A 264183-nucleotide genomic window follows, 5' to 3' on the forward strand; every position below is an offset into this window, starting at 1 on the left:
AACATCATATCAGTTAGCGAGGAGATATTTCATGTCATGCGCATGCGGCCCCTCGTCTCCGGCTGACAGCAGGAATTAACGTTGCTCGTGTGGAAGATGCATAACGAGCAATATGCTCTCGAAGCAGTGACAGAATGACACTTGCACTATAATCCCGCTCTGCAGCAGATTGATATGTAGATTGGAGCTAAATGAATCTCATCCCAGAAAGCTGACCTCACGAGGCCAGTCGATGCCAGACCGTCAGTCATCAGCCTCCTCAGCGTCAGCACAGGAGCGATAGCAGCAAAGCATACCGTAATGGACCTATCAATCCCATCATGCCCCACGTGTGCATCTCTGTGGATTAAGCCTGAAACCTGCATCTATCATTATTGTGCTCTGATACTGCCATTAGAGTATCTTTTCCCCTTTGCGGCTTCCTCCTCTATCCTCTCGCCTGGGGAAAGAATGTAAAATCACTTTCCGCTCAGAAGAGAATGGAAAACACGATTTTTCTCACAGGGTGTGTAGCTGAAAGACACCGTCTCAGCTATCCGGCGGTGAGTACCGCGTTCTGACTGTGGTCGTGGCTCCCATGAAAAGCAATCTGGTGTGGCGAATCAGTGGAAATGTACACTTCCTTCTGTCATTGATTTTGAGGAAATGTTTGGTTGTTCTTTTTTCTTCTTCTTCGTCTTCTTTTTGAATGAGTGCTGTGACCATGTGGCACAAGATCTGTGAATGTTGTTTCTGCTTCATGGAGAACTGGACCTGGATTCTTATATGAATGGTTCTTACTCTGAATACTTGTCCAAAGTTTTATTGTCATCATCACATTATGACTTGATTGTGGTAAGAAGTGGGAAAACAAACTGAGGTTTGGAAAACCTCAATCATCAACACAGATTTGATTAAATAGAACTTTATGAACCCCTTGGGAAGACTCCCTCAGGGAAAATGAGGTTCCAGTAGCATTGTATAGCAGCACACAGGGTAAGAAGCACACAGAGCATCAAGTGTGAAAGTAAAAAAAAAAACAATTGGCAAATATAAATACCAGAAGTACTGCTCGCTACTGGTTTACTGGCTACTACTGTTCCTCTTATTTCTGTCCTCTGTCTTCCTATTACTCCTCCCTCCCCCCAAGTGAGGAGTTGTACAGACTGATGGCCTGAGGGACAAAGGAGTTTTTCAGTCTGTTGGTCCTGTACTTGTGAAGGAGCAGTCTATGACTGAAGAGGCTCCTCTGGTTGCTGATGATGGTGTGCAGAGGGTGACTGGCATCGTCCATAATGTCCAGCAGTTTTTCCAGTGTTCTCTTCTCTGCCACAGCCACCAGAGTGTCCATCTTTATGCCAAGCAAATGCTGGGTTTTTTGGTTTGTCTGAAAATACCTGAGGGCCACCAGACAAACTCTGTCATCCCGAGGCAGCACTCAAACAGTCACCATAAAGTAAATAACTAGATGATCTGAAATATCAGCGCTGGGGATGATGTGGGTGTTTTCATACAAATCAAAGTCCACACCAAGATTTAGTTTTTGATTTGGTTTCATGTGATGCACCCTCATAATGGAGTTTAATAGTGAAGGTTTTTCTTGAAATGAAGATCTGAAATTTCAGCTACTGATTTTCTTTTTTTCTGTTTTCTTGTATGAATAACATTCCCAGTGGCACCCCACCATAAGCCATGACAGACAAAAGATGTACAGTTTTTCCACATAGCAAGAGAAGCCTGTAACTCTTTCAGAGTTCTCCAGGTGCCTTGGTGGCTTCCCTCACTAGTGCCCTTCATGCACAGGCACTCGGGTTTTGAGAACTGCCTATTCCAGATAGATTTATCATGCTGTTTGTATTTATTACAAGTTGATGTAAAAATTAAGTCCAAGACATATTCAATGACTTGGAAATTTACATGTATCCATCCCCTGGCTGTAAAGGTGATTATTTGTATTTAAAATAATTTTATTTCTTTTTAACAAAACTTCAAACATTCAGAAAATACAAGGCAGCTATCTTGCAACATCTATTGTACATGTTTATGATTCAGACAGCTGTCATCATACCATAAATTAAGCAACCCTGACTCTTCCCATTGCCACCAGGTTTGGGAAGTGAATAAATGCAAAAGGTCATTCGAGTCAAAGGTCAAAGTTTGGATTTTCTCTCCAATCTCCAGCAACACATATGTAGGCGAGTTCCAGATTTGCCCAGACAAAGTCAGATTTACCAAAGGTCAATCATTGGGGTTAACATCATATCACTGAGGTCCTTTGGCTAATTTCTACAAAACTTGGTATATGCATGAACTGCCATAAGCTGGTTAATTTTTGGCTGTGATCAAGGTAACTGGGGTCAAGATCAAGAAATGTGATTTTCAAACCAGTCTGAACCAAACCTGGCACAAACATTAGATGGATTCTGGATTTGCCCTGTCAAGGTCAACCAAATGTCAATCATTTGAGTGAAGGTCAATGTCACTGAGGTGAAGGTCAACTTCATTTGGGTCAAAGGTCCATGAGGCAATGAAATGTTGTTTCCAGCCATGCCACTCTGTGCATACCGTCAGATCTCAGAAGTTAAGCAGTAAACGCCAGGAGCTGCACACGTCTCTCTGTGTAGAATGAGACCTGTGTCAGGACGTACATCCAGCATAAAACTTGTGCCAAATCCCAATACTGATTTCTACTGGATCCACTGAGAGGGAACAAAAACAGTCTGTCCTTAAGAAGGTCAACACATCCTTATTGATGCTATATTTAAGTGACCTATCAGTGGCAGCCATTAACTTCTTCATGCACTGTTGGTACTAGTTCCTATTCTTGCTAACAATTTGAACTAAGAGTGCTATTACATGTTGGTCTGATGTAGGGGTGCAATCATACAATCATACACAAGTTCCACAATACAATGCATATCACGATACATAATTCCATCACTGTTCCCAGTAATTCTGTAGAATGTAATCTGTGGTGGATGCTTTAACTTTAAAAAATACATTATTCTGAAGTATGCATTGTAATCCTTGATGTTATGTTTCCTATTTGGACAGTTTGTAAAACACATGATTGACTTTTCATGGTATCACAATGCACAATACAAAAAAATATGATTTGATACAGCCTTCACAATGCAATTACCATGATTGACGATGCATCATTATTACACCACTAACGTTAACTTAATCTAATGAAAAATGTGTAGTGTTTTGCATTTCCATCTGAAATGTGTCTTTGTGCCCCCTTTGTGAGGGGACTCTGACCCATTCTGATAAAGTATGCCTTGCACTGTTGACCCATAAGTTGGCTCCTGCTTCTGGGATCTCTGCATAGAGATACTTTTGGTGAACCATAGACTTGGAATCAGGCCATGGGGAGCATGAAATAGGCTTTTATCATAATCACAGTCTCTGGTCTTTTGTGGTGGCTACTGCAGAAAATCCCCACCTCTGCATCTTGGGCGGTATTGCTGGCAGATCCCGCGCACAAGTACCTTTGAAGGTCGGGTAACAGAGCGGGCAAAGTGCAGCAATCATGTAGCACTGAATGATGAAAAATGGCATTCACTTGCAGCATCACATCAAGCTTCCAGGCTTCAGTCAGCACGCTGTAGAGCGGATCACGGCTCTTCAGAGTTCACACTGACGTGTGAAGCCAACTGAAACAGACTGTACGAGGAACCTTAAGAGCAAGTTTCTGTTTCATTCAGATTCATCTCAGCTGGCAGATTACTGGCAGGTGTTTACGCAAGGCTGTAACCCTACACATCCTTCCTGTGTGTGTGTGTGTGTGTGTGTGTGTGTGTGTGTGTGTGTGTGTGTGTGTGTGTGTGTGTGTGTGTGTGTGTGTGTGTGTGTGTGTGTGTGTGTGTGTGTGTGTGTGTGTGTGTGTGTATGTATGCATGTGGGGTTGTATGTATTTCAGTAGTTGTGAATGTGAAATCAGATAAAACAAGGAAATTTTTTTTTTTTCCTTCCACGGAGGGCTGCAAGTCCTCAGCTATGCTCGCTTAACTCTGAGTTATGTGTTCAACAGAGAATATATGGTAGTGTGTGTGCGCCTGGTGTGGTGGGGGTTGGTATTGTGATTTTTTGGGGGGTGGGGGGGTGCACAGGTATTTTACCTGCAGCTGTTTGTGCACATTCATATGTGTGTATTCGTGTGTGTTTAAGTAAAAAACCCACCTGCTGATGGTCCTGATAAGAAACCTTCAGGCTGTGTCTCCTATTACATCCACAACATCCACAGACTGGACAGGACACGACCACAACACCATCACAACACAGAACAAATGTAGTTTCATGTTTGTACGAGCTGGTAGGTGATTTACATGCACTATTTTGCTTTATTCTGACAGAGTCTGTGGGTTTTGGCTCCTTAAACAGAATGATCTTATATAATGGAAGTATCTGTGAAACATTTCTATCGTCCCACGGGTGGTTTAACAAAACGAACACGGTCTCTGAGAACCAGTTTGAAATACACTAGTAGTGACAGCAAAGATAACAATGCTGAATTTGGTCATTTGCCCAGTTTTCCCAGAAGGATCAGGCCTCCAGCTGAGGGAGTTATACATATATATATATATATACATATATATATATATATATATATATATATATATATATATATATATATATATATATATATTGCAGGACTGTAAAAATAAAAACACATGCTGATGTGATTATTTAGGGGGATTTTGTCTTGTTTCATCAGTCACTAAATAATGAAAATACAATGTAGACATCACATTATGAAGTTTTTAAAAATATATGTATGTAATTAATTAATTAATGACTTTGGTCTGATGGCTTTGGTGGCTTTGGAAATGAAAGAAACATGCAAACAAGCAAATGCTTCATGTAACTTCAAAACCATAAATACAGTATGTTGAGAGTGGCAGACAAAGAGGGAAGACGTGACAACTTCTGTTGTGTGTGGGCCGCTGAAGAGGAGGTACTGCTGGCCCATCACCACCAGAGGGCGCCCTGCCTGGAGTGCGGGCTCCAGGCACCAGAGGGCGCCGCCGCCTGATGAGAGCAGCCAGGATGACAGCTGTCACCCATTACTGGACACAGCTGACTTCACTCAGTACGGAGGTATATCAGCAGGACAGCGTCTCCACCTCAGTGCCGAGATATCACCTTGAGTTTAAGGTAATCACCTCTGCAACAGATACTGTATCTTTGTGACGATACTGTATAAACTTTTCAGGACAGCGGAAGGCCAAGTGTTCGGATAAGTACTCACCTTTCCTGCTTCAGTGTGACAAGAGGTGGAGGCGGCTTTGCCCCTCTCATCTACTGGGTGCGGTCGCATCCCAACCTGTGTGTTTGTGTTCTTTCCCGCCAGCAGTACCGGATCCGACGAGCGGAGGCAGTGGCCACCTGGGAATTCGGGACTTGGCGGTTCCAGTACTTCTGGGTTTCGGTGGCAGAGGAGATCTGGGTGGTTCCGGTTCAACTAGGACGGACGTCTCCTACCTTCGGGCCTGCCCACAAGACACCAGCAGATTTCGGCTTACAAATTGCTAATTGTTGTATCAGTTGTGCTATTTTCACAACAGTAAAACTTGTTCTTACTTTTCTCCATTGTCCGTTCATTGCGCCCCCTGTTGTGGGTCCGTGTACCTACACTTTCACAACAGGATATCTCGGCCAGCGTCATGGATCCCGAGGGGCGTCAACCGGCTGTTGAACGGCCACTGGAAGACCAAGACGTGGCGGAGGCTTCGGGAGGGGTAATCGGTGAGTTGCAGCGGATCCTCACCGCTTTCACCTCTCGGATCGATTTAATGACCGAGCAACACGTTCTCCTAAACCGCAGGGTGGAGGCTCTCGCCGCACAAGTGGAGGCACGCCCTTCGGGCGCCGCTGCGGCTCTCCCTCCCGAGGACCCTGCGCGCGAAAGTAACGTTCCACTGGTCGTTCAACGGTCCCTCCCTCCGTCCCCAGAAGCATACATAAGCCCTCCAGAACCGTACGGAGGCTGTGTGGAGACGTGCGCGGACTTTCTTATGCAGTGTTCGCTCGTCTTTGCTCAGCGTCCCGTGATGTACGCGACTGATGCTAGCAAAGTAGCCTATGTGATAAACCTGCTTCGCGGGGAGGCACGCGCTTGGGCTACAGCGCTCTGGGAGCAGAACTCTCGGCTCCTTCATACATACGATGGGTTTGTACGGGAGCTCAGAACGGTGTTCGATCATCCCAACAGAGGAGAGTCCGCTTCAACCGCACTACTGTCTATGCGACAGGGACGTCGGAGCGCAGCTGCCTATGCAGTCGCCTTCCGCATCGCGGCGGCGAGATCCGGCTGGAATAGCACTGCCCTCCGCGCTGCCTTTGTAAACGGACTGTCTCTGGTCCTAAAAGAGCACCTGGTGGCTAAGGACGAACCGCGAGATTTAGATGGGCTCATTGATCTAGTCATACGACTCGACAACCGGTTAGAAGAACGCCGTCGGGAACGAGGCGAAGGGCGTGGCCAGGCACGCGTCGTCCCTCTCCCTTCCGGGTCCGATCGAGCTCCGCCCTCCCCACGCTCCTCTGTTCCTGCGCTCCGTGCGCTTACGGCTCCCCCTGCTGACGAAGCTATGGACACGAGCAGGGCAACATTTAGGGCACCTGGAGCACAAAGGAGGCGGGCCCACGGAGCTTGTTATGTTTGTGGCTCGAGTGAGCATATGGCAAACGACTGCCCCGAGCGGTTAAACTCCAACGCCCGCCCTTAGAGACTGGGCCAGGGGTGGGCCAAAACATTCACGTGGGACACACCCACATTGCTACACGACTCCCAGTCACAATCCTGTATGAGGATTCGACCCTGAAGGCCCCAGCACTGGTGGACACGGGCTCTGAGGGGAATCTGCTTGACAGCAGATGGGCCAGGGAGATAGGGCTCCCTCTGGTGGCTCTTACCTCGCCTGTGCAGGTTCGAGCACTAGATGGCTCCCTACTCCCACCGATTACGCATAAGACACCTCCAGTAACTCTGGTGGTGTCAGGTAACCACCGGGAGGTGATCGAGTTCTTCGTGACTCAGGCCGCCTCCCGTGTGGTTTTAGGGTTTCCATGGATGCTTAAGCACAATCCCCGGATTGATTGGCCGTCCGGGATAGTGGTGCAGTGGAGCGAAACCTGCCATCGGGAGTGTCTCGGTTCCTCGGTTCCTCCCGGCTCCCAAGCTAAGGAGGAGGTCCGAGTCCCGCCCAATCTGAAGGCGGTGCCAGCGGAGTACCATGACCTCGCTGACGTGTTCAGCAAGGATCTGGCTCTCACGCTTCCTCCCCACCGCCCGTACGATTGTGCCATTGATTTGGTTCCAGGCAGTGAGTTCCCGTCCAGTAGGCTGTACAACCTCTCACGGCCGGAACGCGAATCAATGGAGACCTACATCCGGGACTCATTAGCCGCCGGGTTGATCCGGAATTCCACCTCACCGATGGGCGCAGGTTTCTTTTTTGTGGGTAAAAAAGATGGCGGACTTCGTCCATGCATTGATTACAGGGGGTTGAACGAGATCACGGTCCGCAACCGATACCCGTTGCCCTTGTTGGATTCAGTGTTCACCCCCTTGCATGGAGCCAAGATTTTCACCAAGCTGGATCTTAGGAATGCGTATCATTTGGTTCGGATTCGGAAGGGAGACGAATGGAAGACGGCATTTAACACCCCCTTAGGTCATTCTGAGTACCTGGTCATGCCGTTCGGTCTCACTAATGCTCCCGCGACCTTCCAAGCGTTGGTAAATGATGTCTTGCGGGACTTCCTGCACCGGTTCGTCTTCGTATATCTAGACGATATACTCATCTTTTCCCCGGATCCTGAGACTCATGTCCGGCATGTCCGTCAGGTCCTGCAGCGGTTGTTGGAGAACCGTCTGTTTGTGAAGGGCGAGAAGTGTGAGTTCCACCGCACTTCTTTGTCCTTCCTGGGGTTTATCATCTCCTCTAACTCCGTCGCCCCGGATCCGGCCAAGGTTGCGGCGGTGAGAGATTGGCCCCAACCCACAAGCCGTAGGAAGCTGCAACAGTTCCTCGGCTTTGCTAATTTCTATAGGAGGTTCATTAAGGGCTACAGTCAGGTAGTTAGCCCCCTGACAGCCCTGACCTCTCCAAAAGTTCCCTTCACCTGGTCGGACCGGTGCGAGGCCGCGTTCAAGGAGTTGAAACGGCGCTTCTCGTCTGCACCAGTTCTGGTGCAGCCCGATCCTAGCCGCCAGTTAGTGGTTGAAGTGGATGCCTCGGACTCAGGGATAGGAGCGGTGCTCTCCCAGAGCGGGAAGACCGATAAGGTCCTTCACCCGTGTGCCTATTTCTCTCGCAGGTTGACCCCCGCTGAACGGAATTATGACGTCGGCAATCGGGAACTCCTTGCTGTGAAAGAGGCCCTCGAAGAGTGGAGACATCTGTTGGAGGGAACAGCCGTGCCATTCACGGTTTTCACTGACCATCGGAACCTGGAGTACATCAGGACCGCTAAGCGTCTGAACCCCAGGCAAGCCCGCTGGTCACTGTTCTTTGGCCGTTTTGACTTCCGGATTACCTACCGCCCCGGGACCAAGAATCAAAGATCGGACGCATTGTCCCGGGTGCACGAGGATGAAGTCAAAACGGAACCGTCGGATCCCCCGGATCCCATCATCCCGGAGTCTGCTATCGTGGCCGCCCTCACCTGGGACGTGGAGAAGACCGTCCGGGAGGCCCTGACCCGTGTCCCGGACCCCGGAAACGGACCAAAGGACAAACTATACGTCCCACCAGAGGCTAGGGCTGCAGTCCTGGACTTCTGTCACGGATCTAAGCTCTCCTGTCACCCAGGGGTGCGAAGGACCGTGACAGTCGTCCGGCAACGCTTCTGGTGGGCATCCCTGGAGGCCGACGTCCGGGACTACATCCAGGCCTGTACCACCTGCGCCAGGGGCAAGGCTGACCACAAGAAGACCTCAGGGCAGCTACAGCCACTGCCCGTGCCTCATCGCCCCTGGTCCCATATCGGCCTGGACTTCGTCACGGGTCTCCCGCCGTCCCAGGGAAACACCGTCGTCTTCACGATAGTGGACCGTTTCTCCAAGGCGGCCCACTTCGTGGCCCTCCCGAAGCTTCCAACGGCCCAGGAGACAGCGGACCTCCTGGTCCACCACGTCGTCCGTCTGCATGGCATCCCATCAGACATCGTCTCCGATCGCGGTCCCCAGTTCACCTCACACGTCTGGAGGAGTTTTTGCCGGGAACTGGGGGCCACGGTCAGCCTCTCGTCTGGGTATCACCCCCAGACCAACGGGCAAGCAGAGCGGGCGAATCAGGAATTGGAGCAGACACTACGCTGTGTGACAGCCGCGCACCCGACGGCCTGGAGTACCCACCTGGCCTGGATCGAGTACGCTCACAACAGCCAAGTGTCATCTGCCACCGGCCTCTCCCCGTTTGAGGTGTGCTTGGGGTATCAGCCCCCCTTGTTTCCGGTGGTCGAGGGAGAGGTCGGTGTGCCCTCGGTCCAGGCCCACCTATGGAGGTGCCGTCGGGTGTGGCGTGCCGCCCGCTCTGCCTTGTTGAAGGCCCGGACGAGGGCGAAGACACATGCAGACCGGCGGCGGGCCCCGGCTCCCACGTATCATCCTGGGCAGGCAGTGTGGTTGTCCACCAAGGACATTCCCCTTCAAGTGGACTCCCCCAAGCTCCAAGAACGATACATTGGTCCCTTCAAAGTCCTCAAAGTCATCAATCCCGCCGCAGTGAGGCTTCAGCTTCCGGCCTCACTGCGGATTCACCCAGTGTTTCACGTCTCCCGGATAAAACCCCATCACACCTCACCCCTCTGCACCCCGGGTCCGGCACCACCTCCTGCCCGGATCATCGACGGGGAACCGGCTTGGACCGTGCGTCGGCTCCTCGATGTCCGTCGAATGGGCCGGGGTCTTCAGTACCTGGTGGACTGGGAGGGGTACGGCCCCGAAGAACGCTCCTGGGTGAAGAGGAGCTTCATCCTGGACCCGGCCCTCCTGGCCGACTTTTACCGTCGCCATCCGGAGAAGCCCGGTCGTGCGCCAGGAGGCGCCCGTTGAGGGGGGGGTCCTGTTGTGTGTGGGCCGCTGAAGAGGAGGTACTGCTGGCCCATCACCACCAGAGGGCGCCCTGCCTGGAGTGCGGGCTCCAGGCACCAGAGGGCGCCGCCGCCTGATGAGAGCAGCCAGGATGACAGCTGTCACCCATTACTGGACACAGCTGACTTCACTCAGTACGGAGGTATATCAGCAGGACAGCGTCTCCACCTCAGTGCCGAGATATCACCTTGAGTTTAAGGTAATCACCTCTGCAACAGATACTGTATCTTTGTGACGATACTGTATAAACTTTTCAGGACAGCGGAAGGCCAAGTGTTCGGATAAGTACTCACCTTTCCTGCTTCAGTGTGACAAGAGGTGGAGGCGGCTTTGCCCCTCTCATCTACTGGGTGCGGTCGCATCCCAACCTGTGTGTTTGTGTTCTTTCCCGCCAGCAGTACCGGATCCGACGAGCGGAGGCAGTGGCCACCTGGGAATTCGGGACTTGGCGGTTCCAGTACTTCTGGGTTTCGGTGGCAGAGGAGATCTGGGTGGTTCCGGTTCAACTAGGACGGACGTCTCCTACCTTCGGGCCTGCCCACAAGACACCAGCAGATTTCGGCTTACAAATTGCTAATTGTTGTATCAGTTGTGCTATTTTCACAACAGTAAAACTTGTTCTTACTTTTCTCCATTGTCCGTTCATTGCGCCCCCTGTTGTGGGTCCGTGTACCTACACTTTCACAACAACTTCACCTGCATTCATGCAAAAATCCATTCCACAGAGTTGCGTGGACTTAGACTTTAACATTAAATATAATGCAAAGAAGAGTAATATTATGATTGCTTGAAGTAATAAGGAGGACCATAAATTGGCATTTTTTGTTTTCTCTATGTCTGGTACTGCCCTTAAAACATTTGACGAGGTTAAAATATTGAGAACATTATGTACAACTGATGGCCTGTCCGATGATAAAAACATTTACAAACAATGCTGTATGATGTAAGCACAAGCTAATATCTAAACCGCAAATTTAGTATGTGTTTATCATCTGCAAATGCCCACACTTTTTAAAGCTTTTTGCACCCCATTTTATACTGCTCACTTATGGCGGTGCTACAGAAAAAGCAGTATGCACAAACTTAGACCCCTGTCACACATAGCACGAATTGGACTGATTGGCGTCCGAATGACCGAAGAGTGTCGAGGTGCGGTCTGAAAACGAATGTTGATAATGTGGCAAGCATCCATCATGTGAAGTGAGCGTGGACACTGTGCAATCAAACCTTAAGCACCGTTTGTCACTGCAAGTCAATGCATCATTGTGCGTGTCAGAGGCTTGGCACAGCGCCCAACGCAGCTGAACAGGATGTCACCCCATAATACACATATTATAACATGTTCACTATGGAACTCTGTCAGAGGAATGATGATGGAACTGTTTTGCCAGCCCATGACACCATAAATAAATATGTAAACTCACCTGTGGTACAGCCCCAGGTGCATGTCACAGCGCAGGGCGGACCCCGGCCAGGTACTGCAGCCTATAGATATGTCCGCTCGCCCAGGCTGTGCCATGTACTGACAACATTGGCTCACAAATGCCTCATCTACAACTGCATAAACATATCCTATGTCAGGCGCTGTCCCGTGGCGCACAGTCCTTCCATGCATTCCGTATGCTCAACACATCAACCTCGCCGTGCTGTGTCCGTGAGCACAGTGCTGATAGTCCATCATATGTGGGACACACATCCATCCTGATGATGCAATGTCCTGCTCAGAGGTCAATGCGTGTGAGGGAGTGAGTTGATGAGCAAATCAGTGAGTGAGTGACAGCACCCGGGCGCATCCGTCCAGCAGTCTGAGTGCTTTATTTAGTTGTATGATCTTGGTGCAGTCTGACAGCAGTCCGTGTCTACATACTGTTGTCCAACAACATCTGAGCTGTCGTCATGCTGGTGGGTCTCCCCACATTCTACGTGGTCATCCGGCAGTCGTATATGGCTGTCAGACTGTCTGTCCCTCCCAGCTGTGCATCGAAGTTTGTGTATTTTTCCCCATTCCAGTTAATTATGCTTGATTCCTGCTCATTCTTGCTATGTGTGATGGGGGTCTTAACATGGCATATAATGATGGCACAAGACTTCTGCTTAAAGTGCCACGATGGAGCAGTGCAAGCCAGAAGTTTGTCAGTGTTTGTGTACCCACCTGTTGTGCTGTACTCAGGAATCTCATGTATAGCCGTATATGTAGATATCCAACAGTGTAACTGCAACACGACTGAACCCTGCAGTAAGTGTGGTCAGGTTCACCATGACACTATGGAACCATTGGCATTACTGTGTTGCATGTATAGTGTCTGAGTGAACCCAAAAATGCAGGCAGTAACCATGCGGGGAGTAAGGTGAGTACAAAGGTGACTTATTTTTCAAACACACGTAACGTCCAACAAGCTGTGAGAGTTCAAAAAAGGTTCCACAGGAGTCAGAGGCAGAGGGAGGCAACGAACAAACTGGATTAAACACAGGGCAAAGACTACAGGGATGTGATGCAATGACAAAAACTCATGGAGGTGTTAAGGAAATAATCTCAACTAACAAACAGTAACACAGCTACACACAGAGGGATCAAGGATAAATAACACTCACAACTCTACACACAGCAACATACGGGACATGACAAAGAAATTACAATACTCAGAACTTAGTGGAGTTTGCAGGAATAGGGGAGGCCAGAAAACAAGCCACACTTACAACACACACAGAAACTGACAAACACAAACTGACATGAACCTCAAAAGAATCCCAGAGGGTGAGTAGAAAAAAAGCATCTCGCAATAATAATCAAACTAAAAAAAAAAAATCACCACAAAATAACCAAATAAGAAAACTAACATGGAACGCAACAATGAAAACTGAAAAAAAAACAGGAAAACCACACAAATGACAGACATGAGGACACAGAACTGAAATATAGTGACAACCAACACAGGGACACTGACAGGGGACAGATCACAAAGATGACTAATAGAAACACAGACTGAACACAGTGAGCACTAACAGAAGGGCACAGACAGCAGACAACCCCACCCCACCCCAAGACCTTTAATAGGAGTAAGCGAGTATAAAAGATGGATGGATGGATGAGTTGTTATTTCAGAAGAATGTAATTGTGTCTTTCATTTCATAAATTTCTGTGTGGAATCAGCCTGTGTCTCACAGACTGCATTCACTTCCTCACTTGTCCACTTGTCAGTTTCTTTGGCAGCTAAATTCATAAAATATTCCTTACCACAGTGTTGTGTGGAAGTGTGACAGTGTTATTTCCGTTTCAGAATGTAACCACTGTGAAATAATCACTTAATTTCTCTGATTTAGTACATTGCGCTGTGGAAACTGTCTCCTTCACTGACATCCAGCAGGTGGTAGTGTACAGCAGGTAGAAGGCACGTGTGTGGGATATTTCATTTCTTTTTGGATTAAGATGGCATATCAAAGTTCACAATGTTTTAAGAAGTTTGTCTTCATTCTATGCCTTTTTATTCTGGAGACATACAAAATAATTTATTTTTCACTTCTATTTCTTTTTATTCATTCACTCTGTATTTTAAAAGGTACATCCATGGGTAGCCCACAGCCACTAACCTTGGCGTCATTATGGACTCTGATTTTAAACTGGATAGGCAGGTCAATGCGGTTGTTAAATCCAGCTTTTATCAGCTTTGTCTTTTAACAAAAATTAAATCAATTTTATCCTTTTCAGACTTGGAGCGCGTCATGCATGCTTTTATTTCTTCACGCCTGGACTACTGCAATTCACTCTTTTTTAATTAATTTTTTAATCAAAATACACTTCACAGATTGCAGTTAGTCCAGAACGCTGCTGCACGCCTCTTAACTGGGAGCAAAAAACATGAACATATTACACCCATTCTTGCGTCTTTGCACTGGCTCCCTGTTAATTTTAGAATTGATTTTAAAATTTTATTTGTTTTTAAAGCCTTAAATGGACTGGCCCCACAATACATTGTAGTCCTCCTCCAAATTTACTCCCCAGCGCGCGCTCTGAGGTCTGAGGGCCAGCTCCAGCTCGTGGTGCCTAGGACGAGACTCAAGACCAGGGGGAACAGGGTCTTCTCTGTGGCTGGGCCCAGACTCTGGAACGCTCTGCCTCTCCACGTTCAAACAGCCCCCACAATGGAGTGTTTTAAGTCTCGTCTGAAGACCCACTTTTATTCTCTGGCTTTTAGCTCCGCATGAGTTGTATGGTCCTCTGTTGTCTTTTGGCCCAGTGTTTTATTTATTTATTGTTTTATTGTTTTTATGTCTATTTATTAGTATCTGAGTTGGTTTATTGTCTTGTATAGTTTGTGTAATTATTTTTCTGTGCAGGACTTTGGAAACTGTTTTGTTGTTTAAATGTGCTATATAAATAAAGTGGATTGGATTGGATTGGATTGGTATGTCCATATTTAAGAAAATCTTTCCCATAACTCTGATGAGTCTCAGGGGAAAAAATGTGTCTGTGACTTATTAATTAGTCTTCATGTATAACTAATTCAAATCCAATTACATTTTTTTTTTTTTTTTTGCAAATTTGATTGGTTAATTGTGTGAGATTTCAGACCATATAATTTTGGGGGAATGGTGGCCAAATATTTGACCATTTCACATTTGGACTCCGTGACCTGAACGGCACTAGAGAGGGAACGGTGTTCTGACGGGATGTCATTCCTGTCGAGAGGCCATCCCTCCACAATTGTTGTTGGGACGCAGAACTGTCGATTTATGCGACGAGATGCACATCTCGGCAGAACATCCACCACGCGTGCTGCTACACAGAGCGAGAGAAAGTCACATACCAACGCCGCCACAGAAATGGGTGAATTTAAGCTACCATACGAAAGTGCTGATGTGGATTCTGATACAGAATTAATTAGATGGATTTTCACATTTGATGGATTACTCCGCGCCCTGACCGCTGTTGGACGCTGCCTCGACGGTAAGCTTCGCTGACTGAATTACCTACAGAAAAATAAACCCAGCAAAAAATGGAATTGGATTAGAACGGGAATAACCCCCTTGTGTCTGATGATTTGCGGACGTTCATGCTGTTATACGGTCACAAATATCCATTTTAAAAAGCTTAATTTGCGACCGTATAACCAGCATGAACGTCCGCAAATCATCAGACACAACAGGGTTATTCTGAAATTAATATGTGCACACGTTACTTTGACTTTTTAATTCAGCAATGTCGAATTATCACCTGCATTCCATGAGTTTTCCTTATCCAGTGAATACTCTCCAAGAGACAGAGACAGAGAGAGAGGCCGAGAGAGAGAGAATTTGAAGCAAATAAGAAATAATGAAAAACTGCACATTTATTAAGTTGTTTTTAATAATTAGGCAATTATTTGATTTTTGCATTACATTTTCAAAAATTTCACAATTCAAAAACAATCAAAAAGGTGTACGTGAGTGCATGCATGCTTGCATGTGTGTTGCACATAATTAATAGGAGAGTTTAAATTATGAAACAAGAACAAATTACTAAATTGTGTGAACACATTTTGAAAAAAAAGTACTCAATTTACTAGTTTGTGCACATGGCTCTGTTATTTTAATTGTAATGCCAGAGCTACATCCATTCAGTTAACACAGGCAACAGTACATCTCCATGGTGACAGGATGATTTCCAGACTTGTAAATGATAAATGACACGTGTGGATCCCATCACTGCTTTACTTTGACAGGCGGTAATTTAACAACGGCCTTCGCTATGTGTGTGTCAGTTTACTAATAACCTTTTAAAATGTTGCATCATGAACAGTGAAACCGTGTGACCCAACATTTTCTACAGCAAACTCATTGCATGAATCAATCTCGCATCCTGTGATATCAAAGCTTTCCTTGACTTCTATATTGGTGTGTGTGTGTGTGTGTGTGTGTGTGTGTGTGTGTGTGTGTGTGTGTGTGTGTGTGTGTGTGTGTGTGTGTGTGTGTGTGTGTGTGTGTGTGTGTGTGTGTGTGTGTGTGTGTGTGAGATCCAATCTCCCCAGGTGCACGCATGTTAACTGGTTCTTTTGTCATGCCTTTAACAGGATGCATCACTCAATAAAGAGGAAATTACCGCTTGGAGAATGAGAGGAGTCTGTGTTCTCTGTCAAAAAGAGAGCGAGGGCAACGCAGACGGACAGACGAAGGTAGACATGACCTTTCATTTAGATGCTCTTGTTCTTGGAAAGAAATGTCTTGCAACAAATGTGTATCTGAGAATCATGTTACATGATTTTTTCCATCTTTTCCTGCCACACTAAATGTAAGTGAGGTTATGACACACAGCATATTATAATAATTTCAACACAGTGAAGGATTTCCACTTTTCCAACAACCTTTTTTTGTGTTCGGCAGTTGAATGAAAGGACAAATTATGATGATTTAAACAGGCCCAATCAGTGATTGGCAACCAAGCCCTTCCCAATCAGTTCCTCCTTCTGGGAAGTCACAATGACTATTATTATGACATCAATAAAAACACATATTTCTGTCCAATGAATTCTATTGAATCATTCTACCCACCCTTCTCCCTGCAGTGATCTCCAATAAGGGAGCTGCTGAGTTATTCATAAATTGAATGAACAAAATGTTTGAATGTCGCATTCCACCTACAACCCCAATTCTAATGAAGTTGGGACGTTGTGTGAAATGTAAATAAAAACAGAATACAATGATTTACAAATCCTCTTCAACCTATATTCAATTGAATACACCACAAATACAAGATATTTAATGTTCAAACTGATAAACTTTATTGCTTTTGTGCAAATATTTGCTCATTTTGAAATGCCTGATGCCTGCAACACGTTACAAAAAAGTTGGGATAGTGGTATGTTTACCACTGTGTTACATCACCTTTCCTTCTAACAACACTCAATAAGTGTTGAACTGAGGACACTAATTGTGAGTGTCATGATTGGGTATAAAAGGAGCATCCCTAAAAGTCTCAGCATTCCGTGTGCTCAAAGTGTGCTCACAAAGTGGTGATTCTCGCACCATCTTTGCTTGTGAACACAAGCAAAGATGGTGCGAGAATCACCACTTTGTGAACAACTGCATGAAAAAATAGTCCAACAGTTTAAGAGCAATGTTCCTCAACATTCAATTGCAAGGAATTTAGGCATTCCATCATCTACAGTCCATAATATAATCAGAAGATTCAGAGAATCTGGAGAACTTTCTACACGTAAGCAGCAAGGCCAAAAGCCAACACTGAATGCCCGTGACCTTCGATCCCTCAGGCGGCTCTGCATTAAAAACTGACATCATTGTATGAAGGATCTTACCGCATGGGCTCAGGAACACTTCAGAAAACCATTGTCGGTTAAGACAGTTCGTTGCTACATCTACAAGTGCAAGTTAAAACTCTACCATGCAAAGTGAAAGCCATACATCAACAACATCCAGAAATACTGCCACCTTCTCTGGGCCAGAACTCATTTGAAATGGACAGACGCAAAGTGGAAAAGTGTGCTGTGGTGTGATGAGTCCACATTTCAAATTGTTTTTGGAAATCATGGATGTCGTGTCCTCCGGACAAAAGAGAAAAGAGACCATCCAGACTGTTACCAGTGCAAAGTTCAAAAGCCAGCATCTGTGATGGCATGGGGGTGTGTTAGTGCCCATGACATGGGCAACTTACACATCTGTGATGGCACCATCAATGCTGAAAGGTACATCCAGATTTTGGAGCAACACATGCTGCCATCCAAGCAACGTCTTTTTCAGGGACGTCCCTGCTTAGTTCAGCAGGACAATGCCAAGCCACATTCTGCACATGTTACAACAGCGTGGCTTCATAGTAAAAGAGTGCGGGTACTAGACTGGCCTGCCTGCAGTCCAGACCTGTCGCCCATGGAAAATGTGTGGTGCATTATGAAGCGCAAAACACGACAACAGAGACCCCGGACTGTTGAACAACTGAAGTCGTATTTCAAGCAAGAATGGGAAAGAATTCCACCTACAAAGTTTCAACAATTACTGTCCTCAGTTCCCAAACGCTTATTGAGTGTTGTTAGAAGGAAAGGTGATGTAACACAGTGATAAACATACCACTGTCCCAGCTTTTTTGAAATGTGTTGCAGGCATCCATTTCAAAATGAGCAAATATTTGCACAAAAACAATAAAGTTTATCAGTTTGAACATTAAATATCTTGTCTTTGTGGTGTATTCAATTGAGTATAGGTTGAAGAGGATTTGCTAATACTTACCTCCGCCAAGGAGGTTATGTTTTCGGTCGCGTCCGTTTGTTTGTTGGTTGGTTGGTTGGTTGGTTGGTTGGTTGGTTGGTTGGTTGGTTGGTTGGTTGGTTGGTTGGTTGGTTGGTTGGTTGGTTGGTTGGTTTGTTTGTTTGTTAGCAGGATTACTCAAAAAACCCTCAACGGATTTCAATGAAATTTTTCCCAGGGGTGTATCTAGCCCTAACTTAGAAGTCATTAAATTTTGGTAGTGATCTGGAACATGATCCGGATCCAGTAATTTTTTTAAGGATTCTTTATCATTGCAGGATAGGGCCAATTTCAACATTTTTGCATCTAACTTCATGAAGATGGGTCACAAAGGCTGAACAAAAATTAAGTTATGACACAACAATAATTTAGCATTTGTTTCTCCTCATTGAATAAACTTGTTATTAGAAAATAAAAAAACTTGTGTAGTTCATGCAGTTTCTCTTTATAAATACATTTGCTGTCGCTAGATCTAAGGGTTTAACCACTGAATCTGAAACATGACGGTAGATGTGTGAAACGACGTGGAATACGTTTCTTTGCCAAAGGGTATTCCATGTGACGTCAGTGACCCTATGGCCTATGGTTTGCACTCTCAGAGTACTTCTAGTTGTATTCTGTTTTTATTTGCATTTTACACAACGTCCCAACTTCACTGGAATTGGGGTTGTATTTTGATGTTGAACACAGATAGGTATGTGTGGTTACTGACGTAATCTTAACAGCTGCTGAAGGTAACTGTTTACATAACTGTTTATAACTGTTTAAATACATTTATTATTTTAGATTAATTATTACAGGAAATCGCCCTGGTCTGAAGAAAGAAGGACCAACATGTGCAACCCACTCGGGACAGCTGAACGAATGGGACCAAATATGTAGACTGCTCAGATACTGCCATCTGTAGGTCTTCAGTCCGCACCTCAGTACTCATTTTGACACCATTCGGCCTCAATCTGCATATGCATAAGTATCATGGCCAAGGCCGGTCTCCATTGGCAATGGCATGTGACTCATGGCCTGTCTACATGGAGACAAGTTTAGGCGTATCCGCAAAAGTGTTCTGTTGTATTGGTGCTTTGTCCTTATGGAATCAGCATTTTTGGAACCGGAAAATACTGCTTTTTGAAAACGGGTCCCAGAGTGGATAAATCTCGAAATGCTGCCTTTGCTTTTTTTATGCGCACTTTTGTGAAGTGATGATGTTATAGCCCCACTTCTCTAACCCTGGCTTCAAGATGTCACATCTTTCTCTGTCACATGTCTCGTATACCACACCTAAAACACATCCGTTATATAGTTTTATGCAAAGGTTTGGGCGCCCCTGATAATTTTCATGATTTTCCTTAATAAATCATTGGTTGTCTGAATTAGAACTTTCAGTTAAATATATCATATAGCAGACAAACACACTGATATTTGAGAAGTGAAATGAAGTTTCTAGTATTTGCAGAAAGTGTGCTCCTCTTTGCATCTCGTCTAATGAGTGGCAACATGGGGGCCTCTAAACAACTCTCAAATGACCTGAAAACAAAGATTGTTCAACATCATGGTTTAGGGAAAGGATACAAAAAGCTATCTCAGAGATTTCAGCAGTCAGTTTCCACTGTGAAGAACAGAGTGAGGAAATGGAATACCACAGGCACAGTACTAGTTAAGACCTGAAGTGGCAGGCCAAGAAAAATCTCAGATAAGCTGAAGCAAAGGATGATGAGAACAGTCATAGTCAACCCACAGACCTGCTCCACAGACCTACAACACGATCTTGCTGCAGATAGTGTCTCTGTGCATCGTTCAACTATACAGCGCACTTTGCACAAGGAGAAGCTGTATGATGCTGTAATGTAGACGAAGCCTTTTCTGCATACACGCCACAAACAGAGTCACTTGAGGTATGCTAAAGCACATTTGGACAAGTCAGCTTCATTTTGGAATAAGGTGCTGTGGACTGATGAAACTAAAATTGAGTTATTTGGACATAACAAGGGGCAGTATGCATAGCTGAAAAAGAAAGCAGCAGTCCAAGAAAAACACTTGCTACCTACAGTAAAATTTGGAGGTGGTTCCATCATGCTGTGTGGCTGTGTGGCCAGTGCAGGTACTGGGAATCTTGTTAGGAGGTGGTTCCATCATGCTGTGTGGCTGTGTGGCCAGTGCAGGTACTGGGAATCTTGTTAAAGTTGAGGGTCACATGGATTCCAGTTATTATCAGCAGATTCTTGAGAACAATGTTCATGAATCAGTAACAAAGTTGAAGTTGCACCGGGGCTGGATCTTTCAACAAGACAATGACCCTAAACACTGCACAAAATCTACTAAGGCATTCATTCAGAGGAACAAGTACATTGTTCTGGAATGGCCATCTCAGTCCCCAGACCTGAATATTATTAAAAATCTGTGGTGTGATTTTAAGTGGGCTGTCCATGCTCAGAAACCAACAAACCTGATATGTTTTGTAAAGATGAATGGTCCAAAATACCTTCAACCAGAATCCAGACTCTCATTGGAAGCTATAGGAAGAATTTAGAGGCTGTTATTTCTGCAAAAGGAGGATCTACTAAATATTGATGTATTTTTTTCTGTTGGGGTGCCCAAATTTATGCACCTGCCTAATTTTGTTTAAAGAGTTATTGCACACTTTCTGTAAATCCTATAAACTTCATTTCACTTCTCAAATATCACTGTGTTTGTCTGCTATATTATATATTTAACTGAAATTGCTGATCCAAACAACCAATGATTTATAAAGGAAAATTATGGAAATCATCAGGGGTGCCCAAACTTTTACATACAACTGTATCTGCAGATCTGGATTGGCACTATTCCCAGTCAACATTCTCTTGTAGTTAATTCAATTTATAATCCAGTGCGACTCGAAGCAGAAGTTGGACTTTGTCTTTTAATCCTACACATCTTCTTCTCCTTTTTTTGTGGGAGCATTACAGAGCCACATACAGGCCTGGCATATATACTAAAGCGTTTTGAGTCATTTCCAGTGGTTTCATGTGTGAGCAGATATTTGTTGAAATGGTGTCATGTTTACGGAACACGTTTTAAAAATGACAAAGAAAAAGATTGTATACTTTTCCATGTGGAGAAGGCCTTAGCCCTTACTAGTTGTGGGTTTGTGACCTGGTGCAGGTTTAGCACCACCACACTGAATGGACCATCGTCTGCTAGCTGCATTGTGGATGGAATCCAGAAAAAGAGTGAGCAGAAAGCTGGACAGCCTTATATGGACCCCATCATAGGTCTAGTCAGGCTTTCAGTTTACACGTCGGCTTTCCGGTGTTCTCAACCACATGGCCTGAGAGTTCAACAATGTTGTATTTTAAATGTGATTTAAAATTACATTATTAATTAGAAAACTATATCACATTGAAGGAATTGCACCCAGATGTGCATGACAACATCCATGTGGAAACAACATCTGAATGCCACTTGATTTTCCACACTTGTGTGGATTTAGACCGGATAAATGTTCTGCCAGTCCTGCTGCTGATGCCAGGTTTGAGACTGAATCTATAATGCATCTTTAGGTGGTTGGGGGAAACACACAGAGACAGGAAGATCATGCAAATACGAAACAGAACCAAACCCACAACTTTCTTGCTGCGGGGCCAGAATGCTAAACCCTGCCAGCTTCACACGTCTGAAAGTGCTCTGTTTAACTGATTGATTGAACAGCGCTGGCAGTAATCGGCTCTGGCTGTGTGTTGTCCAGCTGAACCTAGTTATCACTGCAATTTGATCATGTTGGCTAGATTCTCCTGAATATATTTATGTTTTTTTCTATTGAATTCTCAAGCTGAACATATAGTGTACTGCATACAGACACACAAACTGCAGTGCCAGTCTTCCAAATACTGATGTCTAATCCAGCCGGGTCTGTAGTCCACCCATTCTTTATAGGGGTGATTCTTAGACTACGGGCACTTATTATGTCCTTTGATCATATTGTATGAAAAACAGAGAAAAGGGGAAATTTCACACTTTTATAGTTATCTTTACAATGAAAGTGTGTTAAGAAATTTGTTCTAGTAGTCTATGATGACTTTTTCACCTTTTGTCAGCATCATTATATGCAAATATTGCCGTTTTGTGCTTGTTCCACACCCAGACTTTTGATCTTCAGTGATTAAAAATGAATGGTAAAAAAACGTTTTTTCTAATGTTTTAAAATATCTCTGAATAAAATAGCAGTAAAATAATCAAAACATAATTGGGGTATTCAATGTCATACAACTGTTGTGATTTTTTTAAACAAAATGTAGTTGTCCCACACTATTGCTGTAATTTCCACCACAACACTGTAATGTCCCTTTAAACAGTTTGTATGAAAGATTGTTTGGGTAGTTTCTATGGAGATAAATAGTGACATCAGAGCACATGTATATAGCGCCAAATCACAACAAACAGTTGCCCCAAGGCGCTTTATATTGTAAGGCAATGGTGTGGTGGAAATTACATTTACAAGGCCAATAGTGCCCGTAGTTAAAGAATCACCCACAGATCTCATAAAGAACAGTGTGTGTGTGTGTGTGTGTGTGTGTGTGTGTGTGTGTGTGTGTGTGTGTGTGTGTGTGTGTGTGTGTGTGTGTGTGTGTGTGTGTGTGTGTGTGTGTGTGTTTTTAAAGTGTGAGGAATGTCTTCCCTTTGGCTGGTCAACCCACTTTGGTCAAAGTGAACTTGCAGGACAAACTGGAGTGGCGTTCTGGACACCGCCTGGAAAATCCCACTCAGTGGAACACATTCACCTTGGGAACCATCAACCGTTTGTGTGTGTGTGTGTCCACACAACATGTAAGTTGGGTGTCCTTAGGCTCAGTGAGACCTTTATGTGGGTCGCACTTGAAAAAGTCTCTCTCTCTCTCTCTCTCTCACACACACACACATCCTGTTTGTCACCCATGGTTAACCAGACAATCCCTGTGGATGACAAGTCCACTGTGCTGATGTGGTGATGTTTGAACCCGGCCAGTGGTCACTGTTGAATAAAACATGTTTCACCACTCTGTGGTTGTGACACAGCTAAAATGTCCCTGGTACAAAGACAAACAGACAAAGACAAGACAAAAATTTTCCTTTGACTCATTAGTTTGTGTATGTAGATTCAGTTAGTCTTGTGTTTATTTATTTGCCTTTGTATTCCATTCATTTTAAATTTGGTTTGCATTATATTTTCTCAACTTTATAGTCAGTTTTATGTGCATTCATATTGCATTCTGTTGGCTTAAATGCACATCCACAAAGAAAATATCTTTATGCAATTCGATTGCCCTCAATCCCTCAGTAAAGACAAGCGTGGGAATTCCTGAGTCAAAATCGAAAGTTGGCTAATTTGTAATCACTGATGGTGCACAGTGATTGGACACAAAGTGTGGATTTTCCCCTAAGGTGTTCCTGGATGAATGAAATTCCTCCAGGGAGGCGCATTGGGCCCCCAGACTGATGCACCCGGCCGGGGCTGAGCCCCTCTTTGGCCCTGATTATGACAAAGAGGCACTAGCCCTCATAATTACGAGATAAGGTGTCTATTTTTTTTATCCAGTGAATGCAATGTGCCTCCTTATGGTAGCCTGTGATACTTTCTATTTATTTGTGGTTGGTGGGTGACTGACAGGCTTGTCCATCCAGGGTGGTCCCAATCATAGAGCCATACATGAGGACTAGGGTCCGCAGTTGCAGTGCTGCCTGCCTAATTTTCCTTCATGGAGGGTGAGCCTGCAGTTTCTAACCAGACAAAATATTGACGAAATGCCCAGATATGAAATGTTTCTGTGTGCATTTTCAATGCAGACATAAATATGCGAGTGAACACACACGGAAGAAAGCTTGCAATATACGTGTTAAAATACCATTCTTACCTGAATATCGAGCCAGTAAAATTAATCAACATTAAATTATGTAAGGAAAGTATTATCTTACCCTGACACCCACACATTCTGAAATATTAGTGTTGAAAATTTACATGGATCCAAACTGTTCCAGCTTCAATCAGTTCCTTTGCAGATGATTAATCATGAGTCACATTTTATTCCAGGCACTGCAAGGCAATATCAAGGTGCACATGGTGAAGTTTAACATGTCATAATCCAAACAAGTTAAACGACCTTGACACTTGCACAAATTTGATCCCCGGACTGCACCGCGCAATTTGTCGTGCCGATGCGACCCGCTTTTGTCCTTCTTGACGCCATGCTATATAAAAATAAAATAATCATTTCATAGCCAATGACACATTTGCTCTCAGAACATGGCTGATGAAACCATCTCTCATCGCTCCTAGAGTCAGAGAAATTATCTATAGCTGCATTGTCTCATGCACGTCATGCGGCAGAGAATGCATTTGGAATCATCTCAAAGGTAATTATTTATAATATATTGTAATGGATTGGTAAAACAGTTGCATTTTTTTTCAATATTTATTTCATTCATTTAAAAGAAAAACAGAAAAGCAGAAATGAATATATTACAAGACATTGATTGAAAAGGAGCAGAGGGAAGAACAAGTCTTATATTTTCTGCCCCTTTTTACAATACAATCTTTCAATTTTAAGCATCATTATTCAAGATTATTTAACAGATTATATTTTTTTTTTACTTTGTCACATACCACTGACTTATTTCATAATTTTAGCCATTATTTAAAAGATTACATTTTTACCATGTTCCATTTTAGACTTAAAACATTTTAGACATTATTAACAGATTACAGTTTAGACTTTGTCACAACCCACTGACTTATTTCATAGTTTCATACTTACTTAATACATCTAGTTTAATACGTTTTTTAAATAATTTAAGCGAACTTGATTCTTTGATTTCTTTGTTGAGGTTGTTCCATAATTTTACACCATTCACTGCAATACTAAGTTCTTTTACTTTGGTTCTGAATCTTGGTTTTTTTTTAAAGACTTCTATTCCTTTCAAATTATAACTACTTACTCTTTTTTCAAACATATTTTGAATGTTTATTGGTAAGGTATTTTTATTAGCTTGGTGCATTGTTTGTAATATTTTCAAATCAACTAAATCATAAAATGTAAGTACCCTATACTTAATGAATAATGGATTAGATGGATCTCTAAAACGACTATTGCTAATCATTTTTAAAGCTCTTTTCTGCAGAATAAATAATGGTTGTGTATAGGTTTTACATGTTGATCCCCAGATTTCTACACAATAAGTTAAATATGGGACAATCAATGAATTGTACATTGTTAATAAACCATAACTATTTAACGAAAATTTTACTTTATGCAAAACAGCAATGGCCTTCGCTATTTTTGTGTAATTTATGTGTGACTTCCATGTAAGATCTTCATCAATCATGACTCCTAGAAATTTTGTTTCTTTTACCCTTTGTGTGTCCATTCCATCTATTTTTAATGAAACATCATTTTTTTCCACTCTGTCATTAAACAATATGAAATCTGTCTTATTAAGATTTAGTGACAATTGGTTTATATCAAACCAATGTTTAACTTTTTCCAACTCTGTATTTATCATTTGTACTACTTCCTGTATATCTGATCCAGAGTAAAATAATGTTGTATCATCAGCAAATAATATGCTGCCCAGTACTTTAGATACATTCACAAAGTCATTGAAATACAAAATAAACAGTTTGGGTCCAAGTACCGACCCTTGTGGTACTCCATAAATAATGTTACACAATTCTGATTTAGTATTATTTATCTGAACAAACTGTTTTCTACAACCCCTGGCAAAAATTATGGAATCACCGGCCTCGGAAGATGTTCATTCAGTTGTTTAATTTTGTAGAAAAAAAGCAGATCACAGACATGACACAAAACTAAAGTCATTTCAAATGGCAACTTTCTGGCTTTAAGAAACACTATAAGAAATCAAGAAAAAAAAATTGTGGCAGTCAGTAATGGTTACTTTTTTAGACCAAGCAGAGGGAAAAAAAAAAATATGGACTCACTCAATTCTGAGGAATAAATTATGGAATCACCCTGTACATTTTCATCCCCAAAACTAACACCTTCATCAAATCAGATCTGCTCGTTAGTCTGCATCTAAAAAGGAGTGATCACACCTTGGAGAGCTGTTGCACCAAGTGGACTGACATGAATCATGGCTCCAACACGAGAGGTGTCAATTGAAACAAAGGAGAGGATTATCAAACTCTTAAAAGAGGGTAAATCATCACACAATGTTGCAAAAGATGTTGGTTGTTCACAGTCAGCTGTGTCTAAACTCTGGACCAAATACAAACAACATGGGAAGGTTGTTAAAGGCAAACATACTGGTAGACCAAGGAAGACATCAAAGCGTCAAGACAGAAAACTTAAAGCAATATGTCTCAAAAATTGAAAATGCACAACAAAACAAATGAGGAACGAATGGGAGGAAACTGGAGTCAACGTCTGTGACCGAACTGTAAGAAACCGCCTAAAGGAAATGGGATTTACATACAGAAAAGCTAAACGAAAGCCATCATTAACACCTAAACAGAAAAAAACAAGGTTACAATGGGCTAAGGAAAAGCAGTCGTGGACTGTGGATGACTGGATGAAAGTCATATTCAGTGATGATCCTCGAATCTGCATTGGGCAAGGTGATGATGCTGGAACTTTTGTTTGGTGCCGTTCCAATGAGATTTATAAAGATGACTGCCTGAAGAGAACATGTAAATTTCCACAGTCATTGATGATATGGGGCTGCATGTCAGGTAAAGGCACTGGGGAGATGGCTGTCATTACATCATCAATAAATGCACAAGTTTACGTTGATATTTTAGACACTTTTCTTATCCCATCAACTGAAAGGATGTTTGGGGATGATGAAATCATTTTTCAAGATGATAATGCATCTTGCCATAGAGCAAAAACTGTGAAAACATTCCTTGCAAAAAGACACATAGGGTCAATGTCATGGCCTGCAAATAGTCCGGATCTTAATCCAATTGAAGTTCTTTGGTGGAAGTTGAAGAAAATGGTCACTCATTAAGTCCATGCCTCAGAGACTGCAAGCTGTTGTAAAAGCCAGAAGTGGTGCAACAAAATACTAGTGATATGTTGGAGCGTTCTTTTGTTTTTCATGATTCCATAATTTTTTCCTCAGAATTGAGTGAGTCCATATTTTTTTCCCTCTGCTTGGTCTAAAAAAGTGACCGTTACTGACAGCCACAATTTTTTTTTTTCCTGATTTCTTATAGTGTTTCTTAAAGCCAGAAAGTTGCCATTTGAAATGACTTTAGTTTTGTGTCATGTCTGTGATCTGCTTTTTTTCTACAAAATTAAACAACTGAATGAACATCCTCCGAGGCCGGTGATTCCATAATTTTTGCCAGGGGTTGTATAAGTGAATGGTTCAATAACAGTTTCTATTATACTTTTTACAGTCATCATGTCTAAATCTTCATAGTCAGTTGATCTTTTGCTTACACAGTTTTTTTACAATATTTCTTATTTCATCTTTTTCCACATTGTCAAGGAAAATACTACTGACCGTATTTACAAGTGTATTTAATTTATCTTCTACTATTAGTTTATTTCCCACCAGACTTGATCCCACATTTGAAAAATAATCATTAAACTCATTTGCAACTTCTTTTATGTCATATATGTCTTTATTTTCCTTGACAAAGTAATTTGGAAAAGTTGATTTCGCTCCATCACTTTCAATCACACTATTTATACACTCAACAAAAATATAAACGCAACACTTTTGGTTTTGCTCCCATTTTGTATGAGATGAACTCAAAGATCTAAAACTTTTTTCCACATACACAATATCACCATTTCCCTCAAATATTGTTCACAAACCAGTCTAAATCTGTGATAGTGAGCACTTCTCCTTTGCTGAGATAATCCATCCCACCTCACAGGTGTGCCATACCAAGATGCTGATTAGACACCATGATTAGTGCACAGGTGTGCCTTAGACTGCCCACAATAAAAGGCCACTCTGAAAGGTGCAGTTTTATCACACAGCTCAATGCCACAGATGTCGCAAGATTTGAGGGAGCATGCAATTGGCATGCTGACAGCAGGAATGTCAACCAGAGCTGTTGCTCGTGTATTGAATGTTCATTTCTCTACCATAAGCCGTCTCCTAAGGCGTTTCAGAGAATTTGGCAGTACATCCAACCAGCTTCACAACCGCAGACCACGTGTAACCACACCAGCCCAGGACCTCCACATCCAGCATGTTCACCTCCAAGATCGTCTGAGACCAGCCACTCGGACAGCTGCTGAAACAATCGGTTTGCATAACCAAAGAATTTCTGCACAAACTGTCAGAAACCGTCTCAGGGAAGCTCATCTGCATGCTCATCATCCTCATCGGGGTCTCAACCTGACTCCAGTTCGTCGTCGTAACCGACTTGAGTGGGCAAATGCTCACATTCGCTGGCGTTTGGCACGTTGGAGAGGTGTTCTCTTCATGGATGAATCCCGGTTCACACTGTTCAGGGAAGATGGCAGACAGCGTGTGTGGCGTCGTGTGGGTGAGCGGTTTTCTGATGTCAATGTTGTGGATCGAGTGGCCCATGGTGGCGGTGGGGTTATGGTATGGGCAAGCGTCTGTTATGGACGAAGAACACAGGTGCATTTTATTGATTGCATTTTGAATGCACAGAGATACCGTGACAAGATCCTGAGGCCCGTTGTTGTGCCATACATCCAAGAACATCACCTCATGTTGCAGCAGGATAATGCACGGCCCCATGTTGCAAGGATCTGTACACAATTCTTGGAAGCTGAAAATGTCCCAGTTCTTGCATGGCCGGCATACTCACCGGACATGTCACCCATTGAGCATGTTTGGGATGATCTGGACCGGCGTATACGACAGCGTGTACCAGTTCCTGCCAATATCCAGCAACTTCGCACAGCCATTGAAGAGGAGTGGACCAACATTCCACAGGCCACAATTGACAACCTGATCAACTCTATGCGAAGGAGATGTGTTGCACTGCATGAGGCAAATGGTGGTCACACCAGATACTGACTGGTATCCCCCCCAATAAAACAAAACTGCACCTTTCAGAGTGGCCTTTTATTAGAAGTGTTTATTGGAAGTGCTCACTATCACAGATTTAGACTGGTTTGTGAACAATATTTGAGGGAAATGGTGATATTGTGTATGTGGAAAAAGTTTTAGATCTTTGAGTTCATCTCATACAAAATGGGAGCAAAACCAAAAGTGTTGCGTTTATATTTTTGTTGAGTGTAATTCCCCATGTTGCCTTTATATTATCTTTACTCTTATTTAATTGTTCACTATAATAATCTCTTTTTTTGTTTCCTAATTATTGTCAGTAGTTTATTTTTATATTTTTGTATCTGTGTTCTGTTTCCTTTGTTTGCATTTTTAAAAAGCACCTATATAAATAGTTTTTCTTTACACAAGCATTTTTTATTCCCTTAGTCAGCCATGGTTTATTTACTCTTTTCTTACTAATTTTTATTAATTTACATTTTTTATTATATGATTTCATCAGTATTTTCATAAATGAATTATATGCTACATTAACGTCGCCGACATAAACTTCTTCCCAGTTTTGATTTTTAAGGTCATAATTTAATGCCTCTAAGGCTTTTACTGACTTATCTCTTTTAAAATTTATAACAGTTTTTTTCTTGTACCAATTTTTGTATTTAAATATTGAAAAAACTGGTAAATGATCACTAAGATCTGTCATCAAGATCCCATTCTTAATAATTTCATCTGTTCTCTTTGTGAATATATTGTCAATTACAGTTGCACTTTGCGATGTAATTCTGGTTGGTTTTGTTATCAAGAGGAATAAACCCAAACTATACATTGAATTCACAAAATCACTTGTTCTTTGGCAACTGGAGCTTTCTATATTAATGTTAAAGTCTCCACACATAAAAAGCATTTTGTTTTTGATTTGATAGAATAATTCTATTATTTTATCTGTAAATTTCACAACGCAAGAGTATGGTGCTCTGTATACACAACTGATTAGAATATTCTTAGATGTTTCATGTACAATTTCCACTGTTACAGTTTCTATGACATCATCTATAATTGTCATTTCTTCTACAATTGTACATGTCAGATGTGTTTTTGTGTACAAAACAATACCTCCGCGTTTTTTATCTCTTCTGTTTACAAAATACAGCTCATATCCCTCCATTTGAACATCAGTCATGAGGTCATCTTTAAGCCAAGATTCTGTGATTGCAACAATGCTGAATCTATTTTTAAACTGATTTAAATCATCTTTTATTTTTGACATTTTACAATACAAGCTTCGGCTGTTTATATGTATGAGTGACAGGGTATCTTCTATAATTTTTTCACTATTTAGCTGTTCTTCCATATAATACTCACAACCAATTGTTTTAAGTCAAATATACTTTATTTATATTTTATCATCTGTTTCCATGTTTGATCTGATTTTTGTTGGTTAAATTATCAACTGGCGTCATACTTAATTGTCTATTCAGGTCTGTATTTTGTAAGGTCATCCATGTTTTTGATTTGTATACCATTTGTTCCTTCTTTCACTCTAATCCACACCCTACAATTCCAGACCCATGTAGCAACAATGTGTTTGTTTTTTTAGTAGTCTTGCTTCCCTAGCAATATGTGCATTTTTTTTCATTAGATGTTAATTTATATAGACACTTGTTCCTTTCAGATTCTTTGCCTGTCTTAATAATTCATTTTTGTATTTTCTGCTTGTAAATCGTATAATAATGTTAGATAGTTTATTTTTACTATCATTGGATGGAATAGTATGACAGTCTGATTTAGTGTCTTGATGGATGACAACATCTTTTTGATATAAAAAATTTGTAACTTGTTGTTCCAATGTTTGAAGTTCTTCAGGTGGTGCATCCTCCCCATTGGCTCCACTAGAATCCACTACCCTTGCATAAGGCTGATGCTTTGTTTCTAAACCAGATATTATAACATCGTCTTTTCTACAGTATTGTTCAAGTTCATCCACACGTTCAAGCTTCTTAATAATCTTGTCCTTCTCTTTAACAAGATTTTTGAGCTCTTTAATCTCCTATGTCAACTTGTCTAGATTAGACATGTCTTTTGATATACGGTTTAATGAGGTCTTTATCTCCTCTATGTCTTCCTCAAGTTTATCCGTTTTCTTAGGTGGTGCCATGTTGACTATTGTGGTTTTCATTCCTTCTTATGAGTTAGATAATGTATCTGTAAAATTATGTTTATTATAGATGTAACATCTTATCATAGTTGTTCAGATTCACAGTGGTATGTATACATAGTTGTTTACAGCACCCTCATCAGCTCTAGATGAGACATTGTACATACATCAAAACCTCAACTGGAATCTGTGCGCCCTATGCCCGAAAGAGACTAATAAAAAGTTGAACCCATTGAAGAATACCACAACGTCAAGGTCTGGATATGGAAGTGTGGAAGCTTACCACTGTGGCCTGTGTGCTTGCTCTAGGGGTTGGTAAAGTTAGACCTTACTTGCGTGAAGCACCTTGAGGCAACTTTGTTGTGATTTGGTGCTATATAAATGAAATAAATTGAACTGAAATTACAGCGTGCTTGTGCATTGTATACTTGTGCGTTGTATACTTGTGCAATGTCTGTGGGGAACCTTGGGTTCTAGATTGGGTAGTATTTATAAACTAGGTAGCTAACATTTTTCAAGGGTGGTAATAACTTATGCAAAGTTTTTATAATGATTTAAGGTGAGAGTGCAGGAAAATAAACTGAGAATTTTGTAAATAATTGTATTCATTATTTGGCCCATTTAGTTGATGTCATCATATTTTAAAACTGGCAACTTTGAGATTTCCTTTGATTTACTGTTTATAGCAGTTGAGTATAGCCAATATTCTGTGTTACTAATGTAATATAGTCCTTGTTATTTAAAACTGGCAACTTTGAGATTTTCCTTTATTTACTGTTTCCTTTGATTTACTGTTTGTAGCAATATTCTGTGTTACTAGAGGTATTAGATCATCGGGTACCTTCTGACTACTACTAATACATTGTGAAGTGTCACTTTTGCCTACAACATAGTCTAAACTAAGATGAGTATTCAAATGTATCCTCAGTTTATAACACACTCTACTTATTCCTTTTATTCCTCCTCCTTATTCTTCCTCTGACCATTACTGCTCACCCCAGCAGGTCAACTGTTTCATCTCATCCTTTCTCTGCATCTTCTGTTGTTACACCAAACACCTCTATGTGCTCCCTCACCACATCCATAAACCTCCTCTTTGCCCTCCATCATCTCCTCTTGCCTGGCAGCTCTGTCCTCAGCATCCTTCTCACTATATACCTTAGATCCTCCTCTGTAGTATAGAGTAGTATAGATCCCTCCACTGTACATGTCCAAACTATGTTAAACTAATGTTGCCTTTCTGACTTTGTCTCCAAACCGTCCTACCTGCACTGACCCTTCTCAAAAATGATTATTCCTCATCCAGTCAGAGCATTCATCAAATTAATTTTTCACAGTTATAGAAGTTTTAACACATATGTTTTCCATTTGAGCCTCTTCTACATTGTGAGTTACATTTCCTACTCTACATTTATTGGCTGTGCATTTGCATAATCGACAGATTTGAGTTTTCAATGCATGATGTGTAATTTTTGGCTCCACAACCTACACAATAATGGAGAAGATGCACACAAAATCTGTTTTGCTACGATAACATGAACATAATACGAAGGCAAGCATAGCCAACAACAATGCTGAAGGTGATTTTGAGAGTAAGGCATCTTTACACAATACTGTTGTTCCCTAATGACATAAACACATAAAACTGCTTTAATTAGTAGAAGTTACAGCTCATCTGGTATAATAAACTAAAAAGAGAGTGGGGAAATGGAATGCTTTTTTTAATGAATCATTGAATAGTGATGCATTTTAATCACTGGAATATCAGTTTGACAAGCATCATTATTTCCGTCCAGAATGTTGCTAACTTTAAATCTTTTAATAATATCTATTACATGCTCAACAACAACATTCCAGGTGTTTTTCAGTAAACCATTAATGAAGCACTAGTTTATGGTTCAATTGAGAAAAAGTGGAAGTTCTACTTTTGGTAAATCTGTATGGAATTTAGTCAGAAAAGAAGAAGAATTGGTAGAGCAGAATTTAGTATGCTGCATTGTACATTTCCGTCCCAAAGGTGAAACTGCAGACTTGCTTCAGCAGCTACTTCCATAGCAGATGATGGAGTTTGATAGTTGTGTGTGAGCAAAACTAATGAATAAGAGGACAGAGGGTGTGTGGAGTGCATGCAGATCTGCAGGGAGCGCTGTCAGCCGAGGGGAACGGATGAGACGGTTAGCCCACCTTGAATTTCAAAACACACACTCACCCCTGCAAATCAATAATACTGCAGCCAAGCACTTAAATATGCGCACGCATGTGCTGATGTAACCGCGGATACACAGACGCGTCCTCACAGATGGTGGAAGGTTTCAACAGGGAATCTTTGATGAAAACATTTGAGGTTGAGACCTTACTTCTGGACAATATATTGATGCAGAATGTCAACACAACTGTTTTTTAGCTGTTTTTTTCTTCTCACCATCCATGCTCAGCTGTCTTCTCCTCTCGAGTTCAAGTCCAAAGCATGTAGATGAGTTCCAGATGGATATTAGCAGAACCATGTCTTCACTGTCAGCATTGGTTGGGAGACAAGCACAGACAGGGATGTTGTATTGACACTGATTCAGGTGGTTGCACAAGTCCTATAAGTACTAAAAAGGCCCTGAGGCCCATTAGCAACGTGCTTATCCCCAGATTTTGTAGCATGATGTAGATGAGGTCTACCACTCCCCTCTATATGGGACACCAGTCCGATGCAGCTTACTTTCCAAGGCAAGGCCAGTATCCATTTACACCTGGATGTACTGGGACGATGTAGACAAAGTGACAGGTAGCCTGACCAGAGATTGAACTCAGCCCTAACTCCTTATCCCACTGAGATCACGATGCTGGCTCATGCTGCCTGTCTGTGTCTTTGAACAAGACACTTTATCTGCATTGTATTAGAACACCCAGCTGTAAATGGGCACTTGTCTTAGCCAGGGAAGTATACAAAGTCAGATTGGCATCCCGTCCAGGGGAAGTCAGGTTTCATGTCAGCTATGGATGTCGGAGATAAGAATCAAAACCAATGGGCCTCAGGGCCTACATGGGAATTACTTCAAGATTGATCTCGGAGCTTATTTATAATTTTGGGATCAAATGTTATGTGGAGCTTGTTAGCAAGCTGCATAATATGACATTCTCGCTTACTCATCTTCAACTGCTTACTCCAATTAAGGGTTGCAGGGGGGCTGGAGCCTATCCCAGCAGCCATAGGGCATGAGACAGGGTACACCCTGGAAAGGACGCCAGTATGTCGCAGGACCACATATACTGCAGAAAAACAAACGCATGCACACCTACAGACAATTTAAAGTTTCCAGTGCACCTAACCTGTATGTCTTTGGATGTGGGAGGAAGCCGGAGCACCCTGAGGGAACCCACGCAAACACGGGAAGAACGTTCAAACTCTACACAGAAAGGTCACGGGTGGGAATCGAACCTATGACATTCTTGCTGTGAGGCAATAGTGTTAAACAATAATCCACCTTGCTGCCCAAGACAATACGACAGCTTTTGATCATTTGTTAAATGTTATTTTTGCTTTATAAATTAAATTTGTTCATTAAAATTCTAAATCAAAATCAAAATAACTTGAGTAAAAGAGTCACCCTCAATAAACATTACAAGTCTCCGTATGAGCAAATACAGCACAGCTAACTCTTGCAGATGGAAATAATCAAATCATGATTCTGATCTTCTGTAATGTTTTCAGTAGGTGACAGTCAGGAGATTAGCTGCCAATCACATGAGGGTCAGTCTGTTCTGGACCAAAGTGCGAAGATGATTCTGTGCCTCTCTATCATCTTCGCACTGCGTCTTCATCATCATTACGATACCAAATGCAACCTGCATGCAGACAGATGAGAAGATGACATTGAATGTGCAGCACTGATATTCTTCATGAACAAGTGAGTGGTCACATGCAGAATTTCAGTGATTCATGTTTTTGTGTGATTAGTATCAGACCTGTGTATCTACTTACTACCTGTAATATGTACTTCAGTGCTCTGTTATTAGATAATAATAAAGTCTTTATGAAGGCTCAGACCCATGCCAAGTGAAAGCAAAAAAAAAAAAATAATAAATCATGCTTTTTGTACAATATTTCTTCAAGAAAAAAAAAAATTAAAATAAAAAAGAAATTGTTCATTTGCATAAAAACTACTTTAATAACCCATCAAAGCTTGACACTCTGAGCCTAAGCAGCCACTATTAAACCATGAATGTAGGTAAGACAGCCTGTCTATTGTTATCATGTCACATTTACATTTAGAATCCTATAATCCAGGAGTGTCCCATTTATTTAAGTGCCTCAACAGTATGAAGCAAATGTGTTCATTAATATTCTTCTTCTTTGTCTTTCAGCTGTTCCCGTTAGGGGTCGCCACAGCAGATCAATCGTTTCCATCTCACCCTGTCCTCTGTATCTTCCTCTGTCACACCAACCACCTGCATGTCCTCCCTCAGCACATCCATAAACCTCCTCTTTGGCCTCCTTCTTCTCCTCCTGCCTGTTGGCTCCATCCTCAGCATCCTTCTCCCTATATACCCTGGGTCCCTCCTCTGCACATGTCCAAACCATCTCAATCTCGCCTCTCTGACTTTGTCTCCAAACCGTCCCACCTGAGCTGTCCCTCTGATATGTTCATTCCTAATCTTGTCCATTCTTGTCACTCCCAAAGAGAATCTCAATATCTTCAGCTCCGCCACCTCCAGCTCTGCCTCCTGTCTTTTTGTTAGTGCCACCGTCTCTAAACCGTACAACATAACTGGTCTCAACACTGTCTTGTAAACTTACCCCCTCACTCTTGCTGATATTCTTCGGTCACAAATCACTCCTGCCACCTTTCTCCACCCACTCCACCCTGCCTGTACTCTCTTCTTCACCTCTGTACCACACTCTCCATTATTTTGACTCAGCCACATGGGGTATGCAGCCAGTACATTCTGAGGGCCGGTCCCAAGCCCGGATAATGAGGAGGGTTGCATCAGGAAGGGCATCCGGCATAAAACAAGCCAACCCAACTATGCAGACTAAGAATCGTGTTCATTAATATTCTAAATTAGTTATTTAATGGTTGAGCAAATCTCTATTATAATAGCCAAGGGGCCTAGTGTGTGTGTGTGTGTGTGTGTGTGTGTGTGTGTGTGTGTGTGTGTGTGTGTGTGTGTGTGTGTGTGTGTGTGTGTGTGTGTGTGTGTGTGTGGCTTCGATCACGCAGAAGCCAGGACGAGCTGATATTTGCCGTTTGGTATGCTTATGTATTTTGGGTCAAGGGTGAATGCTGCAAAACGGAAAGTTGACAGTACTAATATTTTTGGAGAAATTAACAATTTTGGCTAACCAGTAAACAATGGACATTGTGCTGCAATGCACCAAGGGAGTTCAAGGTTTTGAGGTTTTAAATGTTGTTATTGTGGTTCATGTTAGTTTAACAGTGTTGTTAGTTTTACTGATTTATTGTGTTTTTGTAGTTCAGTTGGTTTAGTCAATTTAGTTAAGTGTCATGTGGCATTACCATGAGTGAAAAGAGTATTGCTTTTGATGTCTTCTGCCACTGTCTCTGTTTGTGCATGTGTAAAAATTAAAAGCACCTGCTTGTAGCAGAATGCAGAAAAAAAGCTCTGTGTGCGGCTGCAGTCGATTTTCCGTTTTACAGACAATAAAGTTTTATCTTAACTCTTATCTTATCTCTTATGGACAGCTGACATTTGCTGTTTGGTATGCTTATTGTATTTTGGATCAAGGATCAATGGTGCCAAAACGGAATGTTGACAGAACTAATATTTTTGGAGAAACTACGGAGCTAACATTGCTATTCTGGATTAACACTCCATTCCAGCAGTGGGTGGTAAATCATCTTCATATTAAAAGTAGTAGTAGAGAAGCTTGAATGTTCGACTGGACTGGGTTGCTTGACACAAGGACGTTTCGCTTCAAATCGCAGAAGCTTCCTCAGCTAAAATTCTTGCTCTGGTGGTCTGACTTCTGTCTTGACTCTTGTAGAGAAGAACAATAAAGAATAATAATAAAGATTCATATTAAAAGCATTAGTGCATGCGTGCGTGCATGATTTTATTTAGTAAGTTCAATGTAAGTATATAATATAATTGTAAATACATGGACGACAATAGAAAGTGAAAACACGTATTTCCATTGTGGTCCATTTATAAAATCTAATTACGAAATAGAAGTAATAATAATAATAATAATAATAATATTAACAATGATAATAATGATAATAATAATAGTGTGTACAGGATAATAAGACCCTAAAGAATTTATAAATACATTAAGATACTAAATTAAGTAATTAACTGATTAACTGTAATTAACTGTGTTGTTGTTTTATGTTGTGTGAAGCGCCTTGAGACGAGTTCATCGTGAATTGGCGCTATATAAATTAATAAATTTGAATTTTATTTGAACCGAAAAAAGTGTTGAGTTCTTCTAAAAACTGTTGAGATCTAAGAGCTAAGGTTCTAAAAAACATTCTGGACTCACACACCATTCCATCTCATTATAGAAACTTTGCATAATTTATTGCCACCCTTGAAAAATGTCATCTATGTTGTGTGTTGGGGGGTTTGGCTGGATGTTTTTGTGTTGTTTTCTTTTCTTTGCTCTCCAGGTGGTATGCAAACTGGTTTTTGTCTGTGGAGATGGTGCTGGCAGAAGAATCCTTCACCCTCATCAACATTATTGGCTGCACTTGCGGAGGATGTTCATGTGCAGGCCTAATGACTCGCAGCACCTGTGGATGATGCTCGCGTGCAGACTTTCAGCTGAAGCATATAATGAGATGGCGTTCTGCATTTAAGCCATGAGTGATTCAAGCAGAATTGCCGTGAACTCGACCTTGTGACGTTCGTTTGTGAGACGCTGAGGACCGCGCCTGGGTTTGACACATCGTGCCTGTGAAGGAGGACGGGTGAGGGACACATGCTGTCAGCACACATCAGAGGTGATTGATTGTCTGAATAAGTGTTAATAGTAATTTGATATTTTGTTATGCAGTATATTTGAACATTGATGAGAATTGTGCAGCTCGCTTCTCACGGCCGTGGCGTGCGGACTGATGATCCTCCACCTGTTGTGAGAAGCTGCTCATTTACATAAAGCTTAAATTCAGACCTGAATGTGTTGCTGATAGTGTGTGCCTTTGAAGGATATTAGTTGTAGCTGTTGACTTACCCCACCTCTTCTATCCTTCACAGAGTCAGTTTGTCGTGTCCACCTGGGGGGTGTTTGGCGGTGAACTTGAGTCCAGAAGCGCCGGGCTTCGATCCCTTTGGGCGCTGGAGAGCGCGCCGTCCTTCACTCCACCAGACAAACGCACTTTTATGTTGTACACAATTATTGCACGAAAGGGAAATAAATGTTTTGTTTTTGGAACCACTTTCTGGTTATTTAGCGCTGGGTTCAGTCAGACACAGGTCCGCTCCTCAACCCGCGTCGGCACATAACAATCTACTTATTTTATAGACACTAGAGCCCATGGATCCCCACAGGCAACATGCCAGTATGGTTTTAAAACCGCATACTTTCCACCATCATGCTTATTTATCACATTACAAGGTAATATTTCATAGGATCCAGTGGATATTGACCTTGTTTAATGATTATTTGGAGACCAAGCATTCCATTTTAACTTACCATACTGTGGAAATTTGATGTAGTGTATAACTATAACATTCTGTCATACACAGTCCAAGCCATACTAAGCTGGAATATTTATGATCAGACAAATAATGTGGTATACTTTTCAGTATGATTGGAGCATGGCCACTGTGGAATGATGATCATAGATTTTTATGTAGGCCATGGTATACTGAGGCTGGAATGTAAGTGTTGTTAAGTCACCTTAAGAGGTAACAATTTGGTTAAAATTGGCTTCAGGCTCCACTATGTGTGTAACTGTGATATTTGTAGCTATTATGGAGCATGTTTGCTTGTTTATCATTTATTGTCCCAGCTGGACCAGGAGGTATGATGTGATTACAAACTGATATTGACAGACAAAAAGTAAAATCTCTTCAGCACTAAAACAAAAAAGAACACATCCTGCTGTACTGTGTTGCCAGTCTCTGCAGGATATCACAGCAATTCCCATATGAACGCATGCAGCACTTCGCTCTCTCTCACTTTCACACACAAGTGCCAAAATAATCTGCAGCGATCCCCTCCCTTTTCCTCAATTCCTCCTGGATCTCACTGTGGTGAGTTGGAAATAGTGAACGTGTGAGGATGACATGTCCAAAACTAGTCACGTTCTCATGCACTCTGTCTGTCACCACACTCACAGGCAGACCTTTTCCAGCATGTGTACTGTAGTACTGTAGGCCCCAGCACACTTACTGTGAGGGATCAAGCAGCTAAACATGAAGCGTGTGTGTGTGTGTGTGTGTGTGTGTGTGTTTTAATTCAACCAAACTAAACTCATTTAATACTTTAAATAGAGTTATGTACAATTAAATAATGACTGTATTGAAATTAGTCACAGAGAAACCACATGTAATCTGATTACAATCAACAAAACAGCATTGTTTTCTAAAATAAACACTTTTCTATGCACACACACACACACACACACACACATTAGATCTGTCACCACGCTGTTGTCATGTGAACCAAGAGTGAAAGTCACTGCTGCCAAGGTTGACTACCTCTAAAACATTCCAACACATGAGTAGCGTGTCCTGGAAACCACACCCCTCCCTTCTCTGAACCCGCCTCATCTGTTTCATTACTGGGTGTGTTAATAAATTTATCTTTAATAAGTGTGGTTTGTGTCATTCTGAAAGAAGACCAATCTGCTGTTATACAGCAGAAAAAGCATCAAACCATTATTCGATCATTGATGAGTGTGGCGTCTGAATCATGTGCTGTTCAACAAGGGGAGGAGGACTCACTGTGGCTGTGTGCAGGAAAACCGGCAGCAGTTTCAAGACGTCATGAGGCTCTCGTGCTGCCACGTGATACTAAACATCATTGATCAGTAAGACTGGCTGCATGCTGAGTGACATTACAGGGCCAGGCACCTCCAAGAATGTGGGGAGTCAAACTCTCTAGGTTGCGCTGGCCAAAACAAGCAGCAGCTTTATAACAGTCATGGCATTATGACGCCATCTCTCTGTCACTGAATATTCAGGATCATTGACCAATAAGAGCATCTGGTAGCTTAATAATACAACCCCTGGCAAAAATTATGGAATCACCGGCCTCAGAGGATGTTCATTCAGTTGTTTAATTTTGTAGAAAAAAAGCAGATCACAGACATGACACAAAACTAAAGTCATTTCAAATGGCAACTTTCTGGCTTTAAGAAACACTATAAGAAATCAAGAAAAAAAGATTGTGACAGTCAGTAACGGTTACTTTTTTAGACCAAGCAGAGGAAAAACAATATGGAATCACTCAATTCTGAGGAAAAAATTATGGAATCACCCTGTAAATTTTCATCCCCCAAATTAACACCTGCATCAAATCAGATCTGCTCATTGACATTGACCCTATGCCATGACATTGACCCTATGTGTCTTTTTGCAAGGAATGTTTTTGCAGTTTTTGCTCTATGGCAAGATGCATTATCATCTTGAAAAATGATTTCATCATCCCCAAACATCCTTTCAATTGTCCAAAATATCAACATAAACTTGTGCATTTATTGATGATGTAATGACAGCCATCTCCCCAGTGCCTGACATGCAGCCCCATATCATCAATGACTGTGGAAATGTACATGTTCTCTTCAGGCAGTCATCTTTATAAATCTCATTGGAAAGGCACCAAACAAAAGTTCCAGCATCATCACCTTGCCCAATGCAGATTCGAGATTCATCACTGAATATGACTTTCATCCAGTCATCCACAGTCCACAATTGCTTTTCCTTAGCCCATTGTAACCTTGTTTTTTTTCTGTTTAGGTGTTAATGATGCCTTTCGTTTAGCTTTTCTGTATGTAAATCCCATTTCCTTTAGGCGGTTTCTTACAGTTCGGTCACAGACGTTGACTCCAGTTTCCTCCCATTCGTTCCTCATTTGTTTGTTGTACATTTTTCGATTTTTGAGACATATTGCTTTAAGTTTTCTGTCTTGACGCTTTGATGTCTTCCTTGGTCTACCAGTATGTTTGCCTTTAACAACCTTCCCATGTTGTTTGTATTTGATACAGAGATTAGACACAGCTGACTGTGAACAACCAACATCTTTTGCAACATTGCGTGATGATTTACTCTCTTTTAAGAGTTTGATAATCCTCTCCTTTGTTTCAATTGACATCTCTCGTGTTGGAGCCATGATTCATGTCAGTCCACTTGGTGCAACAGCTCTCCAAGGTGTGTTCACTCCTTTTTAGATGCAGACTAACGAGCAGATCTGATATGATGCAGGTGTTAGTTTTGGTGATGAAAATTTACAGGGTGATTCCATAATTTTTTCCTCAGAATTGAGTGATTCCATATTTTTTTCCTCTGCTTGGTCTAAAAAAGTAACCGTTACTGACTGCCACAATCTTTTTTTCTTGATTTCTTATAGTGTTTCTTAAAGCCAGAAAGTTGCCATTTGAAATGACTTTAGTTTTGTGTCATGTCTGTGATCTGCTTTTTTTCTACAAAATTAAACAACTGAATGAACATCCTCCGAGGCCGGTGATTCCATAATTTTTGCCAGGGGTTGTATTAGTGGCACAAGCGGTTAGGTTCTTGGCCTAGTTCAAGACCACCCATGGCCTGTTCTCCGTGTACATCTGGATTTGCATCAGTAAACATGCAGATTCGCTGTGGCAACCCTGGGAAAAAAAAAAAAAAAAACAGCCAAAAGAAAAAGTTTAAAAAATATATCACAAATCTACAGCCAGGCAAAGAAGACGACTTTGGGATCACATGGACAGCAGCACAAGGAAAAACACTTTAGCTGTATGAAAGTTTCACCACAATTGTCTTTAAAGCAGAAAAGGTGAAAAACAGGTGTGCTTCATCTTTTCATTTTCTTTCCCAAACTTATCCTACATTGATCATTTATTTGTTTGTTTATTTATTTTGCTTTATCTTATTGACTTTTAATTTATCTTGTCTCTATGTGTGTTTGTCGTTATTACAATCGAAAGTAACAGAAGGTAATCCGATTACATTACTTAAATTAGTAATAAACCATATCATGAGCCTACAAATCCATTGTTTGTCTGTTTAAACATTTTAAAATTTTGGGACCTGATTGACTATAGCTTAATACAAATTATGTTTAAAGTAAAAAAATAACCTTTTACCACAAAATGTCCAGGATCTGTTCAAAATGAGGGACTCCAGTCATAATTTGCGAGGAACATTATTATTTCCAAAACCGAAGATTCGAACTACAGTAAAAAGTCATTGTGTTTCTGTTAAAGGTGTTGATATTTGGAATTTGTGCGATAACATAAAGTCACTCGGTAACTTGGTTGGCTTCAAAAGGCTCTACAAAAATCATTTAATTACTTGTTATAGCATGATGAATTAGGTTTATCGATTTTGTTTAATTCATTCATTCATTCATTCAAATTAATAAATTGTAGCGTAACACAATAAAGGAATGCAATTTTAAGGTAACTTTCCCAAGATTTATGAAGAGTTAGACATTTGCTGCATCTTAAAGCAGAAATTTGTTTTTCTGCTCATACACAAATGAAACAAACAACAAAAAATGGATTCGTGAGCAGGAATCCTGTGTGTTGCTGTAGTTGCTTTAGCCTGGAGGTGTGATTAATTTGCGCCTCGTGTGGTGTGGGTGGAGAATGAGGGAATCACGGCTGTGTGGTCTATTAACGTCAGCCAGGAACATACCGCGCACTCAGAACCAATCACCACCAGCGGGCCTACACACACTGGCAAACAATTAGCAGAAACATCTGTGTGCAGACGAGCATGTGTGTGTGGGCGTCGCTGTATAAATCAAAACTGATTTAAAGTGAGAAATTCTACTTTTCCATTTGCTCTCCTCGTGGTGTTGCATTGTGGGCTCATGCGTTCTTTTGCTGCATTTTCTTTTGTGAAGTCACTGAAGCGTGTGCACGAGCGAGTGAGCGTCGTCAGAGCTACGGAGTGAACGGGTACAGAGAGACCAGCATGTGGCTACGATTAGCCGGGCCTGCCCAGCCTTATAAACCTCATTCTACTACTCAGACAGACAGAAAGGAAAAGAGGTGGCAAATCAGATCATCCTTTCTTACGTATTCAGAAGAAGGGAGCAGAACCGAGAGACAAGACTATGGGTGGAAAGGGGTGAAGCCAATGAGGTCAACATCTGGAGAAATTTGATTGAAACCGACCTCTGTTTGAAAAGTAATGCAAAGATAAATGCATACACACACTGTGCTATAGTGTGTGTGTGTGTGTGTATTATCACAGGGTGGACTGTGTATGAAGACACCTGTTAAAGTGGGTTTCTTTCCACACTCGTATCTCCGTCCTCCTCTCCTCTGAAGCTCGGCTGTAATTCACCTGTGACGTCCCTTCACCTGACATTTACAAACAGTGTGACTGACATTAATTTAAGTACAGGAATGTGTGCGCGCCCACATGTGGACGTGTAGTCTGCATGTGTAGGGGCAGTACCAGGATAGTCTACCAGGATGGTTTCATTAAGTACCTTTATGAGCTTTTTATTATATATTGTAGTAAGATTTGTATTTGTTCCCATATCAGATCAACAATGCCTTTGGCTCATTTTGTCTGACTGTGGACGATGTAACTGAAAACATTTTGGATGGATTGTAATGACATTTGGTAGAGAAGTACGTAGGTCTTCGGTCTTCTTGCCAGTGAAAACTGGCATTCATCAGGGATGTGTTCTGGCTCCTGCACTGTTCAGTGCTTGACTATGATTGACTATGCTGTGATCTTTCAGCGGATACCCTCCCTAACTGCAACATTTGAGAAGCTGAGTGAGGAGTCTGAGCGTCTGGGTTTGCATTTGTCATGGATCCAAGTTAAAATCCAAACTTTCAATGACTTCTTGGACAGAATATTTGTATGTGAGGAAAGTGTCAAACTTGTACAGACATTCACTTATCTTGGCAGTGACATTGATGTCTCTGGATCTTCAGGCTTTGAGAGTAAGAGACACCTGGGAAGTGCTTAAAAGAGTCATGACATTCAGGACAGAGGTGTCTGGCAATGCCGTTATGTTTACAGAAAAATGAAGGTCCCAGTCTTAAGGGTCCTGTGCTTCCTGTCTTAAGGTAAGGTTGTGAAACATGCATGCTAACCTGTGGTAATGATTGGATGTCTTTGCTACGAGCTGTCTTTAGAGGATCCTTAGATACAGCTGGATTAACTTTGTGTTAGATGAGCACTTACATACACTCAAAAAATGAAAAAAAAAAGGATATGTAGCCCCAACTCAAAAAAGCACATCCATGCAAGATCATTTAATTTAATTTAGTTGGGACTACATATACAGTAGTGTTCAGAATAATAGTATTGCTGTGTGACTAAAAAGATTAATCCAGGTTTTGAGTATATTTCTTATTGTTACATGGGAAACAAGGTACCAGTAGATTCAGTAGATTCTCACAAATCCAACAAGACCAAGCATTCATGATATGCACACTCTTAAGGCTATGAAATTGGGCTATTAGTAAAAAAAAAGTAGAAAAGAGGATGTTCACAATAATAGTAGCGTGGCATTCAGTCAGTGAGTTTGTCAATTTTGTGGAACAAACAGGTGTGAATCAGGTGTCCCCTATTTAAGGATGAAGCCAGCACCTGTTGAACATGCTTTTCTCTTTGAAAGCCTGAGGAAAATGGGGCATTCAAGACATTGTTCAGAAGAACAGCGTAGTTTGATTAAAACTACGCTGTTCCTGCTATTGGAGAGGGTAAAACTTATACGCAGGTGCAAAAAATTGTAGGCTGTTCATCTACAACCCCTGACAAAAATTATGGAATCACGGGCCTCAGAGGATGTTCATTCAGTTGTTTAATTTTGTAGAAAAAAAGCAGATCACAGACGTGACACAAAACTAAAGTCATTTCAAATGGAAACTTTCTGGCTTTAAGAAACACTATAAGAAATCAGGAAAAAAAAACTGTGGCAGTCAGTAACGGTTACTTTTTTAGACCAAGCAGAGGGAAAAAAATATGGAATCACTTAATTCTGAGGAAAAAATTATGGAATCATGCAAAACAAAAGAACGCTCCAACACATCACTAGTATTTTGTTGCACCACCTCTGGCTTTTATAACAGCTTGCAGTCTCTGAGGCATGGACTTAATGAGTGACAAATAGTACTCTTCATCAATCTGGCTCGAACTTTCTCTGATTGCTGTTGCCAGATCAGCTTTGCAGGTTGGAACCTTGTCATGGACCATTTTCTTCAACTTCCACCAAAGATTTTCAATTGGATTAAGATCTATTTGCAGGCCATGACATTGACCCTATGTGTCTTTTTGCAAGGAATGTTTTCACAGTTTTTGCTCTATGGCAAGATGCATTATCATCTTGAAAAACGATTTCATCATCCCCAAACATCCTTTCAATTGATGGGATAAGAAAAGTGTCCAAAATATCAACGTAAACTTGTGCATTTATTGATGATGTAATGACAGCCATCTCCCCAGTGCCTTTACCTGACATGCAGCCCCATATCATCAATGACTGTGGAAATTTACATGTTCTCTTCAGGCAGTCATCTCTATAAATCTCATTGGAACGGCACCAAACAAAAGTTCCAGCATCATCACCTTGCCCAATGCAGATTTGAGATTCATCACTGAATATGACTTTTATCCAGTCATCCACAGTCCACGATTGCTTTTCCTTAGCCCATTGTAACCTTGTTTTTTTTCCGTTTAGGTGTTAATGATGGCTTTCGTTTAGCTTTTCTGTATGTAAATCCCATTTGCTTAGGCGGTTTCTTACAGTTCGGTCACAGACGTTGACTCCAGTTTCCTCCCATTTGTTCCTCATTTGTTTTGTTGTGCATTTTCAATTTTTGAGACATATTGCTTTAAGTTTTCTGTCTTGACGCTTTGATGTCTTCCTTGGTCTACCAGTATGTTTGCCTTTAACAACCTTCCCATGTTGTTTGCATTTGGTCCAGAGTTTAGAAACAGCTGACTGTGAACAACCAACATCTTTTGCAACATTGCGTGATGATTTACCCTCTTTTAAGAGTTTGATAATCCTCTCCTTTGTTTCAATTGACATCTCTCGTGTTGGAGCCATGATTCATGTCAGTCCACTTGGTGCAACAGCACTCCAAGGTGTGATCACTCCTTTTTAGATGCAGACTAATGAGCAGATCTAATTTGATGCAGGTGTTAGTTTTGGGGATGAAAATTTACAGGGTGATTCCATAATTTATTCCTCAGAAATGAGTGATTCCATATTTTTTTCCCTCTGCTTGGTCTAAAAAAGTAACCGTTACTGCCACAATTTCTTTTCCTGATTTCTTATAGTGTTTCTTAAAGCCAGAAAGTTGCCATTTGAAATGACTTTAGTTTTGTGTCATGTCTGTGATCTGCTTTTTTTCTACAAAATTAAACAACTGAATGAACATCCTCCAAGGCCAGTGATTCCATAATTTTTGCCAGGGGTTGTACAATGATCTCCATTGCTTTAAAATGGACAAAAAAAAAACAGACGTATGGAAGAAAATGGAAAAAACCATGAAAATGGATAGAAGAATAACCAGAATGGCAAAGGCTCAACCATTGATCAGCTCCAGGATGATCAAAGACAGTCTGGAGTTACCTGTAAGTGCTGTGACAGTTAGAAGATGCCTATGTGAAGCTAATTTATTTGCAAGAATCCCCCACAAAGTCCCTCTGTTAAATAAAACACATGTGCAGAAGAGGTTACAATTTGCCAAAGAACATATCAACTGGCCTAAAGAGAAATGGAGGAATATTTTGTGGACTGATGAGAGTAAAATTGTTCTTTTTGGGTCCAAGGGCCGCAGACAGTTTGTGAGACGACCCCCAAACTCTGAATTGAAGCCACAGTTCACAGTGAAGACAGTGAAGCATGGTGGTGCAAGCATCATGATATGGGCATGTTTCTCCTGCTATGGTATTGGTTTGGATATGTCAAAATACTTGAAGAGGTCATGTTGCCTTATGCTGAAGAGGACATGCCCTTGAAATGGGTGTTTCAACAAGACAATGACCCCAAGCACACTAGTAAACCAGCAAAATCTTGGTTCCAAACCAACAAAATTAATGCCTCGCAGATGTGAAGAAATCATGAAAAACTGTGGTTATACAACTAAATACTAGTTTAGTGATTCACAGGATTGCTAAAAAAGCAGTTTGAACATAATAGTTTTGAGTTTGTAGTGTCAACAGCAGATGCTACTATTATTGTGAACACCCCCTTTTCTACTTTTTTTTACTAATAGCCCAATTTTATAGCCTTAAGAGTGTGCATATCATGAATGCTTGGTCTTGTTGGATTTGTGAGAATCTACTGAATCTACTGGTACCTTGTTTCTCATGTAACAATAAGAAATATACTCAAAACCTGGATTAATCTTTTTAGTCACATAGCACTACTATTATTCTGAACACTGCTGTGTTTATTAGATGGAAATCCAAACCAATGAGTCAATTTTTTGAGTGAAGACTTAGATGAGGTGTACCACCTGCATTTTGTGAGAATATGAGCTTGAACAGTTTGCTGTGCTTCTCTGGGTATCAGAATCAATCAAACAGAATACGTCAATAATCCCAGGGAAAACTGTGAAATCCCAGGGGAAATTGCATATGTGGTATGATGAGGGATGTAGGTCACTCAGTGTTGAGCATTTTGTTTTTTGTACTTAACCCTTCGTGTCCTGGCTGTCCTGCAACTTGGGGTCCAGTCCTGACTCAGTGTAGCTAAAACCACAACATTGCCCTCAGATTATGCGCCCTGTACAAATGCATTCGACCTGCCCCAAATGCATGATCATACAAAAAAGATCATACAAAACAGACCTGGTGTTTTTTAACTACTCACTTCCCCAGCAGGTGATAAATGATGTTTCTGCAAAAGTAATGTTCTCTCCCCCACTTTTAGTAAAAAATCTATAATTAATAAAGGTGCAAATTTAAGTTAATAGGTTCCAAGGTTCCGTTTAATCTTGTTACAGTCAGATATGTGCACGTGGACAAAGGGAGAGACTAATCCTCTGCAGACACATCTTATCAGCAAGTCACAGGTTTTATCAGAAACATGAGTCTCAGAAGATTCATAACTGTATTACACAGAGCAGAGACAGGAAGACAGCTGTCTGGATTTATGAGCGTCCCACAAGCACTGACAGCTTCAGATTTCTAACTGCTATTTCATTTCGCTATCATTAGATAAACATCACATTTGACTAAAATAATGAGACTGGAAGGGAGGCGGTGTTTCAATCTTTCTGACGTTCTTCACAATGAAACACAGTCTTAGTTATTGTCAGAGATAAGCATAGGACCATCTGAGGCCTCACAAAGTGCAGGGGAAAAACTGTGCATCTGGTCCGAACCGCAGAGTTTTTATAGTCTGGCTGTAAATAACATCATCAGCTGACATGCGGTCAAAGCACATCAAAGCATTAGTAAGTCAGATACACACTTGAAGGGCCAGAGGTCACATTATGTTTTAATTAAAGGTGCCCACTGGGTGCAGAGATCATACATTGATTCGGATTTCAGCCACAATCCCCAAAGTATTACGTCATTTGCTATGATTTACTTTGAAGCCTAGACATATACAGTAAAACAGCACTGTAGTAATTTAAAAATGTAAAAGGTGCACGGCTCTGCAGTGATTACAAGAATTTCTGAAATAATTTGTCAAAAAAACAAAAATAAATTAAAATGGCTGTTTAGCAGGTATGGGCAGCATGGTGGCTTTGTGGTTAGCACAGTTGTTACACAGCAAGAAGGTCATGACATTGACTCCCACCTTTGGCCTTTCTGTGTGGAGTTTGCATGTTCTCACCGTGTTTGCGTGGGTTCTCTCCGTGTGCTCCGGCTTCCTCCAACTTCCAATAACATGCAGGTTGCAATGGATTGGAAACTTTAAAATTGAGTGTGAATGTATTTGTCGGTCTGTATGTGGCCCTGTGACAGATGGGTGTCCTGTTCAGAGTCTACCCTGCTTCACTCCCTATGACTGTCCTTAATCTCCCCCCAAGACCCTTAACTGGAGAAGTCAGGTATAGAAAATAAATGTATGTTAAACAGGTATGAGCCTGAACCATCCAGCAGGTGACAGTATTCTGTCACCAGGTGGCAAAACAAGCATGCCACATCTTCCTTTTATCATGCAGACTCCAGAACAATGCCTCAATTTCATTTTAATTTCAATTTGTTTTCATTTATATAGCGCCAAATCACAACAAAGTTGCCTCAATGCATTTCACACAAGTAAGGTCTAACCTTACCAACCCCCAGAGCAAGCACACAGCTGACAATGATAAGGAAAAACTCCTTCTGAGGAAGAAACCTCAAGCAGACCAGACTCAAAGGGGTGACCCTCTGCTTGGGCCATGCTGCAGACACAAATTACAAAACAATTCACTAAACAAATATACAGGAAATGTTGCCGGTGCACAGGACAGGAGGGTTTCCGGAACAGATACCACACCCATCTCTGGATGGAGCTGCACCTCAAACAGAGAGAAAAGAATAAAACAGAATCAGGCATCAGAAAGACAACAAATACAGTGTAATTTGTCAGCATTAAGCAACAAGAAAAATAGAAGAAATACTAAGGTGATCACCGGCAACTAGCCGTAAGCTTCACTAAAAGACCCAGACTTTAGATAAAGTTGAGGCCGCGGCCCGCTCCGTTTCCTAATAAAATTAATTAAAAGAATAAAAAGCATAATAACATACTATGCCAGTATGCTAGCCATACCTAAGGGAAATAAGTGCGTCTTAAGTCTGGACTTGACAGTTGCTACAGAATCTGACTGTTTTATTGATGCAGGGAGATCATTCCACAGAACAGGGGCACAATAAGAGAAAGCTCTATGACCTGCAGGGTTTTTATTCACCCTAGGGACACAAAGTAGTCCTGCACCCTGAGAATGCAAAGCTGGGGCCGGTATGTAGGGTTTAATTAGGTCAGCTTGTTAGGGAGGTGCCAGTGCGTGAACAATTTTATAGACTAGTAGCAGAACCTTAAAATCTGATCTCACTGGGACAGGAAGCCAGTGAAGGGATGCCAAAATGGGTGTAATGTGGTCAAACTTTCTGCTTCGTGTCAACAGTCTGACTGCAGCATTTTGAACCAATTGGAGACCCGTAATGCTAGACTGTGGTAAACCAGAAAATAGAACATTGCAGCAGTCCAATATAGAAGAGATAAACACATGAATCAGGGTCTCAGCATCAGCCATAGACAGGATGGGATGAATCTTCGCTATATTTCGCAGGTGGAAGAAAGCAGCCCTTGTAATATTTCTAATGTGGAGGTCAAAGGACAATGTATGATCAAAAATTACCCCACGGTTCCTCACTTTGTCAGTGTGATGTATGACACACGAGCCTAGGCTAAGTGTTAACTGGTCAAATTGATGCTGATGACTCACTGGATGTCAAAGACAGGTATCAAAGTAGTGTTTTAGGTTAGGCATCAGTCATTTGAAGTATGGACAAAAACTTTTGGCACCATCCCACATGTTGTCTTCATTCTTTAATTCCACTCTCACTTTCCTGTTCTGTTGTCTGATTTCAGCCTGTATTGTTATATAAATGCAACAACACTGACTTGTTGTTTTTTGTTGTTTAGCATTATAACTTTCACAAAAATTTTCAGGAACTTTTGTGGAAAGGTTTCCCTCAGGAGTAGACTTTGGGAGAGTTGACTTGAATGTACCATTAATCCTAGACAGGCCCTGAGGCTTATGGTGCTGTTGCTCATCTCTGGGTTCCGTAGTTCAAAGTTCTATGAAGTGGCAACAGTCCAACAAAAGTTACTTCCCCAGCCAAGACCAGCACCCATTTAAAGCTTGGTGGACTCAGACAATGCAGTTCATGTCTTGCCCAACAATACAGACAGGATGCCTTGGCAGGATTTGAACGCTGTTCTGCATATTGGTAGACATGCTCCTTATCCACTGAGCTACCAGCTCTCAAAAATGTAAATTTTGGCTTTATACAAATAAAAAATAGACATTTAAAAATCTAAAATCCCTTTACCTGTGCAACTGGAATCCAAAATTTTGTACACACAGATGTCCAAAATAATGGGTGAGTGAAACAAATGCAGCATATGTCTACATACATAAATACATTCAACTATTCATTTGTAACGGCTTGTCAAAGGAATGGTGCATATGAACACACAAACACACACATACACATTGAATTGAATCATGTATTATTTGATACAGTGAACTGAATAGATACCAACAATCATAGTGACAAACAACTGTTGATTCTGTTGATCCAAGACTTAACAAAGGAAACACTTTATAAACAGTGTCTTATATCATCGCTATCTGAGTACAAATAACAGGGAGGTGACAGTCCACTGGTGAAAGTGGTGGGTTTGAGACCAGAGGAGCTTGGCTTCAATTCCCTGTCAGATTAGGAAATCACACCTTGTATGGCACCATGCTGGTGTGTGGGTGGATGTGAGGCAACATTGTAAAGAGCTTTAAGCTCCCGATTCAGATGGAAAAGTGCTGTATAAATGCAGTCTCTTTAATAATCATTTCATTATAAGCCATAATTAGAGTAATTTATAGCATAGGTGGTAAGTGGTTGCCATGATAATTAGGCTAACTGATAACTACAGCTAAAAGTTGTACAGAGAAATAGACTTTTAGATGATTGCCATGGTGGCCAAGAGAAATGGTGAAGAAACAGAATGAGTGTTTGAAAAAAAATATACTTGGTGTCAGCTCAGTAAAAACACAAAAGATAGCCATCATAAAAGGAAGAGTTATTCTGATTTGAAGGGTTATTTTGATTTGAGGGACAGCGCCTCTCTGCATGACGTCATCAGAGTACAGCCAGTCAGAGATTGTAGTTGAGGGATAACACCAGTGTTGTATAGTAACAAAGTAAAAAATATTAAAAACACTACTGTACTTAAGTACGTTTTGGGAGACTTTGTTCTTTACTTGAGTTTTTTTAATTCAGTTTACTTTCACTTTTACTTCACTACATTTCTGACCTTAATTGCATACGAGGTCTGTGAGAAAACTATCGGACCTTTTTATTTTTTTCAAAAACTTTATGGATTTGAATCACGTGTGATTGCATCAGCCAACCTTGAACCTTAGTGCGCATGCGTGAGTTTAGTCCCGCCTGTCGGTTGCGTCATTCGCCTGTGAGCAGGCTTTGAGTGAGGAGTGGTCCACCCCTCTCCTCAGATTTCTTTTGTCTGGGAACTTCCTGAGAGACTGGCGCTTTGCTTGATCAAACTTTTTTCAGAAACTGTGAGGCACATTGAAGTGGACACCATTCAAGAAATTCAGCTTGTTTTCGGTGAAAATTTTAACGGCCTTTGTGTGAGGAGTGGTGCTGTGCGCTCGGCGGATTTTTGTTCCAAGGAAAATGGCGGAACGATTGGAGCAACGCCATTGCATCAAATTTTGCCAGAAACTTGGCGACAGCCAAGTGGAAACCATTCGAAAAATAAAGACGGCTTTCAGGGATGAAGCTATGGGCGCCACACAAATTAAGGAGTGGTACAACCGGTTTAAAGACGCACACGTAACGGTGGAGAGCAAGCCGCGCTCCGGCCGACCATCGACATGCCGAAATGAGGAGATCATTTCCGAAGTGAATGCTGTGGTGATGCGGAACCGTCGAGTGACCATCCGAGAAATTGCGGAGGAAGTGGACATTGGTACTTTTTCGGCACATTCCATTGTGACAGAAGATTTGGGCATGAAGCGAGTGGCTGCGAAATTCGTGCCGAGGTTGCTGACGACAGACCAAAAGCACCTCCATGTTGAAGTCTCACAGGACATGCTGGACTCCATTCACACTGATCCCAGCTTTATGGACAATATTATCACCGGTGATGAGTCCTGGGTGTACGGGTATGACCCGGAAACCAAATTCCAGTCGTCACAGTGGAAGCATTCCACGTCGCCACAACCGAAGAAGGCACGCCAAGTGCGCAGCAATGTGAAGGTAATGCTGACTGTTTTTTTTTACTCCTGCGGTGTGGTACACCACGAGTATGCACCACAGGGTCAAACAATAATGAAGGAGTATTACAGGGATGTCCTCCGTCGCCTCCGTAATGCTGTACGGCGCAAGACACCGGAGTTGTGGGCCACACGAAATTGGCGCCTCCACCATGACAATGCTCCTCGAACTTAATTCAGACTTTTTTGTCTCAAAACCAAACTCCTGTGGTTCCACAGGCTCCATACTCTCCTGACATGGCCCCTTGCGACTTCTGGCTGTTCCCAAAAATTAAAACACCATTAAAAGGAACGCGTTTTGAGATGAGGGAGGACATCATGGCTGCAATGACGGTGGAGCTGCGCTCCATCCCAAAAGAGGCTTTTTTGGAATGCTTCCAACAGTGGCGAAACCGCTGGGAGAAGTGTGTGGAGTCCCAAGGAGACTACTTCGAGGGTGATTAGGTTTCCAACCCTCCAGGTAAGCCAGTTTTTTTTCCCCGGCCAACGGTCGGATACTTTTCTAACAGACCTCGTACATCTACTCCAATACATTTTCTATGCGCCACGCTGTTACTCGTTACAAAAAAACACACGCGAAAAAAGTCGTGTTTTCACCCAGAGACACCACTGATTACTAGTGACTGCAACAAAGTCAGGCCGATTTGTCATGAGGCATGTCCGGTAGGGTTTTTTGCAGTTGCGCACTTGTGGGGTGTTTGTCAGGAAAATGATCATTTCTCTACATTGATTACAGAACTGCAGCGGGTCTGTAATCAACTTTTCTGCAGCACGGCTTTGCTTTGAACCTTGAACCAATCGAAGCAGTGATTCGCAGGTCGAAGCAGTGCTTCCATCTACGATTAGTGGATTCTATTTCGCTTTATCCAAATTTTTTCCCGCTAAAACCCTGAAGAGCATATGTCTGTGAGTAATATTTAATATTTTTATGTTAAACCGACCTGTTATGGTCTTCTGAAACAGTTGATAGATGTATTTTATAACTTAAAAACGGGACCGATGCTAACGTGTTAGCATGTCTATGGCGTTTTCAATGTTGAAGTTAGCTTTAAGCTGTTCGCATCAGCGCATTTGTGTTGTTTTCTGTATAATTAATGGCTCAGCGTTCGATGTCGTAAAAGAGTCAAATTGTAATTTTTTTAATTTATTTTTATTCATATATTATTGCAACAACAATAATAGTCTACATAATATACAATAATAGTCAATAATAATAGACTAATAATTAGAGGTGCACCGATCGATCAGGCACTGATCATTATCGGCTGATCACGCCTTGATCGGTTTGATCGGTGATGGGCAAAATGCGCTGATCAAAAGGACTGATCACAACAGTGCAGGCAGTAGTGCAGGGAGCGCAGGGAGCGCTTGGTCCTATCATGACACGCTTTCCTCTGTGACGTAAACTCATTTTGACTTCTGATATGAGCTGGACAGACAAGGAGAGCAGTCGCCATCATCTAATGTAGTCCATGTCCGTCCAGCTCATATCAGAAGTCAAAATGAGTCAAATGGCTCTGACAGATCTAAATAGACTGCTGTGTAATGAATGGAACCACACTGCCATCTAGTGGATATGCAGTGTGCGTGAGTGTGTATTTGTGAATCAGTAGGCATTTGTTTGTGGATCTGTGTGGATTTCGCGAAAAGAATGTCTCAAAATTACGTCACAGAGGAAAGTGATGAATGCATGTAATTGGTGATCCACAAATGCTGAAACTCAATTCACAAATACAATTTCCAGTTTTACAAATGTAAATTTTTTTTTACAAATTAATTTTTATATTTGCAAATACAACATTATTTGCAAAGACCAATTTACAAGTTACAAATATGAAATTTGCATTTGTGGATGTCTGAACACATCTGCAAATCAATGATTATTTGTAGATCACCCTGTGTGCATTTACAAATATTAATGAGACAATTTTAACCCCATAGAATGAGGGCTGTATTTTACATTCTCAACGTATTCTCTGTAGGCTGTAACCTGAGCAACATGAAACATGGAAAAAAAAAGCTTGCTGGTAGAACAAAGTCAGTGTAATAAAACAAAAGTTGGCAGTTTATTCTAGTGTCTTTATTTGAATGCATGTTTTTTGTTTTCATCATTAAGTTTTAATGCAAAAATAGTCCTATACATTAGACCTATATTCTTATTTTGGGCATGATCCAAATATGTACTTGATCGGCAGATCAAAATTTCAGTGATCGGCCTAAAAAATCCTGATCGGTGCACCTCTACTAATAATGTTACAATACAGTTTTAGAGAAAGAATCAAAAAGAACCTAATGAAACAAAACCCAACAGAAAAGATAAAACCATGTAACAATGAAAATAAATAAATGCATATAGAAATAAATAACTGTTTCCTGTGAACACCCAGTGTGTAGCCTACTCTTTTTTAGGTTTTGAAACCTTGTTTCTGAAGTGTTTTTGTGTGATGTGCACAATTTTCAGTATTTTGACTAATACTACCAGTCATTTACAAGCCTAGATAAACTTTGTAATATAAAAAAAAAAAATCAGTCCGTTTTTGATTATTAACATTTACTTGTACTTTTACTTTCAATACTTGAGTACATTTAGTTGTACATTACTTGTCATACTTAAGTACAATAAATACTAGATACTTTAAGACTTTTACTTGAGTAGCATTTCAAACAGTGACTTGAAGTTCTACCAAAGTCTTTTTTTAATGGGTATCTGTACTTTTACTTATGTGTGATTTTCCGGTACTTTATACAACACTGGATAACACTAACTGACCTCGAAGAGGCTCATTTGCAACAGTTTCAAGTAGAATTGTATGTCCCCCGATAGATGGCCATAAACATTATGAAACCAAGGAAGTGAGTCTGGACCGATGACCCCAAGAGCAGCTCTCTGTATACCTGGCACAGTCCACAACCAACTAGTGATTTATGATATAACTGAAAATTGGATGACGTAGGCTCCATAACTAGAACACGTGTGACATGACTGACCTGGAATTGGTTCCAGCTCCCCCGTGACCCTAATTGGAATAAGTGGGTGTAGAAAAAGAATGAATGACCTGTTTATGGATGTCAACCTGGAGCACCCTCACCCCCACCCCTATCCTTTTTATTTTTCGGGGCAAGGGCAGGGGCAAGGGCAGGGGACCTGTGTGTGTGTGTGGGGGGGGGGGTTAGTTATCAAGTTGCAAGGATGGTTTTTTTTGAGGAGTATAAAATGTGATGCAATTGAAAGTGTTTGGTATTTGCATTATAACCATGTGTGCAAGTACATTCTTCACAATGTCTATCGTTATTCTTATTTTGCTTTTCCTCAGAGTCATTACATTACTGTGCACATAGCTGTAATGCAAAATTCATCATGTTCAGCCTTGTTGAAGGTGGTGGACAAGTGGTTAGAGCACTTGGTTTCAGTGCGGAAGGATCCCGGTTCAAACCCCACAGATGACACATTTCTCCATGTAATGTGGATTTGTGTCAGGAAGGGCATCTGGCATAAAACTTGTGCCAATTCAGCATGCGGATCCACCTCGGAATCGCTGTGGCGACCCCGAGTGCAAACAAGTGAGCAACCAAAGGGACTTAACTTGCATTTATTGGAACATTTTTGAAATGATATTGCAACACATGAAAAGGCATTTTTCATCTTAACATGCTGTATTGGCTACACAAGGGGCCGGACTGATCTTGAGAAACAAGTCCTGATGCAGGTGCTGCATGCTGCAGTCTGCGTTCGGGGGTGGCCCTGTGACGGGGACAGGCCCACTGACGGTGTGAGGAATGCTGGATGACCCCTGCCTGTAGTGCTGACTCCTGCGTGGACTTCTTATCGTCTTTATATTAGTATTATGTTTGATTTCCTGTTTTCTGTTTCTTCAGATTTGTAAAACTTTGCAAAACCTTGTAACTGTTAGAATGGCCTAAGCAGTAAGTCACCCCTTTGAGTCTGGTCTGCTTGAGGTTTCTTCCTCAATATCATCAGAGGGGCTTTTCCTTACCACGGTCGCCTGTGTGCTTGCTCTAGGGGTTGGTAAGGTTAGCCCTTACTTGTGTGAAGTGCCTTGAGGCAGCTTTTGTTGTGATTTGGCGCTCTATAAATGAAAATTGGAAATTTGACATAATTAAATTTGGTCTCATTCCTAGTGTGAAGTATGATTATTTAGCTGACATAAACAAATGGATTACAGCAATGATCCAGACAAATTGGAATTGACTTTGTTGTGCAAATTAATTAATAATTAGCGTGTGCTCATTTTAGTTTGGCAGATTGGTTATATTCCACTGGTAGAAAAAAACAGAAAAAAATGAAGCGCTTGACATGCTGGACACAGTAAACCTTAACTAAAGGAAACACCATTTTTCTGCAGTTATAATTACAATAACATGATGGCAACAGACCCCCGGCATCCTGTGTTGATGACCTGTGGTAAACACTCTAAAGCATATAGCACAAGTGCATTTGGTGGGTGTCCAAGAATAATTTTCTATTTACAAGCCACATAATCTGAGAAAAGTCCTGTTCAAATCACAGAGTGGTTGTACTTCTTCACTTAATTACTCACAGATGTGTTTTGAACATAGCATGAAATAAACCAACCGGATTGCCATCCCTTTTCAGACACTGGTGTTGCCTTGCTATTTATACTCGTATGGCAAACTCAGGACTGAGAGGTTTTCTGGCAAGGAAATGATTCTCTGTGCACTGTCAAGGTGTGCTGACAGTCATCCACCACAACTCCCTGGGCCTCGTCTTTGCAATACCTCTGACCGCCAATTCCATATTGCAACAATGTGCAGGCATTCATGCAATCCCCCTGCATCTGGACACACTGTTGACAGCACCATCTTGGTGCTGCCTGTCTGGCAAAAAAAACAAATGATTGAGTGACAGCTTGTGTCTGTTGATTTTTATTATTATTATATTATTATTATTATTGCTCACCTGTTGAAGCTGCAGTCTTTTTTGACCATTTTATTACAGATATCTGTAATAATGTGGCTTATTGTGCGGCTAAGTATCTGAACAGATCACCTAAGATATGTGTCTGCCATTGTTAGTGTCAAGTGAAGTTATCATGTGACATAATTACGTCCGCCAAGGACGTAATAAAATCATCGCCGTTTATTTGTCTGTCTGTCTGTCTGTTCGCACGATTACGTCAAAACTACTGAACGCATTTTGATGAAATTTTCATCACAGATACATACTTGTATTAGGCCATAGAAGAATCCACTAAATTTTGCAGGCGATCTGGATCCTGATTCAGATTCTGGATCAAGATTCACTTTATATCATTTAAACCAGAAAGCACATGGGATCCACAAAAAAAAATGGTGTACTTCAGATTGACAAACTGGCAGTGAGATGCACTGAATAAACAAAACAAACAAACAAACCAAAAAAAACAGGCAAGCAGACAGGAAAAACTGGTAGAATTCACAGGGGTGTGGCTCTGTCTTATTCTTTGGCTTTTCTGTCTATAAATACGGGGTGCACTTGATCTTGCATGTGGTTTTAATTGAGTAATTTCTTCTCATTCCAGCATCTCCCTCCCTCTTTCCCATCATGCCTGGGGTGAGATTTAGCACCATGCACTTCTACTTGAAATTACCCTCCACCTTTAAATATGTGTGTGTTTGTGTAGGGAGCAGCTTTTATCTTCAAAGTCAAGTGTGTTGTGCAAATATAAGAAGAATCCTCCAAAGTGTTGCTGTGCTGCATAAGTGCTGTGCACCATTTTACCTGGAGAACAATACACATCGACCCGAGACCAATTTTTTCCAAAGAACTGCCCAGAAGTTTAAAAAACAGACAGCATTCACAGACTGGAATAAAGAGCAGTGTCAGAACTGCTGGACAGAGCAGAAGTTATGAAAGACTTCTTCTTTTTGATGTGTCCCTGCACAGCGGCACACTTCACGTCTCCGCATGGATGTGCACGTACAATCCTGCCTTGAATAAAGTCTCTTCACTTTCTTGCCCTTCTTTCCTCCTTCATATTTTGCAGATCAGAGCATGCCTTCTGTTAAGCAAGCCAAAGTGATTTAAAGACATTAGAATAAGACAATGTAACAAACAAACTTGATGAGTAATGGACTATAAGTAATTATTACATAATTATGATGCCACCAAAAAAACTCTAACTCATTACAGTTACAAAGAAAAATCTAATTGCTGATTGCAGTTAATTAAAAATTTAGCAAGCCTTCTAAGATTACATCTGTAAGATATCATTGAAACTAGAATTCTATTGACAATCATGCACTTGCACCCACATTCCAAGACTTTTCAAATCTCCAGTCTGCCTCGTAGTCGCATCAATCACTTGAGATCACATGTCACAGTTGGAATTGAGAATTAAAGCAAAAACATTTTATTTTCAAAGAAAGCAAAGGGAACAATACTGGCATGCAGGGGCACTGGGTGCCAATAGGCAGGGCAGGCAATTGCTTGGGGCCTCCAGCCCCCCAGGGGGCCCCAGAGGGCAGATGAACTTTGAACCAATTCAGAACCACAACAGCAGTGAGACAGGGAAAAGTTTGCCTCTCCGGCACGGTTGGCTGTCTCACAGTCTCTGATGGGACCCTAACCCCCCTCCCCCTGCCCGTCACAGAAAGTGCCATGTTCTTAAGTAAACAAACATAAGCATGCTGCTGCACCGCATATCAGCATCAACTCCGTCAAAATGAAAAGAAGTTATCTTTCTGGAAATTAAAAAAGAAAGACAAAAACGAGGAAGAAGAGAATAGAAAACAAGACAGCAGTGAGTGTGATAGCATATGTGACTTATTTAGCTCAAATCAATGGATCTGCAGTTTTAACTTAGCCAGCCCAGATCCAAGTACCTGCAAAGGCTATAACTTGTTTGCTTAGCACGCATGCTGAGCATAATAACTGTTCACTTAAACAATAGCTTATGTTGCATTTACACATAACAGCGACAAGTTACGAATGCCACGAAGTATACATTCCTGGCCACTGATCACGAATGTGATGATTTGAGGCAGAGGCGTCAGGTGTCCTCAGGAACTGCTGCAATCTGTTACCACGCGTTATGATTAATGGCACGTGTTGCTGGCGAATTATCAGGAACCATTATGCATAGTCAAGAATTAATGTTCCACACTGTTCTGCGCTATTGCGCGTAACAGTGCATTGTTACATTCTGTCACGGTGTGAATGAGGCGAATTGTCTCCACACACACACACCCATATTCATCCATCAGCTGCTGAACAATTCAGATCGCTCCAGTGTGCTCCTCAAAACCCACAGCAGAAGAACTTTGTGATTGCAGGCGTAGTTGGGCTCTGTGCCATGGAGTGACACAGACGGAGACAGCCAGATGTGTGGCTCCACGCGACTCTCGTCTCACGCATTTTCCCAAACATCAGGCACATGCAACAGGTGGAACACCTGTAGGAGTGCGCTGCTGAGCATTGAAACGAAACTTTTAGCCAACTTGGCGTCACTGTCCTCCTTCAGCATACTGCAGCAATGAAAGTGAATGTAGTGCAGCAGGGTTTAATTGTGCGCACGTCAGAGAAGAATGCTGTCACGCTTTATTAAGGATCACCACTAATCAAGATGGATCAGCACGCTCAGTTGTGATCTCCACAACATGAGGCAAAATGAGGGTGGTGCGTAACATTTGTGGAACATTTTTTGACAGCCAAAAACATGCTCGATGAAAATCACGAATATCACGCACCAACACACACTATTAAGAAACTTATTGAGATGCGTTAAGTCAGGTTAAGAATGTCAGGAATGTGCCAAGAATGATGCAAATATGACATTTATAACACGACCTGCCTATGTGTAAATGCAGCATTACTCTTTTTTCTATCAAATGAAAGTTGTGTTCAAACAACCAAGCTAAAAATGCTAAATTATTGACTTTATGTGCAAGAATGTTGTGTGCTGCTAATGCAACTAAATTACTGTGTTTAGCTGTAGCAGGTAGGTATTATATGTTGTATTTGTCAAGTTATTTTGTTGTACTTAAGCCTCTTGAGGCAACTCTGTTGTGATTTGGCGTTATATAAATGAAAATAAATTGAAATTTAAATTGTAGTTTTATAGTAATAAAAAACTTTTATTTTGCATTATACAATATGCCAATGTAATCCTAAAAAACAGTTTGTCATCATATAATATTCTACTGTAGCAAATGTAATTCTAAAAAACAGTTTGTCATTATATAATATTCTACTGTTTTGAATCTATGTTAAAACTTATTTAAGACAGCATCATTAATGTGTTGTTGTTCATATACACCAACAATGAAATATGCTACTGCACCCTCCCCAAATCCTGATCATGAAAACTGTAAGTAAATATTTGTCACACTACCTGTGTTTTAACTTTTAAAAAGTTAAAAGATACGCCATCTTACATTCTTACTATGTTTGCTTCTAGGTCAACGTCCAGATCCAGCACTACTACCTTCATCCCTCGTATTTCAAGCAGCACTACCTCCATATCTGGTACTTCAAGCAATAGTACCGTACGTGCATCCACAATCAGTGAGCAGTCAGCATCAACCAGTAGTACCATAATAGTAAAAACAAAATGCTGATGTACACTTTGGAATAAAAAAAGTTTATATTTTACATTTTGTCAGTATTGTTTTAATTCTATTTATATTAAAAGCTGGTCAGAGGGTCCCCTTGGAATTTTTTGCTTGGGGTCCCAGGAGACTCTTGCAGCACCACTGCTGGCATGCACTGTAAATAACAGTTTCCATCCTGTTGACATCAACAGATTCCACATCTAATTTAAGAAAACCTATGCAAGCTTGACTAGCTGTTAACAAGGTATACTCTCCAAAAATCTACTGTTAAAGCCAGTGTTAGTGAGCACTGCCAAGCTAGTGTGGTCCCTCACCCAAACTCAGTTATTCATTAATTTGATATTGGCTCAGGGCAGTCTCCCATTACTGATTTTGGATGTCTGTTTGTCTATGTTTTTGGAGCAAAAAGTAAGAAATTAAAATTAAAAAAAATCACACACCCAACCTGGGCCTGAAATTAGGTGTAAACTGTAGTAAAAAAATATATATATATAGCACTCAGAACGTTGTGAGCAATCCGGAAAGTTTAAACATGTTGCCCGTAGCCAGTGGAGAGTTTGGAAGAACCACCCACTTTGCTCACTTTTGCCACGATTTTTATACTGGTGCCTGTTAAGGGTCTCTACCAGATCACGGTATTATTGAAGTACCAGTACACTTTTGGTAAGTGCACCTGTAATCACTACTGTTTACATCACTGTTTGATCCTGCGAGCTATTATTCTTCTGTTTTGCGCAGCAGGTCCAAGTTGAAAAAAGTTCCCTTCTGTGTCTCAGAGCACAGAGCAGAGTGCAGACAACATATTTTTAAACTTTTCTTTCAAACTCTGTGCTGCTCTGTGCATGTCCTTGCTGTGGTTAAACTAAAAACACAGCTGCAGACGTGTGACACGTTACAACAAATGCTGACGCTTTTTTCTTTTTTCAAATACGCCTAAGTTTCTTTCTGAGGATGGCGTGAAGTAAAAAGCACTGATAAAACCTTCTTACCTCTCAATCAGGTCATGCTTTTTACATCAATACACAACTTCTCCTCCATTCCACCTGTTCAGAAACTACAAACCAGGGGTGAATCCAGACAGAAAGAGGGTGTTGTCGGGGTGGGGGGGCATGCTCCTCAACACCCTCCAATTAAACGTCCACTTTTGAAGACAGTTTTTCATACTAATATAATACTACTACTTGTACTACTACTACTATTACTGCTACTATCATTGACTCGTGATTTCAGAAATAAAAGCTGTGAAATGTGGCACACATGCTGTGGACTTTATTTGGAGGGTTACTGCTTTTATTCTGTAATTGTTTGACTTTCTTGGCTTGTACACTGTTCAGTATTTGCAGAGACAAGGTGTGGGGTAGGATTGTTGGGGACCTGTGGCTTGGGTGCTGTTGTCAGTGAGGATTTTATTTTATTTTTTATTTTTTTTACCTTGACTTTACATATATGATGGTGTGATCTTTGCAGAATCAAAGTATCCACTGATTACAAAACTTGAGAAGCAAGGCTCAGATGAGGCGAATCACTTGCCTTGTGAGGGAGCATCAGTTTAGACATTTTTCGCAGGTGTTGCACTTCTCCATGTATGATTCAGCACATAAGTGTCTCAGTGTTGAGCAACTGGAAAAGGCCAAGGGGATACCCACATTTCACCTGACTGCAGCAAATACATGACTACTATTGAGTGGTGCAGGTGGAGCAGTTATCTGCCTGGGTGGTTGCCATCTATGACCCCATGTGGTTCCACAACACATTGCATGTTTCCACACCTGACATAATAGTAAAAGTACGTCTCTTCAGCTTCTCCCTTGTTTCACTCGGGGTCATCACAGCAGAGCCAACCTACGTCTGGATGGTGATTTGGCACAAGTTTTGAAGGATGCTCTTCCTGATACAATTCCACATTACATGGAGAATGGGCAGGGGTAGTCTTGAACCTGGAACCTTCTGCTCTAGAAACAAGTGCACTAATCACTTGGTCACCACCTGTACCATCTTATATGATAGTATTTGGCAAAAGATCTCTTTCTCTCTCTCTCATATTTATGTCATTGAGATGCCCAAAGTCATTCCAATCTAAGCACACCTGGACACGTCAGATCTCCAAAGTGAAGCAGAGTAGACTCCGTTCAGTACTTGGCTGGGAGACTGCTTGGGAACATTGGGAACACCAGAAGCTAGGAGCATGTTTCTCCATGTAGAATTGGAATTATCCAGCAAATAAAACACTTGCGCTAAATCCCCATTGTGGATTTGTACCAGATCTGTTGTGGTGATTTTGAGGAACTGGGCTCAGCTGAAAGCCAGAAAAAGCCATTGAGGTAACCCAAAAATAATGGAAAACCAGATTACATTATTTTATCATGGTGATAAGTACTGCAGGTCATCTTGTTTTAACAGAGAATCAGTCATTATATTACAACCCCTGGCAAAAATTATGGAATCACCGGCCTCAGAGGATGTTCATTCAGTTGTTTAATTTTGTAGAAAAAAAAGCAGATCACAGACATGACACAAAACTAAAGTCATTTCAAATGGCAACTTTCTGGCTTTAAGAAACACTATAAGAAATCAAGAAAAAAAGATTGTGGCAGTCAGTAACGGTTACTTTTTTAGACCAAGCAGAGGAAAAAAATATGGAATCACTCAATTCTGAGGAAAAAATTATGGAATCACCCTGTAAATTTTCATCCCCCAAATTAACACCTGCATCAAATCAGATCTGCTCATTGACATTGACCCTATGCCATGACATTGACCCTATGTGTCTTTTTGCAAGGAATGTTTTTGCAGTTTTTGCTCTATGGCAAGATGCATTATCATCTTGAAAAATGATTTCATCATCCCCAAACATCCTTTCAATTGTCCAAAATATCAACATAAACTTGTGCATTTATTGATGATGTAATGACAGCCATCTCCCCAGTGCCTTTACCTGACATGCAGCCCCATATCATCAATGACTGTGGAAATTTACATGTTCTCTTCAGGCAGTCATCTTTATAAATCTCATTGGAAAGGCACCAAACAAAAGTTCCAGCATCATCACCTTGCCCAATGCAGATTCGAGATTCATCACTGAATATGACTTTCATCCAGTCATCCACAGTCCACAATTGCTTTTCCTTAGCCCATTGTAACCTTGTTTTTTTCTGTTCAGGTGTTAATGATGCCTTTCGTTTAGCTTTTCTGTATGTAAATCTCATTTCCTTTATGCGGTTTCTTACAGTTCGGTCACAGACGTTGACTCCAGTTTCCTCCCATTCGTTCCTCATTTGTTTTGTTGTACATTTTTCGATTTTTGAGACATATTGCTTTAAGTTTTCTGTCTTGACGCTTTGTCTTCCTTGGTCTACCAGTATGTTTGCCTTTAACAACCTTCCCATGTTGTTTGTATTTGGTCCAGAGTTTAGACACAGCTGACTGTGAACAACCAACATCTTTTGCAACATTGCATGATGATTTACTCTCTTTTAAGAGTTTGATAATCCTCTCCTTTGTTTCAATTGACATCTCTCGTGTTGGAGCCATGATTCATGTCAGTCCACTTGGTGCAACAGCTCTCCAAGGTGTGTTCACTCCTTTTTAGATGCAGACTAACGAGCAGATCTGATAAGATGCAGGTGTTAGTTTTGGGGATGAAAATTTACAGGGTGATTCCATATTTTTTTCCTCAGAATTGAGTGATTCCATATTTTTTTCCTCTGCTTGGTCTAAAAAAGTAACCGTTACTGACTGCCACAATTTCTTTTCCTGATTTCTTATAGTGTTTCTTAAAGCCAGAAAGTTGCCATTTGAAATGACTTTAGTTTTGTGTCATGTCTGTGATCTGCTTTTTTTCTACAAAATTAAACAACTGAATGAACATCCTCAGAGGCCAGTGATTCCATAATTTTTGCCAGGGGTTGTAGAATACATTTTCCTCTCCCAATCATGATCACAAATAAAAGACTGTCACACAGCAACCATCATCTTGATTTTTAAGTCAACTCTCACTTCAGCGAAGTCAGAGTTTACCCTGAGACAAGAATACTACATCTCACTAGTAATCGAAATAGGTTCCAACCATAATACTCTACATCATCTATGTGAACACAAAACATAGGGTAATCGTTTCCATATTTATTTTCTTTGTATTTTCCACTTTTTTATATGTTTTCATAAAATCAATGCCAAGCCTGTCAGGCTAAATAAATGATATTTGGAAAACCCATTTGAAGGGCCTTGCTCAAAGTATGGCAGGCGCCTGTGTCATGTCAAAGATTACCTGGAGGGTGCGGTTGCCAAAAACACAATGAGTGACTGCGGTTTCACCCCAGTAAAAGACCCAATTTGATTCCGTCCAGTATACAAATGATTCGATGTATTGGATTCAAGGATTAGCACAAATAGCAAAGTCAATCCATCAGTCGTCACAAATCAGCACTTTTTAAAACAGCCTGGGCTTTGAGACAATAAACCTGGATGGCGTGAGTTTCTAATTTATCCAGTCACATCTGCTGGTTAGTGAGCACCACATGGCAATAAAATAAAACCTTTCAAAGGATTCAGGGGCCCCAAATGTCAACTACCACTTCACTCAGATTATAGCAAATTCACCATGATGACTTGAACTGAGCCAATACAAAGCCAGAAAGAAATAAAGTAAAATATGGAAACGTGCGTCACAATCAGTTCAAGGACGCAGAGGTCGAGGAGAGTGAAGCGAGAAATCACACCAAGCAACTTTAATCGTTAATGTGAGCAGCAACACCTTCCCAGTGCCAGCTGAACACTTTGTATGAAATGTCTGAGGTGTTTCTTTTATTGCACTTGGAGACTTTGTTCTGAGCATATGAAAAGTAAGTGGTTTATGTAATGCACATGTAAATTTTATTGACTTGAAAACTCCTGACAACCACTGTCTGCACTGCCCTCTAGAGGAAACACATAAAGAGAAGTAAAACCTGAAAAAAAGTGTCATAAAGGATACAATACAAAAATACATTTAATTGCTCCTCAAATTGCCTGATTATATTGAGAATATTCTCTGTTGAATTTATATTACCTTTGCCAAATACCTTTTCGAACTGTTTGTTTGTTTGGGTAAATTGTTTTAAAATGAATGAATCTTGTTTGGTCTAATTTGTGCTAGAAACCATTGCAGCCTGGGGTGGATCAGCAGAAACAGGCCTACAAAACATCAAAATAATAATAATAATAATAAGAGCCACGTGTACACACCCTCCACTGACCGCCATACCTCTCACTGTTGGCCCCTCATTTTGGATATGTAATCGCTGTCTTCTTTTCACCATGAATGTATTTCTTCAAACATTTTACACACTCTGATTTTGTACTCTTCCATTGTCTTTTTCCCATCATACATTCTGCATCTGTAGCCCATCATGACACAACTATACGTGAGTATCACCTTCTGCAAAGATGCAGCACTAATGTCATGACCAGCCGTGGCACCACAAAGCCACGCTGATCTCCTGTGAGCAAGTTCTTGGATTTATCCAAGGAGGAAGTTTTCTTAAGGCCCCTTCACACATAGCACGAATAAGTAGGAATCAGGGCGAATCATGGCGAAACAGCCTGAATGAACGAACCACAAAAACACTGAGCCAATGTCGGGAGGGACACACATTCGGGCACGAGGGAACACAGTGCAAGCAGCTGGAGCATGTCGAACCACATCACGCAGCTGCTGTGGAAAAAATAAAAATAAAAAATGCATGCCACCCGCAGGATTCGAACCTGCAATTTGCAAAAGCTTTGATTAACAGACAGAAACTTTACCACTGTGCTACCATCACTGTCTTATAACAGGAGCATAAAATGTCTTAAATCAACAAAGAGATAAACGTATTTTTTTAAAAGAAATTAGATGATGTAGACGGTGAAAAAAGTGCTGTAATTGCCCCTGTTGTGAAGGAAACAACAGCTGGAACATGTTGCACCACATCGAGCCTCTGCTGTGGAGAAAAAATAAAACCACACACCATAAAAACACTGCATTTTATTGAATCCCTCTAATCGAGCAGACAATACAAGTATGAACCATCTGTTCCTCTATAGATGACCCATGGTCACAGACGTACAGTCTTGAAATGACATGAATGAAGCAGTTCATGCGCTCTTATCATGTCCACATCTGCTGGCCCGGCGTGTCCAGCTTGCGTGTGTGTCTGGCCCAACATGCATGTTCTGTGGACAGCGCACTGCAGGACAGACACCGCGTCATGTGGAACAGAACTCATATGGGTGACGTGACATTCAGATCATCCACTGTGTGTTATGATCTGATGGTCCGTTTCAGCTGGGGCAGCCTGTCAATGTGTGTGTTGTGTGCTCGCTCGCTGCAGCCGGTTGCAACAGCGATATATGGTTTTATGTATGTCCATGTGAGGACTACTTCTTCAGAATGCTGAAACAATAAACAAGCGATGTTAAAGGACGTTTGTGAGTACTGGCATTTTTTTGGGGGGGGGCATACAATTGACTCTGAACTTTGATATCTGATGTGTCCTGCTGTACGTTTGCAAAGTCAAGTGCTGCTTTTAATGTACTGTTTTGAGAACAGAACACATTTCCAAAAATAAATACGAGGTCTATTAGAAAAGAAACCAACCTTTTTATTTTTTTCAAAAACTATATGGATTTGAATCACGTGCGATTACATCAGACAAGCTTGAACCCTCATGGGCATGCGAGAGTTTTTTCACGCCTGTCGGTTGCGTCATTCGCCTGTGGGCAGTCTTTGAGTGAGGAGTGGTCCACCCCTCTCGTCTATTTTTTCATTGTTTAGGAATGGCTCAGAGACTGCCGCTTTGCTTGATCAAAATTTTTTCAGAAACTGTAAGGCACATCCAAGTGGACACCATTCGAGAAATTCAGCTGGTTTTCGGTGAAAATTTTAAGGGCTGATGAGAGATTATGGAGTGTTACTGTCGCTTTAAGGACAACCCATGGAGCCGGAGGGCGCTGCCGCGCTCCGAGCCGCCGTCGTCAGCCTGTATCGAGCTGAAAACTTCCAAATTTAAGCCTCTGTTGACCCAGGACATCGTGAGAGAACAGAGAAGTTTCAGAAGAGGTCGGGATCAGCAGTTTATCCGGACATTCCACTGTTAAAGGAGATTTTGTAATGAAAGACGTGCGGACAGATTCGCGCGTCGGCAGGCAGCCGCTCATGGCCCGGCTTTCGATGGTTTTCATTCGAGTGAGTATCCGAGAAACTGGGCAGCTGGGCATGTTCCAACTTGTCCGGTAACGCTTCCAACGGAGGTGTTTCTCTGTGGCGCCGGGCCATGAGCGGCTGCCTGCCGACGCGCGAATCCGTCCGCACGTCTTTCATTACAAAATCTCCTTTAACAGTGGAATGTCCGGATAAACTGCTGATCCCGACCTCTTCTGAAACTTCTCTGTTCTCTCACGACATCCTGGGTCAACACTCTTGCATGCCCACGAGGGTTCAAGCTTGTCTGATGTAATCGCACGTGATTCAAATCCATATAGTTTTTGAAAAAAATAATAAGGTTGGATACTTTTCTAATAGACCTCGTAAAAGTACTTTATTTAGTCATATTTGGGTTAGTTTGGGTCAGTCTAGGTCACTTTGGGTCCACTGTTGGAGTGAGTTTGGGTCAATTTGGGTAAATCGTTGCACCCCTACAAGAGCTGCCACTTCCATTTACTGAGCTGCTTATTTAGCCTTTTATTATTGTCCATGTATTGTTTTATCATGGCTTTATGAGTGACGATGTAATAATGCCATTTTGAGACCGTTGTTTCACTGTTGTAATATAGCTACTGTTTAAGGAAAAAAGCCAGTTCAAAGAGCGAAAACTAGACAGTTGCTCTGATGCATTCAAGAACAAAATCGAGTGCAAAACAAGGGAGCAGCCGAAGGGACTTGCTATTTATATATATATATGTGTGTGTGTGTGTGTGTGTGTGTGTGTGTGTGTGTGTGTGTGTGTGTGTGTGTGTGTGTGTGTGTGTGTGTGTGTGTGTGTGTGTGTGTCTTGTTTTTCTTTTTTTGTTTTTTGTGTGTTGTACAGTAGCTCTGCAGGAGCATCCCCAATTTCCTTGTACCCCCCCTCCCCGTACAATGCCAATAAAGATTATTCTATCTGTCTGTTCTCATTGCTAAAAATAAGACATTTGATTTGTCATTGTCATTATGTCATGCTTATTATTTATTTATTTTTACTTTAACAGCAAGTGCTGTCACACTCACAGCCAGCAGTGGTGAAATTTTCAGTCATCCTCTCATTGAAAACAAGGGTTTACTGTCTGCCACTTACAGCCAACATGTGAATGCGACATTACCGTTGAATGTAGGAGTGGTTTTCTGTGTCAAAGCCCCACTGTTACATCTGTGTATGTAGAAAAATCCCTGCTATAGGCAAAATTTAGACCTGAGAATGTTGGTTTTAGACTTCTACCACATGCCACGCCCATTAGACACACCTTCTGATCCACACGCTGCAATATGAGAAATGTAAAGGCCGCAACTGACCTTTGAAAGTGGGAGGGATGCAACTCAGTTGCATCTCCAGAAAAAGGGGTAAGACAGTGTTTTTCTTTTTCTTTTTTAAAGGCTGAGGTGTTCAGAGCCTTGGATCAGATGTTCACTGTAATAACAACCTTTTTGGTTCCACCCTTATGCTAATCTCAATGTATTCTCAAAGTCCTTTTCAGCCTGTTTATTTTGGACTTGTTGAAAAGAGGCTGCCTTTGTGCCCCTTGTCTAAGCTCCTTAACAAGATCCAGGTGTGGTTACACACAGTTATGCTTACAAAGACGGTGTGTCCCCTACTGCACTGTGCACTGTGCGGTGCTGCAGTAATGAGATTTTTGTTGTGGCTGAGGTATTAAAAGTTCCTCTGGGCTTCTGCAGAGGCAGCAGAAGGACCACCACGTCTGCGCTAAGGTGATGCTCATTTCCCTAATCACACAACACTTCATCATGATGGACATACACTGAGTTGTTAAGCTCCAAACTCATCAATGTAAAGTCATCATTCACACTCAGCACTGTGGAGACCCTGAAGAAAATAATCACTATCCCCCCAGGACACAAAGGGCTGTATGCTGTCGGTCACGCTCAAGCCCATAAATGCCATTCATCAGGCTTTCATCACCATCTCCAAGGCAACCATACTCTAAGTCACCGTGACAACAAATTCCACCTGGGTCTGTGACATTTACTGCTGCCTGCTTCAGGTGTAAGATTCAGTCGCATCTGCCTTTCTGCTTTATAGACCTTTTAGTGAGGATGGTCAGAGTAACCAGCATGAGGGAGCACGTGGTGATGCATTCTCCTCTTCCACTCTCTGGGCATAAAGTCCCCAGAACAACACAGGTGACATGCCAACCAATCAACATCAGATCAAGGAGTGCATCTTGCAGCACCACACCAGTCTACAGCCAGATTAGATTTTTTTCAAGATTGCTCCTGTAATTCTAATTTGCATGATGAAAAGTGTTGAAGTGACTTGGAAGTGACAAAGCCTGTGTTGTTGGACATGTAGGGAGGCAGTTGCTTTTGAAAAAATTGAGAAATAAATACAGCAGCTCAGGCAATTTTTGTTTTTTGCAATACCTTTATCTTCCTTCAATAACAATCTCAGATAAGGGACAGAAGATGCCAGCATGCATAGAGATTTAACTGCTGAAGTGGTGATACAAGCAGAAACATTTCCATATGACCTGCACCTTTTTACTGTAAGTAAACCAAATATATTGGCACATTTTGAGACACGATGTCTTCACACTTTTCTTGAACAATAGCCCCAATGACAGTGATGACATTTGAAGTGCAATGATACACATGACCCTTCTTTTCAAAATCCTTGTGGTTTCTCACAGATGGCTTGCCTTGGCACGTTACGTCTTGCCTGACGGGTGAGCACAAAGTGGGGTGAGCTACAGCTTTCTCATCCCAGTTAACAAATCTGAAGTTGTTCTTCTTAAGATCCTGCATGACAATGTTTTTGAAACAGCACTTTGGCTGACCGACTGGTCTTGTCCCTGCAGACAGCTCTCTGCAAAGCATGTCCCTTGGAATTCTTCCATTCTGTGGATTTGTCCAACCCAGGTTGGACATCTCTGGCTGCGTAAAGTTACCAGGCTTAGAGGGTTTGCATGTTCGAGTACTTCTGATTTGGTGATTTCAACTTTCCAGCAGATGTTGGTAACACACAACAAACAATGTAGGTGCAAGTTGTTTACCCTTTTTTCATGCTTTGCATATGTTGTTTGTGTTTAGCTAACATGGAGAAGTGTGCTGAGTACACATGCCTGATAGACCAGTACCTTTGTATTGATGGACAGGTAGCTGTTTGTCCATACAAGGTCACAAAATTTGGCCGTTGCCCCTGTAGTTTTCGCTGAGGGTCTGAGTCTTCAGGGCACTTTTTCAGCTTTCAAGTTTTCCAGTGTAACTAGAAGAAAAATCAGAGAAAGAGTGGAATCACATTAACAAAACTGAAGAAATGTATCACAGAGTGAATTACGTTATATGTGTTGGTTCTTTTATCATCTTATATGCAGTGTATTATGAAAGGTGCTTTGCCGCTTCTATGTGGTTGTTGAGGAGCTCTTCAGATATTTTGCCCGGTTGCTGAGGATAGAGGGAGGAAAAATGAGTTCTCCAGCCAAACTGTCGACCTTAGAGAGGTCCATTTAATTAATATTATTACCTCAGTTTACATGAGGTTGCATTAATAATTGATTTAAACAAAGTCAAAAGACATGTTCAGGGTCTTTAAATGTTCATGTTGGTCTTTGAAAATAGAGGGACTGTGTTTAAAAATGGCTGTAATTCTTAAATGGTTAATGTGATATGTAATTAAAATACTTGAACTAAGGCTTGAACATCTGCACTTGATGCACATTTTAATTGTTTTATTTCAAATTGATGGGATTATGATCAAAAGCAAAACTGATCTGTTGATTTGATCAGTACTGTTCAGTTTGAACTTTCAACTTCACCCAGTAGAAAAGGTCATGTGACAAACAGCAAAGGTCATGTGACCAGTGGTAGGTCTTTTGTAATGCGTGCCTTTATGACTTATGGGCAAGGCCAATCACTATATCCATGCCAAATTTGGAGGCAAAATTTCATCAATTCTCACCAGGAAAGTTGTTTTGTTGAATTTAGTGTTTGACCTTCCTGTGACCTTGACCTTTGACCTTGAGCTTGGTCGTTTTGCGTGCTGAAATGTATCTCCATAGGACTGCTATATGTGAACTTACAAGAGTCTGCAGTGATGATTTATATGCTTTGTGACACCATTTTAAAAAAATCTAAATTTTGCATGTTTTTTCATGATATTATCAAATGACGTCATAACTTTAAATCTTTGTTATATTCCGGATCTTCTCGTCAAGCCCTTTAAGTTGGTGTATTACACGACATGTTTTACTATAATCTGAAATTTGACCTAATTTAGGTCACCTTTGACCTCAAGCTCTCTAGCATCTGAGGTCAAGTCTCTTTGGCAGCAGATTGATGTTCTGAGAATAAGGCCTCATCAAAAAAAGAAAATGATCAAACATCAGTTTATCATCCCTGCTCGCATGATGAAATCAGCCTGCATCAATTTTATTTTGTTTTATTTTTTATTTTGCTGAATTGTATTAATGGCAGGACAGCTGGTGCAAGAACCGACACGTCCACTAGGTCGCAAGTGTGCTTTGGCCAAAGACAGCCGAAGTTTACCGGTCCAGTGTCGCGGAACTAGAGTGCCTTTATTGGAGAGAGTGGAGACATGACGAGTCAAAAAAAAATTGGTCATGCGACTCATGTTGCCATTTTGGGGCAAAAATAGCATTGGCTGTTACAACCCAGTCTCACGGCAAGTCCTGATTCAGCAGCATGAAATATACGTTAATCTATTGGTTTGTGATTTTGTGATGAAAAGCGCCTCATTTTCGTCACGGCAGCACAAATTCATTCTAATTCATTCCATGATGGCTGCACAAAATTAAAAGTGAGGGGGGGCTCGGGGTGGTTAAGGTTAGGGTTGGGGGTAGGAGCAGGGTTAGTAATAGTGAGTTAAAATAAAACCCCGTCAGGAAAATTTGACTCAATTTGTGACGGGACGGGAGGATGAAAAAAATGTGAGACTGGGCTGTTCATGTGTCTGCATGTAAATTCAGCTATTTTATTTATTTATTCACTGAAAATGAGGGGCTGCTGTACAGTTGGATGCACAAACAGTCACAGCAAGGGGTTCAAGATGTACAAATTCCCTTCAGTTCTGAACAGAAGAAAAATTTGGGTAAATAAAGTCAGCCGTGTGGGATGGAAGCCGACATCATCATCAAGGCTTTGCCAGATAAATTTATTGTTCAGTCCCATGTACAGTAAAACAACGAAACCATCGTATAAATCAGATTTTCATAGTCAACGGACAAAAAAATTCCCAAAGTTTTTCTATTGTTTTCCATGTAATAAACACCATATATAACAGATTGTGTACGGCAGATTTTTTGGTCACATCAGATAAAATGTCCCGTTCGATCACAATGTATTTCCATTAAAAACTCCGAGCAGTCTGGACGTGCACAGTAACAGAGGTACAAATTAAATTTCAGCTCTGACACTTGCTGCTTTTTGGAAAGTGAGAGAGAAATCATTTCTGTAATTAAAAGTCCGACCGTTTTTTTCAGACAGTGTTCAGACTCACAGCCTGACGTGAACCTGTTAAAGCAAACACAAAAGGCTGTGATCTGCCATGATATTATATAGCGAGCGCGCTGATAAATGGATCAGAAAAGTCCGCATCACATTTACAGCATGAAGTTGGTAAAAGAGGATAGATGGATGGATAGCTTTATTATCATTGTCATTACAACAACGAGATTGCCACACTCACATTCCACAGACAAACAGCAATTAATCCACAATTATTACTTGTTTACCGTAATAATGGCACACATCAGAACTAAGACAACACATATACATTTGACATTGTTTATGTGCAATAAACTTGAAACAATTCGTTTTCCAAATTGAGGCGATGTGAGTGTGTGGTAGCCGCTGCACCTGGAGTTGCGCTGCCTGCCAGCTTGGGAAGAACGGGGGCCTGCTGCAGAGGGGGCAGGAAGGGAGGTGAAAGGGAAAAGCTGGAGCATGCTTCAGTCCATGTGTAAGTATGTCAGTTTATTGTCTTTGTGGGTTGAGATAAGAATGGAGCCGAATAATCTCACCAAGGCCTGAATAAATTCCTCTGGAGGTAAACATTGGGCAATTTGTCCTTGAGGCTAGATAAGCCTGGAGTGTTGTAGCTGAGTAGTGAAAAACACTTTTAACAGTTCCACTTGAACAGCCAAATCCCAATTATGAATTTAGAATATTCCCAATTATGAATTAAGAATATTCACCAGCCTCCAAAACCTTCAGCCTCAACTGCAAGGCACGCATCAGCTCCAAGGTGTCATCCAATTTGCTTCTGAGTTCAAGAGTCAACGCAGTCTGAGAATGCACTGCCTTGCCAACCTCGTTAATCATGACGGACAAGCAAGGGCCCATGGTTCTTGATGCCGCCGTCTTGCCAATTTTCTGGTAGATCAGGGCAGCACATAAGCCAAAACGTACCAGCCCTGCTACCATGAGACCAAAAATGAATAAATCCTCGATATCCTCTACGGAGAAAGGCGCCAAGCATGCAACACGCCAAGACCCCCAGGAGTCGAGGACATAGCCCGCAGGATACGTTCCATCTGGGTAGGTAGGATCCCCCGGTCCTGACCTTCTTGTAGAAAAAATGGTGTCAATAGCGTTCAGAGACCAGCTGATCAATTCCATGGTTAATCCAATAGTAGTCCAGTAGATCCAGAATCCAAAATAGTTTTGAGGAATTCACAGTCTGGTGAAGTAGGGACTTGAAGTAAAGGCAGAGAGATAAGGGAGAGTGGAGGAGATGCGACCGCTCTTGTCGGAGTCCCAAGCTGAAAAGGAAAATTTACAGCTTACCTTTGACTTGGAGGTGATGATTGTAGAAAGAAAAGGTTGTTGAGAGTCAAATTAGTCCAGAATAAAACATAATCCAGAAACGGAGAACTTTAAAACTGTCACGCACATCATTGTATGACATGGAGTTCAAGAGCAGCAGCTGCATAAATCAGACTTTAAATGAATTAAATAAATCATCATAAATTGTAAATTTATGTAAATTTTATAGCTTAAATATTTTCATATTTATTTTGATAGCACCTGTACCTGGATGTGTTGCTGTATGTGGTTACATGTTTTAAAAAAAATGTTGAAAACATAAAAGGTCCATTGAGTAGTTCAGTGCAGTTGGAACCAAAATGGCTCCATGTTCTGAGCTGACACCACTCTCCAATCAAGACACACTCAAGGTACCACGAGGTGGTACAGATCATAGACATTATATAATGTCTATGGTACAGACTGCTGACAAGGCCAAGAAGCTGGAGCCATGGTACAGAGTGAGCCTTCCCCCCGAGGTGACCATGAGCGATATTTACAGCCACTATACAGGTAGTATGCCGGACAATGGCGGTATCTTGGATGCTAAGTACAACTGTTGCAAGGTGTTTATCCTCATTCGCTGCTTCTTCTATGGCAGTTCATTAGTGCCTAAAGTGCTGATAGTAAGGGAAGTTTCATTTCCCAGCCTCAAATTTTTACTGTGTTTGTTCTCTTTTACTAAGCAAAAAAAAAAACGCCCACCCTCATCACTTTTTTTGTTTGATGTCAAGGGTGATAAACTAATTGGGTTTTTATGGGACCTAAAATAACAAAATACAGTTTCAGTAAATCTATGACTACAACCCATAGAATGGTTGAGTTCCATGGATGTTGAAATACAAATACAATATCTCCACCTGGTGGACATTTACCATTAGAGCAGGTACACCAGAATTTCAGCAAGAGCAATCATTCACTCATCATCAAATTCTTACTCCAATTAAGGGTCACTGAATTAGAGTTTGTATATTTCTGGCACATCATAGGGCGTGAGGTGGGGTACACCCTGGACATGACGCCAGTCTGTCACAGGGCCACATATGGACACAATAACACATTCACACCAAATTTCTGCAAGAGCTCTCGATAAATATACAGATTCACTGTGATATTCACTGTGTTACTGTGATATTTTATTCACATAATTTAATTAAAGCTTGAACATCTGCACTTGATGCACATTTTAATTGTTTCATTTCAAATTGATATGTTTGTTCACAGAAGCAAAATTATTTGATTTGATCAATACTGTCCAGGTTGAACTTTCAAGTTCACTCACAGCAAAGGTCATGTGACCCACAGCAAAGGTCATGTGACGCACAGCAAAGGCCATGTGATGCACAGCAAAGGTCATGTGACCAGTGGTTGCTCCTTTATGATGCGTGAGCCAGTCCTTTGCTTTATTCTTTATGATGCTTTATACTTTGTCCGTGTTTCACACAAAGCCAGAAATATTCAACCTCTCATTCAGTGGACATTAAGGTGACATAAGGAGCAAGTCAACATTTTAAACTGAGCCACAGAATGTCTTATTTTGAGGATTATGAGGTGTTGTGTTCTGTTGGTTCTGGCTCATTTGGAACATGTCAGAAAATTAAGAGAAAGTCTGATGGCAAAGTAAGTAACACTTTAACTGTTTTTGTACAAAAAAGTAACTTAACTTGTGGTAGTAGATGAAGTTGTTTGCTGTCTCTTAACAGTGTAACATTTTACATTTGTCCGTCCAAAGGTTCATTTTTCTGTCTCACATCTGAGGTCAAGTCTCTCAGGCAGCAGATTGACCTTCTGTGAATAAAATAACAAAATAATTTTTCATGTATCTACTATTATGAACAACAGAATGGTCGAGTCTCATGTTTCTTGAAACAGAATATATCCACCTCATGAACATTTACCAATAATGCAGGTACACTAGAATTCCACCTAAAATACAGATTAAAAAAATAGAAGGATCATTGTGGGAATTTATTTTTAATTTGAGCTTCAAGTATCATCTGGTCTTTTTTCTGAGTTCTATCTGATTAAACTAAGTCAAAAGACATGTTCAGGGACTTGAAACTTTCATGTATCCATCCCCTGTCATATTTATAAGAATTGAACTGTAAAAGTGAAACATTTGTTCAGAAATCATCCTCATACATAGTTTGTCCAAATACTTATGGGCTCTGAAAATGGAGGGACAGTGGATAGAAATGGCTGTAATTCCTAAATGGTTAATATGATATTTTATTACACTCTCTCTCTCTCTCTCTCTCTCTCTCTCTCTCTCTCTCTCTCTCTCTCTCTCTCTCTCTCTCTCTCTCTCTCTCTATATATATATATATATATATATATATATATGCAAAGTAAGTAACACGTTAACTGTTTATCTATGAAAAATAAAGTAAAATTTGTATGTATTAAGTGTTGACTAAAAGAACCTGTGATCATGTTAAATAATAAAATATTGTATTTTATTGTGTAAACAGACACACATGGTTGTGTTGAACTGTGTTAGTTTCAGACGTGTCTTTAATGAAAACCATTCATACACTCAACAAAAATATAAGCACAACACTTTTGGTTTTGCTCCCATTTTGTATGAGATGAACTCAAAGATCTAAAACTTTTTCCACATACACAATATCAGCATTTCCCTCAAATATTGTTCACAAACCAGTCTAAATCTGTGATAGTGAGCACTTCTCCTTTGCTGAGATAATCCATCCCACCTCACAGGTGTGCCATATCAAAATGCTGATTAGACACCATGATTAGTGCACAGGTGTGCCTTAGACTGTCCACAATAAAAGGCCACTCTGAAAGGTGCAATTTTATCACACAGCACAATGCCACAGATGTCGCAAGATTTGAGGGAGCGTGCAATTGGCATGCTGACAGCAGGAATGTCAACCAGAGCTGTTGCTCGTGTATTGAATGTTCATTTCTCTACCATATGCCATCTCCAAAGGCGTTTCAGAGAATTTGGCAGTACATCCAACCAGCCTCACAACCGCAGACCACGTGTAACCACACCAGCCCAGGACCTCCACATCCAGCATGTTCACCTCCAGGATCGTCTGAGACCAGCCACTCGGACAGCTGCTGAAACAATCGGTTTGCATAACCAAAGAATTTCTGCACAAACTGTCAGAAACCGTCTCAGGGAAGCTCATCTGCATGCTCGTCGTCCTCATCGGGGTCTCGACCTGACTCCATTTCGTCGTCGTAACTGACCTGAGTGGGCAAATGCTCACATTCGCTGGCGTTTGGCACGTTGGAGAGGTGTTCTCTTCACGGATGAATCCCAGTTCACACTGTTCAGGGCAGATGGCAGACAGCGTGTGTGGTGTCGTGTGGGTGAGCGGTTTTCTGATGTCAATGTTGTGGATCGAGTGGCCCATGGTGGCGGTGGGGTTATGGTATGGGCAGGCGTCTGTTATGGACGAAGAACACAGGTGCATTTTATTGATGGCATTTTGAATGCACAGAGATACCATGACGAGATCCTGAGGCCCATTGTTGTGCCATACATCCAAAAACATCACCTCATGTTGCAGCAGGATAATGCACGGCCCCATGTTGCAAGGATCTGTACACAATTCTTGGAAGCTGAAAATGTCCCAGTTCTTGCATGGCCGGCATACTCACCGGACATGTCACCCATTGAGCATGTTTGGGATGCTCTGGACCGGCGTATACGACAGCGTGTACCAGTTCCTGCCAATATCCAGCAACTTCGCACAGCCATTGAAGAGGAGTGGACCAACATTCCACAGGCCACAATTGACAACCTGATCAACTCTATGCGAAGGAGATGTGTTGCACTGCATGAGGCAAATGGTGGTTACACCAGATACTGACTGGTATCCCCCCCAATAAAACAAAACTGCACCTTTCAGAGTGGCCTTTTATTGTGGGCAGTCTAAGGCACACCTGTGCACTAATCATGGTGTCTAATCAGTATCTTGATATGGCACACCTGTGAGGTGGGATGGATTATCTCAGCAAAGGAGAAGTGCTCACTATCACAGATTTAGACTGGTTTGTGAACAGTATTTGAGGGAAATGGTGATATAGTGTATGTGGAAAAAGTTTTAGATCTTTGAGTTCATCTCATACAAAATGGGAGCAAAACCAAAAGTGTTGTGTTTATATTTTTGTTGAGTGTATATATATATATATATATATATATATATATATAGAGAGAGAGAGAGAGAGAGAGAGAGAGAGAGAGAGAGAGAGAGAGAGAGAGAGAGAGATGTAAATCCAACACTGTGCAAATGTTTTAGGCGCATTTAATGCATTATAAACGCATTAAATATGGACAACCTGATAAACATTCATAAATAAATTATTGTGTGATGATTTTCAACTTTAATGATAATTGATATGAAAACTGTGTTCTATTTACATGTGACTTTTAGTATATACGTCAAACCAGAGTGTAAGATGCAGGACCTCAAAAACTATTTTAAGAAAAATGACAGTACTTGTGTTATACAATAAATGGTAAATGGACTATATAGTGCATTTCCATCTGCATCAGATGCTCAAAGCACTTTACAATAATGCCTCACATTCACCCAGATGTGAGGGTGGTGCCATACAAGGCGCTCGCTACACACTGGGAGCAATAGGGGATTAAAGACCTTGTCCAAGGGCCCTTAGTGATTTGCCAGTCAACCTGGGATTTGAACCAAGGATCTTCTTATCTTGAGCCCAATGCCTTAAACACTAGACCCCACAAGGGGGTGGGGACAGGGCATCAAACACTACTTTTGTTGTAACTCTGGGGTGCCTAAAACTTTTGCACAGTTTCATATATATGCAGTAAAATGGTAAATGGACTGCATTTATATTCCATCAGAAGCTCAAAGTGCTTTACAGTAATGCCTCACATTCTCCCCATTGTCATATATATATATATATATATATATATATATATATATATATATATATATATATATATATATATATATATATATATATATATATATATATCGAGAGAGATGTAAGTACAACACTGCAAATGTTTTAGGCACATGTAATGCATTATAAAAAGCATTAAATATCATGGACAACCTGACAAATATTCATGAATAAATTATTGTGTGATGATTTTCAACTTTAATGATAATTGATATGAAAACTGTGTTCTATTTACATGTGACTTTCAATATATAAGTCAAACCAGAGTGTAAGATGCAGGACCTCAAAAACTATTTTTAAGAAAAATGACAACGTGTGAGTACTTGTGTTATACAATCATTTTAATATTGCATGATCATTTGTTACTGTGTTTGTGTGGTATTCTACTGGCCATTGCACTTACAAAGAAACTATTATTATTATTATTATTATTATTATAAAAAATATTTATAGTTCACATATTCACTTTTTTAACTTATTTTGTATTCACATACAATACCAAAGGGGGAGGGGCATCAAACACTACTTTTGTTGTAACTCTAGGGTGCCTAAAACTTTTGCACAGTTTCATATTATCATATTATAGATCGCGCACGCTGAAAAATGGATCAGAAAAGTCCCATCACATTTAAGCACGAAGTCGGTAAAAAAGGAAAATGCACAGCTTACCTTTGATTTGGAGGTGATGATTGTAAAAAGAAAAGCTTGTTGAGGGTCAAATTAGTCCATAATAAAACACAATCCAGAGACGGAGAACTTTAAAACTGTCACACACGTCATTGTATGACAAAGAGTTAAAGAGTAGCAGCTGCATAAATCAGGCTTTGAATTAATTAAATAAATCATCATAAATTGTAAATTTTATAGCTTAACTATTTTCATATTTATTTTGACAGCACCTGTACCTGGATGTGTTGCTGTATGTGGTTAAATATTTTTTTTTTAAATGCTGAAAACATAAAAGGTCAATTCAGTAGTTCAGCACAGTTGGAACCAAAATGGCACAAGACACAATCAAGGAACCACGAGGTAGAACAGATCATAGACATTATATAATGACTATATAATATATAATGCCCATCTTCATCACTTTTGGGGGGGGTATGTCAAGGATGATAAACTAATGGGTTTCTATATGTTGCTTAAAATGACAAAATACATGTTCAGTAATCTAGGACCACAACCCATAGACCCATGGATGTTGAAAAACAAATACAATATCTCCACCTGGTGGACATTTACCATTAGAGCAGGTACACCAGAATTTAAGCAAGAGCAATCACTCACTCATCATCAATTTCTTACTCCAATTAAGGGTCACTGAATTAGAGTTTGTATATTTATGGCACATCATAGGGCGTGAGTTGGGGTACACCCTGGACATGACGCCAGTCTGTAACAGTTATTTACAGTTATTTATTTATTTATTATTTTTTATTGAATTTCCCATATTGTTACAACTTTGTATGATGTGGGGTTACATTTCTTAATGATTGATTTAAATTAAGTCAAAAGGCATGTTTAGGGACTTGAAATGTTCATGTATCCATCCTCTGTCTTATTTAAAAGAATCCAGCTGTAAAAGTGAAGATTTGTTTGAAAAGTCATCCTTATACATAATTTGTCCAATTACGTATGGTCTCTGAAAATAGAAGGGACTGTATAAAAATGGCTATAATTTTTAAATGGTTACTGTGATATTTTATTAAAATAATTTAATTAAAGCTTGAACATCTGCACTTGATGCACATTTTAATTGTTTCATTTCAAATTGATATGATTGTTCACAGAAGCAAAATTGATTATTTAATTTGATCAACATTGTCCATTTTGAACTTTCAAGTTCACTCACAGCAAAGGTCATGTGACCCACAGCAAAGGTCATGTGACCAGTGGTTGCTCCTTCATGATGCGTGAGCCAGTCCTTTGCTTTATTCTTTATGATGCTTTATACTTTGTCCGTGTTTCACACAAAGCCAGAAATATTCAACCTCTCATTCAGTGGACATTAAGGTGACAGAAGGAGGAAGTGAACATTTTAAACTGAGTCACAGAATGTCTTATTTTGAGGATTATGAGGTGTTGTGTTCTGTTGGTTCTGGCTCATTTGGAACATGTCAGAAAATTAAGAGAAAGTCTGATGGCAAAGTAAGTAACACTTTAAATATTTTGTACAAAAAAGTAACTTAACTTGTGGTAGTAGATGAAGTTGTTTACTGTCTCTTAACAGTGTAACATTTTACATTTGTCCGTCCAAAGGTTCATTTTTCTGTCTCACATCTGAGGTCAAGTCTCTCAGGCAGCAGATTGACATTCTGTCAGTAAAAAGACAAAGTACTTTTTCATGTATCTACTATTATGACAACAGAATGGTTGAGTCCCATGTTTCTTTAATGGACATTTACCGTTAATGTAGGTACACCAGAATTTCACCAAGAGCTTTTGTTAAAAATACAGATTAAACATTCTCCATAAAAAAATAGAAGGATTATTGTGGGGATTTGTATTTAGTTTGAGTTTTAAGTATCATCTTGACTTTTTCTCATTTCTATCTGATTAAATAAAGTAAAAAGACATGTTCAGGGACTACAAAATTTCATGTTTCCATCCCCTGTCATATTTAAAGGAATGAAACTGTAAAATGGAAACATTTGTTCAAAAATCATCCTTATAGGTAGTTTGTCCAATTACTTATGGGCTATGAAAATGGAGGGACAGTGGATAGAAATGGCTGTAATTCCTAAATGGTTATTATGATATTTTACTATACTATATTATATTATATATATTATTTTATGATACTGTTCAGTTTGAACTTTCAAGTTCACCCAACAACAGCAAAGGTCATGTGACCAATTGTTGTTCCTTTATGATGCGTGAGCCAGTCCTTTGCTTTATTCTTTATGATGCTTTATACTTTGTCCGTGTTTCACACAAAGCCAAAAATATTCAACCTCTCATTCAGTGGTCATTAAGGTGACAGAAGGAGCAAGTGAACATTTTAAACAGAGCCACAGAATGTCTCATTTTGAGGATTATGAGGTGTTGTGTTCTGTTGGTTCTGGCTCATTTGGAACATGTCAGAAAATTAAGAGAAAGTCTGATGGCAAAGTAAGTAACACTTTAAATATTTTGTACAAAAAAGTAACTTAACTTGTGGTAGTAGATGAAGTTGTTTACTGTCTCTTAACAGTGTAACATTTTACATTTGTCCGTCCAAAGGTTCATTTTTCTGTCTCACATCTGAGGTCAAGTCTCTCAGGCAGCAGATTGACATTCTGTCAGTAAAAAGACAAAGTAATTTTTCATGTATCTACTATTATGACAACAGAATGGTTGAGTCCCATGTTTCTTTAATGGACATTTACCGTTAATGTAGGTACACCAGAATTTCACCAAGAGCTTTTGTTAAAAATACAGATTAAACATTCTCCATAAAAAAATAGAAGGATTATTGTGGGGATTTGTATTTAGTTTGAGTTTTAAGTATCATCTTGACTTTTTCTCATTTCTATCTGATTAAATAAAGTAAAAAGACATGTTCAGGGACTACAAAATTTCATGTTTCCATCCCCTGTCATATTTAAAGGAATGAAACTGTAAAATGGAAACATTTGTTCAAAAATCATCCTTATAGGTAGTTTGTCCAATTACTTATGGGCTATGAAAATGGAGGGACAGTGGATAGAAATGGCTGTAATTCCTAAATGGTTATTATGATATTTTACTATACTATATTATATTATATATATTATTTTATGATACTGTTCAGTTTGAACTTTCAAGTTCACCCAACAACAGCAAAGGTCATGTGACCAATTGTTGTTCCTTTATGATGCGTGAGCCAGTCCTTTGCTTTATTCTTTATGATGCTTTATACTTTGTCCGTGTTTCACACAAAGCCAAAAATATTCAACCTCTCATTCAGTGGTCATTAAGGTGACAGAAGGAGCAAGTGAACATTTTAAACAGAGCCACAGAATGTCTCATTTTGAGGATTATGAGGTGTTGTGTTCTGTTGGTTCTGGCTCATTTGGAACATGTCAGAAAATTAAGAGAAAGTCTGATGGCAAAGTAAGTAACACTTTAAATGTTTTTGTACAAAAAAGTAACTAAACTTGTGGTAGTAGATGAAGTTGTTTACTGTCTCTTAACAGTGTAACATTTTGCATTTGTCCGTCCAAAGGTTGATTTTTCTGTCGCACATCTGAGGTCAAGTCTCTCAGGCAGCAGATTGACCTGTGAATAAAATAACAAAATAATTTTTCATGTATCTACTATTATGAACAACAGAATGGTCGAATCTCATGTTTCTTGAAACAGAATATCTCCACCTCATGAACATTTACCATTAATGCAGGTACACTAGAATTCCACCTAAAATACAGATAAAAAAAAAAATAGAAGGATCATCTGGACTTTTTTCTGAGTTCTATCTGATTAAACTAAGTCAAAAGACATGTTCAGGGACTTGAAACTTTCATGCATCCATTCCCTGTCATATTTATAAGAATTGAACTGTAAAAGTGAAACATTTGTTCAGAAATCATCCTTATACATCGTTTGTCAAAATACTTATGGGCTCTGAAAATGCAGGGACAGTGGATAGAAATGGCTGTAATTCCGAAATGGTTACTATGATATTTTATTACACTATATATATATATATATATATATATATATATATATATATATATATATATATATATATATATATATATATATATATATATATATATATATATATTTGTGTGTGTATAGGCAAAGTAAGTAACACTTTTACTGTTTATCTATGAAGAATTAAGTAAACTTTTTATGTATTAAGTGTTGACTAAAAGAACCTGTGATCATGTTAAATAATAAAATATTGCATTTTATTGTGCAAACTGACACACATGGTTGTGTTGAATTGTGTTAGTTTCAGACGTGTCTTTAATGAAAACCATTCTTATTTGTAGATTCTGGTGTGGAAGGTGGTGAGGTACAGGGAGATGAAGAAGGATCAACTGAAGCGTCTGCTGTCAGAGGTGAAGATCCTGATGGACCTCAGCCACCGAAATATCGTTCAGTACTTCCATCACTTTGTAGACTGGGAGCAGAAAAAGCTCTACATTGTGATGGAGCACTGTGAGGGTGGAGATCTGGACACCCTCATTGAACACTGCCAAATCAGAGGGTAAATCCATCATCCTTCATTTGTCTTAGGATGTTTCAGTCCAGCATCATTTCAGGACGGCTTTCCGTCTCTTCTTTTTAGCTCTATTAACTTGCTGTCTGTTCGTTCCTGCAGGATGTTTCTCTCTGAGAACTTCATCCTTCGTATTCTGCTGCAGTTGGCTTCAGCACTGATGCATTGTCACAGACGGCCGGACAGAACTGTTGTGCTGCACCAGGATTTGAAACCAGCAAATGTTTTCCTGGACAAGACCCTAAATGTGAAGCTGGGTGACTTTGGTCTGGCTGAGGTCCTCCCCAGTAAGGAGCATGTCTGCACGTGTAGAGCAGGGACTCCTCTTTACATGAGTCCGGTGAGTCACTTTTCGTCTCTCTTTCTTTTAAAACAACCTTCTTGTCCCGAGAAATACCAGAGATTTACAAGTACAGTTCTATGTGGAGCACAAAGGGATCTTCCTCAGGAACAGTGGTGGTTTCTACACCAGTGGATGATCTACACCTTTAAACATGGTTGTTGGTGGGGAAGTTTAGGTTCATTCAGCAGATCAAAAGGTAAACCGAAGAAGGTCCAATTGTGTTCTGCGTGAAACCCGTTACTGGAGTTAGTGAGTCCAGACCAAGAGATCAGCCTGACTTCTCCAAAAGTCTGGAATTTCTCTTTAGGAAAAGACAAAGCAAAAAGTCAGAATTGCAACACAAACTGTTGTCACAAATGGTGAATTTTCCACCAGAAACTGTGCAGATCACGCAAACTTTATTGTTTTGTCTGTTTTCCAGGAGAAGATCAATGAGTCGCAGTATGATGAGCGATCAGACATCTGGTCTCTGGGGTGTCTGATGTACGAGCTGTGTGCCTTCGTGTAAGTTCTGCTACTCAGATTTCAGATGATTTTCCTACTTTGTTGACAACACGGCTGAAAAGTTTTTGCTGAATTTCTCCTCTTTAGACCTCCATTTACTGATGGACGAGGGAAAACGCTGGAAGAACGCATCAATCGTGGAACGTTCAGCAGAATCCCTGTCTATTACTCCAACTTCCTGGACTCAATCATTCGGGACATGCTGCAAGTCAATGTGAGATTCATGATATTTAATATAAATTTGACTTTGATTTCCACCTGCTCACTCACTTTGGGAATCTCAAAAAAAAAAAAAAAAAAAAGTTATTTCTGTGCTGCATTAGTGATGGATCCTGATCTTCTGTCTTTCCAGCCCTTCAGTAGGCCGTCAGCAGCAGACATCCTCCACCAGCTGACTGAGAGATTCATCAAGGAAGAGGTGAGATCACCACGTCAGCCTGATCATCGTCTTCCTCAGTCCGTGTCTGTGCAAAACGTCAGGCCCAGAAAAAAAGAAGCACAGGCACCACAGAAGAAGACGGGCGCAGCCGTGAATGTGAGTGTTATCACCACCAACCAGAGAGGTTCTGTTTACAGACTGTTTGATTGTCTGTTAGACAGATTCCTCAAAACATTTTGAGCCGATTTTAGTGCAGCAGATAACAAGATATTTACAGAGGAATCCATCAAATGGTAACACAAGCACAAAGTTTGGCACAAATACTCCTTAAACATTACTATTTTGAAAAAAAACAAGTATCCACTTGAATTTTCAATTGGCGGGCAGGTTGGAGTCAACTGAAGAATTCCACGGGTCAAAATTTAAAAATGTTCCAATCATATTGAAAGCTATACCACATTATTTGTCTGAACATAAATATTCCAAAAAGACTGAATGTTATGGGGTAAAAACAGCAAGAATGGTATCAAGGGTCAGCTTTACACCCCCGTCACACATAACCGGAATCACACAGAGTGCCATCAGAGTTATGAATTGGCGCACATACAAAAAGTGTCGGATTTCAGTTTCAAAACCTTCTGACAGTCATCTGCAGAAGTCCACACAGTTGGTCAAAATCGGCCGGTGGCCCCAAGTGTGACACACATGTTCAGAATTCTCCGGGCGCCGTCGAGATGGGACGCCTATCCGACAACGATCCATATGTAATCTGACGGCCATCTGACTGCAATTTACATATTCTGATGGCGTTATAAACGGGATCTGAAATGATGTGATCGCGGTTGATTGAGCTCTGAGATCGATCGATCACAGCAAAGCCTGCCGACATGCTGTGCCACGTTTGTCCACCTCCACTGGACCCCAGCCAGCAAGGGTGAAAGAAATATTGTTATGTAATGACATGTATGTGGCAATGTGCGCGAATCAGAGGCACGGAGCAACGCCCAGCAACGCAGCTGAACAGGATATCATCGCTGTAATGCACGGCTGTGTTATTATGCGTACACCTCCTAAGTCTGCAGCAGGTATGATGTGGAAATGTTTGCCCAGCAAATGACGACATAAATAAACATGTAACTCACCTCCGGTACCTCACGTTCAACAGCGCGGTGCAGACAGCTGGTCAAGTCCCTTTTGCCCGCTGCCTGCTGGCAACATCGATCAGATGACAAAAGCATAATCCACCTCACAGCTGAGCGAACATTTCGGCCACACACTGCTTTGATTACCTGTTCTACACACGTACACACGCGCACTCGGTCATGTGAGACACACACTGATGAGAGGTCAGTTTAGCGCTGGGAATGTGTGGATGAGCGCGGATTTGATTGGGTGGTGAGTGACAGCTCCAGTGTCTGTGCCATTTGACAGCAGTCTGTGTCATCTGACTGTTGTCTGAAATATGTTTGGGCTGCATCCTGCAGGTGTGCACGAGGCAGTCCAGATGTGTTCGGACCACGGCTGGCCACGCCTCTTTTTCTGCCAACTCCATTGGATAATGGCAACATTTGCCGTGTTGGAATGGTTCCTCCACATTCTTGTTATGTGTGACAGGGGCCTTGGTTTGTACAGGGGTCAGAAGTTAAAGTTGCTCCAAATATTGTAAAATGTGATGCACATTATTGGTTGAGTTAATGGGGTTTTAAAAAGGAATAGTTTGCACCATGTTTCATGCTAAGTTATCACATTATGGAGTAACATGTCACATGTCACAGAATCCAATGGACGTCAACATTGTTTGACCTTTACCTTACAGACCAAACCAAGCATTTAACACAATCAAAACTATTACATTTATTAATCCTATTAGTTCAACCATCTATATGTTTGTTTCTGCACGTTTTCTTGATCAACCCCAAAATATAATGTCACTAACACACACCCCGCTTCTTTTTTTAAAATCTTTTTATAATTCAGGAAAAACAGGTGAAAGCAAAACCAGGAGTTGGTGCTCAACACCAACAACGCCGTCCGTGGAGGTGACCTCCATCGAGCCTCGCTGCTCCCGCCTTCTTTAAAGTGTTCCACTGACACGCCTCAGTCAGCAGAAGAACCAACAGCACCATGAGCCTCTGTGCAGCACCATGAACCTCTGTGCAGCTCCATGAGCTTCTGCGCACCAACTCAATACTTCTACATAAGAATAAATATATTTTTTTGAAAAAGCAAAGTGTACATGTTTGATATTTTGTGTATTTTTGTATTTTTTAGACTATCAGTTTGTTTGAGCTGTATTTTTCAAATGTGGCAAAATCACTAAAACATCTTTCACAAAAGTACATTTAATGAAAATTTTGAATTTTATTTGGTGTTTGTGAAATCAACACAGTGTCAGAAATTATACACACAGCAAACCTAATATTTAGTTGATCACACCTGGATACACACCACTTCCAACACACACACTCCAAGCACACAAACACACAGATAAATTTTCAGTGAGGATTTTGATGTTGGTGGACACATTGGCCTTGGGTCAATGAAGAGTTCACGTTATACTTTAGTTCTGCTCAGCAAAGTTTTTTTTTAATTAAACAATCCACATAATTTGCATAGTGTTAATAAATTATTTCGATCGGTGTTTGTGTCATAATATTAATAACAACTTTAGATGTTAACAACTCCAAGACATTCTGTCTTTCACACCTCCATGTGGTTGCAACCTGCAGCTGGGGGCCATCCATTAATAATAATAATAGTAACAGCTGAATAGAATTGAAATTTGTCAATAAAATGTATATAAGCATCCAAAATTGCATAGAGTAATGCAAAACACATAAAGCATTGTTTTCCACTGTGGTCCTCTGGATGCACAATAAAAATATTGATGGCAAAGAAATACAGGTGTGTCTGTGATGAACTCAAAATAATACCACAAATTATATACACCATAACACAGTGTATGTATGTAAATATATATATACCTCGTATATATATATATATATATATATATAGAGAGAGAGAGAGAGAGAGAGAGAGAGAGAGAGAGAGAGAGAGATGTAAATCCAACACTGTGCAAATGTTTTAGGCACATTTAATGCATTAAAAGCATTAAATATGGACAACCTGATAAACATTCATAAATAAATTATTGTGTGATGATTTTCAACTTTAATGATAATTGATATGAAAACTGTGTTCTATTTACATGTGACTTTTAGTATATAAGTCAAACCAGAGTGTAAGATGCAGGACCTCAAAAACTATTTTAAGAAAAATGACAGAGTATGAGTACTTGTGTTATACAATAAATGGTAAATGGACTGCATTTATATAGTGCGTTTCCATCTGCATCAGATGCTCAAAGCGCTTTACAATAATGCCTCACATTCACCCCGATGTGAGGGTGGTGCCATACAAGGCACTAGCTACACACTGGGAACAATAGGGGATTAAAGACCTTGTCCAAGGGCCCTTAGTGATTTGCCAGTCAACCTGGGATTTGAACCAAGGATCTTCTGATCTCGAGCCCAATGCCTTAAACACTAGACCCCACTAGGGGGTGGGGACAGGGCATCAAACACTACTTTTGTTGTAACTCAACTGTGCCTAAAACATTTGCACAGTTTCATATATATGTGGTAAAATGGTAAATGGAAGCATTCCCGGAAGGCCTCTTTTGGAACATTGTCCAGCTGATCCATAATGTTCCACATGATGTTTTCTCGTGACTCAAACTGAGTCCCATTTTGTGTCATTTTGATCTTGGAGAATTGGTCAAAAATCAGAGGAAGCTGCCAGGAGATTGAATCACAGGAGAGTTTTGTTTGGCCAGGAAAGCCTGATTTTGCTGAGCAGAATGGGAAGGTGCATTGTCATGATGGAGCTGCCAACTTTTTTCCACCCACAGATCCAGTCTTTTGTGGCACACAGCATCACGAAGGTGACATATGCCGTCCTGATAATGCTTGTATTAATATTTGGGCCTTCCGGTGGTATAGTCTCATGATGCACCACCCCATGGGAGTCAAAGGAAATGATCAACATGATCAAATTGGCATTGCTGCACACCTTACCATGGTTTCACCTCCAACCCCAATTCCAATGAAGTTGGGACGTTGTGTAAAATGTAAATTAAAAACAGAATACAATGATCTGCAAATCCTCTTTAACCTATATTCAACTGAATACACCACAAACACAAGATATTTAATGTGCAAACTGATAAACTTTATTGTTTTATATGCTCATTTTGAAATGGATGCCTGCAACACATTTCAAAAAAATTGGGACGGGGCAACAAAAGACTGATAAAGTTGATGACTGCTCAAAGAACACCTGTTTGGAAACAGGTGAGTGTCATGATTGGGTATAAAAGGAGCATCCCCAAAAGGCTCAGCTGTTCATAAGCAAAGATGGGGTGAGGATCACCACTTTGTGAACAACTGGATGAAAAAATAGTCCAACAGTTTAAGCATCTTACCACGTGGGCTCAGGAACACTTCAGAAAACCATTGTCAGTTAACACAGTTTGTCGCTACATCTACAAGTGCAAGTTAAAACTCGATCATGCAAAGCAAAAGCCATACATCAACAACATCCAGAAATGCCGCCGCCTTCTCTGGGCCTAAGCTCATTTGAAATGGACAGACACAAAGTGGAAAAGTGTGCTGTGATCTGATGAGTCCACATTTCAAATTGTTTTTGGAATTCATGGACGTTGTGTCCTCCAAACAAAAGAGGAAAAAGACCATCCAGATTGTCACCAGCACAAAGTTCAAAAGCCAGCATCTGTGATAGTATGGGGGTGTGTTGGTGCCCATGCCATGGGCAACTTACACATCTGTGATGGCACCATCAATGCTGAAAGGTTACATCCAGGTTTTGAAGCAACACATGCTGCCATCAAAGCAATGTGTTTTTCCAGGGATGTCCCTGCTTATTTCAGCAAGACAATGCCAAGCCACATTCTGCACGAGTTACAACAGTGTGGCTTCATAGTAAAAGAGTGCAGGTACTAGACTGGCCTGCCTGCAGTCCAGACCTGTCGCCCATTGAAAATGTGTGGCGCATTATGAAGTGCAAGATATGACAACGGAGACCCCGGACTGTTGAACAACTGAAGTCGTACATCAAGCAAGAATGGGAAAGAATTCCACCTACAAAGCTCCAGCAATTAGTGTCCTCAGTTCCCAAATGCTTATTGAGTGTTGTTAGAAGGAAAGGTGATGTAACACAGTGGTAAACATACCACTGTCCCAGCTTTTTGAAACATGTTGCAGGCATCCATTTAAAAATGAGCAAATATTTGCACAAAAACAATAAAGTTTATCAGTTTGAACATTAAATATCTTGTCTTTGTGGTGTATTCCATTGAATATAGGCTGAAGAGGATTTACAAATCATTGTATTCTGTTTTTATTTACATTTTACACAACATCCCAACTTCATTGGAATTGGGGTTGTTGCCTCTTATGATGTTGGATGTTTCCCTTGCAATGACCAAAATTTGGTTTCTGCGTGTCTCATCACCAGTGATGGTGTTCAGGAAGTCGGGGTCACTGTTTGTGCATTTCATCATGTTCTGCAAGACTTCCAGATAGAGCTGCTTTTCCTCCGCTGTTAGTAGCCGCAGCATGACTTTCGCTGACACTCTCCACATACCGAAATCCTTCATCAAAATGGAACGTACCGAACCTGTACTTATCACCACCTCATCCGCAAGTTCATGGATGGTGACACGATGGGGCATTAATGACCAAAATCTGTATTCTGTCATTCACTTGGTCATTTTGGCTTTGTGAATAGTTTCTGCTTTGGTATCAAGCATTTGACAAAATTTCATGCAATACCTTTGCTCAAGTCGTTCTGTCATGTTATAGTCAATGAGAATCTGACGGATGCTCAGTAGTGTTCATTGCTTGCGACTTATGTTCTCTGTGGAAGAGAAAAAATTCACACATGTGCAACAAGTTTCCCTGCACTTCCCCACCAATCTACAACTCGCACATAAAGTCACACACACACACACACACACACACACACACACACACACACACACACACACACACACACACACACACACACACACACACACACACACACACACACACACACACACACAAAAAGCTATATAGTATATAGCTTTTATTATTATTGCTGCCACTGCTGAAGTTTCGTCTGCGCTGAATTCGGGGACTTGGTCGCCCTCTAGTGGACAGTTGCCACTAGTGACCTCAGACGTCGGGAGAAAGAGAGGGGGAGGGGGGAAGGAGGACGCGCAGAATGGCGACGCTTCAGTGCCGTAGCTCCAAATGCACGGCTGAAAGGAAAGGGTGCAGGCGGGAACTCGATTCTTGGCGGCACAAATTGATACAGTGCGTCGGTACGATTCATGTACACTTTCATTTTGAATATTTTCAAAAAGATGTAACGTAGTGGGTTTGATAGAAATTTGCTCCGGCACCGTGGTATTGCTACCCCCAGCTATGCTAGGTAGCTACAAAATAGCAAGTTAGCTTGGTAGCTGGCTGTGTGGTCAGCTTTTGTGGCTAATATTTATTAAGCGGCTAGCTGGCTCTCTTCCTTTGTCCCGTTTCACCGGGGCTTGTTGCAGCTGAACTCCCCGTATGCATGAGAGCATATACATGAATTCAACTGTTACATGGTGTTACGGTGTTCCTTTTGATTTTCCTTTAACTGCTAACCGGTAGTTGCATCGTTTGGTTTGTTTATTCACACATATGATGGGTATGCTAATGTTGTTAGCGTGCTATGCTAACACTAACGCGTTCAGTTATTTGGGGGAGGGGTGACGTAAAGTAAAAGCCTCATGTCAATGGAATATGACAATATATAGGTATATTTTTTAACAATGGTAGATAAATGAGTGCTTTAAGTAAACTTTTTAAAAACAGCTGTTTATAGCTGTAGAAGCGCTTTTCCACTGAAGAGGTGCCAACTTAAACATCCGAATAAAGAACAGAAGGTGTAGTAGTACTGCAAATGTCTTTTTTTTTTTTCTTTACAGTGAAATTCCTGGATTATTCGTGTATGGTGTCTGAATCAGTTGTCTTACATACTTCATTAGGCTACCAGTCAGCTTCTCTACAATTGTAAAAATGTGTAGATACCTTGCTGTTGTCTGTGCTAAGCAACAATTAATTGCTTTGTTTTTGGTTATTTTTCCAAAGGCTACAGTATTGAAATGTAAGGAAATATAGTTGAACATCTAGATTATCTTTAGTTTAAGCCTGTCCTATTTATATCGTTAAAGATGGCAAACATTCCCATTATCCACTAAGAGGAGCTACAGCCATATTAGTTTGTCGAGGAGCCGTGATCCTCCAAACCCCCAATAATTTGTAACTAATGCTCAAATCTTAGTTGCCAATCTCTAATAAACTCCACAGAAGAAGTTGCTGCATCATTGCACAGTGATGGCCAATCAAAATGTGTGAGATTTACTTTGGAGCATTCAGAGGTTTAATGATCCTCTCAACAAAAATGAGCTGACAACAATTTCCTTTATTTCATGAAAAACAAACAGTCAAGCAGATGAGTAATAATTGGCTTTTGAAAGTTGTTTCCAAATGCGCCATTGAGCATTTCAGACCAAAGGAAGCCTCAGCTTTAATGTCATGATCCAGATCTGTTTGGAGATGAATGAGTTCATGTTAATGTTATTCCATTTGGTATGAAGGCTAACATAATGCAACACTAGCTTGTAGTACCGTCTTGACTGTTCTGTGTCCTGTAATCAAACTGTAATGTTTGCACTTGAAACCAGTATCCGGTCTGCAGTTTCCCGTCAACCTTGACCATATCTTGCAGCCTGACCTATAAAGATTTTAAGTGTGCATTTTCTTGCCAAACTCAATAAACATTCCTTCCTAGAGAATTGGTAGCACATCCATTTGAGTCAGCCAGCAAGCCACGATATGATGTCAGTATTGTTAATAAAAATGAAATGAAAGCTGGCTAAAGGGGAAAGAAGTCTCAGAGTGATGTTAGATATCATGAGATTATACCATGTCTTGATAAGTGTCGTTTGGTGTAAACTGTGACGTGCTTTACTAAAAGTTCCATTGGAGTCTTATTAGTGTATATAGGGGGTGCTAAGGGTCTGTTAGTCATTAACCAGACTTTGTAAAATGTAAACAGAAATATGACTGGAATATTCTTTAAAAAGCTAATATAAATATCAAATTACAATAGATCTTGCTTAGTATAAAGACAGTAATTTGGATTATTGCAGACCATGTAAACATTGTCAGGTGTGGGGAAAAAAAGAACCAAGTGCCATTACTGCAGAATCTATGCTTGTGAAAGGTTTTGTTTTACTCCTTGTAAATATGGTAGCACTTAGTTGCTCATAAGGCCACACAACTATGACAACACTGTCTGTCAATTCATTGTTGTGACCTTAAACATCAAGAGGATCATTGGGATTCTTCAACTGTGAATTAAGATAGTTCACCTTCAGTCATGGAAAGATCAGATAGTCTTTAATTTTAACACATTGTCTGTGTTTTTGCACTCATGACACTGGGCCTGTTTTAATTTAAGATGGTCAGTGCTTCCTTACATCACTTAAATTAACAGCTGCAGAAGACAGTCTGCTTTGGTTTATCCGTGTGCTGCCTGTATAACACTTAAACTACAGCTCTATTGTTGGTAGAAGATACAAAGGGTATGCCAATATTGTTTCTCCCTGTAGCTTTATTTGGTCTTTTTTTGTGCATGACTGATGTCATGAACAAAAGTCTAAATGCACTAAGTCTAAATTTTGGAGGCTGTAATGTTTTGAAACGTGTCATGTTTATTTACAAGCATGTTGTAGTTTTTGTGTTAGGATGACTGGGCTTGACCCGAATGATTAGTATCTGTTCACAATGTATACATTTTGATTCAGGTATGGGACAACCTTAACAAAATGGAATGATTACACTATGTAACAAATTTTTATTTTTGTTTTGTTCCTGGGTACACAGTGTGTTTTCCTAACCTGTTATGCCTTAAATAAATAGAAAATAGCTGTTATTACACAGAAACTTTGCTTCTGTGATCAGGACAATATTTTGAAATTTGTCTGTTTTCAAGAATATTCTCGATTCGCCTTCACTGCTACTGAGTAGTCTTCTAGAATATCTTTAACTGCTAGAACTGTCCAGAATTTTCCAGAATTATGTAGAAATTTCAAGAAACTTTTAGAACTTTCTAGAACGTAAAAAAAAAAAAAAAAAAAAAAAAAAAAACAGTTTGTGCTGAATGTAGTCATTTTTCCATAGACTTTAGACATAAGCAGCTGAAATATAACATTTAGAAGCCAGGAACAAAAATTGTGTTACATAGTGTTATCAATGTTAAACAATACTGTTTGCACAAAATGCAGATGCAGACAATAACTCCTTTTGCTATTGTATTCTTCTCTTTTTTTGAGTTAACCTCCCATGTTCCTTCTCACAAATTTGACCTTAGATTTCATGTCACCTTCTTAAGCTGTGACTGATGAAGTCAGTCCCATCCCATCTTCACCATTGACATCTGTAACTCATTGTTGTCTGGGGCTGGGTATCATCAAACATTTTCGATACTGGTACCAATACCGATACCTTCACTTCGATACCGGTTCCTGAACAATACTTTTTTCGATACCAATCTTATAAGATCAGTTCTAACAAAAAGAAAATTTCATTACGCATGGTATAAATCTTGAGTTTTATTTTTCAGCTTTGGTAATTTTCCACTCCAAGCAGTTTTCTTACATAAAAATAAATAATTTCCAGTGCAAAAGAACACTTGAAAACACACTGTAGTTTTGTCAAAAACATTTCCTTTCAGACATTTTGGCATGAATGTCTCCCTACATCTGAGCTGAACTTGGCTGGCTGCTGCACGTCAGTAGCAGTTAAAGCAGAGTCCAGTGATGGAGATTTTGAATCAGGTTGCTCGTGCTCTGTAACGTCCACAGGTGGACGCTGACAGGAGGACAGCTGCAGACTGCTCTTCTTGCACGTGATTAACCTCTGGGTACCGAAACTTGGCACCAAAAGACGAGGCATGCTTCGGTACTCGGTACTATTGAAACATTTCGGTTGGTGCCACAAAGGAACCGAAGTTCGGTACCCAGCCCTAGTGTTATCATTGGACTCTTGGTGGTCTCTTACATTATTCACCTCTTCTCAGTTTTAGATGATGGGCAACTCAAGGCTGATTTACAGTGCTGCCACACCCATTCCATTTCTCTGTGGTTGAGTAAACAGAATCCAAAGAAGTATTTGATGTCTTGAAGCAGTTTTTCTACTGTGCGTGTGTGTGTGTAAGGGGAAAATGAAGTGTTCATTTTTTATTTATTTCAGGTGAATGCAGCATGTTACCATTTACAGTGAAAGCTTAAGGATCCACCCCACAACATTGATCTTTGCATTGGAGCAAGTCCATGCCTTTTGTGTTGACAGCACTAACATTTTATGTTGTTCAAAATAAAGTCTCAATGTTATTTGTGTAACTGAATTTCTCACAGCACTCAGTAACACTGTGAGGAAGAAGGCTCACCAAAATGGTACTAAGCAAGAAAGCCGGTAGTGAGGTCATGCAAATCCTCTGGGCAGAAATGAAATATTTCAGTGGTGGCTTAAAAGTTAGTCAATCCATTGGCTGAACAGGGAAAAATGAAGGTGAAACAATGGCACATGTTTCACCCTCAGAACAACCATTAAGGTGCCCTTCAGCAAGGTCCTTAATCTCCAAGTTTCTGCTGGTATGCATTTGTGCACCTTGTACGGCAGTACACCAGGGTTCTCACCAGGATTGTGTAGCAGAGCAATGGGATGGAAAAATCACCTTAAAAAGCCGGTGTTCGTGGGCCGCTTTTGCATTGTGAGCTCATAAAGGGCCTTTTTTGTAGGGATGTCCCGATCAGGGTTTTTTTGGCCCCGATCCGATTCCGAGTCATCTGATTTTGAGTATCTGCCGATACCGAGTCCCGATCCGATACTTTAAAAAACTGAATGAACAATGAACAAATGCTAAATATATAATAATTTCATTTTAATCACCTTATTTTATTATTTATCACTTAAACAGTGCACTTCTCCTTGAGGTAGCTTGAACAATCAAGTAATAATCTACCAGACTTAAAAAATGTACAAATTTCCATGTTATTTTGTCTAAAAATAAATGTCAATGGTGCCTTATGTTAAACAAGAAATTATCTAATCTGAAATAACAGGTGGTTTTAATTTATAGATTAAAGGTTTTTAAAGAACCATTTATTGATTTAGCTATTTGAAATACAAGTGTTCTAAACTTTTTAAAGCAGTAATCAGAAATTTTGAGGTAACAAACAACAACAAAAAACATTTCCAAGGATTTTTCTTCAGACACGTGGTTTCTGCACTGATCTGTGGTTCAAATCCCAGCCTGACTGGAAAATCACTAAGGGCCCTTGGGCAAGGTCTTTAATCCCCTATTGCTCCCGGTGTGTAGTGACCGCCTTGTATGGCAGCACCCTGACATCAGGGTGAATGTGAGGCATAATTGTAAAGCGCTTTGAGCATCTGATGCAGATGGAAAAGCACTTTATAAATGCAGTCCATTTACCATTTGTACAGATCAGTGGTTTCTGCCACTAGTCTTCTGTGTTTTGGCCCAACGCGTCGTTCCTATTGGACAGCGCGAAGCTACATCACAGCTCAGAGTTTAAAAGTTCAAAAGTCAACTTGAAAAGTAAAAGGAAAAAAAAAACAACTTACATTTGCGTCCTGACAGTCCTCAGTGTCCCCCTCTGATGCTTTATCAGTGTTCAACAAGTTCAGAGCAGTGCAGTGAACGTGAATGAAGACGGAAGCTCTTTAAGACGCGCTCCTAAATGTGATGAGTGCGCACGTCGCTCGTGCGCATACCATCTCTCGCTCCATTTTGCAGACAAATGATCACAGGACAAATTTTTTTTTTCTTTTAATCAGATGACAGATCGTCATCCTGAGGACTTGGTCAGCACCGGGTCCTGCTGCGCACGGAGGGATGACTGAGCAAGCGTTTCGGTGGGAAAGTGCCCATCATCCTCTTGTCATTCCATCGAGGCGTCAGGCTGAGCACGTAAACACACAAACAGCAGTTCTGCGAAAGAAACTGCGCGCGTAATTCCCCCACCTCTGTCTGGTTGAACTTATGTTTTTTGTTCAATTAAAAAAAAAGATTGGGTTGAACTTTGACTGCGTCAGCCTGCCGACAAGCGGCAATGTGCACTTCCGTCAGAAGCGTCACGTCAAAAGCCGAGCTAAAGCGACGCTTCTGACGCCTCTAAAAAGCAAAACGTCTCACGCCTCGGATGCATGAAAGGCCTATTAATCTGCAATAATGAGCCTAAAATAGCGCTGATCAAAATAATGAGGATAAAATCTATATCGGATTCCTGATCGGGATGCAACATCTGATTTCTATCAACTCTGAAACCATGTGATCAGGCCCGATTTCCAATCACGTGATCGAATCGGGACATCCCTACTTCTTTGTCTGTCTAAATATACCAGATAGCTCTGGAATTAACTTAGACCTTAATATTTTTACCTTTTACATACCATGGCCGGTTTCATAAACGGGTCTAATCTTTGTCTATTAAACTTACTGAGTCGACTCCACTTGGTCGCCCAACATTATCTATCTAATCACCATTTGACATTGATGGTTACACTTGTAGATTGGCCGTTTTACTTTAATCAATGGTTTTCACGGGCATAACGACCTCGCGTGTGCCGTTGCCAAGAGACGGTTGCAATGCACAACAATTTTGTTTACTTCTGGGTTGGTCATTGTCATGAACTATCCAGCCTTTGTTTTAACTGACCCAGTAGTTGCAAGCTGAATGTTTCTGCATCATCTCCTTCCTCCATCCAAACAGGAGATACGAATGGTCCAACCCACGCTACAGAACCGCGTCGTGGTTTGCCCCACGAAAAGGCACGTTAATGAGGAACAATTAAAAATTGTCCGACGTGAAACGGTGGACGATTCTTGCTTCTTGCCCGCAACAATAGACGAGTCTCGGTGTCGCTGACTGAATGCCTCCCCCACACCTCTAAAAATCCGTCTGCCCTGCCTTCACTGCACATGCATCAGCAGCGGTTCACCAATTATCACGTCGTTTCTGCTTAAAACTGCACTCCAGTCGTCATCTATCTCAGCGACACATATCTGAAGCATTTGTACAACAATCATTTCCACATAAATTCAGCAATATTTCATCAGAAAAGACTGAGGAAATGATCTGCTTAAAACTGACTTTAGAATGATTTAAGAGGTTTTACCTTGTCATCTGTTGTTTCATAATCCCATTAATCCATTTGATCGCTTTGGGTGAAGAGACTCGTCTCAGACAAGATGCTGAGCTCCGAAATGACGCATGCGCAGTGGAGGCAGGGCGGACCCATTTTTAGGGCTGGACCGTTCAGTCTGCAACACTGGTTAGCGACTTTAATCACCAAAAAGGTCGGTCACGATTGACATCTTTAAATGGCTTTGATGGAGGTTGATGAATAAATTGTGGACCCACTGCTTATGAATCAGAAACACCGGGTCCACAATCAGCATATAGAGAAATGATCATTTTCCTGCTACACACCCTTGAAAGCAAGGTTTCAGCCCAATTGCAGCATAATTTTTTCAGGCTGAAGCGTAACTGGCCGTTACTCTAACGCTAGCGAGAACTATGCACACTGATGTCATTGTGCGTATAGTGTATGATGGGAGGTTAATGAAACATTGTACAGCACTCTGGGCTTCTGCATTAGGTCTGAAAGAGCTATACAACTAAATCTATTTGCTATTTTAACCTTATGCCGTGTCATTGATCCGTGAAGTAGCATTTGTTTTTTGGTTTTTTTTTTTTGTTTTTTTGCTTAATGTTAAAGTATTTTTTGTTGTCTTGCAGGAATTGAAAGCATTCTGGAGGGAATCTATGGCCCAATGCTACTTAGAGACCTCAATTTATTTGATGGTGGGTTTTGTCTGTGCATATTCATGATTGTGTTAAATTTGTACAACAAAAATTGCAATATACAAAAAAAAACTTATTGGATGATGTAAGTTGATGTGAGTGTTGTGTAAGGTCAAATTTAAAATGTTAAGGAGGGGGCTGTTTCACAAAGATTTTCTTTGACAAACGTGATTAGAATCATCCAAGTACTAATCAAATACCAAAGAATATGTTTTCATTTATTCTTAAGTCCACAAATCTCTTTATAGACTTGCCTATAAATGGATAATTTTGTATGAATGGGTCTTACTGTTGCACTGTTTGTTATCCAGAACTGGCCATGTAAAAAATGGACCCAACCTATTTCCATGGCAACACAACCCATTGAAATTGGCTTATGACTGTAGTCATAAGATGAAGACTGAGCTGCATTGATGAGATAAGCTGAGAAAACAGTTTGTGACATTTGTTTTTTACCCCACTAAATGCTGACATTCCTTTTGGGAAATGTGAAAGTAGGTTTTGTGTTGTTCTTTCTACCAACATGCCAGCAGAGGCTTCTGCCTTTTTATTTATTCACACACACACTATATATATATATATATATATATATATATATATATATATATATATATATATATATATATATATATATATATATATATATATATATATATATATATATATATATTGTGTGTGTATTTTAACGGATGGCAGCTTGTAAGGATAGTGCCTTGATATATTACAGTAACATTTTCCAATCCCATTTGTGGGGATCTGCCTACCTTGCATATTTGCCATCTCTACTAAATTACCCTATTGCTAAACTGAACTTACCCAGTTTAATTAATTGGGTGGTTAGAGCCAAGAGAAATGACACACATTGACAGGGGTTCCAATGAACAAGGATAGAATCATTGCCTAGATAATAACTTGTAATGTTTTCAATTTAATAATGTCTGCATGCATGTTATTGCATTTCTAAGACTGTGAACCCGAAGAGGTGGATGACTGGTCGCCAGAACTGAGCTGCTCACACTGTTCATTCTGTAACCTTCCCCTGGATAAACAAAGTGTAAGTTTTGACATTGTGATTAGCAAAATTCCAAATAGTGTTCTTGTATTTTATCTGTTGACTACTTGAAGAAGACATCAGCCGTAGCGTTTTAGATGTGGTATTCTTTATTATTATATGGCTGTGACGCTATGCGCACTCTGATTGACTGATTACTGGATATTTTCCCATATCAGACCGGTTTTCATGACAATCGGTCTGAAATCCATATTTTCTTTACAAACCAGAAGCTAAAAACGCGATTAGAAAAAGCAGGTCGGACATGAATGTACTCCATAAATATCTAAACAGCATCTGATAAACATACAGATTGAAAGCGTTTTACCAGCTAACAACTGGACCATCTGTTAGCAAGTTCTTCATGGAGGTGAAGTGAGCAAGTTGGACTACGAGCCGTCAGCAGCTTTCATATTTGGGCGATACTGTAAATTTGCCTGTATGGGGATGTCAGACCTCCGTGTTTTTCGTACAGACCTCGCTTTTCTCTGTCCGTACTAACAACGCGTCGGTCTAATATTTCCCTGTACAGACCTCACAGTCGATTAATAATCCTTTATTATTGGACCAGTCTCCAGTCATGTCTAAGAGTGTTCATTTGAGGACCCCAATTCATTTGTCGTTGATTTATACCCACCACAGGGTTATTTTCTTGTCTTGACATCTCAAAGTGTTACATCCACATATTACACATGTATGTATGTGTATATATGTATGTGTAATTTGTGTAATAAAAAAATAGTTTCCTTAATAATTACTTCTCACTTTCAGTATAAAGAGAATAATAATAATTTTAAAAAAAATTGTAAAGAACCTTTAATTCCTTGATTTGAAGTAGCATTATGATGATATGGCATTGCTAGGTTTTTGTTTGTTTTTAACAAAAACATGCCAAAACACAGAGAGGATGCAATTTTTACTTTTTTGACACAATTTGTATGAATTCACAGAGAGTTTGTTCTTTTTTGTGTGTCTATGTAGGACCAAGTGCCTATAGCCACATCACCCCTTTCGTCCTCTTCAGATTACTCTCCCTGTCAGGCACCAACCGTCACTGAGAGCAGCCAGTTAGCACACAGGTTCCTCCAAGCTGTGTTCAACAAGAAAGGTGAGTCAGTCTTCATTTTCTGAAGAGCAAGCATTCACATGCCAGCTTTTTCCACTGAGCCAGTCATTGCATAAAGCTGGCAAAAGATGATCTTGCTGAGATTGTTAAATAAATAAATAAATGTTCTCACAGTATTATTTCCCATATTGAGCTGCCTACTTGCTGACTTTGCTCTTTGTTGGGTATCTGCCTCATGTTTTTCATTACCTGGTTAACATTTGTTTGCTCCTCACATTCAGACCAGGTACAACATGTTAATGCTTCTCCCTTTAGTGCTGGATAGGATGTGAGTTCTAAGAGATGTTGCTGTTTTTAAAGTGTGTGACTAGTTCAATGAATTGTAAGTTATTGCAAAAGTGTCGCTGCCCTTGCTCAGGTTGTCAGTTTTTGTCTGAAACAATTCAATTCAGTTTAATTATATAGCATCAAATTACAACAAAGGTGCCTCAAGGCGCTTCACACAGGTAAAGTCTGACGTTACCAACCTCCCAGAGCAAGCAAATAGGTCACAGTGGTAAGAAAAAGCACCCTCTGGCGTTTTTGAGGAAGAACCAAACAGAGCAGATTTGGGGGGTGGGGGGTCAGGGGGAGTGGCCCACTGCTTAGGCCATTGTAACAGTTACAAAGTACCAAAAAGGAAAGAAAAGCAAAGCTTTAAAAAACTTTTGTGGGTAATAAACATTTCCCATAGTCCATTTCACTTTCACCATTTGCATTTCAGGAAGTCATAATGGATTTAATTGGTCACATGTTTTGAAAATGGTAACTCGCTTACATCACATCTGGTTTTTAAGGGAGGAACACACACATTATAGGCAGTGGTCAGCTGATTAATTGGTTGGCCGATTAATGCCATTTTTCTAGAATTGGCTTTGACCGATTAAATTGCTCATGAGGCCGATTAAACAAAAAAAAAATATGTGCAGGCTGTTCACAAGGAAATGAATGCTGTGTAAATTCTGCAAATCATCACCGCCAAAGCAATGTGCAGAGCTTAGTTTCATCACGGGAGCTTGGATGCATGGCCAAAGCCCCGAAGGGGGATTATGTATTACCAATTTCTGTCCGTTCCAAAAAAAGGTATGTGTTCTGAAATCAACTCCTCTCACACTTTTAGGAGGAATTTTGTGAAACTTGGTACAAGTCCTTGTTATAGGTTGGTAATACGCATATTATCATATTGTTCGAGTTGGGCCCATTTGATCAGAGTTTTGGCCCTTGATTAACAAATCTAGACACTGCCAGTTTCATGAGTTGCTGCCTGCATTCTGAAATCAGCTCCTCACATTTATGGATGAATTTCATCACAACTGGTAGAAGTCCTTGATATATATTGATTTATACTTATACTATCATTTGATAAATTTATTATTTTAACCTGTGATTCATTAGCAAGGAAAGTTTCTCTTGATTTATGAAAGAAATTCTTCACTAAAATGAGCTCATTTTACAGTTTTTGCTAGAAGTGCAAATAGCTGATGTGTGCCTACAAAACAGATGTTATCAGATACCTTGAAATGTTATCAGAATGTCACAAGCACTTGTACCAAAGCAGCATTTCCCAGCAGTGAATGTTGTGCTGTCAGAGCACTCTTGTTAGAAAAGCTGCCACAGCTTCATAAAATACCAAGCCATTGCAGCAGCTTATTGTAAATTTGAATTGCAAAGGGTTCATGTTGGAGCTCCTCACTGTATCCCTGCATCAATTTCACCAACCCATGAGCATATAGCAATGCTGAATGACTACATTACAAGAGAGAAATGGTAAGACTTAAACTCCTAGCTTTCAAAACTCAGTATATTTCATTTTTGCTGCTCTTAGCAAATAGCATATATATTGTTTACTGTTTATATAATTTCATTTGCGCCAGTCTTTTAGCGAGAAAATGCAAATACCGTATTTCCTTGATTAAAAGCACCGGCCTTTCTTTTTTTTCAAACCATGTTCAGACCCTGCGCCTAAACAAGGCAGGCAGTAATTCAGGGCCAGCGATTAACAAAATGCTGCTTGTTGCCTACACTGTAATATGGTGTTAAGTTTCACACATATCCATGGATGTGACAAAACAAAGAACCGCTTTAGATCAGAGCCTTCTGCGTGGCTCCGTCCCCATAGCCTGATGCGCACCTGCTAAACGATGGAGACTGCAAACGCTGCAATCCGTCACTTTTACATTTTCACTCCTTCCTCTCCCATTATATTTTAAAAGTTTTTACAGTGCGCACAGCAATTACATTTCAATCATGGATCAAATACGTTTGGCACAAAAGTCCGCAAATATGACCAACTTTACAACACGGAGTCGGAAAAAGACACTCAAATGACCTGCGATTCGTGGAGGAAAATTGCACATACCGCATCATTGGTTTGGAAGTTGATAATTGTATAAAGAAGTGGAGCTCACTGAGGGGCAAATTAATCCAGAAAAAGCCACTGTTCTGGTGGTAAATTGCATTAAGATGCAACAGAGAACTTTAAAAGGGTCACGCAACGGTATCACTCCGCAGTGGACAAAGTACAACCCCAATTCCAATGAAGTTGGGATGTTGTGTAAAATGTAAATAAAAACTGAATACAATGATTTGCAAATTCTCTTCAGCCTATATTCCATTGACTACACCACAAAAACAAGCTATTTAGTGTTGAAACATAAACTTTTTTGTTTTTGTGCAAATATTTGCTCATTTTGAAATGGATGCCTGCAACACATTTCAAAAAAGTTTGGATGGGGCAACAAAAGATTGGGAAAGTTGATGAATGCTCAAAGAACACCTAATTGGAAACAGGTGAGTGTCATGATTGGGTATAAAAGGAGCATCCCCAAAAGGCTCAGCCATTCACAAGCAAAGATCGGGCGAGGAAGGCCGAAAACCAACATTGAATGCCCGTGACCTTCGATCCCTCAGGTGGGACTGCATTAAAACCGACATCATTGTGTAAAGGATTTTACCGCATGGGCTCAGGAACACTTCACAAAACTATTGGCATTTAACACATTTCGTCTACAAGTGCAAGTTAAAACTCTACCATGCAAAGCGAAAGCCATACGTCACCAACATCCAGAAATGCCGCCGCCTTCTGTGGACCCGAGCTCATTTGAAATGGACAGACGCAAAGTGGAAAAGTGTGCTGTGGTCTGATGAGTCCACATTTCAAATTGTTTTTGGAAATCATGGACATCGTGTCCTCCGGACAAAAGAGGAAAAAGACCATCCAGACTGTTACCAGCGCAAAGTTCAAAAGCCAGCATCTGTGATGGTATGGGGGTGTGTTACTGCCCATGGCATGGACAACTTACACATCTGCGATGGCACCATCAAAAGGTACATCCAGGTTTTGGAGCTACACATGCTGCCATCCAAGTAATATCTTTTTCAGGGACGTCCCTGCTTATTTCAGCAAGACAATGCCAAGCCACATTCTGCATGTGTTACAACAGCGTGGCTACATAGTAAAAGAGTGCGGGTACTAGACTGACCTGCCTGCAGTCCAGACCTGTCGCCCATTAAAAATGTGTGGCGCATTATTATGCCCAAATACGACAACAGAGACCCCGGACTGTTGAAAAAATGAAGTCATACATCAAAGAAGAATGGGAAAGAATTCCACCTACAAAGCTTCAACAATTAGTGTCCTCAGTTCCCAAACGCTTGAGTGTTGTTAGAAGGAAAGGTGATGTAACACAGTGGTAAACATACCAGTGTCCCAGCTTTTTTGAAACATGTTGCAGGCATCCATTTCGAAATGAGCAAATATTTGCACAAAAACAATAAGGTTTATCAGTTTGAACAATAAATATCTTGTCTTTGTGGTGTATTCAATTGAATATAGGTTGAAGAGGATTTGCAAATCATACATGGACAACTACTACTGGTCTATCGGGAGCAATGGTCATTCAGTTTGATATCCAATTTTGTTTACCAGCAGAACTCTAATTATACCAGTTTTTACCAAAATATCTGTGTCATTTCCATGATGTCTAATTTTGATGGGTTGCCAGAACTATTATTTATTTAGTAGGTAATCACTAAATGAACTAAGTTCCCTATCAAAGCTTACTGTATAACAATCTAACTCCTAGGATCATTGCCCATTGAGGAAACGACTTGAAACAGGCATTCAAAAATAAAATGTCTGTCAAAAATGTCTTCTCCTGAAATATAGTGCATTTCACACTCAAGCATCAATGTTATGGGAATAAAATTTTTTTGTTGTTTGAAAGAGATAATCATTGTCTGTGATGTCACAAAAGGATGTGTACCTAATTTTCTCAAATGTCTTTAATATTGGTGTGTCTGTCAAAAATATCCTCTCCGGCAATGCTTATAGTCCATCACTGTTTGAGAATGCAGAACCACAATAGCAGTTGTATACTCTGAGTAGATACTTACCATCAACTGTTTTTATTAGATAGTATATATCGGTAGATTGCATTGATCTTACACTGAGTAATTTACATCGCAATGATCTTAGTCAAAGAAAGTCCTCTCCGGAAAGGTTGTACCTGTTATTTTCAATCTTGAAATATATATGCAAACATCTGATAGGTCTGAAACTTTGGGCATTTAAGTACCCAGTCAGCAGTTAGATATAGATGAATAACTTGACCAAAGTAACCACTTTAATTTTTTGGTGCCATTGACACATACTTGTGTACCCTGACTGTGAAACAGATGTGCATTTTACAGATGAGAATTTGTAGTTTCAGGAAGTGCTTTTGTAAAGTGTCTTTGACATTCCGTCACTGATCTTTGAATAGAAGCATAGCCAAAAGTACATTTAGACACTGGTGTGTCCATGGACCCAGGAGTGTAAACTTGTCTGGTTAAGCACATTCAGGAATTCAGTAGCATCCCTGTGCTTATTGGTTCTGCAGAGCAGGTGGCTCTGTGGGTTAGGAGTTTGATTCGTCATTGTTGTGGCCATGGCTTGGTGGCGAAGAAGATTGTCTCTTAGTTGGTTGTGGACAGGGACAGAGGACCCAGAGATGAATAGGCTCAGTCTTTATGTGCACAGTTTCTGACAGATGCTGCACATAGTTGCTGCGAGAAGCTTCTGCTGGTCAGGATCTTGCTCTCCTTCCTTCCTCTTTCTCTTCTTCCCCTCGTGTTGTTTGTATGCATTTTTTCTAAGACCTCCACTCCTGTGTGTGTAATTCCCTCACGTGTTCTTCCCAGGTCTTCCAGCCAATGGAGCAGCTCTTGAGGTTGTGCTTCAGGAGGTCCTTGTAGGGTTCTTCTCCCTTCATTACTGTTATCCAGGGATGAGAATCACCCGCCGATTCCCGACTTTTGGGATCATTTATTCACCTGTTTATCATTTCAAATCCAGTGAGAAAAGTGAGAGGTGTGATGTATTTGTGACAGTTCTCAAATTAGCCACCGGGCATTGCTGTTACTGAACAGCGTGGTGTGCACAAGGCTTGCCAGTGAAGAGGAGCTGCTATGCTAAAGAGCTAAGCACCTCGTCCCGCAGATAGTTTGTGTCCGTAAATGTAAATAAAGCCTGTTAACGAAACAAAGGCTGGGTAGTTCATGACAGGGCAGGGGTACTCTTAGGGCTGGGTACCGAACTTCAGTTCTTTTGTGGCACTGACTGAAGTGCTTCGGTAGTGCAGAGTATCAAAACATGCCTCGTCCTTTGGTGCCAGGTTTCGGTACCCAGAGGTTAATGACATGATCAAAACTTGACGATTCCCTTATCGGTCCTTCAGAGTGCCTGTTGTTTTTGAGGGCGTTTGTTGGGAAAATTATCATTTCTCTATGTTTATTGCAGACCCTGCATCGGGTCTGTAATCAGCCGCTTCTGTAACGGCTCCGCTTTGAAGCAATGAACCAACGAAGCAGTACTCCGATCCGCTACTTCGTTGGTTCATTACTTCGCTGCTTTTCAGAAGTGGCAAATCCTCTTCTTAACCCCTCTCAAAGCCATTAAATATGTCAATCGTGAGTCACTTTTGTGCAGATTAAAGTCACTAACTGGGACTCCTGACTTGTTGCAAGAAAGAAACAAGAATTGTTCTCTGTTCCGTTCGCACAGCTCCAAATGCTGCACCGCTCTCTGCCGAGTCAAGTTAGAAAGATAGAGTCCGGTCGGAATTAATAACTTCAAAGCAAATCACTGTTTAAATCATATGACACCTCTTTCCAAACATTGTAACACAAACAATAAACTGTAATAGATCAAAACATTTTTTTTTTTTCCTCCCAAAAAGAGACGTCCTGCACTGACGTGCAGCAGCCGGCTGAGTTCAGCTCAGAGGTAGGGACTATCATTCATGCCAAAATGTCTGAAAGAAAATGCTTTTGACAAAAACTATAGATTTTGTATATTTCTATTTATGTCCAGGGATCAAGGATCCACCATGTAGATTTTATTTAAGTCCAGAGATCAAGGGTCCAGTAACCAATTTCATATTTATTTACATTAAGACTCAATAAAATGTTGCTGATAATAAAATTATAAAATAAAATTGGTATTAAAAAAGGTATCATTCAGGAACCGGTATTGGTACCGGAATCGAAAATCTTTGATCGATATGCAGCCGTAGGTACCCTAAGCGGGAAAAACTTTACTTTTCCTGAAAAACATCTCTTGTGCAAGGTCCCACATGCGCAAACTACTTATTATGAGATGCATAATGGCGGCAAGTGAAAACGTTTGGACAGAGGATAAAAGATGAAGATGGCAAGTGTGTCCGAGAAATTGATAAAGATTATAAAGAAAAGTTTGCATGGCCGTGGCTGGACAAAGTAATACCACTGACAACTTGCATGCAGCTCTGTGACTGCCTGCTTACCGGATATCTACTCCTGATGTAAGTTAGTACTTATTAAAAAATGAACAAGAGGGTGAGAAAAATACAAATGAACTAAGAAGATGGGGGGGGGGGGGGGGGGGGGGAGATGAACATATCAACAAGGGGCATGGGTGGGGCCCATGTTTCACCAGGATTCAGCATAAATTATTGTTTAAGAGTAAAATACCACACAAACTAGGTAGAACTGTCTGTATATGATTTTTTTTTTTTTTTTTTTTTTTTTACCCGAGGCCAACATATAGCCATTGAGTATTGCGAAGACCTGGTGTCCGTCCGTCTGTCTGTCTGTCTATGTACAGCATCATTCCAGTTCTATTACTGCCACAGTCTTCAAATTCACAGGGAACATTCTTGGGTGGAGGTGATACAAGATCGGTCTCTTTTTTTAGGTTGATGAGAAGACCAAGCTTGGTGTTGGCTATGTCAAATGTTTTAAGGATTTTTCTGAAGACCTTCCATAAAGGATGACACGCGGTTGTCTCGGCGTACTGGAAGTCCAGGAGAGAAATGGTGGTGACTTTCTTCTTGTCTCTCAGTTGACTCAAGTTGAAGAACTTTCCATCCGTTCTGTACATGATGTCAGTTAATGATGGTACGTTGCCTTTGGTCAGATGGAGGATTGTGGCCATGAAGATAGTGAAGAGCGTAGGAGTGATAACACAGCCCTTTTTTAACATAATTGAACATTGAGGGTTTCAGTTTTTGTGCCATTCACCAGAACTGAGGCAGACATGTCATCATGAAGAAGTGTCTTGATGAATTTCTCTGGACAGCCTATTTTGCTCAGAATCGTCCACAGACGTGGGTGTGACACACTGTTGAATGCCTTTGTAAGGTGAGTGCAGCAGAGGTACAATGGTTGGTGCTGCTCTAATTTTGAGACTTTTCTTGCAATTGGCAAACAGTGATGATCATGTCTGTTGTTCCTCTTGATGGTTGGAATCCACTCTGGCTTTCAGATGGTTGTTGACAATCCGCGCAGGAACCTTTCCTGCAGTAGACAGCAAGGAGGTTCTGCAATAGTTTCTGCAGACTTGTCTCCTTTCAGCTTGTGGATGGTGACAATCATTGAGTCTTTGAGGTGTGCGGGCATTGTGTTAAAATGTTCATTTGCAGTGGCAGCTTGTGTTATTTTAAGGTGGTCCACCTTCAGTTCGTCATGTTTGGTGTAGGGTTTACGTTTCACTAGGTGTACCTAATAAACTGGCAACTGATTTATTGTCAAATGCAGTAACCTTGCTAACTGTTTCTCGCACTCCATCTCACTCACAGACACGCACACACTAGGGATGTGAATCGTACAACAACTCACGATTCAATTCGATTCCGATTCAGAATCGATTTTTGATTCAAAGAGCTCTGAGAAATAGTTATATTACTTAAAAAATGTTTATGTTTAAGAAAATGCAGCTTTACAAGGTTAATCAAGTGATTGTAGATGTAAATTTACTTATCTGCTTTGCTCGTTCGGAGTTGGCTGGCAGTTTAGCGAAGCGCTGGTCAGTAGTCGGCAGAGACCGCTGCTCCGCTCCGTTTAGCTCCGGGTGGTGGCGTAGCATGTGGGCTTGCGGATTTCAAGTGTTTCCGAAGTACTTGACTTTCATTTTGCAGATTTTGCACACTGCATAAGTCATGTCAAGCTCCTACTTATGCAGCAAATAATGAAATCCAAAATGCGCCCAAACATTTGCCTTCAGCAAAGATGGTGCTGGCTGAATTAGCTCTTCGTCCACCATGCTAAGCTTCAGCCACTGAACTCTGCAGGTCACAAGTGTTTGAAGCACGCCGGACCCCTGACCACCCACCCCCCACGGGGACGCTGTGGTACGTCCAGTACATGCAGCGAGTAAGCAAGAAAATGTTTTAAAAAATGCTTTTTAAAAATCGATTCTTGGACATTTTGGATCGATTCAGAATTGTAATAAATAAGAATCGCGATTCAGACGCAAATCAATTTTGTTTTTTTCCGGCACCCCTAGCACACACTATTGCTTGTCATGGGTTAGCTATATAGGAGTATGTCTAATGTATTTGAACCACGGAATTGCTTTAAAATGTAGCATTTGAAGTTGTTCAGCAACATGCTGCTAAACCACCAGATTCTTGTTTTGAATTCAGCCTGCGAGACTAGCTTTGATTCAAAGCTTCATATATTCCAGAGTGATTCAGCTGCAATCTTTTCTTCTAATTATGTATGTCTTTTCTTACGTGTAACATTACCTTGATATTTAGCGTTATTGATCAATAACTAAGTGTCAATGCTTAGTTACTCCAGTCGGCTTCTTGTTTTGAGTGCAGCCTGTGAGAGCCACATAGACCACGAAAACTTCGAAGCACCCTTTGAAGATTCCAAGGAGTGCTTCATGATTTAATGTTTGCTTCAAATTATGTGATGTCATGTGATGGTCACAAAAGCACTCCGACACAGTAAGACAAAATTACATGGAAGTTGGGCTTGGAACACAAGGGCTGTTGCGGTCATATACATACCAACAATTTTCAGAGCATGATGATGCTACCTGGTCCGGGACACACAGAGCTGTACCACTACTAGAAAACTTGATGCTTAAATTAAAACTCAACCTCAGGCAACATGATAGTGAGAAGATTGTGACCGTGCTAGACTTTTATATGACCCTCGACCCCACTAGGAAGTGGGCTTTTCTTATCACTAACTGAAATTAATTGAAAATACTGAAGTTAAGTGTTTGGAAGTGTGGCGATTAATCAGTATGAATCAGTATCTAGATACAAACGTGTGCGATGCGAGTGATTCATTCAGTGTGTCAGTTGACCGGTGAAATCGTGATGGATCGGTCACTGTGTTCTTGCATCGTTTTATTTATTTACACTCAACAAAAATATAAATGCAACACTTTTGGTTTTGCTCCCATTTTGTATGAGATGAACTCAAAGATCTAAAACGTTTTCCACATACACAATATCACCATTTCCCTCAAATATTGTTCACAAACCAGTCTAAATCTGTGATAGTGAGCACTTCTCCTTTGCTGAGATAATCCATCCCACCTCACAGGTGTGCCATATCAAGATGCTGATTAGACACCATGATTAGTGCACAGGTGTGCCTTAGACTGCCCACAATAAAAGGCCACTCTGAAAGGTGCAGTTTTGTTTTATTGGGGGGGATACCAGTCAGTATCTGGTGTGACCACCATTTGCCTCATGCAGTGCAACACATTTCCTTCGCATAGAGTTGATCAGGTTGTCAATTGTGGCCTGTGGAATGTTGGTCCACTCCTCTTCAATGGCTGTGCGAAGTTGCTGGATATTGGCAGGAACTGGTACACGCTGTCGTATACGCCGGTCCAGAGCATCCCAAACATGCTCAATGGGTGACATGCCGGTGAGTATGCCGGCCATGCAAGAACTGGGACATTTTCAGCTTCCAAGAATTGTGTACAGATCCTTGCAACATGGGGCCGTGCATTATCCTGCTGTAACATGAGCTGATGTTCTTGGATGTATGGCACAACAATGGGCCTCAGGATCTCGTCACGTTATCTCTGTGCATTCAAAATGCCATCAATAAAATGCACCTGTGTTCTTCGTCCATAACAGACGCCTGTCCATACCATAACCCCACCGCCACCATGGGCCACTCGATCCACAACATTGACATCAGAAAACCGCTCACCCACACAACGCCACACACGCTGTCTGCCATCTGCCCTGAACAGTGTGAACCGGGATTCATCCGTGAAGAGAACACCTCTCCAACGTGCCAGCGAATGTGAGCATTTGCCCACTCAGGTCAGTTACGACGACGAACTGGAGTCAGGTCGAGACCCCGATGAGGACGACGAGCATGCAGATGAGCTTCCCTGAGACGGTTTCTGACAGTTTGTGCAGAAATTCTTTGGTTATGCAAACCGATTGTTTCAGCAGCTGTCCGAGTGGCTGGTCTCAGACGATCTTGGAGGTGAACATGCTGGATGTGGAGGTCCTGGGCTGGTGTGGTTACACGTTGTCTGCGGTTGTGAGGCTGGTTGGATGTACTGCCAAATTCTCTGAAACGCCTTTGGAGACAGCATATGGTAGAGAAATGAACATTCAATACACAAGCAACAGCTCTGGTTGACATTCCTGCTGTCAGCATGCCAATTGCACGCTCCCTCAAATCTTGCAACATCTGTGGCATTGTGCTGTGTGATAAAACTGCACCTTTCAGTGTGGCCTTTTATTGTGGGCAGTCTAAGGCACACCTGTGCACTAATCATGGTGTCTAATCAGCATCTTGATATGGCACACCTGTGAGGTGGGATGGATTATCTCAGCAAAGGAGAAGTGCTCACTATCACAGATTTAGACTGGTTTGTGAACAATATTTGAGGGAAATGGTGATATTGTGTATGTGGAAAAAGTTTTAGATCTTTGAGTTCATCTCATACAAAATGGGAGCAAAACCAAAAGTGTTGCGTTTATATTTTTGTTGAGTGTATATATTTATTTTTCTGAGGCACATTGAATGCACCATCACTGCTTTGACAGAAGCCTGAAAGCACATTTCTACTGCAACAAAGCTATGGAGGCCCGCGACAATGGCGCAAGCAGTTGTAGGAGATTTTTGACACACCTAAAACATAAAACCAGGTGTTTGGAGATATTTTGGCTTTTTTAAAAAAAAAAAAAAAAGATGGGAAACTTGACAAGACACAGGTCATTTGGAAAGAATGCCTGTGCTGCCGCTGTGCCCCCTAACTTGGCAAAACTGGTAAGAAAGTATCTCAGATTACTTTTTCCAAGGCAGTGCTCTGTCAATGAGTGACTCACTTTAAGTCACTCATTGAGACTGACGACGTTTTACTGTTTACTGTACTGGTTCTGACAGTGTGATCCAACAGGTTCCAAATATAAGGGAACCGATTCCTGTTCCTTAATGTTGAATCTGGTAAATTTGCTGCTTATAAGGAGTAAAACAAATCCTCTGCCTCTAGTAGAATCAGAAGAAGTAGTATCCCATAATGCCATACTGAATAGCAGCTGCTTACTTGCTATTTAAATTTTTGGTATAATGTCTTTGCATCATGTTGAATCTCATCGTATCGCACCAAATCGCATTGTATCGCGTTGTGGGGAATTGAATCCCCATCAAATATATATCAAATCACATAGAATCGGGAACAGGGGTGAATTGTATCACATTGTATTTTCATGTATTGCTGGTACTGTATCGAGATGCGTATCGAATCGTTGTCAGTGTTCAGATTCACGTGCCTAGTTGGAACACATTTAAATGCATACCAACATTGACAGGCACTTTCATTCCCTGGCTCTGAGCAAACCATACTTATTTTTTGTTGATTATGTTGTAGTTGATTTTATTTTTTATTCAAATTTTGAGACAGTGGCACCCTGTAGTGACTATCAGGCCCTGTTTGTTTGTTTCGTTAAACATAAACCTAAATTCTTACACTTTGGTTGAAGATTTTTGTTGTTTTATAGATAGTTTCATCTATGATTATTATGACACAGAGAATTCACACTTGTTTTAAAATGAACCTTTCTGTGCTAGATGTGTCCTTAGGAAATGATGCAAACATCCCTCTGGTTGCCCAGGAACTTATGAAAAAGATGATACATCAGTTTGCCAAGGAGTACGCCTCCAAGCACATACCCCACACCACTACAAATGGTGTTCACACAAGGACCTCGTCACGTTTGTCTGACATGTCAGATGCTCCTCTGGACCTTACAGTGAGCCGAATCCAAGACGCGGAAGACAAAGAACCTCAGTCAGGTACAGAATTCATTAGTCATACTGATATTAAGCTGATAGTTCATGTGTTATGATAGTAATAAAGTGGCACCACTCAAACTTACCTAACTAGTTTAATGCCATTCTCCCTGTAACAGATGGTGTACTCGACCTCTCCAACAGGAACTCTTCCTGTCCAGCGGCATCATCATCTAATCACAGCACCTCAGGGTAAGATTTATTTGATTCTTCTAGTCTGTTGTGCTTTTGTTTGCAGATGTCATTGGTATTCATCCTTGCATGATAGAACCTTGTCATCACCCCAGTTACAAGGATTCTGCATACAAACAGTAATGAACATCTGTACAGTTTTGCCCATACCACTGCAAGTGAAATATAATTTAGCATGTGAAATCCCTGTTTTCTTTCAGATGTTGTGAGGTAGAATGATTTGCAGCAATGCTGTTATGTTGCTTGATTTGAGTCACATGATTAACCTCTCTGGCCTTTATTTTGATCTTAAGTAATATTAAGTGAGGGAGATAGTTTGCGTCTTGTATTTTGATTCATTGGGGGTTGACTCTTTTATCTCTTGAGCGGTAACGTCACAACAATGGCACCATAAACTAACATTTGCCAACAGCTCAGGATTGTGCAATGATAACACTGCAGTACCTCACAGTGGTTTTACATCATCTTCTTTTTTCTATTTTTTTTTCTTTTTTCTTTAACCGATACATTTCCAGTGAGTCTAATTATTCAACTCTCAAGCATTTAGGATTCTCACTGAAGGATAGCAGAAAACTACAAGAGTTGGTTGAGTGCCAATGTAACTGCAGCCATTCACACACTGTCCCACCTGGACGTGAAGAGGCTTTTCCACACATACAACAGTGTGTGTGAATGAGGGCCGAGAAAGAGCCTGCAAACAGACATGCATGAAACATAACGGTCTCAGTGATGTTACCAACACAAGGCATAAAGGAGTGGACCCCTCGCTCTGTTCCCAAAATCAAACCCTCTCCATCACCTCCATCCTGACCCTCCTGTTTGGTCCTCCCATCCCTAGGAGGCAGCACAGACAGAAGGAGGAGTACATTGAGAGGAGCTGGGAGCTGTCTGAGGGGTTGCTGTCCACGGCCTTGAAGGATATACGTTCAGGGAGACTGACGGAGCAGCGGGCCGCGTTGCTTTATGGATTGCCCATACATGCCCTAAAGCAAGGCCTCAATAGCTGGACGGAGGGAAGGCTGGAGAAACTGCATCAACTTGTAGCAGGAAGCAGAGACTTTGGGGATGAAGTGACATCATGCACTATGTCATCGATGTTGGGTGGTGAAGCCCGCCTTGTTCTACAGAAGGTGGCAGCATGGGCAGAGCGAGCAGAAATTGGAGGAGCTACAGAGGAGACTGCAGGATCTAGTTTTGCTTCATATTTTCAGCTGAGTGACCTCGCCCACTCTTTGCCCCAGCTCAGGGATGTTCTCCAGCTCTCACCAAGTCCTGCGCCCAGTCTGGAGCCCTCCACACCCCTGCGTATACCTCAGGTCCGTACTGTGTCTGACCAAAACAGGTCCATCTCAGTTAAGAATTACAGCGGAGCAGAAAAACTACATCTTCACACCTCATCAACAGAGCGTAGTACTAGTTCTGTGATAACTACAGCTGCTTGTAGACCCTCAGATCCCTTCAAACTGAGACCTCCTTTTTTACCACAAGCCTGTGTAGCACTGCCAACCACTCACCTCATCTCTTGGGACCACAGGTGTCCAAGTTAGAAGATTCAGAGGAGGGGTCAGACCGCCAAGATAAGGACAAACCACCAAGAAAGAAACGAGGACGATACCGGCAGTATGACCATGAACTCATGGAAGAGGCCATCGTCATGGTGATGGCAGGTCGCATGAGTGTGTCTAAGGCCCAGGGTATTTATGGGGTGCCTCACAGCACACTGGAATACAAAGTGAAGGAGCGTACTGGAACGTTGAAGAACCCACCCAAGAAAAAATCTGCCATCTTTTGTTCATCCAGTTCCAACTCTTCTGGTTCTGGTGTGACAACTGGTTCCACTACCTCAGGGAATCTAGCCTCAGCTGCTGTCACAAAGGAATTCTAGGCCACACTTTTAGAACTCCTCCGCACTTGAAGTCAATCACCTCTTACAATATACAGTGCCCTCGAAAAGTATTGGAATACTTAGTATTTCACGCTTAATTTGTTTATGCCATTTCTCTACAACTTGATATAAATTAATTAAAAAAAATATAAAAGCCAAGATGATGGGTTGCATAAGTAATGAGCCCCTTTGGTATAATACCTGTAAATACTGTAAATAATCAGTTTAATGGCCATTTTTCTTCAGACAAGTCGGGATGGATACGTGAACATTTCCAAGTCACTGAATGTGTCTTGGACTTTATTTACATCAGTTAAGGTGCGTTTACACATAACCAAGACGTGTTACTAATGTCATTTTTCTGTCCTTCGTGACACATTCTTGACATTCTTAATGTGACTTAACACATTAACACAAGAATGTGTACTTCGTGGCATTCGTGACTTGTCGTTATGTGTAAACGCAGCATTATGAAGAAATACAAACAGTATGGCACTCAGTGGTAAATCTGTGTGGAGTAGACAGTTCTCAAAAACTGAGCGACTTCTCGCACAGTCACTCAGTTGCAATAAAACTGATTATTTACAGGGTTCCGTTACTTATGCAGCCAATCATCTTGGCTTTTAGATTTTTAATTAATTTATATCAAGAGATTTCCTTTTAGTTTGAGTTTAAGGAAGATGATTTTGGATTTTTATTTATTTATTTATTTTATTTTATTTTTTGTATTTGAAATGGCATAAATGACATTAAAATGTGTGAAAGACCAAGTGTTCCAATACTTTTGGAGGGCACTGTATATATTTTTCTGGAGACACTTGCCTTTACAGTAAAAGTGGCTGTTAGTATTCAGGTCTTTGAACTGTGTGTCTGCAATGTCACAGGCACACTTTTAGCTGCGTTTCTCAGTCTGGGCCTATCAAAAGCAGCTGTAAGGACATCAAGAACTGTTGGTGCTCATTTTAACCCTTTGTCCCAGTCAAGTCAACTAAACCCCCCTTAACACAAATTGTCATCGCTGAAACAAAAACTCCTCAAAAGATAATGCTGAAAATCTTTTTGCTAAAAGAAGAAAAAGTAAAGAAAGTTATAACTAATCATCAAATCATTATAGCAACTATTGTCTAGTTAGCTAAATCCTGACATGCAGCATTTAGTGTACTTAGTGGATTATTGTATCGAGTTTGACAATTGTTTGGTTGTTTTTTGTTTTGTTTTTTCTTTTCTCTGTAGGAGAATGAGCCTGACAGAATGCGGGTTGGTAGGATGCATTTGTTCTTTGTTTTGCTATTATTGCAAGGTTTTTTTAATAATAAGAAAATGGTAAAATATCAGCAGCATTATCCTTTTAAGAACATTCTGAGTTTTGTTTTCTTGTCTATAATTTAGTATTAAGAATCAGATTGCGCAAAACATAAAATATGACATTGAATGGCGAGGACAAAGAAAATGAGGAACACACGTGTCAAAATCTGTAAGGGGGGCTAATGGCTATTGGGTATATAGGATATTCAGGTTTGATTATATTCTTAAAGCTCCTTGTTTATGGAGTACTGATGATTGTCTTTTGCAGCTTTCTCTCTGGGTATTTTACCTAGGCTATTGAAGTGACTTAGAGCCATTCTAAATATTGTTTGACGCTCCTATAAACGGAGATTGTGTAGTATAAACCGCTGTTTTCTACATATTGAAAGATTTAAGAAACTAGCTTAAAAGCCATTTATTGTCCACATAGAGTTGTGATCAGATGTTTTACATACACTGGTCACAGTCGTGAATGTCATGACAGCATTGGACTACTGTCTTTGAACTCTTCTTTTTCTGGGTCAGAATGATTGCACACCTTACTTAGATCTTTCAGCGAGAAACACTTAAGATGATCAAAAATACACAGCACACTGGAGGTCTAATAATTTGAAAATCACAATTCTGTAGTAACACTGCAGTGGGCGGTGCTGCTTTATTTGACCGTTTTTAAAAAATATACTCATGAATTAAATAATTTATTTACTGTTAATAATTTACTGTGAGGGTCCACATAACAGCGCAGCTGCTTTTTTGCTATAGGCTCCTCTGTGACCATGTTCAGAGCAGCCGAGTCCTCCTTGCCATTCAGCACAATTCAGGAAGAATTGGGGGGGGGGCACATGTCCACATTTACTTCCTCAGCAAGAAAATTACATGCCGCATTGGCCACTGGGTAGCAGGTAAATCTATGATCCTCTTTCTCAGGTCTGTGGTATCCTGTGTTTGTCAGTTCAGTGAGTACTGCTAAACAAACCTAAATCATGAACCTATCATTATCATCAACAGGAAACAAGGCCTTGGAAAGTTAACACAAGTTTTAGAACATTCTGCACTTATGAGTTAATAATACTCGTACAAATTGTTGCTTGTACAGTTTTTATCCTATGTTATAAAACCCAAAATAAATTAAAATCTGTGAACCAGTCTTTTTTTAACTGACAAAGCTTGGACACACTTGAAAGGCAAAGTGCGTGAGTGTATGTTGTGCAATCATTCTGACCCAGTAAAAGAATCTTTCAAAATAATAGTTACAAGTCTAATATTGCCAGAATGTTCATGTTCATAATGAGTGTATGTAAACATCTGGCCACAGCTGTGTTTCCCCTCTCTGTTTGTACAAGCTTAGTCTCAACATTGCATCAAGTGTAAGTGGAATGCAACTGTGCAGCATGTTTTTAATGTGCTTTGATAAGCTTGGGAAACATGTTATTGTGTATTGTTTGTGAAAGATGTTTTTTAATTATCACAGATATTTACTAAACCTGCTACTGTAGCTGTATTACTGCAAACCTCATACATGATTGCTGCTTAAAACTTCAGGGGGCCATTTCCCCGTTACAGAAGCGTAGCTTAAACAAAGAAACTTATCTTGACTGTTGTATTGCGATTCAAAGGTGGCATGCAATTTACTGTGATGCTTAAATTACAGAATTGTATTTGTGAATGTGTACAGCTAAACTGTATCAATATGTGATGGCGTACGCTGCTGGAGGTTATAGTTCAACAGTTCAGAAGTGAGAAAGTTGGCATTTTGACAACTTGGTTCAGTTAGGGGCATTTATAGGCTAATTTTGCCATTGTCCGGGGAAATGTTTCATGTTGCGTCTAATAGTGAAGGGTGCTTGGGTGTCATTATCATCACCTGCATGGTAGTATGCCACAATACAGATTTGGCAATGCCGTGAACACTATGCGTGTCACGGATCAGCCGGGGGGGCTCATCGTCCATCCACTGTCTAAATAATTTCTTAATCAAATAAGATAATTATTAAAATGGGTCATATTGTGATAAACCTGTGATCGTGTACAATGAAGTGAAAAATACTGTGATATTAATTTGACATCATATCACCCACCCCCTAGTATTTACCCTCATGTCTGGCTCTGAGGGCTGATTCAGATGACAAAGCAGCTTTCCACAGTTTCCTTCCACAAAACTGGTTAATTTAATTGTACTGTGGTGTCAGCCTGCGTGTTTCTCTTTACTCTCACTGCCACATATACGTCTGAACATCTCTTAATATCCACTGTTAAGTCTCCGGTTTAGACCCCTGAGTGCGCTGGGTTACAAGCTCTTACTTAGCTAAAGGCCCTGTCACACCTTGACGATTTAGCCAGCGTATGCCAACCGTATTAAAAAATGCTGGTATAAGTCCAATAAGTTAAGGGTAAGTTTTTTTTTGTTGTTGTTGTTTTTTTTTAATAAGTTAAGAGCAAGTTGAGGCATGGTGAAGCTTGTTGAAACACGCTGATGCTTGTTGATGTACGTCCTGATAAGCTGAACTCCTCCAAAAATTTTGGGCATGGTGAAAATTTTCATTGTGTGACTCACACGTCCCGCGCATGCTGGGCATAAGTTGTAGCTAAGTTATGTGATTGTTGGCAGACGTTTTTGCAATATACTCATCCGTCCGTTAATGCTGGCCACTGATTGGCTGAAAGCTGCAGTCCGTATGCAGAATGACTGTTTCATTCCCACATGGAAAAATATAAAGTCTGACCTGTTCATTTCGGTCCAGTTCACCATCAGACAGACATGAATCCACATAAAGCTCCTGATTTTTTTTTTTAAATTACCTTGGAAAATCTTTTAATTCATGACTGGAAATGCAGAATTTTAAAGCAAGTCCCTCTGTGGTTTTTCCTGCTGCAGGTGCATTTCTCAGCCCGTATTACGCTCTGAACACACAGAAGCGCTGTGATGATTTAAACTAAAGCGCCGTCGCTGTAGTGTGGTCATCAGACGACCTGCTCAATCGATCAAGGTGATCACGCCTGATTAATGCACTGTTTAAACATTTAAAGAGCCGTGGCTGTCGGTGATCACCGCACCGACAGATCACACAGCACTTCATTGAGATCACACCTGATCGCGGTTGATTGCCACTTTAAAGGTGTAAATCATCACATCGTTTCATTATTCAGGTCTGTGATGACCTGATCAGGTCTGATCAGCGGGCCTGAAAGCAGCCGCTTTAAACATTTAAAGAGAGCCCTCCATTCATTCACTGCAGCATTTTCCACAGCCTGTCCACTCATCAGCATTCTGTACACAATGAAAATGGTCCACCAAGATAAAAAAATTTAAATAAAAAAAAAAAAAAAATGTTTTATTACTTTGTTTCTGATGCGCACCACACTGTGCATTATCGACCTGAACCACTGGGTTGAAACTGGGCGGTCGGCAGATGCTGGCTAATCGTCAGGGTGTGACAGCTGCATTGATTTATTAGACGTACGACAGCGTGCGCCAGAGATTTTAAAACGGCCGGCATACGCAGGCTAAATCGTCAAGGTGTGACGGGGCCTTAAGGGACATTTACATGTTCTTTTACTCTTATGGAATCACACCTAAGTATAAATTTATTGCCATCGAGGATCCTTGAATGTTCAAGCAACCTATTATTCAGCATTTTCAGTGTGTGTGTGTGCGTTTGTGCGCGCGCGCCCTGTAGCACTGACGTGCCTCCTGCCACATTCTAAGCCATGTTTGTACTTGTTTACCCTTGTTTGTTCCTATTTACAGGCTAATATCCAAACCACTTCATTATTTTGTCCAATTCATTGGCATGTCAATCATTGTAACTTTGCCAGCTATACAAATATTGAATGTCTCCATTCATAATAGCAAACAGTGCCTGTGTCTGGAGCTACAGCATAGTGCAGCATGATGTCTTTACTCTGGGAATTACCTGCTTTTTACATAATGGTAGAATTTGTAAACAAGCCTTAAATCCTCCATGAAATTTAGAAATTTCATTGTATGAGTTTAACTGCTTTTAAACCCGTGACAACCTTACCAGGCTTGTTTTCAAATTAAGCTGAAAGGTTTTTCTTTTTGACTGCTTTCAGATCTTTGAAATTGCTATTTATGCATAAATCTATTGCACTGATTTATAAGAAGCTATTTTATTGTAGAAATGTTTGTGTTGTTGCCGCATAACTTATTTATTGATTGTGCTTACAAACTGTGATTTTGTTTAGTTTGTTGTAGTTGATTTGTAATGATGCACTTTGATTCAGTGTGAACTGTGTATTACTGTAACTGCATGAACACTTTTAAATGTTAAATGACATCATTTTAATCCTGAAATGACTCCTGTGACTAGTGTGTTTGGGAAGTGTCTGCTGTGATAAATTATTTAAATGGTTTAAACATTTCTTTGTTGTATTCCAGTAAACGCTAAAGTAACACTACAGAATGTAGTCTGCACAGTTGAATCTTGACAAGGTCAGGACATATAGTGCTGGAAAGAAAACCCAGTTACAGTCCATTTAACAAGTTTGACAGATTGCTTTTATACTGAACTCTGCATTAATTGCAGGACTTAATTTAATTATAAGAGCTAATGTTGTTGGAAATGTTGATAACACTGGACAATGAAGGTTTTGCTTCCTGAACAGTTTTGGGTGTATTTTAAGGATTTTACACAACAAAAATGAAAATATTAAACTTGCCCTGTCATGCACCATTTTGTAGTTATTACTTATTTTTGTGATTTGTCCACAAGACTATCTGTTTTCATGTCAAGCATTCCTGGGCATGCAGCCGCTGTAGATATTGTGTTAGATGTACTTAAGATGACAGGCACACAGGCTACAAAAGCTGGACACATTTACAGATTCTGTTTCGACACGCATGTTGATGCAGATGTTCTTCAGATTATAGCGTCAGGAGTATGCTTAACAATAGGATTCAGTTGATTGTGCTGAACTAACAAGGTCACGGCATGAGAATGAAATCATATGATTAGTCAAATTTAATGTTTTTCAAAGTTCCTTTGTAGAAAAGCAAGTCAATTATTTTTGTGTTCAGCTTGACATTGCCTATCATGATCTTGAACTGTTTTCAGGAAGCAAAAGTTTTCTTTTAAAAAACGAGAAAAAAAAACTTTGTACAGTGTAACCATTTGGTTTGAGCGTTTCTACAATCGTTCCTCAATGCTTTTTTGCAGAATGTTCTAATTCTCTTCAGCAACTCTTCAATAAAATGGTTATCTAATAACCATTTGCTTTGTTTCTTGACATAATGTTTGGGTTCGTCGCATTACAAATTCATGCTTTACAAAACACGTTTCCTCACATTTTCAGTTTTTAAAGAATTGTAAGAGTAGCATTCTTGACTTCCTGAAAAAAAATCAACTAGTTTTGTGTGCTCATGTGCCCACATAAGCACGGCTTTGTTGATAAGAAAAGGTAATATTTTACTTTTTAATTCCCAGAGCTCAGCTGGTTTCATGGAGAAACATACATATACAACCCCTGGCAAAAATTATGGAATCACCAGCCTCGGAGGATGTTCATTCAGTTGTTTAATTTTGTAGAAAAAAAGCAGATCACAGACATGACACAAACTAAAGTCATTTCAAATGGCAACTTTCTGGCTTTAAGAAACACTATAAGAAATCAGGAAAAGAAATTGTGGCAGTAAACGGTTACTTTTTAGACCAAGCAGAGGGAAAAAAATATGGAATCACTCAATTCTGAGGAAAAAATTATGGAATCATGAAAAACAAAAGAACACTCCAACACATCACTAGTATTTTGTTGCACCACCTCTGGCTTTTATAACAGCTTGCAGTCTCTGAGGCATGGATTTAATGAGTGACAAACAGTACTCTTCATCAATCTGGCTCTAACTTTCTGTGATTGCTGTTGCCAGATCAGCTTTGCAGGTTGGAGCCTTGCCATGGATCATTTTCTTCAACTTCCACCAAAGATTTTCAATTGGATTAAGATCCGGACTATTTGCAGGCCATGACATTGACCCTATGTGTCTTTTTGCAAGGAATGTTTTTACAGTTTTTGCTCTATGGCAAGATGCATTATCATCTTGAAAAATGATTTCATCATCCCCAAACATCCTTTCAATTGATGGGATAAGAAAAGTGTCCAAAATATCAACGTAAACTTGTGCATTTATTGATGATGTAATGACAGCCATCTCCCCAGTGCCTTTACCTGACATGCAGCCCCATATCATCGACTGTGGAAATTTACATGTTCTCTTCGGGCAGTCATCTTTATAAATCTCATTGGAACGGCACCAAACAAAAGTTCCAGCATCCTCACCTTGCCCAATGCAGATTCGAGATTCATCACTGAATATGACTTTCATCCAGTCTTCCACAGTTCACGATTGCTTTTGCTTGTTTTTTTCTGTTTAGGTGTTAATGATGGCTTTCGTTTAGCTTTTCTGTATGTAAATCCCATTTCCTTTAGGCGGTTTCTTACAGTTCGGTCACGGACGTTGACTCCAGTTTCCTCCCATTCGTTCCTCATTTGTTTTGTTGTGCATTTTCGAGTTTTGAGACATATTGCTTTAAGTTTTCTGTCTTGACGCTTTGATGTCTTCCTTGGTCTACCAGTATGTTTGCCTTTAACAACCTTCCCATGTTGTTTGTATTTGGTCCAGAGTTTAGACACAGCTGACTGTGAACAACCAACATCTTTTGCAACATTGCGTGATGATTTACCCTCTTTTAAGAGTTTGATAATCCTCTCCTTTGTTTCAATTGACATCTCTCATGTTGGAGCCATGATTCATGTCAATCCACTTGGTGCAACAGCACTCCAAGGTGTGATCACTCCGTTTTAGATGCAGACTAACGAGCAGATCTAATTTGATGCAGATGTTAGTTTTGGGGATGAAAATTTACAGGGTGATTCCATAATTTTTTCCTCAGAATTGAGTGAGTCCATATTTTTTTTCCCTCTGCTTGGTCTAAAAAAGTAACCGTTACTGACTGCCACAGTTATTTTTCCTGATTTCTTATAGTGTTTCTTAAAGCCAGAAAGTTACCATTTGAAATTACTTTAGTTTTGTGTCATGTCTGTGATCTGCTTTTTTCCTACAAAATTAAACAACTGAATGAACATCCTCCGAGGCCGGTGATTCCATAATTATTGCCAGGGGTTGTACACTAATTTGTGCACACAATTTACACAGCAAAACATATTATTGAAGATGTGCTATGAAATTGATGTCAAGTACATATTAATTTTGAATTCAGATTTTATTCCATTTAGAGCTCCTCAGGTGTCAATGTGGGAGAACACTAATTTACTGTCAAAATAAAATGGGGACACAAATTGAGCATTTTCATGAGGAAGGTTGCAAAATAAAATCCCTACTTCTGTTAAATGTTGAGGAAAGGACATTTGTTCAAACACGTTTGATCCTGGAATATCAAGTGGAAGTCAAATCAAAAGCCCGTGTGTATCCCAAGCTTCCATGTGCATGCAGAGTCTGTTCATGAACATGACTGGATGTGCTTGTTCAGGAAAGGACAGATTTTATGGAAAATAATAGTAACAGCGTTGGCACATATGTCATTTATGTGACACTCTGATAATGTGGTGCATACTTCATCCATCCATTTTCTATACCCACTTACTCCAATCAAGGGTCATGGGGTGCTGGAGTGTATCCCAGCAGTCATAGGGCCCGATGCAAGGATACACCCTGGATAGGACGCCAGTCTATCACAGGGCCACATGACATATACTTGACTTGCAAACAAAAACAAAAAATAAACCTTTTATGTGCCCCTATGGTCACTGCTCAAGAAATAACAATTTTGCAACTTTTTCTATGAAAATGCCTCATTAGAAATTATTTTCTTTCTCATTTTTATTGCTCTTCAACTTAGTCTGTTGTCATCATTCCATTAATTCCTCAATGTTCTCTCTCTGTATGTGCACTGTTTTATGTTTGTACCAAAATATGCAGCTGTATATTGGGGTTTGTCTTTTATCCTCATTGTATGTGTCTTTGTGACATCATTTAAACATTTTAGCGGATATTTTTAAATTTTCAGATTCCATATGTAGGTAGTTTTGGGGGAAGAAATGCCGCTATCATTATTGTCTGTAAAACCATGTCCATGGATCCATTACAGTTGTGTTATGTATCTAATACAGTGAACATCACATGCTCAGGAGTGTGTAAAGTGTAAACCTACATGTGGCCCACTTGCCTTTTGAAAGTTGTTCTCAAACCTGGTCCTCAAGTACTAACACATTTCCAATCTCTCCCTGCTCTGCCATAATCTGACTAGTTCATTAGTACTTCATTGTCTGCACACCGGAATATGAACACCTATTAATAATATCTACTGGTTTCTGCAACCCCTAGTTTCTATGTGTTTCTGAACACATTATTAAACTTGATTTTTATGTTTGCCTTTACATGCATAAGTGCTACCGTGATTTCTGGACTATAAGCTACTACTATTTTCATATGTTTAAACACTATGGCTTAAACAATGATGTGGCTAATTTATGGATTTTCACTCATAAGTCTAAAATACGTCCATTAATGCTGTCCATTCATTGGCTGAAAGCTGCAGTCCTTCGTTTCAGTAGGATTCATCATCACATTCTGAAGAAAAATTATCCACATAAAGCCTCCTGATTTTGGAAAATGATGTCTGAAAATAATTTCTTCACGCGGCTGAAGAAAAGTCCCTCTGTGACACCAGCACTTAGTGCCACAGTTGCGCTGTCAAATCATGGTTTCTGCGCCGGAGGTAATTTGCTGAGTTGAAGCGCCTGGTGTGGCTGTCCAGGCTGACATGAGACCAACTCAGTCTGCTACAGGTGTAATCCGTTCGTTGAGTGTCTGTAGTGTTGTCAGCAGAGCCCCCCGGGCCGCTTTTTGCACCACAAGTTGAAAGCCTCATGGTGCAGTATCAGACAATTCTGTCTGCACATGATGATGATATCCCACGATCCACAAATAAAAAATAATTCTAAATGACTCAGTTTTGCCTCCGTGTGGAGTGGAGACACCGAGCAACACCGTACTCTGGCTCAATGTTGTGCTTGTCATAGTTACGTGTTCGACCTTTGGGGAAAAAAACCTATTTACCGAATGTATTTGTGTTACCGGTTGGTATTTAATTAAAAGTCTTTCTGTGTAACATCTTTCTGTGTAAATATCTCATTTACAATGTGGACATCTGCAGCTTATGGAAAAGTGCAGGCTATAAATGTACAATTTTTTCTTCTTCTTTTTAAAGTTGGTGTGTGCGGCTTATATTCAGGTGCGCTCAGTTGTCCGGAAATTACGGTATTTTGCCATTTGAAACTGATCTCAGTTATAAGTAAAACCTAACTCCTGTTTGCATTTCTGCCTCTAGCTTCCCGCAGTCACGATTAACAGAAGAACTGGGAGCTCCAGAACGGAAGAGGACAAAATGTTGTCGAAACACTGCTTTGGATGCTGTTCTCAGCTCACTTTGCCCAGCGCACCGTTCTCTACTCTGCCAAATCCTTAAGCTGGCACACCAGGAAAAACTGCTTTCTGTGTCTCATCACAGAGCCGTGGGTCAAACTGAATCTCACTGCTTTCATTGTGGTGTAAACTCACAGGATGTTGTTCCCCCTCATCTAAGCACTTTCTGTGACTGTAATGCTGAAAACAGCAGCCCATATTACCCTGTGATTGATCATCATGGTCACAACACCATAATGTACCATCCAGGAGACTCCAAGTCCAAATGTCAGATCCATCACTACCCTTTAAATGAGTGTAGAAGGGAAACTCCTCATGACTCAAACTGTTGCTGTATCCAGAGGTGCAAAGTAGAAAGCTGCCCAATTATTTGCTCCAAGAGGCTCAACTGCATTTCCTGCCAAACCTTGTCTGCAAGTCAGATCAAGAATGTCATGTGTTCATTTGCGCCCTCTCCTCCGTTATCCGAATGTGCTTCAGTACACTCTTCCTCCTCTGCCTTGTGCCCCTGCTCACTGATCAGTGTTAACAAACATAACCACTACTCATTTTCATCTTGTTCAAACCATGCCTGCCTGAGCCAGGTAAGGGGCACAGCAGAAAACGGGAAAGGAGAAATGGATCCTTTTTGCCCTGTCTTAAAGAGGGAGCTGAGCCCTTCTCCTCCTCCTCTTTCTCCTATACCTTCAGACATCAGCAGTAAAGCTGATGAAATGCCACCCTCACTGTACCATCGTAGACAAGGGGAGGGAGCTGATGTGCACATTCAAGATAGTGTCATAAAAGGAAGTCATCAGAAAGTGGAATTGGACACAGTCACAGAGGAGATGAAGAAGTGTCGGCCTTCAGAAAACGGCCAAGAGGAGCAGAACAATAGTGGAAGTTTACTACAGGATGTTGTAAATCGCTTCAGCGAGAAACTGGAGACAATTAAACCACTGGAGAAAGACCCACCTCTGACCTCCCCGGCAATTTTCATCGCTGAAAAGGAGCAACCTCAGTCTCTGTCAAACAGTCACACTCTGCCATTTCATGCTGATGCCAACCTGACCAAAATAATTACCACAGTGCTACATACAGGCAACGATAGCGACTACAATCTCAGTGAGCTGTTCCATCGCCACAACAGTAAAGAACCCAAGTCACCTAACACTCGGGCCCGCCGTCGGCAGGAGGTCCTTGCAGCCATGGCAACACCTGTTGACAATGCGTCAGTGCGAAGGCATAATTTACAGGTTAAACGGGAGTTTGCTGTGCTTGACCAGTCAAACAGTTGGAGAAAGGTTCCTCCATTAAAGAGGGCGAGAATGAAAACTGGAAATGTTCGTGCGCCAATTTCAAGCACTTCATCAGATGACAACCTCATTAAACAGGCAGCTAAAAAACAGACAGTCAGTTTAGAATCTTCAGAGCGTGAAAGATTTTGCGAGAGACCAGTGAATATGCTCTCCTCGGGAAATAACAGTGATAAGGTAAAGAAAGAACTACAAGTAGTCATAGTTAAAGAAGAAGTTTCAAAAATGACATCCAAGGGGAGAAATTGGGAAATGGTTCATGAGGGAAAAGACAACCTTCCTTCAGGTTCTAAAATGCATAACCCTGACCTTCAAAGCAAATTGTGCAACCCAGGTTCAAATTATGAGGATGAGCAGAACAGAAGCAGTAAAAATCCAGAGGAAACAAAACACAGATCTGATGGTGGCAGATTCCGTACAGGAAATCACAACCACAGTTGTGTTGGTGAGAGTCAGAAAATCACTCCTCACTGCCAAACAGACCACTCCACAGAGTCAAGGAGATCCAGAAGAAATATTGTTCCTCCACAGCGGTTCTCTTCCTATGTCACAGAGCCGCGGAAGATGTACTTTGCTGCATGTTTCTCTGAAAGCATCTTCATCCAGCAGACACAAAAGGAAAATGATTCAGCATCAAGCAATTTCAATGTTTTCTCCAAAAATTCAGATGTTACCACTCAGGATGATTCAAGAATAGAACCCCCTTTGTCCTTGCCTGAACACAAAGGAGAGTTTACTGAATCAACATGTAGGGGCCATTCTGAAATAGCTTGCAAAGACTCTACAGATGAAAGTAAGGGTTCCCCCCAAACTGTTGATACCAGTGTGAAGAGTCCTAAAAAGAAAAAGCACACTTACAATGGGACACACGGCAGTGATGGTACTTCAAAGCGATATGGAAGGTTACGCTCATCTCTGAATAAACTACAGGACGAAGAAAAGACCACAAACTCCACAGTATTGGATATCACAATCTCTAGCAAGTCTGCCACCTCTACTGAGGACCCTCCCATGGCCCCGGTCCAGTATAAAAGCCCAATTAAACTCATGTTTGTATCACCGGTAATAGATAAGGCTGGTGTTAGGTACAGTCTGAAAACAGCAGGCTCTGATTCAAGTACACAAACAGAGCCATTTGATCCATGTGAAGAGTCTTCGTGGATGGGGACACCTGAAAAGATCAAAGTCCAAAGCACAAAGTGTGAAAAACTTCGAGTAAGATCTACTTCTTCACTGAAGTCTAATACCTCACCTGCCTCTTCACCACGCAAAAACGCCAGTTCCCCAACCAAATCTGCTTCTTCACCATGCAAAAACACCAGTTCCCCACCCAAATCTGCCTCTTCACCATGCAAAAATGCCAGTTCCCCAACCAAATCTGCTTCTTCACCTTGCAAAAGTGCCAGTCCCCCAACCAAATCTGCTTCTTCACCATGCAAAAACACCAGTTCCCCACCCAAATCTGCCTCTTCACCTTGCAAAAGTGCCAGTCCCCCAAACCAAATCTGCTTCTTCACCATGCAAAAACAATGGTTCCCCAACCAAATCTGCCCTCCTTCACCACACAAAAATACTGGTTCCCCCACCCAAATCCTGCCTTTTCACCACGCAAAAAATGCTGGTTCCCCACCTAAATCTGCCTCTTCACCACGCAAAAATGCCGGTTCCCCACTCAAATCTGCTTCTTCACCCAAATCTGCCACTTCACCATGCCAGCCTGTTGCTTCAACTCCCAAACAAGCCCCTTCACAATACAAAACTACTACATCTCCACGCAGGCCTGTTGCTTCACCACCCAAAAGTGGTGCTTCATTATGCAGCTCAACTTCCACATCACCAAATTGAGTCCCAGAACATTAGGAGAAGGTAGTCCAAACAAGCATGTGGCTGGAAATGAGAGCCAGAGATTTCTAGGTGATATAACTTCCTTTAATGAAACCACTCCTCTAAAAAGGCGCCCGGGTCGCCAAGAAGCTAGGGCCGCAACTGGAGAAGAAAACTAAGAGACCAATTGGTCGACCACGTAAGGCAGGTGGCTTCAGATCCAGTAAAGGGAACAGTTACAGGAAACAAAATTCTATTTTAGTGTCTGACAGTCAGGAGAATGCAAACAAGAATCTCAAAATAACAGTCACATACGGACGCTCAAGGAGAAACAAAACGAATGGTATGCGAGTGCTTTGACCAGCTGCAAACAGAATTCCATGACGCTTGCAAAGCAGCAAACCAAAATGGTGACTTGCACATTTTAACGCGGAATTCTCAAACCAGTTTAGGTAAAATCTGTTCTCCTTCATCAGCTGTTCACAATTGACTTTGGTCAGACCTGTAAAGGAATGCCCTCATTCTAGCAACATTAAATGCCAGAAGCAAAATGGTGCCCTACCTTCAAGGAAACCGGGGAGACCTGCAAAAGTTAAAATCTCTGGAATCTCGGTCACAATAACCACTGTAATCACCTCGGCAACGTAAAATTCAGTTAAGCAAGATACCAGACAGTCTCCAAAAAAACTCAATCAAAGGAAAGCACTCCTGCCGCTTTTCAAACTGGCCAAAGAGCTGGAGACAATCAGTAGTCAGTCAACCAGCAAACTGCAGTCAAACGAAGGGTGAGATGGATGAAAAGGAGGAAAGCAAAGACAAATTACCCGAGCAGCCATGGCAGTGCGTCAATCCATGCGAGTGCGGAAGCCCTCGATCTACCTGCTTCATGCCGTTGCTACCGTCGAGACCATACAGCCGTAGCACAGCTCTGCTACGACGCTCTAAGCAGCTTTTGCTGAACAAGGCCAGCCATGAGAAGGAAAACAAGAGACCCAGAGCAATGCAGGAGAATCTAAGAAGAAAATACAGCTCTGTGGTCAACAGACAAAGCATGTCTCTCAGGACCTGAGCCAAGTGGCAGGGGTATTTTTGGACTCTATCTTTGACCCAAAGGAAACACTAAGGTGGTGGGCAGTCTCAGCAGAGGAAAACACCTTGAACCAGGAGCTTGCCAGGCGAATAAGACTCATCTCAGACACTTGGGTATCAGACAGCATGAACAGCCAGGACAAATTAGCCTTTAATTCTAGATTAGACATTGAAGACAACAATATACTTACTCCGAAATCAAAACATTCCTCTGCAGTTCGAATGCTGTTCGATTGCCCCCCTGATAGGCCGAGGTCCTGCAGCATGCAGCAGCTCTGCTCCTGGTTTATGCAAACCACAGAGACACAGTCTCTGAGTATTGTCAAGAAGGCAAGCTCCCGAAATTCCTATGAACTTATGCATTTCCCTCGTTCGACAAGCAAGAAAAGTGTCTGTCATAGTCCTCAGGCAGAGCGACTCCGCAAACATATGAAGAAATTTGCTAAAACTGTGCCAAAAAGCCCAATCCAGCATAAAGTGTCTCAAATAAAGTTGAGGAAAAAGAATATGGTACTGTCGAGGAACGTTAAGCGACAGCTTTTCACAACCAGGAATTCACAAGGCAGGCTCAGGGATGGAGCACACTGGAAGAAAAGCAGAGTGCTCGGTAAATATCGCACCACTGTATTCAGGGCTAGGACGAGGTTCCTAACCCGGAAAGAAAGGGGGAGGCTGGAAAAGAGGTGGAGGAACAGTGAGAAAGCTCAAAATAGTTTGACTGGGCTACAGCAAATCCTAAAGCATTAAGTCAGTCGGGTAAAGATCCCTTACCTGACTGTTTGAAGAGCAGTTCAACTGCCACTTTCAGCCAAACTCAGGAGCCCGTGGATGTTTCCAAAGAGCAGAAACTCTGCTCCAAAGCCTGGAGTCCTGAGACACTGAAGGAATGCCGAGTGTTTCTGAGGAAGATCAACTCTCCAGCAAACGAGCCAACTGAGGAAGAGTGGGACTCCTGTACTGTGACACTGGATAATGGGTCGCCTTCTGCGTACGTGTTTGCAAGAAGGGAGAGAGCACTGGTAGGGCTCGATAAAACTGTGAAATCTGAACAGAAAAGGACCATGAATAGAAGTATGAAGCTGAGAAAAACTGGCAGGTTTGGACCTAAAGCAGCCCAGGAGCAGGATAAGACGCGACGAGGCAAATGTAAAAAGGTTGCATCTGCTGAACCGCCACAGCCTCCACCAGCGAAAAGTTTGAGACAATCGCGAGGGAGGGGCTTGACCGGGCCCAGATGGTGTGACTTTGTGTTTGGTAATGATCCCCTTTGTTTTTAACCTTTGTTAAATTCCAGGTTGAAATGATTCCAAAGACAACTTGTGCTCTCTTCTGTTTGTTTGTCAGAAAGCTAAGTGGGGCCTCCTCCATCTTGGGAAAGTGACTGTGGTTAATCGTGGTGCCTTTGGACGTTGAGCTGACCAGACTGAGCAGCCCACTAAGGTTCAGTCTTACACTCAGCAGTTATGTAGCAGTCTAACTTAAAAGCTTGATGTTGCACTATTTTTAACAAGTTTAATCCATGGACTTTTTTTTTTTTTTTTGGTCATTCGTCTTTTTGAACAAGTATAGATCAAATCATTGCAGTTTTATTGGTGGTGCTTGTGAGTCCTGGACTCAAGTGTGTACAGTTGGTGCCATCTCCCCTAAAACATACCTCACTAAGAAGACCAGCATTTCTTCTAGTGAACTTTACACACACACACATATATATATATATATATACATTTTGTGTCTAAAAGGCAAATTAGTGATATTTTTAAAAAAGGAAATTATATGAAACTTTAACCACAAATACTCTTAATCCAACTCTTCTTTGCAATATTCTCATTTTTTATGCTATTTTCATTCTATTGCAAGTTGTTAGACAACACATTTTGAACGAAGAGAATAAGTGGAGCAGCCAGGCTCTGCCTTTAGCCGGATCACTCTCTGGACTAAGACGACAACATTACATATCAGAGGTCACCAGCAGGTACAGACCAAATATTTTTGTCTTTTATTTATTCGTGTCTTTCACGCCACAGTTCTCCTGGTCTGTAATCTCTAAAGCCGACTTAATTTTCAGACCAACCGCAGGTTTTGTGAAATGAAGAAAAATGGCATTATGTAGTTGTTTAAGGTATATTCTGGATAACTTAATGGTGTGTGGGATTTTTTTTTTTAACTCTGTTGTATTTATTATGTGATTTTTGTTTTTCACCCAAAGCATTTATATCTGCCAGCTCTATCTGTTGCACTATTCCAGCTGAGATTATAAATCCCACAGCACAGGCTCCACCCCCATATTTTGCACATCCTACATCCCAACTCCAATAGATCTATATTGGTGCAATACAAATTCAGATGATTTATCACTGTGTACTAACTATTTTATTTCTGAGACAAATGGATGTACTCGAGTACCAACAGTTTGAAATGAGTCATTTCTGCGGCCATGTGACCTGACCTTGAAGGATATTGCTGTATTTCCGTCCCATCATTTAAAAAAAAAAAAAAACCTACAGGCATAAAGGTAACAGTTAATTCTTATAGCATTAAGTTTTTTTTTTACTGAGAAACCTAATTGCATTATTTACTGTTTAAATTCAGGTGGGAAATGTGTTGTTCTGATTTGTCAGTTTTCACTCTCGCCTACCTCGATCAAGGCTCAGCTAAGCCGAATAACGTCAGTGATCATGTTACAGAGACGTGGCAAACACTAATGACAGCACAATGTTTTCCAGCTTTCCACTTCTGGTGATAAGTACAGCCGAGTCATCTGGCTGTAGTGTGCGTTATGTGCCTGATTACCCATGTATGAGTGTGTGTCACTATGGTTGTGCGTTCAAGATAAGCAGGGGGGGCAGCACATTGTGGCAAATCCTGTTCTGTTGAAGAACCTGGTGCTAAATGTCTATTGTGGGTTTTGTTTTTATACTGTCTATTCCAGATGTGTATGTGGCACAATAAAGTTCCCCCCAATAACTGGTTCAGTGTGATATTTAACTAATTACTAGCATGGTGGAATATTTGTTGTGTGACATTATGTACAACATATGCATTATGACTTTCACAAAAATATATTAATGCTTTGATAGAAATGATGAGACAGGATTCTGTGATTACAAAACTTTATTTGTGGGATTTTAAAATAAAGTTGATCCTGGATTTTACACCCTAGGCTCGGCACAGGGCAAATTACAAACTGCTTATTGCCGCCGAACAGGCAAAAAAAAAAAAAAAAAAAAGTTTGGTATCCATAGGCCAATATACATGTAAACTTTTGCAGTTAGCTGTTTACGTTAGTGTAGTAGCGACAGTCAACTTGTAGCCACTCAGTGGAGAACAGCAAAGCAGTTAACTAACCCTTTAATTGGTTGTTTTAAAAAGGTTTATGTACATTTTGTGAGCTTAAAACATGTTTTCCTTTGTTGGGATCCTCTGTGCTGCTGACCACATCTGCCATCTTCACCTGTTCTGCAGCAACACGAAGCAATTTACTGATAGTTATATTAATTAGCTGGGTAGTCCATAACCGCTAGCTATCTAAACCAATATCATGCAAATCAATTCTGTTTTTGTCCCAAGTGACCAAAAATGTATTTTTTAAAAAAAGACCCTAATTTGTAAAATCTCAGCATTCTCCTTCAAGGTTAAAAAGTTACATTTTGTTCAATAGCAGAAGCAAAAAGAAAAAAAATTGTGTTCGCTGGAGTGCTACGAGATGTTAGCCTCCTGGTCGATGAGGGGATTGAGATCCAGCTTGGTCTTCTCCAGACACGCAGTCTTTGCCCTCCGTGGTGGACGAACCACAGGAACAGAATTTGGAACGTTCTCTCCATCACTGGTTAGACAACAAAAGAGAGCAGAACAAAGATGAATAGAAGGATGAAAAAGGAGAAGATGCTGTGAGGAAACACTCACCTCTCTTCAGATGACTCCATCCTCCTGCTTGGCTTCCTGCTGCTTTTAGCTGTGCCCTCTTTTGTCTGATCTGTGCACAAACAGCCAGGTTATGGCCCCGCCCACTTACGATAGGTTTAGATAGATCTTCAAAGCTCTCTTACCTCTTTTGGTTCTCCTCGCAGACTTGGGCGGAACTTCTGTTACCTCTGGGAAAATATGGAAGAGTTAAAAAAAAAATAATTCTGCAAGCAGCAATTTTGCCCAATGAAGGAAAAAGTGGTAGGGAATCAGATTTGAACCCAAGATTTTTTTTTTTTTTTTTACCATCTACAATGAAACCCAGTCAGCGTTCAAGGAAATTACTTTAAAATAGATGTTTCTTTTCAGGTGTGACAATGTTAATCGTTTTTTTTTTTTTTTTACTTTTTCAATGTAGACCTGATGTACTCAGCTAACCAGGAGCTGTCAGATACCAGACTTAAGTCAGAGTGTGGGTACAGCAGATCTGCCATCTTGTCTCATGTAGACTGTGCTCACAGTGCCCATGCAACAGTCTTATTTTTATGTTTACAAAACTAAAACCAGGCTGAGTGTGCTACAGCAACAGAAGTACATGATCTAATGGACATTGCCATAAGTGGGCGTTTTTGCGAGAAGACAGTGTCACATGTTTGCATTGTAATTAAAGTTTAATAAAGAAAAGTCTAATACTTAAACAGGCACAGAGTTTGCAAAGGTTTTTGGTTAAGCCCCTTTCACAGTGGCATATTCATACAGCTGCGTATTGTGGTGTATCATCTACGCCGAGTTGAGCAGCTCTACATCGAGTTTTTGCTCCCAACACAGCAGTATGCTGAGGGTTACGCGTGTAGGATGGAAGAAATTAAACATGTTTAATTTTCTTCGGTGTAGAGTGCTGGACACAAAATACAGTTTTAAGCAGGTCTGCGCAGAAAACTGCATGCATCCGGAGCAATCAGCTGAGAACATGATCATGCAGCAGCAGCGCCTCTGTGTGATCAGAACAGCTGATGGACGTGTGTGCTTAGGATAGGGAATCGAACCTCAACTCATAATCCAGAAATACAACCGAAACAGCAGGTCGGTTGCTCGCTCACTCTCTGTCGCTCTCTCCTTCACTCACTCTGTGTGGGATGATCAAACCTGAATAAGCGCTATGACTTTAAAATAAAAGCGCCGTCGCTGCATGTCGGTGTGATCATCAGTGGACCTGATCGATCAGGTCTGATCAAATCAGTGGAGAGTCACAGCAGCATCTGTACACAACGAAAATGATCCACCAAGACAAAAAAAATGTTAACCGTTTCTGAGCCGCACCACACTGTGCAGTACAGAACAGAGCGCAATTCCACAGAGGCAGAAAATAGCAGCTTTGGCTACATACGTGGCAGTAATGAAACTGTAAATCCTCATGATACAGTCCACTGTTTTCCAAATGCAGCGATGTGTGCTGCACAGCCAACAGGAGTGAACTGGTTTTAAATAGTGGCAAGGGCTACACACGATTGTGTGCACATTAAAAAGCCAACACACGCAGCTGCAAGCAGATCTACCAAACACGGAAAAAGGCTGAGTATGCACGCATTTTGGGCGTACTTAAATGAAACAATGCCGCAATACGCAGGTCTACGAATACACCAGTGTGAAAGGGGCTTTACCTTAAGGATACTGGACTAATTGGACTTGGGTGTCCCTATGCACAGCGATGGGTATTTTGGGGGTTAAAATTCTAATCCTGTTGAACTGCACCAGATTGCTCGTCCTACTGAAACCAACAGTTTGTCCCGCCACTGACCAGAAATGTCAATTTTACTGCATGGTGTCTAATTGTGTTATTTATTTTTATTTTTTGGGGGGGAGGGGGGGGGGGGTGTCAATGACTAATTAAACTGAGCTACATTCTATAACTAAATTAGCATCTTAAACCTTGAAACTTCAAAATTGCAGATGAAATTAATTTGCTGAAATCTCAGGATTAAGGCTGCTATTTTGATTTTTCATAACACTATTGTTAAATTTGGCCCCTGACCACAAGTTCATTCCCAATCACATTGACAGAATGGTCAACGGCTTATTTTTGATATACTTTAAGAAAATTATTAAGGAGTCAAACGCTTATTACTGTAATTAACTTTGCCCAAGGGTGATACAACATGGTTGATGGCACACACTGGTAAGGCTCCATGAATGTGGGTTTTACCATCCGCGTTGGCGCCTGGTGGCTGCAGGGTGCTGCCAGCGAGGTCCTCCGGCTGTTCTTTAGAATCCACAAGCTGACAAACCACCTTCTCTAGGGCACGGAGACACGCGCGACCCTTCACCACCTGAAGACCAACAACAGGCACGTGAACTTTCACATCACAGTAAGTACAGAACTAGTGGGCGGAGTTTGCAGAGTCATCCTACCTCAATAGAAACAAACCAGGACAGCATGTAATACAACTACACAATCTTTCAGCTATTTTGTGCCTGCTGGAAATAACTGGAAATGCTAAAACATTGTTGGTTAATCAGGTCAGATCTGATCTGGGAGCAGAAACGTCCTGGGTCCCGGGTGGCCCACATGAAACAGAAGTACAGAGATGCATTGTATCTTGGGACTCTACATTAAATACAACAAGCGTATGGTAAAGCTGTCTGTGACCGTAGAAACTACATGAGATGAATAGATTAGATTTTTCTTGTATGGAACTGGTTGTGAATCATATTGTTTGCCTAATGAGTTACTTGAATTTAATCTGAAATGGAGGGACTGCTCAAAATGTCCATATTACCACATGGTTAATGTATGATTATTTGCTAAATCCTTAAATTAAAACTCTACAATGCAAACATATTGTTTAATGTGAACTCCACTGTGGCGCTGTGCAAATGTAAAATCAGAAAATTGCTACTGTGCAAATACTTACGGACCTGGCTGTTCTTTGTGTGAGCAGCTGATGCCTGTATGGATTTTATGTGGTTATTAATCTCGCAACACATGACCGCATCCATCCTCCCTTCAATACGGTGCAGTCATCGTGTCCCCTGTGCAGAAGAGCACCCCCGGAGTATGATGTTTCCACCCCCCATGCTTCACGGTTGGGATGGTTTTCTTGGGGTTGTTCTCATCCTTTAAACATGGTAATGGAGTTGAATCCAAAAAGCCCTATTCTGGTCTCATCTGACCACATGACCTTCTCCCATGCCTCCTCTGGATCATCCAGATGGTCAATGGTGAACTTCAAACGGGCCTGCACATGTGTTGGCTTGAGCAGGGGGACCTTGCTGCCCTGCAGGATTTTAAACTATGACAGCATCATGTGTTACTAATGTAATCTTTGTGACTGTGGTCCCAGCTCTCTTCAGGTCATTGACCAGGTCCTCCTGTGTAGTTCTGAGCTTTCTCAGAATCATCCTTATCCCACAACGTGAGATCTTGCATGGAATCCCAGGCCGAGGGAGATTGACAGTCATCTTGTGTTTCTTCCACTTTCTAATAAATAATCATAACAGTTGTTGTCTTCTACCAAGCTACTTGCCTGTTGTCCTGTAGTCCATCCCAGCCTTGTGCAGGTCTACACTTTTGTCCCTGGTGTCCTTAGACAGCTCTTTGGTTTTGGCTATGGTTGGACAGGTTGGAGTGTGATTGATTGAATGTGTGAACAGGTGTCTTTTATACAGGTAACAAGTGCAATTAATACAGGTAAAGAGTGCAGAATAAGATGGCTTCTTAAAGAAAAATTAACAGGTCTGTGTGAGCCAGAATTCTTGCTGGTTGGTAGGGGGTCAAATACTTACTTGCAGCAGTAACATAAAAATAAATTATAAAAAAAAATCATACATTGTGATTTCTTTTTTTTTTTTTAGATTATGTCTCTCATATACACTCAACAAAAATATAAACGCAACACTTTTGGTTTTGCTCCCATTTTGTTTGAGATGAACTCAAAGATCTAAAACTTTTTCCACATACACAATATCACCATTTCCCTCAAATACTGTTCACAAACCAGTCTAAATCTGTGATAGTGAGCACTTCTCCTTTGCTGAGATAATCCATCCCACCTCACAGGTGTGCCATATCAAGATGTTGATTAGACACCATGATTAGTGCACAGGTGTGCCTTAGACTGCCCACAATAAAAGGCCACTCTGAAAGGTGCAGTTTTATCACACAGCACAATGCCACAGATGTCGCAAGATTTGAGGGAGCGTGCAATTGGCATGCTGACAGCAGGAATGTCAACCAGAGCTGTTGCTCGTGTATTGAATGTTCATTTCTCTACCATAAGCCGTCTCCAAAGGCATTTCAGAGAATTTGGCAGTACATCCAACCAGCCTCACAACCGCAGACCACGTGTAACCACACCAGCCCAGGACCTCCACATCCAGCATGTTCACCTCCAAGATTGTCTGAGACCAGTCACTCTGACAGCTGCTGAATCAATCAGTTTGCATACAGCGTGTGTGGCGTCGTGTGGGTGAGCGGTTTTCTGATGTCAATGTTGTGGATCGAGTGGCCCATGGTGGCGGTGGGGTTATGGTATGGGCAGGCGTCTGTTATGGACGAAGAACACAGGTGCATTTTATTGATGGCATTTTGAATGCACAGAGATACCGTGACGAGATCCTGAGGCCCATTGTTGTGCCATACATCCAAGAACATCACCTCATGTTGCAGCAGGATAATGCACGGCCCCATGTTGCAAGGATCTGTACACAATTCTTGGAAGCTGAAAATGTCCCAGTTCTTGCATGGCCTGCATACTCACCGGACATGTCACCCATTGAGCATGTTTGGGATGCTCTGGACCGGCGTATACGACAACGTGTACCAGTTCCTGCCAATATCCAGCAACTTCGCACAGCCATTGAAGAGGAGTGGACCAACATTCCACAGGCCACAATTGACAACCTGATCAACTCTATGCGAAGGAGATGTGTTGCACTGCATGAGACAAATGGTGGTCACACCAGATACTGACTGGTATCCCCCCCAATAAAACAAAACTGCACCTTTCAGAGTGGCCTTTATTGTGGACAGTCTAAGGCACACCTGTGCACTAATCATGGTGTCTAATCAGCAACTTGATATGGCACACCTGTGAGGTGGGATGGATTATCTCAGCAAAGGAGAAGTGCTCACTATCAGATTTAGACTGGTTTGTGAACAATATTTGAGGGAAATGGTGATATTGTGTATGTGGAACAAGTTTTAGATCTTTGAGTTCATCTCATACAAAATGGGAGCAAAACCAGAAGTGTTGCATTTATATTTTTGTTGAGTGTATATATATACACAGTAGTGTTCAGAAGTGCTATGTGACTAAAAAGATTAATCCAGGTTTTGAGTATATTTCCTATTGTTACATGGGAAACAAGGTACCAGTAGATTCTCACAAATCCAACAAGACCAAGCATTCATGATATGAACACTCTTAAGGCTATGAAATTGGGCTATTAGTAAAAAAAAAAAAAAAAGTAGAAAAGGGGGTGTTCACAAAAATAGTAGTGTGGCATTCAGTCAGTGAGTTCGTCAATTTTGTGGAACAAACAGGGTGAATCAGGTGTCCCCTATTTAAGGATGAAGCCAGCACCTGTTGAACATGCTTTTCTCTTTGAAAGCCTGAGGAAAATGGGACGTTCAAGACATTGTTCAGAAGAACAGCGTAGTTTGATTAAAAAGTTGATTGGAGAGGGGAAAACTTACACGCAGGTGCAAAAAATTATAGGCTCTTCATCTACAATGATCTCTAATGCTTTAAAATGGACAAAAAAAAAAAAAAAAACACGCGTGGAAGAAAATGGAAAACAACCATCAAAATGGATAGAAGAATAACCAGAATGGCAAAGGCTCACCCATTGATCAGCTCCAGGATGATCAAAGACAGTCTGGAGTTACCTGTAAGTGCTGTGACAGCTAGAAGACGCCTGTGTGAAGCTAATTTATTTGCAAGAATCCCCCGCAAAGTCCCTCTGTTAAATAAAAGACGTGCAGAAGAGGTTACAATTTGCCAAAGAACACATCAACTGGCCTAAAGAGAAATGGAGGAATATTTTGTGGACTGATGAGAGTAAAACTGTTCTTTTTGGGTCCAAGGGCCGCAGACAGTTTGTGAGACGACCCCCAAACTCTGAATTCAAGCCACAGTTCACAGTGAAGACAGTGAAGCATGGTGTTGCAAGCATCATGATATGGGCATGTTTCTCCTGCTATGGTGTTGGGCCTATATATCGTATACCAGGTATCATGGATCAGTTTGGATATGTCAAAATACTTGAAGCGGTCATGTTGCCTTATGCTGAAGAGGACATGCCCTTGAAATGGGTGTTTCAACAAGACAATGACCCCAAGCACACTAGTAAACCAGCAAAATCTTGGTTCCAAACCAACAAAATTAATGCCTCGCAGATGTGAAGAAATCATGAAAAACTGTGGTTATACAACTAAATACTAGTTTAGTGATTCACAGGATTGCTAAAAAAGCAGTTTGAACATAATAGTTTTGAGTTTATAGTGTCAACAGCAGATGCTACTATTATTGTGAACACCCCCTTTTCTACTTTTTTTACAGGATTTAGGTCAGCTCAAAAGCTAACAGTCCCATCTTGTTTTATTTAAACTCCACTGCTGGTGCATAGAGGCAAAACAAAAAGTGCATCACTGTCCAAATACTTCTGAACCCCACTGTAGTTCTGTGTATCCTGACTTGCCTCTAACCTGCTGGTATAAAAAGGTGTGAGTACCTGGATCAGCTCCTGCAGCAGCGTCTGTAAATCCTTCCTGACCATCTCATCTCTGCTGAGCTCCAGGTTGCTTAGCATCTTGGCATAGAAACGCACCTCAGGCGCCGTCGGGTCCTTCAGCATCTCACCACACATACGCACTGCCAGGTAATCATGGACACACACCTCCTGGACACACACACACACACACACAACCATTAACAAACGTCCCTAAAACTGCAGTCGTGAAGCTGCTACTTAATAACATTTAGTAGGGCTGCAAGTAAAAATTATTTGCATGTTTCATCAATTATTTTTCTTGATTCATCATTTTGTCCCCAGCAAAATATTCCGCTATGCATAGCCACGGCAATCAACACCAAACTTGCTATGGTGACTGGGGGCACCAAGGGGGAGGTCAATAGGGCCCTTAGGTTGAAAGCGTACGTGCACGAATGCACACACACGGTCAGCCTTATATATTAAATCATGACCTGCTCAATGGAGCCCTTATTTTCACAGTTCACGCTGTACTCAGGTCAGGTAGCAAGCATCACACTTTACCTACTACGTAGTAGCGGCTGGCTAGGGTGGATTTTAATTACAATTCGAACAGGCCAGTGTGCGGCATATAACAGTTAAAGCGTGCATTTTTTTTTCAAATAAAATGTATCTGCTGTGTACAGCAAGACCGATCAAAACGCTCAGTTGGGAACTCCACGACGTGAGGCGAAATGAGGGTGATGTGTGTCATTTGTAAGATTTTTACAAAACAGATTCTTTACAAAACATCTCAGGTTTGTTGGTGTCCGAACATGGACAGCCCGCTTAAAAATCACACCACAGATTTTCAATAATATTCAGGTCTGGGGACTGAGATGGCCATTCCAGAACGTTGTACTTGTTCCTTTGCATGAATGCCTTAGTAGATTTTGAGCAGTGTTTAGGGTCGTATTGTTGAAAGATCCAGCCCCGGTGCAACTTCAACTTTGTCACTGATTCATGAACATTGTTCTCAAGAATCTGATGATATTGACTGGAATCCATGTGACCCTCAACTTTAACAAGATTCCCAGTACCTGCACTGGCCACACAGACCCACAACATAATGGAACCACCTCCAAATTTTAAGTGTTTTTCTTGGAATGCTGTGGTCTTTTTCAGCCATGCATACCACCCCTTGTTATGTCCAAATAATTCAGTTTTAGTTTCATCAGTCCACAGCACCTTATTCCAAAATGAAGCTGGCTTGTCCAAATGTGCTTTAGCATACCTCAAGCGACTCTGTTTGTGCTGTGTACGCAGAAAAGGCTTCCTCTGCATTACAGCATCATATAGTATCTTGTGCAAAGTGCGCTGTATAGTTGAACAATGCACAGAGACACTATTTGCAGCAAGATCATGTTGTAGGTCTTTTTTGAGCAGGTCTGTGGGTTGACTATGACTGTTCTCACCATCCTTCGCTTCAGCTTATCTAAGATTTTTCTTGGCCTGCCACTTCAGGCCTTAACTAGTACTGTGCCTGCGGTCTTCCATTTCCTCACTATGTTCCTCACAGTGGAAACTGACAGCTGAAATCTCTGAGATAGCTTTTTGTATCCTTCCCTTAAACCATGATGTTGAAGAATCTTTGTTTTCAGGTAATTTGAGAGTTGTTAAGAGATGCAAAGAGGGGAAACATTTGCCACCTTAAATACCCTTTCTCATGACTGGATTCACCTATGTAAGGAGGTCAAGGGTCAATGAGTTTACCAAACCAAGTCTGTGTTCCAATAATTAGTGTTAAATTATTGAAATCAATCAAATGACAAGGGTGTCCAAATTTATGCACCTGCCTAATTTTGTTTAAATAATTATTGCACACTTTCTGTAAATGCTAGAAACTTCATTTCACTTCTCAAATATCAGTGTGTTCATTTGCTATATGATATATTTAACTGAAATTTCTGATCCAGACAACCAATGATTTATAAAGGAAAATCATGAAAATTATCAGGGGTGCCCAAAAGTTTGCATACAACTGTATATATCACATTTAAGAAGCTGAAATCAAAGAATTTGGATTTTTTAAATGATTTATCAAAATAATTGTGAATGTAATAGTTGATTAATCATCACAGCGCTAATGTTTAAATTCAACATTTAATACTTGTACAAAAAAATTAAAAAGCTTTTAGGCATAACCAAGAGAAATGCATGACCATTTCACCCTTGAAGATATTTATTTTCCTTTTAGTTGGTCTGTAATTTTTAAGAAAATCATGTTGCATTTTGTTATTTTTAAAATAATTTTGATATATGCTGTCATATATCATGCTGTCAGGCCTTTTTATTCTGACACGTTTGGCGGTTTCTTACCTCTGTGTTTGTTGACGGTTTAATGAGCACACTGGGTCGTGTCAGTTCAACCAGCAGCTCCAGCACATTGTTGATGTCCACCTCGGCGAGCGGGGAGGTGGCCGGTGCGTTCATCAGCGTCCGCACAGTCGGCAGGAAACACTCCTCCACAACTTCCTGGTGGGCTCTAACGGACATAAAAATAATATAAAAATTAACAAAAACTGACTTCACAAAAACACAGTCTACATTTGATTAGTTTCTGAATATTTGAACGGTGAAAGAATTAAATCCATGTGTATGTGTGACCTGCTCTTGCGTGCGTAGAGTTGGAAGAAGACGCCGAGGCAGTGACGCAGTCGTGTGTCGTCCTCAGTGAGTGGGTTGTACCACAGCAACACCAAACGGGAGAAGATTTTGGCACTGGAGAGTCGACCTGTGTACATTAGCTTAGCAAGGCCCTCAGCTGTCTCCGTACGCAGGTCAGACACCTGACAGACAGAAAAAAGAAAATAAACTAAATAAATAAATCAGCTTTTTATCATCATAATTTCTTTTTAATTTTATGTGTGAGTTCTGATGTGCAGACAGACCTCACTGTCCAGGAAGTCAGACAGCATCACAAGTACGCTCTGTGTTGTGTCCTCTGGTGCGTCGCCCTTTTCCTCAGCCAGTGGCACTTCCTCTTCCTGTCTGCCTGGCGATTGGGAAGGTGGAGTCACCTGAGGGGCAGATATGTCAGTGACCAGCTGGAAACCAAACACCAGCAGCAGGTCGATGATGGCTCGCAGGGAACTGATTCGGATCTTTAGCTCGTCCAACTGGGCAATCTAGAAAAAATAAAAATAAAAAAAGACAACTATCATAACATTACTCTCCTGGCATGGAGCTGCTGTTCCTGTCATGAAAATTCAGTAAGGTATGTCTTCTATTATACATTCCAAATCTAAGGTAGAACTCTAATAGTGTATACTAAAGTTTATCTAAATATCTAAAAAAAAGAAGAGTAGAGCCATTTCAGTGCCTGGTCTTGAGAACCAGGAATGGTAGGTTGAAAGGCTTTTTTATTGCATGGGAATTCTCCCTACCCACCTAAACGGCTCAAGAATATGAACAGCATGTATATAAGTGACATTTACACAATCAGGATAGTAAACAACATATACAAGAAATATAGTTACTACATGTTCACTTTTCTATACACCACAAAAATCTCCATGACCTCCTGCACCAACAACAGTCTTAAACTTAATGGCTAAGGCCTGCTAAAGCTAAAGGCTAAAAAACAAATGACAAAACTAGAGCACTGCACTCACAGAGCACAAACCTCTGCCGACACTAGTTTTCAATTCCACAATTTGTCATCGCTTTTTGTCACTTAGTTCTGGCTGATAACTGGAAGACAGACAAACAGGCATAAAATTGGAACCTCCATCCTATTTTTGGTGGTGTAGGTAAATCCACAACAGAAAAATGAGAATGACTGAGGCACTTCTGATTGAGATATAATGCAAAATCTAAATATTAATAGCCAAGTGGCCTCTGTGTGTGTGCGTGTGTATGGCTTCGATCATGGAGAAACTGGGGAGAGCTGACGTTTGCCATTTGATATGTTTATATATTCTGGGTCAAGACCGTCAAAACGGAATGTTGATAGGACTAATATTTTTGAAGAAACTATGGACTGAACAATGAATGTTGATAATTACATTCTGGACTCACACGCCATTCTAACTCATTATAGAAACTTGTCATAATTTATCACCACCCTTGAAAACTGTCAGCTACCCATTTTATAAACACTATTCAATCTAGAGCACGTAGATCACCACAGGCAATGCACTAGTATACAGTAGTGTTCAAAGTAATAGTAGTGCTATGTGACTAAAAAGATTAATCCAGGTTTTGCATATATTTCTTATTGTTACATGGGAAACAAGGGACCAGTAGATTCAGTAGATTCTCACAAATCCAACAAGACCAAGCATTCATGATACTCTTAAGGCTATGAAATTGGGCTATTAGTAAAAAACAAACAAACAAAAAAGTCGAAAAGCGGGTGTTCACAATAATAGTAGCATCTGCTGTTGACGCTACAAACTCAAAACTATTATGTTCAAACTGCTTTTTTAGCAATCCTGTGAATCACTAAACTAGTATTTAGTTGTATAACCACAGTTTTTCATGATTTCTTCACATCTGCGAGGCATTAATTTTGTTGGTTTGGAACCAAGATTTTGCTCGTTTACTAGTGTGCTTGGGGTCATTGTCTTGTTGAAACACCCATTTCAAGGGCATGTCTTCTTCAGCATAAGGCAACATGACCTCTTCAAGTATTTTGACATATCCAAACTGATCCATGATACCTGGTATGCGATATATAGGCCCAACACCATAGTAGGAGAAACATGCCCATATCATGATGCTTGCAACACCATGCTTCACTGTCTTCACTGTGAACTGTGGCTTGAATTCAGAGTTTGGGGGTCGTCTCACAAACTGTCTGCGGCCTTTGGACCCAAAAAGAACAATTTTACTCTCATCAGTCCACAAAATATTCCTCCATTTCTCTTTAGGCCAGTTGATGTGTTCTTTGGCAAATTGTAACCTCTTCTGCACATGTCTTTTATTTAACAGAGGGACTTTGCGGGGGATTCTTGCAAATAAATTAGCTTCACACAGGCATCTTCTAACTGTCACAGCACTTACAGGTAACTCCAGACTGTCTTTGATCATCCTGGAGCTGATCAATGGGTGAGCCTTTGCCATTCTGGTTATTCTTCTATCCATTTTGATGGTTGTTTTCCATTTTCTTCCACGTGTCTGGTTTTTTTTTTGTCCATTTTAAAGCATTAGAGATCATTGTAGATGAACAGCCTATAATTTTTTGCACCTGCGTATAAGTTTTCCCCTCTCCAATCAACTTTTTAATCAAACTACGCTGTTCTTCTGAACAATGTCTTGAACGTCCCATTTTCCTCAGGCTTTCAAAGAGAAAAGCATGTTCAACAGGTGCTGGCTTCATCCTTAAACAGGGGACACCTGATTCACACCTGTTTGTTCCACAAAATTGACGAACTCACTGACTGAATGCCACACTACTATTATTGTGAACACCCCCTTTTCTACTTTTTTTTTTTTTTTTTTTTTACTAATAGCCCAATTTCATAGCCTTAAGAGTGTGCATATCATGAATGCTTGGTCTTGTTGGATTTGTGAGAATCTACTGGTATCTTGTTTCCCATGTAACAATAAGAAATATATTCAAAACCTGGATTAATCTTTTTAGTCACATAGCACTACCAGTACTCTGAGCACTACTGTACATTAAATGAAGTTTTCAATGTTAAATTTAAATGGCCACAAAATCTGAAATCTGGATCAGATCCGGATCAAACTTTTTTAGTCAATAAAGGATACCATACTACATAATGCTCTCAAATATGAAAGAAATTCAATGTTATGAATTTGTGAATATTCATTCAACATTAAAGGACCTTGAAAAATGTATCAATTCTTGCCTATCAGGATATGAATCCTCTGTAAAAATGTCATAATGCTATATGAAAAACTGTGGGTTTTAGGCTGCTGACAAACAGATAAACAAACAAACAGGTGAAAACTGTTGGCAGAGGTAATAATTGTGCATGAAGCAGCATGTTGTTCAGTGTACATTTAGTGTGAACATTAGATGGAAAACTGCATCTCTGATATCACCTGTAGCAACAGGACCAGGTGTGTTTTGGCGAGTTCTCTGCTGTGCAGTGTGCACGTTCCAAGACACACAACAGCCAGGTTGCGGACTGCAGGATGAGCATTTGCTACACAGGGCAAGACCTGAGAGAGAAGACCAACTTTAAACAACTTTTATACACACACACACACACTAAAAGAAAGCCAAAATTACAATTACTGTACATTCTAAAATGTACAACGGTAGTAAATAAATGTGGCTTCTATCCATTCATAAATGATTTAATATCTGAGATGAGACAGGGAAACATTAAAAGATACTAAAAGGAGAGCCACATTTCAGGCATTTCAGCTGCTCTGATGATAATGATTTCCCACAGAGATCGAGCTGATGATGTGGAGGTGTTGTAAGTCAACAGTAGGTGTGTGTGTGTGTGTGGGTGGGGGGGGGGGGGGGGGGGCGTTATAATACCAGTGACGTCATTAAGGCGCTCACGGTTGGACCAAGAGGAGTCTTGATGTTCATCTGCTTCAGCAGTTCAGTGCACATGGTGAGACACCTCAGAAGAGTCTCTGGGTCATTCTGAAAGAGAATTAAACCTTCACCTCACTTATTTTATAAACAAACAGCATTTTACTTTCAACTAGAAGCACTCGGAGAGTGCAAACCTCTGCCAAGGCCATGGGGTCACTGACGCCATAACATCTACACGCCGTGGAATCATTGAACCTAAAAAAGTCTAACGATGTTTGCTCAGTAGTAAAAAAAAAAGTTTCATCTGCTGTGACTGGATAGCATGTATCCTTAGCACTTGGCATCACAGTTTATTGCAACTTGCACCTTTCCCAGAAGCTACTGTCATCTGAGCACTGATATTGATATTGCATGTGCTTATAGACAAAAACAAATAAGAGACAAAATTCAATTTATTATTCAACTAAACTGGAAATATATGAATTTTTTAACATTTATGAAACACTTCTCTAAACAAGGCCATAGGGTCACTGACCCTAAAGAGATTCCCTCCTTGGCACAGTGAACTATTTCTTTTGGTCTCTTTCTCTAAAATTGTATATAATAATCATTAGATTATTAATATATAAACAAAAATAAATTTAAGAAATATTACAATTTGAAAACAAATGCACCCGAACGTGATGACAGCTGCAACTGCTTAATGCTAACTTTTAACATTGAAAATGCCATAGACATGCCAACGCATTTGCATCGGGATCCAGATCGTGATCCGAATCACCACTAAAATTTAATCACTTGTTCCTCTTGTCATTTCCAACCACTCCACAAAATTTCAACAAAAATAAATTTAAGAAATATTACAATTTGAAAATAAATGCACCCGAACAAGATGACAGCTGCAACTGCTTAATGCTAACTTTTAACATTGAAAATGCCATAGACATGCTAACGTGTTAGCATGTCTATGGCATCACGATCCGGATCACCACTAAAATTGAAATCACTTGTTCCTCTTGTCATTTCCAACCACTCCACGAAATTTCATCAAAATCTGTTCAAAGCTTTTTGAGTTATCCTGCTGACAGACAGACAAACAAACAAATGCGACCGAAAACATAACTTCCTTGGCGGAGGTAATGACAAATTAATGAATCCTCTCAACACCGTGAGTTCTATGATTTTTTTCCCCCTTCCTCTTTCGCTCTTTGCTCCAGCCACATTTTTTACTCACAGTGGGCTCATTTTTCACTGCACCCACAAGTTTTCGAGGTTCCTCGGTTCAAACTTCATTGAGATCATAAAATCACTAAGGGCCCTTGGGCAAGGTCCTTAATCCCACAGTTGCTCCCGGTGTGCAGTTGAGCACCTTGCATGGCAGCACTCTCACATCGGTATGGGTGAATGTGAGGCATCATTGTGAGGTGCTTTGAGCTTCTGTTTCAGATGGAAAAGTTCTATATAAACGCAGTCCCTTTACCATTCAAACCCACTGGTGGGTTGCCGTGACTCAGAGGGTTAAATCTGTACCGGTGTTTTCCAGCCTCATACCTTCTCGGTGCGGGCTTCCTTGTCGGCTGGCTGACTGCTCACTGCGATGTCTTGGATGAACTGGTTCCTCTGGTTTTCCAGCTCGGTGATGGAGTCCTTCAGTTCTGCTGCACGGCTGAACTCCTGACCTGTAATACAGTCCTCCAGAGCTTGTTTTGCCTCCATGATTCGCACCTTTACCTCTGCAAGCTTTTTGGGAAGACAGAAATGAAAAAAGTGAAGGAAGACGAGAGTTGTTTAGATGAAACACACTTAAGAGGATTCTTGACTGCTGGGTGGAAAAGAACGAAAAGGAAAACAAATGAATGACAGATGTAATGAATAAATGAAAATATATGCTATTTTACTCATAATAAGCTTTGCATGCTAACAATGCTAAAAGTTACCAAACTGAATAAAAGGTTTTGTGTTCAATATTTAACATGTGACATGTTGGTTTTAAAACATGTCAGACATTGACCATTTTTAATAAAGTGATGACTAATGCCTGACATGTTTCATGATATGTTCAAAGGTCATGAGGTCAAGATGTGTACTGCAAATAATATTGTTGTTGCCTCTGTTTATAATCAAATGGTTTGTACATTTATGTTTAAACTATGCTGATCAATAATGAACAATTGAATGACTGTATTGTTCAAAATTAATTGCTACTTCTGCATTCTGTAAAATGTGAGTGATCTCATATTTTGACTGTGTGAAAGAACTTTGCTTCCAGAGGGAAAACAATAACTGGGTTATTTGTTATCTGGGAGGCAACCTTGAAAGTGTCTGAAAAACACAATGATGCCACTGAACTGAACACATGGACCTGTTCTCATACAGAGATGAAAACAAGAAAACAGTGATTCTTTGCAGTACACATCTTGACCTCATGACCTTTGAACATATCATGAAACATCATGTCAGGCATTAGTCATGACTATTAAAAATGGTCAATGTCTGACATGTTTTAAACCAACATGTTACACCCTACTTAAGCATATGTTATTTATGAAAACCTTACACCAAAACACTTTACTGGTTTGAGAGTCAACAAATCTGTCAGCAGTTCAACATGTTCAATACAATTTATCATAAGCACATATTTCAATCATTAATCAATCCGTATCATACTGTATCATTTCAAAACCATCATAAATCAGTTGAACACCTATCAAAGCATAGGCATACACATTTTCATTCATTTGACATGATAAAACCCTTAAACACATTATGGCACAAGAATACACTCTATTCAACTTCATTCATTCAATGCAATAACTAGTTGTTACTTTTTGAAAATAATTAACACAAAACCTTTTATTTGGTATTTAGAAAGTGTGTGCTGTGGGAATGGTGGAGATTAAACAAAGAGACACAAATATAAGTAAAGTTCTCAGCTATAGAACAGTCCCTTTGAGCATATTATAGTCAACAAAATTAACAAATGATTATTAAACTAGCAGAATGTAATGAAACTGGAATTCAAAGTGGAAGAAGAAAAACAAAAAAACTTAAAGCATAAGAAGAATGGACCTGGACAGAAAAAGAAAAAAACAGGTTGACCTGACACATTCTAGTTGTCCCTAAATATAACTGCCAGTGAGGGATGGAGAAGCACAAAGAAGGAGAGAAGGAATTCAAACAAAGAACAGAACACTGTTTGAGTGCAGAGAAATCAAATTCAGAAAATTACTTTTAGATTCCACATTTAAACTGCATGCAGCATCTCTTCATGCTGTACCAACACATGAATACCTAAATCTGGTGTGCACAAGCTTCTGATTGGCTGAGTGAGTTAATGTGGTGAAAGAGGAAAAGAAGGAAATGTGTGTGATATGCAAATAAACCCTTGAGCTTTAACATTTCTGATTCCACACTGTGCCAATCAAAGGGATCTGAATGAAACTTTGTGATGTTGTTTGGCTGAGGACTCCTCACCTGGACCTGCTGCCGACGGCTCTCCTTCTCATCCATAGGCTTAGACTCTTCCATGATTGGCTCACGCACATCTGAAATGATCTCTGCCATCTGGGTGGAGGGAGACAAAAAAACAAAGAAATAAAAACAAAAAACAAACACCACACAGTTAATGGAAATGAGACTGAATAGAAAAAAAAATCCTCTCAGGTCAGGTGTGGGAGTGTGAGCTGTAAGACCTCACCCTGGATCTGAAGTTCCCAACCACTCAGGTAAACAAGTAGTCCATCCCCACTTTACAATGCGTGTACTCACACAAAAGATCTGTAGAGGCCCATGTCCATCATTCATTCATTCATTCATTTATGCCTAAATAACTTCATCTTCCTTACATGTCTGAATCATGTCCAATGATGAACTGGTAGTGCTGGTTCGTGTGTGTCTGTATGTGCTGGGACTCACAGTCTGTATGCGTCTGTTGTCATCAGGGATGAGGGTGAGCAGCTTCTCAGTGAGCATGGAGACGAGGGAGGATGGCGTCTGTGACAGAGCCAACAGTTCCTGCAGTACAGCTAGTACACGTTTTCTACAGAGACACACGTCACACAGTGACACAGAGAGACACAGTGAAGATAGTTCACATTTTTTAACCTCACAAGTTCTTCCTCAAAGATAACTGTAAGAGAAAACTATCCTTTTAAAGTATTTCGTATATTTGCGTGCAACTAATATTGGTCAGGATATTGTAGGGGTGCATGTAGCCATACAACGCACTGAAGTGATGGAATAAATGCCACATCAAATGTTCTACAGAAAAATGGAATGATTAAGTCATAGTTTTATATTTTCCTCCCAAATGGATAACATTTTTTGTTTTTCTCTTTACTTTCTACATGTACGTTTCCTGAAACCTTTTCACTTCCATTGATGACATTACAATGAGCCACAGTTCATATGTATTTATACCTCATGAGAGCTGCACCAGCAGCAAACAGACAATAACTTGAGTCAGTGTTGCTTAAACGCAATTTTACTCAAAAGAATGTTTCACTCTTTGAAAGTTTCACCGGTACAGGTCTTTAATCCATGACAGAAAACACTTATTCACATCCATAGCTCATGAAATAAAGTCCGTTTTCTAAACGGGAGTCTGAGCTACATGAACAATAACAGATTCTGCTGCAGTTGTATTCTTAAGTGTAAACGCTGCCCAGCTCAATATCTAAACTATGTCAGTCACATCAGCTGCTTTAACTGACTGATGGAAGAAACCCATAAAACCACAATAAAACAATTATGAGGCCAAGATGCATGGTTGCCTGTGTGCACACTAGGGATGTGTACTGAAGCCCAGTATAGGTCGGGCCTCAATTCTTAAATACTGGAATATCGATAAGCTCCGCTCAGTATTGCTTTCAGTGCTGGAAAAAGCAAGGGAATAAATTTAGAGCTCTCTCTCTCTGCTTCTCTCACGCTGGCAGCTTGTGTATGTGTGTCCATGTGTTTGTGACAAAAGACGCAGCTCGTGTGTGTGTGTGTGTGTGTGTGTGTGTGTGTGTGTGTGTGTGTGTGTGTGTGTGTGTGTGTGTGTGTGTGTGTATGTCTGTCTCTCGCTGGCAGCTATCACTCCTCTCTTTGTCTCTGTGCTGACAGCACTCACACTCACTGGCTCTGTGTGTGTGTGTGCGCGCGAGTGTGTGAGAAGCAGGACCCCGTCAATGTGCTGACAGCACTTGTTTGCTCTCACACACACACACACACACACACACACACACACACACACACACACACACACACACACACACACACACACACACACAGAGAGAGAGAGAGAGAGAGAGAACTAGGGATAGCAGAGAGAAGTAAACGCTCAAAGGTGTGGTTGGACTTATTAAATGGTATAAAGTACATCTGATAACATTCACAGTGCTTCACTTTTTCCACATTTTATGTTACAGCGTTATTTCAAAATTGAGTACAATAATTTTTTTCCTCCCTCAAATTTCTACTCACAACACCCCATAATGACAACATTAAAAAGTTGGGGTTTTTGAGGGGGAATTTATTCAAAAATAATAATAATAAATCACATGTACATAAGTATTCACACCCTTTGCTCAATATTTTGTTGATGCACCTTTGTAATGGCAATTTATACATTTTACACTTTATGCATTTCAACTCATTTGACCTGCTCATTGCCTTCCCATGACTGCAAAACCCCAGCACCTCAGTCTGGGAGAATTTCTGTTGCATCACTGTTCTAACCATTTGCTGAAGTTGACCTCGGCTGTTACACATAGTCTTACTCCTTAAAATGTATCAAGCTATTGTGTGAAGTGCCTCACAGCACTATATCAAAATGTTTGCCAGTAAACTAAAACTCCTGTTTAAGCTTCGTATTCATGGTTTCCGCTCCACCCACAAGATTTGCTTGCAGCCTGTTAAAAAAAAAACGTATCAGCCACAGTTTTTGCTCACTTCTCACTTTCTGCACTTTTCCTCCAGACCTGCTGAACTCTGTTTTTGAAGCTTCAAAATTAAAAACAAACCTAAGATCATTTTCTCTCAGAAACGTCTTATATTTTTACTATTATTATTTTTCACCGTGGTCAGATCCGTATTTTTTCCATGACAAACATTCACAGAGTTGTCCTGAAGCCACTCCTCTGATATCTTGACTGCATGCTTAGGATTTTTGTCCTGCTGAAAGATGAACAGTCGCTCCAGTCTGAAGTCAAGAACACTCTGGAGATGGGGCCTCATGTACAAAGCAGTGCTTACTCACAGAAACGTGGTCTACATCCGTCTCCACGCCAGTGTTCAAACATATCAAAAGTGAAATGACCGTGGAAATGTGCAGTGCGTCATGCAAAAATCCTGACTGGCATACACACATTTCTACAGCTATTGTTCCACTGCGGACACGTAGGTGACGCTGAACCGTTAGTGTGAAAATCAGAACTCATCAGAGACAGTGATGAGCAATTAACACACTCATGTGTTTGCAATTATATGGACAGATATAAAACCATGTGCAAAGTGATGCATAAAATGGCACTAACAGTTGCTGCGTTAGCATCAGAGAACCTTGCAAATGGTCCAATCTGACATGAGGGTGTATTCAGGGAATGTGAGGAATTACTTGCAAATGACAATAATTGGCTCAAACTGATTTTGATTACCAAGGCCACTGATACTGGAGTTGTGCGCAGAACTGCGGCAGCCTCACACACACACACATACACACACGCGCGTTCGGGTAGCTCCCACAAACACTTTTCCAGTTTCATGATCAATCTGTTTAACAGCGTACTGAATAAACTGTCCCTGCTGTCATCTATAGTGTCTTTTCTGTTTGTGTTGTTTGATGTGACAGCATGGGGAGTCCCTGCTCAAAGGGCTTATTTACATGAAATTACATATTTAAATGGGGAGTGGCCAGGGAGGAGTTTGGTTCCGCGTTCAATTCCGTGTTCAGTGGGCTGTACAAACGGAACGTGCACAGATCCATGCCTACGCACACTCTGATACATCTGAATATTTTTGTGCTTATGCCAGCATCCACGCAAGTCTTTGTGCATGAGACCCCAGGTTTTCATCCAGGATCTCTCTATACATTGCTGCATTCATCTTTCCCTCAATCCTGACTAGTCTCTCAGTTCCTGCTGCTGAAAAACATCCCCACAGCATGATGCTGCCACCACCATGCTTCACTGTAGGGATGGTGCCTGGTTTCCTCCAAACCTGACAGTTGGCATTCATGCCAAAGAGTTCAATCTTTGTCTCATCAGACCAGAGAATTTTGTTTCTCATGGTCAGGGTGCTTGAGGTTTCTTTTGGCAAACTCTAGTCAGGCTGCCATGTGGCTTTTACTAAGGAGTGATTTGCATCTGGCCACTCTACCATACACGTTGATTGCTGCAGAGATGGTTGTCCTTCTGGAAGGTTCTCTCTCCACAGAGGAATGCTGGAGCTCTGACAGAGTGACCATCGGGTTCTTGGTCACCGCCCTGACTAAGACCCTTCTCCCCGAAAGAGTCCTGGTGGATCTGAGCTTCTTCCATTTACAGATGATGGAGGCCACTGTGCTCATTGGGATCTTCAAAGCAGCAGAAATGTTTCTGTACCTTTCCCCAAATTTGTGACTCAAGACAATCCTGTCTTGGAGGTCTACAGACAATTCTTTTGATTTTATGCTTGGTTTGTGCTCTGACATGCACTGTCAGCTGTGGGACCTTATATGTAGGCAGGTCCAATCAACTGAATTTACTCCAGGTGGACTCTAATTAAGCCTCTAGAAACTTCTCAAGGATGATCAGTGGAAGCAGGATGCACTTGAGCTCAATTTTGAGCTTTATGGCAAAGGCTGTGAATACTTACATGTGATTTCTTTTTTTAATAATAAGAAATTTGCAAAAATCTTTAAAAAAAATAATTAAGTGGTATCATGTAGAATTTTGAGAAAGAAAATAAAAAAAAAAGGATTTCATCCATTTTGGAATAAGGTAACATAACAAAATGTGGTAAATGTGCAGTGCTGTAAATACTTTCTGGATGCACTGTATAGAAAATAAAGCATGATTAACTCTGTTTTTAATGTTTTGTTTTTCCCCAAAAAGTACAGATAAGAATACTGTTAAAGTACCAGACCGATAAGCAGTGCTGCTAAGAGTAGTAACTGGCCAGTTGTTGTACATTTTAAAAATTCCGCTGACAAGTTACCAAGTTTGTACTCATAAAAGACAATCAGGGAAAAAATGTTAATCTGAAAACTACAACAAAAACTACTACTGGTGTGAAGTTAATAACATCACCGATATATCGACTGTGTGCAGACAAAGCTTTTACTTTAAAGTGTGGTTACCAACCGCCATTAAAATTCACATGAGTGATTGACAACATCTACACCGAGTGCTTTTTTGTCGCACATTCTTGATAGAGGTATTTTTGTGGCTCACTTTCCACAGATGTGTGGTGTAAACATTAAATCATCATTCTCCCACCATGTTTATAGTTATGCCTGCAGGACCACATCGCCTTACCGTCCACCTTCCTCCTTAGTGTCCAGACAGCCAATGAGGTGGACAAGCTGCTGGGAGATGAACTCTTTGGTCATGGAGAGCTCCAGCTGGGTGAAGTCGGCTCTCTGCTCTTCTGACAACATGGGCAGCGCCTTCAGATATCTACAACATACACAGATGGAAACTGCACCGTGAACAGGTTAAATACAGAGAAACCAGAGCGATCATATACCTTTAATGAGCAATAAAACAACAGAATGTTTTTCCAACATGAAATATACCTGCAAATAAGAACCCTCTCACTCACAGAGCACAGACCTGCCTAAAGTCATTATGAACTGGTTACAAATTCTGAAGGCCACATAGTAAGTGCCACTACAATCAATCCATAATAACTGACATCCTTTTGACACTTGGCCACAAACAGGTCTCTGGTGCATTTTCACTTTTATTAAGGAGCACCATCTCTGACATAAATTACGATAAGTGAGTCTCTTCAGCTGCTCCCTTGTTTTCACTTGGGGTCACTACAGCAGATCCGAGGTGGATCTACATGTTCAATTGGCAGACGTTTTATGTCAGATGCCCTTCCTGATGCAACACCACATTACATGGAGAAATGTGGCAGGGGTGGAGTTTGAACCATCAGGGCTGGGGGACTCTGCGTGCCCAGATGGAACCTACCCTGTGGGCTATGTTCTCGATGCCTGGGAGAAATGACGTGTCGCTTCCCCCTCCGGGGCACAGCGCAGTTTTAGCTGCGGCAGCTCCGGGTTCCCCCCCAAGCTGGCTACGCAAACACGTGTTGCTGTGGCCCTCCCACACTCACATTTCCTCAATTCGGATGACAGACTGTTTCAAAGTTTAGCATACATAAACAATCAAATGCATATGTGCAGTTGTTTTAATTCTGATGTGGGCCATTATTACGTTCAACTAGTAATAATTGTGGATTAATTACTGTATATTTGTCTGAGGTAAGTGGGTGTGAAATGAATTGCCCTTTTAGGGATCAGTAAAACTGTCTGAATTTGAATCTGAGAACCTTCTGCATTGAAACCAAGCCCGCTAACCACTTGGCCACCACCCCTGCTTCTGACATTCATTACGACAGGAAGAAAAACAAACAATCATTAAATCGACTGTTGTCACTTCTCTTACCCATAAAGATAGTTGGCAAAAGTGGCAGCATCTGGTAACACTTGCTCCAGCATTTCATCACCTTCATCTCCTTTACTCCTGAAGAATTCACTCAGAGCTCTCCAGTAGAGAACATTTTCACAGGACAGAAAGTCCTCTGGGATCACCTTCCTGTTGTAAACACACAACCACCACCATCAGACATCTTATTAGCGATTTCTTGTATTAGCCTCAGAGTGTTCACATCCTAAAGGTACCTGTTGTCAAGCTGCATTTTGTTCTGCAGCAGTTCTTCAGTAGGTGTTATATTGAAGATGGCTTTAAGTGTGTCCAGAGCTGTTTGGGCACAGTTCTCTACATCCAGCCTGTGAAGCAGCTCGATAACGTTTCCATCTAGCCGAAGCAGCCAGGCTGGCAGCAAACGAGAACAAACCACCTCCCTCACCACTTCTACAACACACAAGCACTTGGCTCATTCACTTTTGGCTGAGTGCAACAAGATAAACGAAATGTTGTAAAACAAGTCCAACAAACAGATCCAGTACCTGAGGGGTCATGGAGACCCTGCTGCAGGAGACTAACTCTCTGTGCAATCGTCAAAGCTTTAATATGCACTTTATCTGCCAGAACCTTAAACAAAGAAGAAGCATAGAAAATATTTTTGCTCAGATGCTGAATCAGAATGTCTATTAACGGAATCAACTGCAACAACAAACAACAAACTTCATAACAAGAGAAATAACTTGAGCCAACAACTGCTATCTACTGTATGTGAACACATCTACAATTCTCCTATGTGTGTTTCTTACCTCGTAGGCTAGTTTACGGACATTCTCTTTAATGTCCCGAGTCCGTTTCAGCACTCTGGGGAGGGTCCGAGGGGACATTGCAATGCAAGACAGTACAGCACGCCGCACCTCAGCATTGGAGTCATTTTCCAGAATTTGCATATAAGCTAAATTTCAGAAGATGGAACATTTATCATACAGAAAACCACAAACAGCAAAGAATACTTCAAAGGATACTGAATAGAAAATCTATTAATTTAGAGCCATGAAGTGCACAGAAACACTATTGTTTTAAAGGTAACCAAAGGGGAAAATGTTGGGGGGGTGGAGGGGGGTCCCCCAATAGAAACATTCTCAAATAATCACCCTTCAGATTGTTTTTGAAGAGATGGTGCAGAAACAAAGTGAGACAATACACCTGAACGATTAATCTGTAATTCCTAACAAATTATATCCTTAAATGTAATATGCTATTCTCTGTGCATCTTTAGGTTTTTCTTTTTGTATGTGGACAGCAATCATCAAACTATTGCTAACTCTGTATTTTGGTTATGCAGAAGAGAGTGTCAACTACAGCATCATGTGTCATCATATAATCCACAAAGCCACAATCCTAATACATTACAGATCTGTAATCCTCGTCTGGGTGCTGGCACTTTGCATTGTGGTTGCCTTTGTAGCCAGGTCATAGTACAATTCTGTCTTGTACCAACCAGAAAATCCCTCCATGCAAAAAAGATATGTTACTTTCAATCTGCTGACATTAAAACGCTTTGTGCAATAGTTGCACAGACAAAGTTCAGCCACAAGGGGGTCAGAGTGCACTTTGGTTGTGCTTTCAGTGTAGACAGAGGAGAAAAATATGCATACTGCACAAAGCTGCACGTTTACAGTTTGTAAGTCAGTCACTTCGCTCCAAACAGTTAATAAAACTGAACTGAATACAAACCATTAATGGTGGGGCAGTCAGGATCTTGTGGCTGCTGAAGTCGGGTCATAGCCAAAGCGGCCTGAATCCTCACATTGGAGAACTTGTCAGTGATACGGATCAGCATGGCCTGGTGGATGCTATCAAAGAGGTCATCATCAATCTGGGCATTCTCCGCCATGCTGCCCAGTAACTTATTGATCAGCTGGCACACTCTGAACCGCACTGCATGGCTGTTAGCTTTATAAGACTGAGAAGAGAGTAAGGTCAACAACATGAGAATGTTCAGAGCAAAGGAAAGAGGAGTAACAGGGTGAAGAAAGGAAACCCACACAGAAATGTGATAATGAAAAACAGAATCCAGCAATATGATACACAGTGAGCCTAAAAATCTATCAGCTGCATCACAGCTTTTCTCTGTACAGCAAATTCCAAATTAGAGATTTAAAAGAATATGTTGGAGCTTACATCAAATGAAGGGTTTTGGAGATGACAGTTTATTTAAAAGTTACTTTATCACTATTTATGTCTGTAAAACTGAACTTACATCATGAATCCCAATTAAACACACAGCAAATATACAAATACTGTGCTGTATTTACCTCCAAGAGGAAGTTGAAAATGAAACTCAGAAATGGGTGATCATCTTCAGCGTCGTCATCATCCTCTTCCTCCTGCTGCTGCTCATCTTCAGGTTTAGGTTGAGGCTGGAAACTTGTGGCAAACTTTGCCACAAACTCGATGACATTTTCAACAGCAGGCTCACGCTTGTACACAATCATGGCATATTTCAGGTAGTGGATGAACTCTTCATGGAACAGTGTCTTATCCTCAAGCTGATGAAGTCATTTGGCAACAAGGGAAGGACGTGGACAAGAAGAAATTAAACATAATTAAATAAATAAATGTTTCATTGTGATCATTAATTTTGATGGTAGTTGATTACTTTGTAAAATATCAAATAATCACATTTTAATTTCATAAAGCTCAAATTTCCAGTTTTAAAACATTGTTATTCCAATCACCAGCTAAAAGCTCAAATACTCTATTCATGACAAAAACAAGAAAAGGAGAGAAACTGATCATATCTGAAATGCACTATTCGTCCACTCAAATTATTTGCATTTTTCCATCATCAATAATTCCATGTTCAAATTAACATTTACACAAAACAATTCACGTCTAATGAAGAATTACAAACTACATGCAACTCCAGCCACAATGTCAACAAGAACATCAACAATCCATGTGTTCCAGATGCATCTCAAAATATGAATGCCATACGTGGACCAGCTCCCTTCTGTCAGTGGGGCCTTACTTGTTTATTAGTAGATAACTTAGATGGTCGCTAAAACCTTTCTTGAATACAAGTCTTGCCACACTCACAGATGTATATGTGTTAGGCGGTGTAACGTTTCCGAACAGTATTTGAACCAGAACATACTCTGATATATTTGCACTCCTGAATCTAACCGCCATTTCTGGAAGTGCGCTGAACACTTCTCAGTTGCACAGCAATCTTGCAAATTATTCAAAGTGTGTACAGGTATGGAACACACATTTCAAAATGTGAATAATACAGGTATGGTACGAGACGTAGAAAGCTACGCGAAAATTTTAAACACATGGGGGAAAAACTTCAAGTCCCGTGTATCAGGGTTAGTGTTACGGCTAAGGTTTGTGTTAACGAAAGAGACAACACAGGGGTTGTCACATAACAGTGATCAGCCAATCAGAGGCATTCTGCCTTCCATACCTGTACCCAAAACTGAAATTATTTAATCTTAATCCTAATCTTAATTTTAACTCTAAAGAGTTAAGACTAGGTCCAAGTTAGGGTTAAATTTTTGTGGAACCATGGCTTTGCCCACTTTCAGATGTCCTGCACAGTAGAATTCTGAAATGGCCCAGGTCCAATTCCAGAATATTTCAAATTTAGATACTATGTGGAACATACGTAAGTGTAGAAGTGTTTATTTGCAAGTACTGGAACAATTTAATTCACAGCTATGACGTCTTCAACGAAGTGATTCCTGAGTTTAGTTGTATTACATTATTTTCCCTACTGTGAAGCTCTTTGTCTTGTCATAAAAATAAAAAGGCTTTACATGAAAACGAGCAGCTTCATACTTACTTTGTTGTAACGTTGTTTCAGGTTTGCCACCAGCTTTGATTTATTAGTGTGACTCTTCTGAGCGCGCTCAAAAGTCTCTTTAATGTTTTGTTCACTGTCTGCAGTCATCTTTCCGCCACTAAAAAAAAACAACTATATTAAAATATGGGGTCACTCAAACAACTACCTAATACCTTTTTATTTTTTATATGGACTGTTTATTTACTTGTCAGTTCAGCGTTAAATCTATGCTAACATTTGTTAGCTTAAGGAAAAAACACAACAATGTTCCACACAGCCATTTTAATACGGTGTTTTTCACTCAAATATTACAGTAAAACACATTCCTCGCTACAAAACAAGCACATTAGCGCCAACTGGAAATAAAATATACATGTATTACCTTTTCTAAACTGGCGCCTGTTTTCAAATTCAACTACAGTCGTTCTCGCGAGACCGCGAAACAGCAAAGTTCTTCTTCAATTAATATATGGCGGTTTCCAAAGCAGCATACTAGTGCATTACTGCCACCACTTGGCCTAAACTGTGACAAATAAAAAAAAGTCTAAATTCCTTTTCAGATAGAGAATAGTCTCTCACTCCTTCTATCAAACTCAGTACTATATTTCACATGTTTCTTTGTAACCATGGCTTTGTGGTCAAGCTTTTACTCAACCATAAAGTCATGACTGATGAAGCAACAGGCAAGGATCTATGTCCATATATCCCTCCGGTCAGAGTTGATGTTGCTTGTAACTTCTTCAGACCTTCCCTCACTCATCTCATTTGTATGCATTCACTCACTTTTTGAATTTATTCAATTTCAATTTATTTTCATTTATATAGCACCAAATCACAACAGAGTTGCCTCAAAGCGCTTCACACAGGTAAGGTCTAACCTTACCAACCCCCAGAGCAACAGTGGTAAGGAAAAACTCCATCTGAGGAAGAAACCTCAAGCAGACCAGACTCAAAGGGGTGACCCTCTGCTTGGGCCATGAAACAAACATAAATTACAGAACAATTCACAGAACAATTCACGAGGAAACGACTAATATACAAGAAATGCTATTAGCGCACAGGACAGGAGGATCGCCAACACGAATACAACTCCCATCTCTGGATGAAGCTGCACCTTAAACAGAGAAAAAACAGAATCAGGCATCAGAAAGACAAAAAATACTGTATAATTTGCCAGCATTAAACAACAAGAAAAACAGAGAAATACTAAGGTGATTGCCGGCCACTAGCCCTAAACTTCACTAAAAGACCCAGAATTTAGGTAAAGTTGAGGCCGCGGCCCGCTCCAATTACTAATAAATGAATTAAAAGATTAAAAAGCATAAAACAAAACTGTACCAGTATGCTAGCCATATGAAAGGGAAAATAAGTGCGTCTTAAGTCTGGACTTGAAAATCTCCACAGAATCTGACTGTTTTATTGACGCAGGGAGATCATTCCACAGAACAGGGGCACGATAAGAGAAAGCTCTTTGACCCGCAGACTTCTTATTCACCTTACGCACACAAAGTAGTCCTGCACCCTGAGAACGTAAAGCCCAGGCCGGTACGTAAGGTTTAAGTAGGTCATTTAGGTAGGGAGGTGCCAGCCCATGAACAATTTTATAGGTTAGTAGCAGAACCTTAAAATCTGATCTCACTAGGACAGGAAGCCAGTGAAGGGATGCCAAAATGGGTGTAATGTGGTTGTTCTTTCTGCTTCATGTCAAAAGTCTGGCTGCAGCATTTTGAACCAATTGGAGACCCCTAATGCTAGACTGTGGTAAACCAGAAAATAGAACATTGCAAGAGTCCAATCTAGAAGAGATAAATGCATGGATCAGGGTCTCAGCATCAGCCATAGACAGGATGGGACGAATCTTCGCTATATATTTTTGAAGACTGTGTTCGACTCTATTATGCTGTTATAGATAGCTGACTAATTATTGAACAGTTGAAGATGTTTTCTTTCTTTAGATACACTCAGTCACTCACTCATCTTCAACCACTTTCTCCAATTAAGGGTCATGTGGGGGCTGGAGCCTATCCCAGCAGTCTTTCTTTAGATTCATGTTATATAAATATATCTGTTTATTACACTGATTTAAGTAGATTGCACCTCTATATTACCCATAAGTCCTGAAGCCACATAAAGTATTTGTACATATCCTGTGTGTATCCCTGTGTTGGTGCCGCGGTGTCCGAGGCCACAGCTGCTGCTGGAAGCCACACAGGGTCAGAACAAAGATCACATCCATGGGAAGGTCAGGCTCAAATATATCGAGGAAACAAAAGCCACAGCTCTGAAAAAAAATCTGTTTATTACAGATGTTTCTGTGTAGGCTCTCAGTTGTCCAGGTGGTTTCCATAGTAGAGAAGCTTAAATCTTCGACTGGACTGGGAAATTTCTTCTCTACTAGAGTCAAGACGGAAGTCAGACTACCAGAGCAAGAATTTTAGCTGAGGAAGCTTCTGCGATTTGAAGCGAAACGTCCTCACGTCAAGCAACCCAGTCCAGTCGAAGATTCAAGCTTCTCTACTATTTATTACAGATGCTATTTACTTTAGATCGGCCTGCATGTGGAGCATGGGATTGCTTTATACAATATTAAAATATTCACAGAGATAGATTTATGTGTCTCAGTAGGTTCAGTTATTCTTTGCAACCAGTGATCAAAGCAATTTGAACATGACTGGAATAACAGTGCACAATAACATTAGTATATTAAGCATAATTTCATACAGTATCTTCTTCTTTCAGCTGCTCATGTTTGTGGGTCACCATGGGTCTCGATCTCACCCTGTCCTCTGTATCTTCCTCTGTCACACCAACCACCTGCATGTCCTCCCTCAGCACATCCATAAGCCTCCTCTTTGGCCTCCCTCTTCTCCTTCTGTCTGGTGGCTCCATCCTCAGCATCGCTCTCCCTATGTACACTGGGTCCCTCCTTTGCACATGTCCAAACTATCTCATTCTCACTTCTCTTTGGCTTTGTCGCCAAACTGTCCCACCTGAGCTGTCCTTCTGATATGTTCATTCCTAATCCTGTCCATCCTCATCACTCCCAAAGAAAATCGCGGCATTTTCAGCTCTGCCACCTCCAGCTCCTCCTCCTGTGTTTTTGTTAACGCCACTGTCTGTAAGTCGTACAACACACCTGATCTCATGATCATCTTGTAAACTTTACATCATCTTGTAAGCTTTATTCTGGTCTCATCTGACCACATGACCTTCTCCCATGCCTCCTCTGGATCATCCAGATGGTCACTGGTGAACTTCAAATGGGCCTGGACATGGGCTGGCTTGAGCAGGGGGACCTCGCTGCCCTGCAGGATTTTAAACCATGACAGCATCATGTGTTACTCATGTAATCTTTGTGACTGTGGTCCCAGCTCTCTTCAGGTCATTGACCAGGTCCTCCTGTGTAGTTCTGAGCTTTCTCAGAATCATCCTTACCCCACAAAGTGAGATCTTGCATGGAAGAGCACCTGTTGTTATGCACCCTGTTATTTCAGGGTTAGGCTTGTTGTGAGCGCATTTTATTTGCGCTCCCACACCCCAGAGGCCGCCTCCTCCTCCTCTTCTCACGGTGATCGGCAGTGATACAGCAGCACCGGTAGGGGCGGAGCCGCACTGCAGCAGTGCGCCGCTCCAGCTGTCTCAGCGCGCCTCGCTCCGCCCCTGGCGCGAGACAGGTGGTCGGAATCCGCGCCCTTCATCCCGGAGCGCTTCTTCTCAAATAAAAATTTAACACATTAAAAAAACAAAAACAAAACAGATTTATACAGATATATATGTTGACAGCGCGGGTCGGTCGGCGCAAGCGCGTCCCCGATGGGCTTCCAGTGTGCACGTGACCTCCGCGATCACCGGGCGGACAGCGCGAGAGCGAACGAGGGGGGCAACAACGGGACCGCACGAGGAGGACAAACCCCGGCGATATACTACCAAATGTTTCCCACGGAGGAGCTCACGGGAGGAGGTCAGCCAACACAGGAATGACACGCACGGATAGAAAGTTGATATTTATCTGAGAAGCGGCGGGATCGTTTCTCCTTATCCTCCGCCGGCGGAAGTTCCCTTTCCGGGTGGGAGTGGAGGGGGAGAGCAGGATGGCTTCGGGCGCCGGTAAGGCTGTGCAGCCCCCCGGGCCGAGCTCCGCCGTGAACGGCGCTGCGGCAGAGTTCACCAACATCGAGCAAGAGCTGTACGACTACCAGATGCACAGCAAGATGTGCAAGAAGATCGCGCAGCTCACCAAGGTGGGTGAACAGCGGGAGAGCCGCGCGCCACCGCACGCGCCGCCAGCCGACGTGTCTGATTGGTCGGTCTGTCCGCCGTCGCACCGACACATCGCGGGATTAAACATTACATTTTTATTCCGAGGAACACACAGGAATGTCACGGTGAAAAACAGCTGCACCTGTCGCTCCGGACACACCTGCTTTGAGATGCTGCTGTTATATATTTTTTAAATGATAGTTCGTTCCCAAACTGAATCTTATTGTTCAGGATGTTTTCAAGAATGACACAGCAATCAGACATTCACGATCACAGGCAGATTTTTTGAGGCCGCACAGCAGATTGAGATTAAATCCAAATATAAGGGCAGCAGCCTTTTGTATATTAATCTGTTATTTTTTCACATTAACCAATAACATTGCCAACACCACTGCTTCTACTACTTAAAATTAATCCAGGTTTGTTTGTCAACATATCTAAACAAAACAAAACAAAAATCAAAACAAAAACCCTTGTCCAGTGAATATTTGTTTAAATGAAGCTGATATATATATTTTTTCTTAATTAATATAAGTATAGGTGGCCTGGTGATCAGACCTAGGCTTTGGAAATGAAAGATTGTGGGGGGGGGGGGGGGGGGGGGGTTGCAACACCTGGCCCCTGGCCAAAGGTGTGGTAAAATATGGGAAAGGTCTTGCATAAACAAAGGTTGACTGATGAATGCTGCTGCATGTAGAGCAATCTGAGATTTCTGATGTCCACTAATCCGGATCTGGATCACCTCCAAAATTCAGTGGAGTCTTCTATGGCCTAATATCTGTGCAAATTTGGTGAGAATCCGTGAAGTAGTTTTGATGTAATCCTTCAAAGCCTTTATAAAGTGAAATCTTGATCCAGAATCCAGATCCGGATCACCTCCAAAATTTAATGGAGTCTTCCATGGCCTAATATCTATCGGTGGTAAAAATTTAGTCAAAATCCATCCATCCATCCATTTCAATTTTCTTCCGCTTTATCCGGAGTCGGGTCATGGGGGCAGCAGCTCAAGCAAAGCCGCCCAGACCTCCCAATCCACACACACCTCCCCCAGCTCCTCCGGGGGAACCCCAAGGCATTCCCAAGCCAGCCAAGAGATGTAGTCCCTCCAGCGTGTCCTGGGTCTTCCCCGGGGCCAAATCCTAATGGGACGTGCCCGGAACACCTCTCCAGCGAGGCGTCCAGGGGGCATCCGGAAAAGATGCCCAAGCCACCTCAACTGACTCCTTTCGACATGGAGGAGCAGCGGCTTGACTCCGAGCTCCTCCCGAGTCAAAATCCATATGGTAGTTTTGACGTAATCCTGGTAACAGACAGACAGACAGACAAATAAATAAACGCTAATGATTTTATTCGGTCCTTGGCGACCGTAATTAGAAGATTTCCTGTGCTTAAAGTAAAACTTATTTAAAACAGTAGAGATCAGCATCCCAGGTTCCCATATTGAGAATGCAGGAAAAAGGCTCTAGATTTATTTAATTTATTTATTTTTCAAAAGAGAGGGGGACATGCCCCTTCATAATACCACTCCTCACCTCCCAAAGCTATATCCGGCCCTGGATACAGAAAACAAGCTCATTTCAAGCTACATGGAACTTCAGCTGCATCTGTTTTACATTTTCATCATGCGTACGTTGAGATTATTCCCCAAAGCAATCCCAGACATGTCCAGCACGTGGAAGATTGGTACACACATAAGCAAGACAAACTTGCTTTTTTTGGATTGATATGGTGCATGACAGTTCACCACATTTTAATCAGTTTATCCTCAGTTTTGGAGACATACAGGATGATCACATTTATTGTTTTTCGAGTTACCTTGTTAATCTGGAAGGGATGGAATCTATTTGTCCATCTGTCTGTTGCATTTTTGCAGTGTAAATTCCTCAGCTTTGGAAAAACCTAGGAATTTCGATGAATTGTCACATGGATTTCTATGTTATGTGTATTTGGAAAAACAGCATCCTCACTGGCATTTCATGGTACTAAGATATTATCCACCTCTTCAACCTTATTGAGGTCACCAGGTGTCCCAAAAACAAATTAAGGTTGTTGCCAAAAATACTGAGGTGCTGCTTACTTAAAACAACAGCAATAATCATCATTTAAAAAAACTTGAAAACTTCATGATGAGTCTAAAACGAGCTGTTTCAGTCCTAACATCTGGTCTTGGAGACGCATGTACTCTCTGAATGCTTATAGTTCTTCTTATTACTACCACTGGTGACCTGCTGTCTGTAGCTTTTGTCTGTGGGCATATTATCCTTTACCTGCAGCAGGGTTCCAAGTGAAAGCTCACATCAACCACAGCTATCTTGAGCTGGTCTCAGCTGCTCAGGCTATCTCCCCAGTGGTTTTCTTCAGCTGTTTGTGTTCCAAAATCTATCTTCTGTAATAAATAGTACACTGACGTCACTGGCAAACTGCATCAGCATAGTTCAGTTGGGATAAAGATTGTATGCCATCCTTTGACAAGGACCTCATCGATCAAATCTGGTACTTTCCTTTATTCAGTTGGTGAGGGATGGTTCCTAACCTCCCAGGGCACTGCAGGTTTGACTAGTATGATGGTTTTTGTCCTTTTGTATTGAAAAATTATGTATCCTTGGAATAAGGTTACTGCAACCTCTTCTGGAAGGGCAAGTTCCGTTCACAGTTTCAATTGTATTTTCCAACTGGAAGCTTGAAGCAAAATGGAATGCAGGTTCTTTGAAGTTGTTCTTGCCGGAAGAGCCTTACTTACTTCCCTTTGAAAGCTATACTGTGAGCCATGATGCCTGGAGCTTGTTGGGTTTGACGTACTGTAAATTCACCCAATAGGCAGTTTCTGAAAGGACCTTATCATACCTTCACCTATACCAGCCTCCCAGAGATTTAGGGCATCCAGTTGAGATGTAATGTGTGATCTTTAAAATCCTTAGAGTTAGCAAAAGGTCTGCCACAACATGCAGGGGGAAGGCCAGCTTACCCTCATTAGTACCCCAAACTTCCTTCCAGGACAATGATCGCTTGACTGCACGGTCGCACTGAATCCGCTGTCCCTGGTGGCCAAGTCTTCCTGCTTTTACACAAAGGTCTAACATGCCTTCCAGACCCTGTGACCAACAAGCTCTCCCCTATCTTTGGCTTTGGCTCGGTCCATCTCTAGGTTTCATAAGCTCCAAGGAAGTAAGTCCAGGTCTACAGTGCATCCAGAAAGTACTCATCACTTCACTTTTTCTACATTTTGTTATGTTACAGTCTTATTCCAAAATGGAGTAAATTCATTGTTCCCCTCAAAATTCTACTCACAAACCCCATAATGACAACATGATAGATAGATAGATACCTAAACCATATTACATCATAGCTTCTGTGTCTATAATAAAATAACCATATTTATAGCTTAGCCTACTAGCTATAAATTTAGTTTTACAACAAGTCTACAGACTAGGTAAACATATACTACAATCTTCTCCTGTATAAATATTTAGGTTTTAGAAGCTAACCCCTATAATATTATGTAGTAACTATATTTCTTGTATATGTTGTTTACTACCCTGATTGTGGAAATATCACTTATGATGTCCATTTTCTTGATCCACTTAAGTGGGTAGGGAGAGTTCCCATGAGATAAAAAAGCTTTTCAACCTACCATCCCTGGTTCTCAAGACCAGGCACCTAAGGGGCTCTACTCTTTTTTTTTTTTTTTTTTTTTTTTTTTTTTTTTTTTTTTTTTTAGATATTTAGATATACTTTAGTATACACTAGTAGAGTTCTACCTTAGAATTGGAATGTACAACCCCTGGTAAAAATTATGGAATCACCGGCCTCGGAGGATGTTCATTCAGTTGTTTAATTTTGTAGAAAAAAAGCAGATCACAGACATGACACAAAACTAAAGTCATTTCAAATGGCAACTTTCGGGCTTTAAGAAACACTATAAGAAATCAAGAAAAAAAAATTGTGGCAGTCAGTAACGGTTACTTTTTTAGACCAAGCAGAGGAAAAAAATATGGAAGGACATTCACCGTGTTGTCCTGAAGCCACTCCTTTGATATCTTGGCTGTGTACTTAGGGTTATTGTCCTGCTGAAAGATGAACAGTCACCCCAGTCTGAGGTCAAGAATGCTCTGGAGCAGGTTTTAATCCAGGATGTCTCTGTATATTGCTGCATTCATCCTTCCATCAATCCTGACTAGTCTCCCAGTTCCTGCCACTGAAAAACATCACCACAGCATGATGCTGCCGCCACCACCATGCTTCACTGTAGGGATGATGCCCTGTTTCCTGCAAACATGATGCCTGACATTCACGCCAAACAGTTCAATCTTTGTCTTATCAGACCAGAGAATTTTGTTTCTCATGGTCTGTGAATCCTTCAGGTGCCTTTTGGCAAACTCCAGGTTACTAAGGAGTGGCTTCTGTCTGGCCACTCTACCATACAGGCCTGATTGGTGGATTGCTGCAAAGATTGTTGTACTTCTGAAAGGTTCTCCTCTCTCCACAGAGGAATGCTGGAGCTCTGACAGAATGACCATCGGGTTCTTGACCACCTCCCTGACTAAGGCTCTTCTTCCTCAATCATTCAGTTGAGACAGGCGGCCAGCTCTAGGAAGAGTCCTGGTGGCTCCGAACCTCTTCCATTTACAGATGATAGAGGCCACTGTGCTCAGTGGGACCTTCAAAGCAGCAGAAATGCTTTTGTACCCTTTTCCAGATTTGTGCCTCAAGACAATCCTGTCTCGGAGGTCTATAGACAATTCCTTTGACTTCATGCTTGGTTTGTGCCTGCATTGTGAACTGTGAGACCTTATATGTAGAGACGTGTGTGTCTTTCCAAATCATGTCACCTGAATTTATTTTACCAGGTTAGTCCCATTGAGATCAAGACCTCTTTTGCAAGGGAGACCTTGACAATTATAAAGTTTCCAATTCACCTAACCTGCATGTCTTTGGATGTGGGAGGAAACCGGAGCACCCGGAGGAAACCCACGCAAGCACGGGGAGAACATGCAAACTCCAAACAGAAAGGCCACAGGTGGGAATTGAATCCATGACCTTCTTGTTGTGAGGCAACAGTGCTAACCACTAAGCCACCATGCTGCCCAATTTAACCCAGGTGGACTTCAATTAAGCCGCAGAAACATCTCAAGGATGATCAGTGGAAATTGGATGCACCTGAGCTCAATTTTGAGCTTCATGGCAAAGGCTGTGAATAGTTATGTACATGTGATTTCTTACACAGTAAAGTTTCTGGAGGTTTCCTCACAGCTGTTGTTGATTTGCCGCTCATCACCTGGGTGCTATTTAAGCCTCACAGTTTGCTCTTGTCCCTCGCCAGATCGTTGTGCCTTGGGCCTCTTTCCAGCTCAGGTTCTCATGTTTTTTGCCTTGCTCTGATAGCCTTATCATGTTTTTTGACTACCTGTCTGTGTACCTTGACCATGCCTAAGCCTGATGTTTTTGCTACTGTTGCTCTTTTTGGACTGCCTTTCTGTGTACCGACTCCAGCATATGAACCCAGTAAACGCTTTAACTCTACTGAGCTGTGTACCCGTGTCTTGCATTTGCGTCCAGCCTGCTCTGCCAGCCAACCTTGATATCTTCCTGGACACTTGATTTGAGCTGATTTTACTCTATAATAGTGTATTTTACTCTATTTAGACTGGGACCAAATGTTATCCCGTCAGAGTATATTTTACTCAGCAAATTTTACTGTGTATTTTATTTATTTTTGTATTTTTTTATTTTTTTTGCAAATTTGCAAAAATCTAAAAAATCTAAAAAAACAAAAAACAAAAAAAAACTTTTTCTACATTGTCATTATGGGGTATTGTGTGTAGAACATTGATGGAATAAGGCTGTAACGTAAATTGTGGAAAAAATGAAGCGCTGTGAACTGTACTTTTTATAGTGGTAGCCCAACATCTTATTCCATTGAACAACCATTTCTGCTTCAAAAGATCAAAAAATTCAAATGTAAAATTTATTTATTTTTTGTTGTTGTTTTGAAACACTAAGTGAAACAATTGCTTCAGAAAAGGAATACCTCGGTCTGTAGGTTTCACTGTGTCAAAGTGAAATACACTGCTGCATTGACTCCGTCTGTCAAACACGTACACAAACAGATGAGACGTCAGCACTTATGTCTGTGCTTGTTAGACATTTTCCAACCTCTTCCATTAACATTTCTCTTTCGCACTTGTGTAATGTTCAGTGGAAGCATTTTCTGGTAATGCCAGTCTGTGACACTTGGTTTATTTGAGTGTACTGGGCATGTAGACAAAGGTGGAAATGGGTCAGCGGTGGGAAATATTATATTTAATAATAACTCCTGCCCCTGTGTGCATGAGCATGGAGACTGAAACTTGTACTCGCCTCTTCACATCTGTTTACGGAACATTACACCTCCGTGGCCCCTCCCTCTGTAATGGGGGTGATCTGCCCTGGGTGAATGAGTGCTGCTAAAGATAAAACTGTCACATCGCAATGTGCACGGCGCAACAAGCCAATAGAAAGAAAGCACGGGTTGACCCGTGCAGGTTACAACCCCTGGCAATAATTATGGAATCACCAGCCTCGGAGGATGTTCATTCAGTTGTTTAATTTTGTAGAAAAAAAGCAGATCACAGACATGACACAAAACTAAAGTAATTTCAAATGGCAACTTTCTGGCTTTAAGAAACACTATAAGAAATCAGGAAAAAAATTGTCGCAGTCAGTAACGGTTACTTTTTTAGACCAAGCAGAGGAAAAAAATATGGACTCACTCAATTCTGAGGAATAAATTATGGAATCACCCTGTAAATTTTCATCACCAAAACTAACACCTGCATCACATCAGATCTGCTCGTTAGTCTGCATCTAAAAAGGAGTGATCACACCTTGGAGAGCTGTTGCACCAAGTGGACTGACATGAATCATGGCTCCAACACAAGAGATGTCAATTGAAACAAAGGAGAGGATTATCAAACTCTTAAAAGAGGGTAAATCATCACGCAGTGTTGCAAAAGATGTTGGTTGTTCACAGTCAGCTGTGTCTAAACTCTGGACCAAATACAAACAACAAGGGAAGGTTGTTAAAGGCAAACATACTGGTAGACCAAGGAAGACATCAAAGCGTCAAGACAGAAAACTTAAAGCAATATGTCTCAAAAATTGAAAATGCACAACAAAACAAATGAGGAACGAATGGGAGGAAACTGGAGTCAACGTCTGTCACCGAACTGTAAGAAACCGCCTAAAGGAAATGGGATTTACATACAGAAAAGCTAAACGAAAGCCATCATTAACACCTAAACAGAAAAAACAAGGTTACAATGGGCTGAGGAAAAGCAATCGTGGACTGTGGATGACTGGATGAAAGTCATATTCAGTGATGAATCTCGAATCTGCATTGGGCAAGGTGATGATGCTGGAACTTTTGTTTGGTGCCGTTCCAATGAGATTTATAAAGATGACTGCCTGAAGAGAACATGTAAATTTCCACAGTCTTTGATGATATGGGGCTGCATGTCAGGTAAAGGCACTGGGGATATTACATCATCAATAAATGCACAAGTTTACATTGATATTTTGGACACTTTTCTTATCCCATCAATTGAAAGGATGTTTGGGGATGATGAAATCATTTTTCAAGATGATAATGCATCTTGCCATAGAGCAAAAACTGTGAAAACATTCCTTGCAAAAAGATAGGGTCAATGTCATGGCCTGCAAATAGTCCGGATCTTAATCCAATTGAAAATCTTTGGTGGAAGTTGAAGAAAATGGTCCATGACAAGGCTCCAACCTGCAAAGCTGATCTGGCAACAGCAATCAGAGAAAGTTGGAGCCAGATTGATGAAGAGTACTGTTTGTCACTCATTAAGTCCATGCCTCAGAGACTGCAAGCTGTTATAAAAGCCAGAGGTGGTGCAACAAAATACTAGTGATGTGTTGGAGCGTTCTTTTGTTTGTCATGATTCCAGAATTTTTTCCTCAGAATTGAATGATTCCATATTTTTTTTCCCTCTGCTTGGTCTAAAAAAGTAACCGTTACTGACTGCCACAATTTTTTTTTCCAGATTTCTTATAGTGTTTCTTAAAGCCAAAAAGTTGCCATTTGAAACGTGGGTGTGAACGCACACGCTCACACACCCTCGGCGATCCAGACGGAGGCTGACAGTTTGTTGTCCCTTTGGGTGTCTCAGAGATCATCTCATCTCGTTAAAGCGTTTGTGTGCGCACACCCACACTTTTGACTGGCAGCTTTAATTCTGTCAGTGCGATGTTCTGAACTCTTGGATTCAGTGCTTTCACAGTGTTGTTTGTAATGAAACACAGTGGTAGCCTCTTTGATATGTGTGAAGGTATTTGTGAGCGTACGTGGGAGGGAGGCTGAGGCACGCCTGTCTCTTTGCCTAACCTCTCCCCTGTGCAACCACCGTTCAACCCCCCCAACAGCCTCAGTGCTTCTTCACGCTGTAGACAGAATAATCACCACATGCTTTGCTGACTATTACATTTACTGCCAGTGAGCTGGATCACTGGCTCGAACGGCTACATGAATATCATTATCAACAGGCAGGATTTGAGGCGGATTTACAGGAGTAAGAAGCTTTCGCCAATTTTTCACCCAACTGTACTGCTACTCTGATTTGTGATAAGATAAAATTTCAACAGTTTTTGCTCAACTTTCATATTATGCAGTTTTTCCGGCAGATTATAAGTGAACAGCACATGAAGGCCTGTAACCAAAAATAAATAATGTGGAGGAGCATCTGAAAAGAAGAAGATAAGCAGGACTCCTCTATTCTTTAGCTCTGTCTAGGAGTTTGAGACATACTCAAGTTAATTTTTTCAGGCTTTTGAAAATTGTTAAAGTGTTCATGCGATTGCTAAGAAGTTGCTGTACATCCTGGCCAGTCTATACAGTGATAATGTGAGTGTTGCACCTAGAAAGGGGCAGGAATTCTGAATTTATTCCAATGAAGACTGGTGTTCATCAATCAATCAATCAATCAATCAATCAATCAATTTTTTTATATAGCGCCAAATCACAACAAACAGTTGCCCCAAGGCGCTTTATATTGTAAGGCAAGGCCATACAATAATTATGTAAAACCCCAACGGTCAAAACGACCCCCTGTGAGCAAGCACTTGGCTACAGTGGGAAGGAAAAACTCCCTTTTAACAGGAAGAAACCTCCAGCAGAACCAGGCTCAGGGAGGGACAGTCTTCTGCTGGGACTGGTTGGGGCTGAGGGAGAGAACCAGGAAAAAGACATGCTGTGGAGGGGAGCAGAGATCGATCACTAATGATTAAATGCAGAGCGGTGCATACAGAGCAAAAAGAGAAAGAAACAGTGCATCATGGGAACCCCCCAGCAGTCTACGTCTATAGCAGCATAACTAAGGGATGGTTCAGGGTCACCTGATCCAGCCCTAACTATAAGCTTTAGCAAAAAGGAAAGTTTTAAGCCTAATCTTAAAAGTAGAGAGGGTGTCTGTCTCCCTGATCTGAATTGGGAGCTGGTTCCACAGGAGAGGAGCCTGAAAGCTGAAGGCTCTGCCTCCCATTCTACTCTTACAAACCCTAGGAACTACAAGTAAGCCTGCAGTCTGAGAGCGAATCGCTCTATTGGGGTGATATGGTACTACGAGGTCCCTAAGATAAGATGGGACCTGATTATTCAAAACCTTATAAGTAAGAAGAAGAATTTTAAATTCTATTCTAGAATTAACAGGAAGCCAATGAAGAGAGGCCAATATGGGTGAGATATGCTCTCTCCTTCTAGTCCCCGTCAGTACTCTAGCTGCAGCATTTTGAATTAACTGAAGGCTTTTTAGGGAACTTTTAGGACAACCTGATAATAATGAATTACAATAGTCCAGCCTAGAGGAAATAAATGCATGAATTAGTTTTTCAGCATCACTCTGAGACAAGACCTTTCTGATTTTAGAGATATTGCGTAAATGCAAAAAAGCAGTCCTACATATTTGTTTAATATGCGCTTTGAATGACATATCCTGATCAAAAATGACTCCAAGATTTCTCACAGTATTACTAGAGGTCAGGGTAATGCCATCCAGAGTAAGGATCTGGTTAGACACCATGTTTCTAAGATTTGTGGGGCCAAGTACAATAACTTCAGTTTTATCTGAGTTTAAAAGCAGGAAATTAGAGGTCATCCATGTCTTTATGTCTGTAAGACAATCCTGCAGTTTAGCTAATTGGTGTGTGTCCTCTGGCTTCATGGATAGATAAAGCTGGGTATCATCTGCGTAACAATGAAAATTTAAGCAATACCGTCTAATAATACTGCCTAAGGGAAGCATGTATAAAGTGAATAAAATTGGTCCTAGCACAGAACCTTGTGGAACTCCATAATTAACCTTAGTCTGTGAAGAAGATTCCCCATTTACATGAACAAATTGTAATCTATTAGACAAATATGATTCAAACCACCGCAGCGCAGTGCCTTTAATACCTATGGCATGCTCTAATCTCTGTAATAAAATTTTATGGTCAACAGTATCAAAAGCAGCACTGAGGTCTAACAGAACAAGCACAGAGATGAGTCCACTGTCCGAGGCCATAAGAAGATCATTTGTAACCTTCACTAATGCTGTTTCTGTACTATGATGAATTCTAAAACCTGACTGATGACGCCACCTGAGAGCGCAGCGCAACGTCTCGCACCGTGGGAAGTCCTTAAAGCGACAGTGTCACCTCAAAATCTCTCATCAGCCGTTAAAATTTTCACTGAAAACCAGCTTAATTTTTCGAACCATGTCCACTTCGATGTGTCTCACAGGTTTAGAAAAAATTTTGATCAAACAAAGCGCCAGTCTCTCAGCAACTTCTCAGACAAAGGAATTCCGACGAGGGGCTGGACGACTCCTCCCACAAGGAGTGCTCACAGGCGAATGACGTCACCGACAGGCGTGGAAAAACTCACGCATGTGCACGAGGGTTCAAGCATGTCTGACGTAAAAACATATGAATGAAATCCATATAGTTTTTGAAAAAAATAAAAAGGACCTATACTTTATGGACAGACCTCGTAGATGCTTTTGTTGGTGAGGAAAGGTTTACTGACTTTGACGTTATGGATGATGCCGTGATCTTTGTGGAATCAAACCCAGATTGCAGTACTTGAGAAACTGAGTGAGGAATTGGAGCATCTGGGTTTGCAGTTGTTCTAGATCCAGGCTTTCAGTGATTCTTGGACTTGGCCATCATTGCGATGAAAGTGTTGAACTTGTTGAGACATTCATTTATCATGGAACTGACATTCATGTCACTGGGTCCTCGGCCATTGAGATTGGGAGACACCTGGGAAGAGCTTATGGAGTCATGAGATCACTGGACACAGGCGTTTGGTGATGCCAGTATCTTTGCTGCAGAACGATGGTCCACATCTTTCGGGTCCTGGTGCTTCCTGTCTTACTGAATGGTTGTGAGACTTAGATGCTGACCCGTGACACAAGGTGATTGGTGACAGGGCTCTTTGAGGATCCTTGGGTACCACTGGAACAAATTTGTGTCAAACGAGCAGTTATTTAAGGAGACTTCGATGAGTGGTACCACTTGCATCGCAAGGAAGCATCAACTATGACATTTTGGCCATGTGGCACATTTCTCTCTGCATGATCCAGCACTTAGGTAGTGCCGTAGAGAGTAGAACAGGTAACTCAGTGGTTAAAGAGCTGGTCTGCTAATTTGTAGGCCTAGGTTTGAATCCCGCTCATGCTACCTGTCTGTGTCTTTGGACGAGACACTTATTCAGTATTGTCTCAGTCCACCCAGCTATTAAAGTAAATGAGAAGTAAATGTGAGGCATCACTGAAAAGCACTTTGAGCATTTGCAAGATGTCACAGTGCTATTGAAATGCCGTTCTTCTTATTAGTGTTTCAAGAGGCAGGGATGGATCAGCTGTCTGTCTGGGTGATTACCATCCAGGATGCAAGGCAGTGGATGTGGCAATGTGTGACACCAGCGCATGCGCCAATACTTGTCTTAGATTGTATATAAGAGACCATATTTCAGGCTGTAGCCATGAAGTGAAATGGTGGGGATTATGGTTTAAATTGAGACAAACTTTGCTGCACCGTCCTCACATATCTCCAGCTATGGTTTCCTCCTCGTCCTCTGCATTAACTTGCAGAGCAAAGAGGACACAGTCTGTCCTCGTTTCATCGCTCCTCCATTCCTCTGAGTCACGAGTCAAAAGTTAAGGCATGTGATTGGTTGCGGTCAGCAAACTACAGACTGACAGAAAAGAAAAAAAACGGCGGGTGTCAGATTTGTGTATCTGGGCAGATGTCACATCCGTCATCCATAAGAGAATCTGTGAGGTCCAACTCATAAATTGTAGACTGACAAAGATGAGACTATGGACCTGTGCAAGAAAGCGAGTTGGTGACACACACACACAAACACAGAGGGAATGACCAGCATTGCTGTGCCAGCTGTGTGCTGTAGACAGAGAGGCGTCTGGGTAAAATATGAGCCCGTGTGCCCGCTGCACACACAAATACACGCCTCTGCAACAGCGTAAGTGAGACGTTGGGGTCAGATGATGACATTGTAGACATGGCATGGAGGGCAACGTGAATAGCGGGGTGAAACATGCCATATTTCTTGAGTTAGTCATCAGCTATAAGTGGAAGATAAGCCTGACATGAAGTCTTTGGTGACTGTAAATACATATGTGTGTGTGTCCGTGTCGGTTAGCGTCAGTTTGACATTTGTTATAAAGCTGCCAGCTAAAAGCACTGGCTGACACTGTCAGTTTGTGAACTGTGAGTGTCAGCTTTCTTGCTGTAAATGGTAAATGGACTACATTTATATAGCACTTTTCCATCTGAATCAGTCGCTCAAAGCGCTTTACACATAATGGTTCACATTCACCCCGATGTGAGGGTGCTGCCATACAAGGCGCTCACTACACACTGGGAGCAACTAGGGGATTAAGGACCTTGCCCAAGGGCCCTGTGCTGAGTGTTGTGAAACCAAGAGGCTGCACACTGTAACCAGCTGAGTGCAAACACAATTTTATTTCAAAAGCATGGCCAACAAAGCAACATCAACATGAAGCAAATAGTTGGATATCGTCAGCATATCAGTCAATAAAAAGTCAAACTAAATGAAACTGACTTAATAAAAGTGTCACAGAATTCAAAAGGCAACATGTTGATATGAACTGTGACCATAAAGAGGCCAGATTTAGCTGAATATTGATTTAACGTGGGGTTCTGAGTTAAACATCTTTAAAGTTCCACTATTATATATCTGTGTATGAAGAAATTCTGCTGCGATAAGAAACCTGTTCACCTGAACCAACTCATTTTAGACCTCTGTGACATATGTCTCAGCTCAAACACATGTAAAAGGTTTTTTTTGTTGTTGATTAAATGCCATTTGCATGTGTTGTATTTTATTTATGCGATTATATCTGCCCTCCTGTGCAACACACTTGCATGGTCTTTGGGCTAAAGAACACACCTCTTTGAGTAGAGAAAGGCTGCTGCACTTAAAGCAACAAAGAAGCAAGTTGCTTCTTGGATAATTAAAAAACAATAAAAACATTTTAGCATTTAAAGATGTTGTGAATGTTATTTTAAACATTAATATAGCAGCCAACAACTACTTTCTTTGTAGAACCCTAGTGACTTAAAGGCATCTTTTGCAGAGAATGAAGCAACACTCCCTCTGTGCTCTGAGCTTTACTGTCAACTGTTTACATCACCAGTCTTGCCAAGAATGCATGTTTACTGCATGCATGTCCTGCTGTGTGAAACCAGAGTTCCTCTCTATGTTTAAAGAGAAAACAGTACTCACTACTCACCCCAAAGCTGTTCCCTTTTTTTTCTCAGATAGCAGTGCCTTTCCAAAAAAAAAAAAAAAATCATATACGAGGCTAAAAATGGCTGACCAACAAGGACTGGTAGGACTGGAATCCACATATTATTGGGTTTTCCCCACATAGTGAGCTGTTAGACCTGTTAAAAAGCTCCAAATCTTGTTCATTCTGCTCAACTGAGGAGTGGCCAAGGATGGAAGCTTTGTTTACATCCTGAAGTATGGTGTCAGTCTGACATCTAGTTGCAGAAAACATACACACATGCACACTGGCTTGTTCAACCCCCCATCTTGATGTCCTTCCTCATAAACTGCAAAAGAATTAAGATTAATTTATTCTTCTACAAGAGATGACAAATAAGTGCAAAAGCATATCTTTCATACAAAAACACTTCAGGCTTAAGCTCTCATTCACACCCTGCAGGTGATTTATTCGTTGAATATGAAGAATGAGGAGCAAGAGGCAGCCCTACAGTCCTTGAATTACGCCCACCACGAGAAAATGCACCGTATTCTAATGGAGACATGTCAAGAAGGGGAGGGGTCAGTACTTAGGACACGCCTGCTGGAGCTCCAGGAGTCTCTGGATGAGCAGCAAAGAGCTGGAGCTCAGGTATGTATATATACAGTATATATGCACATGTGTATTTGTAGAACAGCAACCCCTCATGACACACCGACGCGTCAAACACTGAGGATTTAACAAAGACCTTGGGTCATTATAGGGTCATTGGATATATTGTCATTATGTGGCATAGTGGGAATCCTAGACAATGAACTCAGCACCAGTTGAGCTTGAGAGGACAAATAGTTGCTCAGCTGGTTCATGCACAGATGTTTTTGATTATCATTTAATTTGCAGTTACACAGTAAAAGACATAGGAATGGGGCTGTAATTGGTGGATCTTCAGATGTGCAGTCAGTTCTGGCCACCCCATGTAGCTTCTCCAGTTGCCTTGACATTATCATGCCATTGGATTCCAGCTGTGAGTGGTCAAGATGGAGGCACTAAGGCTTGTGCTCCCTCTACATAACCTTAATTTCTTCTGTGCTCAGGGTTCTCTCTCTCCTAGCCTTCCCTGAGAGAGAGAGGTTGTCATTGGCACAGATGGACACCAGCAAGCAAGCAAGCCAAGTCCACCCAGCTGTAAATGGGTACCATCCTTGGCTGGTGGAGTAACCTACAACCCCAATTCCAATGAAGTTGGGATGTTGTGTGAAATGTAAATAAAAACAGAGTACAATGATTTGCAAATTCTCTTCAACCTATATTCAATTGAATACACATCAAAGACAAGATATTTAATGTTCAAACTGATAAATGTTATTGTTTTTGTGCAAATGTTTGCTCATTTTGAAATGGATGCCTGCAACATGTTTCAAAAAAGCTGGGACAGTGGTATGTTTACCACTGTGTTACATCACCTTTCCTTCTAACAACACTCAATAAGCGTTTGGGAACTGAGGACACTAATCGTGAGTGTCATGATTGGGTATAAAAGGAACATCCCAAAAAGTGTCAGCCGTTCACAAGCAAAGATTGGGCGAGGATCACGACTTTGTGAACAACTGCGTGAAAAAATAGTCCAGCATTTTAAGAACAATGTTTCTCAATGATCAGTTGCAAGGAATTTAGGGATTCCATCATCTACAGGCCATATTATAATCAGACAATTGAGAGAATCTGGAGAACTTTCCACACGTAAGCAGCAAGGCCGAAGACCAACATTGAATGCCCGTGATCTTCGATCCCTCAGGTGGCACTACATTAAAATCCGACATCATAAAGGATCTTACCACGTGGGCTCAGGAACACTTCAGAAAACCATTGTCAGTTAACACAGTTCATCGCTACGTCAACAAGTGCAAGTTAAAACTCCACCATGCAAAGCAAAAGCCATACATCAACAACATCCAGAAGTGCCGCCGCCTTCTCTGGTCCCGAGCTCATTTGAAATGGACAGATGCAAAGTGGAAAAGTGTGCTGTGCTTTGATGAGTCCACATTTCACATTGTTTTTGGAAATTATGGACGCTGTGTCCTCCAGACAAAAGAGGAAAAAGACCATCCAGATTATTACCAGCGCAAAGTTCAAAAGCCAGCATCTGTGATGGTATGGGGGTGTGTTAGTGCCCATGACATGGGCAACTTACACATCTTTGATGGCACCATCAATGCTGAAAGATACATCCAGGTTTTGGAGCAACACATGCTGCCATCCAAGCAACGTCTTTTTCAGGGACGTCCCTGCTTATTTCAGCAAGACAATACCAAGCCACATTCTGCACGAGTTACAACAGCGTGGCTTCATCGTAAAAGAGTGCGGGTACTAGACTGGCCTGCCTGCAGTCCAGACCTGTCGCCCATTGAAAATGTGTGGCACATTATGAAGCGCAAAACACGACAACGGAGACCCCGGACTGTTGAACAACTGAAGTTGTACATCAAGCAAGAATGGGAAAGAATTCCACCTCCAAAGCTTCAACAATTAGTGTCTTCAGTTCCCAAATTCCTTATTGAGTGTTGTTAGAAGGAAAGGTGATGTAACACAGTGGTAAACATACCACTGTCCCAGCTTTTTTGAAATGTGTTGCAGGCATCCATTTCAAAATGAGCAAATATTTGCACAAAAACAATAAAGTTTATCAGTTTGAACATTAAATATCTTGTCTTTGTGGTGTATTCAATTGAATATAGGTTGAAGAGGATTTGAAAATCATTGTATTATGTTTTTATTTACATTTTACACAACGTCCCATCTTCATTGGAACTGGGGTGGTATGATGAATTGGCGTTCTGTCCAAGGGGAGTTATGGACGCCTATCCTCTTCAATCTGGTATCTGTTCCAGAAACTGTCCTGTGCACTGGCAACATTTCCTGTATGTTTGTTTTGTGAATTGTTTTGTAATTTATGTTTGTAGCATGGCCCAAGCAGAGGGTCACCCCTTTGAGTCTGGTCTGCTTGAGGTTTCTTCCTCAGAGGGAGTTTTTCCTTACCACTGTTGCTCTGGGGGTTGGTAAGGTTAGACCTTACTTGTGTGAAGTGCCTTGAGGCAACTTTGTTGTGATTTTGCGCTATATAAATGAAAATATATTGAAATTGAAAATTCAATCTAAGGTCTCTGAGGATAGGCACTAACCCAGTGGTCATCAGGGTCTGTGTACTCTGCAAGTCTACAGATGAAAGGTCTACGTGTATTGTATCTGCATTTGGAGTCTGCGGTTGTCAAGTCCAATGAACTGTCTCTGCCAAGGAAGTCATTATTAGAATGAAAAACCCCAAACAGGTAGTAGAAATGTGGCAGAGCGTCACCAGGGAAAAACCCAACCTCAGTACCTATTGAGAACATACTGTTTTTTTTCTCAGTGTATAAAATTTTTTTTTTATTCCAGGTACAGGCAGACTTTGAGACCTTCCGCATCCATGTAGAGGAGAGGGAGCGTGAAACTGAGGCAGAGCTGTGGAAAGAGTTTGAGGAGAGGCTTCAGGTTGCAGAGGAGGCACTCCAGGAGGCCAAAGTCCAGATGAGTTCTGCACAGGACGAAAGCCTGAGGTTGGGCAAAGAACTGGAGAAGACAGCAGAGCAGATCCTGGAGCTGGAAGCAAAATGTGATGAGCTCCAGAAGGCAGCTAAAGAAGAGAACAAGAGGAAAGAGGAGCAGACAGGGAGAGAAGATGAGGAGAAAAAGAAGGATGAGGAGAGACAAACAGAAGAACAGGAGGAATTGCAAAGAATGACAACACTGCTGGAAGAAGTTCGCACCCTGAAAGAGGAGAGAGATCGAGCAGAGGAGGACAAGAGGCGAGCGGTGAAGGAGGAACGGGAGGGATGGATGCAGAAGATGGGTGATTTGAAAGAGGAGAACAAGGACATGAGGAAGAGGATGGAGGCAGAATGGAGGGTGGAAAGGCAGAAGTGGGAAGAGAGGGAAGAGGAGGAGAAGAAAGGGATGCACAGCGCTCTGCGAGAAAGGGTGAAGAGGGCAGAGGCAGAGGTCGAAAGCCACCTGGAGCGGCTCGCCGAGAGTAAGAGGAACATGATGAAACTGCAGGAGAGGATACAGGTACACGCACGTGAGCGCTCCCGCGGTAACACTGGAATCCAGCGTTGTGATAAGGGAGACCAAAGGAAATGAAATATTGCTGCTGCGTGCTGTCTCTGATGTAGTCAGCTAATGATTTTCTTGATGGGAAATGAGAAAGCGAGGTTTTGTGTGTGTGTGTTTGTGTGTGTGTGTGTGGAGGGGGGGTGTGTTGTGCTGCCGTCCCTGAGTGCTATTTCCACTGCCAACTCTCTGCTAATGAGCAGTTTGAGCAGGAAAGATTCTCTGCAGCATCACCATCACCACTTCACACACAAGCACGAGGAACCCTGTGAGAGCGGCACCAAGCTGACATCAACCTTCACAGCAAACCACTAAAAGCTTACAGCCGGCCTCCACGGCTTCCTGACTCACCACATTTCATTCCACGTTTTAAAAAAAATTTACTTTCTGCCTCACATTTCTTTTTTAAAAATTCCCCTGTCTGACCGCCTGACATACTTGCTCCTGACCTATTGCCTCCTTCCAGGACCTGGAGGAGGAGCTGGAATTGGATCAACGGCGTGTGTCTGAAGCGGAGGGCGTGGCTAAACGGGCAGAGGAGGAGCTCGCAGTTGCCAAGGAGAGGCTGCTGCTGCAGGAAGATGAGTTGCAGAGCAGAGCAGGTAGTCGATGAATTTGTCTCTTCGCCGGCGTCGGCTTAACTGTCCGTATGGCTTTCCATCTGTCTCCTTACCTGACTGCGGAAGAAATCGCAAATTTGTTCAACTCAGCCGAGCTCGGTGCGTCTGCATTAATCATTCTGACTTAGCTTAATTAAGTTTTCACTTCATACCAAATGGCTACTGCAGAAAACCAAGAACATCACATTTTTCATCCTCTAGAAAAGTAAACACATTCATCACTATCATCGTCAGCAAAAAAATACCCCAAATCTGTAAGTTATCAGATGTGTTTGTGCCTGTGTGTGCGCGTGTGTGGAGACATTTAGAGATGGTAAGCAGACCACATTTATATATATATCGCACTTTTCTACCTAAATCAGATGCTCAAAGTGCTTTACAATGATGCCTCACACATTTACACACACGCAAACACACACACACACAAACACTATGTCAGTGTGCTACCATGTGAGCCATTCAACTGCACACCAGGAACCTGTAGAATTTCATCTCCCTAAACACTTGATACTTACACCATACCCACCCACTCACTGGTGAGTAGATGAGTTGATTAGATTTTCGGGATGTTTTCTGCATACATTTGCATCCTAATGAGGAAGATGTGACTTTTGTTACAGCCACAATAACGCCTTAATACATTGCACACCCTTGATACTTACACCACAGATACCCCTTTGGGAGTCAATGAGCTGATTTCATTTTAAGCTTTCTTTAAGTTTATACTTGCATACTAATGAGAAAATTGTTACTAAATTGCATACTAATGAGTTTATATTTGGAATTTGTTGACACAGATATATGATAGTTGTGGGCATAGGTTTACATATATTGGCAAAAAAATTCAAATAGTTACATTTGTTTTTTTGAAACGTGTTCATGAAACGCGGTGAGAAGGTTGGCTGTTAATCCTCCTGCAGTGGCGGTCTGCTGTAACTCTGCTCAGCATCTGCTGTGTGTAATCAGTTAGAATGCTTGTGCACGTCTTTGTGTGCGCTTATGTTCACGCTTTTGTTTCTTCTGTGCGTCAGCAGAACTGCTGAACCGTGGCGGTTGTGAGGTGTGTGTGTGCGCTGAGGTGGAGGAGCTGAGGAGTCAGGTGAGCCGCCTGCAGAGCAGGAACAGAGAGCTGGAGCTCCAGAGCAGCGGGCGAAACAGTGACCACGCACGGCAAATACGCCAGGTAGCCCTAACCTCTACGTGCACAGTGCACAGCAATGCATGAACTATGTATACGCTCGCTGTGCACTTACACATGTACTCATTTGTACAAACGCTGTATCTACCTCTAGATTGTGCAGTAACAGTGTGTGTGTGTGTGTGTGTTCAGCATGCTGAGGCCCTGTCCAGCTTGCGTTCAGAGATGGTGAGAGCCCAGACAGAGGAGCTACGGCGCATCCAAAAACACGCAGATGATGAGAGAGACAAACTGCAGAAAGACCTAGAAAAAGAGAGGGAGAGCCTTCAGAAGGAGAGACAGCAAGAAAAGGACAAGTTTGAGAAGGAGAGAAACAGGCTGCGGAGGGAGAGGGACGAGGAGAAGGAAGCTCTGCACAAAGAAACGGAAGATGTGAAGGAACGTCTGAGGAGAGAAAAGGAGGATGAGGTGGAGCATCTGCGCAAGGAAATGGAGGTAGAGAGGGTCCGTGTTCGCTCGCAGCTGGACAAGAAGAAAGATCAGGTGGACGCAGAGAGAGCCAATGTGCAGCAGAAGCTGGAAGAGGAGAGGAAGAGACTGGTGGAGAAGGCGGAGGAGGACAGGAAGCGTCTCAAGGAGCAGGTGCGAAAGGCAATAGAAGAGGTGATGAGGAGGCACGCGGCGGAAATACAAAGTGTCCAAGAAGCTCTGAGCTCAGAGAAGAAGATGAACCAAGAGGTCAGCACGGAAAAAAAAAAAGAAATCTGCATGCACTTTGCAGAGGCAGAGAAAAAGTTTGTCATGTGATGGATCAGTCACTCTTTCATTTCCAGGCATAAAAAGTGCTTTCTCACTGAGTTAACTCTGTCACCACCCCCTCGTTTTTTGCCTCTTGGTGCAGTACCTCAGAGTATATATGTACGAGGGCTGTCCATAAAGTATAGGTCCTTTTTATTTTTTTCAAAAACTATATGGATTTCATTCATATGTTTTTACGTCAGACATGTCATTCGCCTGTGAGCACTCCTTGTGGGAGGAGTCGTCCAGCCCCTCGTGGGAATTCCTTTGTCTGAGAAGTTGCTGAGAGACTGGCGCTTTGTTTGATCAAAATTTTTTTTAAAACCTGTGAGACACATCGAAGTGGACACGGTTCGAAAAATTAAGCTGGTTTTCGGTGAAAATTTTAACGGCTGATGAGAGATTTTGAGGTGATACTGTCGCTTTAAGGACTTCCCACGGAGCGAGACGTCGTGCAGCACTCCCAGGCGCCGTCGTCAGCCTGTTTCAAGCTGAAAACCTCCACATTTCAAGCTCTATTGATCCAGGACGTCATGAGAGAACAGAAGTTTCAGAAGAAGTCGGTTTCAGCATTTTATCCGGATATTCCACTGTTAAAGGAGATTTTTTTAATGAAAGACGTGCGGGCGGATTGCAGCGTCGGCTTGCAGCCGCCGCGACGCTCTGCCACAAGAAAAACACCTCCGTTGGAAGCCTTAAGGACAAGTTGGAACATGTCCAGCTGTTAAACAATTTCTCATATAATGACTCCACTGAAAGCCATCAAAAGCCGCCTGGATTTTACAAATGGTTATCAACACAGAGGTGTTTTTCCTGTGCTGCCGCACCGCGCTGGCTGAGTCCCGACGCGCGGACCCGTCCGCACGCCTTTCATTAAAAAAATCTCCTTTAACAGTGGAATATCCGGATAAAATGCTGAAACCGACTTCTTCTGAAACTTCTCTGTTCTCTCACGACGTCCTGGATCAATAGAGCCTGAAATGTGGAGGTTTTCAGCTTGAAACAGGCTGACGACGGCGCCTGGGAGTGCTGCACGACGTCTCGCTCCGTGGGAAGTCCTTAAAGCGACAGTATCACCTCAAAATCTCTCATCAGCCATTAAAATTTTCACCGAAAACCAGCTTAATTTTTCGAACCGTGTCCACTTCGATGTGTCTCACAGGTTTAGAAAAAATTTTGATCAAACAAAGCGCCAGTCTCTCAGCAACTTCTCAGACAAAGGAATTCCGACGAGGGGCTGGACGACTCCTCCCACAAGGAGTGCTCACAGGCGAATGACGTCACCGACAGGCGTGGAAAAACTCACGCATGCGCACGAGGGTTCAAGCATGTCTGACGTAAAAACATATGAATGAAATCCATATAGTTTTTGAAAAAAATAAAAAGGACCTATACTTTATGGACAGACCTCGTATGTGTGAGGGACAATGTATGTGAGTGTTATGGCACGCAGCGCCTTGTAATCTGTGTACAAGGATGCACCATTATGACTAATGTTTCCTTTCATTCTGGGGCACTGCTGCAATTCCACATTTTCATGCACCAAGGTAAATATTCTATTAGACACTCTGTAATATCTTAAAAACTGCAGGATGTAACACAGAAATCCGGTTTCTTTTGGTTTGTTTTAAATTCCTTGCAGTAAAGATGTTTTATTTACGATGTTAAACCGAGTCCCTGCAGAAATGCTTGTAGAATGCATCATCGTGCTATAATCTGTGAAACATTTGTTTGTTCCACTTCTACTCTGATATGCTTGGGCCAAGTTCCACCAAGCTTGCTGAGCTCAGGTTTTTCCATAAGTGGCAGTAGATTTTGTGTTGGAAAAAAAGGCCAAGGTCATTTGGTCTAAGGTCCCCCCAACCATCTGATGTCCACCAAGTAACATCAAATGCACCAAAGATCAACCATTGGGGTCAAAGTTTGAAATTTAGTTTTCAGTCTGATGTGCCCTGAACTTGGCACACATATGGGGGTGGGTTCTGGAATTGCGGTCAAAGTCATGTTGCATGTCTGTTGGCCGACTTCTCCCAAGGCGTTTTCCTTTCTATTAAATTTGAAATATTAGGTTTAATAGAAATATGATTGGCTGATATGTCAATGAAGGTCAGCCCAGGAATTGTCCTTGAATTCATTTTGGCAAAGATCAAGGAATTTCAACCAGATGTGGACTCAGTGTGGCACACGCTTAGGTGGATTCCAGAATTGTCCAGGCAAAGACGGCCACAGGGTCATCATTTGGGTGAAAGTCAAAGTCACTTGGATCAAATGCCCTTACTGCCCTCATGCCCATGGGCATTATTGCCTAGTAAACCAAATACACCTTCAACTTTCAGATATGCATATTTACTGCAAAATAAATATAATTTATTGGGTTTTTAATCATTGTTGTTTGAGTTTCATTCTCATCTATACATCATTAATTTAAATGAATAATTCAAAGTAATGAAATATGCAAATAGAGTTGAGTTGTGTGTTAAAATGACTGTTTTTTTTAAATAGTTATTTTATGATGATTGATATCTGAAGGTGTGTGCACGTTTGGAGGAGGAGAGGAGAACCGGAGAAGAGCGACGCAAGGTGCTGGACAGAGAAAAGGAGGAGCTTTGGACAAAGATGCAAGAAGCAAACACCGAGGTGAGAGCTGGAGGTTATTTGAGTGTATTTTCACATAAATGTATTATCATAGCATAGCTCATGAAGCCGTTCATAATGCTAGATGCATGCTTTCGTGGTCATGATAGTTTGAGAAGATCAACCCCAGTTACAACCCAACATTTCTGGTAACAATTGAGCAGCATCAGTTTAAGCAATTAACACTTTTTTTTTTTACTTTTCTTGTTGAATGACTGAATAGTTTGTCTTTTTAGATCCGTAGGCTTGAATCAGTAAACCAACAATATGAGAAGAAAGCTAAAATGATCACAGAAGTCCCGCCCCCATGTGGGTCCCAGTGCTCTCATTTGGAAGAACTGCATCAGACTCGGAGTCGACTGACTCGGATCCAGGAGGAGGTGGAGAGGCAGAGAGACAGACAGCAGAAGGAGATCTCATCCCTGAGAGCTGACAAACACAGGCTGGAGGAGAAAGCGCTGGAACAGAGCCGGCTGAATGCCGAGAGGAGCATTCTAGAGCAGAGCCAGCGGCACACTGAGGATAGGATCAGGTAGCTGAATCAGCACCAGCCTGCCAGCAGACCTCCAGTACCAAGACTCCTCATAATCACTCCCTGATCTCCACTTAAAATACATCTGGGGGAGATCAAGGATGAGGGGAAAATCAGTCCAACTGTAGTTCTAAAGTATAGGTCCTTTTTATTTTTTTCAAAAACTATATGGATTTCATTCATATGTTTTTACGTCAGACATGCTTGAACCCTCGTGCACATGCGTGAGTTTTTCCACGCCTGTCGGTGACGTCATTCGCCTGTGAGCACTCCTTGTGGGAGGAGTCGTCCAGCCCCTCGTCGGAATTCCTTTGTCTGAGAAGTTGCTGAGAGACTGGCGCTTTGTTTGATCAAAATTTTTTCTAAACCTGTGAGACACATCGAAGTGGACACGGTTCGAAAATTAAGCTGGTTTTCGGTGAAAATTTTAACGGCTGATGAGAGATTTTGAGGTGATACTGTCGCTTTAAGGACTTCCCACGGTGCAAGACGTTGTGCAGCGCTCTCAGGCGCCGTCGTCAGCCTGTTTCAAGCTGAAAACCTCCACATTTCAAGCTCTATTGATCCAGGACGTCGTGAGAGAACAGAGAAGTTTCAGAAGAAGTCGGTTTCAGCATTTTATCCGGATATTCCACTGTTAAAGGAGATTTTTTTAATGAAAGACGTGCGGGTCGGATTGCAGCGTCGGCTCGCAGCCGCCGCGACGTTCTGCCACAGGAAAAACACCTCCGTTGGAAGCCTTAAGGACAAGTTGGAACATGTCCAGCTGTTAAACAATTTCTCATATACTCACTCCACTGAAAGCCATCAAAAGCCGCCTGGATTTTACAAATGGTTATCAACACGGAGGTGTTTTTCCTGTGCCGCCGCACCGCGCCGGCTGCGTCCCGACACACGGACCCGTCCGCACGTCTTTCATTAAAAAAATCTCCTTTAACAGTGGAATATCTGGATAAAATGCTGAAACCGACTTCTTCTGAAACTTCTCTGTTCTCTCACGACGTCCTGGATCAATAGAGCCTGAAATGTGGAGGTTGTCAGCTTGAAACAGGCTGACGACGGCGCCTGGGAGTGCTGCGCGACGTCCCACTGCGTGGGAAGTCCTTAAAGCGACAGTATCACCTCAAAATCTCTCATCAGCCGTTTAAAATTTTCACCGAAAACCAGCTTAATTTTTCTAAACCGTGTCCACTTCGATGTGTCTCACAGGTTTAGAAAAATTTTGATCAAACAAAGCGCCAGTCTCTCAGCAACTTCTCAGACAAAGGAATTCCGACGAGGGGCTGGACGACTCCTCCCACAAGGAGTGCTCACAGGCAAATGACGTCACCGACAGGTGTGGAAAAACTCACGCATGCGCACGAGGGTTCAAGCATGTCTGACGTAAAAACATATGAATGAAATCCATATAGTTTTTGAAAAAAATAAAAAGGACCTATACTTTATGGACAGACCTCGTAAATAACCAAACAAGAAATGAGCGGCGAAAAACAAAAACATTCATTAACTTTTATAGAACAAGAAGGACTAATACAATTTTAAAGCAATTAACATATGAATGTTTGTAAAAGTGAAGTTGGTGAGATTTATGGAATCATATGGTTTCTAAAGCAGAAAGAAATATAAAGAAAATGTTTTTCAAGCACAACCAAAGCATGCGTGTTGTTGTGTTTGCGGTAGGGCTGAGTGTGAGGACCGTCTCAGAGCAGAGTTCAGAATCGAACTGAATGCCGCTGTTGCTGAGAGCGAACAGAGGGGGCAGAACCATGAGCAGGAGCTGCAGAGCCAGATAGCAGAGCTTCAAAGCCAACTGGCTGACATGCAATCACAGGTGAGCCGCCACCACATGCTAACATCCACGACCTGCACCGTGTCCCGACTGACTACACAGACTTGACCAGAAAGTCCCTTCAGCTTCTCCTTTGTTTCACTTGGGGTCATCACAGCTGATCCAAGGTGGATCTTCATGTTGATTTGGCATACGTTTTATGCTGGATGCCCTTCCTGACACAACTCCACATTATGTGAAGAAGTGGGCAGGGATGGATTTGATCCGGTGTCGCCAACCGAACGATCCCCTCTAAAAATTGGTCCGCCCTGCTGTCAGGGTTTGAGTTTTCTTTGGTTTTCTGTTTTATTTTGTTCTTTTGCTCTGTTAGTTATTTTCGCATTTCATTGGTTTTGGCTTGTTTATTCTCTTGCTGGGTTTTTCTGCTTGTGTCTGTCTGTCCCTGTTTCTCTTGTCTCTCTCTCTTGGTTCTTGGTGATGGGTGTTTCTCTCTCTCTCTGGCCACACCCTGGTTCTGGTCCTTTCCATGCACACCTGTTTCTGATTTGCTGATTACCACTTGAGGTTATATAAGATCTCTGGGCAGTGCCCGATTTACAGTTGTGGAGGCCCAGGGGCAAAGTGAGGTGTGGCGGCCCCTACAGTACGCGCAACCTAACATAACACATTAGTAACAGAACTCGAAAATGAAATTTTGCTTAAAAACATTATATACAAACACACATATTACTTACAAACCTAAACCTATTACGGTGAAACTGTTACATTTGGTGTAACTTGTAAGATGTAATATTGCGACTTGGTAATGTCATCGACACAGTCGACAACACCGATTCGACGGTTTGTCATAGTAATAAATTTTTTGTGGAGGCCCCCTATTTGTGGAGGCCCGTGGGCAACTGCCCACCATGCCCCTATGGTTAATCGGGCCCTGTCTCTGGGTGTGTTTGTCCCTCGCCAGTTTGTTGTGCCTTGTGCCTTCATTCCAGCTCTGTTCCTGCGTTGTGTTCCTGCCTGCCTGCCTCATTGTGTGTACCTGACCTCCAGCCTGTTGCCTCGACCACGCCGTTTGCCTGATGTTTTTTGTACTGCTGCTTTTTCTGGACTGCCTCTGCTATCCACATCAGTTAAAGCCTTTTAAAAAGCAGAGCTGTTTGTACAAACCATGCATTTGTGTCCTGCAGTTCCTGACCATGCAGCCTGATACCTACCTTCACTGCGCATGCGTCATTTGGGACCACAGCAGCAAGTCTGAGATTGACTCTCTACACTCAAGTGATCAAAGGGAATAATGTGATTATTAACCATCAGATGACAAGTAAAACCTCTTAAATCATTCTGAGTCAGTTTAAGCAGAAATGAGGCCGTTTTAGGCAATAACCAGTGAGTCGCCACTAATGCTCTGAAATGACGTAGGCGGAGCAGCACATCAGACTCAGATTGTGCTGCTGCGATGCTCTGATCACTTCCCCTGTCTTTTATAATGAAATAATGCTGAATTCATGTGGAAATGATTGTTGTACAAAAGCTTCAGATATCTCTCACTGAGATAGATGATGAGTGTAGTGCAGTTTGAAGAAAAAAAAAAACATCTGGATAAAGGGTCCTCTCAGGCAACATGTCCGTGGGTTATCAGTCATCCAGGTCCTGGTATTCAAGTAGATTGTTTCAAGGAACTAAGCAAGTCTACTTGACCTGATGCAACGTAATTGAAAACTCTAAGCAACTTCTAACATACTGTATTTGTTAGACAATGATTTCTTTGAGCCTTTGCAGTGGGCATTCAGGTGCACATCATCCACAGAGACTGCACTCAAAGTGGTAAATGATTTGTTTCTGGATAAAGATGAAGATGACACATCTGTTTTGCAGTTAATGGATCTATGTGTAGCATTTGACACATGATCACTGTATTTAACTGGAGAGAAGTGAAAATTATTTTTGTATCTATGGTCCATACTTTCATGGCTGAGATCTTATGTGATAGGTTGATTGCAGTCTGTACCTATAGGTCATACATCTCCTTAGGGATTGATTTTCACTGTTGTGCTGATGACACACCGCTTTAAGTGCCTGTTTATGTCGGTAGTGCCTCTCATATTGCAAAACTGAAGTGTTGTCTGGTTGCAGTGAAAAGCTGGAAGCCATCTAATTTTCCATTTTTGAACTCAGAGAAGACAGAGTTGATTGTTATTGGTAAATGGACTGCATTTATATAGCGCTTTTCCATTTATACCATAAGCTCAAAGTGCTTTACAATGATGCCTCACATTCACCCATTCACACAGTCACACTCACACACTGATGTCAGGCTGCTGCCATGCAAGGCACTCACTACACATTGGGAGCAACTTGGGCATTAAGGACCTCGCCCAAAGGTCCGTGGTGATTGTCCAGCCAGACTGGGGTTTGAACTGAGGATCCTCTGGTCTGAAGCCCACTGCTTAACCACTAGACCATCACCTCCCAGGGTTACTGGCACTGATAGACAGCAACATCATTGAGCTCAAGTAACACAATCACAAGGTGACTTTGAGTCATCACAGTGAAAGAGTTAAAAATCTTGGTGTGATATTTGATTTCCATATTTGAGAGGTGACTTATTTTCATTTGTGTAACACTGATTAATGCTTTTTGTGTCCTCCAGAATTGACTTCTGCAATGTATTTTTGTTCTAACACATAAGAGAACGTGACGCGTGCAGATGATTCACATATGACTGCTTGAGTTTTAACTAGAAGCAGATGATTTGACGGTGTCACACGTGAATTAATCTCTCTTCAGTGGCTTCCTGTCAAACTGAGACTATTCTAAAGTCTTGTTGTCTCATAAAATATTGGATAGTTGTGCACGCTCTTATGGAATGTATTGTATATGTAGCATCAGAAGCAGATGCAGTCTCAGGACAGCAGCTGTGTTCTCAAGTTTAACAAGTTAGCAGGATGTAGTGTTTCCTACTTTATGGAATAATCTAATGCTTGTTATGAGTCAAATTATATTGAATTTTTTAATACAAACTCAAAACACATTGCTACATATAATTAATACATGGTCTGTTTGTTAAAAATTTTGTGGGTTTTTAAAATTGTGTATATATTTGATCTTTTGACTTAATCTCTGCTCATGTTTACGTACTTTAAAAACAACCCCCCCAAAAAAACAGACTATAGATCTAACCCAAAAATCTGCCCTCGCGGTCTAGGGAGTTGTACAATGTTTGAGCTATTTCCCTGGTTAATTACCATTTCTCAGTAGTTCCGGCCCAGCAGATTTTTATTTCATAAGAGACTGAGTCACCTCCCTGTTAATAAATCAACCCAGTATAATTATGGAGCTTCAGGACCTGCATTCAGAAACACTGATTTAAATAAACTAGGCTGGTAGTAATCCAACATGGATGGACGGCATCTCTTGACCTGAAACACACAGCAAGCATCACACTCATGCATTTTGTGTTGATTTTCATTTAGGGGTCCATGTTAACAAATTAAACTTTGCAGACCAGCAGCATCAAGGACAAGTAAATGGACTGCATTTATATAGCGCTTTTCCATCTGCATCAGACGCTCAAAGCGCTTTACAATTATGCCTCACATTCACCCCGATGTCAGGGTGCTGCCATACAAGGCGCTCACTACACACCGGGAGCAATAGGGGATTAAAGGCCTTTCCCAAGGGCCCTGAGTGATTTTCCAGTCAGGCGGGGATTTGAACCCATGATCTTCTGGACTCAAGCCCAACACCTTAACCACTAGACCATCACCAAAAACATCCCAGATGCAGTGGTGTATGTTGTGTCATGTTATACTGTGCCTGTCTAGAGAACAGACCTGGTGCCCACTTTTCATGTGCGCCACAAGCGGCACACGGCTAAATCAAACAAGACAGTTATTTTGACATCATACCAGCAACATTAAATAATTAACACTTTTACTGGACTTTTATGACCGGGAAAGAACTTACAGCCATCAAAAAATAAATACTTTTTTATTCAATTTCAGTGATTGAAAAAAATTCAGTACTTCTGTCCGGCTCACTTTCTGCTCTTTCTGCACCCTCCTCAACTAAACCCACACGGAGCTCTGTCACTACATGTATTTATGTACCTCTTTATATTTTTTAACTTATACATTTACAAAAATGTTCGACACAAGGTGTGTTTTCAGGAAGGTGCTGCTGGGTTCACAGCCATATCTGCTATTTAAAAAAACAAAAAAGTCATGTCACATCACACATAAGAAAAGCCCAAACTGAACGTGTACTGTAAAGCAGTCACAGAAGACGGTGTGTAAAAAAGAGTCACCATCACTGAGCAGCAACATCTGATATTCCACCTTGTGCAAATGCACACACGAGCAATTGTTGCATGAGATGCACAAGTCCGTGATGCAGCTGTTCCATTTGCAGTGTGTTCTGTTTTTGTTTGTTTTTTTTTTTTTTGTGAAGAAATGCACGGTCACGTCCAAATGTAAGTTTAATGAATGTTTGTAAATTCTAAGGGAGCAGTTAATGAGCACCTTTACTGATTAAACTGCCCATTTCATCAATAAAATATCAGAAAATGATGGAAAACAAGTCCCAAGAGCTCACAGTTAGGCATGTCTTCGGCTGCATTTATTGCATTTTCAATGCTATAAAACAGAAAAACTACTCATCCATAAAACTGCAATCTCAGTTTTGATAAATCACTGTAACTGATCAAACAGATGAGCCAACTAATTGTGTCAGATCAAGGTTTTTCTAAAATGCTGCATTTTTAATGTTGCAGAGCCTTAAACTCCTCATTTCTCCTTAATGCCCCCCAAAAGGCAGAGAAGAAGAAGGCGGGTCTAGGGGACGATTGCCATGGCAATCCTGAAATTGACAGGCTGAGGAAAGAGGTCCAAGACACAAAGGAGATAAACAAGAAACTAAGGGAGCTGCTGCAGGTACACACACGCTGTCCAAAACCATATGCACAGTTCATGGATGTTCTCTGTCATGAATAATTGACCAGTTTCGACTATTGTGCAGCAGAACTCGCAGTGAGCTGACAACGTAATCTGCTTGTAATTATCTAAGGAGCATATGCACGCTTTGACACGGTATATGTGTGTCTTAGAAATATGTAGCTGTAAACACATGCAGCTAATGTAAAAGGACGTGTGTGTGCGTGTGTGAATGTGTTGGAGGAGCCACAAACTCAGTCTTTAGCTGAGGAGAGACACGCTCACGCCATAGCGCTGCAGGCCTTAGAGAGACAGACCAAAGAAGACCTGCTGTCCGAGAGAAACAGATTACTGACAATGCACCATCTGGAGCTAGGTAACACACGCACACGTTCACACACGCTCATTAGCATATGTGCATGCAACATTAACACACAGTGCAGCATGCACCAATGCACAAGAGCACGCAAACATGACACAGATTGAGATTATCAATTCAAGAGCGAAGTTGCTATCGCCATGGATACAATTCACCATGGCAACAGCAGAAGGGTACCTGTAACAGTGGGCAAAAATTGATTTTGTTTTCCATCACGTTTTGTGTGCATAACATCAGATAAGCAGCGCTCGGAGTTGACCCAGCAGCACACCGAGTGGAGCCGACAGACGACCCAGAGACACATGCAGCAGATAGAAGACCTACAGGCTCAACTACAAGCACATACACAGATGATGGCTCTGCAGCAGGTACCTCTGATCTGTCAGTCTGTCTGTCACAGTCACACAGGTAGCATGACAAGTCAACACACACAAACCACACAGCTGTTTTGTAACAGACTATTAAAGGTGTTACTGTGTGCAAAATGGGTTCTACCACAATACATGGGCGGGGTTTCATGTTATATACCAATTTCCTGCAATTCTACCTGTATGCATTTAGAAGGTACTCTGCTTTAACTTAAATTTAGGCCTGAAACGGCTGGTGTTAGACCTCTGTGCCATAAATCATCATGGAGTGGTCGTTATTTGAGATCCAGCTCTAAATTCTCAGATATACATCCGGGAGGGTCACATTCTGTAGCCGTCACAACTGCCACGTGATCACGGTGCCCACCAGTGTTATCTGGTTTACACTTATACTTATTCAGTTGAGTGACGTAATCCTGGTAACAGACAGACAGACAGACAAATAAATAAACGCTAATGATTTTATTCGGTCCTTGGCGACCGTAATTAGAAGATTTCCTGTGCTTAAAGTAAAACTTATTTAAAACAGTAGAGATCAGCATCCCAGGTTCCCATATTGAGAATGCAGGAAAAAGGCTCTAGATTTATTTAATTTATTTATTTTTCAAAAGAGAGGGGGACATGCCCCTTCATAATACCACTCCTCACCTCCCAAAGCTATATCCGGCCCTGGATACAGAAAACAAGCTCATTTCAAGCTACATGGAACTTCAGCTGCATCTGTTTTACATTTTCATCATGCGTACGATGAGATTATTCCCCAAAGCAATCCCAGACATGTCCAGCACGTGGAAGATTGGTACACACATAAGCAAGACAAACTTGCTTTTTTTGGATTGATATGGTGCATGACAGTTCACCACATTTTAATCAGTTTATCCTCAGTTTTGGAGACATACAGGATGATCACATTTATTGTTTTTCGAGTTACCTTGTTAATCTGGAAGGGATGGAATCTATTTGTCCATCTGTCTGTTGCATTTTTGCAGTGTAAATTCCTCAGCTTTGGAAAAACCTAGGAATTTCGATGAATTGTCACATGGATTTCTATGTTATGTGTATTTGGAAAAACAGCATCCTCACTGGCATTTCATGGTACTAAGATATTATCCACCTCTTCAACCTTATTGAGGTCACCAGGTGTCCCAAAAACAAATTAAGGTTGTTGCCAAAAATACTGAGGTGCTGCTTACTTAAAACAACAGCAATAATCATCATTTAAAAAAACTTGAAAACTTCATGATGAGTCTAAAACGAGCTGTTTCAGTCCTAACATCTGGTCTTGGAGACGCATGTACTCTCTGAATGCTTATAGTTCTTCTTATTACTACCACTGGTGACCTGCTGTCTGTAGCTTTTGTCTGTGGGCATATTATCCTTTACCTGCAGCAGGGTTCCAAGTGAAAGCTCACATCAACCACAGCTATCTTGAGCTGGTCTCAGCTGCTCAGGCTATCTCCCCAGTGGTTTTCTTCAGCTGTTTGTGTTCCAAAATCTATCTTCTGTAATAAATAGTACACTGACGTCACTGGCAAACTGCATCAGCATAGTTCAGTTGGGATAAAGATTGTATGCCATCCTTTGACAAGGACCTCATCGATCAAATCTGGTACTTTCCTTTATTCAGTTGGTGAGGGATGGTTCCTAACCTCCCAGGGCACTGCAGGTTTGACTAGTATGATGGTTTTTGTCCTTTTGTATTGAAAAATTATGTATCCTTGGAATAAGGTTACTGCAACCTCTTCTGGAAGGGCAAGTTCCGTTCACAGTTTCAATTGTATTTTCCAACTGGAAGCTTGAAGCAAAATGGAATGCAGGTTCTTTGAAGTTGTTCTTGCCGGAAGAGCCTTACTTACTTCCCTTTGAAAGCTATACTGTGAGCCATGATGCCTGGAGCTTGTTGGGTTTGACGTACTGTAAATTCACCCAATAGGCAGTTTCTGAAAGGACCTTATCATACCTTCACCTATACCAGCCTCCCAGAGATTTAGGGCATCCAGTTGAGATGTAATGTGTGATCTTTAAAATCCTTAGAGTTAGCAAAAGGTCTGCCACAACATGCAGGGGGAAGGCCAGCTTACCCTCATTAGTACCCCAAACTTCCTTCCAGGACAATGATCGCTTGACTGCACGGTCGCACTGAATCCGCTGTCCCTGGTGGCCAAGTCTTCCTGCTTTTACACAAAGGTCTAACATGCCTTCCAGACCCTGTGACCAACAAGCTCTCCCCTATCTTTGGCTTTGGCTCGGTCCATCTCTAGGTTTCATAAGCTCCAAGGAAGTAAGTCCAGGTCTACAGTGCATCCAGAAAGTACTCATCACTTCACTTTTTCTACATTTTGTTATGTTACAGTCTTATTCCAAAATGGAGTAAATTCATTGTTCCCCTCAAAATTCTACTCACAAACCCCATAATGACAACATGATAGATAGATAGATACCTAAACCATATTACATCATAGCTTCTGTGTCTATAAAAATAACCATATTATAGCTTAGCCTACTAGCTATAAATTTAGTTTTACAACAAGTCTACAGACTAGGTAAACATATACTACAATCTTCTCCTGTAAAATATTTAGGTTTTAGAAGCTAACCCCTATAATATTATGTAGTAACTATATTTCTTGTATATGTTGTTTACTACCCTGATTGTGGAAATATCACTTATGATGTCCATTTTCTTGATCCACTTAAGTGGGTAGGGAGAGTTCCCATGAGATAAAAAAGCTTTTCAACCTACCATCCCTGGTTCTCAAGACCAGGCACCTAAGGGGCTCTACTCTTTTTTTTTTTTTTTTTTTTTTTTTTTTTTTTTTAGATATTTAGATATACTTTAGTATACACTAGTAGAGTTCTACCTTAGAATTGGAATGTACAACCCCTGGAAAAATTATGGAATCACCGGCCTCGGAGGATGTTCATTCAGTTGTTTAATTTTGTAGAAAAAAAGCAGATCACAGACATGACACAAAACTAAAGTCATTTCAAATGGCAACTTTCGGGCTTTAAGAAACACTATAAGAAATCAAGAAAAAAAAATTGTGGCAGTCAGTAACGGTTACTTTTTTAGACCAAGCAGAGGAAAAAAATATGGAAGGACATTCACCGTGTTGTCCTGAAGCCACTCCTTTGATATCTTGGCTGTGTACTTAGGGTTATTGTCCTGCTGAAAGATGAACAGTCACCCCAGTCTGAGGTCAAGAATGCTCTGGAGCAGGTTTTAATCCAGGATGTCTCTGTATATTGCTGCATTCATCCTTCCATCAATCCTGACTAGTCTCCCAGTTCCTGCCACTGAAAAACATCACCACAGCATGATGCTGCCGCCACCACCATGCTTCACTGTAGGGATGATGCCCTGTTTCCTGCAAACATGATGCCTGACATTCACGCCAAACAGTTCAATCTTTGTCTTATCAGACCAGAGAATTTTGTTTCTCATGGTCTGTGAATCCTTCAGGTGCCTTTTGGCAAACTCCAGGTTACTAAGGAGTGGCTTCTGTCTGGCCACTCTACCATACAGGCCTGATTGGTGGATTGCTGCAAAGATTGTTGTACTTCTGAAAGGTTCTCCTCTCTCCACAGAGGAATGCTGGAGCTCTGACAGAATGACCATCGGGTTCTTGACCACCTCCCTGACTAAGGCTCTTCTTCCTCAATCATTCAGTTGAGACAGGCGGCCAGCTCTAGGAAGAGTCCTGGTGGCTCCGAACCTCTTCCATTTACAGATGATAGAGGCCACTGTGCTCAGTGGGACCTTCAAAGCAGCAGAAATGCTTTTGTACCCTTTTCCAGATTTGTGCCTCAAGACAATCCTGTCTCGGAGGTCTATAGACAATTCCTTTGACTTCATGCTTGGTTTGTGCCTGCATTGTGAACTGTGAGACCTTATATGTAGAGACGTGTGGTCTTTCCAAATCATGTCACCTGAATTTATTTTTACCAGGTTAGTCCCATTGAGATCAAGACCTCTTTTGCAAGGGAGACCTTGACAATTATAAAGTTTCCAATTCACCTAACCTGCATGTCTTTGGATGTGGGAGGAAACCGGAGCACCCGGAGGAAAACCCCACGCAAGCACGGGGAGAACATGCAAACTCCAAACAGAAAGGCCACAGGTGGGAATTGAATCCATGACCTTCTTGTTGTGAGGCAACAGTGCTAACCACTAAGCCACCATGCTGCCCAATTTAACCCAGGTGGACTTCAATTAAGCCGCAGAAACATCTCAAGGATGATCAGTGGAAATTGGATGCACCTGAGCTCAATTTTGAGCTTCATGGCAAAGGCTGTGAATAGTTATGTACATGTGATTTCTTACACAGTAAAGTTTCTGGAGGTTTCCTCACAGCTGTTGTTGATTTGCCGCTCATCACCTGGGTGCTATTTAAGCCTCACAGTTTGCTCTTGTCCTCGCCAGATCGTTGTGCCTTGGGCCTCTTTCCAGCTCAGGTTCTCATGTTTTTTGCCTTGCTCTGATAGCCTTATCATGTTTTTTGACTACCTGTCTGTGTACCTTGACCATGCCTAAGCTGATGTTTTTGCTACTGTTGCTCTTTTTGGACTGCCTTTCTGTGTACCGACTCCAGCATATGAACCCAGTAAACGCTTTAACTCTACTGAGCTGTGTACCCGTGTCTTGCATTTGCGTCCAGCCTGCTCTGCCAGCCACCTTGATATCTTCCTGGACACTTGATTTGAGCTGATTTTACTCTATAATAGTGTATTTTACTCTATTTAGACTGGGACCAAATGTTATCCCGTCAGAGTATATTTACTCAGCAAATTTTACTGTGTATTTTATTTATTTTTGTATTTTTTATTTTTTTTGCAAATTTGCAAAAATCTAAAAATCTAAAAAAACAAAAAACAAAAAAAAAACTTTTTCTACATTGTCATTATGGGGTATTGTGTGTAGAACATTGATGGAATAAGGCTGTAACGTAAATTGTGGAAAAAATGAAGCGCTGTGAACTGTACTTTTTATAGTGGTAGCCCAACATCTTATTCCATTGAACAACCATTTCTGCTTCAAAAGATCAAAAAATTCAAATGTAAAATTATTTATTTTTTTGTGTTGTTTTGAAACACTAAGTGAAACAATTGCTTCAGAAAAGGAATACCTCGGTCTGTAGGTTTCACTGTGTCAAAGTGAAATACACTGCTGCATTGACTCCGTCTGTCAAAACACGTACACAAACAGATGAGACGTCAGCACTTATGTCTGTGCTTGTTAGACATTTTCCAACCTCTTCCATTAACATTTCTCTTTCGCACTTGTGTAATGTTCAGTGGAAGCATTTTCTGGTATGCCAGTCTGTGACACTTGGTTTATTTGAGTGTACTGGGCATGTAGACAAAGGTGGAAATGGGTCAGCGGTGGGAAATATTATATTTAATAATAACTCCTGCCCCTGTGTGCATGAGCATGGAGACTGAAACTTGTACTCGCCTCTTCACATCTGTTTACGGAACATTACACCTCCGTGGCCCCTCCCTCTGTAATGGGGGTGATCTGCCCTGGGTGAATGAGTGCTGCTAAAGATAAAACTGTCACATCGCAATGTGCACGGCGCAACAAGCCAATAGAAAGAAAGCACGGGTTGACCCGTGCAGGTTACAACCCCTGGCAATAATTATGGAATCACCAGCCTCGGAGGATGTTCATTCAGTTGTTTAATTTTGTAGAAAAAAAGCAGATCACAGACATGACACAAAACTAAAGTAATTTCAAATGGCAACTTTCTGGCTTTAAGAAACACTATAAGAAATCAGGAAAAAAATTGTCGCAGTCAGTAACGGTTACTTTTTTAGACCAAGCAGAGGGAAAAAAATATGGACTCACTCAATTCTGAGGAATAAATTATGGAATCACCCTGTAAATTTTCATCACCAAAACTAACACCTGCATCACATCAGATCTGCTCGTTAGTCTGCATCTAAAAAGGAGTGATCACACCTTGGAGAGCTGTTGCACCAAGTGGACTGACATGAATCATGGCTCCAACACAAGAGATGTCAATTGAAACAAAGGAGAGGATTATCAAACTCTTAAAGAGGGTAAATCATCACGCAGTGTTGCAAAAGATGTGGTTGTTCACAGTCAGCTGTGTCTAAACTCTGGACCAAATACAAACAACAAGGGAAGGTTGTTAAAGGCAAACATACTGGTAGACCAAGGAAGACATCAAAGCGTCAAGACAGAAAACTTCAAGCAATATGTCTCAAAATTGAAAATGCACAACAAACAAATGAGGAACGAATGGGAGGAAACTGGAGTCAACGTCTGTCACCGAACTGTAAGAAACCGCCTAAAGGAAATGGGATTTACATACAGAAAAGCTAAACGAAAGCCATCATTAACACCTAAACAGAAAAAACAGGTTACAATGGGCTGAGGAAAAGCAATCGTGGACTGTGGATGACTGGATGAAAGTCATATTCAGTGATGAATCTCGAATCTGCATTGGGCAAGGTGATGATGCTGGAACTTTTGTTTGGTGCCGTTCCAATGAGATTTATAAAGATGACTGCCTGAAGAGAACATGTAAATTTCCACAGTCTTTGATGATATGGGGCTGCATGTCAGGTAAAGGCACTGGGGATATTACATCATCAATAAATGCACAAGTTTACATTGATATTTTGGACACTTTTCTTATCCCATCAATTGAAAGGATGTTTGGGGATGATGAAATCATTTTTCAAGATGATAATGCATCTTGCCATAGAGCAAAAACTGTGAAAACATTCCTTGCAAAAAGATAGGGTCAATGTCATGGCCTGCAAATAGTCCGGATCTTAATCCAATTGAAAATCTTTGGTGGAAGTTGAAGAAAATGGTCCATGACAAGGCTCCAACCTGCAAAGCTGATCTGGCAACAGCAATCAGAGAAAGTTGGAGCCAGATTGATGAAGAGTACTGTTTGTCACTCATTAAGTCCATGCCTCAGAGACTGCAAGCTGTTATAAAAGCCAGAGGTGGTGCAACAAAATACTAGTGATGTGTTGGAGCGTTCTTTTGTTTGTCATGATTCCAGAATTTTTTCCTCAGAATTGAATGATTCCATATTTTTTTTCCCTCTGCTTGGTCTAAAAAAGTAACCGTTACTGACTGCCACAATTTTTTTTTCCAGATTTCTTATAGTGTTTCTTAAAGCCAAAAAGTTGCCATTTGAAACGTGGGTGTGAACGCACACGCTCACACACCCTCGGCGATCCAGACGGAGGCTGACAGTTTGTTGTCCCTTTGGGTGTCTCAGAGATCATCTCATCTCGTTAAAGCGTTTGTGTGCGCACACCCACACTTTTGACTGGCAGCTTTAATTCTGTCAGTGCGATGTTCTGAACTCTTGGATTCAGTGCTTTCACAGTGTTGTTTGTAATGAAACACAGTGGTAGCCTCTTGATATGTGTGAAGGTATTTGTGAGCGTACGTGGGAGGGAGGCTGAGGCACGCCTGTCTCTTTGCCTAACCTCTCCCCTGTGCAACCACCGTTCAACCCCCCCAACAGCCTCATGTGCTTCTTCACGCTGTAGACAGAATAATCACCACATGCTTTGCTGACTATTACATTTACTGCCAGTGAGCTGGATCACTGGCTCGAACGGCTACATGAATATCATTATCAACAGGCAGGATTTGAGGCGGATTTACAGGAGTAAGAAGCTTTCGCCAATTTTTCACCCAACTGTACTGCTACTCTGATTTGTGATAAGATAAAATTTCAACAGTTTTTTGCTCAACTTTCATATTATGCAGTTTTTCCGGCAGATTATAAGTGAACAGCACATGAAGGCCTGTAACCAAAAATAAATAATGTGGAGGAGCATCTGAAAAGAAGAAGATAAGCAGGACTCCTCTATTCTTTAGCTCTGTCTAGGAGTTTGAGACATACTCAAGTTAATTTTTTCAGGCTTTTGAAAATTGTTAAAGTGTTCATGCGATTGCTAAGAAGTTGCTGTACATCCTGGCCAGTCTATACAGTGATAATGTGAGTGTTGCACCTAGAAAGGGGCAGGAATTCTGAATTTATCCAATGAAGACTGGTGTTCATCATCAATCAATCAATCAATCAATCAATCAATCAATTTTTTTATATAGCGCCAAATCACAACAAACAGTTGCCCCAAGGCGCTTTATATTGTAAGGCAGGCATACAATAATTATGTAAAACCCCAACGGTCAAAACGACCCCCTGTGAGCAAGCACTTGGCTACAGTGGGAAGGAAAAAACTCCCTTTTAACAGGAAGAAACCTCCAGCAGAACCAGGCTCAGGGAGGGACAGTCTTCTGCTGGGACTGGTTGGGGCTGAGGGAGAGAACCAGGAAAAAGACATGCTGTGGAGGGGAGCAGAGATCGATCACTAATGATTAAATGCAGAGCGGTGCATACAGAGCAAAAAGAGAAAGAAACAGTGCATCATGGGAACCCCCCAGCAGTCTACGTCTATAGCAGCATAACTACGGGATGGTTCAGGGTCACCTGATCCAGCCCTAACTATAAGCTTTAGCAAAAGGAAAGTTTTAAGCCTAATCTTAAAAGTAGAGAGGGTGTCTGTCTCCCTGATCTGAATTGGGAGCTGGTTCCACAGGAGAGGAGCCTGAAGCTGAAGGCTCTGCCTCCCATTCTACTCTTACAAACCCTAGGAACTACAAGTAAGCCTGCAGTCTGAGAGCGAATCGCTCTATTGGGGTGATATGGTACTACGAGGTCCCTAAGATAAGATGGGACCTGATTATTCAAAACCCTTATAAGTAAGAAGAAGAATTTTAAATTCTATTCTAGAATTAACAGGAAGCCAATGAAGAGAGGCCAATATGGGTGAGATATGCTCTCTCCTTCTAGTCCCCGTCAGTACTCTAGCTGCAGCATTTTGAATTAACTGAAGGCTTTTTAGGGAACTTTTAGGACAACCTGATAATAATGAATTACAATAGTCCAGCCTAGAGGAAATAAATGCATGAATTAGTTTTTCAGCATCACTCTGAGACAAGACCTTTCTGATTTTAGAGATATTGCGTAAATGCAAAAAAGCAGTCCTACATATTTGTTTAATATGCGCTTTGAATGACATATCCTGATCAAAAATGACTCCAAGATTTCTCACAGTATACTAGAGGTCAGGGTAATGCCATCCAGAGTAAGGATCTGGTTAGACACCATGTTCTAAGATTTGTGGGGCCAAGTACAATAACTTCAGTTTTATCTGAGTTTAAAAGCAGGAAATTAGAGGTCATCCATGTCTTTATGTCTGTAAGACAATCCTGCAGTTTAGCTAATTGGTGTGTGTCCTCTGGCTTCATGGATAGATAAAGCTGGGTATCATCTGCGTAACAATGAAAATTTAAGCAATACCGTCTAATAATACTGCCTAAGGGAAGCATGTATAAATGTGAATAAAATTGGTCCTAGCACAGAACCTTGTGGAACTCCATAATTAACCTTAGTCTGTGAAGAAGATTCCCCATTTACATGAACAAATTGTAATCTATTAGACAAATATGATTCAAACCACCGCAGCGCAGTGCCTTTAATACCTATGGCATGCTCTAATCTCTGTAATAAAATTTATGGTCAACAGTATCAAAAGCAGCACTGAGGTCTAACAGAACAAGCACAGAGATGAGTCCACTGTCCGAGGCCATAAGAAGATCATTTGTAACCTTCACTAATGCTGTTTCTGTACTATGATGAATTCTAAAACCTGACTGATGACGCCACCTGAGAGCGCAGCGCAACGTCTCGCACCGTGGGAAGTCCTTAAAGCGACAGTGTCACCTCAAAATCTCTCATCAGCCGTTAAAATTTTCACTGAAAACCAGCTTAATTTTTCGAACCATGTCCACTTCGATGTGTCTCACAGGTTTAGAAAAAATTTTGATCAAACAAAGCGCCAGTCTCTCAGCAACTTCTCAGACAAAGGAATTCCGACGAGGGGCTGGACGACTCCTCCACAAGGAGTGCTCACAGGCGAATGACGTCACCGACAGGCGTGGAAAAACTCACGCATGCGCACGAGGGTTCAAGCATGTCTGACGTAAAAACATATGAATGAATCCATATAGTTTTTGAAAAAAATAAAAGGACCTATACTTTATGGACAGACCTCGTAGATGCTTTTGTTGGTGAGGAAAGGTTTACTGACTTTGACGTTATGGATGATGCCGTGATCTTTGTGGAATCAAACCCAGATTGCAGTACTTGAGAAACTGAGTGAGGAATTGGAGCATCTGGGTTTGCAGTTGTTCTAGATCCAGGCTTTCAGTGATTCTTGGACTTGGCCATCATTGCGATGAAAGTGTTGAACTTGTTGAGACATTCATTTATCATGGAACTGACATTCATGTCACTGGGTCCTCGGCCATTGAGATTGGGAGACACCTGGGAAGAGCTTATGGAGTCATGAGATCACTGGACACAGGCGTTTGGTGATGCCAGTATCTTTGCTGCAGAACGATGGTCCACATCTTTCGGGTCCTGGTGCTTCCTGTCTTACTGAATGGTTGTGAGACTTAGATGCTGACCCGTGACACAAGGTGATTGGTGACAGGGCTCTTTGAGGATCCTTGGGTACCACTGGAACAAATTTGTGTCAAACGAGCAGTTATTTAAGGAGACTTCGATGAGTGGTACCACTTGCATCGCAAGGAAGCATCAACTATGACATTTTGGCCATGTGGCACATTTCTCTCTGCATGATCCAGCACTTAGGTAGTGCCGTAGAGAGTAGAACAGGTAACTCAGTGGTTAAAGAGCTGGTCTGCTAATTTGTAGGCCTAGGTTTGAATCCCGCTCATGCTACCTGTCTGTGTCTTTGGACGAGACACTTATTCAGTATTGTCTCAGTCCACCCAGCTATTAAAGTAAATGAGAAGTAAATGTGAGGCATCACTGAAAAGCACTTTGAGCATTTGCAAGATGTCACAGTGCTATTGAAATGCCGTTCTTCTTATTAGTGTTTCAAGAGGCAGGGATGGATCAGCTGTCTGTCTGGGTGATTACCATCCAGGATGCAAGGCAGTGGATGTGGCAATGTGTGACACCAGCGCATGCGCCAATACTGTCTTAGATTGTATATAAGAGACCATATTTCAGGCTGTAGCCATGAAGTGAAATGGTGGGGATTATGGTTTAAATTGAGACAAACTTTGCTGCACCGTCCTCACATATCTCCAGCTATGGTTTCCTCCTCGTCCTCTGCATTAACTTGCAGAGCAAAGAGGACACAGTCTGTCCTCGTTTCATCGCTCCTCCATTCCTCTGAGTCACGAGTCAAAAGTTAAGGCATGTGATTGGTTGCGGTCAGCAACTACAGACTGACAGAAAAGAAAAAAAACGGCGGGTGTCAGATTTGTGTATCTGGGCAGATGTCACATCCGTCATCCATAAGAGAATCTGTGAGGTCCAACTCATAAATTGTAGACTGACAAAGAGTGAGACTATGGACCTGTGCAAGAAAGCGAGTTGGTGACACACACACACAAACACAGAGGGAATGACCAGCATTGCTGTGCCAGCTGTGTGCTGTAGACAGAGAGGCGTCTGGGTTAAAATATGAGCCCGTGTGCCCGCTGCACACACAAATACACGCCTCTGCAACAGCGTAAGTGAGACGTTGGGGTCAGATGATGACATTGTAGACATGGCATGGAGGGCAACGTGAATAGCGGGGGTGAAACATGCCATATTTCTTGAGTTAGTCATCAGCTATAAGTGGAAGATAAGCCCTGACATGAAGTCTTTGGTGACTGTAAATACATATGTGTGTGTGTCCGTGTCGGTTAGCGTCAGTTTTGACATTTGTTATAAAGCTGCCAGCTAAAAGCACTGGCTGACACTGTCAGTTTGTGAACTGTGAGTGTCAGCTTTCTTGCTGTAAATGGTAAATGGACTACATTTATATAGCACTTTTCCATCTGAATCAGTCGCTCAAAGCGCTTTACACATAATGGTTCACATTCACCCCGATGTGAGGGTGCTGCCATACAAGGCGCTCACTACACACTGGGAGCAACTAGGGGATTAAGGACCTTGCCCAAGGGCCCTGTGCTGAGTGTTGTGAAACCAAGAGGCTGCACACTGTAACCAGCTGAGTGCAAACACAATTTTATTTCAAAAGCCTGGCCAACAAAGCAACATCAACATGAAGCAAATAGTTGGATATCGTCAGCATATCAGTCAATAAAAGTCAACTAAATGAAACTGACTTAATAAAAGTGTCACAGAATTCAAAAGGCAACATGTTGATATGAACTGTGACCATAAAGAGGCCAGATTTAGCTGAATATTGATTTAACGTGGGGTTCTGAGTTAAACATCTTTAAAGTTCCACTATTATATATCTGTGTATGAAGAAATTCTGCTGCGATAAGAAACCTGTTCACCTGAACCAACTCATTTTTAGACCTCTGTGACATATGTCTCAGCTCAAACACATGTAAAAGGTTTTTTTTTGTTGTTGATTAAATGCCATTTGCATGTGTTGTATTTTATTTATGCGATTATATCTGCCCTCCTGTGCAACACACTTGCATGGTCTTTGGGCTAAAGAACACACCTCTTTGAGTAGAGAAAGGCTGCTGCACTTAAAGCAACAAAGAAGCAAGTTGCTTCTTGGATAATTAAAAAACAATAAAACATTTTAGCATTTAAAGATGTTGTGAATGTTATTTTAACATTAATATAGCAGCCAACACTACTTTCTTTGTAGAACCCTAGTGACTTAAAGGCATCTTTGCAGAGAATGAAGCAACACTCCCTCTGTGCTCTGAGCTGTACTGTCAACTGTTTACATCACCAGTCTTGCCAAGAATGCATGTTTACTGCATGCATGTCCTGCTGTGTGAACCAGAGTTCCTCTCTATGTTTAAAGAGAAAAACAGTACTCACTACTCACCCCAAAGCTGTTCCCTTTTTTTTCTCAGATAGCAGTTGCCTTTCCAAAAAAAAAAAAAAAAATCATATACGAGGCTAAAATGGCTGACCAACAAGGACTGGTAGGACTGGAATCCACATATATTGGGTTTTCCCCACATAGTGAGCTGTTAGACCTGTTAAAAGCTCCAATCTTGTTCATTCTGCTCAACTGAGGAGTGGCCAAGGATGGAAGCTTTGTTTACATCCTGAAGTATGGTGTCAGTCTGACATCTAGTTGCAGAAAAACATACACACATGCACACTGGCTTGTTCAACCCCCCCATCTTGATTCCTTCCTCATAAACTGCAAAAGAATTAAGATTAATTTATTCTTCTACAAGAGATGACAAATAAGTGCAAAAGCATATCTTTCATACAAAACACTTCAGGCTTAAGCTCTCATTCACACCCTGCAGGTGATTTATCGTTGAATATGAAGAATGAGGAGCAAGAGGCAGCCCTACAGTCCTTGAATTACGCCCACCACGGAGAAATGCACCGTATTCTAATGGAGACATGTCAAGAAGGGGAGGGGTCAGTACTTAGGACACGCCTGCTGGAGCTCCAGGAGTCTCTGGATGAGCAGCAAAGAGCTGGAGCTCAGGTATGTATATATACAGTATATATGCACATGTGTATTTGTAGAACAGCAACCCCTCATGACACACCGACGCGTCAAACACTGAGGATTTAACAAAGACCTTGGGTCATTATAGGGTCATTGGATATATTGTCATTTATGTGGCATAGTGGGAATCCTAGACAATGAACTCAGCACCAGTTGAGCTTGAGAGGACAAAATGTTGCTCGCTGGTTCATGCACAGATGTTTTTGATTATCATTTAATTTGCAGTTACACAGTAAAAGACATAGGAATGGGCTGTAATTGGTGGATCTTCAGATGTGCAGTCAGTTCTGGCCACCCCATGTAGCTTCTCCAGTGCCTTGACATTATCATGCCATTGGATTCCAGCTGTGAGTGGTCAAGATGGAGGCACTAAGGCTTGTGCTCCCTCTACATAACCTAATTTCTTCTGTGCTCAGGGTTCTCTCTCTCCTAGCCTTCCCTGAGGAGAGAGGTTGTCATTGGCACAGATGGACACAGCAAGCAAGCAAGCCAAGTCCACCCAGCTGTAATGGGTACCATCCTTGGCTGGTGGAGTAACCTACAACCCCAATTCCAATGAAGTTGGGATGTTGTGTGAAATGTAATAAAACAGAGTACAATGATTTGCAAATTCTCTTCAACCTATATTCAATTGAATACACATCAAAGACAAGATATTTAATGTTCAAACTGATAAATGTTATTGTTTTTGTGCAAATGTTTTGCTCATTTTGAATGGATGCCTGCAACATGTTTCAAAAAAGCTGGGACAGTGGTATGTTTACCACTGTGTTACATTCACCTTTCCTTCTAACAACACTCAATAAGCGTTTGGGAACTGAGGACCACTAATCGTGAGTGTCATGATTGGGTATAAAAGGAACATCCCAAAAAGTGTCAGCCGTTCACAAGACAAAGATTGGGCGAGGATCACGACTTTGTGAACAACTGCGTGAAAAATAGTCCAGCATTTTAAGAACAATGTTTCTCATGATCAGTTGCAAGGAATTTAGGGATTCCATCATCTACAGGCCATATTATAATCAGACAATTGAGAGAATCTGGAGAACTTTCCACCGTAAGCAGCAAGGCCGAAGACCAACATTGAATGCCCGTGATCTTCGATCCCTCAGGTGGCACTACATAAAATCCGACATCATAAAGGATCTTACCACGTGGGCTCAGGAACACTTCAGAAAACCATTGTCAGTTAACACAGTTCATCGCTACGTCAACAAGTGCAAGTTAAAACTCCACCATGCAAAGCAAAAGCCATACATCAACAACATCCAGAAGGCCGCCGCCTTCTCTGGTCCCGAGCTCATTTGAAATGGACAGATGCAAAGTGGGAAAAGTGTGCTGTGCTTTGATGAGTCCACATTTCACATGTTTTTGGAATTATGGACGCTGTGTCCTCCAGACAAAAGAGGAAAAAGACCATCCAGATTATTACCAGCGCAAAGTCAAAAGCCAGCATCTGTGATGGTATGGGGGTGTGTTAGTGCCCATGACATGGGCAACTACACATCTTTGATGGCACCATCAATGCTGAAAGATACATCCAGGTTTTGGAGCAACACATGCTGCCATCCACGCAACGTCTTTTTCAGGGACGTCCCTGCTTATTTCAGCAAGACATACCAAGCCACATTCTGCACGAGTTACAACAGCGTGGCTTCATCGTTAAAAGAGTGCGGGTACTAGACTGGCCTGCCTGCAGTCCAGACCTGTCGCCCATTGAAAATGTGTGGCACATTATGAAGCGCAAACACGACAACGGATACCCCGGAATGTTGAACAACTGAAGTTGTACATCAAGCAAGAATGGGAAAGAATTCCACCTCCAAAGCTTCAACAATTAGTGTCTTCAGTTCCCCAAATTCCTTATTGAGTGTTGTTAGAAGGAAAGGTGGATGTAACACAGTGGTAAACATACCCTGTCCCAGCTTTTTTTGAAATGTGTTGCAGGCATCCATTTCAAATGAGCAAATATTTGCACAAAAACAATAAAGTTTATCAGTTTGAACATTAAATATCTTGTCTTTGTGGTGTATTCAATTGAATATAGGTTGAAGAGGATTTGAAAATCATTGTATTATGTTTTTTATTTACATTTTACACAACGTCCAATCTTCATTGGAACTGGGGTGGTATGATGAATTGGCGTTCTGTCCAAGGGGAGTTATGGACGCCTATCCTCTTCAATTGGTATCTGTTCCAGAAACTGTCCTGTGCACTGGCAACATTCCTGTATGTTTGTTTTGTGAATTGTTTTGTAATTTATGTTGTAGCATGGCCCAAGCGAGGGTCACCCCTTTGAGTCTGGGTCTGCTTGAGGTTCTTCCTCAGAGGGAGTTTTTCCTTACCACTGTTGCTCTGGGGGTTGGTAAGGTTAGACCTTACTTGTGTGAAGTGCCTTGAGGCAACTTTGTTGTGGATTTTGCGCTATATAAATGAAATATATTGAAATTGAAAATTCAATCTAAGGTCTATGAGGATAGGCACTAACCCAGTGGTCCTCAGGGTCTGTGTACTCTGCAAGTCTACAGATGAAAGGTCTACGTGTATTGTATCTGGCAATTGGAGTCTGCGGTTGTCAAGTCCAATGACTGTCTCTGCAAGGAAGTCATTATAGAATGAAAAACCCCAACAGGTAGTAGAAATGTGGCAGAGCGTCACCAGGAAAACCCAACCTCAGTACCTATTGAGAACATACTGTTTTTTTTTCTCAGTGTATAAATTTTTTTTTTATTCCAGGTACAGCAGACTTTGAGACCTTCCGCATCCATGTAGAGGAGGAGCGTGAAACTGAGGCAGAGCTGTGGAAAGATGTTTGAGGAGAGGCTTCAGGTTGCAGAGGAGGCACTCCAGGAGGCCAAAGTCCAGATGAGTTCTGCACAGGACGAAAGCCTGAGGTTGGGCAAAGAACTGGAGAAGACAGCCAGAGCAGATCCTGGAGCTGGAAGCAACATGTGATGAGCTCCAGAAGGCAGCTAAAGAAGAGAAAAGAGGAAAGAGGAGCAGACAGGGAGAGAAGATGAGGAGAAAAAGAAGGATGAGGAGAGACAAACAGAAGAACAGGAGGAATTGCAAAGAATGACAACACTGCTGGAAGAAGTTCGCACCCTGAAAGAGGAGAGAGATCGAGCAGAGGAGGACAAGAGGGCGAGCGGTGAAGGAGGAACGGGAGGGATGGATGCAGAAGATGGGTGATTTGAAAGAGAGAACAAGGACATGAGGAAGAGGATGGAGGCAGAATGGAGGTGGAAAGGCAGAAGTGGGAAGAGAGGAAGAGGAGGAGAAGAAAGGGATGCACAGCGCTCTGCGAGAAAGGGTGAAGAGGGCAGAGGCAGAGGTCGAAAGCCACCTGGAGCGGCTCGCCGAGAGTAAGAGGAACATGATGAAACTGCAGGAGAGGATACAGGTACACGCACGTGAGCGCTCCCGCGGTAACACTGGAATCCAGCGTTGTGATAAGGGAGACCAAAGGAAATGAAATATTGCTGCTGCGTGCTGTCTCTGATGTAGTCAGCTAATGATTTTCTTGATGGGAAATGAGAAAGCGAGGTTTTGTGTGTGTGTGTATGTGTGTATGTGTGTGGAGGGGGGGTGTGTGTGCTGCCGTCCCTGAGTGCTATTTCCACTGCCAACTCTCTGCTAATGAGCAGTTTGAGCAGGAAGATTCTCTGCAGCATCACCATCACCACTTCACACACAAGCACGAGGAACCCTGTGAGAGCGGCACCAAGCTGACATCAACCTTCACAGCAAACCACTAAAAGCTTACAGCCGGCCTCCACGGCTTCCTGACTCACCACATTTCATTCCACGTTTTAAAAAAAATTTACTTTCTGCCTCACATTTCTTTTTTAAAAATTCCCCTGTCTGACCGCCTGACATACTTGCTCCTGACCTATTGCCTCCTTCCAGGACCTGGAGGAGGAGCTGGAATTGGATCAACGGCGTGTGTCTGAAGCGGAGGGCGTGGCTAAACGGGCAGAGGAGGAGCTCGCAGTTGCCAAGGAGAGGCTGCTGCTGCAGGAAGATGAGTTGCAGAGCAGAGCAGGTAGTCGATGAATTTGTCTCTTCGCCGGCGTCGGCTTAACTGTCCGTATGGCTTTCCATCTGTCTCCTTACCTGACTGCGGAAGAAATCGCAAATTTGTTCAACTCAGCCGAGCTCGGTGCGTCTGCATTAATCATTCTGACTTAGCTTAATTAAGTTTTCACTTCATACCAAATGGCTACTGCAGAAAACCAAGAACATCACATTTTTCATCCTCTAGAAAAGTAACACATTCATCACTATCATCGTCAGCAAAAAAATACCCCAAATCTGTAAGTTATCAGATGTGTTTGTGCCTGTGTGTGCGCGTGTGTGGAGACATTTAGAGATGGTAAGCAGACCACATTTATATATATATCGCACTTTCTACCTAAATCAGATGCTCAAAGTGCTTTACAATGATGCCTCACACATTTACACACACGCAAACACACACACACACAAACACTATGTCAGTGTGCTACCATGTGAGCCATTCAACTGCACACCAGGAACCTGTAGAATTTCATCTCCCTAAACACTTGATACTTACACCATACCCACCCACTCACTGGTGAGTAGATGAGTTGATTAGATTTTCGGGATGTTTTCTGCATACATTTGCATCCTAATGAGGAAGATGTGACTTTTGTTACAGCCACAATAACGCCTTAATACATTGCACACCCTTGATACTTACACCACAGATACCCCTTTGGGAGTCAATGAGCTGATTTCATTTTAAGCTTTCTTTAAGTTTATACTTGCATACTAATGAGAAAATTGTACTAAATGCATACTAATGAGTTTATATTTGGAATTTGTTGACACAGATATATGATAGTTGTGGGCATAGGTTTACATATATTGGCAAAAAAATTCAAATAGTTACATTTGTTTTTTTGAAACGTGTTCATGAAACGCGGTGAGAAGGTTGGCTGTTAATCCTCCTGCAGTGGCGGTCTGCTGTAACTCTGCTCAGCATCTGCTGTGTGTAATCAGTTAGAATGCTTGTGCACGTCTTTGTGTGCGCTTATGTTCACGCTTTTGTTTCTTCTGTGCGTCAGCAGAACTGCTGAACCGTGGCGGTTGTGAGGTGTGTGTGTGCGCTGAGGTGGAGGAGCTGAGGAGTCAGGTGAGCCGCCTGCAGAGCAGGAACAGAGAGCTGGAGCTCCAGAGCAGCGGGCGAAACAGTGACCACGCACGGCAAATACGCCAGGTAGCCCTAACCTCTACGTGCACAGTGCACAGCAATGCATGAACTATGTATACGCTCGCTGTGCACTTACACATGTACTCATTTGTACAAACGCTGTATCTACCTCTAGATTGTGCAGTAACAGTGTGTGTGTGTGTGTGTGTTCAGCATGCTGAGGCCCTGTCCAGCTTGCGTTCAGAGATGGTGAGAGCCCAGACAGAGGAGCTACGGCGCATCCAAAAACACGCAGATGATGAGAGAGACAAACTGCAGAAGAAAGACCTAGAAAAAGAGAGGGAGAGCCTTCAGAAGGAGAGACAGCAAGAAAAGGACAAGTTTGAGAAGGAGAGAAACAGGCTGCGGAGGGAGAGGGACGAGGAGAAGGAAGCTCTGCACAAGAAACGGAAGATGTGAAGGAACGTCTGAGGAGAGAAAAGGAGGATGAGGTGGAGCATCTGCGCAAGGAAATGGAGGTAGAGAGGGTCCGTGTTCGCTCGCAGCTGGACAAGAAGAAAGATCAGGTGACGCAGAGAGAGCCAATGTGCAGCAGAAGCTGGAAGAGGAGAGGAAGAGACTGGTGGAGAAGGCGGAGGAGGACAGGAAGCGTCTCAAGGAGCAGGTGCGAAAGGCAATAGAAGAGGTGATGAGGAGGCACGCGGCGGAAATACAAAGTGTCCAAGAAGCTCTGAGCTCAGAGAAGAAGATGAACCAAGAGGTCAGCACGGAAAAAAAAAAAAGAAATCTGCATGCACTTTGCAGAGGCAGAGAAAAAGTTTGTCATGTGATGGATCAGTCACTCTTTCATTTCCAGGCATAAAAGTGCTTTCTCACTGAGTTAACTCTGTCACCACCCCCTCGTTTTTTGCCTCTTGGTGCAGTACGTCAGAGTATATATGTACGAGGGCTGTCCATAAAGTATAGGTCCTTTTTATTTTTTTCAAAAACTATATGGATTTCATTCATATGTTTTTACGTCAGACATGTCATTCGCCTGTGAGCACTCCTTGTGGGAGGAGTCGTCCAGCCCCTCGTGGGAATTCCTTTGTCTGAGAAGTTGCTGAGAGACTGGCGCTTTGTTTGATCAAAATTTTTTTTAAAACCTGTGAGACACATCGAAGTGGACACGGTTCGAAAAATTAAGCTGGTTTTCGGTGAAAATTTTAACGGCTGATGAGAGATTTTGAGGTGATACTGTCGCTTTAAGGACTTCCCACGGAGCGAGACGTCGTGCAGCACTCCCAGGCGCCGTCGTCAGCCTGTTTCAAGCTGAAAACCTCCACATTTCAAGCTCTATTGATCCAGGACGTCATGAGAGAACAGAAGTTTCAGAAGAAGTCGGTTTCAGCATTTTATCCGGATATTCCACTGTTAAAGGAGATTTTTTAATGAAAGACGTGCGGGCGGATTGCAGCGTCGGCTTGCAGCCGCCGCGACGCTCTGCCACAAGAAAAACACCTCCGTTGGAAGCCTTAAGGACAAGTTGGAACATGTCCAGCTGTTAAACAATTTCTCATATAATGACTCCACTGAAAGCCATCAAAAGCCGCCTGGATTTTACAAATGGTTATCAACACAGAGGTGTTTTTCCTGTGCTGCCGCACCGCGCTGGCTGAGTCCCGACGCGCGGACCCGTCCGCACGCCTTTCATTAAAAAAATCTCCTTTAACAGTGGAATATCCGGATAAATGCTGAAACCGACTTCTTCTGAAACTTCTCTGTTCTCTCACGACGTCCTGGATCAATAGAGCCTGAAATGTGGAGGTTTTCAGCTTGAAACAGGCTGACGACGGCGCCTGGGAGTGCTGCACGACGTCTCGCTCCGTGGGAAGTCCTTAAAGCGACAGTATCACCTCAAAATCTCTCATCAGCCATTAAAATTTTCACCGAAAACCAGCTTAATTTTTCGAACCGTGTCCACTTCGATGTGTCTCACAGGTTTAGAAAAAATTTTGATCAAACAAAGCGCCAGTCTCTCAGCAACTTCTCAGACAAAGGAATTCCGACGAGGGGCTGGACGACTCCTCCCACAAGGAGTGCTCACAGGCGAATGACGTCACCGACAGGCGTGGAAAAACTCACGCATGCGCACGAGGGTTCAAGCATGTCTGACGTAAAAACATATGAATGAAATCCATATAGTTTTTGAAAAAAATAAAAAGGACCTATACTTTATGGACAGACCTCGTATGTGTGAGGGACAATGTATGTGAGTGTTATGGCACGCAGCGCCTTGTAATCTGTGTACAAGGATGCACCATTATGACTAATGTTTCCTTTCATTCTGGGGCACTGCTGCAATTCCACATTTTCATGCACCAAGGTAAATATTCTATTAGACACTCTGTAATATCTTAAAAACTGCAGGATGTAACACAGAAATCCGGTTTCTTTTGGTTTGTTTTAAATTCCTTGCAGTAAAGATGTTTTTATTTACGATGTTAAACCGAGTCCCTGCAGAAATGCTTGTAGAATGCATCATCGTGCTATAATCTGTGAAACATTTGTTTGTTCCACTTCTACTCTGATATGCTTGGGCCAAGTTCCACCAAGCTTGCTGAGCTCAGGTTTTTCCATAAGTGGCAGTAGATTTTGTGTTGGAAAAAAAGGCCAAGGTCATTTGGTCTAAGGTCCCCCCAACCATCTGATGTCCACCAAGTAACATCAAATGCACCAAAGATCAACCATTGGGGTCAAAGTTTGAAATTTAGTTTTCAGTCTGATGTGCCCTGAACTTGGCACACATATGGGGGTGGGTTCTGGAATTGCGGTCAAAGTCATGTTGCATGTCTGTTGGCCGACTTCTCCCAAGGCGTTTTCCTTTCTATTAAATTTGAAATATTAGGTTTAATAGAAATATGATTGGCTGATATGTCAATGAAGGTCAGCCCAGGAATTGTCCTTGAATTCATTTTGGCAAAGATCAAGGAATTTCAACCAGATGTGGACTCAGTGTGGCACACGCTTAGGTGGATTCCAGAATTGTCCAGGCAAAGACGGCCACAGGGTCATCATTTGGGTGAAAGTCAAAGTCACTTGGATCAAATGCCCTTACTGCCCTCATGCCCATGGGCATTATTGCCTAGTAAACCAAATACACCTTCAACTTTCAGATATGCATATTTACTGCAAAATAAATATAATTTTATTGGGTTTTTAATCATTGTTGTTTGAGTTTCATTCTCATCTATACATCATTAATTTAAATGAATAATTCAAAGTAATGAAATATGCAAATAGAGTTGAGTTGTGTGTTAAAATGACTGTTTTTTTAAATAGTTATTTTATGATGATTGATATCTGAAGGTGTGTGCACGTTTGGAGGAGGAGAGGAGAACCGGAGAAGAGCGACGCAAGGTGCTGGACAGAGAAAAGGAGGAGCTTTGGACAAAGATGCAAGAAGCAAACACCGAGGTGAGAGCTGGAGGTTATTTGAGTGTATTTTCACATAAATGTATTATCATAGCATAGCTCATGAAGCCGTTCATAATGCTAGATGCATGCTTTCGTGGTCATGATAGTTTGAGAAGATCAACCCCAGTTACAACCCAACATTTCTGGTAACAATTGAGCAGCATCAGTTTAAGCAATTAACACTTTTTTTTTTTTACTTTTCTTGTTGAATGACTGAATAGTTTGTCTTTTTAGATCCGTAGGCTTGAATCAGTAAACCAACAATATGAGAAGAAAGCTAAAATGATCACAGAAGTCCCGCCCCCATGTGGGTCCCAGTGCTCTCATTTGGAAGAACTGCATCAGACTCGGAGTCGACTGACTCGGATCCAGGAGGAGGTGGAGAGGCAGAGAGACAGACAGCAGAAGGAGATCTCATCCCTGAGAGCTGACAAACACAGGCTGGAGGAGAAAGCGCTGGAACAGAGCCGGCTGAATGCCGAGAGGAGCATTCTAGAGCAGAGCCAGCGGCACACTGAGGATAGGATCAGGTAGCTGAATCAGCACCAGCCTGCCAGCAGACCTCCAGTACCAAGACTCCTCATAATCACTCCCTGATCTCCACTTAAAATACATCTGGGGGAGATCAAGGATGAGGGGAAAATCAGTCCAACTGTAGTTCTAAAGTATAGGTCCTTTTTATTTTTTTCAAAAACTATATGGATTTCATTCATATGTTTTTACGTCAGACATGCTTGAACCCTCGTGCACATGCGTGAGTTTTTCCACGCCTGTCGGTGACGTCATTCGCCTGTGAGCACTCCTTGTGGGAGGAGTCGTCCAGCCCCTCGTCGGAATTCCTTTGTCTGAGAAGTTGCTGAGAGACTGGCGCTTTGTTTGATCAAAATTTTTTCTAAACCTGTGAGACACATCGAAGTGGACACGGTTCGAAAAATTAAGCTGGTTTTCGGTGAAAATTTTAACGGCTGATGAGAGATTTTGAGGTGATACTGTCGCTTTAAGGACTTCCCACGGTGCAAGACGTTGTGCAGCGCTCTCAGGCGCCGTCGTCAGCCTGTTTCAAGCTGAAAACCTCCACATTTCAAGCTCTATTGATCCAGGACGTCGTGAGAGAACAGAGAAGTTTCAGAAGAAGTCGGTTTCAGCATTTTATCCGGATATTCCACTGTTAAAGGAGATTTTTTTAATGAAAGACGTGCGGTCGGATTGCAGCGTCGGCTCGCAGCCGCCGCGACGTTCTGCCACAGGAAAAACACCTCCGTTGGAAGCCTTAAGGACAAGTTGGAACATGTCCAGCTGTTAAACAATTTCTCATATACTCACTCCACTGAAAGCCATCAAAAGCCGCCTGGATTTTACAAATGGTTATCAACACGGAGGTGTTTTTCCTGTGCCGCCGCACCGCGCCGGCTGCGTCCCGACACACGGACCCGTCCGCACGTCTTTCATTAAAAAAATCTCCTTTAACAGTGGAATATCTGGATAAAATGCTGAAACCGACTTCTTCTGAAACTTCTCTGTTCTCTCACGACGTCCTGGATCAATAGAGCCTGAAATGTGGAGGTTGTCAGCTTGAAACAGGCTGACGACGGCGCCTGGGAGTGCTGCGCGACGTCCCACTGCGTGGGAAGTCCTTAAAGCGACAGTATCACCTCAAAATCTCTCATCAGCCGTTAAAATTTTCACCGAAAACCAGCTTAATTTTTCGAACCGTGTCCACTTCGATGTGTCTCACAGGTTTAGAAAAAATTTTGATCAAACAAAGCGCCAGTCTCTCAGCAACTTCTCAGACAAAGGAATTCCGACGAGGGGCTGGACGACTCCTCCCACAAGGAGTGCTCACAGGCAAATGACGTCACCGACAGGTGTGGAAAAACTCACGCATGCGCACGAGGGTTCAAGCATGTCTGACGTAAAAACATATGAATGAAATCCATATAGTTTTTGAAAAAAATAAAAAGGACCTATACTTTATGGACAGACCTCGTAAATAACCAAACAAGAAATGAGCGGCGAAAAACAAAAACATTCATTAACTTTTATAGAACAAGAAGGACTAATACAATTTTAAAGCAATTAACATATGAATGTTTGTAAAAGTGAAGTTGGTGAGATTTATGGAATCATATGGTTTCTAAAGCAGAAAGAAATATAAAGAAAATGTTTTTCAAGCACAACCAAAGCATGCGTGTTGTTGTGTTTGCGGTAGGGCTGAGTGTGAGGACCGTCTCAGAGCAGAGTTCAGAATCGAACTGAATGCCGCTGTTGCTGAGAGCGAACAGAGGGGGCAGAACCATGAGCAGGAGCTGCAGAGCCAGATAGCAGAGCTTCAAAGCCAACTGGCTGACATGCAATCACAGGTGAGCCGCCACCACATGCTAACAATCCACGACCTGCACCGTGTCCCGACTGACTACACAGACTTGACCAGAAAGTCCCTTCAGCTTCTCCTTTGTTTCACTTGGGGTCATCACAGCTGATCCAAGGTGGATCTTCATGTTGATTTGGCATACGTTTTATGCTGGATGCCCTTCCTGACACAACTCCACATTATGTGAAGAAGTGGGCAGGGATGGATTTGATCCGGTGTCGCCAACCGAACGATCCCCTCTAAAAATTGGTCCGCCCTGCTGTCAGGGTTTGAGTTTTCTTTGGTTTTCTGTTTTATTTTGTTCTTTTGCTCTGTTAGTTATTTTCGCATTTCATTGGTTTTGGCTTGTTTATTCTCTTGCTGGGTTTTTCTGCTTGTGTCTGTCTGTCCCTGTTTCTCTTGTCTCTCTCTCTTGGTTCTTGGTGATGGGTGTTTCTCTCTCTCTCTGGCCACACCCTGGTTCTGGTCCTTTCCATGCACACCTGTTTCTGATTTGCTGATTACCACTTGAGGTTATATAAGATCTCTGGGCAGTGCCCGATTTACAGTTGTGGAGGCCCAGGGGCAAAGTGAGGTGTGGCGGCCCCTACAGTACGCGCAACCTAACATAACACATTAGTAACAGAACTCGAAAATGAAATTTTGCTTAAAAACATTATATACAAACACACATATTACTTACAAAACCTAAACCTATTACGGTGAAACTGTTACATTTGGTGTAACTTGTAAGATGTAATATTGCGAATTGGTAATGTCATCGACACAGTCGACAACACCGATTCGACGGTTTGTCATAGTAATAATTTTTTGTGGAGGCCCCCTATTTGTGGAGGCCCGTGGGCAACTGCCCACCATGCCCCTATGGTTAATCGGGCCCTGTCTCTGGGTGTGTTTGTCCCTCGCCAGTTTGTTGTGCCTTGTGCCTTCATTCCAGCTCTGTTCCTGCGTTTGTGTTCCTGCCTGCCTGCCTCATTGTGTGTACCTGACCTCCAGCCTGTTGCCTCGACCACGCCGTTTGCCTGATGTTTTTTGTACTGCTGCTTTTTCTGGACTGCCTCTGCTATCCACATCAGTAAAGCCTTTTAAAAAGCAGAGCTGTTTGTACAAACCATGCATTTGTGTCCTGCAGTTCCTGACCATGCAGCCTGATACCTACCTTCACTGCGCATGCGTCATTTGGGACCACAGCAGCAAGTCTGAGATTGACTCTCTACACTCAAAGTGATCAAAGGGAATAATGTGATTATTAACCATCAGATGACAAGTAAAACCTCTTAAATCATTCTGAAGTCAGTTTTAAGCAGAAATGAGGCCGTTTTAGGCAATAACCAGTGAGTCGCCACTAATGCTCTGAAATGACGTAGGCGGAGCAGCACATCAGACTCAGATGTGCTGCTGCGATGCTCTGATCACTTCCCCTGTCTTTTATAATGAAATAATGCTGAATTCATGTGGAAATGATTGTTGTACAAAAGCTTCAGATATCTCTCACTGAGATAGATGATGAGTGTAGTGCAGTTTGAAGAAAAAAAAAAAACATCTGGATAAAGTGGTCTCTCAGCAACATGTCCGTGGGTATCAGTCATCCAGGTCATGGTATTCAAGTAGATTGTTTCAAGGAACTAAGCAAGTCTACTTGACCTGATGCAACGTAATTGAAAACTCTAAGCAACTTCTAACATACTGTATTTGTTAGACAATGATTTCTTTGAGCCTTTGCAGTGGGCATTCAGGTGCACATCATTCCACAGAGACTGCACTCAAAGTGGTAAATGATTTGTTTCTGGATAAAGATGAAGATGACACATCTGTTTTGCAGTTAATGGATCTATGTGTAGCATTTGACACATGATCACTGTATTTAACTGGAGAGAAGTGAAAATTATTTTTGTATCTATGGTCCATACTTTCATGGCTGAGATCTTATGTGATAGGTTGATTGCAGTCTGTACCTATAGGTCATACATCTCCTTAGGGATTGATTTTCACTGTTGTGCTGATGACACACCGCTTTAAGTGCCTGTTTATGTCGGTAGTGCCTCTCATATTGCAAAACTGAAGTGTTGTCTGGTTGCAGTGAAAAGCTGGAAGCCATCTAATTTTCCATTTTTGAACTCAGAGAAGACAGAGTTGATTGTTATTGGTAAATGGACTGCATTTATATAGCGCTTTTCCATTTATACCATAAGCTCAAAGTGCTTTACAATGATGCCTCACATTCACCCATTCACACAGTCACACTCACACACTGATGTCAGGCTGCTGCCATGCAAGGCACTCACTACACATTGGGAGCAACTTGGGCATTAAGGACCTCGCCCAAAGGTCCGTGGTGATTGTCCAGCCAGACTGGGGTTTGAACTGAGGATCCTCTGGTCTGAAGCCCACTGCTTAACCACTAGACCATCACCTCCCAGGGTTACTGGCACTGATAGACAGCAACATCATTGAGCTCAAGTAACACAATCACAAGGTGACTTTGAGTCATCACAGTGAAAGAGTTAAAAATCTTGGTGTGATATTTGATTTCCATATTTGAGAGGTGACTTATTTTCATTTGTGTAACACTGATTAATGCTTTTTGTGTCCTCCAGAATTGACTTCTGCAATGTATTTTTGTTCTAACACATAAGAGAACGTGACGCGTGCAGATGATTCACATATGACTGCTTGAGTTTTAACTAGAAGCAGATGATTTGATGGTGTCACACGTGAATTAATCTCTCTTCAGTGGCTTCCTGTCAAACTGAGACTATTCTAAAGTCTTGTTGTCTCATAAAATATTGGATAGTTGTGCACGCTCTTATGGAATGTATTGTATATGTAGCATCAGAAGCAGATGCAGTCTCAGGACAGCAGCTGTGTTCTCAAGTTTAACAAGTTAGCAGGATGTAGTGTTTCCTACTTTATGGAATAATCTAATGCTTGTTATGAGTCAAATTATATTGAATCTTTTTTAATACAAACTCAAAACACATTGCTACATATAATTAATACATGGTCTGTTTGTTAAAAATTTTGTGGGTTTTTAAAATTGTGTATATATTTGATCTTTTGACTTAATCTCTGCTCATGTTTACGTACTTTAAAAACAACCCCCCCAAAAAAACAGACTATAGATCTAACCCAAAAATCTGCCCTCGCGGTCTAGGGAGTTGTACAATGTTTGAGCTATTTCCCTGGTTAATTACCATTTCTCAGTAGTTCCGGCCCAGCAGATTTTTATTTCATAAGAGACTGAGTCACCTCCCTGTTAATAAATCAACCCAGTATAATTATGGAGCTTCAGGACCTGCATTCAGAAACACTGATTTAAATAAACTAGGCTGGTAGTAATCCAACATGGATGGACGGCATCTCTTTGACCTGAAACACACAGCAAGCATCACACTCATGCATTTTGTGTTGATTTTCATTTAGGGGTCCATGTTAACAAATTAAACTTTGCAGACCAGCAGCATCAAGGACAAGTAAATGGACTGCATTTATATAGCGCTTTTCCATCTGCATCAGACGCTCAAAGCGCTTTACAATTATGCCTCACATTCACCCCGATGTCAGGGTGCTGCCATACAAGGCGCTCACTACACACCGGGAGCAATAGGGGATTAAAGGCCTTTCCCAAGGGCCCTGAGTGATTTTCCAGTCAGGCGGGGATTTGAACCCATGATCTTCTGGACTCAAGCCCAACACCTTAACCACTAGACCATCACCAAAAACATCCCAGATGCAGTGGTGTATGTTGTGTCATGTTATACTGTGCCTGTCTAGAGAACAGACCTGGTGCCCACTTTTCATGTGCGCCACAAGCGGCACACGGCTAAATCAAACAAGACAGTTATTTTGACATCATACCAGCAACATTAAATAATTAACACCTTTTACTGGACTTTTATGACCGGGAAAGAACTTACAGCCATCAAAAAATAAATACATATTTTTTATTCAATTTCAGTGATTGAAAAAAATTCAGTACTTCTGTCCGGCTCACTTTCTGCTCTTTCTGCACCCTCCTCAACTAAACCCACACGGAGCTCTGTCACTACATGTATTTATGTACCTCTTTATATTTTTTAACTTATACATTTACAAAAATGTTCGACACAAGGTGTGTTTTCAGGAAGGTGCTGCTGGGTTCACAGCCATATCTGCTATTTAAAAAAACAAAAAAAGTCATGTCACATCACACATAAGAAAAGCCCAAACTGAACGTGTACTGTAAAGCAGTCACAGAAGACGGTGTGTAAAAAAGAGTCACCATCACTGAGCAGCAACATCTGATATTCCACCTTGTGCAAATGCACACACGAGCAATTGTTGCATGAGATGCACAAGTCCGTGATGCAGCTGTTCCATTTGCAGTGTGTTCTGTTTTTGTTTGTTTTTTTTTTTTTTTTTGTGAAGAAATGCACGGTCACGTCCAAATGTAAGTTTAATGAATGTTTGTAAATTCTAAGGGAGCAGTTAATGAGCACCTTTACTGATTAAACTGCCCATTTCATCAATAAAATATCAGAAAATGATGGAAAACAAGTCCCAAGAGCTCACAGTTAGGCATGTCTTCGGCTGCATTTATTGCATTTTCAATGCTATAAAACAGAAAAACTACTCATCCATAAAACTGCAATCTCAGTTTTGATAAATCACTGTAACTGATCAAACAGATGAGCCAACTAATTGTGTCAGATCAAGGTTTTTCTAAAATGCTGCATTTTTAATGTTGCAGAGCCTTAAACTCCTCATTTCTCCTTAATGCCCCCCAAAAGGCAGAGAAGAAGAAGGCGGGTCTAGGGGACGATTGCCATGGCAATCCTGAAATTGACAGGCTGAGGAAAGAGGTCCAAGACACAAAGGAGATAAACAAGAAACTAAGGGAGCTGCTGCAGGTACACACACGCTGTCCAAAACCATATGCACAGTTCATGGATGTTCTCTGTCATGAATAATTGACCAGTTTCGACTATTGTGCAGCAGAACTCGCAGTGAGCTGACAACGTAATCTGCTTGTAATTATCTAAGGAGCATATGCACGCTTTGACACGGTATATGTGTGTCTTAGAAATATGTAGCTGTAAACACATGCAGCTAATGTAAAAGGACGTGTGTGTGCGTGTGTGAATGTGTTGGAGGAGCCACAAACTCAGTCTTTAGCTGAGGAGAGACACGCTCACGCCATAGCGCTGCAGGCCTTAGAGAGACAGACCAAAGAAGACCTGCTGTCCGAGAGAAACAGATTACTGACAATGCACCATCTGGAGCTAGGTAACACACGCACACGTTCACACACGCTCATTAGCATATGTGCATGCACACATTAACACACAGTGCAGCATGCACCAATGCACAAGAGCACGCAAACATGACACAGATTGAGATTATCAATTCAAGAGCGAAGTTGCTATCGCCATGGATACAATTCACCATGGCAACAGCAGAAGGGTACCTGTAACAGTGGGCAAAAATTGATTTTGTTTTCCATCACGTTTTGTGTGCATAACATCAGATAAGCAGCGCTCGGAGTTGACCCAGCAGCACACCGAGTGGAGCCGACAGACGACCCAGAGACACATGCAGCAGATAGAAGACCTACAGGCTCAACTACAAGCACATACACAGATGATGGCTCTGCAGCAGGTACCTCTGATCTGTCAGTCTGTCTGTCACAGTCACACAGGTAGCATGACAAGTCAACACACACAAACCACACAGCTGTTTTGTAACAGACTATTAAAGGTGTTACTGTGTGCAAAATGGGTTCTACCACAATACATGGGCGGGGTTTCATGTTATATACCAATTTCCTGCAATTCTACCTGTATGCATTTAGAAGGTACTCTGCTTTAACTTAAATTTAGGCCTGAAACGGCTGGTGTTAGACCTCTGTGCCATAAATCATCATGGAGTGGTCGTTATTTGAGATCCAGCTCTAAATTCTCAGATATACATCCGGGAGGGTCACATTCTGTAGCCGTCACAACTGCCACGTGATCACGGTGCCCACCAGTGTTATCTGGTTTACACTTATCTACTTATTCAGTTTGATGATATAACGTGTTTGTAGCTTGTGATGTGAGCAAAAAATAACCGTAACTTAAATGTAGCTACGTGATGGTTACGAGTACATGAACCCACAAACATTTAACAGTAACCTGCAGATCCAAATGATTCAACGAACCTGTTTTCGTGCTTCTTTTTCAAAATCCTTGGATTTTTTTCTCTCTTTCAGATGCATCACCTCAGGGTGTGTGATATTTTTAACTACAAACTTAGTGACATACACTTACTTCCACAGCAATTTAGGCTGGTTTAACTCCACAGCTCTTGGTCTTAATGTAGATATTAACGGTGCACATTCACTGTGTGTGTGTGTGTGTGTGTGTGTGTGTGTGTGTGTGTGTGTGTGTGTGTGTGTGTGTGTGTGTGTGTGTGTGTGTGTGTGTGTGTGTGTGTGCGTGAAGGATCTAAAGCAGCAGAACCAGTACCAAGTGTTTGAGCGACAGCTGGACGAGAGTCGCTGTGCTCTGTTGGAACTGCAGAGAGAGAATGCAGCTCTGAAGAAACAGTTGAGTGAAAGGTAAGTAAAAAAGTGAGTATATTCACGAAAGAGTCAACCCAATGTTTGTGAGTGCAGTTACAGATTTTGTGTTCATGGCTGCAGATGTTTTATTGTTAATGGACTTGAGAGTTTAAAAGCCCATGTACGCTGCATCCGGAAGTATTCACAGCGCTTCACATTTCCCACAATTTGTTATGCTACAGCCTTATTCCAAAATGGAGTAAATTTTTTTTCCCCACACAATACCCCATAATGAGAATGTGAAAAAAGTTTTTTGAGATTTTTGCCATTTTATTACAAATAAAAAAAAGCTAAGAAATCACACGTACGTAAGTATTCACAGCCTTTACCATGAAGCTCAAAATTGAGTTCAGGTGCATCCTGTTTCCACTGATCATCCTTAAGATGTTTCTACAGGTTAATTGGAGTCTACCTGGAGTTAGTTGATTGGACATGATTTGGAAAGACACACACCTGTCTACATATGAGGTCCCACAGTGGACAGTGCATGTCAGAGCACAAACCAAGCATGAAGTCAAAGGAATTGTCTGTAGACCTCTGAGACAGGATTGTCTTGAGGCACAAATCTGCGGAAGGGTACAGAAACATTTCCGCTGCTTTGAAAGTCCCAAGGAGCACAGTGGCCTCCATCATCTATAAATAGAAGACGTTTGGATCCACCAGGACTCTTTCTAGAGTTGGCCACCCATCTAAACTGAGCGATCAGGACATGGTCATGGAGGTGACCAAGAACCTGACAGTCACTGTCAGAGCTCCAATATTCCTCTGTGGAAAGAGGAGAACCTTCCAGAAGGGCAACCATCTCCACAGCAATCCACCAATCAGGCCTGTATGGTAGAGTGGCCAGATGGAAGCCAATCTTTAGTAACATGGCAGCCCACCTGGAGTTTGCCAAAAGGCACCTCAAGGACTCACAGACCATGAGAAACAAAATTCTCTGGTCTGATGAGAAAAAGATTGAACTCTGTGGCATGAATGCCAGGTGTCATGTTTGGAGGAAACCAGGCACCATCCCTACAGTGAAGCATGGTGGTGGCAGCATCATGCTGTGGGGATGTTTTTCAGCAGCAAGAGCTGGGAGACTAATCAGGATTAAGGGAAAGATGAATGCAGCAATGTACAGAGACATCCTGGATGAAAACCTGCTCCAGAGCGCTCTTGACCTCACACTTGGGGCAACGGTTCATCTTTCAGCACGACAATGACCCTAAGCCCACAGCCAAGATATCAAAGCAGTGGCTTCAGGACAACTCTGTGAATGTCCTTCAGTGGCCCAGCCAGAGCCTAGACCTGAATCTGATTGAACACCTCTGGTGAGATCTGAAAATGGCTGTGCATTGACGCTCCCCATCCAACCTGATGGAGGTACTGCAAAGAGGAATGGGCAAAACTGCCCAAAGATAGGTGTGCCAAGCTTGTGGCATCATATTCAAGAAGATTTTTAGGTTGTAATTGCTGCCAAAGGTGCATCAACAAAGTATTGAGCATTGAGTGTGAATACTTATGTACATGTGATTTCTTAGTTTTTTATTTTCCAAAAATTTGCAAAAATGTAAAAAACCAAAACATTTTAGTGTTGTCATTATGGGGTGTTGTGAGTGGAATTTTGCAATCATGATGCTGTCTAATCAGCATCTTGCTATGACGCCCGGCCCGTCCTGTCAACACCTCGGTCTGATATTTCTCTGTACAGACTTCTTGCTTGGGTAATAATCCTTTAATATTTAATATATAATTCTTACTTCATCCCGAAGTAAGATATGATTTAAAACAAAAACAACTGGAATGCTTACAGTTCTTGTCAAGCAACAACTGTGTCACTGTTTACAGTAGACTGCGGCACCCTGTGATGGTCACAATCGAACCACATGCTTCTTACCAGTCTTATCTCCAAGTCCAGAGAAAGAGATGTCAGACGAGATGAGTCTAACAGGGTTAGAAATAAATAAATAAATAAAAAATAGAAATAGCCACAAACACCTTTGTTGTAATTCATCAAATTTGGAAAACTTGCTTATGGCTCCAGTATTGTCACAATCAGGTCATGCACATCGCACCAGCAAAGAGGAAAATACAGTCAGATCGATCTGCTGTACATTTCAGCCCAGTGCACTGAAGGAAAAGTCAAACATGATTCTTCATACTTATGACAGGTGATGATGTAACTTTTCAGTGGAATATTCTAACTGGTATCCTGTGTTCAACCACCAAGTACCACCTGAAATATGTTGACCATTTAGAATACAATCTAATCATTCAGATAACTTTTTGATTTTAGAGTTTAATATTTTGACTGGCACATCCAGAAAATGAAAGTCATCGCAACAGATGCTACATTGGATTATGGTCTAAATGTGGTGGGATGTAGAACTCAGTTGTTTCTAATAACTTTGATATCGTCATCTAGCTGCCCACAGTTTTTTTCATTATTTGATTACTTTTTTCCTCTCGTCCATCTCTTCTAGGGCTGTACAAAAGAATCCTGAAGCTGAGGACAAAGAAGACGAAAGTGCAGAACTGCATAAAAAACGAGATGCCCAGCTTGAAGAAGAAGCACAACGCCTGAAGGAGGAAGTGGAGAAGCTGCGGGTAGAAATGGAAAAACTGGAGGAGTCGCAGAAACACTGGGAGGAGAAGAAAGAGGATGATTTAAAAGAAGAGGAAGAAGATGATGAGAAGAAGAAGGAGCGGGAGGAGGAGAAGAGGAGGGAGGAGGTGGAGGAGATCAAGAGAGAGCACAAGAAGGAAATGCAGAGTTTGGTGTCTGAATACAATAGTGCACAGACACACCTGCAGGCTCGCATAGTGGCCTTAGAGAACGAGTGAGTAGATGACGGATGCTTCTTTGTGATGTCATAAAGCAGGTTCTCAAAAAACACCTTTCTCACAATGTGAAAGAAGAGATAAAAAGTTTGAGGAAAATTGAGATTACCACCAAACGTTTTATCAGCAAATTCTGACCCTACTGTCCTAATGTTGTTCACGTTAGCCGATAGACAAGGGGTGCCCAAGTTCAGTCCTTGAGATCTACAGTAGTGTTCAGAATAATAGTCATGCTATGTGACTAAAAAGATTAATCCAGGTTTTGAATATATTTCTTATTGTTACATGGGAAACACGGTACCAGTAGATTCAGTAGATTCTCACAAATCCAACAAGACCAAGCATTCATGATATGCACACTCTTAAGGCTATGAAATTGGACTACTAGTAAAAAAAAGTAGAAAAGGGGGTGTTCACAATAATAGTAGCATCTGCTGTTGACACTACAAACTCAAAACTATTATGTTCAAACTGCTTTTTTAGCAATCCTGTGAATCACTATACTAGTATTTAGTTGTATAACCACAGTTTTTCATGATTTCTTCACATCTGCGAGGCATTAATTTTTTGGTTTAGAACCAAGATTCTGCACGTTTACTAGTGTGCTTGGGGTCATTGTCTTGTTGAAACACCCATTTCAAGGGCATGTCCTCTTCAGCATAAGGCAACATGACCTCTTCAAGTATTTTGACATATCCAAACTGATCCATGATACCTGGTATGCGATATATAGGCCCAACACCATAGTAGGAGAAACATGCCCATATCATGATGCTTGCACCACCATGCTTCACTGTCTTCACTGTGAACTGTGGCTTGAATCACAAACTGTCTGCGGCCCTTGGACCCAAACAGAACAATTTTACTCTCATCAGTCCACAAAATATTCCTCCATTTCTCTTTAGGCCAGTTGATGTGTTCTTTGGCAAATTGTAACCTCTTCTGCACGTCTTTTATTTAACAGAGGGACTTTGCGGGGGATTCTTGCAAATAAATTAGCTTCACACAGGCGTCTTCTAACTGTCACAGCACTTACAGGTAACTCCAGACTGTCTTTGATCATCCTGGAGCTGATCAGTGGGTGAGCCTTTGCCATTCTGGTTATTCTTCTATCCATTTTGATGGTTGTTTTCCATTTTCTTCCACGCGTCTCTGGTTTTTTGTCCATTTTAAAGCATTGGACATCATTGTAGATGAACAGCCGATAATTTTTTGCATCTGCATATAAGTTTTCCCCTCCCCAATCAACTTTTTAATCAAACTATGCTGTTCTTCTGAACAATGTCTCGAAAGTCCCATTTTCCTCAGGCTTTCAAAGAGAAAAGCATGTTCAACAGGTGCTGGCTTCATCCTTAAATAGGCGACACCTGATTCACTCCTGTTTGTTCCACAAAATTGACGAACTCACTGACTGAATGCCACACTACTATTATTCTCAACACCCCCTTTTCTACTTTTTTTTTTTTTACTAATAGACCAATTTCATAGCCTTAAGAGTGTGCATATCATGAATGCTTGGTCTTGTTGGATTTGTGAGAATCTACTGAATCTACTGGTACCTTGTTTCCCATGTAACAATAAGAAATATACTCAAAACCTGGATTAATCTTTTTAGTCACACAGCATTATTATTCTGAACACTAATGTACATTCCTGACACTCTTAGTTGTCTCCCTGCTCATCACACCTGAATCCAATGAAAGACTCATTAAAAGCCTGCTAACGAGTCTTTCATTTGATTCAGGTATGATGAGCAGGGAGACAACTAAGAGTGTCAGGAAGGTAGATCTCGAGGACAGAACTTGGGCACCACTGATAGACAATAATGTTTACATGGCGTGACGTGTTCATCTTCTCATGTGGGACTTTTCCAGTTCATGGAAGTAGCTCAACTTGACTGAACTCTACCCACCTTTGGTGTGTTTCCTTTTCCACTGCCAACTGTAGGACCCTTAATTCATCATATCAACACGACATGAAACTAACATAATGTCATCTTCAATGCAACATATTTTATTTCTTATAGTACAGTACAGACAGTACTACTTGCCTAACGATATTTTAAAAATGGCACGTTTGTTCAGCACATCTTGTGTCCAGTCTAGTGACGATTCTGTCTGACCAATCAGGGCTGTGCCTTGTTTTGTCATCACCTCAGCTCCCCTGGAACTGAGGTGATGCCAAAAACAGGACCAGCAACTAGGTTTGGCCATTAAAAAAATTGAAAAATGCGGGTAATCAAGTCAAACAGATACCATGCAGTGGGAAAGCAGCAAGAGTGAGTCAGTTATGAACTGACTGAACATTGTAATGAAAAAGTTCTATCCTCCTACAACTGCTTTCAACATGATCCCGTAGTGTCAGGTTTGAAGGGGCAGAAGTTCTCTGTGATGGGGTCAGTCGAGGAGTTGGTCATGTTCAGCAGTGAGGCTCCACACTCTGCACCCTGGCTGGGTGTTGCCTCCAGTTTGGTGGGCTCTGTCTTTGTGCAGGACATAGTTCTTTGCATGCTCCCACCTGCTTGCTTGGTGTCTACAGTGTGTCTGCACACTTGGGATGGGATTAGACTGTGTGGTGGCGTTCCATGTGTTTAGATGTTTCCTGCATGCTCACTGTGCTGCCCTGGCCCCAGGATAAATGGACCGGTGTTGCCTGTGTGCATTGCTATCTGCCACAAGGGCTTGGGGGCAGCTTCTACTTTTGAGGCTACTCAGTAGCCTTGCAGTCTTGTGTGCCTGCATTGGCTGTAGGACCCATATCTCCTTCCATGGACCAATCAGAAAATGAACTGGATGCTTTGGTTTTGAATTTTTAATCATTAAAAATTCAAAACCAAAGCATCCAGTTAATTTTCTTCTACTTTTCTTTTACCTTGTTTCTCCTTTTTGAGATGTGTCCATAACCATCATTTGTGTTTCAGCTGTGGTGAGTTTTCCAACATTTAGCTAATAATAAATTACAACACCCAACATTATACTTTTATAAACATGGTACGTCAGGTCTCACACAGATAAATCCACAAGAAAGCTGATATTCATATGTCATGTGGACTTTGAATTGAGCTACATTGAATCACTATGTCCTTACACTAACGTGCAGTGTATGCTGTTTGGGCAAAGAGTTTGATTTGAACATCCAGGCCACTCTCTGGAAAATCCTGAGAATGAGTGGGACCCCACAAAGTTGGTGGACATCATAGCCAGCTTACGCACAGGTACTGTGTGTGCAGTGTGGAGTGGGGCCAGAATCTCTTTTTTTTTTTTTCTCCAGTGAAAGCTGGCGTTCGTCAGGGATGTGTTCTCCTTACACACTGTTCAATGCTGGCTTGGCCGGGGTGTTGTTCTGGATCAAGACTAAGATCCAGGTTTTCAATGACTTCCTGGACTTAGCCATTAGAGGTATATCTGTCTTTGGTGGTAGTGTTGAACTTGTAGAGACATTAAGTTGTTGGCAGTATTGTTCATGTCTAAGGGTCCTCTCCCGTTGAGATCAGGGATGCCTGGGAAGGGAGGGAGGTGCTTGGCAGTGTTGGTGCCTTTGCAGGAGAACAAAGATCCAAGTCTGGATTCTGATGCTTCTTGTATGATTGCAAGCCTTGGACACTAACCAGTGACCACAGTGGAGAAATAGATCCTGGTTTTAGAGTAGCTAGAATGACTTTGTGTCAAACAGTTACTTAGGGAGGCTAAGTGATGGATGCACCAATACATGACACTGGCACATGCTCCCAGACCTTATCCATATTAAGAACACAATCTTATCACCCAAATTAAAGGTCACCTAGCAAATAATTAAATATTCTACACAGAAGGCAAGCTGTCACAAGAGATGGTGGGAATGGCCTCGTGTCCCATAACAAACATAGCAAAACCTGTTCATCAGCACACAAAGACAGAAAAGCAATCTGCCTGTTGACATATTAAAAATGTATTCACACCTAACGGTGTACAAAAGTGCGAGTGAAAAGTCTGATGTGTAGATTGCACCAGCAGTTTTACTCAAGACAGAGTGATCATTTCTGTAACCCTCCTGTCTGTGCACTGGCAACATTTCCTGTATATTCTTTTTGTGAGTTGTATTGTAAATTGTGTCCGTAGCATGGCCCAAGCAGAAGGTCACCCCTTTGAGTCTGGTCTGCTTGAGGTTTCTTCCTCAAATCATCAGAGGGAGTTTTTTCTCGCCACTGTCGCCTGTGTGCTTGCTCTGGGGGTTGGTAAGGTTAGACCTTACTTGTGTGAAGCACCTTGAGGCAACTTTGTTGTGATTTGGCGCTATATAAATGAAATAAATTGAAATTTCCATTAACCTTCCTTCAAGACTCAAATCTGTGTGGATACATCTGCATTGCAGATAAAACTGCACAAGCAACATCTCCAGACTGACCTCAGAGATCATTTCGGAAGCAGGAAATATGAGTCTGAATCACTGAGACAAAGTGTACAAACCAAACTGAAAACTACTTTTAAAAACCGACACACGAATCACTGTAAAACCAATGTGAACAAACAGAGTTAACAATATGCCACTCTGGGACACAATAATACTACATTCTGGAGAGACAGCTGTCAGTCAGGGCACACTCCAGGTTATTTATGTTCCTGATCAAACGTGCTAACTGAAACATTATTTCAGCTTACTATTGGTACTTTTTATAGTCATGCAGCTCTCAGCCTGTACGTACGCACATGTCTGTGTCTCCACCCACAGATCTGAATCTCAGGTGATTGTCTCACAGTATTTTGCTGAATGTCCGAAAGCAGTAAACAAGACGCATGTTTATAAGTCGGTTTAATAGCGACATAGCGGCTGTCGTGTTCCAGCACCCATGTCTGAAAATGTTTCTTTCCAGACTGCGCGAGCGGGAGGAGAGGTGCAGGAAGAGAGAGCCGCGATGTGATGACCTGCAGCTGGGGAGGCTCCAGGAGAGACTGACCGAGAGAGACCACCTCATTAAACAATTAGTGGTGAGAATATGTCCACGTGTGACACATCACCTGCTACTTTTCGGCAAAAAAAATTTCATCTGTTTATTCACATTAAATAGTCAAAGGTTTCTTATTTGACTTCTGGACTGTCTCTGTCCAGTAAATGGCAGTAATTCCCCATTTACACTGGACTGAGACCTATATAAGACCTACAAGATCATGACATTTTGTCAACTCTCACAAGTCTTGGCTGGTACCCGTTGAGATCTGTTAATTGTGTTTGCATCAAGCTTGCATTGCAACTGAATTGTGCGAGTAGAAAAATATGTTAATATCCACAATCATTGATGCACCCCCATGCAGAGTCAGTTGACTCATAGGATCAAGTCGAGAGTGAGTAATGGCGACCAGGAGGGATCTTTTTCCGACCATGGAGACCCCATTGTGACCAGCCTACAACCCCGGTGGGAATCCGTCTGAGTGAAGGCGAGCAGAGGCCATCTTTCGATCTCAACTTGGTCGTGGACTCGGTGTAAACGGGGTGTCAGGATGGTAGTTGAAATGTCATTTTGTGCAAAGTAATCTCAAAGCAAGTGGCATCATCACAGTGAAGTCAGGCACTCAGCAGCCACTTCATTAGTCTTTGTTTGTACTGGATTGAGCCTCCTTTTGCCTTCAGAACTGCCTTCTTTGTGGCTTCAACAAGGTGCTGGAAACATCACATGGTCACACCATCAGCAGGATGGATCCATGCTTCCATTTTATTCACATCAAATTCTGACCCAACCATCTGAATGTTGCAGCAAAAATCAAGACTTATCAGACCAGGCAATGTTTTTCCAATCTTCCATTGTCTAAATCTGGAGCTCCTGTCCTCCTGTAGTGTCAATTTCTTGTTCTGAGTTGATACAGAGTGGCACCTAATGTGGTCTTCTGCTTCGAGGTTCAGTGCCTTGTGCCTTCAGAGATGCTCTTCTACACATCTTGTTTGAAACAAGTGGTTACTGCTGTTGTCCTATCAGGTCAAACCAATCTAGCTGGTCTTCTCTGACCTCTGCCATTTACAAGGCATTTTAGTCCAGAGAGCTGCTGCTCAGTGGATGTTCTTTGTCAAACCATCCCAGTAAATCATCATACACTCAAACCAGCTGTCTGTGCCACGTTCAAGGTCACTTAAATCACTTTGCTTTCTCATTGTGCCACTTGGTATGGAGTCCAGCAGATTCTCTTCACCACATCTACATGCCTAAATGCACTGAGTTTATGTCACGTATTCCACTGATTTGATATTTGCTTTAATAAACAGTTGAACTGGTGTACCTAATGAAGTAGCCAGAAGAGTTACTTTAACAGACTTTGTTTTTATTAGTTTTTCAAAAGTACTTTTTCCCCTTTTGTTTCTTCCTCAAAAAGTGTACTCACAGATAATTACAGTGCTGTTTAAAGTCTGATAACCAGGTGGATGTCAGCTTCAGTAAAATGTATTTATTTTCTAAGCCAAACTGATTATTTTTGCCTTTCAGTGCAGCCTATTTCCAGAAAGGAAAAAAAAAAAAGTGGTTTTAGGCCTTTTTTACACATAGTACTGGAGAATATAAATAAAACCATAGACAATAACAAATGATCAGCAGTATACAAAAGCCAGCCTCATAAAGTCAGACACTGAGTTTCAATCTGAGATATAATTTAGAAAAACTAAATGGAACCCCCGTGCACACATGTGTGTTGGGTCGGGTACAGACATAAACATTATAAAGCCAAGCATTCACAAACTCTATTGTAATAAATCACGTTCATCCATACATCTAAAGTAACCTGCAGCTTGAGAAATATATTTTAATGATTTAAAACAGCTGGTGTCCAAACTGACAGGAAACTTGTTGAAAAACAGTAACTTAAAGAAACAATTCATGCTGCAAAAGCATTAGGAAGGAAGGAAGAAAGAAATTAATCAATTCTTCGAGCTGAACAACACAGTGAACTGGCTTTTCAAAGCAAGCAAATGTGTTCAATACTACGACACAGCATTTAGTATTTGTCTACGTGTGGAGACAATTACACATGTAGTTATTGTTGCATTGTGATAAAATAAGTTAACAGAGAATTATATGTCTGTATATGTAAATATATACGTTCTTTTTTCTTTTTTTCTTTGCAGCCATATTGATATTTTGTTGGTGGGGTTTTATTTATTTACTTTTGTGTGAATTTAATTTAATGTGTAAAATTAATGACAAAGAACTATATTGTCTTTCTGCGTAAGAGGCTGTGTTTCCGCTCATGTCCATTATAATTTTTACATAAATTTTATTTTTTTTTTTAAATGTGGATTAACCTGAAATAAAAGTCAGTATATTTAAAATTATATATAACATTTTTTTTTAACCCGTGAGATGAGCAGTGATACAACTAATTTGAAAAGATTTTGTTGCACGGCCACATAAAATGGACAAAAACATGATAAATTGGGACATTTTTGTCAAAAAGATGCATTCTTGTTGTGAAAGTGTAGTGACACGGACCCACAACAGGGGGCGCAAATGAACGGACAATAGAAGGAGTTAAATTTGAACACTTTACTGTTGTGAATGCCACAACCACACACAGCAGATTATAGAATAATACAAAGTCAATGGATAAAGGTGTCGTGTGGGCAGGCTCGACGATAGGAGACGTCTGTCTAGAGAAGAACCGGAACCACACGATTTCCTCCGCCACCGAACCCGGAGGATACTGGAGCCGCCAGGTCCCGAGTCCCTCAGGTGGCCACCGTCTCCGCGTGTCGGATCTGGTACTGCTGGCGAAGACCAAAGACAGTCAAGTGTGGGTGTGTGTACACCCAGTAACAACAACGGTGGGAATTCCACCTCCACCTCAAATCACACACTCGTGCAGCTCCTGTTTAACCACTTATCTGGTTGGGGTGTGAGGCGAAGCCGTCGCTAATCACACCAAACGCCAATCCAGCTGATAAGAAAACACCACAGGAAAACGGCTGCAAAAAGAGCTCAGATTATTTGTCAGAGTTGACGACAGCTGAGAAGTTACCTTCGTAGAAGAACGATATCTCGGCGACGTGGTGGAGGTGTCATCCTGCTTTTATCCGGGATGAAGTGCAGATGATCGGTGACAGCTGACAGCTGTCTCCTCGGCTGGTCCTGTGAGGCGGCAGCGCCCTCTAGTGCCTGAAGCCCGCACTTCAGGCAGGGCGCCCTCTGGTGGTGGGCCAGCAGTACCTCCTCTTCTGGCGGCCCATACAACAATTCTAACAAGTGTTATTACTGCAACCAAGCAAACCAAATATCATAAAAAAAAACCTCTTTATTAATTCTGTCTGAGTATATATGTGTCAAAAAGATTTTTTTTTAAAAGTGTCGTCTGTCAGTCTGGCAGAATGTCCGCCATCTGTGTAGCATAAGACGTCTCAGCAAACAAGGACACCCTCCAGACATAAATACGAACACAACAGCACCAACTATAAACAAGGCCAACGAAAAGTCCTTGTCCTCCTTCCATGCAGGAAGAGCGGCATCAGCTGCAGCTCCACCCTCCTGTTGCCGGCGACAACAGCAACCCCAGGCTCCATGATGGCAAGTCCCGCCCTGGGAGCGTCACGCCAACCATCAGGGTGAGTTTTCGCTTTTGGCGCAGGACACTGTGCATGTGCCGATTTCATCAAAAATATGCATCGTTCCAGCCAGAACGTCTGTTTCTGCAGTGCGAGGCAGCTAAAAGTACAAACTCACCCACTTAACAGATCATTCTGACAGTCTGTCAAAACACCAACTCCCTCTGTGAAGTGTGTGCAACATGCTGAGCTTAATTTGTTAAAATAGAGATATAAAGTAGCTAGAATTAAATAATGACGAGGCTCCTCTTCTTAGCTACAATGTCATCGATGTATCATGAAGTCAAGGTGACAAGTTGATACCTGCATCAAGAAGCAGGTGCACCTAATGAAATGGACATTTTTTAGTTTGTTAGAAGTTTAAAGTACTTGCAAGTTTGAAGGAGGTTATCTTGCTTAAATCTGTACTGAAATCATCCTGCAAACAAAAAAGAAAACAAAACTCTCAATCACATAAAATTTGATTCATCTGTTTAAGATTACTGCCAACTTTAAGTTGCATCTATGTGCTGAGTTTTCTATTGAATCAAATGTAAATGCTGGACTGCACCGGAATAAAACTTACAGATTCTGAGTGACTGTAAATGTGTTCCGACAGAGGAAGCGTATGGAGTCTCCTCCTCGTGTCATCAGCATCCCCAGCGCCAGTTCTTACGACAGGAGCATCTTTCTTCCCCAGTCCTCCTCACTGTCTTCCTCCCCTGTGCATCAGCACTCTTCTACGCTTCCACACCAGTCCTCCTCCCACCCTCATGCCTCCCCCCACTATTCCACCTCCTCTCTTCCACATAAGCATACTTCCCTCTCCGTCAGCCAACATTCCTCCCCGTCCCTCCCTCGTTCGGCCAGATCACGGACCTCCTGCATACCTCCCCCAGCGCCCACCGCCCCTCTACCCATCTGCCCCTCAGCACAAACAGGTATCCGCTACGTTTCCCCTTCCTGCCAGGAGCCATATTTTCACCTCCAGACCCAATCAATCAGGTACAAGAAGTCTCAAACTAAGCACCACAATCTCAACAGGAATCCTGTGCAAAGTGACATTTCACTGATCCATTAGGCGTATTTTGTCTTTTCTGTTGTGCAGGGGCCCATATTTGGAGCCGAGGGCGACAGAGGGGCTAAAGCAGGAGTGGTTCACCAAATACTTCTCCTTCTAAGCACAAACACACAAACAAGAGCTGCAACTGCATTTCCCACAGTTCATTGCTTCCTAAACATATCAGTAGGGAGTCCTGCAAAGGAAATTTCCACAGAACATATCAATTGGTAAAAGTACTGAAGACCCCCCCCAAAGACATCTGGATTCTTATCGTGATGAATTTGCATGACGTCTTGATTTCTTTTACTTTACATATTTATCCTATATTAGTGTGAGATCAAAGGGAACAATGTGCCCCATGCTTGAGCCATTTTTTTAGGAGTTGGTGTCTTAAACACTGATACTTTGCTGCAATTACAGATTGAACCCACAAACATCTCAGTAGACAACGTGCTCAACTAAGTCACTTGGGGAAAACTGAACTTAACTTTTTGGTGATGTTGCTTTTGTTGGCGAGGAAGGGTTTACTGACCTCGGGTTTGCGATTGCCCTGGATCAAGACTAAGATTCGGGATTTCAATGACTTCCTGGACTTAGCCATCAGAAGTGTATCTGTATTATGTGAAAGCATCAAACTTGTGGAGACGATCATTTATCTCTGCAGAGGCATTCATGTTTCTGGGTCCTCAGCCTATGAGATTCAGAGATGCCTGGGTAGAACTTATGGAGTTATGAGGTCAATGGACAGAGATGTTTGGCGATACCAATGTCTTTGTAGGAGAATGTAGGTCCAAGTCTTCAGGGTCCTTGTTATTCCTGTCTTACTATTTGGCTGTGATATTTTGAAGCCAACCAATGACCAAAGCCAACAACTGGATGCCTTTGGTACCAGGTCTCTTTGGAGGATCCTTGGTACCGTTGGAATGGGTGTCAAATGAATGGTTGCTTCAGAAGAGTAAGATAAAGAGCGTCACTTGCTTTGTGAGGGATCATTAACTTCGACATTTTGGCCACATGGCACAGCAAACGCAAACTCAAGCTTTATTTTTTGTCACAGTATCGCTTTATTAGAGACACAGCAATAGCAGAGAAAACTGACAACCTGATAAATGTGTAAAGGTCAGTCACACTTAGAGGGCATGTTGTTGGCAGCCATGTTTACTCAGAAACAAATCTGGTAGCACCCAGAAACCTAATGTCTGAAGAGGCCATCGCTCATGTGATGTTCTGAGGAAGTGTCCTTTGTGAGTCTCCCCTCATTAGTTTGCTTGCCACACACACACACACACACACACACACACACACACACGCTCATCACCAGCAAGGCCATTTCAAACATTGCCTCAAAGCTCAACCAAAAAGTGCTTCACAAACAGACAAGCCTGACCTCGTCTCTGAACAGAAGCCTGCCGGATCTTGTTTGTGTAATCCGGAATTTCTCGATGTTTCTAAAGCCGTCTTCCTTTTTTACTGCAATTTGTCTATTCTCATCACATGACTCCAGGCTTATGCACATTTCTTAAACCAACCAAGTGTCTCTTCAAGTATGGAAGCATTCAACATGTTCAATCAAGATCCTTCTCAAAATGGATATACACAACTCATCATACCAAACAAAGCTTGTTTTAATGCAAAAATGTATAATGATCTTAATGGACGTCAATAAAAGATTTCTTTTTGTAAGTCCTTCTTTGTATACTGGTTGAACCTGGTCGAGATGTCAGATGTAGTGGAGTATAGACCCAATTCTCCACTGATCACTTCCCACTTTTTTCAGTGATGCCCTTCCAGTCCCACGTCAAACATAGTGGCTGCGTAAGGAGTCAAATCTGCTAATCTGATCCAGATGAATCACTAAATCCAGATTATTTTCAGCATTCATGGCGTGTTTACACAGCTCCCATTTCTCACGATGGGATGCCGTTTCTGAGGATGGCTTTGTGCAACTGAATGCCTGTGTAACACCATGTATTGCCAAGATAAGATACCTTGACTCAATCCCCGTGCTGGATGGTTATGATTCACATCCAAAAATGCTTTATTAAATCAAGGATTCTTTACCATTTACATATTTACTTTAGACTCCATCTTTTTCAAAAGAGGCAGACCCTTGTAGACTCTTGTACATACAAACATGGAAATATTTGTAATGAAACTACAAAGAAATTTAAGTTGACTACCATACATTAGCTTAAAAATACATGCTATTTACAAACTTTTGCCCCCCCCCCAAAAAAAACACCTTACAAACTTTAGCTGGATGAATGGAGGCTATAAATATTTCGCATGGTTAATTTCCATTTGGTTAAAGACTAATTTTTCTACATCAAAGGTTGTATAAAAATAAGCACACAGATTACTGTCAAAATATCAGCCGTCATATGAAAAAGTTTTAAACTATGACGGCTGTACAATAGTAGGCAGAAATGTTTTTTTACTGAAACATAGGACACTTCAGCAGCACCTCAGTAGCAGATTGATACTGGAGGATGTTGTCATAAAAACGAGTGAGCTCATCTCGCATCTTCTTGGCGGCCCTCCCGCTGGGGCCCCGGAACTTCATAGAAAGCAGTTTGGAGGCCAGATAATGTAGCCAAAGCACGTTGGAATGGGGATGGAAATCACTCCAGACATTACTGGAGAGAGAAGAGAGACAAAAAGACAGTTAAGGTGTACACTGATTTTTTTTTTCCATTTTAAACATTTCTAGTCATATTAAAACATAGAAAGTTAGAAATCAAACCTCTGAGTATCTACAAATCCTTTTTTGAAAGGAGGCAATTAATGAGACTTAAACTGATTATATAACAAAGTTCAACTGTATCCTTGAGGTAGTAATGAAATAATAAGAGCAACCAAGTTTGACTTTCACTGCGGATGTGGTGCATGGAAAATAGTCTCAATATGAAAACTAATAATGGCAGTAATATAATTATAAAACGCAATAAGTACACTATGCAATGTTAAGGTGGTAAGGGCAATGGTTTAACTATTTAACTGTCTGTTATGTTGGCCGACTGACAGACATGTATTTCCTTTCGTCTTTGAAAAGTATCAGTCTTCTAATATGATGGCAACTGTCAAAGCTAAATAGGGTTTGATTTCCGACAATATTTCCATATGGGAAATTCCACTGTGACGGAACTTACATTTGTAAGGAGTCTGAGCCATTTTAATGAGTCTCACACTACATGTTGAAGCCATTAAGTCCCTAATCTTGTGTGTGGGCGTAGTTAAGGTCTTGAAGTATTTAAGTAGGGAAGAAAAGATTTCCAATGAAACTTTTTTTTTTTTTTTGAAAACAAAAATATGAGCGTGACGGACGTTAAAAGAAAAGGACACGTGAAATTTCCTGAAACTTTATTCCAAAATTCTCTGAAAACAAATGATTCATGATTGTGAACTCTGGGTATATAGGGGGAGTAGCCCCCAGGGCTGCAGCTACTGAAATTTTTTTTTTTGAATTATTTATTATATCGGTTACTCAAGTAATCAGATAAAGTACTTTTGCATTTTTAAACAATATAAATATGACACGAGAGATTATATCTCCACACTGGCCTGGGAATCCCTCGGTATCCCCCAGTCAGAGGCTGCGTGTGAATGTGATCGCAGCGTGAGCGTGGCTCTGGAGTACAGCTTTTCCACAAAAGCTGCATTGATAAATCAACTTTGCACCCTATTGATGAAAACTCTTATCAAATCTGAATAAAGGCATTTTTTGAATAATTAAATATGATTCTCTTAAAGTGAACGTCCTTTCACTTCATCTGTGGTGGTGGAGAGCAGCCAGTGGACCAAACCGTGTATTTTAAAAATGTACAAACACACTGCTTCACTTTAAATGCGCAATAAATTTGTTGTCAGATGATCAATGTGAACCCTCTTTCTCTTAAAAAGATTTATTTTACTTTGTGTGCTGCAAATTTGTAGCATCGGCTGCTTTATCGATTAGCTCTTATATTAGTTATGCGCATGCTCTATTTTCTGCTTCTCCTTTTTTGTGGGAGTGTTACAGCGCCACATACAGGCCTGGTGTATAATACAATGCCAAACAAAGCAATGCCAAAACAAACAACGCAAAACTTTGCCTCTGACATTTTTTGTAATGGAATTATTCGAGTTACTTGATTAATTGTTTCAGCCCTAGTAGGCTCGCTAATATTCTGACTGCAGTAGAGAACAAACAGTGAGGCATGTGGCAGCGCTGGCTTCAGGGTTGTGAAATCAGACTCATAAACATGAATTGCAGATTAAAAAAAAAATGTTTTCTGAATATTTTACTGATTTGCTTAGAAGATGAAACAATCAATTTATTGCCGATTTTACATCAAGTTATACCCTTTCATGCATTTCTGGGTTTAAAAGGTTTTAGGAAATCTGAGAAAATTGTTTCCATACCCCCTACTTGCCAAGATACATGTAATAAGAACATATGTCTCACCTACAAAAAAACAAAAACAAAAAAAAAAGTCTAAAAATTTGGCAAAAACTGATAACCAACCAATTTAACTAATCATCTGAAGTCAAAATGCATGTGGGAAAGGGATAGTTCCTAATGAATTCAATTTATACTGTAAAGTTGGGGGTTTTATAAGTAAGCTGCACCTTTTCAGAATCTATAACCAAAAATAATCTTTGCCTGGTCATGTCCCATTTTTCATGGAATTGCCTTCATGATTAAAGTGGCAAAAAGTGAACTCGTCCTTCAGTTACCAAAGTAGTCATGTATGAAGAAAACTGAATTTTAGGGGGTTAGTGACTCAGTATTTCTGTTAACATAGGTTAATACTCTTGCGATAATTCTCTTAACATCCCCACAGGTGTGAGTGAAAGAGATTCTGGTCATTATGACCCTCAGGAAGTGATAAGCAAAAGCGTTTAGGAGTGACTTTTTCCAAATCATTTGCACAACATATCAGGCAATTTCCGAAATTGTCACTGCCTCCCAAACTGACCCATTCTCTTGTCTCATCAGCCTGTAGAGGTCAAATTGATAGTCTCCCTGACCCATGAAAAGCTCCTCGTCATTAGAAATATCACAGGACACAGTCAAACCGTCTGAAAAGAAAAGAGATTATCACATTATTTATGACAGTCATAATCAAGGTACATTATACAAATAATGAATGTTTATGAATGCAATAGTGAGAATATTTGCATGAGCTGAAAGATGGAACATATGTTCTTTACACAAATATTCTTTCCATTGCATGAATGGAAAACATTCAGTTTGTTTTATATGACACCTAAATAGTTTTGCATCACTTTTACTTAAAATTAGGTGTTTTTTTTAGAGCAGGAATAAGCAGTTCACTCCAGCTTGCAGGCAGCTCACAGACACCGCTGAGTTCAGCAAGCACTACTGAGGAGCTTAGCATACTGTGTGGAACTACATGTGTGACTTCTTTAATCCAGCAAAAACAAACAAACAAAAAAAAAATTAAATGGAAAAACTATCATTTGACAGCACCACAACTGCTGCTGCAGGAGTCCCCACAAACACTGCAGGTACTGGATTTAGCTTCCTTGTATCATAGACGAATTTTTACCAAAAACTAAAGGAGACGTGCAACAGAGTAAAATGTATGGAACAAAAATGTATGGTAAACAGTACAAAAATACACAGTAGTGACGTCATTTGTGTGTGTATATGCATACATACACACACTCTGCACATATAGCTATGTGCAGTGGCCAAATCTTACAAATAACCAGACTGAAAATGTGACTGTATAACAGATTAGAGCTGAGAAACGGCTGACCGATTTCCAGCCTGGACAGAGAGTAGTCAATGATACGGACGAGCACTCCTTTGTTATCCAGAGAGTGGACTGTTCCATTGAGTAGGAAGCTGCTCTTCCTCTGCCTGGTTGTTTTAACTAGCACATTGCCCCAGTGGAGATCTCTGCAAAAAAGAACAGAGACATTTTAGCCACATAACAGACAAGTAAACCATCAAACACTGATGCTGCATTCAGGCCGACTTGCAGAGGTTTGTGTCCTCCTCTACCTGTGTTCAAATTGGAGTTCCTGCTCAGCTACAGCCAATGCGGCAGTGACCTGGTGAAGGATGCTCTTTGCCATACCCAAAGATGCCAGCTGGCAACAAAAGAAAGATTTACATTTAAAGTTGCATTTGCCACCTCACATACTAAATATTGCGAGTCTATATTACAATGCTGTTGACTAAAAGTGGGAATTAATCATTTTGGTAAATAGAAGTAGATGCTGCATTTCTATAATCTGTATCATTTTAAATGTTGTGTTTTTCAAGACTTTTAGATAATTCATTAACGTCATATTCTTGATCAACTGCATAGTTGCTAATAAACCTGTTGTGTAAAAAAAAAAAAAAAAAAGTGCAAATGCAATCTCAAGATATACCGTATTTTCCAGAGCATAAGTCCCGTTTTTTTTTTTTTTACTAGTTTTGGAGGCCCTGCGACAAAAACTCTGATGTGACTTTGATACTGACAATTCACAAGTTTGTCACATAGAAAAAGCTGCGACTTATATGTTTTTTCCTCTTCAGGAGGCATTTTTTGACAGGCGTGACTTATACTCCAGAAAATATGGTACCCTAAACTAGCAGAGGATACCAGGATATTAGTTACAGCATTAGTACTCCATGTCTATACTTCAGAGTAATCAAGCATTGCTCAGCGATGATACTGCATCTCATATTGATGTACTTACTTTTCCATTGCTGCTCTCCAAGTCAACACCTCCAAACTCAAACTCCAGAATAATAAATATTTGTTCTTGACTGAAGAAATCTATGAAAGGACAGAGTGACAAACACACATCAACATAGTGTTGCTTTGCAATATTTTTTAATGTTACTCCTGGTAAATTCAGATCAGTAGGAATAATGTTGGACGTGTTTATTTTGGACAAGTGTTTTTTTCTCTTCATTATCTTTTGCTGCTGATGGCAAACCGAGTGAGAGTAGAACGGTATCTCTGACAATCAGACAAATCTGAGAATTCATATTTCATCTGCTCTGACAATCTGTTTGGAAAATAGTGTTAATTATGGCAGCATGTTAAAAAATGACATTCAGTTTTAGTCAACTGAAATGTTTTAGTTTTAGTCTAGTGTTTGTTGACTAAATATCGCAAGATTTAAATCAACTACATCTACAGGAGACTTAACAGACTACAATCTTACAATATTTCGTCGGCTAAAAGTAGTCAAACATTTCAGATGACCAACTTACAAGTAAAACTATGTAAATTACATTTTAGTCCACTAGGACTAAATATGCTGTCAAAATTACCACTGCTGGAAAGCAGACTGCCACACAGCTAGAAATAAGATCAATCACAACCATTTATCTCATAAGGGACACGCTTGACACAATGACTGACAGCTGAGCTGTGACACTTTCATACACAACTTTTTAATCAATTTTTTGAATCTGGTTTTGCATCAGTATTAAACAACCTTGACACGGAATGTGATCTGTAAGTGAAACCAGATCAGGGACGTGACCAAATTGGGAATCACTGCCATGCATGCCAGGGTCCAAAATGATGCAGAAATACACAGCGGACATTACCTGTGTCTACTTGGTACCCCACAGTCTCGACTGCAAGTAGTGAAATGTGATCTTGTCCAAGTAACTTCAATCCCAATGCAGTTTTCCAAGAAAATCGCATTGTGGATGAAGTTCACCTTGTGTACAAATGGTAAGAGTTGGCCACTAAGTACAGTCAAAGGTCTGTGTATTGTATTGCATTGTACTGAACTACAAACCATACGGATGCTGTAACTAGCCACCTAGTATAGCTGTAGTTACAACCCCTGGCAAAAATTATGGAATCACCGGCCTCAGAGGATGTTCATTCAGTTGTTTAATTTTGTAAAAAAAAAAGCAGATCAAAGACACAAAACTAAAGTCATTTCAAATGGCAACTTTCTGGCTTTAAGAAACACAATAAGAAGTCAAGAAAAAAAATTGTGGCAGTCAGTAAGTTACTTTTTTAGACCAAGCAGAGGGAAAAAAATATGGAATCACTCAATTCTGAGGAAACAATTATGGAATCACCCTGTAAATTTTCATCCCCAAAACTAACACCTGCATCAAATCAGATCTGCTCGTTAGTCTGCATCTAAAAAGGAGTGACCACACCTTGGAGAGCTGTTGCACCAAGTGGACTGACATGAATCATGGCTCCAACACGAGAGATGTCAATTGAAACAAAAGGAGAGGATTATCAAACTCTTAAAAGAGGGTAAATCATCACGCAATGTTGCAAAAGATGTTGGTTGTTCACAGTCAGCTGTGTCTAAACTCTGGACCAAATACAAACATGGGAAGGTTGTTAAAGGCAAACATACTGGTAGACCAAGGAAGACATCAAAGCATCAAGACAGAAAACTTAAACCAATGTCTCAAAAATCAAAAATGCACAACAAAACAAATGAGGAACGAATGGGAGGAAACTGGAGTCAACGTCTGTGACCGAACTGTAAGAAACCGCCTAAAGGAAATGGGATTTACATACAGAAAAGCTAAACAAAAGCCATCATTAACACCTACACAGAAAAAAACAAGGTTACAATGGGCTAAGGAAAAGCAATCGTGGACTGTGGATGACCGGATGAAAGTCATATTCAGTGATGAATCTCGAATCTGCATTGGGCAAGGTGATGATGCTGGAACTTTTGTTTGGTGCCGTTCCAATGAGATTTATAAAGATGACTGCCTGAAGAGAACATGTAAATTTCCACAGTCATTGATGATATGGGGCTGCATGTCAGGTAAAGGCACTGGGGAGATGGCTGTCATTACATCATTAATAAATGCACAAGTTTACGTTGATATTTTGGAAACTTTTCTTATCCCATCAATTGAAAGGATGTTTGGGGATGATGAAATCATTTTTCAGGATGATAATGCATCTTGCCATAGAGCAAAAACTGTGAAAACATTCCTTGCAAAAAAGACACATAGGGTCAATGTCATGGCCTGCAAATAGTCCAGATCTTAATCCAATTGAAAATCTTTGGTGGAAGTTGAAGAAAATGGTCCATAACAAGGCTCCAACCTGCAAAGCTGATCTGGCAACAGCAATCAGAGAAAGTTGTAGCCAGATTGATGAAGAGTACTGTTTGTCACTCATTAAGTCCATGCCTCAGAGACTGCAAGCTGTTATAAAAGCCAGAGGTGGTGCAACAAAATACTAGTGATGTGTTGGAGCGTTCTTTTGTTTTTCATGATTCCATAATTTTTTCCTCAGAATTGAGTGATTCCATATTTTTTTCCCTCTGCTTGGTCTAAAAAAGTAACAGTTACTGACTGCCACAATTTTTTTTTCTTTTTTCTTATAGTGTTTCTTAAAGCCAGAAAGTTGCCATTTGAAATGACTTTAGTTTTGTGTCATGTCTGTGATCTGCTTTTTTTCTATAAAATTAAACAACTGAATGAACATCCTCCGAGGCCGGTGATTCCATAATTTTTGCCAGGGGTTGTATAGCAGCTAACTTATACTAGCGTTGAGTTCACAGTGTGCTAACAATGCCAGTAGAAATAAAGAAGCAGACTGCAATTCAAACCACTCTTATTTAACCACACTGTCATAAATTTTAGCAGTAGCTTTCTAACTTATGCAAGTCGATTTAGTAGGACTTGCAGAGTTACCCTTGATGGCAGATTTCTGCACCCGTCAGTGTGCACGTTTTGTTGCTCTGATTGGTTGAATGTCTTTTGCATTCAGAGACATTTCCTCAATAAGGAAAATTTGTCTGGGCATGCAAGGCTGGAATGTTATCTAAAACAAATGCACTGCAAAATGTATTTTGCTCTTGCTAACCTGGTCTGTCATTTTCGGAGCATTTCTTCTGATCAAAGTTATCCCAAGCTTTCAGGATATCTGCAGGGTAACAGCCTTGAACGCAGTGGAGACTATGAGGAGAGAAGGAACAAAAGCATGAAATCATCTTACTCAAACAAAAGAAATAACAAAAATAAAAAAACAAATTAAGATGGGTGCTTTCAGACAGTGAGCTACTGCTACTGTTGCAAACTGAAGCAAGGAGGTGACTCAGCAGACATCAACAATATGCATTTTTTTGTTTTCACCATTAATATCCATATTTTCCAGTCATTTTCAAAATTTTTCATCTTACCACCGCAGCTTGATGTGCCACTACAGTAACCACAGGAACTACACATCAGAAAACAATGAAGAAGCTAATTCTATTTTTAGCATAACAGAACACTTTCTCTGGTGTGAAGCAACATCAGTCTATAGTTTGGGTTTTCGGCTATGAATTACGACAACCTAGACAGAATTAGACAAAAAAAAAAAAAACATAGGTTCCGTAACACTACCAAATGACATATTAAATGAAGTCAGGACCACTGTCTGACAGTAATTTCAAACCATTTACTTGCTGAGTCCAATAAAGCCGTGACTCTGGTTCTGCTGGTTCTCCTTCAGCTTGCTCAGCTCTCTGGTAGAAAAACACATGATGCCCCAATAGTAAATGCTCTGTTGTCATCAAATTCATTCTAAAAACAGTTTAGTGTGCAGCTTCTGTTGTCATCAAACTCATTCTAAAAAGAGATTAGTGTGCAACTTTTCATTCCTTCTGAACACATCAGTGGGTGATTTCGCTGATGAACTCATCCCCACTAATCACAGTGGTCTTAATCAGTGAAATCAGCCAATGGCCTTTAAAAAATGACCTCTTATTTTCAGCCAGCACAGCATTGTCTTTACTTTCAAACAGGGCATTGCCATATTCGGAAATTCAAAACAAAGACATCAGTGGAACTGAAAACTGTAATTTTGTGGATGGTGATTTGTGTGCATTTGCAGTTTGCCATCAGTGTAAATATATTTCAGAATGGAATGCATTTGTGTAACAGTTACTTTGAGATGATAATCTCATGAAGAATCTCTCCAAAGTTCTTCTGGTCTTCTCCGTTCACCTTCTCGTTGCCTTCCACTGGAATGACCTGTTAAAAATGTGAGGCATACATCTGTCTTTTTTTCTTTTAAAGTGGATTCAGTTTGATCAAAAAGAGAGCTTAAACAAGACCCCTACACACAAGAAGACTTCTGGGAGATGTTCTATCTATCCATTTCTTTTTAGTCAATAGTGACCATATTATTGTGGCCTCCATCTTGTAAAAGTACAGTGTGCTGTATATTATTTGATCAGCAGATGTCAGCAGTCTCTAATGTGCTATTAAATGAAGCGTCAAAATGAAGCTTTTAGTGAAGCGATTGGCTGGGAGTTGAGACTTAGAAGTGGCACAGTTTTCTCTCTGGGCAGCTTTCCCTTTGCCAGAGCAGTGTGTCTCTGCTACTACTTTGGGGAGGTGATGGGCTAGTGGTTAAGCATTGGACTTCAGACCAGAGGATCCTCGGTCCAAACCCAGCCAGACCGGGCAAGGTCCTTAATCCCCCTAGTTGCCCCTGGTGTGTAGTGAGCACCTTGCATGCTTGCACCCTGACATTGGTGTGTGTGTGTGTGTCTGTGTGAATGGGTGAATATGAGGCATAATTGTAAAGCGCTTTGAACTTCTGATGCAGATGGAAAAGTGCTATATAAATGCAGTCCATTTACTACACTTTGCTTTATTGTTATTTACATTTCTAAAGTTAAGTCACGTTTACTGAATGTTTACTACAGTCGATCTGTTGCGGTGTTAGCAATGCATGCTAGCTCATAACAAAACAACAATATGCTGTATGATGTGGCAATTAGGGATGGGTATTGATAAGGTTTTATCGATATCGATGCCATTATCGATTCTGCTTATCGATACCTTGTGAATTTTGTACTAAAAGTAGGCTTTACAGGTTTTCTTTGTATTTCATTGAGTCTTAAAGTAAATAAATATGAAATTAGTCACTGTATCCTTGATCTCTGGACATAAATAAAAATAAAACTGTGTTTCGCTTTGAAGTTATTAATTCAGACTGAATTCTATCGTTCTATCTTGACTTGTCAGAGAGCCGCGCAAAGTTTGGACCTGTGTGAACAGAACGGAGGACGATTCTCGTTTCTTTCTCGCAACATGACAGGAGTCCCAGTTAGTAACTTTAATCCGCACAAAAGTGAATCACAACTCATATTCAGGGATGAAAGTGGTGAAAAACAAAAAAAGCTGAAACCCAAAATTACCCCCCAACACCACCTGCACGAAAATGTTTGAATTCTAGAAGCTCTGAAATGCAATCTGGGACTAATCCAGACAATAAACTGGAGTGAGTGCAGCATCCATTTAGGTGAGAAAAAAAAATACAACTTTCCTTATTCAAATTCATTCCAGTAGTATTCTGCTCTTAGTGGAATGCAGCAGTTTGGCAGATAGTTCTGGAGGAAATCACTGAAGAAATTAACAAACTGAAAATATGGTTTGACCGAAACAAACTGTCATTAAATAAGACAGGGATGAAATGGAGGTGTAAGAGTCACTCGGTGTTCACAGGAAACATTTATTTCTGTATGTATGTATTTATTTATTTATTTATGTTAGTTGCTATTATATATTTTCTGTTGTGTTTCTATTCAGGTTCTTTTTGTCTCTTTCTCTAAAATTGTATATAATAATCATTAGATTATTAATATATAAGCAAAAATAAATTTAAGGAATATTACAATTTGAAAACAAATGCACCCGAACGTGATGACGGCTGCAATTGCTAAATGCTAACTTTTAACATTGAAAATGTCATGGACATGCTAACGCGTTAGCATCGCTCCCGTTTTTGTTATAAAATACATCTATCAACTGTTTCAGAAGACCATAACAGGTCGGTTTAACATAGAAAAGGTAAATAATACTCACAGACGTATGCTCTTTAGGGTTTTAGCGGGGGAAAATTAAGCGAAAGAAAGAAATAAACGAAGCAATCGACCGAAGCATTGCTTCAATCTGCGAACCACGCTTCGATTGGTTCAAGGTTCAAAGCAAAGCCGCGCTGCAGAAAAGTTGATTAAGGACCCACTGCAGGGTCTGTAATCAATGTAGAGAAATGATCATTTTCCTGACAAACACCCGCCAAAACAACGGACACTCTGAAGGACCGATAACAGAATCGTTAAGCACAAAGCTTATTGATGTCGGTGGATCGAATCGCTTAACGATACCCGAAAGGAACCGGTTCTCGATACCCATCCCTAGATGCAGCAAAGAAAATGTGCAGTGTGTTGATTTTTATGTTAGTGCAACACACATGCAACAGTCACCCACACTGTGTGCAACTCACAGACAACGCTGACCTATCCAATATGATCTTTTACCTCTCCAGGACAGTTGGACAAAAGCTACTGTAAAGGCATGTCATAGCAATACAACTATCGTGCTTGCAGGATGCAACATACTGCATATTGCTTTATTATTATGTAATAGAAAGACCAAACTATAATAATAATAATAATAATAATAATAAAAATGGTCACACATACTTTGAGTGCAACAGTGTCTCCCGAGTCATTGGTGGTGGAAAAGACTTCACCAAATGTCCCCTCACCAATCTTCACACATCGTTTTATCCATTGTGGGTGAATACATTCCTCCCAAGGAAAAGGGCCCTGCTGCCCACACTCTGCATACACCTTCTCTGCATCTGAAAGCTCATCATCCTCACACACAACCTATAACACAACAGAAAGGGAGAAATTATACACATCTTAGCAGGACATTATCATTGTGTGTATGTGCAACACAGCCAAACATCAAGTGTTACCTCAAGTTTCTTCATTTACACTCAGAAAATACATTCTTGTTGGTCACATAGTTACATTTCAACACTATCAAATGTGACCACTACAAAACTGTCCACCAGTCTGGTTTATGAGTCATTTCTGCTCAAGGGAAAATAAACAACCAAAAATATAGGCTAATATAATTCCTAAGCAATGCAAAAACCTGGGTGCATGTGCGAATCCAGCTGTCCATTTTTTAACTTGCCACTCTAAAATATGGTGAATAGATGATCATACAATCTGATACCACTGCTTTTTTTTATATACACTGCTATAACATTTGCCTATCACACTTTACTGTGTGGAACGGACGTGAATCAACCTCCAAAGTAATTATGGTATGCACCAAAACAATAACTACTTGTCATACTTTGCATACTGAGCTTTAATCTGTCGGCCACTGAATGGGCATATCATGCAGTAACAATGTTGGAGCAAAAGCTTTGAGGCTTCCCATGAGAAAATTACAGCATCTGATAATGATGTCAAAATATGCCTTTGGTAAACATGTTTTACATGAGCTTCTTAAAATTTCAAATGTTGAGAAAGGAAAAGAAAAAAAAAACTAATTGTTTGTGCGCATTTTTCCACATTCACTCATTTTCAGCCACTTATCTGGGTTCAGGTCACAGTGGCAGCAGCACAAGCACCTCATCCCACACTTCCCTATCCTTGACCAAGTCCTGTAACTCTTCCAGGGGATCCCAAGGCATTCCCAAGCCAGCTGGGAAATCTAAATTCCCCAATGTGTCCTGGGTCTTCCCCAGGGCCTCCTCCCAGTTGGACTTGCCTGAAAGACCTCCTTAAGGAAACAACCAGGGAGCATCCTCACCAGATGCCCGAACCACCTCAACCGGCTCCTTTTGATGCGAAGACGTAGCGGCTCTACTCTGAGTCCCTGCTGGATAATCGAGCTTCACACCCTGTCCAGGAGTGCGAGCCCAGATCCCTGATGGAGGAATCTCATTTCTGCTGCTTGTATCCGCGATCTTATTCTTTCAGTCATTACCCAAAGGGCATGAACAAAGGTGACGATAGGAGGGTAAATCGACTCATAAATTGAGAGCCTCGCGTTCCGACTCAGGTCCTTCTTCACCATGACAGTCCAGTACAATGTCTGTAAAATTTCAGATGCTACACCAATTTGTCTATCAATCTTGCACTCCAATTTACCTCCACTCGTGAACAAGACCCTGAGATACTTAAACTCCTCTACTTGTGGCAGTAATGAGGGGGGGGGGGCACTGTTTTCCAACAGAGGACCATGGTCTCAGTTTTGGAGGTGCTGATTCTCAGCCCAGCCACTTCACACTCTACCTCAAACCTGCTCAATGCGCATCGGCGGTCACTGCCTGAGGAAGCCAACAGAACCACATCATCTGCAAAAAGCAGAGATGCAACTCTGAGGTCAAAAACCTGGACACCCTGCAGTTCCTGACTGTGCCTTAAAATCCTGTCCATGAACATGAAGTTTATACTTTTCCACAGCAAAGTATAAATGCTGCCTGTAATGCTGAAGTTATAAACTAGTTAAAAGCTTTGCCTGATGTTGACGTGTGTTCTTATGATTGTTTATTAACACGACAAATACGAATAGAGTCCTTTGTGTGTGTGAGTGTGTGCTGTACCCCAAAACTACTGCTCTGTAGTTGTGACCGGAGACATTTGGGAAGGGGTGTTCGAAGAGGTGTGGCAAAGAGATCTTGGGACAAATCTGCCCTTCCTGGAGTGCTTGGGACTGATGGACGAAAACTACTTGGAGAAAGTAATACTAATGAAAGGGAAAGAAGATATGAAGAGATAATAAAAATAAATACATTTGGACATTTGCCTAATATGAAACATTAGAAGAGATATACACAAACTAAGGGACAAATAACTTAGTGTAACATTACTTTTCTGGTGAAGAGAAAGGGCAGCTTTAAGCCGGCTCCAGGTTTGTGTGCTTGGTGTGAGGTTGTTCAACAGAGAGGAAAAGTTCAACGGACTGTCTCTCTGTGGGGTTGAGAAAGTCTGCATACCTCCAGCCAGTTCCTACACACAGAAAATACATCAAGTCAAATTACATCACAGTTCCAGCAAGAAGTGTTTTACACCCTTCCACAAATTCACCTTTAATTGCACTTGGAAAAATTAAATTCAAATGTTACTTTTAAAGACATCACATAAAGAAGCATTTACTTCCCCAGGTTTTGCGTAATGTTGCGTTAACTGTGTTAACTGATTAATCCATCTACTTTTCACAATTAGTTTAATACTCATTTCAAATGTAAATGTTGCAAAGCCATAAAATAAAAAGCTCATTATAGTTTCTCGGAAGCAAAGGTGTCATCTTTAAATGACTCAAAGGTATTTAAAGAGCTAACTGCCATATTAGTATGGTAATTAACTAACACAACTATCAAACTATAATTAAATTGTTCTCACCCTTGGTCGTTTGTGTTTCATCGGAACCAGGTGACTGATGCTGCAGTCTTCGACGCTGGCTTCACCTGTTTGAACAGTTCTGCTCTGGATCAAGTTTTTGTTGGCTCTGCCTTTGATTTTCCAACGACTCACACTCAGGCCGCTCACACAGGCCTTCCTGGATGTCGTCGGGCGTTCAGAAAAAGTGAGCTTCTTGCTCTTCTCTCTGGGATTCAGAGAAGCTTTTTTTCTTTCCGGGAGATTGTCTGACAGTGAAACATCAGAGCTCTGACTGTCCTGTGCAGGCAGCAAATGATCACTAGTACCGTTTTTATTCACAGAATAATGACTGTTAACTGCAGGCACTAAAGACTGTGAAAGATCAGGAGTCTGACCCTCATCCACAGATGATGGGTTTTTGTTTGTATTCTGGTTGCAGACGGCACTTGTGTGTCCCAAACAGGATGAGTAGGTTGTTGGATAACAATGTTGTGTTGTAGTAAGGTTATCCAACCTCCTCAGCTTTACTTTGCAGCTCTTGGTCAAACATTTTTGCTTCAAAGCCTCTACCAGCCAGTCTAACCCTCCTACTGCTGACGCAAAATAGCTGCTGCTTTCAGAGTCTGCAGAAAGTACAGAAATTGGCTTTGGACTTGGTAATACTACGCAACTTTGAGTATTGTTGTTATCACTATGGCTTTTAGGCTCATCACTACAGCCTGTGTTCTTCAGCTTCATTAGTAAATGATCGAAAGGTTCTTCAGGTTGATGTAAATTTGGTTGTTTCTCAAGTTCGTAAAGGCTTGACTGCTGTAGTTTCTCCTTAGAACTGAGCACTATGGGTTGTGCAGAAGGTGTCTGGGAGAGGTGATGTCCCAGTGAACTCAGATCTTCTTGGAAGTCACTCAAGAGTGACTGATCACTGATGGCAAATTGATTAATGTGTGCTGGTCCTTTCCTAAAAGTGGCTGCAGAGGGTGTAGAGCAGAAAAGGGGTTTCCTACAGCATGGCCTGAGATTGCAGTCTGCAGATTCACTGAGCGATATGTCTCGAAATGGGTTGGTGGCAAAGTTTGCAGGTCCTGCGCCAGCCACAGAGTTATCTCCACTCGAACTAAGAATTGTTTGAGGGACACGCCATTTAGAAGACTGGAGAATTCTGGAGCAGTCCGAGGCACCTCCCCCAGATGTAAAGTCATCTGAAGAGTTGACTATATTGTCAACTTTTTTGGGAAGTTTTGGCTTATTGCTAACTGCATGTCTACGGCGCGTAACATAACGCCCCATTGATGGTTGTTCACTGAAAATGAATGATGGGAATGGGAAAGAAAGGGTGAAAAAGATTAATTTTGTTAAGACATATCAAAGAAATTCTTCTATCAGTCTTGCTTGAATGTGTAACTACAGAGTGGCTGAACACACTTTTTCCTCACTCTTCACTTCAACTGTATTTTTGTGATATTTAGCAACACACCTCAAGTCTTCATCACTGTTGCTGGTGAATGGAACCTGACGGAACCTCTGTCTCATCAAGACATTTGGTCGAAAGACATATTTACTTTTCCTGATACACACAGAGAAGAAATATCTTAGAAATACTTTGACATGATACAATTTCCTTTTGCAAATGAGGAGTGTTCCCTTAATGATAATGGGAGTTTATGAAGCCAAAATCCCAGACGGAAGCAATACAAGGGTAGCACAGCCGATACTGAGGAACATATACAGCAAAACAGATAAGGAAATGCAGATAACATATAGGTTTTTAAACAATGTATACTGTCCACAATAAGTTCTGTAACATTAACATCACGTTAAAAGGCGAGCACTGAGACCACAGTAAGGAATGGAGGTGCTTCCAAGAAAATTAAGTGGTATCTATAAACATGAGAGTAAGTGCTGAAAAAGTAGCTCAACTCATGAAACTCATACTCTATCTCAGCATTGCTCACTTCTTAAACAAATAGTTGCTGAAAATCCAGGTTTGATTTTACTCCAGGTGTAAGTAAAAACACCTTATCTTCATTGTGTTGGTTTGTTGCTTCAACATTTCATATTAGAAGACAGAACTGAGCCACATTCATTTGCTTGTCAACTCATGCAACTCAAAAATTATTGCTGCAACTGTCCTAAAGATTTTATACAAGGCAAGATGTCAAGAGAAATTACTGTCCTTCCGTCAATCTGTATGACAAAACCTTTCGTTTCCTTAAACGCAAGAAATGTAAAACCCTCAAAATCAAAATTTTCCATACATTAATACTGGGAGGTCAAAGCTCAGCCAGCCAGCCAGCAAAAAAAAAAAAAAAAGAAGAAGAAGAAGAAGAAAAAAAAAAGCCTTTTTTAAAAATAAACTGAATAATGGGTTTCAAGTAGGAAATGTACCACAAGCGCTAAAATGCTCACATAGCCCGCTAGATGGTGACAAAAGCTGCTCAAATGTGTGGCAAGGTCTTCACTGTTTAATCATTTGACAAGTTAACGTTTGACGAAAATAAAGATGAGCTGACAGCCAAAAGTCAACTTACAGTTGTGTCCCATGCCCTTATGGGTAAATTACTTGTAATCCAAAATTAGTCAAATTAGAGACTGGGTCCATTGGGGGTGAAGAGATGACTCTTGGATACATAACAATGCAGACGTGAGCGATTCTGAATTGATTCACAAATTATCAATAATCAATTTCAGAAACATCTGAACACTGTTTTGTTTTGAACTTCAAAATTTGAAAAACAAAGAGTTACATGATGGAGCGCTGGTTTGCGCACTAAAAAAAAGAATCCACTTTGTCCTCACCCTCTGTAAGCATGTTAAAGTTTCAGCTGACTGCTCCACTGAAAACAGACTCATTCTGCTATTTCATGAAGGTCCATGAAAGAATAAAAATGGATAATTTGTCTATTATCATGGATAATCACCTAAAATTATTTCCACCAATATTTTTATTTTAATATGCACGAGGTAGCACATTGTGGTGGTTCACACAAGCGTGCACTTCATCCCGCTGAAATTAAAGAGCAATTAAAATGAAGATACGCATGCACAAGATGAGAAGAGATGCTTTGTGCAAAGTTTTCTTCAGTTTTAAAGGGGAACAGAAATGCTTTTTGAGAATTTGTTTGTGCATTCCTTGGTAAAAATTAAGTGTTACTCATACACTTGCAGAATGTTTGAGCGCAGTGTAGATAATATTATTTGAATCAAATTTGGCACTAAATTGACATGTAAATCATGATTGGCTGAAGTCAGTGGAGGGCACTTCCGGATGACATCACTGGTTGGGGTCTCCTCTGCTGGGGACGAGTGCAGTCGAGATCCAACATGGGGAGCAACGCATCGCTACACAAACAGTTTCCTCAAAATCGGAAAAGTCAGACATTTCTGAAGATGTGCTTTCACTTGATCCCAAAGCTATGTTGTTGGTGTCCAAAGAGGTTATATATATAAGAACTAGACTCTGCACTCGCACTGAGCCAGGTCCCGGCAAGGAGGCGCGGTCGCCATTTTAATTCCAGGCAGTTTACTGAGCTCACTCATTGAAATTCTATTAGTCTCATCAAGAAACAGGTGGAATATGCCGGAAAGTTGCGTGTGTTGGCAAAGCCACAAATGGAGGAACAAGGGAGACAATATTTCCTTCCATAAGTAAGTGGTTTTGGTTATTCTTGTCACTTTGTCTGTGACATTTGGTTGATAAACAGGTGTATGCTTCCTCTCCATGCTTGTGTTGTCCGAGGACACGGACGACACTTACACACACCACTCACACACAATGCACACACACACACCACTGACTTCATGAATGAAACTCGGTCAATAAAGGATAATTGCGTAAAATAAATAAATAAAAATTACAGTGAGGAAAATAAGTATTTGAACACCCTGCAATTTTGCAAGTTCTCCCACTTAGAAATCATGGAGGGGTCTGAAATTTTCATCTTAGGTGCATGTACACTGTGAGAGACATAATCTTAAAAAAAAAAAAAAAAAAAAAAAAAAAAAAAAAAATCCAGAAATCACAATGTATGATTTTCTTTTTAATAATTTATTTGTATGTTACTGCTGCAAGTAATTATTTGAACCCCTACCAACTAGCAAGAATTCTGGCTCACACAGACCTGTTAATTTTCCTTTAAGAAGCCCTCTTATTCTGCACTCTTTACTTGTATTAATTGCACCTGTTTGAACTTGTTACCTGTATAAAAGACACCTGTTCACACAATCAATCACACTCCAACCTGTCCACCATAGCCAAGACCAAAGAGCTGTCTAAGGACACCAGGGACAAAACTGTAGACCTGCACAAGGCTGGGATGGACTACAGGACAACAGGCAAGCAGCTTGGTAGAACACAACTGTTATGATTATTTATTAGAAAGTGGAAGAAACACAAGATGACTGTCAATCTCCCTTGGTCTGGGATTCCATGCAAGATCTCACTTTGTGGGGTAAAGATGATTCTGAGAAAGCTCAGAACTACCCAGGAGGACCTGGTCAATGACCTGAAGAGAGCTGGGACCACAGTCACAAAGATTACATTAGTAACACATGATGCTGTCATAGTTTAAAATCCTGCAGAGCAGCAAGGTCCATCTGCTCAAGCCAGCACATGTCCAGGTCCATTTGAAGTTCACCAGTGACCATCTGGATGATCCAGAGGAGGCATGGAAGAAGGTCATGTGGTCAGATGAGACCAGAATAGAGGTTTTTGGAATCAACTCCACTTACCATGTTTAGAGGATGAGAATAGCCCCAAGAAAACCATCCAACCGTGAAGCATGGGGGTGGAAACTTCATACTCTGGGGGTGCTCTTCTGCAAAGGGGACAGGAAGACTGCACCGTACTGAAGGGAGGATGGATGGGGTCATGTATTGCGAGATTTTGGCAAACAACCTCCTTCCCTCAGTAAGAGCACTGAAGATGGGTCATGGCTGGGTCTTCCAGCATGACAATGACCCCAAACACACAGCCAGGGCAAGTAAGGAGGGGCTCCGTAAGAAGCATTTCAAGGTCCTGGAGTGGCCAGGCCAGTCTCTAAACCTGAACTCACTAGAAAATCTTTGGAGGGAACTGAAACTCCAAACCTGAAAGATCTAGAGAAGATCTGTATGGAGGAGTGGACCAAAATCCCTGGTGCAGTGTGTAAAAACTTGGTCAAGAACTACAGGAAATGTTTGACCTCTGTAATTGCAAACAAAGGCTACTGTACCAAATATTAACATTGATTTTCACAGGTGTTCAAATACTTATTTGCAGCAGTAACATACAAATAAATTATTAAAAAAATCA

The 264183-nt window shown here is 41.3% G+C and overlaps 5 protein-coding genes across 10 annotated transcripts in view; 3 read left to right on the plus strand and 2 right to left on the minus strand.

Moving 5' to 3' along the window:
• The first annotated feature begins 85013 nt into the window (after positions 1-85013).
• LOC117526628 (serine/threonine-protein kinase Nek2-like) lies at positions 85014-87118 on the plus strand. Its single transcript, XM_034188681.1, has 4 exons — positions 85014-85106; positions 85991-86208; positions 86323-86560; positions 86985-87118. The coding sequence occupies exons 1-4, from the start codon at positions 85014-85016 to the stop codon at positions 87069-87071; spliced, it is 636 nt and encodes a 211-aa protein (XP_034044572.1). The 3' UTR covers positions 87072-87118.
• Positions 87119-93694: 6576 nt separating this feature from the next.
• On the plus strand, positions 93695-134763 carry lcorl (ligand dependent nuclear receptor corepressor-like). Of its 6 annotated transcripts, none has more exons than XM_034189197.1 (9): positions 93759-93831; positions 101380-101445; positions 101757-101879; positions 102411-102499; positions 103478-103604; positions 115962-116186; positions 116303-116375; positions 128931-134487; positions 134578-134763. In XM_034189197.1, the coding sequence occupies exons 6-8, from the start codon at positions 116012-116014 to the stop codon at positions 132163-132165; spliced, it is 3483 nt and encodes a 1160-aa protein (XP_034045088.1). In that variant the 5' UTR covers positions 93759-93831; positions 101380-101445; positions 101757-101879; positions 102411-102499; positions 103478-103604; positions 115962-116011; the 3' UTR covers positions 132166-134487; positions 134578-134763. The 6 variants fall into 6 exon arrangements, with proteins under 6 accessions (XP_034045087.1, XP_034045085.1, XP_034045086.1 ...); XM_034189198.1 differs by having other exon boundaries at positions 93807-93823; XM_034189196.1 differs by lacking the exon at positions 101757-101879 and having other exon boundaries at positions 93695-93823.
• A 2154-nt stretch (positions 134764-136917) lies between these two features.
• ncapg (non-SMC condensin I complex, subunit G) lies at positions 136918-164292 on the minus strand. Its single transcript, XM_034189202.1, has 22 exons — positions 164202-164292; positions 163820-163937; positions 162288-162521; positions 161707-161935; positions 160779-160924; positions 160515-160599; positions 160227-160419; positions 159991-160140; positions 158851-158991; positions 154268-154391; positions 153827-153916; positions 151904-152092; positions 150350-150460; positions 149902-150021; positions 146778-147014; positions 146494-146675; positions 146206-146371; positions 143869-144036; positions 139340-139463; positions 137280-137324; positions 137137-137206; positions 136918-137056 (listed from the first exon to the last, which is right to left on the minus strand). The coding sequence occupies exons 2-22, from the start codon at positions 163925-163927 to the stop codon at positions 136930-136932; spliced, it is 3039 nt and encodes a 1012-aa protein (XP_034045093.1). The 5' UTR covers positions 163928-163937; positions 164202-164292; the 3' UTR covers positions 136918-136929.
• A 3105-nt stretch (positions 164293-167397) lies between these two features.
• On the plus strand, positions 167398-243000 carry fam184b (family with sequence similarity 184 member B). The gene is given in 37 exon segments (XM_034188682.1): positions 167398-168060; positions 182332-182520; positions 185302-185973; positions 186482-186617; positions 187667-187818; positions 187966-188511; positions 191101-191208; positions 191442-191737; positions 193418-193568; positions 198335-198454; positions 198698-198830; positions 199071-199253; positions 212541-212728; positions 215525-215674; positions 215676-215733; positions 215736-215896; positions 215898-215946; positions 215949-215993; positions 215996-216016; positions 216019-216155; positions 216662-216797; positions 217843-217994; positions 218142-218373; positions 218376-218495; positions 218498-218688; positions 221277-221384; positions 221619-221914; positions 223594-223744; positions 228525-228644; positions 228888-229020; positions 229262-229392; positions 230217-230332; positions 232801-233157; positions 238008-238122; positions 241604-241711; positions 242310-242695; positions 242799-243000. Coding segments are annotated over 37 exon segments (6570 nt in total). The 5' UTR covers positions 167398-167910; the 3' UTR covers positions 242872-243000.
• A 1224-nt stretch (positions 243001-244224) lies between these two features.
• The window catches only part of haspin (histone H3 associated protein kinase), a 32914-nt gene continuing 12955 nt past the window's right edge, over positions 244225-264183 (minus strand). The window contains exons 4-16 of the mRNA XM_034189200.1: positions 260368-260457; positions 258915-260193; positions 258383-258521; positions 258116-258258; positions 256188-256376; positions 253640-253725; positions 253155-253217; positions 252575-252666; positions 249453-249532; positions 248767-248855; positions 248519-248661; positions 247712-247814; positions 244225-245389 (exon numbers count right to left, since the gene is read on the minus strand). Of these exons, the coding sequence (XP_034045091.1) occupies positions 245188-245389; positions 247712-247814; positions 248519-248661; positions 248767-248855; positions 249453-249532; positions 252575-252666; positions 253155-253217; positions 253640-253725; positions 256188-256376; positions 258116-258258; positions 258383-258521; positions 258915-260193; positions 260368-260457 (2698 nt within the window). The 3' untranslated portion in view covers positions 244225-245187. The remainder of the gene's footprint in view (positions 245390-247711; positions 247815-248518; positions 248662-248766; positions 248856-249452; positions 249533-252574; positions 252667-253154; positions 253218-253639; positions 253726-256187; positions 256377-258115; positions 258259-258382; positions 258522-258914; positions 260194-260367; positions 260458-264183) is intronic.

Source organism: Thalassophryne amazonica, chromosome 15, assembly GCF_902500255.1.
Source record: "Thalassophryne amazonica chromosome 15, fThaAma1.1, whole genome shotgun sequence".
NCBI lineage: Eukaryota > Metazoa > Chordata > Actinopteri > Batrachoidiformes > Batrachoididae > Thalassophryne > Thalassophryne amazonica.

Excerpts from the sequence above, each read along its gene's own strand:
- LOC117526628 (XM_034188681.1), top strand. The coding sequence starts at position 85,014 with ATGTCTCATTTTGAGGATTATGAGGTGTTGTGTTCTGTTGGTTCTGGC. Across the intron at positions 85,107-85,990 it reads AGAGAAAGTCTGATGGCAAA|ATTCTGGTGTGGAAGGTGGT; the intron begins GTAAGTAACACT and ends TCTTATTTGTAG. Across the intron at positions 86,561-86,984 it reads CTCCTCTTTACATGAGTCCG|GAGAAGATCAATGAGTCGCA; the intron begins GTGAGTCACTTT and ends TCTGTTTTCCAG.
- lcorl (XM_034189194.1), top strand. The coding sequence starts at position 93,732 with ATGGCGACGCTTCAGTGCCGTAGCTCCAAATGCACGGCTGAAAGGAAA. Across the intron at positions 101,446-102,410 it reads AGACCTCAATTTATTTGATG|ACTGTGAACCCGAAGAGGTG; the intron begins GTGGGTTTTGTC and ends TGCATTTCTAAG. Across the intron at positions 102,500-103,477 it reads TTCCCCTGGATAAACAAAGT|GACCAAGTGCCTATAGCCAC; the intron begins GTAAGTTTTGAC and ends GTGTCTATGTAG.
- ncapg (XM_034189202.1), bottom strand. The coding sequence starts at position 163,927 with ATGACTGCAGACAGTGAACAAAACATTAAAGAGACTTTTGAGCGCGCT. Across the intron at positions 150,022-150,349 it reads GCGCCTTAATGACGTCACTG|GTCTTGCCCTGTGTAGCAAA; the intron begins GTATTATAACGC and ends CTTCTCTCTCAG. Across the intron at positions 144,037-146,205 it reads AACCGTCAACAAACACAGAG|GAGGTGTGTGTCCATGATTA; the intron begins GTAAGAAACCGC and ends GTGTGTGTCCAG.